Below are 288358 nucleotides of genomic sequence, written 5' to 3' on the forward strand. Positions count from 1 at the left end.
TGGGCAAGTCATCTAAGGTGAAATCCTGTCTGTATTGAAGTCAACGATAAAAGCTAGAAAATTAAAAATAAAGTGCAAATTTTTTACCTTGGGATTTGGTGGCTTCCTCATCATTTGCTGTCCTGAAGTCTTTAGAAAGACTGGATGTCTTTCTCAAAGAGCTACTGTAGCTCTAATAAAAGTTATGGGCTTGATGCAGAAATTATTGGGTGAAATTCTTTGGTCTGGGTTGTTCAGGAGGTCAGGCTAGATGATTGTGAGAAATGTGAAGGTTCTCTGTGGTGAACGTTGATCTGTACGTCAAAATGCGTTTTCTGTATAGGATGTCTGAGATGATATGTTGGAACATCAGGAGGAGTAGATGGCTTCAGCAGACTCCCCCACAGTTACAAGACCTGTGGTTGAAAGACATGAAGACTGAACAGGTCTAACTGTTAAACAACAGAGCAGCTGTCACAGGGGCATTCTCTTTAATAGCCTGGCTGGTTGACTGGGAGAAACCAGTTCAGGCAAAAGGAAGATTTCATACATTGCCCTGTAATAAAAGCCATGGAGCAAGATGATAACTGGCATGAAGACACACAAGGAGGGTGGGATTTTTTAAAAAGGTAGTTTTTGTGAGAGGTGGGAACAGATTCAGAATTACTGTCTACAAGATCTTGTTTGAGCCTCGCAGGCATTATTGTAATAATGATAATAAAAGGGAGAAAATTCCAAATATTTAAAAGTGAGAATTCAATTCATAACCCACTGTTAGCTACCTAGAGGGTCAGCTACCCAAAGAAAGCTTGAAAGTGAAAATGTAAATCACTGTTATAATGTTTCAGAGCAATCTGTCTAACACCAAGAGAGAGTGGGAAAACAACAAAGGAAACCAACAGCAAAGAGAAAACTTAGCTTTGCTTGGGGAGCAGCACTTCTTCATTAAGAAATCAGTCATCTCTGTTTTCCCCGCTTTTTCATGGGATTATAAAATGAAAGTGACCTGTTTTGTGACCTCTTTTCATCTCTCTTCTCTGAGTTTCATTTGTAGATTAACAGCATAGACGAGATTTGACTTATTTGAAATATTAGCCTTGATGGTCTGTTAATAAAATATATTCTCCCTTCTATTGATAATGTCCTTTTTTGCTGTTTACTAGCCGGTCATTACAAATCCACAAACAAGGCATTTTAAGAACGGTAGCACCCCAAGCAATGAGAAGATACATTAATTTGTGGATAAGGGATTGTATTGGGGTGTTTATCCCACACCACCCATAAAGGGATTCAAATGGCTCAGAAGGGGCTACAGGAAGTGCTGTCCCTGGGGCTGGTTGTTGGCTGGATATATAGCCTTAATGAACCTGAAGCCCATCTGGGCAAGAAGAGGAGGGGCTTGTATAAAGCCAGGGAAAAGAGAGCAGAAAAGGGTGCTCCAGGAGGAAACAGTTGGCCGCCATTCTCAGGATTGAGAGAATGGAGTAGGAAGAAGTGTAAGGAAAACAGCAGCAAGGGCGAGACCACTTGGACCTTAGCTACCGAAGATAGAATCCCTAGGCTGGAACCCATGTAGAGGGTGGGCCTGGGTTCCCCTACCAGCTGTGGGGAAGTGGCACAGACAGGGCAGTGAACTTTGAACACTGCCTGAGGCAGTTCAGGTAGAGGGACTTTGGTGCCCCAAGCCATGAAGAGGAAGCACTGTAGCTTGTGAAGTGTGAGAGATTGGGACAAGGGGGTTGAGAAACCGCAAGAAGAGGCATCAAAGTAGTAGTGAGCTAATCCTTAGACAAACCATAAGGAGGCGCCACAGCAGTGAGTGGAAAGAACACTGTCACAATTTGTCTGTGTGTGGTTTGTAAGTGGGTGTGGTTTTGGCATGGAATTTTTAAAAAGAGTGGCAACAAAACAATCTCCATCATGTTCAACCATTTGCTAGACTGTAGTAAAATGCTGTGTCCTGCACAGCATGTTCAGTCAGTCGGACGGGAGTCTTTGCTTCATTGCTTGCCAAACCTCCCATCTCATTCCTTACTCCCAGTGAAATCAATGGGAGTTATCCTGAAAAAAGAAGAGCACAGTCAGACTCTTAAAAAAGTAGCTTAAACAGTAACTAAAGTGTAACTGCAAATATATTTTGAAACTACCCAAACTTATTATGTTCCTTTTCAGTTTAATTATTACTGTGATTGTTCCCCAATTCTCCTTATTGTAATAGGTTTAATTAACCTATCTGCTCATGGTCAGTTAGACTTAAAATCATCTCAGCCTTAAAAGCATCTGTGTATTCTTGGACATGGGAAGGGGTCTTTCTTAGTGAAACTGCTTTATGTAATGCAGTGTTCATTTCAGCATAGTAAAGAGGCTGGATTATCATTTGGGCTGAGGACCTGATTCTCATATGGTATGCTGATTTACAGCAGTGCAAAATGGAGGCAATACCACGCTTTTAATTTGTTGACATTCTGTACCCACTTTGCACAAGTATAAATGTCTGCACAAGGTGTCAGCCAGTGGAGAATCAGACCATCAGTCTGTCTGTTCATGAAGTTATTGAATCATCCAGTCAGGTATTTTCTCCTAAAGGTGTAATGGCATTTGTTACGAAGCAGATATTTTCCCTGTTGTTTTTAAGTATATGTAGGCAAAATTGCCTGAAATGTTCTGGTTGTGTTGGGCCATTCTGGTAATGTCAAACCTCTTAAGCTTATTTTAACTGGCTATCGAAGCTGGGTTTATGGCTGCTTTGTATTGCCAAAGCAACACAAACCATGCAGAATGTTCTGGTGAATTTTGCCTGTATATTTTCAAATCCTAATAATATCCTTATTGGTATTAAAACAAGATTCAACACTATAACAAAAAAAATAACAAATACAACACCAGATAAGCAACAACCAAGCACTTTACAATAATTAATCCTGGACTGCTACACCATTCCTTTCTGTTATTGTTGTTTATTTGTGTTACTGTAACACTTAGGAGCCTTAGTTATGCACCAGGACCCCATTGTGTTGAACGCTGCACAAACACAGAACAAAAACAGCCCCTGTCCCAAAGAGCTTACAATCTAAGTATATGATCAGAGCTATAGGTGGAGACAGAGCAATGGTGGATACAAGGAAATAATGAAACAATATTGGTCACCATGACAGCAAGCGGTTGCAGAGCACCCAAGCCCTTTCTACTTCAGCTGCTTTGACCCTGTGGTGGTCTCTTTTCTAGTGACTTGACCCTCCATCCAGCTCACTTTAAAGTCTTTCCCCTTTCAGAGCATCACATTTTTGTCAGCACCGTGGCAAAGGCGAGTTCTGAGGAGGGATTTGAGGAAGATAATGCTTTCCTCACAATATCCTATGTTGTTTTCTAATGCTTTCAAGTATTCATTCATGACAGAGAGACATTTCTCCTCTGTCACTGGAAATTTTTCAGTTTGGTCTTTACTGTTACAGCTGAGATGTTTGTTTGAAGTCGTTTCTGGCAAGTCAATCTGCTAATCTTTTAAAAATAAAATGCAAAAGCTTATCCACATTCTTAGGATCAACCTCTTTGGACAACCAAGGTAAATTGTAGTACATATTTTAAAAGACTCTGTAGCCCTATGGATCTACCCCCTGCCCCCACCCCCCCAATGAAAGCTAGGATACACTTAGCTTGATTCCATGCTATTTCTGTCTAAGGCATTTCAATGGCCCCATTACCTCAGTAGCTGAGCATCTCACAGTCTTTAATGTATTTATTCCCACGCCATCCCTAAGAGGTAGGGAGGTGCTATTATCACCAGCCTACAGATGGGAAAGTGAGACACAAAGAAGCCAAGTGATCTGTCCAAGATGACACAAAAAGTCCTTGGTGGAACAGGAATATCAGATATGGGTTAAAGTTTTCAAGGGTACATGGGTGGCCGGTAAGCTTTCTGTCAAAGGATACACTCCCCACAGGGGCAGCCCCTCATGGCTGGGCGTGGCATAGCAGCTCATTTATCACCTAGCGCTCTCTTCCAACAACTGCGCTGGCCCTGTGATGGTCTCTGTTCTCATGACTTGGCCCTCAGACCAGGTCACTTCAAAGTTTCTTCTCTTCCAGGATGCCAATGTCCCACCCAGACAGTGGCCCACAGAACACTGCTGCCTCAATCTGCTGCCTTCTGCCACTCCAGGCTCCATTTTCTTTCCACTCTGCTGGCAGAGCAGAGGCTCCAGAGCTTCTCCCTCAAGTCTCTCAGCCAAACTCAGAAGGAAAATGGAACTCAGAAAAGACAACTTCTTCCCCTTCCCAGGGCTTGACCTTCTAATCCATCCTGATTATCCCCAGCTCTATTTTTCTTCAGAAAGCTGACTCTCAGGGGTTACCTCCCTGGCATCTCACCCAGTCTGATCTTCAACTCCAGTCTACTCCCAAGGCCTTCTGCCTGTGGGTTATCCCTCTCTCAGTCCCACTCCAGGACCTTCCTTCTCCTCTGCTACCCTCTTCTGCCAGGGTCAGGGTGTAAACCCCCTCCTGAAGTTCCACTGCTTTCAAAAGGGAGTGCAAATGCAGAAGTTAGTCCAAGACCACTTGGAACCTTGTGGTTCTTGATAAATAAATCAATAAAACATGAATATTGACATTTAATTACACATTTTGCCTTTAGAAAATCAAGTTAAAAATTTACAAGGCTGGAATATCTGTTTAAAACTATGGAAGAAATGCATAAAATTAATTACAATCAAAGCACAATAAGAGGAAAAGAAATCCAGTGCCAACCCTAAAGGTAGCATTTGGTTTAGTCAGACACATTTACAGTCAGATTCTGCTGGGTTTATGTCTAAACAGTCTCATTGAATCCAAAGGATTATGTAGCATAATTAAACTGGTCATACCACTGTCCCTTATTACACAAAAATCACTGAGGCTAGCTACCCAGATTACAAATACATAACCATGACGCCCAACCAGAACAAATATGGTCACTATATTGGAAGAGCTTATGTATAATGTGTCCCTTCTCCAACATATTTTGGGATGAGCGTGTTGATGAAGGGATGCTAGATAATGGAACTCAACTCATTTTCATCCCTTGATCCATGCCTGGCAAATTCTGATTGCAACTTCCCAGCTTCCAGGTTGTTAATTCTCATTGGTAACTGGCACGGCAGCAGCATGCCAACTCTCTCTCTCTCCCCAGACACAGATGAGGGTATTCGGGCAAGTAGGACTGAACTCCTTCTCTCCACCTCCTGCCAGTGTCAGGTTATGGCAGTCCAAGGCTCTAGAAACACCTTAACATGAGAAGCCCGATAAAGCTGTCTCTCAGTCATAGTCCCACCTTCACCTCTACTTGGGGCAGCAGGTGCCACCCACACAAAAACTGTCCGTTGGGCTGCAGGTCTAGTACTTCTCTTTTTTAGGGCCACCAGAGGCTTCCCACTGCCCTGAGCCACTGTAAAATCCTGCCTGAAGCTCCACTGATAATGATGAGGAAGTTATTTAGGAGCATTTACGTAATGATGTACTCAGAAACCAGATTGATCATTCTAGATGTGAAGACTGCTCTTCAAGGACTGATGAGAAGGGCTACCTGTTATTGAAATCTTTCCATAATCACACGTTTCGGCTTTTCTGCTTTAAAATTTTAATCTCCAATCCAGTAAAGCTTACTTTTAAGCACGTGAGTATCACTGGCTTCAGTGGGAACTTCTAAAGTGCTTTGCTTACATGCTTTGCTGAATTGAGGCTTAATACTTCTTGTGATTTGTTCTGTTTGCCAATTTCCTTTATTTTGCATTTAAATGCTTTGATTAAAATGGTAAGCCCCAAATTGCTATGATTCTATACTTTCTTAATTAAATAATAGCATTTCGTGGCCAACATTTAAAAATGGAAAATATTCCTCAGAGGAATATTCCTCTGTGTTTTAAGGAACATAAGGCTGCTAGTGGTAATTTCTATAATATCCTTTGCAGTTTTTAGATCTTGAGAAACTGTGAAAACACATGGCCTGATCCCACAAGCCATTACTTTACAAACACTCCCTTAATATTACAGTAGTGCTTAGACTCCTCAGCTGAAATTTGTGCTAGGCTGTGTATGTTCCCATAAGGAGTGACACTCTTTTTGCCTCAACGATCAAACAGTCCAAATAGAAAAGATGGAAAAGAAAAGCTCAAAGAGATTGCAATGACTTGCCCAAAGTAACAGAGAAGGTCAGTGGTTGATGTGGGAATACCCCCCTCGTCTTCTAAGGTTATATCTTAACTGCACCATTAACCTAGGTGATTGGCACCCAGAACTGAGCATCCAGATTGTCCTATCCCTGGTGCGAGCATTCCTATAGTAAAACTCTACGTGCACTACTGTGTTACCAGTGTCACAGAGTCATCTGAATGCAGGGCCAAGTAAACTTAGAGCATCCCTGACAGGTTTTTATCCAACTAGTTCTTAAAAACCTCCATTGACAGGGGTTCCACAACCTCCCTTGGAAGCCGATTCCAGAGTTTAACTATCGTTACAGTTAGTTTTTTTTCAGAAATCTAACCTAAATCTCCCTTGCTGCATATTTAACCCATTACTTCTTGCCCTACCTTCAGTAGCCACAGAGAACAATTGATCACAGTCCTTTTGCCTAGGAGAATATCCTAGACTTTTTTGTGCTGAGATGCTCTAGAATTCTTTCTCAGTCAGTTGTGTCAATTGTAGAGACATTCTCTGTCCTTTGTGGGGAGATGGCAGGGAATATTAGAAGGGCACTGGAGAACTATTAGTACTTGAGTGATTTTTGATTGCATCCTCACTGCAAAGTGGACAGGTTCCAGTTAAACCACAGCCTGGGATCTAACCTGTGTCCCCAGGCAGGTGAACTAACCCCAGGCTTAAAGCACCCCCAAGTCCTGGGCCAGAGGTTTTTTTGTGTGGATGGTGGTGGGGTTTGGACTAAAACCCAAGTAAGCACTCATGTTAACTGTGCAGTGAACACATATCCCAAGTCTCTGGCCAGTGCCCTATTTATGGGACCACACTGTTTATCTTAAGTACTGCTCCTATGAGGAATTGTACTTTTCCAAAATGATAAAAATCTTAAAGGGTCAGCAACGTACTGCATAAACTTAATGTGTCTGTTTATTTGAATGGAACCTTTCCTTAACTATAAGGAGATGAGTGGGGAGCATCATATGGATGAGGAGAAAAAAAGAAGATATTTGATGGACTCTGTTTTCCCAGCTCCCCTCCACTGATTAAGACTTCCTTTCAACAGTGTCATAAAGAAATAATTTTATCAGCAAATGAACATTAAATGTTATCATAAGTTTAGCATGCTTGAAATAAAATTAACCAAATGACTTTTAAACAAGTGCATAAAAATTATAATTATTTATTCCCGTGCCCTAGTTGAAAGTATGAGCTTTCATTTAGCAAGAGAAGGTTTATTTTAATCTGTATTATTGCTCATTTCTGCAGTCATAGAGGACTCTGAGCTGTTTATCTGGCTTTGCTTGTGCTTTCTTTTGCAATAAGGAAAGTCAATGCCTCCTGTCAGTAACCTTTATCATATTATCCTAAAGTTTCCTAAAAGTAAGTGTCAGCAAAACAGCAGAGTATAAATGCCAATGAAGTCAGTGTCTCTTGTGAAACTGCCAGCCCTTCAAGGCTTTCAGGTGCTCAGTGAATTAAATGTGATGTGTATTGAGTAACTATGACTTTAACAAAAGGCTACCGTTAAATCAGCACCATTTGCGCCGCCACTGTGAGAGCTCTGTCAGTGTTTGTTTCATTACTAAGCCCCACATTAAGGGAGGTTGTCATCATTTAGCCACAAAAATTGACTCCAGCCTGAGACAAAGTGCATGAGCTCTCAGTCTTGATAGAAATGGTTGGGTTGTTGTTTGTTTGTTTTTGCCATTGCAAAATCTGTTTATATAATTTGAAGTAAAAACAAAACCCTTTTTTTCTCTCCACAAAATTAACTTAGGCTCTGATCCCACAAACTGTACTCAAACAGATCATTTTGTTGACATCAATGGGGCTACTTGTGTGAGGGATGCTACACCTGTGAGGAAAGGTTGGTAGGACAGGGCCTTCACAGATGCATTTGGGGCTTGCTTACCTCCGGAACGAGAAGTGGCTGATGAAGCCAGCACTTAAGAGGCTATTCTACATACATGTGCTTTTTCTTAGGAAATTTTGGAGAGCTCTTTAAATACTGTAAATGGATTTACTGTGTGTCAGAGGGACCCACATTAACCCAACAGACTGAAACTGCTTCATCCATTGACTCAATGAGCTGTGAAATAAAAAAAAATCCCCTCTCCATAAACCTTGGCACGCTAGACCTCAGTGGACTAAAGTGCCCATGATGGGTTACCAAATGAATAATGCTCTAATAACCCCTTTTCTAGGCCCTGACATGACAGCTGTACTGTACTAAGGAGATAGAATGAAGCCTCATATTTTCAGTGCTCTTCAGTTTCGTGCAGGAGGCTTCATATTTAAGCAGTTAAATGTAGAGATCGGTTAATATATGCCCAGACTTTAGATAATAGGTTCAAAAGCATCTAAATGACTTAGGAGCCTAAGTCCCATTTTCAGTAGTGACTTTGGTACCAAGAAGCCTTCCACCCATTGACTTTCAGTGAGACTTAGGCTCCGAGAACACTTAGGTTTCAAAATTATACCCCTTGGCCTGTTCAGATTCTGAATCTGGAGCCAAAATCTGTGGTGTGGGCCCATTTCTAGTTAAATGGTAGATCCCAGATCCCTCAGCTGGAGAGGTAGCATGATTAAGGGGGAAATGTGCTTGACAGAGGCCAGGTTTGGCTGAAACCCTGCATGGCTGCAAGGTACTGCCTGACTTCTTGCACAAGGACTGGTTACAGTCCTGTTGGGAAGCATAGTCCTTGCTCCCTCCTTGTGCCACTAAAGACCATGGGTCTGCTCCCCTCTTCAGCTTGGCCTGCAGTTTGCCTGGGCACAGAATGAGGAGTGTGCTTGTACCATATCCTCCTCAAGAGTGGTGAACCACACAGGCTCATGTGTGTGGTCGTTAAACCTCCAGGTATCTCAGAATTCCACCAGAGAACATGGGCTGTTGGGAGATCCCTTCATGCCCTGAATATGCACAGGGTTTCTGTAGGTTTGAAGTACCAAGGTCTGGTCTATATTTGTTGTTCTTTGCCTCTAAGGGGGGAGTGGGGACACCATTCCTACCCATCCTGGCTAATAGCCATTGATAGACCTATCCTCCATGAATTTATCTAGTTCTTTCTAGAACCCTGTTATGGTCTTGGCCTTCACAACATCCTCTGGCAAGGAGTTCCACAAGTTGACTGTTCATTGTGTGAAGAAATCTATAGTTCATGAACATACAAGCTTGGAGGCTTTACAGTTCTTCCTGTCCTGCTGGAAGGGTGCCTATTCTATACAGTAACACAGTGTTGTGAGAAGGAATTCCCCCATGGGGCAGGGATCCCTTGCTAGATAGGTGGAGTTTGAAGTCTTGAAGTTTTTAGGCTGTGGATTGCAAACTAAAATAAGCATCAGTCGGGGACAGATAATTAGCTGCCATATAGTGATTCTTGTTTACGTACCCATAGTAGAGATAAAGTGATCAGCAGATAAGGGAGGCAGGAAGCTATTTTACAGTTATGTTGGCCATTCCCTTTGGTTAGCTGTTCAGTGTTTTGTCTTGGTTTTGCTTTAAAAAGGAGTAATCCATTACGATCAGATTAGTATATCCCACATGATCGATTTCTGAGATTGCAATGGAGAGGCCCAGGGAGTACCTTTTCCCACATTTCTTTGGGGTCATTTTCCCTAATACGCTTTTTTGGGGGGAGAGGGGTTAGTAGACGGGTGCTGGAGTTCAGGCTGTGAAAGGTTTTGCCAGGGGCTTCCACTTGCCTCTACACAAGCATAGTAGAGTTTCCTGGAAGCTCTGTACCACTCACTGTGGCGGGTGGGGGGGGGGTTGGGAACCCAGTAACATGGAAGGTTACATAGTGGACAACTCTCCACATCTGCTGCTCCTCAAACACCTCAGTAGTAGCCACCTATTTCTGCACAGCTACCTAGGGTGACCAGATATCCCGATTTTATAGAGACAGTCCCGATTTTGAGGTCTTTTTCTTTTTTGGGTCTGTCACCTGCACCCCCTGTCCCAATTTTTCACGCTTGCTGTCTGGTCACCCTACAGCTGCCCCAACTCATTCTCGTGCATTAGGGAAGAGAATTCTCTTCAGTTGATTCAGGACTGGCTTTGTGGGTGGGTGACATAGGTGACTACCCAGGGCACCATGGTCAAGAGGCAAAGAGTGGGTTGGGCCTGGGGTATGAGGCCACTGAAGGGAGCTCGGGGCAATGAGAGGGTGAGGCAGCAGGAAAATGCGGGGACGAAGCAGCAGATCCTGAGGGTGGAAGGGGGTGGGGAATCTGGGGAGGCAGCAGAGATGATGGGGGGATGGATGAGGGGGCGAGGGAGGTGGTAGAGGGCAAGGCTGATGGGAGGATGGGTGGGGACCCTGGGGAGGCAGCAGGGACCAAGGGCACCAAAATACAAGTTCACAGGGGGCGCCATTTTCCCTAAGGGCAGCCCTGGTGTGATTCCCCCAAGGCAATGTCTTATAACTCCAGATTTGGGGTCAAGAGCAAAAATTTATCTGTAAGAAATTGGCCATCAGAGTGGACTAAACTGCATCAGACTGTTAGAGGGACTAGCCAGGAAATGAACAAGCATGCACAGATGCTAAGATTGAACCCCAGGGATGTGATTGTTTACAATTAGTTCAAGCAGAGAAGGAGGCCTGCCCATGTCTGAGCCAATAAAGAAGATACAATTAGAGACATTTTTCAAAGGGATGCTGTGGTGATGAGGACTTTGCTGTGAGTGAAGTTTAGCTATTCAGATTAAAAAAAAAAAACCTCATGAGACAGGCCTGATCAGGAATTCTGGAGAGATGTGATTTGCTGATTGCTGACTTCTTTGCTGCCTTTTCATACCCACAGAGACTGGAATTTTACATAAAGAAAAAGCAACTGATAAAGTGCCAGCTTGCAATGCAGATTGCAGATTATTTTATTAATTTAAAAATTATAATATATTACATTTTATGTGCTATAAATTGAATGACTCAAACAGTGGTGCATTAAAGTATTAATAGACTTTTAATTAAACTTTTCCATGATGATCTGCTTGAGTTATTTTTTCCTTCAGCAGGAACACTTTTTATAATGCAGTTGTAAATCTAGGACCCCAATTGACACATTATAATGGTATTTGATAATATAATTTACATTTTGAAAAAAATATACATAATTATGCATTTGTGTAAGGATTCACAATGGTTCCTTGAGTAACATAAAATCTCTTTATTTATCAGAGGCTGTTTCTGAGAATTCACCTTATTCTAACACTAATTTGTATTTAATATAATTCCGTGCCTGCTTTTGATTATATTATATAACTAGATGTGGCATGATTAGTTGTCAGACTGATGCATCATTTGCATAATGAGCTAATTGAATCTTCTGAAATTGGAAATAATCATTCCAGCACCTTGCTTCTGAGGATCTGCCATCCCAAATACCAAGGACAAATAATATGCAGAAGGGAAGTTAAACACTTTCAGGAGCACAGTAGAATTGTAACTAGAGCTCTACAAAAACCCTGCAGGCTTAATCTGTAAAGGGATTGTGAACTGAAGCCAGCAATTTGGTTGGAAGGAGCTGATAGGAAGCCAGTCTCTCAAAGTCCACCTTAAACCTGAGCCTCCAAGAACCCCACCCCTAAATCTGGCCCTTCCCACTACCTACCCCATTCAACCCAAGTCCCCAGAAGTTCCCTCCTTTCTACCATCATCCATTAAAGGAAATCTCTCTACCAACCAATCCAACACTTGGGGTAGGAATGAAGAGGGGATAGCTACCTGTGGAGGTCAAACGCAAACCAGAAGGAGGAAAAGGCAACTGGGTGTTGGAGAGCATTTATTCATGTGCATAGTTGAATAAGTGTTTACAACGTTACTCTGGATTTCACAGTAGGCCCCTAAAGTTCTGAAATGCATTGTACTGGAGAGGGCCCACCTAAGGCTCTGTACACCACTTGATCCATTTGATCCATGCATGCAGCTTTGAGATGGCCACATGCACAGTTCCAGCCTAGGCCTTTGTGCAGAGACATATTTGTTAGAAATTCACTTTCCACAAACACTTTGTGAACAAAAATAGTAATATTAGTACCAATGTTGGTGGAAAACAAATAAAGGTTGGGAAAACCATTTTTATTAGAACACAGCAGGATTGGGCAAAAATGGCCTTTTGTGGGAGGGGATTAATGAATAATTCCATCAAATTATTAGATGAAATTGGTCAATAGTGTTTGACAGAGTAATGTAAGGAGATGAAATGTTCTCTCATTTGCATGGTATAAATCTGGAGTCTTGACAATATTTTGACTACAGATTCTCACTGGTCTAAAAGGCAGAATATGGCCCATGAAACTGTCAATGGTCACTTAGCAATTATGCAGAAATCCCTGTAGAATAATTGTGAGGAGATTTTTTGTGTGCAGATTGTGCCATATAAAAACCTACTTTTTGAACATGCCCCAGTACACTCACAAAAGTATTGCGTAGCAAGCTAGTGATTCGGAGGTTGGTTTCTGTCTTTTGTATGTAGTGCATTCGTAAAAATAGTATATTTCCTGCCATTTTCATGTCAAGGTTCCTATCTTAAAACCTCAGACTGCAATTAAAATTTCAGGGCAGAAAGTATAAATTGTATTTGGTAGGTATACTAAAAATCAGAAGTTTCATTTCTGAAAGGTATAATATATGATTATTTTTATTGCCACTTCTCTTCCATATTTTCTATTTTCCGCTCAAGGCTGTACCTTTCTCCATAATTATTTGAATCCAACACTGTTGAATTTAAGCAGTGTAGATATTTTAATAACTTTTTAAAAAAGTCAGTTGATAGAATTTAATAACGATTAAACAAAGAAGTAATCAAAACTTTCCTTTTCAGGGCAGAAGGGAGTGGAAAGAGCCCTCCAAGCCCTGAGGTACATGCTTTACTCCCCAATTTTTCCTCTGCATTTTCTGCATCCCCCTGAGGTGTGATAATTTTATAAGCACCAGCAATAATAACCCTAGGCATCACCCAAAGTCCTTTGAATTCAGTGGGAATCCTCCCAATTCCCATAGTAGGGTAAGATCTTAGTGGTAAAGTACAATTCATAAATTGCTCTCTTCCAAAAAAAACAGGTCCCTAACTATGCAGGATCCAAATAAAATGGAAACTCGGAAGCGTGTTCCGGTGTTAGAACACTAGCCTGGGACTTGGGGAACTTTAGTCCAGTTCCTAGGTCTGTCCCAGGTTCCTTGTGTGATGGTTGGCCAAGTCACTTTATCTGCATGTCATTCTCCATTGGTAAACCAGGAAGAATAGCACTGCCCTACCTCACAGGCATTAGTGAGGATAAATGCATTAAAGATTGTGAAGCTCTCAGATACTATGGTACTGGAGGCCATATAAGTATCTAGAGCTACAGAGACACAAACATGAATTTAAGGGAGACTTGTGAACATAGTTCCTCATGTTATCTGACCCTTTCTTATAACGACCACAAAAACAGCAGTCCTCTGGTGTCCATCTTAGATGGGTTTCCCTGTACTTTAAACACGTGTAAAGTAAACAAAACATGAGTGGGACCTTTTGTGTTCAATTTCCAGTCAAAATTAATTATATGGCTGAGTAACAGACTCACAAAGAAAGTGCTGACACTTTCCAAACCATCAGCGACTTGAAAAGTCAACTTAATGTAGCAGGGACAGATATAGCTGGAACAACAGGTTATAAATAAATCAGTTGTGAGGATACCATTCTTTGCTTCCATGATTTCTAATGACATGAGAACACTGGGAAAAATTTAAATGTTTGTCCTTTATATTTCAGTTAACCAGTAATTATATTTTATATATTACAGAGTGCAGGAAAGTTATATAAATTATATGTGAATATTGATATACACAACAACAGACTCTGTGATGGCAGCACCTTTGGAGATTGCTGACTCCAAATCAGTATGATTACTACATGCTGACACTTAAGGTAGATGAAAGCCTATTTCTCTGTGACACGGAAACAACATGATTGTCAACATATTTAATGGTATTTCTTCAATGAGAAGACATTTTTAGAATACATTGTTTCAGAATTTTTTTAACCAGAGATGGATCAAATGCAGACATGTTGTTAGATATTGGCAAATTGGTTCACACCAGACTGAAATCCTCCAGAAAAACAAAACAAAACTGAAAAACGGCCTGCCAAAACAAGACACTCCACTGCCTACATTTTCTTCCCAAAGGAGAGGATGAGAGAACCAACAACCTGTGACAGATGCGAAGTCATGTTACTTAATGGACTACTGGTATGGTAATAAATATAAGAGCCTATATAGAATGGAATCTTTCTGAAGGCTGGAAGTTTGGTTTGGAAACATTCTTTTTTTTTTTATAAAAAGAACAGGAGTACTTGTGGCACCTTAGAAACTAACAAATGTATTTGAGCATCTGAAACCATTCTTTTTTATGAGGCTTTTGTCTTTTGCACTTTGGTCAGTGCCGGTTGCCTGAAGAGCCAGAGCATCTTGAAACTACTGATTGGAAGCAAGAAGCTCTGGGCACCTGATAAGAAAGTTTGTCCCCATGTGACTTCTAGCCCCACTTAACAGATTGAAAAGTCTTGGATAGTTCAGATAAGCATCCCAGCTTAAGTACTTATTATCTAACTCAATGTCACAAATCTTTTGTGGTTCATTAATAATAATGTTTACTTGCTTGCTTGCTTGCTTACTGATTATTTATTCACTGAGGAACCAAATGTGAGCTCAGTGCTAAAACAGGCATGGTTTCTGCCCCAACAGGAAGTTTGCAGTCTAAGAACCATGATCCTGCAGCACTGGAGCATGACTAAAAGCAGCCAGAGAGGGAATCTGGAGGATATCTTCCAAGAGGGAGTTCAGAAACAGAGTTCTCAATCGATAAAATGTAGCCTGCACTCTGGTGGAACCTTGGAACCAAACAATGATGACCATGAATTATAACCACATAGTATGAAAGATAATTGCTAAGTGCTAAAAACTTCCTGTGCTAAAAACTTCCTATGCTAAGCCTTGAATCGTGTCCTTAGACATTGCAGCTTGTGTAGAGCAGAGGGGGCAGGTATAATCAGCTCTCATATGCTTGCCAGTACCTGAGTCATAGCTACAAGATAGGAATTGACTTATGGTGATGGACAATTGTGTGTCATTTCTGTGGTTTGAAATGCAGTGCTCCTCAAGGTATTATCCTATCAGTTATCAGTATGTCATTCCCTCTTGCTAAGAATGTTTCTAAATAAATGGAAAAGCATCAGCTGTTTCTCATTACACCCATTTATATGTTTCTTGCGCCAGGGACTCTGACAGCTTGGATGAATGTTTAATGTTATGGCTGTCTAATTCTCAACCCAAGGAAGACATCGGCATGAGTAGGACCTTCCTAGATGTCTCCACTTAGTGAGGGGCTTTGTTTGGAAGTGGTGAGCTAAGTGAACAAGACTGGAGGTATTTCGGACCATGCCCTCCTTTATAGTGGAAAGTCAGCTGTGCAATTTGCATAGTCAAATTGCATATTATTCCCATTCTTATTGGAGAGAGAGATTGGCCAGTGGGAGGAATGAGTTCCAAAGCTGAGGACCCCTTGTTGAACAGGCTGCCTGCACTCCCCACCCCTTTAAAGCAGGGGTTTCTCAAGTGCCTTGATTGACCCCAGCTGTTGTAAATACTGCGCAAGGGGGAATGATGGTCGTAGAGGTACTGTGGTGTCCAAAACATTAAAGATTTGTAGGAGATAAAACACTGCACGTGACACCTGAAGGCTCCTGAATTATCACTCTTTACAGTTATACCTACAATATATTTAAGCTTAATAAATGTCACCAGGACAATAGATTAATGAAATAAAATATGCTTCACACCAATTTGCATCAAAACAACTCCACTAAGCTGAATTAGTCCCTGGTTTTTTTAATAGGAGTCTCATGCCTTCCACTTATCTTTCTTTTCTACAGCCTGCCTGTGCATCTGTCTATCTCTGCATGTATCGACAAGAACTGTATAATGTGGCAGCTAAGTCTGTACATCACCTACCCAAATCTTTGAAGCCACGAAGACAAGGGACAAGTCTCCAGCATTCCTTGCCTCTTTCACCTGCAGTGCTGTTGACAGCACACTTCAGTACTCGATAAAACCTTCACTTCTTCTCTAACACGTACTGAAAACCAATACATATATCAGCTTCCTCCAATGTGCTCTGTCATGCAAAACCTTAATGATGACCTCATAGTCTCTTGTCTCAAGCATTCGATGAGTCTGACTCCATTGTCACATAGTTTATTTATTTGGAAAAGTTATTCTGCTTTTAACATTTATTGAGGTCACTGTTAACGCTTTGCATGACAGAACTGGGGAAAACACAGGCCCTGGTTATAACTAAACTCATATTGCTTATTTAATTCAACATGTCCTTAAACATTCAAGCAGTTCATAAGCTACAATACGCATTTGAAATTTATCTTCCAACACAGAGAATTTATAGGTTTTCAACCTGTTGAAATGAAACCATGCGTCCAACCTTAACTATGGCGGGGGGCTCCACTGTCATATAAATACATCTTAACCAAGAAGCTAAAGATGTAATGCATAGAGAATTAAATAATAAGAAATACAAATAGAAAGCAATCTTTCACATCATTAGTGATACATATTTTCTGTTGTTTTGTCATCTTAGCCAAATGAAAAGCCTACATAATTAGTTAGGCTCTTGCGGAGCTGTGAAGTATCCAGAGTAAATTAGGTGAAGAGCCAAAAATGCAACCCCCAAAGATCAGATTTAACTAATATCTCTGCACATAGCTAAGCTAATTTACTGTGTTAAATTACACGGGAAAACACATTATATTGATTTCTTATGTACTAAAGAGCTTTGTTTCATGATGTTTCTGAATCTCTGTGCAATTTTTTGCCATTCAGCATATAATAAAGTACTACAGTGATTATTACCATAGTCTGACTATATATCCTGAGGGGGAGGGGATTAGGGTACCCACCTAGGATGTGAGAGACTCAGATTTCAATCCCAACTCTGAATTAGGTAGAATGGGAACTTGAACCTGTGCCTCCCACATCGTAGGTGAGTGCCTGACCTACCGGTCTATTCTGGAGTGGGTGTTTGTGTGTTTTTTGCATGTAAAATTCCCAAAGGTCTTAGTTTTGTTCTGATACAGAACAAAAAACAAATTTGAAACATCAACATTTTTAACAAAACAGGATTTCTGTTTTTCAGCCTGGCCTAATATTAATAGCACGGTGGCACCAGTTGTATCTTCACACAAATAGACAGTAATAACACTTAGAGTAAGATTCTATTTCGGTGGTGTTGGTTTTGTTCAGTTTGTCTCTGTGATGGTCTGCTCGTGGGTCGTGCAGAGGGCCAAATTGAGTGTCTAACGTGCTGTGTCACAGCTACTAAAAAGGGAAACATTTGTTTAGCTGGAGTAAGAAGATGGATTAGTCCCCGTGGCCTGTGGAGCCACTGTAGGCTGGCAGCTGTGGATAGAGTTCTAAGGCCAGCACTCAGGAAATAGGAATGATGAGTTTGACAAAGGCCAGTGCAGGTATGGGGTAACTTGTTCCTAGCACACACATGAAATATTGAGACCTCCATATCTGTTCTCTACTCTGAGGCAGATAGAATTATTTGTTTCCACAACAGGGCTCAGTCCAGGTCAGTCACTGTTTTAAGTTTTATTTTATAGCAAAATATCTCCCCTCTCATTTTAAGGATCAACCCTTCTAGTTTCTTTTGGGTCAAACAGAGGCTTGTGAGGCACAGTCCTTCATGTGGCTCCTCTAGGATGACTACAGCTTGCTTCCCTTTCTGAGCCTCCTCAACAGGCTGGTGGGGAAGCCGTAGACCTGTCTTCTTCCCATGGTTTGCCAGGTTGCAAGGATCTGTCCTGCACTCTGTTGCGCATATTATAGGGATGGCAAATGAACCTGGTTCTTGTGCAGGAAGTCTCTATCCTTCTCCTTATTTGGCCCCCTTTGTGGTCATGTCTGAGGCCCAGACCACCGAAGGTAATTAGGTACCTAACTCCCATTGCCTTTAAGTGGAGAAGTGTCATTGTGTTATCCCCGCTGCATGGAGGCGGCGCTAGCCCATTGGGGCGTTAAGCAGGAATATTGTTGTCCCTCTTGAGCTGCTTGGGGTCCTAAGCAATTGCTTAGTGTGCTTATGCTACTGCTGGCCCTGTCACCTTATTTGTTGTCCCCCACATCTGAATGTTATATATTATTTTGTCATCCAAAATTCTGAAGCACTCAGTCACGTAAGTGACTTCACTAGTACATCAGTGTATGAATGTGTGGACTGAAAAATTGGCCATTTGTTCATATAGTGACGCAGACTCTTGGAGATGGACACAATAAAACTGGTTGCTAAAATTAAAAAATACATCGGAATTCCGCACATAATAGATATTATCACCTGTTGTTGACATATGGGCCACGATTTGCAAAGGAACCTGAAGGAGTTCGGTACCTAGACCCCACTGAAAATCAGTGAGATTTGGGTACCTAACTACATTGAGCTCTTTTGAATGTCCCAGTCACAATGCCTGGCTGGAAGAAAGCACGATGTTCTCTTGTGAATTCAAGAAATTACTATCCAGAGTTCTTAGATCCAGCTAGCAGACAACAAAGTGCCTGCTAAGGTGTCAGTCATGCATTCTTTTTCCCTTGCATGTCAATAGCTAACACAATTAGAAATAATCTGAATTAAACTAAAGAACCTTAACTCTGTAGCCAAGCATGTTAACTAAATGACCCCTGGAGAGTTTTATTTGTTTGTTTTCAAAGCAATTGTCTATGAAATTTCATTTATTTGGGTTTACAGTTCTTAAATGATGGATGGATGAGAAATAATGCTGAAACCATAGTTAGAAATGTCCACTGATATTAACCACTGGTAACTGGATTCATGCCTCAGCAACATATTAAGCATACTATATCATCCCAAATAATCTGTTTGAAACCATTTTTTCAGTAGTTCAGTTGGCCTTTACTAATGTAATTTGACATTCTCAGGAGCTCAGTGAAAGAAAAAAAAAAGATCTTTTATATTTCAAAGGCATGTGTGTCGGGGAATTAGGTAAGAATTGCCATTGTTAAGTGAATACCTTACAGATTCAGGAAGGTAATTATATAGTGTAATTAAATAATTTGAAATTCAATTTCTAACTTTGTTTCTTGAACAGACATAATTTTCTCTTTTGGGTAGGAAATAACTTTCTTTCAGTTAAATCCTCTATAAGCAGACTAGAGAATTTGTCATTTGAACATAGATGACTAGGGACTTAATGAGTAACAAAACCAAAGAGCTTCCTTGTTTTGATCAAATCTCTACTTTCTAAGAGTGGATTCAGCATTGGGAAATCATGTAACCTTCATCCAACTATTTGTTGAATTAGCCTATTGCAAATTCTTTTCAGTCAGTACATTATACAGATATTGACAAAACACGGGTCAGTTAAATAATATTCTCCAGTTTCACAAGAGGACTTTCCTGTCACAGAAGTAAAGCATGCAAATCTATCTAGTGAAACAGATCATAAAGTAAACAAACCCCTCTTCTCCCCACACAATGCATGTTGGGTTCAAATACAAACCAACAATAGAAATAGCTATCTCTTAAGCAGCACTCTTCATCAGCAGATCTCAAAGCTCTTCACAATCTTTAATGTTGCACTTGAAGAGCCTGATCATGTAGTCATTACTCAGCTGAATAGGCCTTGAAGGCAATGAGGATGCTTTCAGGATTAATGGTTGCAGGACTGGGTTGTAAGACTTTTGGCTCTTCGGTCACCCCTTTGCGGGAAGAACCCAGTACTTCCTACTCCTTATTCTGTCATCTGGAAGTGTGAGATAGGATTTCTCCCTTGGAAAAAACCCAGGGTCCCATCTCTTAGTAAGCTGACCTTCCCAGAGCCAAGCAGCGCTATTGCTTATGGGGGACCTTTCTCCCCTGCAGTTTTCCAAAGTACCCATTTTTTTCTATCAGGGAGCACCCACAAAGCAGAGTAATAACATAAGTTGAGATGCATAGGGGAGATGTAAGGGCTCTGTAATTTCCAAAAATGGAGTCACATTCTTAGCTGGTATACATCAGTTGTAGCCCCATTGCCTGAGAATCTGTCCTGTGGTGCTTATAAGACACCTATGCACCATAGCTTGCAAGTATGATGGCTGCCCTCTTGGCTGACATTCTAGGTCCCTCCAGCACTAAAAGTGTAAGCTGCTGCAGCTTGAGCTAAAGATCCAGAGCTGAGGTTTGTGGCTGTAACAGGTCATATCCTCAGCAGGTGGGTGTAGAGGAGAACCAGTGGGTTACACAAGCTCAAGTTGGCAGTGAGGGAGAGGGAAGGAGGGTGAAAAAAATCATGGCCATTTCGGAAAATCTACCCTCTATTCCTTTTTAGAAATTAGAGTCCACTGACATTCAGGTTAGGATTCAGAACACTTCCAAAGGTGAAGTATTGGCGCAGGCCCATCTCCAGTTGTGATTTGCAATAAAGGAAAAGATCTACATGGTTGCTTTAAAAAAAGTAAGGAGTGATGAGCCATATAAAAGTCAGTGAAGAGTCAAGGTTTTAGTATATGGCAGAATATCAGGGTATGAACTGTAATTCTGCAGGAAAGAACTGGCAGGTGAGAGCCCGGCTACCTTTAACGCCTAGGCCACTTACATTCAAAGTTCTCATTGTTGTTCTGGCAAAGGGTGTAAGTTTGTGAAATATATATTTAAATAAGCAAGCCAGTTTTTTTGTGGCAAAGTAAATATCATTCTTGAAGCAATTTTTTTCACCTTTCCTTTTTTGTTCTCTCCTTTTTTGTGTGTACGGTTTGATATGGGAAGCCAAAACTGAATGTCTTCTCTGCTCTAAATTTAAAACATGTAACTGTATATTCAAGATGGACCATAAGAGAGACCCAACCTGCCAGCTTAATTAAGTTTCTGGAATGCTTCTGGGCAAAATTAATACATATGGATGAAAGCCAAAACTCAGTCTGACTGAATTGTTTTCCAGATAGGACACAAGAACTCTGCGGTCCCTGTGTTTCTCAAAGTGCTCAGTCTAGCAATATTAATTAGTGGCTAAAGGACTACCTATCCTTTTCCTCTATGCCAATCTGCCTTTTATTGTTGATTACTTCAAAGCCAATATGGTTATCAGTACAGTCTTGGAGTTAAATTAAAATTTAGAGACTAGAAGGTTTTTTGGCATTACCTCCTTCTTCAAGCTCCTACTAAATGGCAGCTGATGAAAATACTAAGCCAGACTTATTCAAACTGCAGCAATCTGAGTTATTTTGTGAAGCCATAAGGAAATCTAATATTAGTGTCCAATACATGTATGAGATAATGGATCCTGCTGATGACCACAGGATTAGTGTGGTCATAACACAACCCTTCTCCTGCCATTGCACCTTGAAAAGGGTCTTTGAGGCTTCTCTGGAACTTGTTTCTACCCTCCACTCCACTGTTGATAAGAGCTCTTCTGTGTCATCCATTGTCACATCTAGGCAGCACTCACCTGCCACATAGAGGATGTAAACCTCTTCTTGTCCGACTGACCATGTAGGCCGTCCTCTCTTGCAGCTGGCTGTCTGGGGAGATGAGGTCCCAGAATGCAATCAGTTAATTGGCCATCTGGTTCAGACTCTGACATGACATGATAACGGCTGTATTGCAAAGCCAGTTAACTTTGCAAAGGTCAAGTTTGGTCAGTAGAGATGAATATGGCAAGAATCTGGGGGATCCCTTTTTCATCCAAGCTATGGGCCTGTTCCTGATATTTTTACTTTGGCAAAACTTCCATTTTGTCAAAGGGAGATTTGCCCAAGAAGAAAGGCAGGATCACGCCCTTAGGGCAAAATCCTGCTCAATTCGCAATGCTGATCTCTGTAGCACACCTTGTACTTGCCCAATGGAAATAAAATAAAATGGGCCTGATTGTCCACCATGTCCCATTCACGACAAAAACTTCACATATACTTTCTGCAGCTTCAGGAGCTATTTTCTTCTGCTTACACAGCCTTGTGCCACTTTCTGGAATGCCACATGCTCTTTACTGCTTGATTTCATTGGGGCTACGTATGTGAGTAATTTAAGCACGATATGGGGATGTGACCCTACTCTCAGAGAAGGTAATGGCAAAACTCCTATTGACTTTAACAGGAGAATTGATAATATAATTACTTCTCCATTTAGCTGTTTTAAATTCCTGTTATTTGCTCCTCTGTACCAACTTCTGGGAGGGAAAAATTATACATGCAACTTACAAATATTTGCACAAATCCACACACACACTTTGAGAGACACTAAGATTGTGGTACAATATAATAATATAAAAAATGGGTTTCTGATATTTTTAGCTTCTTATTTCTAATCACAACTCGTTAAGATTAACAGTACCTTATTTCCCCTGGGTTCACGTCACAGTTACTTTAAAATCCTGTCTGTTATGTAGCCTGACAACTTTGAGAGAAATTACCTCTCATGACATGCTGAGCAATAAGCTATTAGCAAAAAGCCATGGCTCTAGCTAAGATTAAATGTGATGTATTGGATTACAAAATGCTACATTTTACTGTTATGAGGCTAATTTTTAGATGTTTGGTGTTGGTTGCTGGCTGGAGATTATTTTAAAAGCAGAGGAGAATCCATGTTTTAAATGGGATGTTCCTGTATTAAAGTTCATGCTATTAACAAAGCATATCCAGAGTTTCAGAAAAATGTGTATAAAATATTTAATCTCTAGGCATGTGAGCAAATTATTTAGACAAAATAGAACAAATTCATGTGTGGGGTAACTGCACAGAAGTTGGTGTCAATATACTAGACGTTAATTTGGCCCATCAAATATGACACTGTATGTGCACAAAGCTATTTCCAGCTGGAGCATATTTAGCAGAGATCCTCTTGGCTTGGCCATGGGGAAGCTTACCAGGGAGAGCTGCTGTCTGTAGACCCTGAGGGTCGTGGTCTGAGATTCAGCTGCAGTAATGTACAGGATTACAGACATAGCACAAGAGATTCTCTAGCTGGCTGTGGTAGCTCCCGTGTTTCTAATGCTTGCAACTATAAAGGAATAAAAATTCCAGGCAATGTAGGCAAGAAAGAGAAATGAACATCAGGCACAACAGATTGAATGTAAACATTTTAGTTGGCTTCATATGTAGCAGTGATCCTCATTTTCTACAGACACTGTTTGGGACTGATCCACTTTTCAGTGGGAGCTAGATTGGATTCGTACGCTTGTACACATTCCTTCTCCATGTTTCCCCCAATTCTATCAGCTCCTGATATCTAATCCTGCCTCTGACTGTGACATCCTGTGTGGCCTCAACCACATAACGTGGCCTTGACACCTCTTTCAGTGTCAGTTTCTCTGTCGGTAGCAGAGGAAATCCGTATTTCAATCCCACCAGCCACCCCTTCAAGTTCTGGAGAATTCAGGAGAGGGACATTAACAACGGCTCATTTTAGAGACCCAAAGCTTGGGTCATAATCCAGAGTTCAGATCTGAGGGGTTGATTGGGCTCACCTCTCTTTTGTGGACATGATATGGACTTTTCTCCTACCTTACAAGGCTGTCATATAAATTAATTATTGGTTTATATTTAGAAGTGCTTTGAAGGTGACACATACTATATAAGTGATCAAGTGTGATTATTAATACAATAAGCCTCAAGAAAAATCAATAGAGGTTAATAGAGTAACTTTCCATAATTTTTTTTAAACTATCCCATAAAACTGAATAAAGAATTACATCACTGATATAGGATTCTACATAAGGGTTCAAAAGACCTAGGGAAAACATATACTGCTGTCTTTGGAGTATGTGCTAATGAACCTATTACATTTCTATAGAATCCTACAGGTTTCATCCCTATTAAATTTTATAAGGCTTTTCCAAGGGGGAATATATAAAGAAATGGACAGGATTTATGCACAATATCCTGCTTCTCACATGCTTGTCTGAACATTTTAAATCAACAAATTAAAAGGTTCCCTGCAGCAGAGGTGTGCCCTTTGCATGGGAAACAACAGCAGGCATCTGTAATCAGGTTTCTAAAAAGCAAAGAGGCAAATATGTTGCTATGAGAAAGTATTACTTTGATAGAGTGTCTTTCAACAACTACTACTGGTACACTGGGCTAGATCCTCATCTGCTATAAATCGGCATAGCTGCAATTAAAATGCTGAGCTCTGATGTCAATGGGACTAAGGGGATTTAGACCAGCTGAGGATCTGGCCCTAGACTTCTACTGTATTTTTCATCCCTTTCCTTAAAAACTCCCTCTGGGTTTGAGTCTGCAATCTGCTGGCCACTGTGGTCCTGATCCAGCAAAACATGTAAACAATCTGAACTGTAACTCTGCTCTTCCTTACAACCCATAACATCAATCCCTCCATGCATGTGGACTGCAGCTGTAGATATAAATGACTTCACTCTGCCTCTGTGTTCCACTTTCTCCATTTTTCTCCGTCTTCCCTCTTGTTTTTCTGTCTCTATTTCCTTTTCTGACTCCTTGATCATTATTTTTCTGAGTCTCCTACTTGCTGATACCAAAATTATTTTATGCACAAACTAGTTTTCCTGCCATGTTTTATTTGTTTTAAAGAAACAATAAGAGAACTAGAATGGAATATGCTGACAATTGGAATGAGATGACTGAGAACAGGGTCCATTTTAGTGAAATTCTATGTTACATCTTCAGATCTGGGTTGCTTTGATTTCCTCCTCAACCGTTAACCCAAGCAAATCTCGATTACACTTGAAATGTAAGGAGAGTTTGCTGATCAGAATTCAGGAAGAAGAACTCCACTTTTCTCATGAAGGCAAGAAGAAATACTAGGAAGAATTGAGTTCATTTCAATCCCCTTAGTGAAAACTTATCAGCCTTGAGAGTACTGCTGCAACAAAGAATATGAGTAATATAAATACTCTGGGGGAGTTTATCTGCATGTTTCTGTGCTTGGTTTTATGGGTCTTTTGAGGGCTATTGACACTTCGCTGCGCAGCTCCAAATTAATTGAACTTTGCCACTGGAGACTATCTCCTGGGTGTCCTGTGTGCTATCAGTCAGCAAAATTCAAGAAAAGAAAAAACAAAACCAGTCAAAGCAGCCTTCACAATGATAAGAATAATCTTTTGGAAGTATGGAACATATTGTGGAACTTACAGATCAATTAATCACAGGATTTACTACCCAATAAAAAGAACTGTTCTTAGAAAGGGAAGACTGTTAGTATTATCCTACACTATAGTACAAGAGCTAGCAAAGAGAAGACCGGGAGAACAAAGGGCCAGGTTCTCTGCTGATGAAAGCAAAGCTCTGAAGTAAGTGAAGCAAAGAATTTGGCTCAGTGCACTGAATGTTGAGGAAAATTAAGACAACTGCTTAAGCCATCTTTAGGGGAGAGTAGCATGAGGTTTGGCACTTGAACGGTAAAACTTGATTAAAGATGACCCCTTTAAAGCCAGGAGGGTGATGCATCTCTAACAAACGGTGGGAGCTTGGTGATAAATGTTGACCTGTACCCTAAAATGAGTATTAAATATTGAATTTCTGAAGCACTGTTTCAGAGGAAGGGAGGAAGTTTCAGCACACTCTCCAGAAAGTAGTGATACAATCATAGGACCTGTAACTGTAAACCGTTGAGGCTGAATGAGCTAAAAAGAAGACTCACCCCTGTTATAAAAGCCATTAAGCAATACGGTAATTAATAAGGTGAAGTCTCAGGATGTTTTCTCTAAATTATTTTATGTATATGTACAAAAATCTTGCTCATCTTGATCAGAGATGGTAAAAGCAACAGCAATGCTACACACAGGCAATGCCCAGTCACGCTTGCAAGGAAGAGACACATCTAGTAACTAACGAACAGACAGAAGGAAAGTGAGAGAGACTGTCACACATGGGGCTATGGCTGTTGTAGTGTCAGTGAGATTAGGAGCACAGGTAAATGGATTTGTCAGTACGCACAGAATGTAAGGCAATAAGCGGTCAAATCAAAGTAAAAGAAACAAAACACAAGAGATTCAAAGAGCTAGTGGTCATCTCAGATTGAAGGGGGATGTTCCTGGGATTTCTTATGCGCTGTCATAGATGAGCAAATTGCAGAAATCGTGTTCCTGAAACTTTTCTAATGCTGGAGCATTGGGTAATATACTGGCAAGCACCAGGCTGAATCAGAGCAGTTAACTTTCTATCTGCCACTCTTGGTGTGTGATGGTCACTGGACCGGACAGTAACTATATCTGGGGAAATTATCCCGATTATTTGGGTTTTACTCACATTGGAGGGAGGCAGAGATTGACTGTACTTGTTATTTCCACAGCATCCTTGTCTCTTCCGTTCAGCATTCATCAGCACTGTGAGTCAGGCACAAATTTGCCTGTCAGGGAAATACATTCCCTACCCACTCTTTGTCCCCAGTGCAAAATGATAAAACGTCCCAGGAGAGTTAGCTCAGACATTTGCTAGAGTGTGATTGCTAGACTCTGCTTTATCACAGTCTGGCTAGGGCTGGATTGTGTCTCGGGGGCACAAGCTCTGACTGCAGGTGGCACAGAGCCTCACAGCCTCGGGGTTGCTCCAAGGAGCCATGCATGGGGGATTATGCCCAAGGTCCCCTGCACACTGGAGCAGTGTGTAAGCTGCACTATCCCTTGCAATTGTGTGTCTTGCTCCCTTGCTTGCATCCCAGATAGTTCCATTGGCCAGTACAGAAGGAGCAGCCCTTCCAAGGCTGCAGAATTCCAGGATTGCTGTTTTGTCTGGCCCTTGCACGGGGTACATAAGGTAAGGTAAGCACCCAGTGTTCCCCCCATCTCCACACACACTTCCTTACTGAGCTCCTGGATTACAGGAAACAGCAGTGCTCAGACTTTTAAATTGTATCAGATCAAACCCTCCAAAGTGTTTGGCATTCTATCCTCATTTTATTCAGTGTGGTTATAAGGCATGTGCTTATTCTGAGTCTGCTCTTTACACCAGCCCCTATACCACCTGATTGTGGCCTACATGTATACTACAGTTTGAAATCTGCTAACAAAGACAGTTTGTGTATTGTTATTTGTAGGGCTGGTTGAACATTTTCTGTCAAAACTGTTTTTGACAATACATTTCCTTTCAACAACAATACACATACACACACAGCCAAAAAATGGAAATACGTTTGCCGAAAACCAAAGTTTTTCTATTTGACACCTTGTTGCAATGCCGTATGGGAGCGGTAGTTAAGTTTCTTCATGTCCCTATTCTCGTCTATTGGCTAATCCCTGCCCCCACTGGACTACACGTGGGATGATGTATCAAGGTCAGGAACTTTCACGGTGCACCCACTTCCCTTTATTGTGTGGGGAGACCATGGTGCATCATGGGAGATGTAGTTTGATGGGGGAACAGAGCATATGGAAAAGAATCCAAGCATGAGGCACCCGAGCTACAAGTCCCAAGATGCACAATAACCACACTTCCAAACTGAAATATTTTGGTTTTCAACAGAAATATTTCCGTTTTTTATTTTTCACTGAAAAGTTCTTTTCTGTAGAAAATTTTGACAAAAACTTTTTTTTTAATTTTAGTTGAAATTTCTGCTGTAAAAAAGATTTTTTTTTTCTGACCAGTTCTAGGGCTTGTTCTCCTCTCCCCTCTGGCCTGCTGGACAATGTTTTTCAGTCATAACAGTCAAGGAAATGCAAACATTTCCTTACAGATCACATCTCTACTCTGTCCTGTCTTTTTTTTTAACTTAAAAATATTATATTCCTTGTAGCATATTCAGACAGTTTCTTCTGTCTTATCTCATCTCTTATCTATATAACTCCTCAAAGTCTCCCAAATGCAATTATTGTAATGTATGCAAGACAAAACTTAACTTGTGTCAATCTTTAAAGGACTTGTCAGTCACAAAATGTTGTCTTTTTTTTTCTGAAAGGGCTGTGCTACAAACATTTTTGGAATAGAGAGATTTGCCTTTTATTGAGACAGCTGGGAAACCAGATGGAAAGCCTGTCTCCCCGTCCTCCTCCACCCTTAATCAAGTACTGTACTATTGGTGTGAGTTAACAGGCATTGTTTTATGAAGGGACATAGTTGTGACTTGCTGGCATATATAGTGTATGCTCATTGTGAATGTATACAGCTGGACATTTCCTCATCTTTAAAGGGAGCATATATTATATCCCAGAATTACTGACAGCTTAGATGACATATTTGCTCCCTTTCTAAATAATAGGCATACAACATACCTTGTGTTAGCCAAGAGGTCACCAAAAGCAAATATAGAAATCAAATATGACTCAAAATAGGGTCTAGAGAAAAGCAACAAGAATGATTAAAGGTCTTGAGAACATGACCTATGAAGGAAGGCTGAAAGAATTGGGTTTGTTTAGTTTGGAAAAGAGAAGACTGAGAGGGGACATGATAGCAGTTTTCAGGTATCTAAAAGGGTGTCATAAGGAGGAGGGAGAAAACTTGTTCATCTTAGCCTCTAAGGATAGAACAAGAAGCAATGGGCTTAAACTGCAGCAGAGAAGGTTTAGGTTGAACATTAGGAAAAAGTTCCTAACTATCAGGGTGGTTAAACACTGGAATAAATTGCCTAGGGAAGTTGTGGAATCTCCATCTCTGGAGATATTTAAGAGTAGGTTAGATAAATGTCTATCAGAAATGGTCTAAACAGTATTTGGTCCTGCCATGAGGACAGGGGACTGGACTCGATGACCTCTCGAGGTCCCTTCCAGTCCTAGAATCTGTGAAGCTATATGGCTCAGGTACGCTATCTCTGAATTGATCTTGAATCATTGTCTCAGAAGGTCTCAAAAATAAAAGCCATCTGTCCTGGATGTTTACTGAAAGCAATTTTTGTTCTATATTCTGGCTATTTTGGGGTCAGGAGGAAATCAAGATATGTCCATTTTAGCTCCTGGACCTCTCTAACATAAAAATTGGAATTTCAACTCAAGACTACATTCTCCTTCCATAATTTTCTGGCAGGCATTTTCCAACCATCGAGTCAGTGCACCATACTGAATCTGAGATGCGATCACAGATTTTTTTTAACAGTTCCAGTTAGGGCATATGCCTCCTATTTTTGGCTGACAAAATTAATGACAATGTGTAAAACAAAAATGTGCAATCTTGCCCTTCTTGACCAAACACAGACTATTCCTTCAGGTGGCAATATCCAATGTTCGTTTCTGCTATGCTTGGCTTCAGTTTGTGTGCTGTGATCTATGTGACCGCTTGCTGAACTCCTCTTTAAGTTCTAACAAGCTAAATGTGCCTCTGTGCTATTCCCCAATCTATACCTAAGCACATTCATCCTGTCTGTTTAGCCATATCTCAGAGTGATACAATTATGTCCAAAATGAGTTATGTGATTCAGAATAAATCAGATCTTGAGTTAGGTCCACGTATACATGAGATCTGAGGAAATACCTTGCATACAATAATTTATGAGGTAAATGTATCCTCTGTTTTTGCTCACGGATGTCTACAAGCAAGTTGCAGTTTCCTTGGTTTTAATTGTTGGACACACTTTTTTGGTGAAATGTTTTACTCTATGGATTAATTATACACTTTGCTATGAATATATGGTTTCAGTTCTGTTCATTAATTTTGATTGATCAAATACACTCCACGTTGTTTCTGTTTTCTGTGAGGCTAAGCACAAGTCTTGTAATCAGGGAGAGCATTGAAGAAGATCATGATACCTTGCATCTCTCAGGAAAATGTGGCAGTATTAGAAGATTTTAGAAGATCTTAAAGCCTTTCTTTTCCTGGGCAGCACAGGACTTGCCTGGGGGCATCAGTTCTAGAAAGAAAGTAATAAGGTTTATTGTCTCAGTGTTGAGTTTCTTTCTTTCTCTACTTCTCACATTCATACAAATTGATGTTTTTCTTATGGCAGGTTGACACTACAATGGGGATTGACGCTCTGAGATCGATCCACTGGCAGTCGATCTAGTGGGTCTCGTAAAGACCCTCCAAATCAACTGCAGATTGCTCTCCAGTCAACCCCTGTACTCTACCCCCAATGAGAGGAGTAAGATAAGTTGATGGGAGCTGCTATGTAGACCTCGTGGTAACTACACCTAAGGTACGTCAACTCCAGCTACGTTCTTCACATAGGTGGAGTTGTGTAACGTAGGTCGACTTACCCTGGTAGTTGCAAACAGCAGAGTGTATCCTTGCCTAGCTGTTTAATTGCTATGGTGTTAAGCAGCATACAATCCCATATACAATATTCCAAGTACAATGGCTTTACTATTGTCATTTTCTATCATCCCCATGACAGCGACACAAAGTAACTGCTTGTGCACATGCAGATTCAGCTGTGATCAGCAGCAAATGGAACAGGTGTGGTCAGATTGTTGGCTGTTTTTAGCCCTCTGCTGAGGGCTTTGGGAAAGCTGTGTCTCTGCTGTGTCAAGCAATGTCCCATCCTATACAAAACATGCCACTTCCGGTGTGAATAACTGAGTTTGGAGGCTTAGAGGCATTGCTGAATTGAATCCAGTTTAAAATGAGTGAATACTTCTGAGAAACATCTAAGATACTCACCCATCTGTAGAGTAGGCCACACTACCATACAAGCACAACACAATAAAGTTCAAAATACTGCCACAGTGTTCAGACAGAGTCACCAAAGCCCTGAAATTCCATCCAGGAATTCAGGAGAATGACAGAGCATTGGTGGTGGGTAGAGTGCACCCATGAGCTCCATCAAGGGTTGCACATCATTGCACCTGGAAAATCCCCCCATCGTTAATGCCATTGTTCTTGATCATTAACCTCACAATCCAGATGAACATGTAAGCCTTTATTTAAATGTCAGCATGGTAGTGGTCCCATTGTAACAAGTGGGACCCTCTCCTGTGCTTAAAGTGAAACACGTGCTTAAATGCTTTGCTAGATTGAGGTGTAAGAGGTGTTGGAAGGGCTGCACATTTGGGTAAGGTTGTGTTAAATAGCTAGAAATCTAGCCTCTAGTAGTTTGCTTGGGGACTATATCCATTACTGGGAACCCAATTCACAGGTGTCTGCCCACTCTGATGTCTGTTGCCTCCATCCATTCACAGTGGTTGTTTGTGTTGCTGGTGGCTGTCTGCTGGAGATACACCCAGCCCGGAGGGTTTGCCTTGGCTGATTCTGTCTCTGTGTAAGGTGGAGATGGCATGATATATATTACCTTGATTGATTTTAAAACTTGCCCTATGGGAGTTGTGGCTTTCTCTTTAGTTTGTCACTTCCAGGGAGAGAGGAAAACAGCAAGAAAGATGCTGTGCTAGCCAAGGCAATGTACCAAATCCTGTCTGATGATAAAGGGATCAGTTGCATGTTTGAGCAGGAACAATATGTATTGGCATCCGCTCCTTGACCCTTGGTTCAGAACCAGATGGAAAGCTTTCTCTTGCCAGACTTTGACATGGAGAACAGGCAAGTCATTTTGCTAGTGAAAAGGCAGACGTGTCGGAGTCAATAGACTAAGAAACCTCACGGTATGTGCCTCCTTCTGACAAAAGTAGGGAGTGCTGGGAACTGTAGTGAGCCAAGAAGCAATAGCAGTAATAATAGATGAGTCTGTTCTGCAAATAAGGCAGATTCCTAATGACATGCCAGAACACCTGTTCTGTCTCAAATGTGCTGGGCCACCGTTTGTTGCCACGGTTTGTTGGGAAGTGGATTCTAAGTGCTGTGAATCATCCTCAGAAGCCAATTGGTGGTCTGCAGTATCATGTTGTATTTTCATTGGTGACATCTGACTGTGGTGATGTTTCATCACATCCATCTTGTAGCACTGCTCTTAGTTCCAAACACGTCATCCATACCCTGTATTGTGTACGCAGGGATCTGGATGTCAGACTTCTTTAGAGTGTAATCTACCAACACCTCTCGCAGCACAGAGGTCCCCATGTGCAGTCAGCTAGGCATGGTTCTGGCGCATGTGGGGAGAAGAGAGGACCATGTATAGGTGGTGCATACTTTGCATTGCATATAGCTTGGATCTCAGGAGCTTCCAACTTGCTGTTGCAAGGAATGTTAGGGAGTGGCCCAGGGCCAAGCAGAGAAGAGAGAGACTTCAAACAGGGCTGGAGGATCCACAGCTATGGGAGTTCCCTATATTTCCCCCAGTCAGGTGGATATGGGAAGGAATTAAGGGCTTACTCCACCAACATAACTTTTATTTGATTTACTTTGGTTCTGAAATTTATCTAGCCTCTTTAAAATAAGTTCCAGAACCCTGTGCAACAGAGGGCTAATGGGTACAATTATTCCATGTGTGTGACAGGAGATGGAAGAGGAGTTGAACCTATGAATCTATGATGTAGATGATGTGATGTGATGAATCTATTGTAGATTTACACAACTTTTATAGGATAAGAACATTGATTTAAACTCGTTTGAATCCTTATGGGGTAATTAAACTACAGGGAGTCCTCAGACTTCCGACACAATTTGTTCCTCAGAATTGCATTGTAAGTCAAAATGTTGTAAGTCGAAACTGCTTTTCTCATAGGAATCAATGGTATGAAGGGGGGATTGGTTCCTCAACCAAGGCTTGATTCGCTATTTTCATGAAAATAACTCAGATTTTTGTACTAAATGAATTATAGATGACTAATGTTGCAACATCAATGTATTTACCATACACTGTATTTTGTAAACAGCATTCAAATAAACATAGAAACTCACATATCCTGCTCAGAATGTCGGCAACACAGTCTCAGAAAGCCAGGGAGAATGGTACACATGCTGAGCCTCAGCCAATCACTCTCCAAGCTTTCTGATTGTCTGAATCTGAGGCTGGGAACCAATCAAAATCAAGTGCCAACCCTACCTGGTAAGAAGCTACCCTGCTGCCTCGAAGCCAATCAGAAGCGACCCCTTCCAGCTCCATACCAGTATAATGCGACCAGGAAGTGATTTCAAGCAAATTTTATGCAAATCAAGCATCATAAGGGCAAAACAAGCATCATTGGGGCGAAACGGGCAGTCAATTGAAAAGCGTCATAAGTGGCGTCCGACTAAGTAGAGCGTCATAAGTCCAAGGATACCCTGTACTGAAATGGATACATTCAATAAAGTAATTGATACTACTTTGTTAACTTTTAGTGTAGGATTTGTTTTTAAAGGTATGAAATCAGTTTTAACTGTCAAAAATACATATGTTTAAAACCCACTTAAATACAGACACAAACTGACGAATATACTTCATGCCAGATTCTGATGTATGTCAAACTGTCTTAAAATTAAAATACAATAACAGTTCTCTAGCAAAAATAAGTGCAGCATTTCTTTTAAAAGATTAACCATCTGATGAACCTAAGCAGATGACTTAAAGTCAGTGAGACTAAAGGTGGCTGAGTTAATCTTTCTGAATAGATTATCTAAAGAATTTAGCCCTTCAGTCTGCCCTCCAGCTGATCCTAATTTCTGCTACTGTATTTTTTCAGAAATGCTGAACAATCTGGATGAACAATTCACATCCTGTAGGCTATTCACAAAGTGTTTGCTTTGACTACATGTCATTTGCTATACTGTATTGATGGTGTATTTATTGGCCACTTAAGTCACATGGTAATATTGCTACCCCCTGATTGGATGACTGAAATGCTTTATACAGGAAAATTAAAATAAAAAGCATCTGACCAGAGGTGGAGTAAGATTTATTGGCACCCTGGGCATAAAGAACATTTGGGATCCCCACACCCTGGGGGCCCAGGGGTGCTGGAACTGGGGAGAGGGCAGGAAGGTCATGCCCACCCACTTTTAACCTCCCAGCAGGGAGGTGGGGGCTGAGGTGGGCCTTAGCTCCCTTCGCCCTAGGGCCCACCCCCTGTCCAGGCAGCTGTGGTGCGCCCCAGGCCCTCCACCTGCCTTGGGTGATGTCCCCAGAGGACATAGGCCAGGGACTTCTCTCAGTTCCCCCAGCTCCCCACCCAGGGCAAGTGGAGGGCCTGGGGCTCCCCAAAGCAGCTCGGCTCCCTGGATGGCTTTTACCACAGCCTGGATCCCGCTTCCAGCCTGGCCAGGGGAAGGGCCTTTGGACGGAAGAGGAGGAACAGAGGACAAGGCCATGGTTCCAGCGCCAGTGGCTCCCCACTTTACACTGATTCCAGCGCTCCTATGGAGGCCCCCGAATTGGCCAGGTCCCTGTACGTGGGCCCCATTGGGCCTCTCCATTAATCCGCCACTGCATCTGACAAATGGTGAATAACAAATGGCAAAGAACAAAACTTCTTGCTTTTGCCTGAATGTGTAACTATAGGTATTCATACAAAAAGCAATGATTCCTTAAACATTCATGCAAGGCAAAACCAATGACCTTAACATTAGTGAATAGCAAATCCTAAGTGGTACAGACATATTGAATTACACAGTCATTCAGGATTTGAACAAATCTTCATGAATACTGCCCTTGTCTCCAGTGAAGACTATATGAATGATAGTTTAAATGATACTATTAAAAGTACAAAATACTAGATGTTGAAATAAGTCAGACTGGGCTGACATTTATCCTTGATTCAAATGGTGTGATATGTCAAGGACTGTCAAAGTTACAGTAGGATGCCAAGTTCAGAATCTGCCTTCATTCCTGTTAGAAGTGGTTTCTATCTAGGCCTTACATTATCCACCATGTAATGGAATATACCTCTCCTGTACTGGACAGGAAGGGGTTAAACTCATACTGTGGCCTGAGGAAGCCATGCCCACAGCCCCTACTGGACATGCTCCAACTGGAACTACAGTATAAAAGGGAGCATCCCAGCACAGTCTGGACTGACTGCTGAGGAGAAAGGATATGTGTTGCGGGCTTCTTCCTGGGAGCTGACAGAGCCTCGGTCCACAGAGGCCAGGCACACAGAGACCCAGGCAAATACCCGGCTTCCTGTGGAAGCCCATGAAGGGAAGAAGTAATAGGGAGTTTTGCCAGCAAATGACCTCAGAGACCCAGAGGACCTGTGGACTACATCACAGGATGACAGGGTAGGAGATAGCCAAGGGGAACTAGACATTGTTCCAGTAGTAGAACCAGGTACAGAGTTGGCACGTCTAATTGATTCTGGCCATTTGGCTATACTGCCCTGAATCCAAGGACAATCCCCCTGATGAGGTATACCTGCCCTGTGGTATACCCTCACCACACTGAGAAGCAACTTCAGTGTGTGGACTAATATTAGCTATGATGGCAGCATTATCCAGATGAAAACTCTCCTTTCACCTGTATAAATGCCAATTGTTTCAGTATTCAGACTTGTTAGGTAGTAAGTACATCCAGTCAAGTGCAACTATACTAAATATATGCTTGAAGGCAGATTGCTTTTATAGGTGAACGAAAGTTCTCATCAAGTGAGGTCATACTTTCAAGTTAGAAAAAAGCTCCACAGATATTGGTGGCTTCTTCTCTTGCTAGTGGTTTGTTGTCACGTGTAGTGATAACTTGAAATGTTTCATTAAAAACATTTTTTCATACAAAATGTGGCCTTTTAAAAGATAAATATATTACAGAATCGCTTCTTCCTTCCCCCGCCCCCCAGTATTTCAACAAAAAACTGTACAACTTTGGTTTTCAAAAAAGCAAATGTATCTTGGATTTGGAAAACAACTTTCCAAACCTCATGAGTTTTCAGGTTTTGATTTATTGTTGGCTAGGGAGCTGCACTATGTATCTCAGTGGAGAAGGTATTTAGTAACCAATCCAGTTACTGCCACACATCAAAGGGTGGCAGGGCCGCAGGGGGCTCCATGTTGTGGTTTGCCTAGGGCCCCAGATTGCATGAAACTGTGCGTGTAAGAAGTGAGTTAGACTTTCAGCTGTGTCAGAGTAGCTCCATTGTTTTCTGCTGACTTATGCTAGATGGAGATCTGCCCCAGAGTGTCTATTTTGGCAGGAATTTTCAAGCCAGAAGAGTTGCTTTTGCATGGCCATATAAATGGTAAGTAGTCCTTCCTACTTTACCCTTACTCTATACTGTAATGCAAGAAGAAAACAACAGGGAGAATGGGAGGTTTTCCCACTTTGCTCTCTCCCCAGCCCCACACATAGGATATTTGTGCTGTGTGGGTTTCATGTGGGCAACTGAAACAATTTTGCTAAAGAAAAGAACTCTTACCCGAGTGGCCATAAAGAAATTCAGTCCTTTCATTGTCTCTCTGTATTAATCCCTCTGAGTATTTATTTCTTGTTCTACTTGGTGCTGGTGAGAGGTCAGTGTATAACTAATATGTTAGCTGTGGTGGAAGTGAACAAATACCATATGTCTCATTATAATGGAAGTTGTCAAGTAGATAGGGAGAGAGAAGGAGGTGGAGGTAATTCAGATACGAAGTTACCATACTGCTTAAACAAGCAGAAATGCAGGATGACAAAAGCAGGTTTATACAATAGGTAGAATTTGTTAGGCTGAATAGCAATTTGTTATGTTAATTGTTCTGTCCTTGCCATGTTAGATGCAGCGTCCTTTAATAAATCTTCCTGAATATGCTCTGCTTCTGCTTAACCGCAGATGCTAATACTGTGTATATTTTTATTCATATATCCATTGCTGACAATAGACTCAAGCTGGAAAGATGGGTTTTATCGGGCAGCTTCCAGAGGGTGCTATTAGATATATATTAGAATTATTTTTACATTAATAAAGAGTCTATTTAACTGATGGGGAATTATACTCCTGAAAATGATGTGTTAATTTTCAGTGTTAATGGGGTGTGGTGTTATATATGGATATAATTACTTTTTTAGATGTGCGTGTATGTAACCGTTATAAGCACCTTTCAGAGCTGCGTACAGCATATGTCAACTTTGTCATCTCTGCTTCCCAGTCTTTGTCCTACTCTGACTTTACCAGAGGTGATCTGCAAAAAGTCAGATAGAGGCGAACCTCATGCTAGGACTAAGCTCTCCTGTGGGCATATCATTATATAAATTATAACCTATTCCAAATTAAACATCCCTGTTATTTCTAAATTTGTATTCAGTAGCATAACACACTTGGTTTCTTGCTTGTATTGTAGGACTCCTCAGAATATGAGCAGTAATAATAAGACCTAATAATGTTGGGGGGGGGAAGGTTTAACTAATATTTTTGCCCCTTTTCTCATTTTCTGCTCTGTTATATTTCCTTTTGTGCACTCTCTTTGTGCTCTGTGCCTCTCTGCATGTCTTTTTAAGGATAAATGGGGGATTTCAGTGGGATAGTGATAAAGCAACAGGATATGCAATGAACTCCATATGACAACACACATTCCAGAATGTGTATGGTGTTTAGTGGTCACAATGGACAACTTTTTCAGCGGGGGCAGCAGCCTCAGCCTTAAATCTCCTTCGCTTCAATAGCTACAAGAATGCCTGCCATTTTCTCAAATGATCTATTTCCAGTAGGCATGTGAAGCAGTACTTAGCAACACAGCCCACAGTCCATAACTTCCATTTCATGCTTCAGTGTTTGATTTTTATCTGTGCATCTGAAGTACAGCAAAGCTCCTTGTTTTAAGTCAGACACTTCACTGTGGATATAGGACTGACACTTTGCGTTTCTCACTAAGACAGTTTCATGGGACCATTAAAAGTGATAGTTAATTATAGATGAGCAGACATCTTGTCAGCTAGGCACTTGAGTTTATCTATTTATTTATTTTTGTATCTGCTAAAAGGAGGCTAGTTTTTTGGCATTTACAGTTATTGTCTCTCTACCACAAAGCACTTAACTTTCCTCTGGCTCTCTAAAGGCTGCCACTTTTCTGGCTGCAACACCCTTGTACCACAGAGTGGTCAGCACCACAACTCTTGGATAGCTCCTTGTGAACCAGGCAGTCTTTTTGTTTCTGGACACAACTAGCTGCCCATGTGCATCTTCATGAATTCTGAAGTTGGAAGTTGTCCATCAAACTGTATATTGTGTTATTTAAGTCATATTGTTCCCATGCTGAAAGTCACCTCTCTTGACACATGGTAAGGCTTCCAGGGAATGTTTCATTGCAGATAACACAATAGAGATTGTATCCCTCTCACTTTGACTCATAGAATGGGTATTTATTTCACCCTCCTCTTAAGCTGATAGTAAGAATGCTAATGGCAAAACCTACCAGTGGTTGGAGTTGGAGAATAGGTTGGAGAAGGAAAATGTTGCAATATTAAATCTATTGTTTATTTAAAATCTTTTTTTTTTGGAAAGAGAATATTGTTAACACATTATGGGCCAAATTCTGTCAACAGCAGATGCAGTTCCATTGCCTTCAATGGAGTTTGGTCTATTTACACTAACAGAACATTTGCCACCATGCTTGCACACTATCGGGAAAATATAGAGGCAGATGGCTATCTCTGTAAGAGACAGCAGCAAAATGTGTAGCTCATCTGCGAAAATATTCCGCAAATGCAAAAAGTCAAGCAATGCTCCAGAGATACTGTGAGTACCCAGTGTTATAAATCAAACAGGAGTGTGAGACCGATGCCATTGATGTTCAGTGGGTATGAATCAGTAAATAAGTGCCTACTGTATGATCTCTTTGAAAGAAAGGAGTGTTCTTTGAAGATGCGTTGAATAAAAATGATCCCATTTTAACTGCTGTGTTTAACAACACAAGCTCTGTCTATCTCCTACTCTGTAAAATTCTCCTGCAGTGACGCTCGTTAATCTCAAGACTGTTGTATTAATTTAAATGGAGTAAATGGGCCCAAAGAGTCAAAGGTATTAACATGACCCTATAACTGTTTTAGCATTAAACAACATTAAAGAAGGTTTGATGTCTGGTACACAGTGACCTCAGTTTGCTTAGTACCATGGGAAACACACCATTATTTTTTGTTAACCCTTTATTAATGATTTACGGGTGAAACAATTAAAGCATTTGAAATGTAAAGTATTAAATACGGTGTTTATTTTAACAACGTTCCTGGGTTTTAGAAGGAAACCTCCCCCTGCCCTCTCCTGACAATTTTTTAGATGGAAATAACTGTTCGGAGGGGAGTGGGGGGAGAAGAGAAGAAGTTAGTTGAGATGAAATGGCTCTGTTAAAATCTGATCCGATTTTCTGGAAGACAAAACAACTCACACACAGGAGAACAGAAGATAGAACAGCAAAGACTGAAAATGCAGCTTCTCTCTCTGGTGTCGACTCTCACTTGCAACTTTATTGCTGGAAAAACACAGGTTTGGGACATGGTCTTATTAGGAGCAAAGAATCCTGTGGCACCTTATAGACTAACAGATGTTTTGGAGCATGAGCTTTTGCACTCCAAGACCTGGCAGATTTGTAGCAGCATTAGGCTGTTGCTGTTAGCTGACTCTTTCTGGTCACAGGCTTACAGCACTGTTGCAAAATATACAGCCAGCTAAGCCAGACTCTTATTAGACAGAGGGGGAAAGCAGATGGATAGGAATGAGAAGAGATACGGTGGGGAAGGAAAAGAACAGACAAAGGGAGGATGGAGGGAGGTAAAAAAGTCTCACATCCCTCCCAGGCAGTGTTTGGGATGCAGCTAGAGCCAGTGGAGGTGAAGGTGGCAATGGCATCTAGTTGCCTTTCATTGGCTGGGTCTGATCAGGACATTTCTTGGGATTAGAACAATATAGGCCCAACAGTATAAGAGTGGGTCCCAACACACCAAATTTCCAACACATCGGTTTTGGCCCACTGATTTCTGGTCCCACACTCCCATTCTTTACCAGACATAATTTTAACACAGGTCTTGAATTATATTAGTAGGGTTTTTTGTTTAGATCAATTCCATCTTTCTGTCTTTCTTTTGCACCTTTTCACCTATCAACTGCTATTGATATAGAGCAGGGGTTCTCAAACTTCATTGCACCGTGACCCCTTTCTGACATCAAAAATGACTACATGACCCCCAAGAAGGGGGACTGAGCTAGCTTGAGCCTTGCTGACCTGGGTCGGGCGGGAGGGGAGTGGGCAAAGTCCAAGCCCCAGGTGGGTTGGGGGAAGTCAAAATCCAAGGGCTTCTGTCCCAGGCAGGGAGTCTGTAAACTGAGCCCCACTGCCCAGGGCTGAAGCCATTGGGCTCAGGCTTTGGCCCCAGGAAATCTAAGCTAGCCCTGGTGAACCCATTAAAATGAGGTCTCAACCCACTTTGAGGTCCAGACCCACAGTTTGAGAACCGCTGATACAGATTTTTGTGACACTTTATAAACTTTTATTTACTTTCCTCCTAAGTGGGTGAGGCCTACTAGGCCCCAGTTATTACCAAATGCCTTATTTTGAATTCCACATTTCAGGAGGATTGTAAAGGCTTTGACATAATCAGGATTGGCCTTTGTTGTGAATATGTGCCTCTGCAGCCATTCCAGTGGAAAACCAGATCAATGATCCAGATAGGACCTCACACAAACAATGAATGGCGGTATTTAAAGTTCCAAAGCCCTTTGCAAGATATTAATCCAGACTTGTAACCATGCTTCAGAGAAGTAAGGCATTGAGCTTTCTAGAGAAAGAAGGCTTTTATGTGAAGAAGATGTAAATCAACATATTGTCAGGCTACAAAACACTTTTCCAGCATCATCTTAAGTAACCTGCATCAGGACAGGATTTCATTAACAACTTCTACTAGATAATTATCTGGGGGAGTGTATAGACTGTCAGTGATCAGCTGAAAATTGTAACCTTGTGGGTTGTTTATAAGCAGTTGGGGGCCCTGGGTATTGTTTTTTTAATGTACATTTTTTACAAGTGTTTGCTAGCCCATTTGTTCTACTCAGGAATATGGAGGAAATATACAGCTGCTCTTTAACACTCTATGCTAAACCAGCAAGAGATAATATTTTATATCTCTGTCATTCCAGTTCCACAAGTCGGGAACTATTTATAAGCAGTGCAGTGTACAATATCCAAAGGTTACACACTTCAGTGTCCTGTTTTTTATCATCGCCAGGTTTTGGGCAGGTGGTGGTGGTTTGGTTTGTTTGTTTTTTGTTGTGTTTAAAGAAATGTTTAGAAAAAAAGTCACTGGCTATAATAAAGAATGCAGCAGTTCTAGTTCTGGGCAAGTATTTCTTAACATTCTTTAACTATTCATTATGTATATGCCTAAAATGTCAGTGCTCACACTTAAAATTTCACTACCCAGGTTTTCAGGACCCTAACTAAAGTACCCATAAACAGTAATATCTCTTTTTTACATTGTACATATTACTACATTATAGCCACAATCATCTGTATATGGCTATAAGAAAGGTGAATGAGTTTTATTTCTATCTGACAGCATTTTTTAAAATCCATGTTACTGCCAGCTAGAGAATACATAATACGCTGTAACAGTTTTCTTTACTTCCTTGGGCATGTCCTATCCTTTCCATCCACTAATCTGTTTTTCATTGCAAAAATAAGTAATTCAATACCACTTTGGCTTCATGATTAAGCAGAAGGAAGCAGTAGGCATAATGGCTCTATAAATGAAACCCTGAAAAAGAAGAAATAAAAAGGATTTTAATTTTCTGCTACCTTTAACTGTGCTGTTTATATGATTCTGTGCTTTATTGTATTTTGAGGCAATGCTCACCTTCCAAGTACTCTGAAATAATGTATAGGCATGTGTAATTCTAATAGATGAATGAATATTATTAATTCTAACAGATATATAGATAATGGTATCAGCAAGTGAAAAATGTATCAGTTCTTCTGGATAAAGTGCAGGATTTTGCAGTATCACAAAGGACCAGTCATATTCTGGATGCACTTTGGAGATTTTCCTCTGGGAAAGCTGCTTTTCAAAACAAATACAAAGCATAGAAAACTTCAAAAGGAGCTACAGGGACTCAGTCCATGACAGAGCAAGTCCCAGCTGGCAGCCACAAGAAATGTTTCTGGGACTTTCAATCCTGCCATGAGATCTTAAGGGAATTGCGCAATTTCCAAGGGACAGCATGAGAGAGAGGTTGTGAACAGTGAAGGACAACAGAGCCACCTTGAAAGTCAGAGGATAGTTGAGGGATCTGTAAATAGCTGTTTGCTTTCTGGTGAAGAGACATTTTTCCTTCAAATAACATCTCAAACTTAACATTTTACAACACACTCTCAGGCATGTCCTAGGCCATTTAGGACATTATAGGTCATAACCCACATCTTAAACTCCACCTGGAGTCCAGTAGGTATCCCATGGAGATCCTAGAGCACTGGAGGTGTGATGGCTTACTTAATGAACAAGCTGCTGCATTCTGCACCAGTTTCCATCTCTGAATGGACTTAAAGAGCAGCCACATGTATTTGTTTTTAATACACAATGATAAAATTGCTGAGCCAGGAAGGCAACGCTATTAAAAATACACTAAAAGCTGCTTAATTCTTCCCGGTGCAGGCCAAATGCTGTAAGGTGCTGGTGACTTCTAGCTGACCATCGCTTCTGGACTTGCATACACTCACACTGGGTCTAAATATGGCCCCATGGGAACAGAATAGATGTGATTTACTTTGCCCTCTCAGTTGATGCACCATGTTATTTTTCTGTTCTGTTTTCATGCCAGCTGAATGATTTTCTGCTGTGCGGTGTATTAGTATAATGCCAAACGTTGCCTGCAGCATTCCTTCTTTAGTATACTGGTTGTTTAATGGTCAGGGCTATGGGTCAGCAGTCCTAGGTTCCATCCAGTTTTCTATGATTTGTTGTATGTAACACAGAATGGCTGACAAAATCCCAGTGGTTGTTTGATGTATAGCTTTTGAAGGATTTCCGGTGAGAGAGAAAAAGGATTTTTAATTTTAAAAAGAACAGCTCATGGACTATGGGAGTGATCCTGTAGGCAATTGCAAAGCTCCCACAGATTGCAACAGGAGTAGGATCAGCCCTGGGATCGGAAGAAGAGCTACTGTAAACCTGAAATTCTCTTAGAGCTGCTTAGCTCTACTGCTACAAAGATCACTTTTTTAGAAACCTAAATCTGGATATAGGAGACTATCTGTAGGGTCCTATTTTTGAAATTCTTGTCCTCCGATCTGTTAGATTATTATAGGCACTTCTCTGTGTATGTGCCATGAAACCCACTCCTTAACACAGAATCATGCTCCAGATTCTAAGCTTTCATTAAAAAAAATAGTTCTGTTTCTATCTAATAGTTGTGAAGAAAACCCTGAAAATATGAAGTAGGCATAAAGCAAAACAGGTGTGTCTTCCTGAATCAGCAGAACAATGGCTCACAGAGGGTTGAACTGCTCCATTTATCTCAAATGATTGTTACATTTGCTAATCATTAGAGCTGCAACATCGAGCTAATGTGTTTATGATGCTGTCCAAGACCCCTTCCCATGCCTCTCCAGGCTCAAAAATCTTCAACAGGAACTTAGCTGACTGATCTTCCCACTTCATTGTGCACCATCACTATGAAAACCTTTAGCCTAGTGAAAACTGAAAATATGGGAATGGTGTAAAATCAATATAGACACTTAGCATCTAAATAAATAACTTAGTGTCCGTTCTCCTAAATGTATGCTTTAAATTCTTATGTAAGTATTAATAGCCTATTTCTTTATTTAAAGAAAACTGTTGCCAAATTTACAATCTGCTGCACCGAGAGGTGCAGTATTCAGGAATCATGGCTTGGAATTTGAGTCCGCTTTTGTAAATCTGTAACAATAAATGTTGATGGGGGAAAAGGTGCAAAATTGACACAAACAGATCCTTCACTGAAAATCCCTCTGCATAGATACCTTATTTAATTCTCCTTGTTTTAACTGATAGTTATAGGGTTGTCTTGCTGCCTTGTTCAGTTCGTCCACTCTTGGTGGGGATTTTTTCCCTCCTCTTCTGGGATGTATTTCACCACCACATGAATACTGTTGTGAATGCAAATTTTCCAAACCTTGGCTTATTCCAGCCACAAGGCTCTTGACCTTGTGTCCCCCTCAGCTTCTTCAGATAATACCCTGATAGTCTGTTGTCAGAGCCTATTAATATTACCTTTAAAAAATGTAGAGCAGGAACCCTGTGGGCTACTTTAGTTCCAGCCGATTTATAAGCAGACTGCTATAATTTTTTGGCCATGGTCCCAATGTTGACAAGCTGTGTCCATTGATCATCCTATAATGAAAGACCAGCATATCTAAGCATAGCAGTCCATACACTTCTGTACCTCCAGGGAGAAATGTATAGGGTGACTGTCATCAAGAAAGGCTCATTTGTAAAACATTTGGGACTGATTCTGTTATGATAAAAACACAATGGAGTCAGTTATCTGGGTGTAAGTGAGGTCAGAAGCAGACTTCTTATCTCCATGTTTAATGATGGAAGGCAAGATTAGACCTCATTTTGATCTAGAAAAAAAAACCAAACAAAACCACTGGGTAGGTTTAATTCTGAGGCAAGCAAAGGGCACCATAAATACAAATTATTATTCTAAGCAATGAATGCACACAGAGAAACTGTGCCTTACATAGAATGGATCAATTAGTTCCCTCCATATTTGTGCTGTCACTTATTCAGCTGGGGAAATACATACTAGGCATGGGTAGCCAACTAATGCATCTGCAGAACAGTGTGGACATGAGCCCAGTTGAACAAATTAAAAGTTTCCAGATACCAACTGGCAAATTGTAGTTATTATTGATTACACGTAACATGGACTTACTTTGCATAACCTGAATCTCCAGCCAGACCACTTTCCAGCGCTAGCTAGAGAACACTCCGGATGGTGCTCAGTCTGCAAGGAGGCTACCCTTTAGGATTTACCATGATGATAACTAGTAATGTGTTTTTAACTAGAAACCCAGATAAGGGATCAGATCCCTATGGCACTGAGCAGTCTACACACATATAATATAAAGACATACAAAGAAATTACAATCAAGATATTCCTCTGCCAGGTTTTGTCCAGCAAGATGAGAAACACAGTGCTCTGTCCACTTCTTGTCACCTCTGTCTCAGTCATCTCTATTATTGGGGCCAGCACTAGTGCTGCTGACCGTTAGCACTGGATGCTATGCTGTTAGTTTATTTCTATTGCTATTGTTGGCTGTTTGCTTATGCATCTCATTTCTATGGCTTAAAAGTCTTATTGCGTAAGAACATAAGAACGGCCATACTGGGTCAGACCAAGGGGCCATCCAGCCCAGTGTCCTGTCTACCGACAGTGGCCAATGCCAGATGCCCCAGAGGAAGTGAACCTAATAGGCAATGATCAAGTGATCTCTCTCCTGCCATCCATCTCCACCCTCTCACAAACAGAGGCTACCCATCCTGGCTAACAGCCATCAATGGACTTAACCTCCGTGACTTTATCTAGTTCTCTTTTAAATCCTGTTATAGTCCCAGCCTTCACAACGTCCTCAGGCAAGTAGTTCCACAGGTTGACAGTGCACTTTGTGAAGAAAATCCTTTTATTTGTTTTAAACTTGCTGCCCACTAATTTCAGTTGGTGGCCCCTAGTTCTTATATTATAGGACCAAGTAAATAGCTTTTCCTTATTCACTTTCTCCACACCACTCATGATTTTATATACCTCTATCATATTCCCCTTAGTCTCATCTTTTCAAGCTGAAAAGTCTTAGCCTCTTTAATCTCTCGTCAGATGGGACCCATTCCAAACCCCCTAATCATTTTAGTTGCCATTCTCTGAACCTTTTCTAATGCCAGTATATCTGTTTTGAGATGATGAGACCACATCTGTATGCAGTATTCAAGATGTGGGCCTATTGTGGATTTATATAAGGGCAATAAGATATTCTCCATTTTATTCTCTATCCCTTTTTAATATTATTCCTAACATCCTTTTTGCCTTTTTGACTGCTGCTGCACACTGCATGGACGTCTTCAGAGAACTATCCACAATGACTCCAAGATCTCTTTCCTGATTAGTTGTAGCTAAATTAGCCCCCATCATATTGTATGTATAGTTGGGGTTATTTTTTCCAAGGTGCATTACTTTATATTTATCCACATTAAATTTCATTTGCCATTTTGTTGCCCAATCACATGGTTTTGTGAGATCTTTTTGAAGTTTCTCACATTCTGCTTTGGTCTTAACTATTTTGAGCAGTTTAGTATCATCTGCAAACTTTGCCACTTCACTGTTTACCCCTTTCTCCAGATCATTTATGAATAAGTTGAATAGAATTGGTCCTAGGACTGACCCTTGGGGAACACCACTAGTTCCCCTCTCCATTCTGAAAATTGACCATTTATTCCTACCCTTTGTTCCTGTCTTTTAACCAGTTCTCAATCCATGAAAGGATCATCCCTCTTATCCCATGACAGCTTAATTTACATAAGAGCCTTTTGGTGAGGGACCTTGTCAAAGGCTTTCTGGAAATCTAAGTATACTATGTTCACTGGATCCCACTTGTCCACATGTTTGCTGATCCCTTCAAAGAACTAAAATAGATTGGTAAGACATGATTTCCTTTACGGGAACCATGTTGACTTTTACCCAACTATTTATGTTCTTCTATGTGTCTGACAATGTTATTCTTTACCATTGTTTCAACTAATTTGCCCAGTACTGATGTTAGACTTACCATTTGTAATTGCCGGGGTCACCTCTAGAGCCCTTTTTAAATATTGGCGTTACATTAGCTATCATCCAGTTGTTGGGTACAGAAACTGATTTAAAGGACAATTTCACAGTGATAAGTAAACAAGGTTAAAGGATTTTATTTCTGATATTAACTTAGCAATGTAAAGCATTATCATTATAGCCAATCTCAAGTGTTCAAAAATCATGAATCAGGCATCCAAAAATCATGAAATTGAATTAAAATTTTATATTTGGGTTCTTTTTATTTGTCTGAGTTGTAAGCCTTTAGGCTTAATATTGTCAGGCTTTTCTCTAAAATGGTGACAGCTAGGAACTTCTGTCTGTTTGTCTGTCATGAAAAGCTGAGATACTCCTAACAAGATGACTCCAGTAACTGGGACTTTAAGAGAAACACCAAATATTTTTAGAATTGTGATAACATTGTAAGAGTTGGCAACACTGCCACCTGTGTGTTCACTGCCTGAAAATGGATCTTCTGAATGGATGTGTTGTTTGTAAGGAGTAAGACAATTAGGGTGATCAGATGAGATGAAGAAAATATCTGGACACATGGCGGGGGAGGGGGATAAGAGTCCCACCAGTGGAGCAAAAAACCCAAACAAACAAACAAACCAGGAGTGCGAAATATCAGGACAAATTGACAAATGCCTAAATATTGGGACGGTCCTGATTTTATTGGGATGTCTGGTCACCCTAAAGACAATCTGCACATTACGGACATGATTCTCGTCACTTATACCAGCTTAGTTACACCAGAGTAATCCTGTTAATTTAAGTGCAATTACTACACATCTACACTGATGTAAGTTAGAGAACCAGGCCCCTTGAGTTGCAGTGAATGGAGATCCAATCTGTATAAGAAAGGGAGGGAAGGTAAAGCCCGTGAATATCAAAACTGCCTGTCCATCCACTGACACGGCCTTTATGATCTGTAGTGTTTGTGTCCCTTCAGAAGAGAAGGGCTTGTAGACCTGTGACAGTCTCTTTGTGTTTTGCAGAGAAGGAATAAAATGCTGCCAGGTAGCGGTGAAGTAAAAGAGGGGAAATGTTAGCCATTTATAACATTAGAGCCAGATGCTCAGGGAGGGGAAAGTGGCCTCACTCCATTACCTTTAATGGAGCTATGCTATTTACTCCAGTAGACGATCTGATAACTCGTTATTAGGTAACCACCTTCAGTATTGTTGAGTGTGCTGAAGTATTCACTGATAGCTATAATCTTCCTTGACTCTTGGAATTGGCGATGGAACTAAAACCATTTAAATAAAGAATTTCCTTGACTTCTAGGAGGAAAATCTATTTGTGGGTGGGAAACTAACCCTGGAAAATCTACAAAATGTGTAGGGGGTTATGGTGTTTGGAAAGGGGAAGGTAGGAAGAGGGGAAGCTGATAGTGGCCCCAGTTTAACAAAGCATTTAAATATGTGATTGAAATAAAGCATGTGCTTAAGTGCTTCGCTGATTCTGGGTACTAAGATGAGTCCAGACTATAGTGGTGCTGGTGGTGTTTTTTTTCAAGGTAAGAGCCACATTTTCTATAGTCAACAAACTGTTGAATCAAAATCCAGTGCAGAAAGTGTGGCACAGTGGGTTGATGATTGGATGATTCAGTCCTTATCAGAAACCTAGCTGATGCATTCTGGATTTGCTGACGTGGACACAGAGCATTTTCAGGAGACATTGCAATAGTCAAGCGCACTCATGCCAAGTGGTTAGATGAAGGTCTCACCTTTGCCTGGATAAGGGAATATTTCACATAGGATAAAAAGCTGACTTGAGTGTCAGCAGCAATAGACTAGAAAAAGGACACATGCCACAATATTTAATGAATTTTGCTGGCAAAAATAGATATTCCCTGGAACTGCAAACACAGGAAACTCATCTTATCCAGCCTTTTCAAAGAACTATTCAGCAATGAATCACTCTCCAAAAAGACTCCAGACAGAAGGCAGTCAACTTCGTGCCAAGCCTGGGATGCTGAATAGATAGTGGATGCCTGGAGAGAAGTGTACATTAAAGACATATAGCTTTGAGTATCATCTGGATAGCACTGGAAACAATGGGCTGTACCAGTCCCTGTAGATCTATGTGAAGAAGGGATTCAGAAACAGTATATCTCCCTGAAAGGCTTGAAAAGAGCAGAAGACAGGCCCATTATCCCTTGTTCAGATACTCTGTATGGGTCAGTCTCTGGTATACATTTGTGTGGGGGGAAAGAATGAATGAGGTTAGGAAGCCAGATCCTCACTGGTATCCTGTGAACAGCAGAATTATATGACAAATCATCATCTCATAGATACTGGCTGAGTATTTACCAGACCAATCCAGGTTTGTTTGATATGAGCAGACCAACACTTCCAGTTCCTCTATGGCTGACAGAGTGGTTTGAAATTCTTCTTTATGGAGAAGAGTAGAGTTACTACTGATGTGGGCTCTTTAACTGGAAATGTCCTGACTTCTTCAGGTTTTAATGCCTCACTATCCAGGCAAGTAATTTTATTCTTTACTATACAAAGATTGCTTTTTATGTTTCATATACAGCAAACTTAGAAATATCTATCTTCTACATGTAGGATCATGTACAAAATCACACAGCTGTTAGCAAGCAATATAAATATTTGCAAATCCGATGAGGCAGACAAAACACACTGTGCCTTTACGCTGACTTACCATCCTCTGTGTGTCTCCCTTGGCTGAACAGCAGAGTATTGAAAGTTTGAAAATATTAAATGGTGCTAATAAGTAAGACGGTCCCTACAGGCAATGGTATTAAGCAGATTTATACCCTGAGAAATTCAATCTGGGTCTAGATTGCTTAAAAAAAAAAGAAAAAAAGAAAAACTTTAATACCTTAATCAGCAAGGGTTATTACTTTTATTATTTACATTGTAAAAGCACCCAAAACGTTCTAGGCTCTGTACTGACACACAAGAAGACACAATCCCTGCCCCAAAATGTAACAATGCAGTTCCTCATCCTAAAACCACATAAACATATACTTAACTTTAGCCACATGAATAATCCTATTATTAAAAGTGAAGCACGTGCACAAGTGTTTGTGGGCAAGAGAAGCAATACATGGAGGGTGCAGGAATACAAGATAACATAGACATTAAATCTTAGGGAAAAACTGGATTTGTTTAACATCATTTCACTTAAAGTTGACTTTTCAGGAACATAACTACAATGTTAAGTGAGGAGTTACTGTACTCATGTACTGAAATGATTCTGCCAGTTGTTTGACCTTTACTAGCGATAGGCAGATTTATCTGAAGCCTGACTCTCTCACTTCACCCACCCATTCCCTCTCTGCTTTGAGAGGTTCAGATAAAAGGGATCCCAATCCAAATCTCTCCTTGTGTAGGTTTTGGAAAATCAATTTCAGCATTGTGTTTGGTCATTTCTCGTATTTATGGGATGTGTAATAATTCCTTGCTAAATACTGGATATTTGAATCCTACATTTCAATACCATCACTTTATCTATTTTTGATACACTGAAGTGCTGCTGTCCTCTCTCTCCCTAAATCTGATTGGGTTTTTAAAAAATCCTATGTCATATTTTTATTGTGATGATAAATCTAGTGCCTTTGCATAGAGATTGGGTAAATTTGTGCCTAATTTCAAGTTTTTAAAGTTTCCAAAGTTTGACTTAAACTCTAATGCCATAGGATTCATGTTCACTGAACACAGATTCTGCGGGGTGCAGAGGGATAGACAAAAAAATCCAATGAACAGTACGGCGGGAATTGGAGTAGAGAGTCATTAGAACGAAAAGCATGCTAGAAAAGGGATTTCAGAAGGGCTGAGAGAGTCTAATCTCTCTCCCTCTCTCTTGTCTCCACTGTCTGGCATGACTCTGAGATTCCCTTTAGCTAGAAGAAAAGCTATGGATGTGTTTACAGTGAATCCCCTTAGAAATACTGTGAGTTTAAATCAGGAAGGAGCATTCACAAGCTGGCACTTGCAAATATAGTGTGACAGTTTTTTGCTAAACCTCAAAACTGCAGGAAGCTCACCCATTCCCTGCATGGGAAACCGCCTCTTTGATACTGCAGATGGCAGTGTCACAATGATCAATAAACTTCAGAAGAAGAAACCATAGAGAAAAACTTGAACTGGCCAAAATGCTTAACCCACTCCAGTTCCCCCAAAGAAAATAAAGAACAGATGGAGAAATAAAAGAGTCCTTTGAGTTCTACTGTGAATCACAGTGGCAAATTAATAGCTAAGGTTTTATACAAATTCTAATCAGCCCTCCTATTTCAGAACCTTTCTTTATAATCAAAGCTATCTCTATTTCCTTTATTTGAATCATTTTTTTTAAATGTAGGGTTGTGTGCTTTTGCCACATGGAGCAAATAGGTGCCTGTTACTTGAATGGTTTATCAGATTTAATTAATCTAGGGCAATCCAAATAATTTAATTAGAAAGTCTACTGTCTATTCTACCTAATGTCAATGAAAATCTCCCAGTGCATGCAACAAAATAAAATAAATCATTATTATAGTGTTAAGGTTACTAATATATTGTGTTCATTATTAATAGACCCGGTCTTCTGCAGAGGATGCGGCTATTCAGGCATGAATAGGCAGCCTACTTGAAAACACAAGGTTTGTTATAGTGCAGAATAGTCATTCCAAGTTCCCCTTGGTGTATAGCAAAGCTATATTGTGTTGCTGGACTGTCCCAAGTCCCTGGTGATTCTGCATATTTACTTTGTGGTTGCTGAAGTTCATGTCTCTGTTTGCTGTTGTGACTTGGTCCCAGTAGCTGCTGCATATATCTTCAATGAGAGCTGTTACTATGGGGTTTGTTTTTCATAGTACCCGCAATGTGGGAAGCGCTTCTGAAGGACAATGGAATGCATAGTCCCTGACCCAAAGTACTCAGAAGCTAAAATCAAACAAAGAGAGGTCCTGGGGAGATGGGAGGGGATGGACAGGGTAGATGAGGTCAGGGCTGGCTTTAGGCCCATTCCACCAATTCCCCCGAATCGGTCCCCGCTCCTAAGAGGGCCTCGCACCCAGTGAGAATCTCTTCCCTGGCTAGAGGCGCCTTTTTAATTTTTACTCACCTGGCGGCGCTCCGGGTCTTCGGCAGCACTTCTGCGGTGGGTCCTTCAGTGCCACCGAAGATCTGGAGCGAGTGAAGGACCCGCCGCCGAAGTGCCGCACCGCCGAAGACTCGGAACACCGCCTGGTGAAGCCCCACGTGGTTTTTTTACATGGTTTTTTTTATTTGTCTTCTCTGCCAGGGCCCCGTCAAAACTGTTCGAATTGGGCCCCACACTTCCTAAAGCCAGCCCTGGATGAGGTGATAATTATCCAGGGTCATATATTGCCTGAATAAAAGCATGAAAACAATAATGGAAAGAGACATAGAATACACCTCTTGACTTCTAATAGCCTGGCCATTGTAATCTGGATCCCTCAAGCCAGAAGTGGGTCTTTCAGAAGGATTTGAATGTGCAGAGGGCCATCTACACATAGGGGCAATATGGAAGAAAGCACAGAGATGTATGTGTGAGAACCTGACAAACGGGAATACAAGGCCGGTATCATTGCCGGGGCAGAGGGGGACAGCGGAGGGAAAGTTGGCATGAAAAAGGCAAGGATGTATAAGTAGAGAAGTGAAGGGCAATGGAGGGCCTTGAAGAGGAGCACAAGGAGCACAGGAGAGTGGGAGCTAGTAGAGGGTTGCAAGACAGGGTTTATATTGTCATAATTCTTCTCACCGCTCTTATGGCATACAGTGCAGGCATAGAGGCATTAATGGACTTGGGCAGAGTCCCAGAGAAAGTAATGGCAGAACTGAGCACACAGCTAGTAAAGGTCACATCAGGAGACTGAAGAATTATAGAAACTGAGTCAACTGATAGTAGCAGTAGCGTTGTAATTAATTACTATAGAAACTGAGGCATAGGGAAGTTAATGGACACATCCAAAGCCCAAAAGAGAGTAAGTGGCAGAACTAAGACTACAGCTTTCACTCCTTGCCCTGGGCTTTGGTTGCTAGAGCATACATTTACCTAGTAAAGCACTCATTGGACATTTATATGGATAGCAAGACTATCTAGCATTATAACAGTTAATGCTAACTGAAAATTTTGAAGGGATGTAAAACATCATGCCTCGGGTCTTAAACCGGTTTCAGATTATCAGGCATTAGAACGAGATCTGCATGAGGGGCCAATAATCTCATATCTCCACCTTCAGGGGGATTTTGCACATTCCTATGGAAGCGTTTGATACTCACCATTGTCAGAATACTGGACTAAATGGACCAGAGGTCTGATCCAGTCTGGCAATTCCTGTGTTTCATCGACAAAGTGGCTCTAAAATCTACTGAGATGTTGCTCCATCTAGTTCCACCTGGATCTTTGAATCTTTTGATGCATTTTGTACAGAATTAAAATTGTAAGATCACATGCAGAAGTGAGTCTAAGCTGGTGTGTAATTTACACGTTCTTCCAACCTCTTCAACATGTAGGTTATATCCTCAGGCTCATGTCTCAATTTGATGCATAGAGTTTGAGATGTGTGTGCTAAACATTTCAAAGTGGAGGGCGGATGAGCATCCTTCTGAACTGCACATAAATCAGAAAAAAAACTTTGAGAATTATCTAGAAAGCTTAGTGAGAGCTGCTTTTGCTGAGGTTATTTTTTATTCTTGATTGATTTTTTTTATTAAAGATCAACACTGCTCACTGTGTTCAGATCAGTTTTCTTCAAAGCCAGTATTCAGATATAATACACTCGTAAACAAATGAAGATTAGAATAATTTAATAATCTCTGTGCTGTCCACTCAGTTTCTCTTTTAAAACAAATAGCCACTTTCCCGGTATAAGTGTATCAGCCACTGAGCACCAGAGCAAAGTTATCTCAATATATCTTTGAATCTGCATGAATATAGTGAAATATGTATCTATGTTTATATAGCCCCTTTCATCCAGAAGGATCCAGAAACACTTTATAACCTTGAGAAACTTATACAAACTACATGAATGGATCATTTCCCCCGTAATTGAAAAGCAGGCAGAATACTAGACTTGATAGAGCAATCATCTGCTCTGATATGGCATATCCTATGTTGCTGTGTTGAGGTAGGAAACTCTGGGGAATATGTGCATAGAATTGGAAATGATATATTGTAGTTCATAGATAACTTTATTCAATAGTTTGGACTGTTAGATATGGCTGATCACAAAGCTGTTTCTATCATCAACTTTCTGTACAGTAATTGTTGCATGTATTTGACCGGAGTATTAACTGTTTGGCTGAAAATATTAATTGTTGCATACAGTTGCTGGACCAGTCACATACAGTGAGGACCCCTCATCTACTAAATGCCTACTTCAAAGGCTAAAAATAAGCACTTCTGGGTGTAAATAGTGTATTGGAGACCGACAGTCATATTTCTCTATAAATGCCAAAGTAAAGTTTACAAACACTAAAGGTTTTGAAGGTTAAACTTATATTATCTTTAGGTTAAGTACCCTTTCAGTTTAGTGATCATCAACATTAGGTTTTTATGGTTCCAATTAAAATTAAGGAATTATTATTATTCTATGTGCATTCAGTATCATACAGAGGCTCCAGTTAGGGATTAGGGCCCCACAGTTCAAGGTGCTGTACAGATTTGGTGTATGACTGTCTATGCCCTGAAGAGTTTACAATCTAAGTAAATAAGACAGCCAGCCAGTAATGGACAGATTACATGCCTTCAATGTGTTAAAAGGAACAACGGTGGTTGCCTCATAGTTATTTATTGGTTTCTTTTTATTACTTCACTCAACCTATTCCTTCTCCCCCGACACTCGATACAAGTGCTCCAGCTAACCAGCACCACTGTTGCTGACCCAAAAGAAAAAGAATGCAAGAGTTGTGATGAAAATTTTTAAGACAGACATCTTGCACAGAGACTGTCAATTGACACTTTCAAATAGCAATCCAGCTCTTTTGTGGAGCCTCCAGGAAGGGCTTTCTTTGGGCAGAAAAATATACCATTATATTCCTCTCTTTCTGCTGGTGCTTCTTCCCACTAAAACCAAAACAGAGGGTACAAATGGACATCTGCACTTAGTATTCTAAGGAGATGGTCTGCTTCTTTGGTGGGCAACCCCTCCATGGATAAGTTAAGCTCCAAGAGTGTCTACATGACCATAAGGATATATTAAAAATAAATGGAAGACTTCTCTTAGGCTATCTAAATTTTCCCCTAGGGTAATTAAGTAGCCAGAGCGATGCTTTATGCCAGTTGCTCCCTAGGAATCATGCAAAAGATCACAGTGAATTTGAGATTCTCAGTATGCCTAGCTTTTATGAAAGCCACTTAGATTTAGGCAGAACTAAATCTGTATTGTATCTACTTTCAGTATAAGTAATTGTGTTCAGAGAGGACTTGTAATTAAGTAAATGGAGAGACTCAAAAGATCATGCTTCAATTCTTCTTTTTGCCACAGACTCTCTGTGTGCCCTTGGACATGCCACTTAATCTCCCTGTGCCTTTTTTTTCCTGTAAAATGGGGATAATAATACCTGCTTTCTGACACTTTGTTCTGTCTTTTCTATTTAGGCTGTAAGAATTTTGGGGATAGGTTTCTCTCAGGAAGTGTTTGTACAACACCTAGTACCATGGGGCTATGATCTCAGACAGGGTCTCTAGGTGCTACTGTATCACAGATAATATGAACAGTTCTTGGTCCCTCTGCTTTGCTTAAATCAGCTTCCATTCCCCTCTCTAAAAATACGAGGTTTTCTAGCTTGAGCTAATACAGAGGAGATTGTTAATTAACAATTTCATAATTCAACTTAAAATTAACTTTAATCAAGAACTAAGATATGATATTCTTGAGAGTATGTCAAACGTGAGAAATTTCTGCCAGAGGACAGAATGCTTGGTGTTTGGATTCTGTGTGTGTGTATGGGGGGAGGGGTCAAGGAGGTCCTCTTCTAGAGGTCCTGGCTTCCTTTCCTTTTAAAGGTCCTTTCATCTCTCTTCAGACTATGCCTCAGTTTCTACTGAAGATTAATTTTTGTTACTGGGATGGAGAATGGCAGACTGGTTGCAATAAGAGAGCATCAGAGCGCATGTTGACTGCTGAGATATATGCACTCCTCTCTCAATAGAGAACATTACATTGGTAAACTAGCTTACCTGTGGGTGAACTTGAAGAGTTCATAATCTTGCTGTGTTCTGAATGCCTTGATGCTTCCAGATAGCCTCAATATGCAAATTGTGGGTTATACAGACTGGAATTCCTTAGCCAAGTTTCCACATGTGCATTTCTTTTGTTCTACCCTGTGGTCGTTTAATTAGCCAAATACTATCTTCTTGCAGAATTGTGATTTTGGAATTGTCACATTTCTTTTACACTTTGTAGATATTAATTTCAGTTCAAGAGTCTGTGAAACGTAACCTTACCTGCATCTCAGGTAACAATATAAGTCTACAACATTCGAATAGAAGCATTTTCTGTTCAACAAGAAATATCACTTCAGTTCAAATAAGCAGTCCAAACTGTACAGTTATAAAAAAAGCTATTTCCATATTGCGTGGATTTTTACTAATATTAACAAGAAGTATGCAGTGACCTGGGTTTCTATGCATGTAGAATGTAGAACTTCTTTAGCACTTTGCTGTAAGGTAAGGCTAGCGTGAGTGGCCTGATTGTATTTTCACAAATTATATTGGACTCCCTCTCAAGTTTTAAAGCAAAGGAGAATGGTAGTTACTTTTCTCATCAGGAAAACTTAATCAAAAGTCAATCTCTTTTATAATGTAATCATCTAAATTGATACTTGACACCATCAAGCATGCCTTTTAACATTTACTATTTTAATTAATTTTCTAAGGACCAAAACTCGTAACTCATATAAAAAGTACAATAGGGATAATAAAACATTAAAAACTAATACAATAGTTCCGTACCTTGAATACTGCAAGGCCCATGCAGTGTTTATTGGAACAATAGTACCCTAGGAACATGGGAGAAACCTCGACACAAAACAGTGAGTAAATCATGTTTTTTAAGGATACTAGGCTGAATCCTCCCCTTTGTGCCTTGAAAGGTATAGGAGGGAAGGATGGATTCAAGGCTCCTGGACCAGCTCCAATCTGAGGCAACATCTCCCAACTTGAGGTGGTGCTGGTAGAAAAGTAGGTTGCATGGACCATGACCAGCCACTCTTGCAAAAGGTGAAAATCCACATCAAGGAGGCAAGTGTTCACAAATCAGCTTATTTGCACTGCCTTATAGGCTCTTTGAAGCATCAGTAGCATAGTCCTGCTGTTCTGCTACTGGCTGCCCCTACTACCACAGTCTGTTATAACCATGTGGCCAGAGTAACAGCTGCTCAAGATAGCTGTGACTTCCAGTGCAAGTTACATCCTAACTTAGGCTGCCGTAAGAATGGTACATGCTGTGCAGAGCAGCCATTGCCTTGATTTCGCAGCTACCCATACAAGCGAGTTCACATATGAGCTTCCACTCTCTAATGCCTTTGTCTCTCTCATATTCTGGGACCAACACGGCTACAACAGCACTACAAACTCATCAACTCAGATGTGATTTTCTTGGCTACCTTCTGCACCATGCAGTGGAGCGAGTGGGGGATGTGGGGAGCGGGAAACATTGTAGATGCCTGGACTTTGAAAGGATGTATTAAGCCAAATTGCATTTTGCCTTTCTTGTGAATCAGTGAATTTTGGAAAACCTTTTAATCTTAAAGGGAAGCAGCAATACCTTTGAAGTGAGTAGAGCTTTGCACAAGGTCATGCTGAAATTACATTAAATATGTTATAAAACAACCATTCGGAAATTATACCGTTAGCTCAATTCATCCTCATTTTTAACAGGTTTGTAACTATCAAGTGTGTCTACTTATGGGATAATTATTGCAACAGGGATATTACAGTGCAGCTAATGCACGCAGTGAATTTGGCTGTAAACGCACTGCATAGAGGAAATTGCAAGGGCATTTTATTTCAGTAAAACTCTGCAAGTGGTGTCAGTCTCAGACAAATTCCAGTTTCTCACTGGGAAATGCTATTGAAAACAGTGATCCCAATGGCTCTGAAACAGAACAAATTAACATGGAAGATTTTTGCGCCCTGCAGATTCAGAGTGATAAAGGGAACACAGCCACAGTAAGGCCAAGATGAGTGTTGTACACAGCTTTTCTATGTAGGCATCAGGATCTGAGGAAGGCCATTTAGAATTGTGTATTTCAGAGGGTTATTGAACATATCAAGAGTTCTGAATCAACTCCAGCAGCCAATGCTGAATAGTAGGGACCAGACTTCCGATCAGAATTAAGCGTTTCTATTATCTAGTAAAGAATAAAGTCTACAAAAAAGTTGCAATTTGAAATGGAACCACCTCATACACCTGGATCTTAACAGCTCCAAACTTAAGGGAATGTCTGATCTGGCCCATGTCACTGTAGTGGGCTGAAATAATTCCCTTTCTCTGAACTGTTGGGAAGCCTAGATCCCATCTTGGTAATCTGAAAAACCTTCAGTTATGTCTACTGATCTTATCTAGCTGTCTTAAGCTTTTTTATAGCTCCTATCACCGGAGTATCTAATGCTTATATGCATTTTTGTCTTAAACATATTCCAAAAAGAGACTGTACTGTTCTTAAAGCTTAACACTTCATCATAACACACTGGTATATTCTGATAACCAGCTCATTCTAATCAGGAGAGTTTTAGGGAAGTCTCTCATCTGCACTCCAAACAAGAATGTTTGTCCATTTACATACAAACACAAACTTAACTGCAATGACATGTATCGATGCAATGGATGACTTTCAGGATTGGGGGAAGGTGTTAAATTGCAGCCAGGATGCTCACCCAGAACTCTACTAAAGAAAGTCATGGGGAGATGAGGGTCATTTGGGGGGACAGTTTGTTGTTAGGGAAGAGCAATGAGAGTCTTTGTGTTGAGGTGATTTTGGAGAAGACAGCAGAACTGGAAGTCCTCAGTGGCAGGTTTAACTTCCCCATTCTTGCCAAGTCCAGCAAGTCTGTCTGTACTTTTGTCTCCCTTTTTTTCTGATGCCTTCAATTCCATTTCTTCAGCTATCAACAGCCGAGGATCTCTGAATTTATCCATTCCATTCAGCAGAGGTAACTTGTGTCCCGGAGATTCACCATCTGAACAATGACAGATCCTGTCAGGGCCGTCTGGTGGGGGGAGGGAGGGACAAAAAGGGCCCCCATGAGAGTTTTTTGGGCCCTCTGGAGCAGGTTCCTTCACGTGCTCCAGGGGCCCCGGAAAACTCTCGTGGGGCCCGGGCCCCTGGAGCTTCTTCCACTCCAGGTTGTCATCAGCAATTCGGTGGCGGGGGGGTCCTTCCGCTCCAGGACCCATCGCGAAGTGCCCTGAAGACCTATGGCAGGGGGTCCTTCCGGCACTTCGGCGGCAGGTCCCGGGGCGGGTCTTTGGCAGCAATTTGGTGGCAGAGGAGCCCCTGAATCCTCTGGGCGGTCCTGGATCCTGTTAAATTGTCAGGAGAAGACTTTTGACTAAGTGATATTTTCCAGTTCTAGTAGTATCTTTTGGTTGAAGTTATCCTCTGTATTTCCAGGGATGCCGAGTAGGAAAGCTGCATGTTGCATCCCTTGAAACACTGTATTCAATTTAGGATGACAGGTAGAGAATAGCAGACCAATTTGTCAGGAAAGAAGACCCATTCTTGTCTTGATTCATGTTTACGTGTTGCCATATAGGCAAATCAAACATTGCCAATTTCCTTCCTGGCCAAATCATGTTTTGATGTGTAAAATTCCAGTGCTGTTTACAACTGTAATGATTCTTTGTGAGAGCAGAAGTTGTGCTGTAACTTGAATGAGTGTTCAAAGTTAAATTCTTTTGTCACAGGCGTGGTTAACTGCAATATGCTTGCCACTGTCACTGAGTGATAAGAGCTAGAAGTACCTTATGATCAATATCTGACAAGGAGTCCTATTCTGTGCAGGCATCTTTACGTGTTGTATTTCGCTGTCTTATTCTTGTGCTTCATTTAGGAACTTTTATTTCTGCATCAGGCACTGCTTTCTACTTGTTACCTCTTTTCACAATATGTTTCTCAGGCTCTCTCTGTTTTTAAAGATGGCTACCACTCTGAAACCTAATACAGAGTTTGTTTAATGTCAGAGGAACAAACTTCTTGTTACAATAGTTTTAAAGGTTCATTATCAGTAGTTTAGAAATGCTTGGACATCTTAGCCGCTCATGTCCTGATTCTGCTCTCATTTAAATCTCCACTTACTGGGCTATGGTGAGTTTTGTTTTCATTCTACAAGAACACATTAAGATGTGCAAAGCTAGAAGTCTGAACCCCCAATGCACTTGGACTAATTTGGAACCATTGGCATCTCTCACCTTTCACTGATGACTTTCTGATCCATCAGACTCAAGTGCCAACAGCTTTCATTTCATTTATTAATCCTTGATCCTCCTCACAACCTTTAGCCGCATTCCAAGTCCTGGCAGATCTGTCTTAGACTGGCCAAGAAACAGCTATGTATTTTTTGCACAAAAACTTAGATTTTCTTATAGTCAGTTGTTGAAATTTTGGAAATCAGAAATACTTCCTAGATTGAATATAGGTCTAATGCTGCTCCATTTCCTCCTTGCTGGGCCTCTGGAAAAGAAAAGCCAGAATTATTTTATTTACCATATATACTCGTTCATTAGCCCATTTGTTTATAAGCCGACTCCCCAAAATGGATAGGTAAAAATAGCAAAAACAGTATGACCCTTTCATAAGCGGACCCTATATTTCAGGGGTTGGAAAACTTTGGCTCCTGGCCCATCAGGGTAAGTCGCTGGCAGGTTGAGATGTTTTGTTTACTTGGAGTGTCTGCAGGCATGGAGCCCCTCAGCTCCCTGTGGCTACAGTTTGCCGTTTCCTGCCAATGGGAGCTGCGGGAAGTGGCACCACTTCCTGCAGCTCCCATTGGCTGGGAACGGTGAACTGCAGCCACAGGTAGCTGAGGGGCTCCATGCCTGCAGACACTCCAGGTAAACAAAACAACAATGTATTAGATATTCAATTCAGTGATTCCATGCACTTTAAAATCATCAGATTTTGGTGTAGATCCAATTATAAGCTGAGCCCGGCTCTTTGATGCATCACTTTTTACCAAAAATATTCAGCTTATGAACGAGTATATATGGTATTTCCTTTATAAAATAACTTTAACTCCTACTGATACAGTGTATTGACTCTTCTCCATCACTGCTGCACTGAGCCAAGTCAGCTCACCGTTACATAGATAATTTTGTCTCATTGATTGGCAGGAAGTTCTCCATGTGGCAAAGAACAGATTCAGTGTGGAAGTAATATCCATAGGGCCAATATAGAAATACCTAAATGTATTGTTGCTTTTACTCAGGTCATAATGAAGAAGTAATATGAGATGGAAAGGTCCAGCAGGCTGGGTTTAAAAGGCAATGTATCCTGATAGTATTAATCGAGTAGTTTCATAACAGCAGGTCTTGCATATGTGACCACATTCTGCTCTCAGTTAAACCAAAGTAAATCCAGAATAACTCCATTGACTCCAATGCATTTTGACTTTGAGATATTCAGAAGATCAATAACATTGTGAGATCAACAAAGGGTTACTCTACCAAACACATTGTGCACTTTCAAAGCTGAAAAATTCATTTTGAACCTTTTAAATTGTTTTAAATAAAAGTTTCAGAATCATTAATCAAGAATAAAGACACAAAGATAAACCTGAATGCAAAGCACTAGCAAAAGAGAAAATAAAATGTTAAGCAGGCATTTGCCTTGGGAGTTGGCTATGACAAAACATATTTGGACAGCAAATATCATGAACTGCTTGTGGCATTTAGAGGAGTTGCAATGAATGAATCAGTTGTTATCAGGTGCCTCCGGCAACCAGATTGTACATATGACATCTTGAATAAATGACACATATGTTTAAACCACATGGACCAGATTGGACTTTTCTCCTAAATACTTCACTCACTGTGCTATGGGTTAGTATCATTTTAAATCCAACTCCATTGCACCACATCCCCCAAAACCCCAAAACGTTCTGGTCAACCAATCGGTTGCCATAGGCTCTCCAGAGGAACAGCCTCTAACACTATCTGGCATTCTCTTCACTAGTTTCTGTGACAGGAGACCAAGAACATCTTTTTTCTTGAAGCTGGACTGTTATCCCCTTCCTTCATATGAAACCTTGCTTTTCTGAAGGACTCAGGTGTCCTTGAAGATACACACATGGTTACATTATTATAATGCAGGGGATATTTCCATGATACTAGACTCATGCCATAATAAGGAGCTGTTTACGAATTTTTCATATGTGTTTAACTTAACCACTCTCTGCCCTTTCCGCACACATCTATTTTGAGGTGTCTATCAATTATGGAAATACCTAGTCAATAGTAAGTTCTTCTGAATTGCCAAGTTATTGCCAATCCATTTGGCACATCTTCAATGAATACATTTGTCAACATAACTAAAGTAAATGTAGTGTCATTTGAAATGAAATGAAATTAAGTCCCCTCTTCCTCTGCTTTTTCATTAGGAGATGTGTGACCTTCAACACATTTAACTCAAATGCCAACATGTTACTTTAAATTTGTATAAAAAAAGATACAGCTGGGCTTACAAACTTTTCACTGACAGTTGGCTTATTAATATGACACTGATTTACCTCTGGTCCAACCCCATACAGTTCAGGACAGACTTTGGCTCTGTGTTATCAATGCAGAAAAACTCCTTCCAATTCTGTTTTTAAGCTGATATCTCAGTGGTTGGCAAGCTTTGGTGGTTGTATCTCAGCTAAATGCTACATCAGACAACAGCACATATAAGCAATTACAGAGCACTGTCTGTAAATTTTCTTTCCACTGGGTGGGCAGGGATTTTTCATTTCATTCATCATTCACAACCTGCTGCAGTGATTCCACAATGTCATGTAGGAGGATTAAAAAAGCTGATGGAAAGGAAAAACTTTGTTTTAGGGATTTCTCCTTCCCACCCCTTCTAAGTTCTGACATTTTTTTTCTCCCTGTTTCCAGCACTGCTACGGTAGCCAGAGACATGGGATGTTAGCTTGAGTTTGTCAGTTTAATCTGGGGAAAACCTTGGAGGTTGTAGCAGCAGGAAATAAATGTGACTTCCACCCAGAAGGGGAAAAGGATAGATAAAAAAATATCCAGTACTGACCAGAAGATCAGGTGTTGCCAGTCTAACAAAGCCATGCACTGATTCATCAGCAGGCTCTAGGGATATGCTGAAGTTTCTGTAAGATGCTACAGAATAAAAAAGGGTGTATTTTTGTAGCATTGGGATAATAGTAATCCAAAGATGGTTTGAATTTAGGGAAGTATTGTACCATAAATGCCATCCCATATGAAGCTGCAGTCAGTGGAAAGTGATGGTATTCAAAACTTCTTAAGAGGTGCTAAGTTTAACCCACGGTTCAGTGTGAGGGCTGAGCTCATGCTCTGTGGCTGATCTATAAAGGGAAGCTCCTTGCTACTGCTTACAGTGATAGGTTAGTTCTTTAGCTCAAGTGTTAGACAACTGTGTTGTGGTGCAGAGGGTCCAAGTTTCAAACTCAACAGTGTACCCCTGCTAGGGGTGATTTTTATATAAGAACATTTCAGGACTTGTTTCTTGCTCTTTGTAAGGTAGTAAACATTGAATGAATGGTTCGCCTCTTTGTAAAATGAGTTAATTAACTGGCATTACAGCTGTTGTTTCCCATGCTCATTAGAGCTTGACTTGGAATTATTTCAATTGATTGCTTATTGATTGTTTTCTAGTTTTGTTATGATGTGTAAAATATGGGAATAATTTAACACCAGTCTGACTGAAGGAGGAGATGTTCTGCATAAAGAACTTCAGGTGAGGTCGTTGCCAGATCCATTGCTAAATAGATGTAGGATAAAGGAACCTACAAGTGAAAACTAGGCTTCTGATGTATGTGGAACAGTGTAATGCAAGATTGAATTGAATTGTTATTGGGCCAGACACTGACCTGAATTATACCAGTGTCAATCCAGAGTGGCTCCATTGAAACCAGTGGCGTTTCTTAACCAATGTAAATAAGACACTGATATCCTTTATAACAGTATCAATCCAGAGTAACTCCATTGATGCTAGTATGGTTTCTTCACCAGTGTCTAGCCCTGTAATAACCTTAGTCCCAGATTTGGACCTTAGCGTCCAAAATATGGGGGTTAGCATGAAAACCTCCAAGCTTAGTTACCAGCTTGGACCTGGTACCTGCTGCCACCACCCAAAAAATTAGAGTGTTTTGGGGCACTCTGGTCCCTCTGAAAAACCTTCCCTGGGGACCCCAAGACCCAAATCCCTTGAGCCTCACAACACAGGGAAATAATCCTTTTTCCCTTCCCCCCTCCAGGTGCTCCTGGAGAGATACACAGACACAAGCTCTGTGAACCCAAACAGAGTGAATCTCCCTCTCTGTTCCCAATCCTGGAAACAAAAAGTACTTTCCTATTCCCCCCAGAGGGAATGCAAAAATCAGGCTAGCAATCCAACACACAGATCTCCCCGATTCCTTCCTCCCACCAATTCCCTGGTGAGTACAGACTCAATTTCCCTGAAGTAAAGAAAAACTCCAACAGGTCTTAAAAGAAAGCTTTATATAAAAAGAAAGAAAAATAAGTACAAATGTTCTCTCTGTATTAAGATGATACAACACAGGGTCAATTGCTTAAAAGAATATTGAATAAACAGCCTTATTCAAAAAGAATACAAATCAAAGCACTCCAGCACTTATATTCATGCAAATACCAAAGAAAAGAAACCATATAACTTACTATCTGATCTCTTTGTCCTTACACTTGGAAACAGAAGACTAGAAAATAGAAACTACTTCTCCAAAGCTCAGAGAAAGCAGGCAGCCAGAAAACAAAGACAAAAGACTCAGACACTCAATTCCCTCCACCCAAAGTTGAAAAAATCCGGTTTCCTGATTGGTCCTCTGGTCAGGTGCTTCAGGTGAAAGAGACATTAACCCTTAGCTATCTGTTTATGACACGCCCCCCAAATTGCAGACAGTGGGGAAGCTCACTGGCGGCGATTTCCTTCTAGAACTTGAAAATAAACAGATTAATACAACACATACACCTTTACATATACTCCTAAGTATATAACTAACAGACTTCTACATTTTAAGAACACTTTTTAACTACTGAATTCTGGGAAACTCTCATGGGAGAGTGCATCAGCAACTTTATTAGAAGCTCCTGTGATGTGTTGAATTTCAAAATCAAAATCTTGGAGAGCTAAACTCCAACGAAGAAGTTTCTTGTTGTTCCCCTTGGCAGTATGAAGCCACTTTAGTGCAGCATGGTCAGTTTGTAGTTGGAACCGCCGTCCCCAAACATATGGGCGTAGCTTTTCCAGGGCGTACACAATGGCATAGCATTCCTTTTCACTGACTGACCAGTGACTTTCCCTCTCAGACAGTTTCTTACTGAGAAACACGACAGGATGGAAGTTGTGATCTGTTGCTTCCTGCATGAGCACTGCTCCTATACCACGCTCAGATGCATCCGTGGTTACTAGGAATGGCTTGTCAAAGTCCGGGGCCCTGAGCACAGGGTCAGACATGAGCGTTGCCTTAAGTTGGGTAAAGGCCGTTTGACACTCATCAGTCCACTTAACTGCATTTGGCTGGGTCTTTTTGGTCAGGTCGGTCAGTGGGGCAGCGATTTGGCTGTAGTGGGGTACAAATCGCCTGTAGTATCCGGCCAAGCCTAAGAAGGATTGGACCTGCTTCTTGGACCGTGGGACAGGCCACTTTTGGATAGCATCCACCTTGGCCTGTAGGGGGTTTATGGTTCCTCGACCCACCTGGTGCCCCAGGTAAGTCACTCTGTTTTGGCCTATTTGACACTTTTTGGCCTTAACAGTTAGTCCTGCCTGCCCGATGCGCTCAAAGACCTTTTTCAGGTGTAGTAGGTGTTCGGGCCAGGAATCTGAAAAAATGGCCACATCATCGAGGTAGGCAACTGCAAATTCTCCCAGTCCAGCTAGTAGACCATCTACCAGCCTCTGGAAGGTGGCGGGTGCATTTCGAAGGCCGAAAGGAAGGACATTGAATTTATACACCCCCGCATGGGTGACGAATGCTGACCTTTCCTTGGCAGGTTCATCTAGCGGTACTTGCCAGTACCCCTTGGTTAAGTCTATTGTAGAGATGAACTGGGCACGTCCCAACTTTTCCAGTAGCTCATCGGTACGTGGCATTGGATAGTTGTCCGGACGAGTTACAGCATTTAGCTTACGGTAGTTCACGCAAAAGCGTATTTCCCCATCTGGTTTGGGTACCAGAACCACTGGAGATGCCCATGCACTGGTAGATGAGCGGATTATACCCATCTGTAGCATGTTCTGGATCTCCTGTTCTATAGCAGCTTGGGCATGAGGAGACACTCGGTAGGGTGGGGTTCTGATTGGGTGAGCATTACCTGTATCAATGGAGTGGTATGCCCGTTCAGTCCGTCCTGGGGTGGCTGAGAACAATGGGGCGAAGCTAGTGCACAGCTCCTTGATTTGTTGCCGCTGCAGACGTTCCAGGGTGGTTGAGAGGTTCACCTCTTCCACGCCACCGTCTTTTTTCCCGTCGTAGTAGACACCGTCAGGCCACTCAGCATCATCTCCCTGGACTGTAAACTGACAAACCTGTAAGTCTCTGGAATAGAAAGGCTTGAGAGAATTAACATGGTACACTTTAGGCTTTAGTGAGGAATTGGGAAATGCTATGAGGTAGTTTACAGCTCCCAGGCGCTCTTGGACCGTGAATGGCCCTTCCCATGATGCTTCCATCTTATGGGCCTGTTGTGCCTTCAAGACCATAACCTGGTCTCCTACCTTGAAGGACCGATCTCTGGCATGTTTGTCATACCAGGCCTTTTGCTCTTCTTGAGCATCCTTTAGGTTCTCTTTAGCAAGGGCTAAAGAGTGTCGGAGGGTGCTTTGTAGGTTGCTTACAAAGTCCAGAATGTTAGTTCCTGGAGAAGGCGTAAACCCCTCCCATTGCTGCTTCACCAACTGTAATGGCCCCTTAACCTCGTGACCATACACAAGTTCAAATGGTGAAAACCCTAAACTGGGATGTGGTACAGCCCTGTAGGCAAACAGCAACTGCTGCAACACTAGGTCCCAATTATTGGAGAATTCGTTGATGAATTTTCGTATCATGGCCCCCAAAGTTCCATTGAACCTTTCCACCAGGCCATTGGTTTGATGGTGGTATGGGGTGGCAACCAAGTGATTCACCCCATGAGTTTCCCACAGTTTTTCCATGGTCCCTGCCAGGAAATTAGACCCTGAATCTGTAAGGATGTCAGAGGGCCAACCTACCCTGGCAAAGATGTCTGTTAGGGCCAGGCACACAGTGTTAGCCCTGGTGTTGCCTAGAGCTACTGCTTCCGGCCATCGGGTAGCAAAGTCCACTAAAGTCAGTACGTACTGCTTTCCTCTGGGCGTCTTTTTTGGGAAAGGGCCCAGAATATCCACAGCTACTCGCTGAAATGGGACCTCAATTATGGGGAGTGGCTGGAGAGGGGCCTTGACCTGGTCTTGGGGCTTTCCCACTCTTTGGCATACCTCACAAGACCGGACATACTTGGCAACGTCCTTGCCCATCCCCTCCCAGTGGAAGGACTTCCCCAACCGGTTCTTGGTTCTGTTCACCCCAGCATGGCCACTGGGATGATCATGGGCTAAGCTTAAGAGCTTCCCCCGGTACTTAGTTGGAACCACCAACTGTTTTTGCGGCTGCCATTCTTCCCGGTGTTCACCAGAAAGAATTTCCTTGTATAAAAGTCCTTGGTCTATAACAAACCGGGATCGATTAGAAGAGCTGAGAGGCGGTGGGGTGCTCCGTGCCGCCGCCCAAGCTTTCTGAAGGCTGTCATCTGCTTCCTGCTCAGTCTGGAACTGTTCCCTTGAGGCTGGGGTCACCAGTTCTTCCTCAGACTGTGGACTTGGGCTTGGTCCCTCTGGAAGCGATGTAGGTGATGGGGTTGTTTCCATTGCTGGTGAACCGCTCTCTGCTGGTGCACCTGAGGGTATTTCAGGCTCTGGCTGAGCCTTTTGGGTATGGCTGTCTGTTGCTTCTGCCAGTTGAGGCTCGCTGGCGCCCCCTGGCGTTGAGTTTGAAGATGTGGTTGCACTTGCTGGTGCTGGTTGCTGTTCCAGTTCCGGGCTTGGGACTGGAGATGCTGTGGCTGTTTCAGTGGTAGGCATGGAATCCGGGTCCACTACCTCTGTCTGGGTCTCTGGTAACACAGACGGGGCCTCTGTGGACGGCTCAGGAACAGGAATGGGTCTGGAAGCTTGCCTGGTTTGGCTACGTGTAACCATTCCCACTCTCTTGGCCCGCCTCACCTGGTTGGCCAAGTCTTCCCCCAGTAGCATGGGGATAGGATAATTGTCATAGACTGCAAAAGTCCAAATTCCTGACCAGCCTTTGTACTGGACAGGCAGTTGAGCTGTAGGCAAGTCTACAGCTTGTGACATGAAGGGGTAAATTGTAACTTTGGCCTTTGGGTTGATGAATTTGGGGTCAACGAAGGATTGGTGGATAGCTGACACTTGTGCCCCCGTGTCTTTCCACGCAGTAACCTTCTTTCCGCCCACTCTCAAATTTTCCCTTCGCTCCAAGGGTATTTGAGAGGCATCCGGGCCTGGGGATCTTTGGTGTGATGGTGGTGTAATGAATTGCACTCGCATGGTGTTCTTGGGACACTTGGCCTTGATATGTCCCGGTTCATTACACTTAAAGCATCTTCCATCTGATGGGTCACTGGGCCGAGGTGAGTTACTGGAGACTGGTGAGGTTGAAGGGTAGGGTATGTGTGGCTTTACTTGGGTGGTATGTGGGGTCTTTGGCTGTCCTCGGTGGTAGGGTTTATGGTCTGTGTGCCCCCTGTGGTAATCGTTCCCCTTGACAGTAGCTTTCTTGCTTTCTGCCAGTTCCATCCATTTGGCTCCAATCTCCCCCGCCTCAGCGATATCTTTGGGTTTTCCATCTTGTATGTACCGTGTGATGTCTTCAGGAACACCATCCAAGAACTGCTCCATTTGTATGAGGAGGTTCAGTTCTTCCAAGGTTTGAATGTTGTTTCCTGTTAGCCAGGCCTCATAGTTTTTTGCAATGTAGTAGGCGTGTTTGGGAAATGACACCTCTGGTTTCCACTTTTGGGTTCTGAAGCGCCGACGGGCATGATCTGGGGTTATCCCCATCCTGTATCTGGCCTTGGTTTGAAAAAGTTTATAGTCATTCATTTGCTGCTTAGGCATTTCAGCTGCCACCTCTGCTAAAGGTCCACTGAGGTGTGGCCTTAATTCTACCATGTACTGGTCTTCGGGGATGCTGTACCCAAGACAGGCTCTTTCAAAGTTTTCCAAGAAGGCCTCGGTGTCATCACCTGCCTTGTAGGTGGGAAATTTCCTGTGCTGTGGAGCAATAATGGGCGATGGGTTGTTAGGATTGGCTGGAGTCTGTTGCTTAGCCTTTTCTAATTCCATGGCCTGTTGGTGGGCTTCCCTCTGGAGTTCTATCTGTCTTCTGTGGGCTGCCTCTTCTTCTTCGTGCTTTCTTCTGTGGGCCAACTCTTCTTCTGCTTGTTTCCTTCGGTGGGCCACCTCTTCTTCTTCTAGTTTTCTTTTGTGTGCTGCCTCTTTGATTTGTTCTTCTCTTTCTTTCATCTCCATTTGTCGCCTGTGTTCAGCTTCTTTGAATTGCTCTTCGGCCTTAATTTTTGCCTTAGAAGTCATGATTCCTGTTTTCTTGTGTTGGGGTGCCCTCCGGTGTTTATCCTCTGAACTGCAGGTTCTCTGTTGCCTCCTGAAGTCTGCCTAGCAACAGTGCCTTTAGCTAATCTTCAATGTCAAGTAAACCTGAAAAACCACTTTATTTGCATTCATATAGTGCTGGTATGACTCTCAATGGGAGTGCTATTGTGTGACAAAAGACTGTTAATAGTCCTTAACGACTTCTGCTTAACATGCAAGCCACAAACTGCCAGAGAGAGCAGAAAAAAAAATTTCTCTCTGGTTCCCTTTTAAAACCAAACTGTTTCTCTCTGCTAAAAAGCCCTTAGCAGAGAAAAGAAAAATATAATATTCCTACTGGCTTCTGGATTCTATCTATATCCCACGGCTGCCACTCATGTAATAACCTTAGTCCCAGATTTGGACCTTAGCGTCCAAAATATGGGGGTTAGCATGAAAACCTCCAAGCTTAGTTACCAGCTTGGACCTGGTACCTGCTGCCACCACCCAAAAAATTAGAGTGTTTTGGGGCACTCTGGTCCCTCTGAAAAACCTTCCCTGGGGACCCCAAGACCCAAATCCCTTGAGCCTCACAACACAGGGAAATAATCCTTTTTCCCTTCCCCCCTCCAGGTGCTCCTGGAGAGATACACAGACACAAGCTCTGTGAACCCAAACAGAGTGAATCTCCCTCTCTGTTCCCAATCCTGGAAACAAAAAGTACTTTCCTATTCCCCCCAGAGGGAATGCAAAAATCAGGCTAGCAATCCAACACACAGATCTCCCCGATTCCTTCCTCCCACCAATTCCCTGGTGAGTACAGACTCAATTTCCCTGAAGTAAAGAAAAACTCCAACAGGTCTTAAAAGAAAGCTTTATATAAAAAGAAAGAAAAATAAGTACAAATGTTCTCTCTGTATTAAGATGATACAACACAGGGTCAATTGCTTAAAAGAATATTGAATAAACAGCCTTATTCAAAAAGAATACAAATCAAAGCACTCCAGCACTTATATTCATGCAAATACCAAAGAAAAGAAACCATATAACTTACTATCTGATCTCTTTGTCCTTACACTTGGAAACAGAAGACTAGAAAATAGAAACTACTTCTCCAAAGCTCAGAGAAAGCAGGCAGCCAGAAAACAAAGACAAAAGACTCAGACACTCAATTCCCTCCACCCAAAGTTGAAAAAATCCGGTTTCCTGATTGGTCCTCTGGTCAGGTGCTTCAGGTGAAAGAGACATTAACCCTTAGCTATCTGTTTATGACAAGCCCATAATTTCTACTAAGCAAATCATTTTAGAGCTGTATGAATATGGGGAAACAAACTTATGGTTAGATTCAGTACCGTGTGACTGCTCTGCTCTGCTATACTAGTGCAAAGTGGTGTATATCACTCCAGTTAAGTGGTCCGTATCCCTACCATCTCCTGCTTGCAGGCAGAGGAGCATGGCCAAGTGCAAGTGGGTGTGGAGATGCTGCTGAACTGGTCCCTTGTGACCATTGGCAACTGATGCAAGTTAGAGCAGCCTTTATGGAGCTTTAACTTATTCAAGGACCACCCCCCACCCCCAAAGATTCTGAAGAAATCATAGTAACTCCCTATGCTTACAGGCAGATTCCAAATACCACAATCACTTCAGTGTAGCTAATTTGAACTTATAATGGTGTCCACTTTGCATCTCTTCTCTCCTAAACTGTTACAATCCTTCACAATATGACCTCCTGTATGTCCAGCCAACATTATTAGCATATAACAAGAAAAATAGTCTCAGTTAATTTTAAAAGGATGTTCATAACTAGTTTATAAAGGGCTAATAGATGATCAATAGATGTCCTAATAAATGCTTAATCAATTGATCTAGATTGTTGTAGAGTACAGCATGTCAATAGTTTGCATAAAACTATGGCTTATAACTATCTTTAGCACCCTCTGCAGATGTATTTATAATCATTTATAATACCAACTATTCAGGTCCATAGCATGCTTATAACAGCTACTAATCATTTATTAACTCTTTATACACTATTTATATATATCAACCTGATATAAAATGTCACCAAAATGTACTTTATATTACAGAGAAAAACACAACCGATGAGCTTTAGATACATTTTTATAGCCAGTATGTCACTGTTGTAATTGATCTCAGACCTAAATTATTAGTTACTCTGGAAACTCAGAGCTGTCAAGTAGAAATGTCTAAAACTCAGTGAGTTTGGTTCATGAGAGAGGGTGTAATTTAACCTCTTTCCCAGCTTCAGCTCATACAGGTTCACGTCCCCTGTGTTTCACTTGGACTTTTTGCCTTGTTTTAAGTTGAGTTCAAAGCACCGCACTGTCCTATTGGAAAGTTCTGTGCTGGTGCTATGTGGTTAACCCTCTCATTGAACTTACCTGACATCTGCTCATGAGTAAATCAGTGGGAGGTGGGGATGATCATCACTGAATTCAACAGCACTTGACTGCCAATGCACCCTAATGTTAGCTCCTTTCTATCGCTGAAATAATATTAACTTGCATGAGAAGTCCCATGTAAGTCAACAGGATCATTCACATGCTTAAAGTTAAGCCTGTACATTAGTATTAGGTGGATCAGGGTTATAAATTGGATTTGTGGATGCTGTGAAAACCAGGCACAGGATGTATTGCCATTGGATGCTTCAGAAATTTACCAAAGTTAAAAAAAAAAACCCTATCATTCATGAATTGAATTTGGCAAATTATTTTCTGGCAGTTAATTATTCATATATATATGAGGCAGAATTATTGTGCAAAATCCAATAAAAAAGTCCAATTAGAAGCCTAAATTATAAGTTTAATCAGAGTCTTCAACAGCCCCAAACTGATTTGCATATATTCTTATTGAGAAATGTTTTGTGGAAGATGAACAGTTGCACTTTAGTGCAGTCTCAGCTCTATTAGTTATTTCTGCTGCATAATTGTAGTATATCATTCTATCAATTGCATTTTTTTTCTTCTGAGACTGCAGTCCTTCTCCATCTTAAATCATCTATGCTGGGAATCCAGTGAGTTCTTCTCTTTTCTATACCACGGGGACATAGCCAAATATATGGATTAACACAATACATTGAACAAAATCAAGGGACTACTGTGAAAGCAAATGTTCTCTTTACCCCAACTATTTACCATTTTACTCTGTTGAATGTCAATGGGACAGTTGTGTTCAACATTACATAAATACATTAATAGGCTCTGGAGTGGCTTTATTGGGTGACTAAAATCACACTGTTTCTAGCAACATCACTGTAGAACAGCTATAGTGGTGATATTAGTTAACTAAGGATAACAGCAAAGTAGCAGTGAGAGCCCTCATGAAAATTGATCGTATAAATTATGGAAGGTAATTCAATTTAAAAAAAAATCACTTGTATGCTCATGGAACTCCTATTAGTATAGTAGGAGATATGCAAGTCCGAGCAGATTTTAGTGCAGGGTAATTGAACTGCAGTGGTTAAGGCAGGTAAGGTAAGTTTTAGCACAACAGAATGTTTGGAACAGCCACGGATCAACAAGATAAACACGGGTGGATTTGTAGCTCTGATGGAGGAATAAACGTATTCTGCAGGATCAGATACGCAGACTTTCAAAGATCATCCGCCTCTTTCCAGCTTTTCCTTATGTACTATCCTCTAGCTTTCAGTTTATATCTGAGATTTTAAAATACATATTTATTTCAAGATTTGATATAGCCTGGTAAGGATAACTTGATACAATGTATCTTGCATTTCAAAAATATTGATGTACAAGTAGGAAATGTAATTTTTTTTTTAATGATTGGGAAATGTTCTATTTCAGTAGTGGACATACGTGTCCTATTTAGGCAGAGAAAAAAATATTTTACTGTTAATATGTGAATAGGGAGCAGAGTGGGAAAGCTACAGAAAGAAAGAAAGAAAGAAAGAAAGAAAGAAAGAAAGAAAGAAAGAAAGAAAGAAAGAAGCTGTGCATCAATATTGGTGTGACTGGTTAATTATGTTGGAGTAAGGAACTATTTGGAGTGCAATAACTGTAATTTCATGTAACCTGGTCTAACTGGTATTCACATTCTCTCCCCAAGCCCGCTGAAAAGCATAAATGACCACATCAGTCCTGGTTCTTTGTGATCTCTTGTGTCCTGGCAAATTCTTCAACTCATGGTGCAGCCTTGTTGGCAGGACAAGATCCAGAGAAAATAACTTAATACCATCCCCACCTCTCCTTCATCCCACCATAAAGCACCAGGGTCGGCACACCAGATACTACTGTGATGAAGGCTCTATGAACACACACATAGCTCAAAGGACAACCTCCCTCTCCTATGTAGTTGTATGGCCCTCAACTCTCATAAGGCTATCCCTGCGCCTGCTCTGTATAATGCTCCCCATCAGAGATGGATTTATTACCTCTTCAAACCATTGTCTGTAGGTTGTGGGATGATAGGTTGTTCACGAGACCAAAGAAGAATGGTATTTTACCTGAGACAGGCGATGTATTTTTCATAATAAGGCAACATTTTCTCTCCACTCATTATTACTCTACGTGGGAAAGTGTAGCATTGTTCTGGAAGTATCCACTTCGCCTCATCTGCTGTGGTCTTATTCGTTGTGTATCTCCATAAGAGGCGCTTGGGTACTATGGTGATGAACATGTATAAATGCAAACACTGGGGAGAAAGTCCTTGTCGTCTTAGGTCTGCAGGGCAAAATGCACTGACTGTCATTTACATTGTTTGTACTGTGCCTAGAACAGTGGAGCAATCTCGGATGGCTATAATGTTAACTTACAAAAACAGAAGACATTATTTAAAACTAAACAAAGAAGGGGGAAAAAAAATACAAGCAAAACAAATTCCCCAGAGGACCCTGACAAACACACACAGATTACAAAAAGGCCCCTGAGATGATATCTAGCTGTGATCTACACACTTAGAAAACCTTTTTCAGCTAAGTCTTGTGGTAGAGTTACAAAACACAGAGAGAAACCTTGGAATAAAGATGAAATCCACTAAAAAAGTCCAACATTAAGCAACTGCTGCAGCAGTTAGACTCAGAAATGAAATAATCTTTGCCTAGGAAAAAGGAACTGAGTGGTAATGTCAGCAAGAGCTTCTAAGAGGCAGGCTGTTGGTGAGGTAGTTTCATAGTTAGACAGTCACATCTCTCCTGGTCTGGGAGCACAGACCCAGGAGCCGGGATCTGGTTATATAATGTGTTTGGGGAGACGTGTATTTTATCGAAAGCTGTATAGAATAAAGAATCTTTAGACATAGCAGCAACTGCAGATGCATATTAGCCAATTGTCAAGGTTAACTCTCTCATCTACTTGATTTATTTATTACTTTGAGAAGAACAAAAGTAAGAAGAACATACCACGGACAAGGTGCTTGCCAAATTCCATTCCTTAAAAGAAAAACAGAAAAAAACACCAAGGCCATTTCTTTTAGTTATGGGAATACCGGAAGAATATTAAAATGGTAATGTTCTGGCATCTCTCTCTCTCCCACTCCCCGACCTCAACCTGCCTTATTTATTTTTTTTAAATGTGCACAATGAGACATTGCTGGCCAGCTGAGTTTTTTTCCTATTGCAGATACTCACTCCTTCCTCTCCATGGGAGTGATTTGGGGTATTTTTTTCTGTCTGTTTTGAAACAAAATTCAATTTGTCATTCAATTTGGATTGAAGCATTTGTGCCTTGGAAATATCTCTTGCACACAATGTGCTGCTTTATTGCAGGATTAAATTCTACCAGTCGGTTATCACACTATTATTGTTTGCTTTAATTCCTGTCGTGCTCTCATGTCTTGTTTTTCAGCACTTCCCTGTGGTTTGAGTTGCAGGGTGGTATGCTTTGGTCTGGGTCCCAATCTATTTATTTTGTCACCAGCTCACCAGTGCTGTGAGCTGGTAAACATGTGAACCTCTCTGGGTCCATCAATCATCTACCGATGGCTGTATAAAGTGTTTCAGCACAACCTGTCCTCACCACAAGATGTCCGATGTCCCACATCCCTTGGATAATGTGTTGGGAGTACCCAGTCTTTGACTGGCATATCTATTTTCCAGCCTTGATGTTTAATACTGTCAAATGGTCATTCTGACAACCCTGGCATCTGTCTGCTGTCATGGAGATTCTGCTACACAGAGGACAGAGAATACCATATGTAAAGCTGCAACAGATGGGGTTAGACTTATGCGTACCTTTTCTCAGTGTGTCTTAGAGGTGAGAACATGCAGGGTAATGTTGCATCCTGTGACCACTTTTCCCTTGGCTCTTTCTTCTTCTCTCTGTCATGCCTAGCATATGCACACGACTTATTCTGAGCTATCTACCCTCCTCCATGCCCTGGAGCAACATCACATTTTGCATGAGATACATTACAGTAGTTACCTGCTGCTGTAAATTGCCTCTGACTGCACCTGTAAGTGTCAAGTTCTGCCTGCCCACATTCAGATGTCAGGAGCCTCGCTTGATAAGTACTGTGGTAATGAGCTGAATAAAGGGAAGTCTATAGCATATAGAGAATAACAATAAAAATAAACACAGAGCATGCACTTAGTAAAAAGCACTATATATAAGAGCAAGGAAGCCGTTAAGATACATAAGTATTTAGTGGCAGACCAAATAGAAATGAGCTTCTCAGTACTTGAGCTATAATGGAGCTGAATTTGCATGATTGCTGGTATTCTCCAGTGCTGTATGCGGTGTTGTTATAGCCATATCAGTCCCAGGATATTAGAGAGACCAGGTGGGTGAGGTAATATCTTGTATTGGACCAACTTCTGTTAGTGAGAGAGAAAAGCTTTAAGAACTCAATGTAAGCCTAAAAGCTTGTTTCTCACCATAAGAAGCTGGTCCAATACAAGATATTACTTCACCCAACTTCTTTCTCTCCTGGTATTCTGTCAACCTAAATTTTATTGAAAGTAAATTAATTCTGTAATGATGATGGGATTATTATTCAAGAAAATGTTAATGTGGAGATCAGAAAAATAGACATGTCTTTATGGGGGAGAAAACAATACAGTTACATTTCTGTATATGCAGGAATCTGGATTACCACAAAGCCCCCAAATACAAAATAGTTGTGCCCACGTTGTAAAACAAATAAATTCAGAAGCAATGCAAAGAATAGAAAGCCTGTAAATCTGAAACTAATGAGCCATTTGAGTAGGGGTAATGAAAACGAGAATGTGTTCAGACACTTAATCTAACAGCCAGTGAGTGAAAATTTAATTGAGATTAAATTGGAGATGGTCCTCACTCACTCCAGACATTCCAGCTTGCCTGAGGCTAGTTCTGAGGATGTGCTTGTTCTTAATGGAAGAGCATCAGTGTTTGCGCACAATCACCCTACTAGTCAAGGGAATATGAGATGGGATAACACCTTGTGATCAGCCACATAAAATCCATCCTTGCAAATCACAGTGATAAACCACTGGGCAATGGACTGTGGTTTAGACCATGTAAGAGCAGGCATTCAAACCCACCAAGGAATCTGTGACACCCAGATTCTGTATCATCCCATCATCTACAACTCCCAGTTGTTTCACTGGAATGACACTAAATTAAAAACAACAGGAGAAAGTGAGAGCTGAAAGAAATGATCAATATGGGTATTGATCTTAATCCTAATTACAGCGCCCAAAACAGCTACTGCCAAAGAGCCATCCAATCCCCAGTAAATCCAGAGGGTAAAATTGTCAATTTGGGCTAGTGTGTTAAGCGCATGGCTTGAGGCCAGGAGCTCATAATTTCTTTCCCAGCTTCTGCTATTGATTTGCTGAATGTTTGAGACTTGGTTAACCTCTTTGTGACTCTCTAGCCCCATTGGTAAAATGAGAAACAGTAATATTTGCTTACCTTTTGGCTCTATGGCTCATGGTTGCATGGCATTGTGAAAATTTGGTGTATGCAACAAGTGTTAGGTTTTTGTATAATTAAAAGTGATAAAAGACATACAGTTTACTGAATTCAGATTATTGTATGATCCTCTGGAGATGCCCAAGTGTAAGCGGTGATCATGAGAAAAATTCTGTACCACGAAGTTAACAAATCATTTAATTCAGTAGGAGCAGAATTGACCCTATACATTCCTGTTTTGAAGCTGTACAAGATTGCAATATTTTGAAAGAAGATTATTGAAAAATTTTGAAAAAAATAGTTGAGATTTTGGGTGTAATCTTCCCAGTTTCACTGGAATATTTAGTGCATGATACGATGGATTGCTTGAAGGCATAAAAGGAAAAGACATTAAACCTGAGCCTGAGAAGCCTTACTCATGCAAGTAGTCATGAGTCATGCTAGTAGCCTCACTGGCTTTTTTCCAGGTGTAAGGACAGCTAACAGTCAGTGGCCTCAAGCTCTTTGTTCATATCTATTAGTATATTTGGCTCTAAAGGTGTGTTTGTGGATGCTTTGCTTTGAGAAACTGGAAATTAGAGGTCCCATCAATATAAAGGGGGTGGAATGGACAGCAGATGTCCCCTGAGATACAATTTCATACTGATTTATATACTTACAAGGCAAATTGGTGAGCATTTGTTGGCTATTCTTGGCACACATTTTAAGCACTTTGAGATGCTCAGATGAAAATTTGTAAGTTCAATATAATCATTGTTGTTATTAGAGCTGGTAAAATGTTTTCTTTTAAACATTTTTTTCCCAAAACTAGCTTTTCAGACAAAAAAGATTTTTGTATATTTTGGTCAAACTTTTACAAACTGGAAACTGATAACACTAACAAAAAATGGTTTCAGTAACAATTTTCAGATTATGAAAACCACCTCTTTTACTGAAAATCACATTATTTTTCTCCCTACAATTTCCTATGAAAAATAATTAACATTTTTGGACTAGTTCTTCTCATTGTTAATTTATCTTCCTCTTCTTTTTGGTGTTTCCATGCACTTCCTCTTTTTATTCCTTCTTCCTCTTCCTTATCTCTTGTGTTTTCACTCCGCAAAAGCATGATTTAGACTATTTGAGGTTCTAAATTAACCTGTTCTTTCTTGTTTTACCTTGTTTCTTTTATAACATCCTGCAGCTGCATAGCATAGCTCAGTTCAGACTATATAGACTTAGGAATTGTAAGTTTAAAAAAACAGTAAAATTGTATATTAAGAAAATAGAAAGTTGTGCTAAGACAGCTCTGCAAAATGGCTTTTGAAGTTAAGCAAAGTTGACACAATCCATTTACAAAGTGCAAATGGAAAACACCTACAGTGAGACACATGGAAAATACTCATCTTTCACACATAATTGGAACACCTGAGAGTGTAGTGTGCAGGTAGGCGGAAATAAAACAAAACAGGATACAAGTGTTAGGGAAATTACTGATGACTGCACAAAACAGGATGAAAAATCCACAGTGGGAATAAAGGTAAGTATCAAAAACATTTTAATATTTTGCACTTTGTCTTCCATCCCAGGATCTGAATCCATTTTATAAACATTAATAAACTGAGCCCTACATATCCCCTTTGAGATCATTATCCATTATCACCCCCATTTTATGGATGTGGAAACTGGGACACGGAGACGTTTAAGCCACTGTTTTCCGTGAGTTTTAATGATTATACTCTAGAGTTTTAGTGGATGAGAAGATTATTCTGCCCTGTGTGTTCACATACTTTCACTTAAATGCAATAGCCGTTTTATGGAATACTCTGCTACCATAAGGACTTAGACATGTGACTAGTCTGCTCAGTTCCCATTGGGAGACATTGTGTTCATTGACTTCTGTGGGACCACTTGCATGCTTGAAGTGATGCATATGCTTGAGAGATTGGACCTTGTGTCCTGTGTTCTCACAGCATTTTCACTGGTCCTTTGTGGATCATGATGGATGTTTGGAATAACAATTAAAGCACAGGAACAACCTATGTGAGTAGACTTCCTTTATGAGCTAGCAAAATCCACTTGGCCTGCATTTTCAAAAGTAGCCTCCGGTTTTCAGCTCTTCAGGGCCCAGCTGTGCATCTTAGGACTTGATACTTCTGGGTGCCAACACTGCAGTGCCCAGTAATACATTGATGCCTATTATTATTACTGGGTGCAGTTTGTTTAATCTTCATAGCATGTGAGTAATCCAGGGAATTTGTAAGTGATGGTGCAGGGAGCTGGAGAGATGAAATTCACCTCTCCAGCGTGAATCTTAGTCTGCTGCACAGACACTCCATGGCTCCATGACATTTGGATAGAGCGCAGGGGGTTATAGCAATTATATAAATGAGGATCCAGTCACTCCTTCGGTAGCTTCAACATCACTACTTTTGGCATTGGTCCATGAAGGAGCAGTGCAGAGATCCTCTTTACAGGACACAAAGGTTCCATAGGCGGCCCTGCATAGCTACCCCATACCAGCAGGTGTCTCCTCTTCCCCACCCAGCTCTAATGGAGATTTCTAGTGGCGTAGAAGGTGCATAGAATCCATTCCAGGGTATAATTATGTACTGTGTGTGTGTGGCTATGCTGCTTCCTTGGCATGAAGGCCTATAGGAAAGAGTTAGAGGAATATTCCTGACTAATAAGTACCTCATCTCTGCATTGCTCATGTTATTAATATTACAGACAGAATGATTCCAACTGATTCAAAGCACTTGGAAGGTTTAAATGATAGAGAAGCTGCAAGAATGAAATGTAATGAGACCAGACAGCTCTCTCATTCCAAATGGTGAAAATCGCATTTTAATATTTTTAAATATTAACAAGGAGAGGAATGGGGAAGGATAAAAGGGACACAAGAGAACGTTATTCTGGGTAAAATTCAGCCCTGTGCAGAACATGTACAAGGCCTACTGACTGTACAATCAATCAAATTGGGGCTCAAATGAAGCATAGGCATTGTACTGCCTTTCTGCACAGGGATCTGAGCATCATGTCAAGGAATAATAATAATATTATTCACCCAAGATACAGACAGAAGTCTACATGCCTGTGAAAATAAATGACTTAGAAAAATGCTAGGTATTAAACTAAATGAATTTATAAAATACCACCATTTGTCAAAGTTCGACAACTCCTTTTCTCCAAAGTTATCCAGAAAAGATGATGGAAATATCTCAGACATAAGAACGGCCATACTGGGTCAGACCAAAGGTCCATCTAGCCCAGTATCCTATCTTCTGACAGTGGCCAGTGCAGGTGCCCCAGAGGGAATGAACAGAACAGGAAATCATCAAGCAATCCATCCCCTATCGCTCATTCCCAGCTTCTGGCAAACAGAAGCCTAGGAACACCATTCCCTAGCACATGTTTTAAGAATGAAGCCAGAGCACCTGCCATGTTAGGTCTGCCATTGGGCAGCTGGAAGAACATGCCAAAGGAGCTGACCGAAAAGTCGAACACTTTTCAGAGAGAAAACATATGGGGCTCGACAATATGGAGGACATGCAAAGAGCAGCCCAGGAGAGAAAGGGATGGCAGAACCTTGTCTGTAGCCTAAACAACATCTGATAGCGAAGGAAGGATTCAGATTCAGAATTCTTGATGCATATACCATTCACAGCATTCACATCACTGTCCAAACATGAACTAACGATCTTCCAGTGGGATAAGATGTGGGGGCACAAGAACACGGAAAGGAAAGGGGCGAACTTTCCTGGTGTAGTTTCAATGTCATTTCCTTCTTTCAGACCAGGGGGAGATTAGACACTTCAAAATCTCCCCTGGAATGACTAGTGAGCTATTCAGACACAGCTATTCTGTTACTCCCTTTAGTTAGTATTATGGGCTCTTTTTCATGCAGGTTGCTCCTTGGGATATGATTTAAACTCAGACACATTTAAATGACTTACAGTCTACCTGATTTTATCTGACAGCCAGGAACACTTTACAATTGGTAACTGGTGCACATTTTTTAGAAAATCTGAAGTAGAATCAGGATTTTTTTTCCCCTTTAGAGATTAGCCCTGTGTGTCTCTCATAATTCAAACTGTAGAACTTTCCTTAGTTAATTAGTATGCAAATTCATATTTCAGGACTCTATAGTGCACCATGGAATTTTACATAGGATACAGCTAACTCTTAATGATTAACTGCTAGAGAAAGGGACACAAATGTAGAGAAAGATGTTTCACATGCTCTCACATGTGTCTTGATATTACTAAGGCAATTAGTTTACTAGTATCTGTTGGTATACTGGGTGGGGTGAAGTTAGTGCAAATGACTTCACCCTTCTCCCACTCTGCATATGGGGTCGGTGGAGAGGGAAGGTGGAAGAGGCACACAGTGCTATGCCTGATCCTCAGCTGGCACAGCATCTGGCTGCAGCTGGAATAGCTTGGAGGATGCTATAAATTATATGGAGGTCATTGTAGATCCACGTGAGCCTGAGTTGGCTGGCACGGGCTGGCCATGGGCTTTTAATTGCAGTGTAGACATATCTTCAATCTAACTATGGACTCAGTCCTATAAATTTACTCTGAGTCTGTGCCCTATATTGACACTGGTCACTGGTTCAGTCTATAGCACCCTATGTTTCCTCTGGTTACTGTGTTAGTAGGAAAGGGAGGAAGTGGTAGGTTTGGGGGGTTGTGTACAGAATTTTCATACCAGCCATTTCCCTTCTTATGTAATCATAGATTCTTGTCGATTCCATTTCTTACCATCTAGTCCCCATCAGCCAGAGAAATAACACTGACTGCTATTACAGCAGTCTCTCTGTTTCATTCCCCAAAGAATGGACAATGGAACATTAAAAATAAATAAGTAAGCGTCTTTTAAATAGAAAAGTAGGTTGCCCTTTTGACGGGTTATTTTTTCCTCCTACAGTTTTGAAATGGGCAAATTCAGGCAAATCTACACTTTTTCCATGCAGTCACCTAAACAATGCGAATGCCAAATATTTGTTCAGGATTGAGTATGACAAGTTATTGAAAATATTTTGTGAAAATGTCAGGTTTCACACCTGATTAACCCAGAAGCAAGAATTGTTCATTTCTTCCCTCTCTAAAGAGAACTGCACTGAAACAGCTAATGTAGGGTTGCTACACTCAAAAGGCTTCTGCCCAGCCTATACATTTGTGTGTCAAAAATTTGTAAGTGCACATTTTTTGTTATGAAGTTTTTGGTGTATGGTTTCATGGCCCTGAACTCCGATTTTCAAGTACAAATAGTATTTGCATATGCCAGTTGAGTACTTAATCAAACTACCTGATGTCTTGTGCACAAAACTGTGTTAGGCATGCAAAGTTTCATTTTTAGAGACATAAAATGTATGTGCCCCAAAAGGTGCATGCAAAATTTTAGGCAAACAAATATTTTGGCCTGTTTTAAAAATTTGGCCCTACGTTTTTCCATAGTAACTTTGCAAGTCGATGGATGTGAAGGAAAATGACGTGACTGGGGCTCCCAGTAGACTTATTGGCAATACTGTTTGTGGGTCCCCTCTTCCTGCTTTCTTCTTACACTGCAGCCTTCCCCCAGTTCCCCAAAGCCATCCGTGTTGAGGATTGTGCTTTCTGTCTGGGGCACTGTATACAAATTATTTCTCCCCATTTGGGAATCATGTAGGCAAAATTAAAATGCAAGCAACTTTTACCTTTTGCTTTTTACCTCCACCACTGCGATGAGTGATGCAGATGCAGATCAGAGAGACATGTGGTCTAATGCAAGACGGAGGCATGGTCCAGTTGAGAAATGGGAAGCAAGTGTTGGGGTTCCCCCGAGACCTCTTCCGCTTAGTTTCCTAAGAATTCAGTTTGACTTCAATCTCCTCAGTCAGGTTCCTTTATTTGGCATACAGCAAAGTTATGCTGAGTTGATGAGACAAAGCCTACGGGATAGATATGGGCATACCGTACATCCAGAGTTATAAAGCAAACCTTTTCCTTATGTACGTTTCTACCAACACTAATAACATGCATTCCTAACTTTACATTTCATTGCACACTTCATGATTGGTTTGGTTACTTTTCAGGAAACAACTCCTGTTTATGTGCTGTTCATGTATAACCTGATCTCTAAATTCCAGGTATATTTTGTCCATTGTCCCTAGTACCAGGGTGTTCCTGCTTCTCAAAGGGTATGTCTACACAGGGATAGAAGATCATCTACATAGCAATTTTTCTGCCTTGGAGCCTGTTCTCACACACCAGAATCAGCTGACCTGGGCCAGCTGTGAGTTTTTTTATCCCTCTGTAGACATACCCTTAGCTAGCACAGACATATTGACTGCAGCCTGATGTTCATTACACCCTTATTTACAAGTTAACCTTCCATTCACATTCCCAATTATGGCCACTGAAAATGAGGCAAGTTATATATGTCAGTTTACTTATACTCAGGCCTTCAGCAAGATGTCTTGAGTGGATTAGTCAAAACTGTGGGGGCTAAATGCTTTAAATTGTAAGCAGAGTCAGGATGAACTCTACCCTGACACCTGGTGGTGAATTATGAGGAGTGTGGAAAGGAATTTCAGGTATTTGCATTGGCACACCCACCTCACCTAGCATAGCCCACGGCAGCCTGGGGTGGTTATTTTGACAGCTCTGGGATCCCCAATTTCTTTGTTATTGGGGCAGGAAGAATAAAGTGGTGTTACCCTGATTATGTGAATGAGGAACTGTGAGACTGATTTATGGCAGAGATGACTCAACTCAATTAAGTAGCACTTGCTAGACAAGGGACATGGGTGCCAAAACCCAGTGAATTGAGAGAGGTTGGGGACTGGTGTGTGTAGCTGCTGGTATGGGCCCCTTTTGAGGGCCTAGAACACCAATTGCACATCCTCCTCTCTCCACTGTTAGAGAGTAGAGCTAATTTTGATTCCATTAGGAGTCCATCTAAAGGCTGCTGAGCTGAATTCATGTTGGGCCAATGGTGCACCAGCACTGGGGCTCTCCTACTATGAGCTGAAATTACTAAGAGTTGAAATCACTAAAAAGCTGGAATTACTGAGCTGAGAGCACTGAGTGCTGTGCTAACTAATGGGGGAGCCTGAAGACCTATCGCTAAGTGGCTGGCAGATCAGAGCAGTTTGCAGCACGTTGGAGCAGCCCATGGAACAGCGAGTGGAGTGGAGAGGTTTGTGGGGACGGCTGGAGTGGCTCGCGGGTTGGCTGGAGGAGTGACACAGCTGGTGTAGTGGAGCTGGTCGTGGTGAAGGCTGCAGCAGAACTCCACGGAGAGGCGGAGCAGTTGGTCTTGGCCCACGTAAGTGCCCCTTACCACTCTGTGTGGGCCTCACCACCCTGTGTGGGCCCCCCCCCCAATTCCATCCAGGCTGAGGGGTGTAAAAATCTGCAGATAAACTTTTGAACTCTGGAGTGGCACTGACCAGAGACTTTTGGGTTGTTGGACTTTGGGGTGATTGGACTTAAGACCCTAAGGGGGAAAGGACATTGCCAAACATACTTGGAGGCGGAGGTGGGTTTTTTGCTTATGGTTTGTGTTATAATCCTGTTTGTGTTTTTTCTCCAATATGATGTCGCATTGTTTCCCTCCTTTATTAAAAGGATTTTGCTACACTCAGACTCCGTTCTTGCGAGAGGGGAAGTATTTCCTCCTAGAGGCGCCCGGGGGGTGGTATGTAAGTGTCCCAGGTCACTGGGTGGGGGCTCGAGCCGCTTATGCATTGTGTTATTGAAACAGAACCCCTGGATACTGAACCTGGCCCTTGTTGCTGCCAACTTAGAGGGGCAGAAGGGTTACAAAATAGAAAATGGCATTTTAACAAAACAAATTATGTGGGGGGGATTTCATTTTCTTTACACTGGTCAGCTTTTGAGGACAATCTTCAAAGAAAATGGAAAATAAAATTTCAACAATTTGAATGAAGATAATGAAGATAAAATATAATTTACTCTACTCCCGAGGTTGGATTTTTGTGCAGAAAATGGGGAGATCAGATCCTGGTTCTAGTTTTGGGCAAATTAGTTAACCAGTGAGCCTCAGTTTAACCATTCGTAAAATAAGGGTAATATTACTTACGTCAGAAGGGCCTTGTGAGGATTAGTTAGATTTTGATTGTAGAACAGTCAATGTCTGAGCATAAAAGTCAGTGTGTAACTTTTAAATATCACTATGTGGAAGTTTCAGAAGCAGAAAGTGTAGAATTGTTGGCACTGATGAAAGAAGTGTGTTTTCCTCTCCTATGTCCATAACAAATCAGATTGGAAGTGAAAAAGTGATTTTGGAGCATGTGGCCTAGTGGACAGTGCATTGGACTGAGACTTGGGAGATACTAGTTCTATTCGTGCTGGGGGGACCTTAGATAAGTTACTTCCCTGCAGCATGCCTCAGTTTCCCCATCTGCACAATGGAGATAAAGATACTGACCTCCTCTTTAAAGTGCTTTGTGTTCTAGAGATGAAAAGGGCTGTGTAAGAGCTGGGTGGTGGTGTTATTATTTATAAAACCAAAACCCACCACTTTTTAAATAACATAGAAAAAGCTGGCTCCTGTACCAACATTGTGAACTCTGGCTAACTTGTACAATGATGAATTATGATTCTAAATTATAGCAGCATACATTTTGGCTATAAAATATGGCCTGTTGGAGTCCTGCTGCTTCCTGAGTTCTAGCCAACATTTAATTTAATGTTAAGGATTCACTATCATAAGCTAAACAGATTGTCTCCTTAAATCATAGTAGAGAATCATAGAATCATAGAAGATTAGAGATAGGGAAGAGACCTCAGGAGGTCATCTAGTTCAACCCCATTCTCAAAGCAGGACTAACCCCAACTAAATCATCCCAGCCAGGGCTTTGTCAAGCCAGGCCTTAAAAACCTCTAAGATGGAGATTCCACCACCTCCCTAGATAACCCATTCCAGTGCTTCACCACCTCGTAGTGAAATAGTGTTTCCTAATATCCAACCTAGACCTTCCCCACTGCAACTGGAGACCATTGTTCCTTGTTTTGTCATCTGCCACAACTGAGAACAGCCGAGCTCCATCCTCTTTGGAACCCCTTTCAGGTATTTGAAGGCTGCTATCATATCCCCCTTCACTCTTCTCTTCTGCAGACTAAATAACCCCAATTCCCTGAGCCTTTCCTTATAAATCATGTGCCCCAGCCTCCCTAATCATATTCGTTACCCTCCCTGGACTGTCTCCAATTTGTCCACATTCTTTCTGTAGTGGGGGCCCCAAAAGTGGACTGTACCAGTGCTCACTGTGTCAACACTGTTTATTGTAGTGCAGTAGAGTTTTTAGCTAGAGATTGAATTGAGATTTGGCTTTCCATTGTAACTTGAAGAGACCTGGCTCTCAGCAGGTTAGAATATGCATTTATTGGAAATACAGGTTTGGTGAACCCTCAATTAATATAACTGATAGATTAATTTATCCTCTTTTAGTGACTTTGGTCTCTCATCATGTATTTATTTATTTAAAAGTTGTGTCTGTAAATTTTACAACCTTTTTTTTAAAATGAAAAATGACTTTTAGACTAAATAGAAAAACTCCTTCCCCCCCAAAATTTTTTTTTCATTTCAAATTTTCAGGTTTTCGTTCAAAAACCTATAATTTTTCAGTTTCCAGGTTTTCAATCAACTTTTTTTTTTTGGTTTTGTAAAAGTTTCTGTGTGTAGTCTGTACATTGCTCTATGCTCATGTATAGCCCTGAAGCCAGTCCATAATAAAATTCCTTCTATCTGGTTGCTAAGGGGAGGTGGGTCCTGTTTTTCACAGGAACTCTCTGCTGTTCAGTGGGTTTGATGGTGCAAGGCAGGGAGTCCCATGCAAGACTCTTGGATGTTAAATCTTGAGGACTGTATAATAAAGCTTTCAACTCTATGATAAAACTTACTGTGTGCAAAATGAATTGGGAGCCAGCACAGATCATAGCCCACCAAAATGATCTGTTTCCACTGAGAGACACCATTAAGTTAAGTGGGCTGCACACTAGCGGGTTTCATCCTGCACTCAGTGAAATTAATGACAAAACTCCCATAAACTTAAATGGAGCAGGATGAGGCCTTAAAAAGTTCATGGTCTTCAGGTGTGGCCTGTTGGGGAGTGCATTATAGTCAGTCAGTCTCCAGTGTGTTTCATTGTGTTCAGGCTGGTATATTTGCATAACTAAGGAGCATCTGTACATAGTAAAAAAGGACGTTTGTGGATGCTAATCTCTGTATAGTTTACTTACAAAACGCCTTGGCTCCTAATAAAGAAACTTGGCAAAATATTTAGATTTTGCAGATCCTTGTACAAAATATTAGGCTCTCTCCTTTCAGTCTCCCTCCTGTGATGGTTCTTGGGGTACACAGGGCTGGGAATGCCCTTGTTTCCCCCTCCTGCCTTCACTGAGGTGGAATCTTGTCTGTGCTTAGCTGGGTACCAGCTACCTAACACTGCCAGCCTTCTCCGGGGTGTGCCAGCCTTGTCTTATGCTGCAGGTTAATGATAGCTGCACCCCAGTCGCCAAGTCCCTTTGAATCATTCCCCTGCAATATCCAGCCCCTGACATTGGCAGTGTACTCAAGTTTAATAGTTTTACTGCCACTCCTGTAAACCACATTGCATTTATGAGCACTTATAATAAAGCAAAAGCAGGTTTATTAAGAAAGAATAAAGATTCTACTAGAAACAAGAGAGAATGATGGCAACAAATGATTACAGCACAAAGAAAACCTGGGTCTATACTTATTAATAGTTACCTTGCCTATATAATAAAGTTGATTCTCTGCCTCCTCGCCCCACCATCCCCAAAGTTCAGTCTGTCTCAGGAACCTGGATCCAATTTCTCTTGAGAACATCCCCATTCTGGGGATGTGCCCTCAGTGAATGGATGCAGAGGGTCTCTTCCCTCCTCTGTGTTAAACAGAAACAATCTTTTGTTTCTGTTCATAGACAGGATGAACCCCTGTCTTGTTGCAATGTTCCTTTTTTACCTTCAAGAGGTTTCAGTTGTTGACAACTTACAAGTTTTCTTTTGAACAGAAATCTCTCTGTCATACCTCCTACCCATGCCCCCCATCCCCCCAATTTATTTGCTTTATCCATTGACCTTATCCCTTTCTGAAACTTCAGAATTTTCCTTGTGGGATCATGCAGTAAGCCGGAGTCAATAAATACTCTCATACAGAACCTGCCAAAATCTTTCACATGGAGCATGACAGTCCTCGCAGGTATGGCTCCAGGGCAAAAATTGCCTGATAATTCACACTGCAGAATGGGTTAATTCTGATATTTGTATTTCATTTCGTATTGGGAGGATGGGGAAGTTCACTGCATTTTTGGGTCTGCACTTTTATAAATAAGGTGCCGAACAACCACACTGCATACCAGTATCTTGATATACAAATTTAGATATTGAATGATTCTTATGCAAGAGGTTCATGACCCAGAATTAATTAAATCATGACGGTGGAGGAATCAGTGGATACTCTTACCAACAAGTCCTTTTAGTTCTGAAATTATGGGACCAGTTGGGTTTAATATTGACATTGAATGGGGATAAAGAAACCACAAATTACCACATTTAATAATAAATTTCAGTGAATAGTTATGGCCATGCAGGCATAGGTGGTTTGACTGCTATCCTTGGGGGGGAGGGGCAAAGCCCAGGGCGCACTCTCCCTCCGGTGGAAGAGTTTCCACCCCAGCCAGCAGTTCACGCACCACCCATGTGTGCTAGCCAATCACGCCAGCCTGTGGGGCCCCCCAAAGTGTGGGGCTCAGAGTGGTCGCCCCGATTTGCCCCACTCTAGGGATAGCTGTGTGTATGCCCACATGTGTCTGCTGAAGCCAGTTCCCTTGGCCCACTGGCTCTTTCCCCCTGCCTGGAATGGTACCTGGGCTGCTGATGCTAGGGGGTGGGAGGATGGGACAGGCAGTCTTAATGGGGCAGTTTGATGTGGCTGATCTGATGCTGCTCTGTGCGGTTGCGGCTGCCTCCCTACTGGAGTGCTGCTGCTGCCATGAGGATGCTGGGTTCCTGCTCCCCCACGTTCCTGTGTCCCCTTCTCTTCCCTATCCCCCTTCGCCTCCCCACCCAACTGCTTTGCCCCTCCATGGGCACTCACTATTGTACAGGAATAAGGTGGGCACTAGGACCAAGGAGGTGGCATCCAGCTGCCGAGGTAGCAACCTGGAGCAGCTGCTCTGTCCTGTTCCCCGCCTGGGCCTGGCTACAGAATGTTCTCTGCATGGCCTGCAGGGATGGGGAGGGGCAGTGTGGGAAAGACAGAGCCCCCCTCCACCCACAGGCTGAGCAGAGCAGCTTGGAGCTTGCAGAAATGGGGGGGGGGAGTGACACGTGCCCCCACTTGCCCCTCCACGCCTTGCCCCTGTTTGAGGCGGCAATGCTCCCCCTGCAGAACCCCAAACTACACCCCTGCATGATGCAGAAGAAGTATTTGCAACTAATTGATAGATGGTAGATTCTCATAGGTATTGGTACCACGAGACACTTTAACTATTTGAATTATGAATTAAAGATAAAATGTATAGATTTAAAATTTTTGAAGAGGATCGTCAAATGTGGCCACAGTTGATAAACTGAAACTCATGCAGTAGCAGTCTCAGCCCTAGCCTACTAAGCTAAATTTGGGTTGAAAACAAAACTGGTTTTGATTTCACAAAATTAGGAGTAACTGAAAATTATTGTTTATTGAACATTTGAAATGTTTTTCCTTTTTTGTTATAATGCTGCACAGCGACTAAAAACATGGTATTGTGAGGCGCCATGTCTGTTTGACAATGACTCCCAGATCAAATAGTCTCAGTTCATAGTTACATAATAGGTAATTGCAGCCTTCTGTTGCTGCCAGCTAATGCAGTCAGTCCTTTAGTTCCAATATAGAGGTCTCTGGTGCAGCACTGAAGGTTTTTAGAGGGTTAAATCCTGATGCTGCTGTGTAGACAGAAGACTTGTTATAGTTACAGCAGCATGTTCTTTTTAGTTTTATCCTTTTCCAAAACACCTAAATGCAAGAAAATGCATGAAAAGGTCATAGAATAAAAGATGATATCATAATATATTTATACATGGGGCAGAATTAAGGTGGCATGGGCAACTTTAAATCTGCATTTTCCTAACTTCTGAGAGCTTGACTTTTCAACTTAAACTGTCTTTTAGCATTGCTTTGTGAATGATACATACAGAGATTATTTATCGTGTAGTTTGGTAATGTGAAATGGGACTATTTACATGTAAAGCAAACATATTTTATATGTCTACTTTCAATATGATCACATACATGTGGCGGTTACTGGACAAACAGGTGCTTTCCTCCAGGGGATTAAAAAAAAAAAAGCTATACAAAAAATTCATACATCAAGCAGAAGTGTCAGGGCAAAAATGTTGTCATTAAGCTGGTTTTATAAAATACAGGGAAAAGATATACATTCTCTTTTGCAGATTTGTCAGAGTTAGCCAAATGAAACTGCTTTGCTCTTACTGAAAATGAAACGTGTGCCACAGAGAAGCCGGAGAGCTGAAAATGCAAGGTTAGCGTTTTCACAGAGCAAATGTTAACCCTGTGATCAACGGTTATTCAGAGTCAAACCGAGGAGCAGACAGGGATATGGGATACAGAAAGAAAGATCAGGTGAGCATCACCAGAAAAAATATTTGAGAAACGAACAGCAAGGCCAGGAAACTGGTTCAATCTTTATTTGGTTAATAACTTTGTTTTTATCTTTTGTTTAGGGGGGATGACATGATGGTGGAAGGAAGCTAGCTGGGTAGGGCACACTGCAGAGGAATTTACATGCAGATCTTAGCTAGAGACAGATGAGGCAGTTCATCTTTATATAATAAAGTGTGTAGCTAGTAAAGCTGCATACTCTGCACATGATCAAATGAGGAAGAGTGGAGTGGAAGTTTTATTCTACTAGTGTTTTTTTAGTGTAGCATTCATTATTGTTGTGAGTCAGAAATCAGTTACAGGTAACAGGACAATTCAGTTAAAGTAGGGCTCAAGGGAGAGGAGGAAAAAATATAATGCCCGACTGACTTGTTTTCTCTGAATCTTCTCTAACTGAACTGCTGCAAAGGGAAGGTCAGGAAGCATGAGCAAATCTTAAAGTCACCAGGCTGACAAGACCACGGGTTGTGACGTGGGAGAAATAGGCATAGCCATGCTGAGGTTTGGAGCCTGATTTTGCTCTCCGTTGCATTGGTGGCTCCGCTGAGGATAAATGGAGGTGGAATCAGGCCCTTTGTCTGCAGCTTGGAGAGCAATGTCATGGCTCAATTTATAAGTCCCTGGGAAGCAAGTTTAAACTGGAAATGATGGCTCACCCATAAAGACAACAATGCAAATGCTACTGAGCTATTGAAGACAGTGTGTGTAATATTAATTCTTCCTCTTGTCATTACTTGTCACTGCTGCAAAATCACGGCCTAACATATTGTGGATTAACTGGGTAACTCTTTATGTGCCTATGGAAGTATTCACTGTTATACACACCATGCAGTGACACTGTAGATGCACTGAGGGACCATGGTGGGTGCTTAAGCATTAGGACATGTAGATCAATGAAACTGGAATATTATCATAAACCAATCACCATCTGGATGAAAGTTATGGGGCAGTTCATTGGCCCACCTTGGATCAGGGTGTGATGCTGCATAATTGGAATATGACCATTTATATAATTGATGTTGCCGCTTTTATACAATTGCAACAAATCTTGTGCAAAGCATGCCCTGTACCGTGTCAATGGAAAAGTCATGATTTGCTAACTATGATTATCCAGTTTATATGCACATATCATTTTCATATCTGAAATTATGAATATTGGCCAGGAATTTGTATTTTATGCATGTGTTTGTATTCCTGGGTAACATCCACCAGATACAATTTACATTGAGGCCAGATAGCTACATATTGACGCCCATCAAAGACACTTAGCTCTCACAATGGGCCATAGAAGAAACTCATTCCACTCAGATAGCTCTTCCTGTGGATGCCTCAACTTCCAAGAGGCCAATGGCTACCCATTGTGAGTCAGCAAGTCAGGTAAGGACATGTGAAATGTTCATATGATCCTGGACTCCACCTTGAGTCAGTAGCTTTCCACAGCCTGGGCTGTGAGCTTTGTTTGAGACAGTAAATTTCTAGGCACATGGCAGAGGATGTAAAAGACTCCTGAGATATCTCCATTTTGTCTCTTTCCTGCCTGATTCTTTGGGCTGTGGATTTACAACTAAAAGGAGCATACTAAACTCCAGACTGAGGACCTTCCAAACTTTTAGAAGTTACCAGAGCAACTTTACAAGCCAGCAGTCTATTCCATCACTGCTACAAACCTGATATAAGGACTTTGCAATTATTGTATGTATATGATCTATTAACCATGATAAATTCTCTTCTTCTTTTCTTTGACTAATAAACCTTTAGATTTAGTTACTAAAGGATGCTCGGCAGTGTGATTACTGAGTAAGATCTGAATTATATATTGACCTGGCTAAGTGGCTGATCTCTTGGGATTAGAAGAACCCTATGTTTGATTCAATTGCTTTTCAGTAACCACTCATCATTGAGCCCAGTGTCTGGGTGGTGAGGCCAGGGCTAGAAAGCCTAAGGAAACTGCATATTTGACTTCTTGCTAACCAATGTGGTGAGACAATAGTTTACTTTTTTTACTGGCTTGGTACAATTTAAAGAGAGAATAACCCTCAGTCTGAGGTGAGTCTGCCCTATTTCTCAGCAGTTTGTCCTTTATCTGGCATTCTCAAGCATGACCTAATGAGGCACAGTCATACCATCAATGTTGCATCAGTATTTTTTATAGTGAGAAGTGGAAGCAGTCTCTATACTGAATTGCTTAACACTTTCTATATAAGAGGTTCTTGTGTCCTTTATTTGAGAAGCTCAACCACCTCCACTGTTTGCAGCTAGCCTTTGGAATTCAGCAAGGAGAAAGCCTCAGGCTAGAGAAATGCCTTTTATTTTTTGGTCTTTGACAAAGTTCTAAATTGTTAATGACCACCAATTCTCCTCTCTCACCTGTGTTCTTCAGAGAAATTTTGGCACCCTATAAAAACAGTAACTGACCCCAAACATTTTAAAGGGCCAGGCTCATTCTGCTGCCTAACTAGCACCAGCAGCAGTGTTTTGCCCTGGGGTTGCATGGAAGATGCTGCATCAGTAAGAGACACAGTTCAGGTACAATGTGCATTGTGATCCAGTCTTCAATTGCATGAATTTATACTATTTTTTTGCACAGGACCCTGGCTTTCAGTACAACTGACAGGACAAGGAGACAGAATTAAGGTTGCACAGGCAACTGTAGACCTGTTCATTCCTAATTTCTGACTGTTTGAATTTAAAAAAACCCAAACCCACAATGTTATTTAGGTTGTAATGTAGGGGGCTGGTTGTATGTTATTATTTATATAGTGCTCAGAACATGCTGCTTTGCTATAAGGACAAATTTTAAAAAACAGTGCTTGATCCAAAGTGTTTTCAGTCTAACAAGAGACATGGCAACTGGCTACCTCATTAATTTTTTTACACACTGTTGTTTGCATTTTGTTGTGTAGTCTCTTTTTGGGGCCTGCTATCTCTGTAACTAAACTTTGGCAAATTAGCTGGAAAATTAGCTATGTTCTTCTGTGACTTGACAGTAGGTGCAAATCAGGTTACTAGAGGAGCAAGATCTTTGCACCTTGGTTGCAATTATTTTGTAGATTTAAAAATGCTAGCACACATTTGCATTGAGTGCAAAAAGATAGGCCAGGCCTCAGTCTGTTAGAAAAGGTAGCAATGCTCCTGTACTGAGCCCCACATGAGATAACCTATTGAAGTTAATAGGGCTTAATGCTGAGAATTAGAGGTTATGTTTTGTTACACGTAGGGCCATATTCATTGCTGGTTTATTTCCATTGACAACAGTGGCATTACATTGGGGCAAGATGGATCCACGGACTTTGATTTAGTTGGAAGATGAAGCTGTACCAAAAATTGCCAAATTACCAAGAAAAAAACAACTCCTCCTCAGCTTGCAAGGTTGCTTAAGACCTTCTGTTTGTTGATTGCACAAACAGTCAAATGAGGGATTCAGCAAAAGGTTCATCTGAAGTCAGTGTCTGTTCCCAATAAATGTGGTTTTTGTCCTCCATATCATAATACTTTTAACATGGATGGATCTACTTCTTATTTGTTGCAAAGTGTCCACTTCTACAAGTACTTGGATAGTTATACGTTAGTGGTGTTCGGCGCTTCATAAATGAAGCGGATGCCTCTTGACTTGCTCATTTGCAATTGGTAAAATTGTTAATCGTGTAGAGTACTCTTACACTGTAATGTGATAGAGAATAATAAGGACTCATTAGCACACAAGAATACTAGGCCATTCTTTCCTGAGCCGTTTTTAATTATAGAATGAAAATGCTAGTCTGTGTAGACTCTTCTGCCCTCATTGAATTTCTTTCCTTTAAAGTGAATTTAATGTTCCTGGGAGGTCGGTTCGGGTGATATCTCTACAGACTCAAGTCCTCTAGTAATATGTAGCATAGGTACAGCCTGAGAAGTGCACCTTGCCTTCTCATGTCACATCTAATCTAATGGGATCGCCTTTAGCAGCAAGAGGCTAGTTCATCTTTAGGGTGCTTGGCCTGACCTCTGAGAGGGAAAAATGGATAAAATTAGTGAGGGTGGAGTTTTGTCCACTTCATTGCGATCTCATGAAGTCATTCAGTATGAGAGAGAGGAACAGAGAGGACATTAGGTTAGCGACCCAGCCTAGGACTCAGAAATCCTGGAGGTCATATGAATACCTTGGATAGATAGAATATTAGACTACTGAGCAAATATCTGATCTCCTCATCTTGCTAAAGTTTGTCAGACTCTCTTGAGGTGACCAGATGTCCCGATTTTATAGAGACAGTCCCGATATTTGGGGCTTTGTCTTATATAGGTGCTTATTACTCCTCACTCCTGTCCCGATTTTTCACATTTGCTGTCTGGTCACCCTAGACTCTCTATTTGTTGATTGCACAGACAGTAAAATGAGGGATTCAGCATGAGGATTCATCTGAAGCTAGTGAGTTTTATTGCTTGTGTTTAATTATAGGATTGAGAATCTGCTGAATGTCACTAGTTCTTAAAATCACTGGGTGTCTGTCAGATCTCACTAGTTTTGTCTGAGAATTGTACTGGGAGCTGGGATTCATTTGAACCCTAAACCAAAAGCAAAATAAATTTGGAAAAAAAACCACATGGAAATATTGCCTATAAACGTAGACAGACATATGTTTGCACAGTTTAATGCCAGTGATGTCAGGATTATGTTTTTAGGATGCATTTAAACCAACAACCTACAGGAGAAAGCCTCTATCGTATATTACCAATCCTTGTATGTTTACAGATCTTTCATACTGAGTTATTCCTAAAAGAATCTTGCAATTGTTTTATAAATGGCCCTTTGTAGAGGCATTTTAATGTTTCAAACAATTTCCTCTCTTCCTTTGTTTCTTTAAGAGCGAGCCACTGCTCCCACTTTTCTTCCTTTTAAGAAGAAAAGCTGCTCTGAGGCTGCAAACAGTTGACTTTAAAGGCTTCAAAGCAGAGTTGATGTGCTCTTTTTGTAATAGAAATCAACTTTACCTGAAATGAGGAAGGCAGAAGAAACTTCTTAAAACACAGGAATAATTTTAGGCTTTTCGTTTTCTAATAATGGGGGCAACGTGATTTGTTTTTATGGCGTGTAAGCAAGACAGAATGACAAGCATTAACTTGAATGCTGACTTTTTACATAGATTTAGGTATAATCACAGAAACTCCATCAATTATTCTTTTTTTCCCCATCTGCCTGCAAATCAGGGAGTCTGACAACAAAATGCTAGAATTTGAACCTGAAACGAACTTACCCTGTAATTTGTACCTGCACGTCCTGAAGCTTATTTTAAAATTATGTTGAAAACTTGCAAATTTCATCTTTTGACTTTTGGGGTTATTTACATTCTAGTAGACACACTGGCATAAATCAAATGAAAAATATATTTAGATTTCCAAACATTTTTTTAAAATATCATTTATTAGGAAAGAGTATAAATCCATTACTTTGAGAAGTGAACAGAAATATACTGTACAGTATACTATGAGATCTGTTTCATCTGTTCATAAATTTGAAAACATCCATCATATAATACAAATCCCACATTAGATAGTCTTGTGAAGTTATATATGATGCTATAGAAGTGTTCCAGCTAAAAGAAATTATTTGCTCCCCTCAAAAGTTATGGTATTGTTATGAAAGAGTGAAACCTTGTTATAAATTGAGTTAAAAATCTCTGAGATTGATGGATGTGAATACACCTATCAATTAATATAATTGTAAAGATAAATTAATCACAATCTGCAACCTAAGATAATTTGGGGCCTATAAAACAAGAAACTACACCCTTTGCTTTTGGTTCTTCCTGCATTCAGAGAAGACTTTGTATATCCCTTGTAAATAAACAAAACTACATCAAAGAAAATACCTGACTCCTTGAATTTCTGCTCCCCATGGAAAATCCCCAGGGCTCAGAACTATGAGTAGGTGCTTGGGTCTAAGACAAGTAATAGTACGTTCAATTTCCCCTCCTCAACTGCTTTCTCCTAAATTTCTTTTTCACTCAGAAGCAGTGCAAAGTGCAGGTGTTGTATAACAGTGTGCTGAACAGTACAACATTTTCCACATCCCTTAGTTTGAAAACCTTGTGTTACTGTAGGGCACGTTGGTGTATTATCTGTCTATTCTTTAAAAATAAAACTGGATTGCATTAGCGTTAGCTTTCATTTTTGATAGTCTCTTTTCTTTTAGGGAGATATTTAGAGTACATTCAACTTGTACAGGAAAAATCTCCAATTTCACACAGTAGATGCATATAGTTTAGGAATTAAGGTGCAAACTATGGATCTGATCCTCAGCTAGTGTAAAGCTATATTGCGAAGCTATATTAGTTTACACTAGCTGAGGATCTGGCCTACATATGTTTGCCAACAGAATAGAAAATGTACTGTTGTCAGTTTGTAATTTTGTGTGTGTAAGCTACTTATCTGAGGAAACTATCGGTCTTAACCATTAGCTTAAAACATTGGTACTCTGTTAAGTAATCAATACAATCTGCTTAAAATGCAAAAATACATTAAGAAACTCCAGCCAAGATCAACCGTGTCACTTTCTGATCTTCACCAAATGCTTGATCCTGCAAGACAGGGCCAGCTCCAGGCCTCAGCAAGCCAAGCGCTTGCTTGGGGTGGCATGCCGCGGGGGGCGCTCTGCCGGTTGCCGGGAGGGCGGCAGGTGGCTCCGGTGGACCTGCCACAGGCGTCCCTGTGGAGGGTCCGCTAGTCCCACAGCTCTGGTAGAGCATCCGCAGGCACGCCTGCTGCAGGTCCACTGGAGCTGCGGGACCAGCGGACCCTCCGCAGGGACGCCTGTGGGAGGTCCACCGGAGCCGCGGGACCGGCGAGCGGCAGAGCGCCCCCCGCGGTGTGCCGCCGTGCTTGGGGCGGTGAAATTGCTAGAGCCGGCCCTGCTGCAAGATGCTAAGCATCTCTGACATAATGCTGAGTGCCCTCACCTTCTATTGACCTCCACTGAATTGCTCAGAGTTCAATGAGAGTTGAGGATGCTTATCAGCTGACATTTAATGATGGCGAAGGGCCGAATACATGTTTGGTTGTTATAAAACAATACATGATAAAGGGCAAACCCTACAAAAAACAACCAGTCCCTTCCAAGATTGAGTCCTTACAAAATATTTTGACATTATGGGCTATGTTCTCCAATGGCATAGCCCCACTGACTTCAGTAAAGCTATGCCAAGTTACACGAGCTGAGGATCTGGTCCATTAAAGTGAAAGGAATCTGGGCCCATATCCTCTAAGATATTTAGGCACCTAATTCATGGGAGTTAGGCACTTAAATACCTTGGAGAGCCTGGGCCTTCCTGCCTCATTTCTGGGTACCTTCCATCCACTCCAGCTGAGCTGGTGGTAAGGGAACTAACCATTGGAGGGGGCACTGCATTACCCAGTTCAACAACCAACTCTAATTCCCAGAGCACAGGAAAAGGAAGTTTTACACTCTTAGGTCAGAGGGGTCTAAGATGGGAGAGACAGAGGCTGTGTGTAAACAGATGCTGGAAGCAGCAGCCTAGGCACTAGCTTCAGAGAGAAGACGGTGGGTAGCCTAGGGGGCTGGGTTAGGATCTTGTAACGGTTAAAAGTGACTGTGCCTTGCATGTTTGCACCTTAATTTGTGGCAGGCCTAGTGTATGGATCTTATTACTTCCTTGGAATGTGTGGGGGTTAATGGGAACCAACCAAAGGTTAGTGTCTATAGACCTAAGTGTCTGGAGTGCCTACAGCACTTTCCTCCGAAGTCATGGAACACAAGGCATGTTCCTAGTCCTCTAAAATAGACAGAACGCTCACAGCAACCCCTTGCAGCAAGGCCAGTATAACTTTCTATATTTTAGGGAATGTATAGTTCTTTTTATGATGGAATTTTAGGTATTTTATTTACACCAGAGGTAAACGCAAGGAAGGTAACAGAAAATAGGTGGGAAGGAATGTTTTAGAGCAATGCTGTTTTGGGCCATAGGCCAATAAACAAGTGTTCAGAAAACAATATTTCTATTGACTATGACATGTACCAGCATATCAGCCTGTCAACCTAGGCATCTGGTACAAATGTTCATTTCATTCCAGTTTTTAAGCCATTGATTAAAACTTTAAGACATTTAGACAAATGACTGAAAATGAGGGTGAGGCATTTTATCAAGTGCTTCCATTCATTAAATAATCAAAAGACTGAGCCTAATCCATTTCATTGCCAAATACAAGAGGGCATCAAATATCAGGTGACTACATAAGCTATATGTTTTTATACCACATATCCTGGTTTATTAGAGAAATTGAAGCTCAACTGACATTGTTTGTTATGCCTCAGCTTCTTTAGGAGCATTTACACCTGTTTGGTTTGCACATTCAAAGATTTGCATCAGACAAAGATTTTTGTTAAATAGCTACTCAGTCAGATATGACCGTCTCAGGATTTATATCATAGTCACTCATTAACTTCTAGGGAATGAAATGGGCGGTTTTCTATCCTTCCTTGGAGGATGATATGAAGACTAGAAGAATGGCTGCTGATGGATGACAAATGCCCATGAAGTTGTCTGTTAGATGTTTCCTTGGTAGGAGAAGGTCTTTCGTTGTTAGGAGACAGTTGTCATTCCCAAAACTACTGATTTTTTTCAGTAGGTGCTAGAATTGCCAGTGGTTCATCTTCATATTGCACACATCCGTTCTGGCATATCCAGTTACATACAACAGTCTGTTAGTTCCATTTCCCCCTCCATATTGAAGAATGCAGCTTCTGATGAGTTACAAGTAGACCCTGATTGAGAGTTACAATTTCTGAAAAGCGGAGCAAGCTTGAGCCCAACATGTAGCTTGACCCTAAAGCATAACTCAGGTTGGTTCTGTACAGACTTCCCTGCACAATTCTGCCAACGTTTCTCAGTCATGACCTGATACCTCCATCTTCTCCACCCTGGGACCTCTCTTGATCAGGGTCTGTCCATTGGATGCTATGCCACTGGAGGTTGGTTGCTATATGGAATGCTATTTTATTTTATCCAGAATAAACGTATGGGAGTGGAGGGGACATCAATTACATAACGTATTTTAAACATATATTTAAAGATGATGGATAGAATCGATTGATATTACAGAGAGCCATAGCAACAATCCTCTGCTAGTTGAAATCGGTGGATCTATGTCACTTTGCACCAGCTAAAGGTCTGGCCCTTAGTTTGTATTGCTCAGAGCTAACCTTGTAATATTTTCAGAATCCTTTATTTTCAACAGCTACTGTGAGAGTAGTACATTTATAGTTCACTCTATAGAACAACAGGTAGTCTGTCTACATAATCTTGTGTCACTAATTTGGATTCATGGCCATCATGGGCATAAATCAGAGAAGTGATTCATTTATAAAATTGTCTTTAAGAGGAGCTTGTGTTACTAAAAGTCTAGGTTTATGGCTTCATCTAGATTCCATTTGTTAGGTGTAATTGTTTGTAAACTTTTTATTGCTTAGGAGGTTATCAGAAGTCTGAAATGCCAGGTTTATTAGACAGCAATCTGCTTGCACACCTCACTCCTGATGTTATTATAAAAAGGTAATTGAAAATGTTTTCGGTCTTTAAGTTTGCTGGTATTTTGCTTAGTGACTATAAAATTAGTATAGTTTTTATGAGACACATTTAATTGCATAATTGTCATGATTATCCAAATTACTTCCCATAAATGCTTGAAACATGTTGTATTCTAAACTCCATAATTGGGTTTACCTCCAATGGCTACCTCTTCTGTTCTGATGCTGAAGAGTTTGATTTGGAGACTAAATAATTAATGCTGGACAGAGTAAATTGGCATTAATACAGGTATTACTGCACAATTATATAACAGGATATTGTCCTTGACCAGGGACAAGTTTAACAGGCTTGTCTCCAATCCATAAAAGTAATAGGCAGCCTAGAGATAAGTCAACAGAATTCTACAGATCTATGCTGGGATGGGAGCAGTGGAAAGCTTTATATATAATTGTCTCCTGCATTAAGCCCTTCACACTGTGTAGAAGAATGCTCGCTTCCCAAAAATATAGGGCTTAACACAATAAGTACCCTATATATCTATGACTTAGGCGTCACCCCAAAGTATTGGATCGGTCTATTACAAATATTTGACATGGTCCTTTATTAATATTTACACTGTTATCAACATCCACTGTGGGCAACCTTAAAAATTGTTCCATTTCCAGAACTAATTCTTTCTTAACTCCAATGCTGTAATCCTATTTTTGCTATGACAGGAAGAAGACACAGAAACACTGTCATTCTTTTCACTGCATGCTTCTCTTGCAGACCAGGTGTCAGCAGCTCTATCATTCCTTGCTTGCTCCCTCTAGCAGCCAGGGTGAGAACACCAGGGCAAATATAGTATAGAACACAGAGAGATTTTCACAGGCACAAAGGGCATTTAGGCATCCAACCCCCATTGAAAGGCCATGGAAGCCGGGTACCTAACTCTCTCACGCATGCCTTTGAAAATCTCCCCAACATTGCTTAGGTAATTTGAATTAACCGGCCACCCATGCCATGTTTCTTATTAGTTCTCTGAATTCTGGGTTGTTTGGCTAAAATACAGACTGGTGAAATCTTACAATTTTGTACATTTTATTGATCAGATTAAAATGTAATGTTCAAAAGGAAAGGATGGGAAGTAAAGATGGTTATATGTTGGGTTGGCCAGAAAACAAGAATTCTGTTCCAGGGGATGAGGATTTGAAATTTGTTTTCATTCCACATCAAAATGAACCCAAGACCTTTTACAATTTTATGAGAGACACACCCCATTTTATCTAATAGTCTGATGGAGAATGTGGATTTGAACCTCAATATCCCACATAACAGATGAATGTCTTAACCACCAAATTATTGGCTATTCTGGTCACCATCTGATTTTGACTAGAAATTCCATCCTGGACCTGAAAAATACTACTTGATTTTTTTTTTTCTCATGTTATGTTTCAAATTTTTTTTTGATAATTTTTTTGATAATTCATTGTCAAGCCTTTTCTTTTCACACACTAACCCCATACATGCAGTAAATGATTCAAAGCTGGGTTCTTTGCAACACACCAGTAGGTGTAACCATGGCTAATCAGTAATCCTAACCTTAGTTCACTATCAGTTCTTATGTTATTTTTACCAGATGTTATAACAGTGGTAAGCTCTTCTAGTTTATATATCATACATTTCTGAAATCACGCTTCTCTCTCTTTAATAAGTTGTCGTTTTTGAGTGACAAATCATGTTATCTCTGGGTTGTAATTGCTGCTAACCTTGCAAGTTTTTTTTGTTTGTTTTTTACAGGTTTTTTTCCTAGCTTTTCACTACACATAAACACAATTACTGTTACACTAGTTTGGGAAAGAGCTTCTTTAACACATTTTCTCTAGTCTCCCACTGTTATCTGAAAGCACATTACAAAGGCTGGCAAATGTAATTTTAAAGATGGAGACACTGACATTGACAGAGTTACAGATAGAAACCTACTATTGTATGCTCTAACCACTTGAAAGTGCTCCCTATGCACATAAGGCCATCGATCAATCTGATGTTGGAAATAACACATTGGGGCAGTACCTCATGGAGCTGAAAGGATCAAGGGATGACTAGTTTGGGGGTGCATGCGCACTGTGTGCTGTGTCATTGGGGACCACGTGGGGCCAAAATGTCTCACTGAGATAGTGGAGGGCAAATGTATGTGCACATAAGAAATCTTATAGTGGGTAGAACAGTCTTGGAGCATGGACAAAGAGGGATTAGTGTCTCAAAGGAGCAGTCACAAGTGAGCTGATCTTGCATGAGATGAGGGTGTCTTCCTGGATTCATAGTATAAAGCCAGATGTTACCATTGCGATTATGTAGTCTGGCCTTCTGTATAACACAGGTCATAGGACAGCCCTGAATTCATTTCTGTTAGAACTAGAGCAATTCTGTTAGAAAAAACATCCAGTCTTGGTTTAAAAATGTCCAGTGATGAAGAATCCAGCTGCAAGTGAGTTGCCTCTGTTATAGGGGGAGAAATATGTGAGTAGTACATCAGAGAACAATCAATAAGTATCCTCCCTAACGTCATCTGGTCTAGGGGCCAATCTGGAAAGCAGCAATCTTCTATCATACGTACCCTAGGGGGAGGTATCCATGTGAGTATCTTGGTAATTAGGTGGATGTCAGTATGATTTAAGAGGGAGAAGAAAAAAATATTTTTACACAGTGGATGATTACCTCGTTTTTTCAATATTTATTTTTAGCTAAGTAGAAAAGGCATTCATGATTATCCAAAGTTGTTCTATTGCTTGCACATGATGGATATGCTGTATGGAAGACAATTAATTTCCTTTTCAATTCCACATTGCATTTACTGTGGAGTCAATAACATTGGATGCTAAACTAAGAAACACTTCGTCAATTTTAATGCGAAACATCAGCAAGGTTAGGATTAGGCCTGAAAAGCATTGTATTTGCTCCCTCATACACAGCATGGGTCAAATTCTGCACCACATCATGTCTAAGATCTCCCTGAGGAGCAGACTAACCCCAATGGTCACAGCAATTCTTGCAATGTTTGCTTCATTCCAACAGTGAGAAATAAATATTGACATTAGCACCGATGTGATATACGCTGCATTTTTAACATCCTTTCCTTATTCACATCCAAATCTGTATTCTGCGATTTTGCTTATTCTGAGCAGCACCATACTCTGAGAATAGCTCCATTGATTTCAGTGCAACTACACGCTGGATCAGGTGGGTGAGAGTAGCAAAATCTGTCTCTAAGGCCACGTTTACAGGTATCGATTTATCGCATCTTATCTAGATGCGATAAATCGATCCCCAATGCCCGTACTCCACCTCGGCAGGAGGAGTAAGTGGAATCAACAGGGGAGCCGCAGCAGTCTCATTGCCTCTATGAGGACAGCCAGGTAAGTCGAACTAAGATACTTTGACTTCAGCTACACAAATAGCGTAGCTGAAGTTGCATATCTTAGATCGATTCCCCCCGCCCCGAGTGTAGACCAGCCCTTAGGCTGAAAATGAAGGTGCTTGATTGTTCCTGGCTCCGCTGGACAACAGAAGCATGGGGGGAGATAGTCCACTGTGCAGGACTGGCCCAAATTAGTACTTCCACACTGCTAAATACAAGGTCTATAGAAGTCTAGAACTGCTTCCTGTTCTAAACTCTCCATCTCCAGAAACGGCAGATACAAGGCCTCAGCCCCTGCACCAGGCACTGGTATTAATCGTGTTCTGGAGAGGAAAAGACATATGACATATTGTCAAAAGATGCATGGCTTTGGTAGCTGCCAGAACTATGACAATCATGCTTGTTTATTCATTTACTGAATTTGGGGCTTTTTTCTTCATTTTTCTAAACTGGATCAGATTCTGATCTAAATGACCGTATTAAATTCAGTAGAGTTACCCATCGTTAGCCCCTTGTAATGGAGATAAAATTCTAACCATTTATTTCTGAGTTCTGTAGGCCAGAATGTAATGGTGGAATACACTGAGCCAGTGTAGGTCAGTATAGGTTCACTGATGTCAAAGGAGCAATGCTGATTTACACCAGCTGAAGATCTGGTCCATTATCACTCAAACTTTAATCAATGAAGATTTTCATGCCAAGAAGTCTGTTTTGATCCAGATAATACTATGATATAAAATACTTGTAATGTGAAATCCACTTAAAAGAGATTAATTTAGGAATTCAAAACAAAAATAGTTTGTTTTTGATAATTAGTTGTTAATTCATTTATAAGGAAGCTAAGGAAAAAAAAACACATTACCAATCCAAATAATAATCTTATGAGTGTCAGACAATCATCAGTGGCTTTAAAAATATGTGCATAAAATTGTAATTAGAGTTGAGAGGGAATAAGCTAATCTGACACTTTAATCCTCACTGGGAAATCCCATGGGGGAGCACACAGTAACCCCCATATTCCTCATTTTCATATAATTGTGATCTTACATATAAAACATGCCTTGTAAGGTATATGGGGCAAGGTTATGATCTGCTGAAAGTCATTTCTCTATCCATGTATGTGTATCATTAATGCATATGAAATTATGAGAATTGTGTTGTATGGTGGTAACTAAAACATTCTGTAAATTGAGGAATCAGCCAGATATTAGCTCCCCAGAGGCAACAGAAAGGAAAGTAATCAATGCCTGGGTGGGTGCCAAACAGCCTATCAGCAGTCATTGTCCAGCAAGGGAGCTTCAATGCAATGACTCACCTGTATGAGGCCACACCAGGGGAATTGTTTCACCTTGTTTGGAGAGATTCAACAATGTCCCCCAGACATGCTTGGACTTGTGCTCCCCAAGCACATGGACTGAGGGTGTAAAACAGGTGACATGGACACATACTGACCCTTCTCCTAACCCCACCTGTGTTGCAAGCAAGCAAGACACTGAGAAGACAAGACTCCAACACAAGAGATTGGCCTAGGTTTAAGGAACAAACCTGTATATTAAGGACTGCAGTATCCAGTGGGGTGAGCAAAACTGCTTAATATACTTGCTGCTCAGTCTAATAGGGTTGAGAGTTTAGACTGTATGCTGTGATGGGGCAAGGCCAGATGGCTACAGTAAAGTACTGAGAAACAGGTATGTTAGCCCCAGGCTAAACAAATCCCTAGTACCCTGGTAACTAAATGGCAGTTGCTCCAGGTTAATCAAGGCACCTGGGGCCAATTAAGATATTTCTAAAAGGCAGTGGAGATAGCTACTTTAATTAGAACACCTGCAGCCAATCAAGGCAGGCTAATCAGGGCACCTGGGTTTAAAAAGGAGCTCACTCCAGTTAGGCAGGGAGGAGCCAGAGGAGAAGGAGTGTGTGTGTGTGAGTGAGGAGCTGGGAGTAAGAAGGCAAGTAGCTGAGAGTGGGAGATTGTACTGCTGGAGGATTGAGGAGGACAAGTGTTATCAGACACCAGGAGGAAGGTCCTGTGGTGAGGATAAAGAAGGTGTTTGGAGGAGGCCATGGGGAAGTAGCCCAGGGAGTTGTAGCTGTTATGCAGCTGTTACAGCAGGCACTATAGACAGCTGCGATCCACAGGGCCCTGGGCTGGAACCCAGAGTAGAGGGCGGGCCTGGGTTCCCCCCAAACCTCCCAACTCCTGATCAGACCCAGACTATGGGTTCCACAAGAGGGGAAGATCACTGAGGTGAACAAATCCGCCAATAAGCGCAGGACCCACTAAAGTAGAGGAGGAACTTTGTCACAATGCTTATATTTTATTTTATTTTTGTAACCACTCTGACTTTTTACCTATCACTTAAAATCTATCTTTATAGTTAATAAATTTGTTTGTTTATTATACCTAAAGCAGTGTGTTTGGTTTGAAGCGTGTCAGAGACTCCCCTTGGGATAACAAGTCTGGTACATATCAATTTCTTTGTAAAATTGACAAACTCCTATAAGCTTGCAGCATCCAACTGGCATAACTGGACACTGCAAGACAGAGGTTCCCAGGGTTGTGTCTGGGACCGGAGATATTGGCTAGAGTCATTTGGCTGCAAGAAGCTGGGAGAAGCTTTCATCCCAAAGGCTGTGCAGCCCAGGAGTGAGGGTTCCCACATTAGAGCAGGGTAAGGCTGGCTCCCAGAGTCAAGGATTGGAGTGACCTAGCAGATAACACCAGAGGGGAACGTCACAACCTGCATTGCCAATTTTTGTAGGGTAGGAAATTAATATGAATTCTATAAACATGTCAGCAAATAGTTCTTCATTTTATTGCTCTTGAGGGGAATGATCCTTCCCTCTTGCTCAAGCAATGATCCATAAAATGATGATCATCCTAATCCAAATATTTGTAAAAGAAACCAATTCTCCATCTTCAAGGAGAAATTAAACTTTACTAGACATTTTCATGGTGAGTGTCATCACTCAGTAACAAGTGCCTCTGGTTAACATTCCACAAACTCATGTTCTGCGTTGATCTTCAAAAAGGATAGGAATCCTTCCCTAACATTGGCCCCAACTAAGAAAAGCAGGGACTTAAACTGAATTTGGCCTCGAAAGACAAAGAAATTGTTTCTACTTAGATGGGTAAACTCGACTGATAAATGACAAACACCTAGCACTAATAGAACAGGAAATTGGGATTCCAAATAAATATATTAATAAAACTAAAATAAAATGTGTATATATAGTGAAAAGTGTGTGCTTTCCACTGAAAATTTCAGTTTATGATTGAAAAATTGAATATCTGTACAGTTATTTGTTTGGTAGTTTCTTTGTAAACTTTGAGGCAACAACTGAAAATGTCAGTTGAGACATGCCACCATAGTGCTTCATGGGAGTTGTAGTTTGGGCACTATATACCCCCATTCTCCTGTATGGGCCAGGCTTGCCACTGAACTATTATCCTCCATGATATGCTACCACCATATGGTTCGGAAGAAGGTCTGCAGCAGCTCAGGAAAAGGGAAAGCCATGGTGCATTATGGGAGAGATCCTCCAGCCAAGGAGCCAGGCCCAGAGAGAAACATACGGGCATAAGGCAAGTGAACTTCCCTCCCCATAAGGTATCATGGCATAATTTCTGAATGAAACTTTTCCACTTGAAGTTACCAAGTTATGGCCAAATGAATGAACTTTTGCTTTGTTTTTGTTAACATTTTCCTGGAGCAGAGGCTAGGGGATTCTAACCAGTTCTAGGAACAGGTGGCTTAGATGTACCTGACAGATTAGTATAACTCAACCCACTATACTGCAAGTTTTAGTGGCTGTTTTATGAATATTTTGTTGTTCATTTCCAGCTGAGTGTTGGGTCTGGCTGAGTCATACTGGCTGAACCATTTTTACTTGGAACTCTACATATGACAGTTGCCTTTTCATTCTAAGCAGATCATGACCTAGGGAGCTCAATGTAACTCAGCACTTTGGCTCAGTCTCAAAGAAAAGGAAATGCTGAAGCACATGCACTGTGACCTAATGGAAGGAAAAAACAAGTTTTGCTCAGCCTCTGGAAAGCTTCATTTTGTGTTTCAAGCAAAGGTTGCTGTTGACTCTTAATTTAATCCTAGTAACTAGTGCAGTCTCTCTCACCGGGCAGTCCCTTGCTTTACTGTTTCTGCAGAATCACACGGAGATTGCTGCAGAATCTTTATTTCTGATACATTGATGATTTCACCAGTGAACACCTTCTGTTGCCCTAATCCTCAATAGCATTTTATCACCTTTGATTCTGCTCAACCCCTCTTTCCTATCCACCAGTGCACTTCCCTCTCTTTCTGCACAGGATCTTGGTAACTTCTTTAGAGGTGACATTGACAGGATCCAGCAGGAGCTCTCAATCCTTTGCTCCTCTCCTCTTTAACTGACCCCCCTTTCCTCCTCTGATTTTCTCTTTTCACATGTGTGCACTTTTCTGAAGTCTCCAGGCCTCTCTTGACCTCAGACCTGTGATGTTGACCCTATCTTCTCATGCCTCTGAAGCTCCCCCTGGTATCCTCCCTCTCTCCCTCCCTTCTGGTTTATTGTCATCAAACACTTTCTCTCCTTCAGGTGCTTTCTCTCTGCATTCAGGTGGTAGTTCCCCTTAAAGGAAACCACCAGACCCTGCATCTCTCCCTATTGTCCCCACCCTCCCTCCACTTCCCCTTTATCTCTAGGTTATCTCAGTGCCAGGACTACTTCTCCAGTTCTCTCCTCAGTCCCCTCTGGTTTGCCTTTTGACATATCTCATGGAGGTCACTCAAGCCCAATTCTCATTTTCACTACAGCCCCTTTGCGCCACTCTGGGAGTGTCCAGGAGTTGTGTCATGGGAATACAGACCCCATAGTATCCCAGCAGTTAAATGGTTACCAGGAGTTGAGCTGCCTCCTCTGCTGGGGCTGATGGTCAGCCCACAACAGCTAGGTGAGATAACAAAGCTACAGGGCAGAAGTGAGGGATGACTGCCAGGGAGGCGGAGGAACCACTGAGAGCAGGATTATTCTAGAAGGGACTAGCAGGAAACTTGGGTCTTCAGCAGAAGAGGATCACAAAGTGTGAGTCTGATAAATGGCCTACAAGAGAGGTGTGGTAGGGAGCAGTCCAGAAAAGAAATGAGGGGCTGGGAGAAATCAGTTCCAACTACCTCATACAGGGTCCTTGGAGGAGTGAGTGGACCTGAGTTTCCCTACTAACTACAACAGAAGGGACAGTAAAGCCTGAAGAACAAAGACTGGAGACTGTCATCCCTTCACATAGAGGCTGGAGACTGTCATCCCTTCACCAAGGTTACCTGCCTCCTGATTCACTAGACTCTGGTCCGAAATGGAAAGACTGTTAACAATCTGGTTGGAGTCATACTGAGGAATTACCGGACATGGGACAAAATGGTGATTGGCTGAACAAAGGGGAAACTGAGACAGGCTTCCCCGAAAATCCTGCTCAACCACAAGGGAGCTGAAAGCAGCCCTGGACACATCATAAATTTACATTTACATTTTTGTCTGTTCCAAGGCCCCTGTACACCGCCAGAGTGGTGTAAAGGAGAATCAGCCCCAATCACGTCTCTCCGTCTCTCTTTGACACATCCTCCACTCTCTTCTCGAGATGCCCTATATCTGGGGCTTAATTGACTAATCAAAATACAGTTTCACCTTCTATACAGTTCCCTCATCTCTGTAGCATGTGAGCACCTTCATGCATTAAGCAATGCAACATCTATCACTTCAGGTTCATTCTCCTCCTCTTCCCAGGAAGAGAATTGTGTATGCAATGGAGTGGTTTAAGGTTTTATTTATTTGTGTCCACACTGCTTTATGAGTGCTAGAGAAAGAAGGTTGAAGGAGTGAACCTTACACTTGTTTCAGAATATGGTCAAGTTTGGGATGGTCCTTGGTTCTGGTGGGAGTTAATTCCACAGTCTCAGAGTGGTGTCTGAGGAGAAAGTTCTGTCACCCACATAGCTTTAACCTTCTGGAAGAAAGTTCCATTGTACCTGAGGAGGAGACAACCACAGACTTAATCCCTAAGTTTTAGGCAATCTTTTAGATATTCTGGGACCAGGCCACTGAGCTCTTTGAAGATAAAGATGGACAGTTTGCACTTGAGTCAATATTCTATGGAAAGCCAGGATAGAGAGTAGAAGATGGATTTGGTGTGTTCACAATATCCCATGGTGGCTGAGGAGATATTCTGCATGTACCACTCTTTCCTCCACTGACTTCCTTCCCTCTTGGCCTTTCTCAGGGTGCACATACAATTATCACAAGTCAATGGCAAAACTATCTTTGTCTTCAATGGGGACAGGACTCAACCCATTATATCTATTTCTTTTACCCACATCCATCTCATCCTTATCCCCTATTCTTCTGTCTATCATCTATGTTAGTCTCATTTAGATTGTAAAATCTTTGGAGCAGGGACCATAGCTTTCCCACCCACCCCATATTTTAAAAGAGCCAGGCAAAATTATGGAGCTATGTATTGTGTTAATAATATTGCCTTTTGCTTCAGAGCATTGTACTAGTTCAATAAATGTACATTATAGATGCCTTTTCTCTGTGGATGATATTTACCATTATTGAATATTCAGCAGTTGAACTAGAGGACAATAACAAGTCTGGAATGTGGTACTGTATTCTCTTAACCACCTTTTGTTCCCTTTGTTCCATGAAATGTTTCACTTAATTGATATAAATCCAGCAATTGTCAAGTATTTCTCCATAAACCTTCTCTGGAGTTTAGGAAAATGTACAGCTAAATAGCATTTGACATTTTAATAAAGAGGAAGTGTGGCATTATGCTGCAGTCAGCATGCTGGACTAGAAAACAGCCAACCATGCGGAGAAGATTATAAAGCTTTTCTTTTGCCCTTTAACCTGAATCCAGTCATCAGAAGATTGATTTAGTCCCCAGACTTAATTTGCTGGCATAATTCTATTATTTAAAGAAAAAGACGTGATCTTTTTAAGCTATAGGTTTCGCTCTGCTCATAATAAACTGATATACCTCACCACTCAATTATTCCCAAACACTGCAAGTACTGTGATAAGTTTGGACTTCATTACCTTAAAGAAATGACATTGATGCTCTCATTACAGTCGAACCATGTCTGTGATTCGAAATAGCCTTTATCCCTTAGATATGGAAGGATATTAGTTTTAAGAATTGAGACATGTTCTGTAATCAGTTCAGGGCAAGGAATATTAAAGCCTGCTCCTGGAATGTATTCCAGAGTACAAAAAGAAAACTCAAATATTAAGACAACCTCATAGGTGTGTTTAGTAAAGATAGATGTAATGTAAAATAAAGCTCTTAATCTTTGTTCTAACAAAGATACAGCTCCAAGTTTCAGAGCTTTAATTAACTTTTGATATTTTCCAGTGATCTACATAGGGATAGAGCAATCTGTGTCAGTTTGTGGACGACTAAGCCAAATAAACTGAAATCTGTATATTAGCACTGGAAAAGCTATTAAAGAAAAAAACAACACTTTGCTACTCACTCTTCAAAATTGGAGTAGATCAGATGAGCAAAATTTCAGACACAGATATTTTAATGTAAGCATCAAAATTGAAATTTAGACACAGACTGGTATTTTTCAAAGGCTCCAATTGAGTTAGATACTCAGAGCTCACTGAAATTCAGTGGGAGCTGGGTGCCCAACTCCCTTAGGTTTATTTGAAAATCCCAGTCTTAAGTAGATGGCCTGATTTTCCAAGTCTTTGAGAAACAACAACTGATCCAGACTGGAAATGCCTATGTTTCCTTAATGTGACTTGTACTTAAGAGTGAAGAGGCCATTCTTCCCTTCAGTTTTCCTGCTATGTATGTGAGTGTGTCTAGGGAACAGAAGTATTCTATCATAGCTAATAGGAAGGCTACCCATCTACTGGCAATGAAGACATTGTCTCTTTCACCCTGCACCACTCCAATTGCTCATTTCATGATTCAGAGGAGCGATAAAGGGATCTCTTGTCCCTTCTTCATATCCCTACATGACAGCTCCATTTCAAATCTCAACCAAGGGTACTCCACTCATAGAATCATAGAATATCAGGGTTGGAAGGGACCTCAGCAGGTCATCTAGTCCAACCCCCTGCTCAAAGCAGGACCAATTCCCAACTAAATCATCCCAGCCAGGGCTTTGTCAAGCCTGACCTTAAAAACCTCTAAGGAAGGAGATTCCACCACCTCCCTAGGAACCCATTCCAGTGCTTCACCACTCTGAGTGAAAAAGTTTTTCCTAATATCCAACCTAAACCTTTCCCACTGCAACTTGAGACCATTGCTCCTTGTTCTGTCATCAGGTACCAGACCTTACCCAAAGCAGAGACAGGAGTTGGTTGAAGGAAGACACGTCTAAGTACATTTAAGCAAGCTGACATAGAATCATAGAATATTAGGGTGGAAGGGACCTCAGGAGGTCATCTAGTCCAACCCCCTGCTCAAAGCAGGACCAATCCCCAACTAAATCCTCCTTTTAAATCTCTTCCATCCACCAAGGGAAGTAGACATCTCTTGACGAGCCCCCTTGAAACAGAGGGAAAATTCTGTCTGCCTCATAGAGCTGGTAAAATTCTTCTGTGTGGAAAATGTTTTCTACCAAAAATATCACTTCATCTCTACTTTTTTCATGGGGATTCCTGAAGAATTGTTCAGATTGGTTCAGGACTTCCCAAGGGAAACCTGACATTTTCCAACAAAAAAATTGAAATGTTTGTCTTCCCCAGAATTTCTTAGTTTTTAGAAATTTTGGTTTTCTGACCAGCTCTGCTGCCTAGCGAGGGAAGCTTCATAGATATTCAGTGAACGAGCATCTATGGAGCTGGCTTTCTGCTAGTTAGGGGCCTTTAGCTGGATTACTGATCAGGGCAGTAGATAACACTACAGCACTGTGAAGATAGCAGTGTAAAACAGACTATTAAAATGGAAAAAAAGGCCAGAGCATTTCATGAACGTGAAACTAGCCCACTTCATCATGTAGTGACTCAAGAATGCTCAACAGAGAGAAAGACATTGCATACTAACTCTGAAGTTATACTGAGCCTGTGTATAGCTGTAAATGGTATCTGAGTGATCATATGCTCATGTTAGACCTCTGAAAGAACAATTCAAAACAAAATGAGTTAATGTCAGAAGGGAAGCTGACATTAGGATACTCCGGACTTTATGGAGCTAGGCCAGATTTAAAAGTTTATTTAACATTTTAGTTAATCTGATAAACTCCCCCTGTGATATGTAGAGAAATCTCTTGATTTCCCTCTTATTTTTTCCAACATTAATAATCTAATATTTTAATAAGATGTATTGCAGGGGAGTTTTACTCTAGGGTCTAGTCATTACCTTTCTAGCAATAAACTTTGCAAGAACAGAAGGTAGTTTTAGAGATGTAATGAGATGTAAAGTTATTTCAGTCTTCTAACAAGGTAATGAGAGAAATATTTTTTCAAGTTTTGATTAATTAACAGCTGACCTGCCAGGGAAGAGACCAAAAAAATAATTCAGGAACATCAGTAAGATGCATGATATACAACTTGCAGAGAATGAATGTGTTGCAAAAGAGATGTAGTTGCTGTCCCAAAGGGTGTTGATCATTTTGCCATTGGACATCCTCTAGTAGCCTGTTCATGTTGGTCTTTGAAATAATCTGTTAAAGAAACTGTGTGTAATTAGTATTTGGGGATTTAAAAAGTGCACCCTGTCTCTGAGCACATGCACACAAATAAAATCAATCCAATTTGCATAATATTGACAAATGTCAATTTAATAGCCTCCCACCCTAGAATAAAGTTCAGTGTATTCCCCTCAACCACACCAGCAGGCAAAAATATGAGTAATGAATAGATTAGCCTCCCTCTATGCTCTGGAGGTCGAGAAATGTGGACTCTGCTGGACTAAAAAGAAACAGTTAATTCCAGAGTTAAGGGCTCTTACTAAGAATGTCCTGTCTCCATTTGTGCACAGCTAGGAACGTGGAGCCATAGCATCTCAGTTGTCACAAGGACAAGCAGGCAATGTATGGGACACAAATCAGATAGGGCTTTAAAGATCCATATCAGTACCTCTGATTTCATCCATAAGGAAAAAGAAAGTCAGTGCAGTTTATGGAGAATTAGTGTGACATGCTCAGTATGGTTATCACCACTAGATAAGCAAGCAATCATGTTGTGTAGTAGCTGCAGCTTTTGAATGGCCTTCAAAGGTATTTCTATATAGGGCACATTGTAGTAGTCCTGTTCTGGAGGCCACAGAGAGACAGCTAATGTCAGAGATCATGACTACATGGATGAAGCCAAGGAGATCTTCTTCTTCAAAGAAAAAATTCTTTCAGACAATTAGCAAAACATAGCTGGAAAACGGAAATTTTTGCCACCAAAGTTATGTAAGGTTCTAGGAGCAGTTAGGAACCCAGAACTCCCAGCCTGACTGCAAGCCTCATAGATTCTGGGGCTGGAAGGGACCTCAAGACATCATCGAGTCCAGTCCCCTGTCCTCATGGCAGGACCAAATACTGTCTAGACCATCCTGGATAGACATTTATCTAACCTACTCTTAAATATCTCCAGAAATGGAGATTCTACAACCTCCCTAGGCAGTTTATTCCAATGTTTAATCACCCTGACAGTTAGGAACTTTTTCCTAATGTCCAACCTAAACCTCCCTTGCTGCAGTTTAAGCCCATTGCTTCTTGTTCTATCCTTAGAGGCTAAGGTGAACAAGTTTTCTCTCTCCTCCTTATGACACCCTTTTAGATACCTGAAAACTGCTCTCATGTCCCCTCTCAGTCTTCTCTTTTCCAAACTAAACAAACCCAATTCTTTCAGCCTTCCTTCGTGGTTCATGTTCTCAAGACCTTTAATCATTCTTGTTGCTCTTCTCTGGATCCTCTCCAATTTCTCCACATCTTTCTTGAAATGTAGTGCCCAGAACTGGACATAATATTCCAGTTGAGGCCTAGCCAGTGCAGAGTAGAGCGGAAGAATGATTTCATGTGTCTTGCTCACAACACACCTGTTAATGCATCCCAGAATCGCGTTTGCTTTTTTTGCAACAGCATCACACTGTTGACTCATATTTAGCTTATGGTCCACTCTAACTTCTAGATCCCTTTCTGCCGTACTCCTTCTTATACAGTCTCTTCCCATTCTGTGTGTGTGAAACTAATTGTTCCTTCTTAAGTGGAGCACTTTGCATTAAACTAAACCCTTCAAGAGGCATTGTCATTGTGTACAAGCCTCATTTAACTTATCGAATGCCCACTAGGAAACAGAGGCTGAGATGTAACTGTGTTTCCACACCGGGCTGCTAGGGGGCGCTCCAAGGCAAGTGCCTTCTATTACAGCTGGCGTATTTCCATTTCTTTATCAGTAAAACTAGGCTTGAATTGTTTTACATGGCTACAGAAGAATACTATTCAATCAGCGAAGCATGTATCTGAATAATGTGTTACTGTGAACACTGCTGTGCTGTGAGTGTTTTAGTATAAACATTGGTAACCACCTGAGTGGAGACTGTGTGTGTTATTGCTTGGGGGAAGGGGAAACGTGTTACTCTAGCGATGATTCAGAGTCTCCCACTTCAACTCAATTTTTCAACACTTGTATTGCACTAATGAGTATGAAACTGCTACACCGTATTCTGTGAAAGTATTTTTTAAGGTCAGATCTGCCAGCATTGGCTGAATGAAAAGCAAGAGAGAAGTACAACTAACACACTTCCACCATTGGTTTTTTTCTGTGTGATTCTAAATTCCCTGATAAGTTTAATATCTTGATGTTTAACTTATCAAAAATATTCTTTACAATAATAAGCCCTAGCTCTTAGCTCTCCCTTTTCATCCATAGAGCTCAAAATGTTTTTCAAAATAAGTTTATATCGTTCTTCCCTTTTTACAGATGAGGTGCAGAGACTTGCCCATGATCATATAGCAGGCCAGTGGGAGAGCAAGGAATAGAACCCAGCTCTCCTGAGGTCTTGTCCAGTGTTCTATCTACTAGCTCACACTTGACTGAAAGGTTTAGACTTACAATATAATATATAGGTCTGCCGCCATACTGTCCAGAAAGTAGTAATCACAAGGATGGATGGATGTACAACTTGCCCAGCAACTAGAAATATCAGATTTTGTGGCAAAACAGAACATGAGAGCTACATAGTCATATAAGAGAAATGAATGCAGAGCTGACTCTTGTTTTTTTTTGTAGAGACGTTATAGCAAGTAGAGTGCTTGTCGGAAAGGAAATCAGATTTTATACATCTTTGCAGCATCCATCGCCTGCAGGATGAGCATTTGCTGTTAGAACTCAGACATGTGCAAACACTGCACTCCACAGACTCTAATGTACTGCATGTAAAACGTGCACTGAAGGCTACTTTCACAAGCTGCTCCTGTGGGTTCACTCCCATCACATACTCTTTGTTTTACAGTCTTAGACAAAATCCTCTGTCTGGAGCAAAGCTGATCTTGCGTGTATTTTTATAGAGGTACATTAAAGAACTTTCTCTCTTTTACACACACACACACACACACACACACACACACACACACACACACACACTGTTTTAATCCTAAAACGCCTGCTCCATATTAACGCCGAAAAACAAATGCAAGTTATTTCTGACTAATCACATGACCTAGCAACCAGCTTGTACTTTAGGACAGCAAGAGAACTAGCCAAGTCGTAAATTTCATAATAAGGATCAACACTTGTGCATTTACTTACACTACTGTAGTTCCATTGGCTTTAATGGGACTAACAGCTTGAATAAGGCAAGCAGGGTTTAGGCCACTGTTCTTTCTTGGAACAACCAAGTGAACTATCTGATTCCCTCATTCCTCAGCTCTAGGAGAAATAAATGATTGACTGCGGGGTGCTTTCTGGTTATTTAAAGTAAAGTTTTCAGGTAGAAGTGGTGCAGAATGTTGATAAATTATCCAGGAGGCAAAGGAATTCAATACAAAACTTAATGACCCCGCCACACTCTGTAGTTCAGTATTAGTCATATTTCATGAGAGCACTGAGGCTAGTTATCAGGTAAACAAACTATTTTATTTTCACATTGTGAACTTAATGGCAGCTCTTGTATAGTCCTTCCAAGTGTCTCCTGGCGTTCTAGAGAGGAAAAAGAAACATGGAGAAGCTTCTAAAAGAATAATCTCTTAATTAAAAATGAATGGATAAGGAGTAATTCAATATACCTTGTTGGCAAAAGTCTTCAAATGAACCAGATATTTCCTTGTGTGTCTGGTTCTATGTTGAATAAGCACAATCATAATAAAAATAAGTACTAATCATTTAATGATTTTGTTGAATAAGTATTATTAATTATTGTACCTGGAGGCCCAGCTAAAACTGGGCAGCAAGGCAGCAGGGGAACCAGGACCACAACTCAGATTTCCTGACTCCCAGTCCCCATGCCCTCTCCACAACGTCACTTTCTTAAACAGCCCTCAGTGCTTTTTACAAAAATGTGCACTGTAAAAAACCCAATACTGCAAGCCCTCCATCACACCTGCCATGTAACTCATGATTTTACTGATAATCAGCTATAAACCCTCACACTCCACCCAAGACTCAAAGTTCTGTGTACTACCACTGCGGTATATGGCCCTCATACATGTAATGCTTGAGAATCCATTATTATATTGACCCTTACAAAAGCCTATCAAGTAGGAAACATTATTGTCCTTATTTTACAGATGGAGAATAGAGGCACAGAGAGATTATCTCACTTGCCCAGGCTCACACAGAGGGTCTGTGATGGAGCCAGGAACTAGGGCTGCCCAGAGGATTCAGGGGGCCTGGGGTCTTCGACGGCGAGGGGCCCCAGCTGCCGAAGACCCAGCACTTGGCCGGCGGGTCTCGGGGCAGAAGGACCCCCCGCCGTGGGTCTTCGGGGCACTTCGGTGGTGGGTCCTGGAGCTGAAGGACCCCCCGCCACCGAATTGCTGCCAAAGACCTGGAGTGGAAGAAGCTCCGGGGGCCCAGGCCCTGCAAGAGTTTTCTGGGGCCCCTGGAGTGAGTGAAGGACCCCGCTCCAGGGGCCCCCAAAAACTCTCATGGGGGCCTGGGGCAAATTGCCCCACTTGCCCCCCTCTCTGGGTGGCCCTGCCAGGAACTGAGTTCAGGTCTCACCAGTCCCAGTCTGAAATATCCTTTCTCTGCTCCTCAAATACCCAAGATAAAGGACAGGCTTTGTAAAACATCCAGAACGTAACAAAACTGAGCTCAAGGGACCTAGGGGGGAGCAGATTCAAGGGGCATTGGATTCATTGTTAGCAGTTCACTCCTATGGAAACTGAGAGAAAGAATCACCGTTAAATTAGGTAAAATTCAGAAATGTATCTGGCCTTTGTTTTTCAAGTCTAAGTGCTGCATTTAATAATGTCACCTATCACCATAATATCATAGCATTAAGGAATTGCACAATTAACAAGGCTGAGTGGCACAGTTATTTGCTGTATGATCTACAAAACAGAGGCCCTGACACTGTACTCTTAAATTATTTTTTTTTAAAAATCTCAATCTAAGTACTATGCATAGCCTATGCCCAAATCTTCACAAAGGATTCAAGTGGCTTCTTACTTTAAAGCTCTGTCAGGCTGTGTAACACAATATCTTTTGAAGTATAATACTGTTTAATGTGCACGTCAGCCTTTTAACATCCTTTGGGCTGCATGGTCTCTCACAAAAGCATTCTTCAAAAATCAGCCTTGAAATACATCTGTCAAAGCAGCTTGTCTCTTCCTCTCCAAGGGAGAGGCAACAGAGCCAGAGGACTTGTCTGGAGAGGCTGATTCCTGGACCACAGTTGTCTGGTGGAGGAAGCATTTGTACTATCCACTTTAGCTTTTGGAATAGGCCGGATCCCTGTTGGGCTAGGAGAGTGGAAGCATGTTTACACGGCAATCCACCCGCCCCTGCTCACTAGCGAAATTGAAAGCCCAGCTCTTCAGACTTACACTAAGGCCTTAAAAATAGCCATGTGGACAATCGGGCTCTGAAACTCACCCCTGTCCTCGAGCTTCACAGCCCGAGCCCCAGCTGGAGCCTGAACGTCTACAGGGCGTGAGCCCAAGTCTGTAGACCTAGGCTCTCTGAGACTCTCTGCCATGGGTTGTTTTGCCACGTAGACCTACCTAATGGGTCTGTAAATCATGGGCCAGATTTTCTAACCAAGTTATTTTCTTTGATTTCTTAGCAAATCTTATGAGGACAGTTAAATCCTGCAATGCTGGAATCTGAGGTCATCTGAGGCATTGGAAACCAAATAACTGGAATCTGCAGAATGAGGTTTGTTTTCTTACAACAAACTCCCTGTGATGTGTGTCTGCTGTGCTGATCCCAGGCCTTTGACAGAGCTCATGTGATCACATGTGTAAGGTTCTTGGGAGGCTATGGGCCTACCCAGGGTGCTCTGCAAGAACGAGGCCGACACACACTGTAAGTTATTGGCTTTAATGAAGGTAAAGTGACACACCCGCAACGGGGACTCCTGGCGTTGCTGTCACGGAGACAGGGAACCCAGCGCACCGAAGCTCGGCCTGGTATGGGGTCCAAAGGCGGGGCCGAGACCATGCAGCTATATATACAGGACATAAAAACAACTCACACATAAGCAAATAGGGACTTTCCACAGGCTGTGTTCGCCCTTTGGCCGAGGGCCATGCAAACTGGTTCTAACCAGTTAGGAGCGGGTTATAACTGGCGTGCCGTGTCCTACAGTGACCGGCCACCGAGAAAGCGGAAATACCCTAGCTAGGCTGTAACACAGTCTTCCGCGGTTCCCTACAACGTGGCACAAGTGATTAAAACTATAAACATGGGTCATAGATTGAGACTACTATTTTCAGGAGACTAAGTAATTATTAAAGAGGCATTTTGGATCCAGTTTGGCATAAGAACAGATACCTCTAAATTCTTAAGTAACATTGAAACTATTTCTGACCCAAGACCCTCTAATACCCCTCCACCATATAGGGACTCAATAAGGACCCTTTATGATGCCCTACCTAGGGGCTGGATTGGAGTTGGGATGGAATTGTGCTGGTAGTGCTCAGTGCCGTGATTCTGGACTGCCCATGATAGCTGTGGGGAGGCAGCTGTAAGTTAGATCCACCCCATAGCCTCTGTAACTCACACCAGGAGCTTAAAACCATCTTTCCCATCCATCTCCCTGGCTGTGCCTTCCACATGGTGCTTCTCTGGAGCCACAGACCAGAATAGGCCCTTTTTAATAAAATGGGCACCATCAAAGCCTTTATGAGGTCTCTCTTCATGTCTCCATGTGGATCTCAAAGCAGTTTATCAATATGAATGAATGAAGTGTCATCACCCCTGTGCAGTACTCACATCCCTGTTTTAGTAAAGCTAGCACTAAGAAACTGCTAGTCTGGGTGACTTGCTCCAGGTCAAGGAAATCTAATGTGGAACTGAGAACTGACCGGAAGTCGTGTATCTGAGTGTAATGTTTTAACCACTGCACCATACTGTTATGTCACAAACAACCCTAAACAAAGTTCAGCAAAACACTAGCACTGGTCTTTGCAGCATGTGTCCTGTAGTGCTTAGGGGTAGAGTTACAGACACAGGCCTGTAACCTCCAGGCATGGCCGGTGTCACTACCAAGGTTGAGAAGCTCTAAATTTTCCTTGGTTTGTAAATTTTTTCAGCTGGAATCACCTTTGTGTTGTGTGTGTACAGCACCTCACACTATCAGGTCCTGGTCAATAACTTAGACTCTTAAGCATGCCTATAATACAAACAATAAACTTCATACTTGTTCTGGATCATGCCATGCCCCCTGTCCCCACAGGAAGGACATTGCAAGTGGCTTGCTCTGGGAAATAACTCTGATGTCCAGAGTTTGAGCAGCGTGCTAAATATAACAAAGTGGGAAAAGATAAGACAAGATGCAGGAAGATGCATTCTGAGCTGCATTGGAAGTAAAGAGCTGAGAATAATCTTTAGTGACTCAGAGGGCTATTTTTTTTACTGTTTTGTTTTTAAATTGATTCTTTTTATTATTATTTTTTTTAAGTTAAAAGACCTGCCCAGTGCATAGCAGCTCTTTCCTGTTCAGATCAATTCTCTTTCCCAAGCGTAAATGTGGGAATAATGCATTTGTAAATAAATGAAGAGCAGGATAATTTAATAATGCTGCTTCTGCTGTTTACTTGGTTTCTCTGATAAAAGGCAAACCACTTTTCAGGACTAAGTGCACTAACTTCTCTGCGCTGTGGCAGTGGGATCTTAATATATCTTGGGATCTGAGATGAATGAACCAAATCAAATTTCTGTGTTTAAGTACAAATTTGATTTGATCTCAAGTAGGAAGCCAAGTCTGGCACCTCTCGCATAATGACAATTTTGCACTTATACTGCATCTCCCAGCCAGAAAGACCCAAAAGCATGTTACAGACTCAAGGCCTGCTCTAGCTTCTACTGAAGTAAATGGAAATCTTCTCATTTTCTTCTCCTCAGAGAGGCTAGACGGTGGAGTGCCAGAATCCTGCCCAGGACAAACCCAGATTAGACATTTCTTCCTTGATCCTGCTCGACTGGCCACATAAGCTACTCCCGATACAGTACAATCTCTGTGTCTATTTAAGTGGGTAACCATTCCCTGTACAGCTACCTTCTCTCTATAGGGCTGCTCTATAGCAGCAATGATATTTGCTATCTATGGCTTAGTGAAGGAGGAAGTATATCCTATAGGACAAAGACTGCCCTTAAATGGTCTTTCCCTGCTTTTTGGCCTGTCATCTCCTTCCCTTTCATTTTACCATTTTTTCTTTGCATTCTGTGAACCTAAGTAAAAACAAACGTAAGTGGAAAAAGCCATTCATGCTTCCTATGACTTTTACCCAATGAACATGAAGGCGGAGGAAAGGCAGGAATGAAATATACATTTATTGTCCAGATCTTTCTAGGATGGTTGTTTGTCAAAGGGCAATTTGATGTTCCAGTTTTTAACCCCCATCCTCTTTTCCCCCCACTGCCTCCCCACCTTGCACGTCTAGCTGTTGTGGTTAACAGACTGGGACTGACCACAATCATCTCACTGTTACCTTGCCAGACCGGTCTGTCTGTATGGATCCGCTATTGTCTCTCATCTTATTCTCAGAGTGTAAGTGTTTCTTCAGGGCGTTTTGGTTATATGTCTGTACAACAACTTGCTCAGTGGGGCTCGAGACCATTGGCCCTACTGCAGTACAAATCATATTTAATACTCATTGTATCCAACTCAATGTCCACCCTGACACAGTAGAGTTTACGCTTTCCCTGCACTGCATAGCAGCTTCCGTACAGTTGATGCCTCTGTGGGTTTATTTACACATTTATTCAAACATTAAGCATTTAAAATCATCTAGATAACACTGTAATTAGTTGTGTCATACGTAAAACAGAAGAAATAGCATCTCAGCTCCGCGCCTTTGGTTCTTAAGCCATTTTATCTGGTAACAAAAAACAAAGCAATTTCCCATTCAGTGAATAGCCGGAACGGGGCTAGCCTATTTCCAGCAGGAGATATGACTGGGCTGCAACACCTCCAAAATCACTGATACAGTATAGTCCAATGGGTAGGGTACTAGAATGAGAGGATGGGGTCTATCCCTGGTTCTTCCACTGGCCTGTTGAATATCCTTGATCAAGTCACTTTGTTTCACTGTGCCTCGGTTTCCCCATCTGTGAAATGGGGAAAATGATACTTGGTTCCTTCATAAAGTAGTTTAAAAACCAATGATAAAAGTAGCTATCTAAGAGCTAGGTCACTGTCGTATTTAGAATCAGTTCCAGTTAAATGAATCATTTATCCTACTGCAATATTCTTTTACAGGCTTGTTTTATTTCCAAGGTAGACTTGTGGGCTATTCTGTATTTAAGATTTACATATCTAATTATTAAAGGGAGTTGCAACTTCACAACTGCAAAACTGACACTTTAGCTCATGTGACAGTTTCTTCATCCTGTTGCTTCAAAGCCTAGAAAACAGATTTGCAGAAACAATAATTTAGATCACAAACCCTGGGTCTCATGCTTTGTGAAGTCAGAAATAGCACGCTCAGCCAAAGCTAATGAGTTATCCACTACAAACTGCACCTCTATATTGGCTTGCCAAGCGCAAAGCAGTTCAACATTATCATCATTTCTACACCTGTCTGTGACTATGAGAGATGTCTCTCACACACATACTTCCTGGATTTACCTTTTAAAATGGTTTTAAGGTCGCAGAGGAAAAAGTCAGTGTCCGCCTACTGAACGTATTTTGTTTGGGTAGCCAAATAGATATGAAATATCAGCGTTGCCTTGATTTAGTGGTAAGTGTGAGACAACACATTGCCATACAGGGTCCAGTTTCCTGTGAGCACGTCTTCCGTTTTAGCAATAACTCCATTTCCCTGCATTAATATTTGCCACCCCTCTTAGCTGTACTTCATCTTAGCTGCTGAGCGTTACAAACTGTATGGCCAGGCTGTTCTCAATCCATCTCTTTAACACCAGTCAAGCAGACACATAAATGACATCAATTCCACTTACAGATAGGTGGAGGTACAAAAATTGCTCCCTCAAAATGGGAGGCTGATTTGGGCCGTCTATCAAAATCAGCGTCTGGTGTGTTAGAACTTGTATACGGGGCTGGGAGCACAGCAAGGAGTCAAGGGGAAAGAAACCAGCCTGGAGCAACTAGGAATAAATGAGTAGGGAGACTGGGAGTGTGGGGAGACCAAGACTGGTAGGACAAGAGGACCAGGAATAAGAAGTATGAGGACTGGAGATTGGGACTGGCTAAATAAGAATAGGCCTGGGATCAGGAGGTTGGAGGGGGGAAGAGATAGGACTGGCAAAGGGACAGGTTGAAGGAGATGGGGCAGAAGGGGGTAAGCTTGGAGGGAACAGGAAGTGGAGTCATTCAGTGTGCGGGATGGTCATGTTCAGAGAACCCACATCAGATCTCTGGGAGGCTTAATGTTCACCTCAAATCCTGGGGAGTGCAGGAACCATACCAACTTAGAGAGGTTATAGTGTTCTTCTCTGGCCATTCCTGGCCATCTCTGCTGGCTGGTGCAAATGTGTGGAGCCATTGTCTTGCATCCTCAGTGTTCCTTTGCATATGTTAATGGACTTTCCCTTACTTGCACTGTAGGCTGCTTCAGTCATTGGTGACCTGAATAGAACTGCAGCCTGGAGACAGAGAGAAAAATCCTTTTTCTCCTGCTCCTTGACTTTGTGCATCTGTCCAGCATCTGCCCTGGCAGTTTGGTCTGTGTTCAGTGTCCTGGATTTGGGTCTATCAAAAAGATAATACTCCATAAATAAAGCTACTGATGGAATAAAAAATGCAAGACCAGACCTGCTCCTGCTGGAGCATTTCTATATGGGGCCCTGTTTCCATATATAGCAGTCATTTCCCCCCACTTAGAATAACAGACTCAAGGAAATGTTGCCAGGGTCAAAAATAAAAATAAAATGCAAATTTAAAAAGAAATCTTGCCTTAAAGCCTCCTCCTTGGTGATTCATTGGTGTGTGGTAAATTGCCAGAGCCGTTAGAAATGTTTCGTGTTAAAAAAAACAACAAAGCAAACACGCCGTAGCGGAAATCAGAAAAGGCAGCCTCAGAGTAAATGGTCAACCTGCTGATCCTTCAACTGTGGACAAAGGATAAATACTGTGTGACTTGCTCCATTTGCACTTTACAGATGACCTCAGTTTGAACCCTAAATGCATGGCAGCTTAAGAACATTTAAGGCTAACCTTGTAGGGGAAAACTGTTCATCTTCAGTCTCAAGGAAAATTTGTTGACATTATATATATATAATATATGTATACGAAGCTGCCCACTGTTAATTCACAAATTCAAGTCAAGTTTGAACCAAGGCAAATTTTCAGAGCATTTAATGTGAATGTTCAGGATGAATATTTCAGATGGTAAGAAAGCAGTCAGCAGGAGCTAAGCCATCAATCGAAAGAAGAGCCGTACTCTTGTTGTTTGAGACTCTTTCTGCACTTTCACTGTGAATGACTGTTGTATCAACCAGGCAAGGTACTAACAAACTTCAACAGGACTTTATTTTTAAAGTGGAAACCTCTTTACCAAGCTGCTGCTGCACACTCTGTAACTCTCACTCTGCCTCAACTCCTCCTCCTTCCTTCCTATTTCCTGTCCTTTCAGTCTCCCAACAGCCAGTGCTCCCAGTTCTAATAATCACAAGCAACATCTAAACACCACAATGATTTCTATGAATTCAAATTCAGGTCCAGGATACTCTGGTTTTGATTGGAATAATAGAAATCTATTTGCCAACAGTACCAAATAAACCATGCAAATAGTCCAAATTAAGGACTTATTCCAACTCGCAGTGAAGTAACTGTGAGAATTCATATTGCGTTCAGTGGAAATTGGATCACGCCCTACACCACAAGCTGTTGTATGGCTGTGTATCTGCCAGGTGCATTTTTGCATTTGTTCTTCACCTTCTCCAGCCACATGGAGTCATCTTTTAAAAATGCAACTAAGCACAGTATGGTACTGATGAAACAAGACAGAGTTTGTTCCCAAATATAGCACCGACTGAAGTCAATGGGAGTTTTTCCATTGACTTCAGTGGACTTTGCAATGGGCCTTACCCAGTTATTCCGCATAAAGGTTTTAAAAGGCTCAGAGTTTGGGTTACAATAATCTGATGATGATTCTCAAGTACTTAATATCCTTTTTCTTGTCAATTAACTTAATCATTCTAGGGACAGACAGTCTTCTCAGGGATTCTGTAACCTCCCTTTAATCTTTTTGTTATTCATTAGAGTTTTAAAACTTGGAGGGCGGGGGTGGCGTTATCCTTTGGTATCAAAATATTATCAAATATTTCATAGTTATCTGGCCTGTGTATTACCACACAGATGTGAGCCAGGCATTTGATATTCAGCCGAAATAAATAACACTGACTGCCTTGAGTTGGATCAAGAGGTAGCTCATCAGTATTAGCAACACTAATGGGAGGAAGAGGAAAACAACCACAAAGCAAGAGGAATAGAGATAAGAGGGAAGATGTAAAGAGGGAAAGAAAATTGTTCTTTGATTGTACTGTGGGCTTTTTCCCTAGTGCAGACCCTTCTCAAGCTAGCTGGCATGTGATATATTCAGCGTTGCAGATTATATGACTGCTGATTAGATAGACTCATGCAAAACTGGTACAAAGGTTATGATTTGATAGTGAGTGGCAGACAGCTTTTGTCTGGGGTGGAGTTCCACAGTTCTTCCACAAAGATACATTTTTCCATGAATTATACTCCATAGACACACTGTTTGAATCGCTATTTTCAGGTTCTTTCCCCTCGACTTTGAGAAATGAACATATGCGTCACTCTGTGTGCCTGCCCTTAGTCCTGAGAAATCCCTTTATGTCTGGGCATGCTCAAAGCCTTTTTCACCTGTTCTGCTCTTCTCGAGTACTCATTACCTAACGGGCTACATTTTCTGCTATTTGTCTTCTCTTTCATTTAAGATTTTGTTTTTAATTTTCTCTGAAGGCTACATGCATCTGATCCAAAGCCCGTGAAGTCAATAGAAGTCTTTTCTTATGTCATCACACATCGTTGTTAGGCTGTTGTCTAACACAGCAGCCTGACTTTTCTAATATATGCTTGCCCCCAAACCATTACCAGGAGTCTATAAAAGGAAAGAGGCTCCATTGGTTCAACTACAGAGACAAGAAATCTAGGTGGAGTGGAAGACCAGATGCCAAGTCTTGTTCAGAAGTTCTTACAGCAGTGCAGGGCATGAATCCTCTTTGGAAGATGATAATCTTGAAGGCTTTTCCATTTTAAATGCCTAATTCAAAAATCTCAGGGCAAGCAAATTTTCTATTGATGCTTCTGTAAGGACACTAGGAATGATCCCTAATTTACAAATGTCTGAAAAGTTGCACTCTGGTGACTGCTATTTTCCTCGCAGATTTCTCCCTGGTGCTCATCCCCATTCTGAAAAGACGAGAATCCAGGGATTTTTTTTTAAGAACTGCTGTATTGTGGGGGTATTATGTAGCAAGGAAATATATCAGCTCACTAACATAAACCAAGTTTTTTCTACCGCAAAGCATCAGTTAGTTAATGGTCTCCATGGTGTCTAATCTAACTCCCATTAAAGACAATGGGAATCTTTCTGTTGGCTTTAATGAGACTTGGATCAGGCACCATCAGGGTAATTTTTTTATCTATGGTAATTTCTTTTGTATTACAGCACATGGGGGTAATTCTGTTTGTTGTATAGCAAAATAGCTTAACTGCCATTTTTTATTGTGGTATTTGGTTCAAATATTATTTATGCCAAGAAATGTTCTATCCGTGTAATTAAAAACAGCAATCATGTTCTCTGGTTTTGGTTAGTTGGAGGAATAGACCTAAACATATTTAATATTTTTTAAAAAAATTAACATGCTATTGGAAACAGCAAGGGTTTCTGATAATCATATTTAATTTTACACATGAAATAAGTGATTTGTGTAAAGCAATATCCTTCCTTGGCAGAAAGTCTTGTAACATCTGAATGTTGATGGTTTGCTCATCACTGGTCTATTTTGAAAGCATGGAAAACTTGCTGTGAAGATGTGTTATGCCCACAGAGTACTTGTATCACACACACACCTGCTCTTGGAATTATTTTGGGGAAATTCTATGGCCTGTGCTATGTAGCAGGTCAGACTAAATGATCATAATGGTCTCTTCTGACCTTAAAATGGATTAATCATATTCTATAAATCTTTCCTTTCTGTTATTTTCCTTTGTGTAAAAATAATGTCGAATATCATCTTTTGATTTTTAATCTAAGATTGATTTAAATATAAGCATCAATATTGTAAGAAAACAAGAACTAAAAGCAGTGTTCTATATAGAAATGCGTGGGTACAAAATTAGGCACAACTTGTGCTGATTGATAGTTTTGTTGTGTTCTTTTTCCTCAATGTATTGGGTGCCTTCTCCAGCATTGTAATAGGTGCCTTCTCCAGCACCATAATATAGCACGATTTCCCTCATGAGTCATTAACATGTCAAATTCATCTACATGCGCAATATTAATTGATGGCTATATTAAATTAAATGAATAATTTATTAATATTTCCAAACCACGTTGAGATATTCTGAGGGGAGGTAGCATAGAAGTACAACATATTGGCATGACATAATATTCAAGGAAGTAACAGATTTGTTGGAGAGGATTAGTGCTACCCAGTTGCACTGCAGCATGCAAATTTCACACTGCACTGTGTGGGTGGTTAGCTGAGAAGTTTTCCTCCCACCAAGGTATATGTTACAGTGTTAGACTTTATAGTCTTCATGCAGTTGCCTCTGGATGGCAGTGTTCATGGATATGTAATGTATGGCCAGCTATCTTTGTTTATCACACCTTTAGTCTGCAAAACTAGGAGTTGGGTATGCTGCTGAGTAGTCCAAAAAATCATCCAGGTGATGTTTTGTGAAGTTTGATTATACAAGCTGAAAATTGTGATGTGACAGAGGTTGAGGAGCAAAGAATCCAATTCACTGTGCTAAAGATTACTCAGTTCAGCTAAAATTTTACAAGTGATTAGAAGTGTCACAAATGAGGACAACTCTTGAGTTTGTCTGAATTTGTCTAGCTTCCACTTCTAGTCATTAGATCATGTTATAGCTTTTTCTGCAAGACTGAAGAGCCCATTACTATATATTTATTGCCCATGTAGGTACTTAGATTGTAATCAAGTCACCCCTTTATTCTCTCTTTGCTAACTAGATTGAGCTCCTTGAGTTTATCACTATAAGGCATATTCACATGGATAATGTAGTTGGATGAACCAGATGAATTAAATCAGGAAGGTTTTTTCCTGGCTGACTGGTAATCCGTTAGGGCATTGAAGGAAAGAATATTTGGGTGAAATTCAGATCTCATTGAAGTCAGTGGCAAAGCTCCCATTGATTTCAGTGGGGCCAGGATTTTATCTCTGTGTCTAAGATCTGGATTCACTGTTCAGGAAGATGTTATCTTTGCAGTTAATGATATCTTGGTCTATCTTCTAAGTTCTAGTCCCATAGTTTGGCCTAACCAAAACTGTATCCAGTCTTTCAGAAGAAAGGTTAAGTTTTGGATTCATGAATGTTTGTGTTACATGGGTGGATTTGTTTCTTTATCTTTCACTCTTGTTCTCCTGATACTCTGCCCCATTTTTCTCTCCTTCATATGCACACCAACATTTACCTCCCAAAATAACCATGGTCCATTGAAAAGATTGTGAACTCTGTATCAGGTTATGCAAAAGAGGCATCTTTCTTATCTCGTGCTCTTCAGAGCCAAGTATATGAAATAAGAAGGTCCCTCAACAAAAAGTAATGATTCTGAAATAAAATTATTTAAATAGGAGATAAATTGTATGCAGCATCTATCAAATACTATATCTATCTCATTTTTAAGGCAATTCAGTTTTTCTCTTGCATTATAGAGTATTTAAAATATTCAGATATAAGCCATAAAAATACATGCGCGCACACACACACACACACACACACACACACACACACACACACACACACATACATATATACACACAATACACACACACACAGTTTTGTGAGCTTGTCATACAAACAGAAGATTCAGCTATAATATTATGCAGCCTGGATGCTAATAGCAATGCCAAGAATTAGGGGTTATTTAAAAGGTGAGTGAATGATGATGAAATGGCTCAGAAGAGTATCTTAAATCTCTAATGGTCATTCACATAAATAACACTTCACCATTTCCCATCTGTCATTCTCCGCAAAGATTTGTGGTACCCTTTGATCAAACGCATGTCCTTGAAGTACAGTTAGCATTCTAGTGTGAAATATCAACTGTTCTGCTATGACAGAATGAGTTCAGTCACCAAGCATCAGAAGCTCTGTGTGACATTTCTCATAGGAGCTGAGAATAAAATGCAATTTCAACCAGGTGGAGCAACCAGCACTAGCCGCCTTATTAGAATGGCAAACACCTTAAAATGTAAAATGAATGTGTTCTGCTGACAATTGCATTAGCCAATGAGCTGTGGTTAACTGATAATCTTGCCAAAGTGCTCAGCCTCCTTATTCAGTGAGTTTCTTCATCTTTCTTTTCTTCTTTTCACAAGAATGTTGTACAGTAATTCCTGACTTTCACTCCAATTGCATCACTCTCCCCAGTTTTGCAATTTGTTATAGATAGGCCCGTGTCACAGATCTGCGTAGGCTTTCCCTACTGGGCACTCACCTGATTGCTGGGGGTGCTGGGTCCAAATGCTGACTCCTAAATCCCCTTGTTTTACTGGGGTTGGTCAGAGTTTAGGCACTGTTGCTGGCTTTGTGCACACTCTATGTACACACTCCAGGCGCAGACCTCTTATCTGAAACCCCTCTTAGCAATGGAGACCCCCCTGCGGTCCAATTGCCTAGTCCTTGAAAGTAGCGTAATCTCCCCTTAGCCTTCCCTTATCCTCCCCAGTACCTCTTGCACATTCCCCAGAATCGCACCAAAGGTTGCCTTTTGGTTTACAGTTTGCCTTTTCAGGGGCACAGTGCAGTGAAAGCCAGCAGAAACAGAGTCAGAGTTTGCACAGGATTCTAAACACAGTTTGTTCTTTACTTAATGACACAAGAGACACACAGACCTAGACAAAATAACAAACACACCCATATTCGTTTTTCCTGTTTCAGTTTCTTCCCCACTGTGGAGAGTTCTTTGGGTGTAGGCCAGAATCCCCTCAGGGATCTAGAATTCTCTTGCACAGGGCTTCTCATCCAAAACAAGGAATCCCTATGTCTTTCTGTTTCTTAAATAGCTGCTGAGACTCTCTCTATTTTATAACCTCCAGCCCCCTTTGTCAGAAGACTCCTGATCAGCATCAGCAGGTGAGCACAGAACCCACCCAGGCGACTTCATTGCCAGGTGACCTTTCCCCTGTAAACCAGTTCTCCTGGGTAAGTGCCAACCTTTTGTCTCAAGGTATTTCCTTTTGAATAGAGGACAACAAAGATTTAATGAATCTCTATTCTACTATTATCTCTTGGAATTTCAGTCCAGCATGTAAGTAAAAGGACTACAGGGAAGGCAAAAAAAAAACCCTCACATTCAAAATTGTACTTTAGGCAGTTTCCCCAAATTGTCACATCCTGTACCATAAAAAAGACTTGATGAATAATGTTGACTATGTGTAATCTTAAGCTGAGTGCTAAGTAGAGCTAGGTAATTTCCAATAAGCTAAAAAGAGAATGAAAACAACATATTACTGTGTTATGTTGGGAGAGAGGTTAATTAACTTGATTGTCATTTTGTCAGCATCTAGGGTCATTAGTGGCCTGAACTCAGACACTTCTCAGGACCTCCATGTATAGCCTCCTAAAAGACTAGCTCATCAGCTAATGTTAATTGGTATAGCTCCATTGACTGAAGATGAATGGAAGTAAACTCAACACATATAAAGTATATACAAATTCCCCTTCTAAAGGATCAGCTCTTAGAGCTACCACAATTCACACCAGCTGAGAGTCTGAACCTTGAGGAACCCCAAACAAATATGGTGGGATGAGGAATATTTGAAATACTAAATATTTGTAAATGAGATCTCTACATATGGTGAGGGGCAGCGGGGAATGCTGAACGTACTTTAGTAGAGGGACTGTACATATTTTTTATGCATCAAGATGACTTTAATTCAGACCCTTCCTGCAGTCATTATAAATAGAAAACTCTTTCCAAATGCAGCATGATTGGCTTCATTGGAATGCAGACTATATGTCCAGTCACAACAGTTCCCACATGAGCTATGGAGCTCATGAATAATTGACTGAATGCAAGACTACAAAGGATTATTACTTTGTTTTTATTCATGCTTTTCCTTCCACTACCATTAATTTGAATACAAAACCAAGAAAATGCCATTGCTTTTATGGTATTGAAGTCCTTATCCAATTAGATGCAATGAACTTTTATTCTGATATTGGCTTCAGTGTTAGTTTTGTCTGAAGAAAGAATAAGCAAAAAATTAGTAAATACTTCATGAACTGGCTCATACAAAATACATAGGAATAGAATAGTCATCACCTTATAAGTCAGAAATATAAATCGGTTCACAATTTATACATAGAAAAACTAGAGGGCTTTAGTTGCAAGAAATTGAGAAGGTGATAAAAACAAAGAGTCAAACTCTCTGATGGTGCAAATGGGTGACATGCCATTGAAGTCAATGGAGGTGCTCCTATTTACCAAAGTTTGGCTCTTGGGCTGGAGAGAGAGAGGTCCTAATAAATATTTTTTTTACTCCAGTTACATGCTGGCATTACTCCAGTGAAAGTAATAATGGCATAAAGCCAGGCCCATAAAAAAGAAAAAAAAATACAAACCAAAATAGTCACTAAGGGACATGCATAAACGCTGCCATTGATAAAGACTGAAGGACAACTTCTGCACTGACTCATAGCCCATGTAAGCTATTGAAATTGGCCCAGAACAAGAAAGAAAGATTTCATCCAAGTAAAGAACTCACTCTAGATCAAAGTGTGCTCTTTGATTTGCACGTGTCACTCCTGTTGACTTTAGTGACAGTTTATGAATGCATATGATGGTCTAATTTAATCTTATTTATTTGATGACACTCTTCCTGGTCATAAAGGGTGAAAACTACTCCGGTTCAGAGCACAAGACATATGCACTGCTTAAATCCCACATAACTCCTCAAAATGGGGTTTAAATGGTTTGTACAATGGCATGGCCATTGGATTGTCTCCCTTGCTGAATTTTACATTTTTCATGATGTCAAGTATCAGGGGGTAGCTGTGTTAGTCTGTATCCATAAAAACAACAACTCACCAGCAACTACACATCATACCACAGAAACACTAACCCAGGAACCAATCCCTGTAGCAGACCTCGTTGCCTACTCTGTCCCCATATCTACTCTAGCGACACCATCAGAGAACCCGACCACATCAGCCAAACCATCAGGGGCTCATTCACCTGCATATCTTCTAATGTTATAGATGCCATCATGCATCAGCAATGCCCCTCTGCCATGTACATTGGTCAAACTGGACAGTCTCTATGTAAAAAAAACAAATGGACACAAATTGGACATCAGGAATGGTAGCATATAAAAGCCAGCAGGAGACCACTTCAATCTTCCTGGACATTCTACAACAGATTGAAAAGTAGCCATCCTTCAACAAAAAAAACTTCAAAAACAGACCTCAAAAAGAGAAACTGCAGAACTAAAATTCATTTGCAAATTTAACACCATTAATCTGGGATTTAATAGGGACTGGGATTGGCTGGCTCACTACAAAAGCAGCTTTGCCTCTCCTGGAACTGACACCTCCTTATCAATTATTGGGAGTGGACTACATCAACCCTGATCAAATTGGCCCTGTTAACACTGATTCTCCATTTGTGAAGTAAGTCCCTTCTCTTCATGTGTCAGTATATAATGCTTCAATCTGTAATTTTCACTCCATGCATCTGAATAAGTGGTTTTTTACCCATGAAAACTTATGCTCAAATAAATCTTAGTCTTTAAGGTGCCACTGGACTCCTTGTTTTTGTTTTTCATGAGTTGCAATAATGACACTGAGAAGGAAGAGGATTGGAGAAAATAGGACAGAGTCTTTAAGGTATAGTCATAAACTTTCAGTATAAAAATAGATAAATTCCTTTAGTGTTTTGAATTGCTAGAATGGCCATCTTGGAACTGTCTGTTCCATTTTTTTGAGATGGGTAAACAGGTTTACAAGGGCTATTCAAAGGATAACCACTGCACCAGCTCCACTAGGAATCAGATTATTTCCAAGAGTGACAAGCAATGTTTGTGGCATTAATCTGATATCCAGAGCCCATCCAGATAGCCCCATCACCCTTAGATGACATGAGGCATAGTGCTGTTATAGCGTTTTTTCCTCCTTGTTCTACAATGGCGGTTGAAGTGAAGAGCAGTTCACTGATGCTACAGTATCTCACATTCTGCTAAAAGCCACTGCATGCTTTCCTAGCAACCCCTTCCAAAGAGAGGTCTCTAGAAGCACAGAAAAGCTCCTCTATGAATGTGTTAGCCTCCCATCACCATAATAATCATAATTTCTGTAGGACTGTTACTGACCAGTATGAGTCTGCATACATTGTAAGTCAGATCCCAGCTCACCGATACAGTAGCTGTGAAATCGCCAGTGGACAAAAAACTTTTAGTGCTTGTGTAATGCCAACAGACCCCAGTCGTGGGCGGGCAGGATTGAACCACAGACCTCTGGAATTTAGTGCGTGAGCCTCTGTTGCATGGACTAAAAGCTAAATGGCTCATTAATCAATATCTTTCTCTTCCTCCCTCTCCCTCACCTCTCAATGGTCTTGGTGCCACTAGATGGGACACCCAGGTGTGTGGATTACACTTGGATCATAATTTAAATATAAAGCTTAATCTATTCACTAATCGTGATATTCCTCATAGAGAGATGAGATTAGGTAACAATTTATGATTGAAATAACTGTCTGTTATGGGAAAATACAATTTACATTAGTCAGTTTCTTTCCAAGATGATCATGGATCTTTAAATCCCCACTATGACTTTTACTGCCTGTGGTCCAAAATAGCCCAACTTTATCAGCCTGCTGGTCAGGCTGCAAAAGATACTTGTTTGATAGAATTTTGGGTATGTTTTGCAGATGATAGAGAGGAGGTTTTATTGGTGGTTGACTGAGTTCTTTTTGAATTGATTATTTTAATGCAATTGATTTAATTGTATTGTTAATGGTATTTTAAGACACTTAGAGCCTTGGATAGGCTTCTCTTTTTTAGGTTTTTTTTTTTTTAAGATTTAAATAATATTTGCTACTCTTTTTCACGTCAAGAGCTGTATGGGTCTGATCCTGCATTCATTCAAGAAAATGGCAAAGCTCCTATTGACTTCACTGAGGAAAATGTAGGCTCTCTATGTATGAAGCACTGTTTGTGTGCATGTGTGAGTATATTAATATAGGTATGATTTTTCAGGCAAAAACTACATGAAAAGAATTTTTATCTTGTGACTTAAGCCTTCAAAAGGATGAAAATTCCCTGTTAAGTGTTGAGCTTCTAATACCTTGCTGCAAAAGGATGCAGCAAGATAAAGTTAAAGTGGCTCCCTGTTGTGCCTTGATCCTCACTTATGAATGTCTATTCTTTTGTTGGTGCAGACAAAAGTCAAAGTGCTGTTCTTTTAAAACTAACGCAGGCACAGACCTCTCCATGGGTTGGGAAGGTGGAGACGTCTGCACTGGCTGGCTCATTCAGGACTTGCAAATTTCCTTCTGTGAGTCAGCCTCAAAGAAATAGACAGAGCTTGAAGTGTGGGCAGGTTCACACTGAGGATGCCAGTTGTTTTGGGAAATGCTCCCTGGGTCATCTCCCCAAAGTAGCACACAAAGGTAATCATCATCTCCTTCTATCCTAACGGCTGTAACATCTTCTTGGAGACCCAGCAGAGAAGTGTCTGTGGCTGCATTCATTAATGTCCTCCTCTCATTGCTCCACTAAATATAAAGAGAAATAGGGACCAATACTGGGGCAAACCTGTGAAGCTACAGAATGTTAAATGGTAGCTTAAGGTAACAGATATGGATCAGCTGCACAGTGGAAAAGCGGTAGTGGAAATTATGTGGCAGAGGAATATTTATCCTTTGCACTCCTATGCCAACGAGCAGATCTCTCTGGTATGTCTCTGCCATGCAGAAAAGGAAGGTGATAGGACAAGCCAGGTGAAGGTCTAATGCAGTGGTTTGCCAGCTCATTTGATTGGGTCCCACTTCTTTGTGTCCATAGTCGCTTATGTGCCCCCTCGTGCACATACATATACTGTCACCCAGTACTGGAGGCAGAGTGGAGGGCAGCGGCTCCTGGCTGGATGCCCAGCTCTGAAGGCCGCGCCACACCAGTAGCAGTGCAGAAGTAAGGGTGGCAATGTGAAAAGTGATATTTGTTAATACCACTTTTCACAGCAGATTTAGTGTCCTATTGCCACTTACTTCTGCACTGCAGCTGCCACCCTGGGTCTGCCGCCAACTCCCAGTGAGGAATTATGGGGGGAAAGGAGACCCTGAGCCTGGACTGCCTCCCTGCGAGGGATTGAGTGTATATGTGGGGGGTCCGACTCGCAGCTCCAGGGCAGCAAGGTTCCAGCTGTCTCCTTTATCCCATCTCCCACCTCCCAGGTGTGCAGGGCCCTTCTGTATGAGCCTCCTCACCAGGCTGACAGCCAGAGCTCTTAAAAAAAAGAAAAGAAAAAAGCAGACAGTCCTGCATACATCCCGTGGGAGGCCCATCCCATAGTTTGAGGATTGCTAGTCTAATAGGATTCTATTCTGTACAAAATCCCTGTGGCTCAGATAAACAGCTGGCCTTGTCTGCTATCCCTTATCTTGCCCCTTAGTCATGGCCCTTGTGCGGGCAGTCTAGTCAGCTGAGGTTAAAATACAGTCCCTCATCTGCAGGAACAATTCCTTTCTATGTGGACTTCTCCAGGATTTGCCACGAGCCCAGATAGCTGACTGGAATCCTTCCCCACATGGGACAGCAGTGGAATTACTAACCACCAACTACTGCAGTCACCACCATTGCCCTAATGCCGAAGTTCTCACAACACATTTTTGGTTGGCCTCAGCATGCGGCCACCAACTCTTGCTGGTGGCCACTCTGACATTTTTTCTTAAAATACTTAATTAACTTTAGAAAAAACAAATACATATGCACATACGCATGTCCAAATCATTGTAAGTTATTTATGTAGGTGCTTAGCATGCTTTGCTCTTTTTATTTTTTTTTAGACTTGCTAGCTAGTAAGTCTGCTACTGTGAAAAGTGAAATTTGTATATTGTTAATATCACTTTTCACAGCCGACTTACTCAGCCCTGCTGAGCTGGGGAACAAATTAGGCCCTGGATGGGGAGGTGAGTAGGGGGCTCAGTGGCAATGGGGGGAGGGAGGAGCCCAGGGCGGAAGACTGGGGTCCCACTGCATGGCTGGGGCCTGGAGGAGGCAGAGGAGTCCAGGGGAGGAGCCCAGGGTGGAAGACTGGGGTTCCACTGCATGGCTGGGGACTGGACGAGGCAGAGGAGTCCTGGAGCAATGTGTGGGAGGTGAGTCCAGAGCTGGAACCCAAAGCCCTGTGGCTGAGGGATGGAGCCTGCCACCAGACAGCCAGAGACTGCCATCCACAGCCCCAAGGCTGAAGCCTGAAGCCTGAGCCCCACTGCCCCCAAGGAGGTGGGGAACTCATACTGGCCGCCTGCTCCTACAGTGTTTATGACTCCTGAAGGGGACATGCACCAGCCCCTACAGGTGGCCATAGGGCAGGTGCTGCCACTTTGCTTCCGCTCCAAATTACTGCCCAGAACCGCAAGAAAAGCCCCTGGTGGCCGCCTTTGAGAAACGCTGCCCTTTTATTCTCTTTCTGGAGAACATAAGCCAACATCGGCTTACGTGACATGTGCCTTGATAACGCAGGAGTCAAAAATATAAATCCCCAGGGATGCATATCATATTGCACTGAAAGAAACATTCCAAGTAGATTCTTCATCAGGAAGACTCAGGTAGGTGTCAGCTGGGACCAAACTGATCAGCAGGAGCAAAGGGAATGAGGACTAATAAGAAATACAAAATGGAATGTTACATTATTGTCTCATGCATCCAGAAATTACAGTTATGGGTCTTCCACTTGCTGCTTTGTGAAATAAGTTCATCTGGTACATGGAAGGACTTATCTATGCAACCTTTAAACTGGTGAAATGTCCTTTCACATGCAAGCCGTCAATGTACCCGCTTGAAGAAGAGTTTCAGAATCAGGCCCTTTGCACTCCAGAAAGTCAGACTTCCATGCTCCAGAGAAACTGGTGTTGTGCGTCTCTATCAAGGTTCATTTGATGTCATGACTGAGAGCTTCATCTGACCCAATTGACCTAATTTGCACCAGGTGAACAATCAGTGTAAAAGGGCTCCTGAGACACTAGGGAAACTTTCCTCATATATTGTTACAGTAATTTCAAAATTCACGATGGGCGAAAAACAAAAACAAAAAACCCAAGAAAGATCTGAGCCAGGTTACGAAGCAGCTTCTGACATCTCAGATTCTTCGGTGTCCCTGTGTCCACCAATCATTGCATGACCCTCAGAACGGTTTGCAAAATTGTTGTGAATAATGCCTGAGCCACCTACTAGCTTGTTCATTGGACAAGAAGCTGAGCCTATTAGATATGAATGAAGATTTCATTTGTTGGAGAAATACTACTAAAATCAGACTCAATTTACTTGTCTTTTTGCTTCTCCAACTCTAAGTGAAGACGATGGTAAAGAATTGTTGCTATAAATATCTCAATAAACATTACACCTATTAAAATGACTTTTTTTATGTTCTGATAAGAGTGGTTTGGTCCTTTCTGAGAAGGAGCAAAGTTCCAGTGCTTAGTACTGTCACAGCAGTAACCTAAATTACCCATCAAATTCAGTCCTGTACACACAGTAATAATAGAGCTCTCTTTCTAACTTGTCTGGAGAGTTACTGCTATCATGTTCATTATCACTGAGTGCTCAGACTAAATTCATCTTCCTCATGTCAGACATGATAATTGGCTCCGGTACACTGTCTAAGACAAAAGCTTGTGACTTCACTGTTTTACTAGGGTAGCACTTGGAGCATCACCAGACTGTAAGTTGTTTATGTACAGTACTAAGCACCGATACACTCCCTGACAATCTATAAATACATCTGTGACAAATTACAGAAAATCATAATTTAAAGTAATCTTGGGCTGGATTTTTATCAGTTACTAACAGATTTTATTGTATAATAACAGACAAGTGCATTTGTTGGAGACAAAAGTATTATCTTGCATCCTGGAAGATTTCATTTGCCAATATTTGTCAAATATCATTTAATGCTTTAGATTTAATGGACATTTCTTTATTCTTCCTTCCATGAAAATTAAATTCCATTTTTTTTATATTTCAATGTAATTTAATAGGATTCAGTGGTAATCTAATTTTCCAAAGCCCTTTACTGAAAAATTCCTTGCTTCAGGAGTTTCAACTACAGAATCCATAAGACTTTGATATATAATGTAAAGTTCTTCAAAATGAAATAGACTGATTGGAAACCTTCAATAAAATGCATCACTGAGGACTGAAAGAAAGGAAGTGATATCTATACATTTTTAAAAAATAGAGGGTGTACTTTAGTCAATGGGAAAGTAAAGGAAGTTCTATATAGAATCATAGAAATTAGGAATGGAGAAGATCTGTTAGATGATTATTTTGTCCTCCTGCCAATGCAGGATTGTTTCTAGTGCAAAGATGCTTAAGCAACAGATACTGAAAATCCTTGAACGTGTGGTCCTCATTCACGCAAGAATTTGAGTTGAACCCACTGGGACTACTCACATGAGTGAGCACTTCATGCCCTTTTACTGTGGGGATTTGTGGTATCTGGCCTATATTGGGAAGTGGGGCAGTTTGAAAACCCATATAAAACTACAACTGAGAAGATGATGAAGTTTGGAAATACCAGGCATAATGACCATGCATACAACAGTCATGGAGTATTAGTGCGAGGCCCCAAGCACCATATTTGGAGGCACTTCTGGGAATGAGAGTATCCCAGGTCACAGTCTGAACAAATTCAGATGAAGGTCACAAGGGAGAAATACATGCCCGACCTGTTGGATTCAGAGTACTCCTGGTTTAATAGGTGAATGTAGCTTGCAAAACTAATTTGGTTGGTCTGTAACAGATGTGTGTAATGATCTATTTTTTTCCCCAGTGTGATAGTAAAGATAAAAAACAACAAAGAGTCCTGTGGCACCTTATAGATTAACAGATGTATTGGAGCATGCGTCTGACCAAGTGGGTATTCACCCATGAAAGCTTATGCTCCATACATCTGTTAGTCTAAAAGGTGCCACAGGACTCCTTGTTGCTTTTTACAGATCCAAACTAACATGGCTACCCCTCTGACAATAAAGATAAACTTCATTTTGTCTACCCCAGCAAAGAAAGAAGGACTAGAAAACCTAAACTGTGCATCACATACATGGAAAGGCTAATGAGAGCTGGAAAAAAATCATATTACTGATCTCCTGGGCATAGATCTATTTAATTAAGGGTGACAGTTGAAGTCACGACCGACTGTACCTTTAATCTGCTGAATGACAGGCCCATTGTGGAAAGTAATTATACTACATGTGCATAAAATGAAGGAAAATAAACAATTTCAGCTGAGGGATTAATTTGTGATAGGTGCTTATTCTTAAAATAAAAATAGGGACAAAATCACAAAGGTTTTCAATAAATATCTATAGTGGTACTGAAATTAAAAACACCATTACTAAGAATGATGCCTAGCAGTGGAACTAAGTCTTTAATCAAATTGGAAGAAGATAAGGGAGAGAAAGAGGGAGTAGTGAGGCAGAGTGGCCTTCCTCCGAACTGGAGAACGAGGGACCACGACACTCCCAATGGTGCGCAGAGCTAAATCTGCACCGCCCCCCTCACCAGAAGTCCCAGAGTAAGACAAGAAGAATAAAAGGAGAGCCCTGGAGCTTAGCTGATGCTGAAGCACTGGAAGAAGCAGATGTCTCTTCCAGAAAGCTGAGATCTTGACTATGCCCTGAGTGGAGCTGTGCCCTGTGGTCAGAGGAGACAGATGAATACCCTGAGTAGCTGCTGGGACTGCTGGCAGCTGAGTACCCTGAGGACATGGAGGATCTTTGGACTAGGTGTCTCCTCCAAACACAGGGGCAACTGAAGCAAACTATCTGTAGCATGACCCTAGGCCATGAGGTGGCATGTGGGAGGTGGTTGGTCTGGTTACGGTCCCCTAAGCAAAGAAGTGACTAGCTTCAGTCCATGTCAATGTTTCTGCCTTTCTACTGTGTTTGCCTCTCAGACACACTGGTGGTGAGACTCATGTAAGTACCTAGATAAGTTATTGAATATGGTGTAGTATTTTATTATACATTTCCAGTAGTTCCCAGTGTACTAGGCACTTTCCAAATATAGAAGAAAATCCAGTTCCTGCCCTGAAAATTTTACATATGATAGCCCTACTCCTGCAGCTTCATCAGTGCATAGATAATGTGGTTTGATTTTTGCTTCCATGGATGCATTTGCAGGATGCCTAAATCTAATAGACAGGGAAACAGTAAGAGGCAAAGAGACAATAAAACACAAAATTCATCAGGTGCATGTTTTGTTATTTTTTTTTTAACCAACCCTGTAACTCCATTCCTGTTACTCAGTTCCTGCCATCTTCAATCCCTATCTACTCAGTGAAACTTGTCCTCTTCTCCCCTGCACAAAACCTTCCATAGGGTCAAGTCCATCATTTTCAGAAGAACCCAGCCCGCACACCCCCACACTTTTCCAGTTAAAAATGCAGTAGACCAGTCCTTGAGTTGTAGCAGAGCTATGCTATTTTGTACCAGCATGGCTCAAATAGTGGTGGTCTGATTAAAAGTTGTTACCTCCTTGAAGAAGCTGGGGCCTTTTTATTCCTACTGCATGTAACCAAAGGACACAGGGAAATCCCAGTGTAGGCCGGATGCCCATAACACAGAGGTGGCCCCAGCTGCCTTGTAAACTGCTCTGCTTCTCCTATGCTTCTCAAAGGGAGCTAAGGGCATTCTAAAATCAATAGGTCCATCAAAGCTGGGAGGGATCAAGAAGAGGTCCTGCTTGAGGCCCCATACTCAAGAAGGCAGGTGGCAAAGCCAATCGGCACACTGCTCCTGCTGAAATGATATAATAGCGCCAAATATTGTGTGTGATAGCTTAGAAACCATACAAAAGGAAATACTCTTGTGCTGAGTATACATAGTTATAAAGGTGATATGCAATACGTCATGAAGTGTATTGGTTCCTAGACATTTGGTACACAGCTTTGCTCTTTAGATGTTTTAGTGGGCTTCCCAGCCGGAACAAGGGAGGAGAAGGGCTGGAATTGGGACTCCTCATGATGTGATGAAAACTTCTTCCACTTTCTTAGGACTGTAATTGAAGCTAAGTCCATCTAGTAATAAGCAAAATAATGTAAAAGGGGAGAATGGTTATAACCTGGGGTGTGGCTGACATCAGTGGCACCGGTCCATGCTCATAGTTATTCAGAGGCTGATAAAAATAAGTTGATCAATGTTTAGGGTCAATTTGTGCTGTTGATTTTTTTTTTAAATCAAAGCATCCAAACCCAGTTCAAATGACAATAAAATGCAAACCAAATACACTCAGCTGAGCATTTCATTGGAAGGAGATGTGTTTAAGACTAGCTGTGTATGTATATCCATTCTACAGCCTTTGTTGAGCTGAGGTGAGGACTTCCATTGTTTCAGAATGACCACAACTGAACCTAAACCAGCCTACATTTGCAACACACCAGACTGCCAAAAACTTCTTGAAAAGGCAAAAACTCGCTCAATCTCTCAATTATTTCTTTGTGTTCAGTGTGTAGTGTAGATAAATTCCTCCATTTTTTGGATAGAAAAAGATGTCCTGAGGAGGCAATGTTGGTTTATAACATGGATCTCTGCATCACCTTCCCCACAAGAAGATTTTCAGTCAAAAACTTCAGAGCAGTTATAACAGAGGGATTTCCTGTGCATGCATACATGCAGCCCACTCGTAGGTCTAGTAAATCAATAAACTAAGACTTAAAAATAGTTGGGAATAGATCTTGACACTGGAAACCATAGTAACAGGTCCAGAAGGCTGTTAAGTTTTATTGTCTCAATTTGTCTTATAGGCACTCACTGTAACACAAAGCTGAGCTACTGCTATTGCTTGAGTCATATGCAGATCTCACCACACTTAATTTGAGATTCCAGCACCCACAATGTATGAGTTAGTGAGCCAATGTTGCCATGGCAATGGGAAATCTTCTTTGAGTGACTTCACTTTTCTCTTGATGCTTGGGGGATGGGGAGGAATAAACCTGCTTAGGTGCTGAAAGTAAAATATTTGGGCTTGATTTGTTCCATGAGAAGGGGCCCCACATTCTGGGGGAGAGTAGAAGTGGAACTGCTGCTACCTAACTCCATAGGAGACTAGTTTGATATAGGAGGCTCTGTAGGTATTGTCACTGCATCGCAGCTACAGGCTTATGCTAGAAGCCTGCACCCAGGGATTCAATGGTGTAGCCAGCTAACTGGGGCAGTGAATTTGTCCCTCTTACTTCATTAGCACTTACATTGACCCTTTAAAATGAAACCAGATTTCCTTTAAAAGCACTAAACAAAAAATACATGTAACAATCATTTACAGTGGAAAGGACTATGCTTTTCAGACTAGCGCCACGTGAGTACCATAAGTAATGATGTTACAAAGTATAGTCAAAATGTACACAATAAAGACTAGGGCTTGCCCTCTGGCAACAGTCATAGCTGATTGAGTCACATCTTTTTTTATTTTCCTTTTAAATAGCAACTCTATAAATTAATAAATCTCATCTGGAACTATCAATAGGCTAAGGATTGGATTGGACTTTAAGACTTGTTTAAATATGTGGAGGGAAAATAAACCTTATTGAGACCTCCTACTTAAGCTTAAGATCTTGAACTATTAGCGATCAGGCGATCTTAATGTAGGGGGTAGGTTATCCCACATCTGTCACTGAAAGATGCATGCACCTTCCTCTGACGCAGCAGGTACTGACTACCGCTGAAGGCAGACTACTGGACTGGATGGCACTCAGGTCTGCTCCAGTCTGGCAATCCCTATGTTCCTTTGAATAGGGATGAAGGGTGAAATTTAAACAATAATTCTGATGAATGAGTGTGTGTGGGCAGGGTGGAGGGGGAAATAGAGGAATGGGGCAGCTCCTCAAACTGGTGTCAATTGGCTAATCCCCATTAACCACCAGTGAAGATTTTGGCCCAGGATTTATAAATTATAGGCAATAAAATAAGAATCTTTAGTGTATTGTTCCTTCCCTCTGCCTCCCCAATCATAAGGCGAGCATAATAGTCCAATGGAGAATACTGGAAGTCAATGGGTAATGTCAAGGAGCCAGCTCCCCAACTGCTGTAAATTTGCATAGCTCCATTAATTTTTCTGGAACTTTGTTGACTTATCCCAGCTGAGGGGCTGGCTCATTGTAGTTTGCACTTTAAAACATTTCCTTTCTGTACCTCAAAGTGCTTTTTGAATATTAATGCAATGTGCCTCACAACACCCCTGTGAGATAGACAAGAACATTATCGGGTTCCTCATTTTCCAAAGGGGAAATGATGAGGGTTAAGTTTGTGTGACCTTGGGCAAGTCAATCAGTCCTTGTGCCAGGATGAGCTCCTCTAACTCCTGACTCAGTCCTGTGACAGAGGTACAGTGACAACCATGCCCACTGGAATTCAGCAAGCATCAAATTCCAGATCTACTCGGATATGTCTTTGCTTAATTTTAGGCTCAAGATAGAGCCTTTAAAGCATCCTCACTCTAGCTTTTGTGATGGAATAAATGTGCGTATAATAATGATAGCTCTTAATTAAATATTTTATAACAGTCTGACAATATTGGTGACTGCAATTCTATTGACCTGCAAGCTTCCAAAATGCTCTGACTTTATTTGGTAATGATATACCCAGTACTTTGTCAAGAGACTCACAGATTATCCTCCTTTCTAGCCTAACTGTTTCTATGTCTTCCAGTGTCCACACCCCCACTGTTTTACCACTGTATCCTAAGGCATCATATTGCTTTGATTAATAAGTATATTGATTACTGATGTATCCTTCTAGAATTAAACTCAAGTTATGATGCACCAGCAGGGGCTCTTCTTCCTTTCAGTTCTTTCCACTGAAGACAGTAAGTTTAGAAAAAATACAAAAATATGGTGTATATATTACAAAGTTCATAAATATAATTTATTTCATATCTTTAGATCTTCTTTATTAAAACCTTAATTTCATTTCCTTGTGTTTCCAGCAGGTTTGTGCCTACCTAACTCACTGCCCCAACTCACAAATGTCAAAAAGGCTACTAAACGATGATAACAAAGTTTTGCACTTTAGCTGTCATGCTTCCATGACAGGATCTCAATATGTTTAATCAACATTAAGGGATAAAGCCTATGACTATCCTTCTGGAGGAGGATTATTTAGACTGTAAACTCCTTGCTGGCGGGACCAGACGTGCCAAACCTGTGGAAAAAACACAGAAATTGGGCTTGGTTTTGGTTTAATTGGCTTGTGAGTTGCTTGTTGGCTAGTTTTTGGCTTGTAGCTTGTTGCTTGTTGTAGCTTGCTGCTTCTTTCTTTTGATCGGTTCCCAGCAAGCAGGGGCAAGGGGCAAGGGAGAGAGTCAGGGGTGCACAGTGGGCCCGCCACAGTCCCAGACTGCACACTGGGGGGATTTAGTCACATAGAGAGTTGAGGTTCTTAGGGATTGGGTTGTTTTGGCCTTGTTTTGAAATGGGATTAGCTAGATTTTTGGCTTATTGTGAAAGTCGGGGTGCTTATTTACCATGTGAAAGTTGGCAAATGTGGGAGAGACCATCTTTCATTCTGTTTGTGTAGTGCCTGGCACAATGAGGAACTGATCTTGCTAGTAGTCTCTAACCATTAAGGCCCAGATCCTCAAAGGTATTTAGGGACCTGACTCCCAGGGATTTCAATGGGACCGAAATGCCTAAATAGCTTTTGAGGGGCTGTGCCTAATGTAATACCACTAATTTTCCCAGCGTACAGTAAACTGAGTCACAAGAGAGGATAAAAGACTTGCCCAAAGTCCCACAAGCAGTTTGTGCAAGAGTCATGTTGGGATAACGCTATCTTCTGACTTCTTGGCTTGGGTTTCAGCTACATGCTCATTCTTCCCCTTAAAATAATGCTCAACACATAATGCCGTGAAACTGTGAAGTTCATAACATGTATCTGTCCAGGGTCTCCTGTTCTTATTTAAATAAAAACTGGGATTGGTTTTCTGAGTGATTGATCTCACTATAGGGCAGGCTGCCTTTAACAAAGTGACAGTACCCTTTGGAGCGCGTTTTCATTCTAAGAACATAAGAATGGCCATACTGGGTCAGACCAAGGGTCCATCTAGCCCAGTATCCTGTCTGCCGACAGTGGCCAGTGCCAAGTGCCCCAGAGGGAGTGAACCTAACAGGTAATGATCAAGTGATCTCTCTCCTGCCGTCCATCTCCACCCTCTGACAAACAGAGGCTAGGGGCACCATTCCTTACCCATCCTGGCTAATAGCCATTAATGGACTTAACTGCCATTAATTTATCCAGTTCTCTTTTAAACCTTATTATGGTTCCAGCCTTCACAACGTCCTCAGGCAATGAGTTCCACAGGTTGACTGTGCGCTTTGTGAGGAACATCCTTTTATTTGTTTTAAACCTGGTGCCCATTAATTTCAGTTGGTGGCCTCTAATTCTTATATTATGGGACCAAGTAAATAGCTTTTCCTTATTCACTTTCTCCACACCACTCATGATTTTATATACCTTTATCATATCCCCTCTTAGTCTCCTCTTTTCAAGCTGAAAAGTCCTAGCCTCTTTAATCTCTCATCAGATGGGCCCCTTTCCAAACCCCTAATAATTTTTGTTGACCTTCTCTGAACCTTTTCTAATGCCAGTATATCTTTTTGAGATGAGGAGGCCACATCTGTATGCAGTATTCAAGATGTGGGCGTACCATGGATTTGTATAAGAACAATAAGATATTTTCCATTTTATTCTCTATCCCCTTTTTAATGATTCCTAACATCCCATTTACTTTTTTGACTGCTGCTGCACACTGTGTGGACATTTTCAGAGAACTATCTTCGATGACTCCAAGATCTCTTTCCTGATTAGTTGTAGCTAAGTTAGCCCCCATCATATTGTATGTATGAATGGGGTTATTTTTAATAAGGTGCATTACTTTACATTTATCTACATTAAATTTCATTTGCCATTTTGTTGCCCAGTCACTTAGTTTTGTGAGATCTTTCTGAAGTTCTTCACAGTCTACTTTGGTCTTAACTATCTTGAGCAGTTTAGTATTGTCTTAAAACTTTGCCACTTCACTGCTTACCCCTTTCTCCAAATCATTTATGAATAAATTGAATAGGATTGGTCCTAGGACTGACCCTTGAGGAACACCACTAGTTACCCCTCTCCATTCTGAAAATTTACCATTTATTCCTACCCTTTGTTCCCTGTCTTTTAACCAGTTCTCAGTTCATGAAAGGATCTTCCCTCTTATCCAATGACAACTTAATTTACGTAAGAGCCTTTTGGTGAGGGACCTTGTCAAAGGCTTTCTGGAAATCTAAGTACACTATGTCCACTGGATCCCCCTTGTCCACATATTTGTTGACCCCTTCAAAGAACTCTAATAGATTAGTAAGACATGATTTCCCTTTACAGAAACCATGTTGACTTTTGTCCAACAATTTATGTTCTTCTATGTGTCTGACAATGTTATTCTTTACTATTGTTTCAACTCATTTGCCCGGTACTGACGTTAGACTTACCAGTCTGTAATTCTACAGGCTTGCATTGCCCCAGGAGACTTTGGCAGGACTGGGATTCCCTAACTTGTTGGCCCTTTTCTTCCCAGGCAGCAGGACACCACATCTTTCATGATCCACGACTTCAGGTTACTTCGCAAGAACTCTTGTGAGTTATGCCATCCCCCTCCACTTCTGACAACCATATTAAATAATGGAAAGAGCAGCCCCTTAAAAGTTACTTTCCTCTCTTATCTTTGTCCTTGAACAGCTTCATGGCAATTGTTGGTTGTTTGGGACAACTTGCTGTTCCAGGCTTATAACATTCCCCCGCTAAAGGATGATCGAAACCAACAAATCTTTATGACAAGCCTCTAAAGCTATGGCAAGATCCATCCTTTGGGATTTGTTCCTTTCCCTTTATGTTCCTGGACTTGGAGTCTTTTGATTTATTGGGTGGGGCAGATTAATGGTAAAAGTACCTGCTTGCAGCCTGGCTGATTTAAATGGGACAATTCACCTGGTTAAAGTTAAGCATGTGCTTGAGTGCTTTGCAGGTCTGAGGTCTGAGTGCACAGCACCTTTCAGGACCAATACTGTATTGCTCAAGTTTAGTTGATACAGGAGTTGTCCTCATGCGATGTTGCTTCTGATTAACCATTCCTGCTTGACTAATTGCTCCTGATGAACTTCATGTGTGGACGCTCTTCTTCCAGAATATTCAGGGACAGTTAATCAAGAACAACTCCATGTGTAGAGAAACCCTAAAATAGTTCCCTATTCATCTCTCTGAACCATCTGATGCTTAATCAGGAAAAGTAAAATCCGTCCATTTGCTGACCACAGGTACAATTTTTAGCCATGAGCAAATCACCCCTTCCTTTCTTGGCCTTAGATGAAGCAAAGGGAGTCTTTTCATTTTTTAAAATAAACTTGAAAGCCGCCTGCCAGCATCCATCTCTGTTTGATTGAAAGTGATGTGTCCTTGTTCGTACTTTTATCTATGTTCTGCCTTTTTTTACTTTTTACAAATTTAGACCTGCTGAAGTTATAAGAGGATCTTGCTGTATGGCAAATGGCATACTCCCAATGAGCCTCAGAAAGACACCTAGTTCACAGCATGTTTAGTGGAGTCTTCCTGTTTCTTTAGTGTTTTCTACATACTTGTTCAGATATCACGGGGGAGAGCCAAAGCTAGAAGTCAAAGGTGCAATGAGAATATCATTAACAAAAGAAACCTATGAGCCTGATCCATTAAGTCTTTCCATTGACTTAAGCTGGCTTTGGATCAGGCCCTTTGGAGTAGAACATTGATTTTTGTGGTCAAAACATTTAAATTTGAGCTTAAGGAACTCTGGAGATGTGGGTTCAATTCCCAGCATTGCCACTGGCTTCCTGTAATTCTCTGGGGCCTGATTTTTCAGAAGCCGAGTGCCCACGGCTTCAGATGACGTTAGTGGGAGCTCTGGGTGTACAAAACCTAGGCAAATCTGTCCCTCTGTGCTATAGGTTCCTGTCTGTACAATGAGGATAATTTTGTCTTTATTGGTTCTTTAGCTTGTAAGCTCTTCAGGATAGGGACTGTTTCTCACTATATATTCTCAGCACAATACAGTCCCAATCTCCTTTTGTGGATTTGTTTCTGCAATACAAATATTATTATAATAATAATAATGTATGGGGAAATTACACCTCCGTGTAGCTGTAGCTCAGTTTGCCCACATTAGAAACCCTCATTCTTCCTCTGCCCAAAATTAATCTGTTAAAAACGTTTTCTACTGTTATTTTGTAAGCCTGTGGTGCCAAGAGAAAACATTTTTTACAGTGTGCTAATAATCAACAGCTTTTTTCTACTATAATGGAGCAGTATTGCAATCTCATTTTAATTATGATAAATAAGCACTACAAATACCTGTAGGTTTTTTTTTTATTAGCCAATCCAGAGATGTTTATAATGCAGTATATTGTACAAATGTTAGTGCAGTAAAACTTTGCTACTTGTCACTTGAATAGTTCACTAAGCCAAAAATTCTCAGGCACAAGCTCTTTATATCTGTCTGTCTGTCTCACCCCATTTTTCAGCAACAAGGGAATAGCAGATATTTGTAGTGAGGTTTCTTATTAGTAAGACTCCATTGCTTTTTAAAACAATGCGCTGCAGCACATTTGCTGATGTAGTATGAAGGATTATAGGAATCAAACTAGTGCAGGTTTAACGTCATATAGCCTACTCCTACTTTTTTGATTAAAATTTTCTTCAAAACTTTGGTGGAGGAGGTGCTTTAAGTTTCTGTAATAACCATGCTTCCATGGATTTAATTGCGTGTATCACCATTGATGGAGGAATCAAACTTCCCAGAATTTCTCTTGCGAGCAAGAGGAGTTGCTGAGTGAACTTCAACTGAGAACACGAAACTGTCCTGACTGTATTAACTAGGTTTGTGACCACTTATGGGACTTCAGTGGCATAATGGATCAACACGTTGTTCTGCTTCCAAGTCAGTTAGCTGAACACAAAGGAAGCACCAACACAAGAGACTAGCTGAAGCTACACATTAGAAATTTTTAATCACCAAAAGAGGCAAACCATGGAGAATGTTCCAAAGAAACAAAGTTACCTCCTACCACAGTCCCTGTGACAAATTTTCTCTTGTCTGCTGTAACAATACAAGCTGAAGTGCTTCAGCATCAAAAGTGTCAAAGTTTCATAATAAGGATTTCTCTTATTCGTCGTCATCTTCTCTCCTTTAATAGTGTAGCTTCTCTCCCAGCTTCTTCATGCTGGCAACCTGTCTGTCAAGCAGACAACCTTTTACCAGCTATAACCCTCTTGAGCCATGTCCCACTTTATGGGTGCACCGCACTGCACGGATTTCACCCCAATGGGAAGTTCACAATTAAAGAAACCTGACAGCTACAGCACACTGTAACCTCCCAGGAGCAGATAGTCCAGTGGGAATGTCAATAGAAGAAAAAAAGGCTTCAGTTAAACCCTATATCCAGCCCACAGCAGAAATCTTGCCTGAAGTACAGCACTTCAAAAACATTGCCTGCAGTTACGCTCCCAAGTTAGGAAGAGGGGGAGCTAAAATCCTGGGAGAAGGTTGAAATAAACTTTTTTTTCTTTTTACAGGTACAGGAGAATCAGTGGCAATTCAGTTGGCTCTGCTGAGTGCTAGTGTATATTTTTATTTGGGTCCAAAGAATTGTTCGTGTAGTGATGCACTTTGCTTTGAGACTGTCTTGGGGTGCAGGCCGTAAATCATGAGTATATAATAACATTATCTATATTTTTTTTAAAAAAAGAGAATACTAAATTAATTAGTAGGGCTGGTCGAATAATGGAAAAATAATTATTTGTGAATAACTAACTTATTCTAAGAAAAATGCCCAGATTCATCAACTAAATTATTTGCAATGAAAAAATTAAAAAAGACCAACTCTATTAGTTAATGTTACTACCAGGTTTTAAAAATGTAAAGCAGTGTGGAAGTGTTAAGTGTCAGTATTATAACCGTAGAGTTACTTTTATAATGCTGTTGTGTTGCATTTTCAGAATAAATTAAGGAAAAAGTGTTATGTATACTGATGTCGCACATGGAACATTAATGTACTGAGTCTTGTGCAGTACGCTGTACTTTTTGGTTTGAAACACTGACGTCAGACCTATCTTTGGAAGAAAGCATGCATGCAGACTGCATGCAGTACTGCATCAGCTGTACCAATTTACATGCTGTTTATATTGAAGATCCTGATCAGTATCACAGCTGTATTGGGTACTGTACAAACAGAAATGACGAGACTGTCCCTGCCCTGAGAAGCTTACACTCTATAATAGGAAGCTCACTGTTGGCACACTGGAAACTGATGGAGATTAAACAAATACTCATTTGTCAGGCCAATAAATAGCATGGCTGTTAATACATAAGGGGCCAGATTCTCAGCTGGTTTAACTTGGCTTGACTCCATCAGCTGACGATCTGCCCTATAGTTTTTATTTAAAACAAAGTATCTGTACATACTCTTCCCATGGAGATAGGAAAAAGAAGTGTACTGGCCTGATTCTGAACTCTCAGCTGCAGAATAAATCAGGAAGTCAATCTAGTTGCACTAGTGATTTTGATGGTTCTCATCCATAACTATTTTAATGGACCATCTTCTGTGATAGACTAGGAGAGTGCTGGCAGAGAGCGTGGAGAGAGAAATATGGCGTAACATTTGCTGTGGTGGTGCTGGCAATTTTATTTTAAAATACAGGCAAGTCTTGGACTCAGGAAGATTCTTGCTAATGCCTTGGGACTGTAACTGCTATTTATGGACTTGCAGTTTGCATATGTTATAATACTTTATTCTTGTAAACAACCAACACAAATTTGAACGTAATTGAATTGTATATTTCACTTTTTGTTAGTTTATGCGGTAGGCCCCGATCCTGCAGTCTGAGCCACATGGATGGGATCCTTGTGGATTTAGCGATCTAGTGAAAATCCAACTGATCCTTACTGATCTACGAAAAGATCAGTTTGTATGATATAGAGTCTGAGACTGATCCCAAGCCATCTGGAGTTAATGGGAGTATTTCACTTGACTTCAGTGGGCCAGTGGCCTTTAGATCAGTTCCATAATGAGGGAGTTCAGTATCTTCCTAACTATACAAATAGATTTCATGTCCCCAACCACTACTGTGGAACAAACTATGTATTTATGAAAAGAGATTTTACCAATTAATGTCTGTTACCCAAAAAAGAGGCATGAAAGAATATCAATACCAGCGTTCCTGAAAGCAGTGACTGCGGAAGACTTTTATTACATTGCTAAGGCACTAGCATTAAATGACTTTGAATGTTCTGTCTTCAGAAAATGTTCTCATCTTGAGCTCTTCAGAGCAATTGAAAGCAATGATGCACAGGAGCTTCCTGGTGACCTGCAGTTGCCATGGGTATTATGCTACTTCCAGCAGCTTGTACCCAGTTTAAAAAAAGCACTCTTGTATCAGCTTCTGTTATGTCAAAAGAGATAATCGGCCATGACATTGCACAGAAGAACCTGATCAGAAATGACAAAATGACCTGGCATGTCAGGAGTTTAAAAGGAGACACACACCCTAAAAATGTACTCATAGAATTATTATTTTAAAGAAATACTCTATTTTTTTTTAAAAAAGATCTCTGATATCCTGTGATTTATTAAAACGTACAGTGTTGTGCAATATCACTGTGCATTTATCTTGCTATGCAAAGTCCAATTAAAATCAAAGATGTGCATGTGTTATTTATTGCAAAGGGGTCAGGAACCAAGGGACCACTTTAGCATGGCAGCATCTCTCACCATCCCTAGTTGTTTTTGTCTTCCTTTATTCCATCTCTCCATCTTGATGGAAAAATGACCGTTTCCTTTAAGCCAAGTTGAAACATAGATAAAAGTCCCTGCCTGAATGGGTTTCTTTCTATTAATTTAGCACAATTTATATGCCTGAAGGTGAAAGGGGGAAGAGGTATTAAGAAGCCCTTGATTTTTGGCTTTCCCAGTGTCATGAAACAAAGTTTTTGTAGAAAGAAAAAGAGCTAAGAGTGAGAAAGTAAATTTTTATTTCCTCCAAGTGGTGCTCTGTGCCCTGATTCATATTACTGTATTATGAAGCCTTGAAGGTTGTTTTCTTTTTAGCAGACTTATTTGCATTTTCTAGCAATGTACATACTTTTTATTTATAGAAAGAAACAGCAGTATTACAGTGGGGTGTTGTAAAGGGAGGAAAAATAATATCCTCACTAGCCATTGATAGTTCTCCAGTATTTTTCTGAGAGCAGCAGTAGACAGGATAAGAGTGCCTCAGAATGAGAGGGAGTTAGTTCGGAACCCTGGTAAAGTACAGAGTACCTCATCAACAAAATGGAGGATGTGAAATGTAAGAGAGTCCTAGGTGGAATGTATGCTTGGAGTTGGAGTTTTCGGAGGCTCCAGCAGCCCCAACCCATGAGTTTGTTTTAAAATTAATTGTGTTTCTATGTTCCTAATGTCTACAGCTGGTCTGAAAGTGGACTGTCCGTCTCATGCAAAAAAAAATTTATTTTTTTTTATTCAGGGCAAAAAGGCAAAAATGATTTTTTTTTTCATTAAATGAACTACACTCCCTTACCCCATCCACCTGTCCAAAATCATTTCAAGTCAGTTGAATTGTTTGGTTTAGTTAAACTTGCAGTATTCCCTTTAATTTTTTTTATAATCAAATAAATTTCATTTGTTTTCAAAACTTTTAACCAGAAAAAATCAAAACTGGATATTTTTAAAATTTTTACAATCTTTCCCCCCACTGCCCTGCCCTAACTTTTTTCAAAATGACATTTTGTCTAAATCAAATGGATTTCACAAACAAACCTTTTTTTTAGTCAAAATGACCTTTTGTGATGGAAAACTGCTTTGACAAGATTCCAGCCGGCTAAGGACTCCTCCAGGTATGTGCTGAGTGGGAGACAACCATCATTCAAGGTGAACAGGGCTTTACTTTGTGTTCCTAGAACATGAAGTGTGAATAAGATTCTCTGTGTGGACTTGAGTCAAACACGTTCTTTATTTTTTTTTAAAGGACCCCTATGCATGAGAATCTCTCTCTACAGTGGGTCTTCCATGGGTTAAGAGATCAGGAGAAAATCATGTTTACCCTTCAAACCTCTGACAACATTTTGGCCATAGAAGTGGGTTTCTGGCTCCATTTATCCCCTTCTTAGGGAAACCAGAATCCTTTAATATTAGATTTCACAGGTACCATAGGAATTGTTCAGCATCTTTGGTCAAATTCTGATCTCACTTAAAATAGAGTAAGCCAATGTACATGCTCCAAATTTTAAACCAGAGTAACTGAGAACTGTAATCTGTTTCCCTGCTTTTTAGCTTATTCTACATTTGATGAAATTATTTCTCTTCCACAGTATAATAATCATTCTGAAAAATATGAGGATGTTCATGGAACACTTGTTTTAATAAATTATCTTCTTTTTTTATTTCATTTGGTAACATAGACTCATAGACTTTGAGGCCAGAAGGGACCATCATGATCATTTAGTCTGACCTCCTGCCAGGCCACAGAACCTTGCCTACTCACTCTTGTAATAGACCCCTAACCTCTGCCTGAGTGAATGAAGTCCTCAAATAATGATTTAAAGACTTCAAGTTACAGAGGAACCACCATTTACACTAATTTAAACCTGCAAATGACCTGGACCCTATGCTGAAGAGGTGGGCAAAAAAAACAAACAAACCTCACAACAATATGGTCACCATGGTTGTTCAGCCCACTCTCCACCCCAATATTATTTGATGTCTATGTTTCTGCCCTTCCAGAGGGAACCAGCCACCAAGATCAACAATATTATTTCCTGCAGTTCATTAAACTAGTGGAGGGATTTCAGAATGATTTACATCTGCCATGTGCCCGATCAATACCACAAGCAGTTTCAGTGTACAAAGTTAGGGGAAAGCTTCAAAGAGATTGAACGTGTCTGTTAATATATCTATTAATACAAAGGGGCACATTTTCCAAACCATTGGGAGAGCTGAAAGTTGTTACTAGCTAAAGCAATGCTGATGGAAACTACCTTTAAGAAGCACAGTCCAATAATTCTTTATTTTGTAAATATAACAGATAATGAATTGTAGGTTCCTGTTGTTTTCATTTCTTTAATGTTGATCGTAGTCTTTGGGTATTTGCACTGTGAGCTAACATGCCAACTCTTCTAGACATCAAATTTCAAGACTTAATTTTCAGCCTTTTCTGTAAATGTGTATGGAAGTGTGTGTAGAAAGATGTACAAACATTCCCATATCCTTATTCGCCCTAGATGGCATCCTACTCCACAAATGATCCCATTGACTTCTCTGGGACTCCTTGTGGAGGACAATGCTACTCCACATGAGTAAGGGTATAGATTAATAGATTATGAGGCCAGAAGAAACCACTGTTATTAGCTAATTTGACCTTCTGCATAACGAACTAGATTATCTCTTTTAGGAAAACATTCAATCTTGATTTTAAAAGTGCCAGTGATTGAGAATCCATCACGACCCTGGGTAAATTGTTCCAATGGTTAATTGTCATTACTATGAAAAAAATTGCACCTTATTTCTAATGTGAATTTGTCTAGCTTCAACTTTCAGCCACTGGATCTTGTTATTCCTTTTTCTGCTACATCAAAGAGCCATTTATTATTATTATAATCAATTTTTGTTCCTTTTGTAAGTACTTAGAGACTAATCAAGTCACCCCTTAACCTTAACTTTGTTAAGCAAAACAGATTGAACTCCTGGAGTCTATCACTATAAGGTATGTTTTCCAGTCTTGTAATCATTCTTGTGGGTCTTCTCTGAACCCTTTCCAATTTATCAACATCCTTACTGAGTTGTGGATACCAGAACCGGACACTGTTTTCCATGAGCAGTTGCACCCGTGCCAGATACTTATGTAATATACCCTCCAAGGATCACATTAGCCCTTTTGACCACAGCATCACACTGGGAGCTCATATTCAGCTGATTGTGAGGCTGGGTAACAAAGGGCCCACCACAGACTAAATGAATGCAGTGCTGGGAAGAAAAGGGCTATGTTGACACATCTGATTATTATGCTGATTCAGTGGCTCCTGCTTGCACAATTTTTATGGATTTTGGTAGCAATCACAGCTGTGCCCTCTTCCTGGGACTCTTGTAAAACTTATTGCAGTAGAGGGCTCTTGCTCTTGCAAATGGGATCTATGCCTGATGATTCATGTTAAAGTTCCAGTTAGTCAAATCAATGAAATGTAGAATTCTAAAAACATATCCAGACCCATGGAGAGAGGGAAACACTGCATCTGTCCCTGCCACACAACTATATCATCCTTCGATAATTGGTTCTTTGGCTACATATCAAATTAATTCTTTCTACTCTTTGCTCTCTCTCTCGCTCTCTCTCCAAAAGGAAATGTAACAGTGATGCAGAAGTGAACATGCAATACAAAAGCTGGGAAAGGCAAAGCAGCAACACTTTTTATAGGGTGCTATTAACAAGAACAGTTTCAAGGGAGGAAAATTGATCTGATGCATCAAGAAGGATCTGCGCACTTCAGGCCTGATGTTACTAAGATTACTCACGTGGCTTTCTTTGTGCAGCAGAGTCCCTCACCTGCAGAGCTGGTCTCCCCATGTTGAGACACATCACTGGAAGTGTTTAAGAAGTGCAGTATTCCCATGCTATGCATGTACTCTGGATTAATTGGAGCACTTTTCCAAGAACTATCAAATTCCTGATGACTAATTCACTCAGAAATATAAATGAAAAGATATTGGTTTGGCTTAGGAACCAGAAAGAGATAGGGATCAATTACCCATTATAGCCCCCCACTCTATGTAGCTATTTGCTTGTAGCTATGCTGCTGATATTGCCACTGTTGGTAGGCAAAGACATGGGTAGAAAGATACCTTCCCTACTGTCATGTTACAAAACAGCAAAATCTTCATTGGCGGTGCATATATGTTTACAAGACACACTAACAAACAGGGCATTTTTAGGTTTGTGTTATTCTTGATCATACACAGTGACATGAAAGATATGAGTAGTTTTCTTTAACAGGGATTTTATGTTTTAAAACAAAATTATTAGAACTGTACACTCTCATATAAAAGAAGCCAATCAACTTCAATTATTCACTGATTTATTTTCATTTGGTTAGTTACTAGAAGGGTAAGTCTATAGTCTGTAGCCTAGATGATACATTGTTTTTCTAGTACAATTTCTTAAGCAGAGCCGGTGAAATAGAAGGTCATATACATTATATCATTTTCACTGGAGCTAGCTGATTGTGATTGATGTCTTTGTGATATGCCAAATGCCTTTTAGCATCTCACACAGATCATAAATAACTTATTTTGTAATATGACCTAAAAAGAAACATAGGGAACATTACTTGGTTGAAAAATTTGTATCTTGGTTTCAAAAAAAAAAGAACTTCCTTGCTCCCAAAAGGTAAGCAGCAGCTGCTGGAGTGGGCTTCTGGCAATTTTACAAGATGTTAATGATTTAATTTCCACCTCCTCCCCCACCTCGATGTAATGTAACCTGACAGTACATTCAATACCACCTGATAAACCTGAGGATTAAGTTATATTTTATATATAAGCTATTAATACAATCCTGTATCATATAATATTTTATTACTTTCCCCAAGTAATCACTGGGAATTACTTCCGTATTAAGTAAGGACAAGGCCTCATATGCTGTTTGCACAGACATACAATGGGGGCCTGGGGAATGGATTTAACAGTAGGCAGGGTAATTCCCTTGATCAAGTTCATATTTATTTGTATTTGCAGTTTCCACATTTTGGACCAAGAACCCAAGTTTCAGCCACAGTCCTACAGTTTCCATGTAACACAGGGAGTCTGTCAACACTATGCAGATTAAAGCAATACAAATTTAAGGCAAAATCTGAATATTTCAATTTTTTACTTAGAGTGTAAGCTCTTCAGGGAAGGAGCTGTCTTTTTGTTCTGTGTATGTACAGCACCTAGCACATCGGGGTCCAGATCCCTGACTGGGGCCACTAGGTGGTCCTGCCTTGCAAATGAATAATAATAATTTGTTTCCTTTTGGAGTCTTGTTGTAGAACAATAATTATTAAATCAAAATGTTTGACCCGTGTAACATTTACCTCGACACAATACAATGGCCAAACTTAAAAGGTGCTTTGGACTATCCCATTAGGTGCCTATCTGCAACTTTAGGTAAATATCTTAGTAAATCTGCCCCAAAGTGATTAATCTTTCTCCATTAGAAATGTTACTGCTCAACGTATTTTTCAGTTAATATTAATTGTAGTATAGTCCTGTCTATCCATCTGTCTATCTAGCTATCACAGTCACGGCAATATCTGAGCACTGAAAACCGCAGCGCCATTATCACCACAGTACTTAAAGTACTGCTCTATCTTGGACAAATTGCATGCAGAGCACAGAATTGTATTATAATATGATGTGCATCTCATGTCACAGTTTTATATAGCAATCAATGCACTAATTACACTGACCACAAAGGAATATTATTTCCCAATAATGCAGGGGTCGCCACTTGTGTAGGGAAAGCCTTTGGGGGGCCAAGCCTGTGTGTTTACCTGCCCAGTCCGCAGGTCCAGCCGATCATGGCTCCCATTGGCTGTGGATCGCTGCGCTGGGCCAATGAGACCTGCTGGAAGTGGCGCAGGCCAAGGGACTTACATTTCTGTGATTCCCATTGGTGTTTTCTTGGCATCAGGATGAAATTAAATGGAGAAAGCATGTTCCTCACTTTCTTTTTTGCCATATTTCATCTAAAATACTAGTTTTCCAGTTGTGACACCTGAGTTGAAGGGGCCTCTTGTTCTCAAGCTTCAGGTCAAGGACTTCTCTAGTAATGAAGAAGTGTTTTCCCAGCTCTAAATGCCAAGTTCATAGCATAGTGTTTATCTATATTCTTTCCAATTAGATATGAGCAAGACTGAGCAGAACAGAACATACTTTGAGCACTTAGCTCTTGGAACTACGTCTCTTTTTCACCAGACGTGACTTTCTGCCCTTGCTTGACTGTATAGTCTTGGCCTGATCCATATTCCAGTGAAGTCAATGGAAAGACTTCCATTGACTCAAAATCAATGGGAGTCTTCCCCTCACTCTTGACCATAACCCAGAAAAATACTTAGGTATGTGCTTAACTTTGCAGGACATGATTATCCCATTAACTTCAATAGGATTGCTTTATGTTTTCAAAGTTAAGCCTGTGCTTAAGTGCTTTGTTGGATCGGACCTTAGTTTCTCCATTAATAAAACAGGGTAACAACACTAAGTGTCTGTCTCACAGGGACATAAGGATTATTAGTTAATATGTATCATTTTGAACAGATGAAGTACTACTTAAATGTTAAGTAGTATTATTATTTTCTCCCAAATGAGCAGCATTTTTCATGCTTGTTTTAAAGACACTGATACATTCTCCAGGATTTATCTCAATGGATAAATGCTCTCCTTAGATACAATATACCCATATGCCCTCAAAATATAGAGCTGAATTCTGGCAGGAAATCCAGAGAGAAGTACTGACAAAACCAGAAGAGTAGCCACATAAAAGATGAAGGCAGCTATTCATTGAATAAAATGTGTAACAGTTATGAGGGAAAATAGTGTGTTGACAACTCTATGGGTCTTGGGATATTTGGTGATTTTTTCATAAAGGCCCTGTTGCTGGAATCAAGAGATTGCATAAGAATCTCAGCTTTCCTTTTAAAATAAAGTTTCTAGCCCTTGTTGTTGCTTCAAAATGTGAAGCAAGTGTGACTAAGGACTCAGACAGCCAGAAGACAAATAAAAATAACACCTCTCCCGAGGAAAAAAAAAAACAAAACTCACAATTGTTAAATCAGTCTCATGATTTTTTGGAGGGCTAATTCATAATTTTTGAATGCTTGAGATTGGCAATACTGAAAATAGGAAGGAAACCTATCTGAAATGAGCCTGTAATTGGGCAGGGCCTGACAGGCTATTATGGGTGCAATCTAACCAGAGGTGGGAGTGGCAGACCACTGTGCTTGTGATACATTCCACTGCCTTAAATTGCAGGTTATACTACAGGACATGCATGCACAGAAACATATACTCGCTGAAGTCCAAGGGTGAATTCTGCAGGACTGGAGCCTTCTGTAAACTAGTCCTGGCTAATATACCCTCTCCACCAGTGTAAACTATTCCTCATCTGATTGGCAATGGCTAACAAGTCTAGGTAGATTTACCAGAGCTGTGGAGTTGGTAAGCAGGTTTAATTGCATAGGAGCATATATTCAGTGTGATGCCATTGAGATTCCGTCTCAGAGCAATTTTATGGTTAGGAGGATCCATTATGATCCTTTTAGTGTGTTTGGTTTTGCCTCCCTTTTGAGGACATGTCATTTTTCACATGGGCGAAGTCAGGATTTGCCATGTTAGAAATAATTCTTGTACTAGCTGTGTCATAAACAGATAGCTAAGGGTTAATAGAACAGAAGTACTTAATGTCTCTTTTGCCTGTAAAGGGTTAACAAGTTCAGTGAGCCTGGCTGTCTCCTGACCAGAGGACCAATCAGGGGACAAGGTACTTTCAAATCTTGAGGGAGGGACGTTTTTGTGTGTGCTGTTAGTGTTTGGTTGTTGTTCTCTCTGGGTTCTCAGAGAGACCAGACGTGCAACCAGGTTTCTCTCCAATCTCTCTGATACAGGCTCCTATATGTCCAGAATAGTGAGTACTAGGCAGATAAGGTGAGTTAGGCTTATGTTTGTTTTCTTTATTTGCAAATGTGTATTTGGCTGGAAGGAGTTCAAATTTGTATTTTGCTGAAAGGATTTTAATTTGTACTTGTATACTTAGGTTGGGAGGGTATTCCCAGTGTCTATAGCTGAAAGACCCTGTAACATATTCCATCTTAAATTTACAAAGATAATTTTTACTGTTTTTTTCTTTCTTTAATTAAAAGCTTTTCTTGTTTAAGAACCTGATTGTTTTTTTATTCTGGTGAGACCCCAGGGGACTGGGTCTGGATCCACCAGGGAACTGATGGCGAGAAAGGAGGGAAGGGGGAGAGAAAGGTTAATTTTCTCTCTGGGTTAGGATTACTGTCTCTCTCAGGGAGAGCCTGGGAGAGAGAGAGAGAAGGAGGGGGGAAGGTGGATTTTCCTCTCTATTTTAAGATTCAAGGAGTTTGAATCATAGTGATCTTCCAGGGTAACCCAGGAAGGGGAAGTCTGAGAGAGGCAACAGTGAGGAAAAGGGTTTACTTTCCTTGTGTTAAGATCCAGAGGGACTGGGTGTTGGGGGTCCCCGGGCAAGGTTTTGGGGGTGACCGGAGTGTACCAGGCACTGGAATTCCTGGTTGGTGGCAGCGCTACAAGTACTAAGCTGGTAATTGAGCTTAGAGGAATTCATGCTGGTACTCCATCTTTTGGACGCTAAGGTTCAGAGTGGGGGTTTATACCATGACAAGTTGAAAAATGAAAGAATGGAAATTCCAGTTGATTTTGTTTTGGTCTTCATAGTTCATCGTGCTTTAACTGTATCTGCTCATGAACTTTTAGTGAAGCCAGACTTGATGTACTCAATAACCCGAACAGATCACTTTTTCCTAGTTATGTGACTGTCGACTAGGTATAGCAAGATAAACAGATACAATTAAATAAACAACAAAACACACCTTGTTAGATAGTATCAGAGGGGCAGCCGTGTTAGTCTGGATCTGTAAAAAACAACAAAGAGTCCTGTGGCACCTTATAGATTAACAGATGTGTGGAGCATAAGCTTTCATAGGTGAATACCCACTTGGACAGACGCAAGTGGGTAGGCTGGTGCAAGGATGTTTCGCGCCCTAGGCGAAACTTCCACCTTGCACCCTCCCCCCCTGCACCTGCACCCTGAGGCGCGCCCCCCGCAGCAGCTTCCCCCTTCTGCCCTGAGGTGCCCCCTTGCGGCAGCTCCCCACACCCCACCCTCTGCCTTGAGGCAATTCCCCCTCCCCAGCTCACCCTGCTCTGCACACGAGCACGAAAACCCCAAGCACGCCATTGCTGCTTCACTTCTCCCACCTCCCACGCTTCCTAAGCTGATTGGCGCTGCAAGCCTGGGAGGCGGGAGAAGTGAAGCAGCCACGGCGTGCTGGAGGAGAAGGCGGGGCAGGGATGAGCTGAGGCAGGGAGTTCCCCTGCATGCCGCCCCCCCCTTACTTGCTGCAGGCGGCCCCCCACCGCATTCCCCTGCCCCAGCTCTCTCCGCCTAAATGCCAGCAGTAACCGCGGGTGCCGAAGAAAGTGCCCCCACCCCAAATCCTAGCACCCTAGGCGACCGCCTAGGTCACCTAAATGATTGCACTGGCCCTGCAAGTGGGTATTCATCCACAAAAGCTTATGCTCCAATACTTCTGTTAGTCGTAACAGGGTTTCTCAAACAGGGGTCACTGCTTGTGTAGGGAAAGCCCCTGGTGGGCTGCTCATTGTGTTTACCTGCCCTGTCTGCAGGTCCAGTCAATTGCGGCTCCCACTGGCCGTGGATCACTGCTCCGGGTCAATAGGAGCTGCTAGAACCAGCGTGGGCTGAGGGACTTACTGGCCGCCGCTTCCAGCAGCTCTCATTGGCGCGGAGCAGTGATCCGAGGCCAGTGGGAGCCGCAATTGGCTGGACCTGCAGACAGGGCAAGTAAACACACTGGTCCGACCCACCATGGGCTTTCCCTGCGCAAGCGGTGACCCCTGTTTGAGAAACCCTGGTCAATAATGTGCCACAGGACTCTGTCGCTATTTACCTTGTTAGATAGAACATTTGAGTGTGCTTGCATTATCTTTTTAATGAGATGCTGACCCTAATAAGGTTTGTGAAGTCTTTTAAAACTTCTTTCTTCCCTTTCAATCACCACAAAAATCAGGAAAGTTCCCTGATTTTTTTTTTACATATTTCACACATGCTTTTTTCAGGATTATTTTGTAGAAAACAGGCATTTTTCTAACCTTCTCTCAGCTTTTTAGCATGCTATATTTTGAGAAAAGGAAGAAATTTGCATATTTCTGCTGCGTGATGTATTTAATAATAATGATGCTCTTGGTTCTTTAATAAAATTACAAAATAAGTCCATACTAAAACAAGGAATAATTACTCTGGACCTGTATTTCTAAATGATGTTCTTCATTAGTAAAGAAATAGACCTGGTATTTTCAAGAGCAGCAAGGAGTTTGCTTCAGGAGTTGCAATAATATAGTCAGTCCAGTGAAAGCTTTATCAGCAAGACATGTAATAAAATCTTTTCCAGCTTTTACAAGCTGGACACTCATACTAATGCAGTGTGGGAAAAATTAAAATTACTGGGGAAATTACTCAGCACGGATAAGAGCTGGAGGGCTGCACTACATAATACTGAATGAATTCTAATATAGACCAGATACAGAAACCCGCAATTGCACATTGCCACGCTCGCCATGTTCTTTCTCTATTAACTGAGTAGCTTTTCAGATGCCAGGTTACCTACTGGTAAGCGGCGTCAGAGTGAAATAGAATGCCGTTTTCATAGGTTAACATTAATTCCAGAAATTGTTTTGGGGGCTGATTTGGAAAAATAATAGTTCTCTCGTGAACCTGAATAGAATGTGCTAAGGTTCCAGAGCAGGTTAGTACAGGAGCTCTCCATTTTTTTACATCCCTTTGACCCCATCTGAACAGAGAATGAGAATGCAAGCTGTGGACATTTCATCTTCTGTTTGCATCTCCCTGCCCAGACATTATTGGGTAATAGACAGCATTTGCTTGTGTGGAAAAATTCTTAGAAAAGTATTGAATGTACTTTTAATGTGATTTAGCACCGGGAAGCAGGGAAGTGGTACCAGTGCAATGCGATCAGCCAGCTTTCCATGGACCATTAGCCAGTACTTTATGGGCCACACCTTTGAGCCATAGTCTTGGGCTACAAAATCTTGAATTGTAATCATGACTCGACTCTCAGTCACACCACTCCGAACGTGAAGTATGGCTGCTTAAAATACTTTGGATTAAATCTGTCTAAATGAGAGCAGGATCTGATGCTTAACCTCTGTGTGCCAAGGTCTGTTCTCCGTTACAGTGGTATCACTCCACTGAAGTCAGTGGAATTACTAAGGGTTTGTACCAGTGTGAATAAAGAGAGAGTTTGGCTGTGTGTGGCTTCATGTATCAATCTGTAAAACAAGGACAAGACTTTCCTATCTACCCTCCCATTGACTTCAAAGGGAGCTTAAGAACCTCCAAGGTAAGGCCTGAACATAGCTTCTCATAGGGGAAGACCCTCACTGTTGATGTTACAATTCTTATGATCCTATCATCTGGCCAGAAACATCTACATATTTCACAGCATTTATTTAAGTATTTAAATGGCTCGGCTTTACATGTTTACTGAGACATTTATTTTAATAATTGGGAAATCTCAGCTGCTTTCCTGCCAGTGATCCCTTTTCCTATCTTGATGCACTAAATAATTGGATTACCACGATCTTGAAAACACTTCTGAGGGCTTCCCTATTCAAATCTCCCTGCTAATCTAAACGGCCCTGATATTCTGTACTACCTTCACATTGAGCCATCCCAGGCCTGGCACTGCGCTCAGCTTTCAGGGCTTTTTATCAGGCTGCCCTATAAGCATGTGAGCTGCCTGTACATCCCCAGCCCTTTCCCCCTTTCCCATTTCTCCTTCCATGTAGATTACTTGCAGTGTATTTTCAGAATGGCCTGTTTCTTAAGGGCCTTTGCAAAGCCATGTTGCTGCTGCTAATGCAGAAGCCCTTGGTCAACATCTTGTCAGTTACCAAAACACCAGCTCTAACATTTCTCTTCTGTCCACTCGGCCCCCTAGGGGTATTTTGCCCATGATCTCCACTCTCCACTTCCCAAACAGATCATTTCATTAGAATCTAGGGAGATTAAACTCATTTTTGCAAGTAATACAGTTTTGCTTCATTTCACAGTATGACTCTTCCAACCCCCTGAGTTCTTCAGCCTGCCACAATAAATATTATTCACTATTTTAGACATAAGTAGAAGACGTACAGTACTAGTGGGCAGGGCACAGAAAAGAAGCGAAATCACTGGGTTTTTTAAACATCTTGGAATACCCAATCCATGAAAACGATGCTTTTCATGTTATTTTTCAAGATAAAGAATTTTCAGCCATTTTGAGTAACAGTCATTTTATACATTCCAGGAAGAATTGTACAACCCATGGAGAACAAAGTAAAAATGTTTGTGATAAATTAAAGCTGAATCAATTACATTTTTTTTTTACTATATATTAAGACAACATGTATTCCTTCTATGCAACATGTGTGTGATAATTACCATGAGCTTTGCACATGAGTTTGGTTAAACTTCAAGTTACATGCACCTCTGAGTACAGCAGTAATTACAGTGCTCAAAGGACATGTTGCAATGATCTTATCATTTGTCAGCAGGATACCACTGACTGCTGTCCTGGAAAATTTATAACAACATCAGTGTTTACCAGTTTTCTTAATGAATTGCAACAAACAATGGCTCTAGTATGGCTAAACAGTTTAATACAGAACAAAGTGTGTTAGTGAGGAATTATGGGCAATCAGAAGCAGCACTGTTAAGAAACAAAACTATGCATAGATCTGTCAAGAAATCCTGTAATCAGGGTCTCATCCTCATTGACTTTAATGCAGCTACAGTAATTTGTATGAGGCCCAGTCCTAAAATGAAATCAAAGAGGCAACGCTTCTTAAACTTGTATGAGAGTTTAAAAATGAAAATAAGAAAGGAAGGATTAAAACACACACACACACAACAAAACCCCTTTTAATTAAGAGGGTGAAAGTGAAGGGGATAAAAAAACAGGAAAAATTAAAATCAAATCAAAATGTTATTAAAAGTAATGGAGGAGATAAGAAGAGAGGGGAAACACCATTCTGAAAGAGTCAGGAGGGTAATAAAGGGTGAAGACAGATGGCAGGAATACACAACCCCAAATTTTTGTGTGAACTTGAACAAGTCATTCCACCTCTTTGCCTCAGTTTACCAAACCGTCAAATGGGGAGACTAGAGTAATAGTTCCTTCCTCACATGATCACTAAGGCCTAATTAATGTGTGTAAAGTACTAGACCTAAAGGTTCTAATTAAAAGCAAAGCATTATTTCTATTCTTCATAGTTAGTATTAGCATCAGCATCTTTATTGTGATTATTTTTTGCATATATTGGAATAAATAGTTGTGATTTTCCTTTTAGACAAAAACAGTTATGTGTGGAGTGGCAATTATGTTGAAATCACTTAGAATAATGGACAAGGAGGAGGAAGTTCTAAAATGGGTTTCATATTTTATTAAAACAAATGTAAAACAACACAATGAGATTGTATCAGCTAAGATGTTTTCTGTGACAGACCATAAACACTACTATAAAATTTACTATCCATGACAAAGATTCTAGGATCTAAAAACACTCACCTCAATGGTATTTCTACATTTTGTTTCTCTTTGAAGCAGTTTCAGTATTAACAATCCCAATCATTCAATTTTGGACCTCCAAAAATCATGAGATTTATAAATAAATAAATATTGAGGGCCCATTGCTTTCTGAAAATCGGATTCCTTTAAGATGTTTTATGTTGGTCACCCCCAAAGTGAGCCACCAAGTGATTAGCCACTTTTAAAAATATAGGCCACTTTTTGGCTCAAGAAAATGGACTCTTGGATAATTCCTTGCTCTTCGAGAGCCTAAAATGAACATACAAAATGTTATGACTTTTTCATTATATTTATTATTGTTCCCAGCACTTAACGGTGGTACACATTCAGTGAGAACTCCTGAGATTTCCAGTCCATGTTCCAACCAAAACCAGATGTTAAGGTGGAGTATAATTATTTGTTTGTCTGAAATTTGCTGAAGTTTTTTGAATATGATCAGAGACCTTATGCTTGGGTCAAGTTCTGGGTGATCAGATGGCTGGTTCTTATTTAATCCACACCTTTTCACCCATACCAACTTTGTAGCTAGATTTTGGAATCTGGAATTCTTTGGGTTCATTGCTGATCTGTGAGAGGTGGCTGGTAATTCTCATTTGTGTCTTAGGTGTTCCTGTGCTTTGTATGCTCACCTTTCATGCAGGCAATAGCAGAGCAGGGGTTGAGTAAATGGAGTACTTTGTTGCAACAGCTATGACGTGGTCTATTACTGATCTTTCCCCAGCCTTCCCAACCAAACATCATTCGCCAGATACACCACAGCTGGACTCTGAGTTAAGGGTATAAAGCAGTCTGCTACTGGTGCTCTTTCTTTCTCAATGCAGAGAGAATTCATAACTTGGGAGGGGCTGGCAGGGAAGAGAGGTCTTGTTTGGGGAGCATTGATCAAGGAAGAGATCAAGTAAGAGACATGAGTGAAGCGGGGAAGATAAGTCCTGTTTATAGGGGATTTCAGTTATTTCCCTCTCAGAGCAAAATGTAGCTGAGGTTTAAAGAACAAGGTGATGACTGATCCTAGTTGTGAAAAATGATGTGGCTTTGTACTTTGATTTATAAACAGGCAGCTTGACTTAGTGTTGGTTCATTTGTATGGTAGTGTACACGTCATGTTGTACATGGCATGTATGCATAGTGGTAGAGGTTTAGAGAAATGCTGCAAAGTGTGCTACTTATCAGAGATTAGATTCTATCCCAAAGTGTTCCTACTATTCATGTATTCATTTGACAGCCTAAACTTCTACAAGGATTTTGCTTTTAAGAACAGGATGGATTGGGGGCTAGTAAATATCTATCTATGTTAAAATGTTTAAACCTGCATCTAATGTTTCTTGTTCAGAAAATGGCATATATTTCTGGGGAAGTGACTGCTTGTGAGCTCCAATTTCTCATCCCTGGGCTTCAGCAGAAGCAATTTATAATGTTTTTGTAGCCCTCACCACCACGGCGAGACCTTTTGGCCTTTTAAAAAAATGAGATTTAGATGCCTAAATAAATCTGATGTAAGTACAGTGCCCTTCTAAAGTTTGTAAAAGCAGGCCTTTGGCACCTTGCTGCACATGACATAATGTAGTCATTAAATGGGGATTATCTTTAGAAGGCGAGGCAGAGATTAATGAGTCAAACTAAAATGATGAATTAGATGTGTGTGATGAGGTGCAGATGTAGGAAATAGAATCAGAGAAGCCAGAAATATTAAAATTAGATTACTAGAGCCACATCTATAAGTTAAGTAAAACATGTAGCTACCTATTCCTATAAAGAAAATGCTTGTATTGTACAGATTAAACAAGCACATAGTGTCTTTTTGTATGGTCTCTCTAGCAACTGTTTTTCCATTTGCTCTTTCTTCTGCCTGCCTATGGCTTTGACCGAACCAAGTAATGGTGAGGCAGCAACTCATTGGGTGCATTTCTATATGCTCTTCCTGAGGCTTTGCATTTTGTGGTAGATGTAATATATGCTCCTCAATTTGTGAAGGTTGGCTGAGTCATGTTTTACTGCCGCTAGTGTATAGACATTGGGCAAACCTCACAGAATCCTGTTTTGTGACAAGCTTCCTGGGTTATACAGGAGGCTTATGACTGTACTGAAGAGTTGCAAATTAAAGTGTGGTGTAGATCAGACGGAGACCAGGACTTCACTGTAACTGTTCTTTCACTTTCCTGTTAGCCCTAGTCAGTACTGGAAAAGTTGTACTGGCTGACTTTTTTTTTAAAATCCATTTACTTAGATCTAATTAAACGGATGCAAATCCCTAATCTAGACACCAAACCGGTTTAATCCTTGTGGAAATCAGTTTGCCTGCCTTGGTAACTTGCTCTTTCCTAATGCACTTCTTTCCCCTGATCCCTTCAGCATGTGAGTTACATCATCTTAGATTACCTTACACTCCATTAGATATAATGGACCAAATTCAGAGGTGGTATGTGCAAATTGTCTGTTGGTAAATGAGAGTGAGTTTGAAGGAATAGAGAGAGAGTCTAATTAGGTGTAATGTCTAATTAGGCGTACTGGGAAGATCAAAAGAAGGTATGAATAAGACCAATTTAGGCTTTATTTTGGGCTCATCTTGCTGAACTGACACCCACCTCTGAACTGAATCCAAGAGGTCTAAGTGGATTTAAGTTTAAGCCAACCAAGTTCTCCCATTCTTATTAATTATGGAATTTGCTGACTGCAGCTAGAATATTCTGTCCGCTAAAGAGTAATTCAACAACTGATTATTTCGTGTTCACTTCTTGCTAACTCTTTCATGCTCATTACAGCGGGGCAACAGTTTTCCTATAATGAAGGTTAAGACCAACTTTTTGTGTTAAAGTTTGACTCTACATGCTCTAAAATCTACATGGTTACTCAGATTGCCTTGAAATTTGGTATGCCTCATGGGGGCATGGGATTCTGTTGATGAACTAAACTTGGAGCCCTTTGATCAAGGGATTCCTGAGATACAACTCCTGTTTCCCCTCCCCCCTCCAAAAAAAGCTTTTCTTAAAGTTGGATGAATCTAGAAATCTTTTTGCTCACAATAGAGATCAAAGCAGATCAGAGCATTGATACTAGTGTTTGAAATGCTTGAGGTTTACCCCAACAGAGTTCATGGCACCCACCAGCCCTTTGGGGACAGGGGAGTCAAATTAAAATGTTGCTTCAAAAAGATTTTGCTTCTCCAGTTAGGTTCCTTGAAAGTCTCCTGTGCTTATTCTTGCTGTTAATGGATTACACGGAGCACGTGCAGAGATTTCCAGCGAGTCAGCCTCGCTCCATCTCTCAAGATGTGGGTGGCTCTGAAGACACGGCACTCTTGTTGAATTTGGACACTGAGTTTGAATCCAATCCAAGGTAGAAATCTGAAGCAAAATAAATCAGGGTTATTGCTCCAGTTGGGGAGAAGGGCACTATTTTGGGGAAATGTAGTCTGAGTACAACAGAATTCAGAAGGCACTGAAACTAATTTTTTGAAACAAAAATGCTTGCTGAGAAGGGAAGTTGATTAGGTGTGGAATGGGGAAAAGGGGTTGGGGTTATGGCGGCGAGTGATTGGGACATGCAGTCATCTTCAAGTGTATGATTTCCGCCCCTCCTCCAATCACTGCCCTTCTCTGTCCTCCTTCATATGATCCAGGTTCTGGTGAGCACTTGCCTAGCTTTGGAGTGGAATCCCGGAATCCAAGTCCCTCTTTCTTCTTTCGTCCCCCACCCCATGTGCCATATGAACTGAAACACTGAAAGCAGGAGAGACTCAACAGGAGAGACTGAGAAAGCCTGGCCTTAACCACTGGACTAAGGCTTATAAACTGAACACCAGCGCCTCCTCTTGCTGTTTGTGTGGAGTGACGCAGGTACCTAACTCATTCCCACATGCAACAACTTGGGCGTCTAAACTGCCTGACCCAGGACAGGGGATTCCCTGATAGGTGCCTAACTCTGTGAAAGGGGTGGGATTAGTACACCCCTCTCGTGAGCCTCTCCCATTGGCTAATCTTCCTGCCTATCTTACTGGTTTTTGTAGATCATGTTCTTAGGTGCCTATCTCTCCCCAGTTACTGTATAAGGAGCCTAGATGCCTGACTCAGGAATCCTGTTCAATTTTTTTCCCTCTAGCTGCCTAAAAGTTAAGTATTGTTATGCTCTGCATTGCAATACCCAAGTCTCTTTGGATCCAGGCCTTAATATAAAAAACAGATAATACTTTTAAACCTCCGTAAACATTCTCACATTTGACTTGCACTCTTCCAAATGAAGTGCTCGATCCTGCGAAATGCACTGACCTAATCCAGCAGAACATTTAACCATGTGCATACCTTTAAGCATGCGACTAGTCTAATCTCCACCATTGGTTCATGTAACAAGGCATGGCAATAAACCAGAATTTCCCAAGCACCCAGATAAAGGTAGGGCTGATGGCACTACCGATTGCTGAAGTCAGTAGGATTCTGCATGTCCTTAAAGTTAAGCAAATGCATAAGTGCTTTGCTGGATGGGGCCCAGAGTGTTCAACACAATGCAAGCTTGGGCCCTAACTAGATTCCCCCCCGCCATTTATTACCTATACCCCCTATTCTGTCCCTCCAAGTCCATGGTTTTCCCCATTGTTCACATAGAATTTACCATGCCATCTGTATGCAACTTTTGCTTAGGGAGTGGGAAAGCCAACACCAGATGTGGTAGCAATGGCAACTTCATCATGGGTAATTTCTCTACTGTTTTAGTTGTCCTAGTACTTGAATTATTCAGAGTGGCAGGTGAGGTTTGCATCAGCATATGCAAGAGTGATAATTTCTGGCAGTAATAAAATATTATATTTAAACTTGTATTTATTTTGTGTGGAAAAGTTAGGGCAAGACAATATGTTGTGGCTGAATTCCACGATGTTTTGGAGTTGCTGACTGCATTTGTGTATCCCGAATTAAGGCTCTACTTCCCATGAAACAGAACTATGCCTGAATAAGCAAATATTTCAGTTCCATTCTTCATGCCTGGCTATTTATGAACGTGACATAAGGCTCCACATTACAGTGACTCATGGTCTGGTACTGAAAACACAATTATATTAATGAAAACAAAGGTACCAGCATATACAAGGTGTGTAACCCAGTGGATAGGTGTAGTGGTCCAGAAGCCTGTGTTCTAGTCTTGGATCTGGAATTAACCTGCTGTATGACATTAGCCAAGCCACTTGATCTTCCTGTGGCTCGGTTTCCCCATATGTAAAATAGGAATTACGAAATGGCCCTTTCTATGTGAAATGCTTTGAGTTCCACAAATGAAATGTGGTCTGTAAAGTATTATAAATAACACATTAAGTTAAGACTACTATGGTAGAGCCAAAATTAAGAAGGGCGATCCTCTTTGGCATTGGAACGGCTTCCTGGAAGTATAAGGTAGTCTGCCACATAAAACATTTGACTTTGGGTCACAAGCTTGTTCTTCAACTCCCTTGGAAGCAGAGGTTATCTTTTAAAATTATATTGTAATAATTTTCATTGTGTGTACTAGTGTAGACATACCCTGTGAGTAGGGGTGTGATGACCCTGCATGTTTCTACATTTATGCTCGCTCTCATTGAGCTCACATGAGTATAAATAGCAGAGTAGCTGCAATAATATGAGTGGAGACTGTGAAGGCATGGCATGGCTTAGCTATACCCAGTACATACCTACTGGTTTCATGTAGTTGGCATGGTTTAGTCATGCTTCCACTGCCTCTACTGGGCCATCACAGCTATTCTGTGATTTTCTCATGTTAGCTCTCAGTGAGCTAACACAAATATGTGTAAATGAGCAGGGGAATCCCACCCCCACTCAGGATGTAGCCTGAAGAATGTGCACTTCAACGTGTGTGGGTGTGTGCGTGTGCCAAATGTATCCCCCAAATTAAAAAACATAGAGAACCAAAGAAGTGCCACTTTGGCTAAACAACAAAGTAAAAGAAGCTCCCTTACCAAAGGCTCTTAAGCAAAGTAAGCTGTCATGGGATAAGAGGGAAAGTCCTTTTGTGGATTGGTAACTGGTTAAAAGGAAATAAAGGATAGGAATAAATGGTTAGTTTTCAAAATGGAGAGAGGTAAATAGTGGAGTCCCCCAGGGGTCTGTACTGGGCCCAGTCCTATTCAAAATATTCATAAATGATCTGGAAAAAGGGGTAAACAGTGAGGTGGCAAAATTTGCAGATGATACAGAACTACTCAAGATAGTTAAGTCCCAGGCAGACTGCAAAGAGCTACAAAAGGATCTCTCAAAACTAAGTGACTGGGCAACAAAATGGCAGATGAAATTCAATGTTAATAAAACACAATCCCAACTATACATATAAAATGAAGGGATCTAAATTAGCTGTTTCCACTCAGGAAAGAGACCTTGGAGTCCTTGTGGATAGTTCTCTGAAAACATCCACTCAATGTGCAGCGGCAGTCAAAAAAGCAAACAGAATGTTGGGAATCATCAAGAAAGGGATAGATAATAAGACAGAAAATATCATATTGCCTCCATATAAACCTATGGTACGCCCACATCTTGAATACTGCATACAAATGTGGTTGCCCTATCTCAAAAAAAGATGTATTGGAATTCAAAAACGTTCAGAAAAGGGCAACAAAATGATTAATGGTATGGAAGAGCTTCAATATGAAAGATTAATAAGACTGGGATTTTTCAGCTTGGAAAAGAGATGACTAAGGGAGGATATGATAAAGGTCTATAAAATCATGACTGGTTGGAGAAAATAAACAAGGAAGTGTTTACTGTTTCTCATAACACAATAACTAGGGGTCACCAAATGAAATTAATAGGCAGCAGATTTAAAACAAACAAAAGGAAGTATTTCTTCACACAATGCACAGTCAACCTGTGGAACTCTTTGCCAGAGGATGTTATGAAAGCCAAGACTATAACAGGGTACAAAAAAGAACTAGATAACCATCGACAGACCTATTCTCCATGAATTTATTAGCCAGGATGGGCAGGAATCGTGTGTCCCTAGTCTTGTTTGCCAGACATTGGGAATGAGTGACAGGGAATGGATCACTTGATTACTCATTCTGTTCATTTCCCTCAGGGGCACCCAGCACTGGTCACTGTCAGAAGATAGGATACTGGGCTAGATGGATCTTTGGTCTGACCCAGGATGGCTGTTCTTATGAACAGTATAAAATATTTGCAAATAAATTTGGAATCAGATGATACTCACCTGGCTTTCAGTTTTCAGAACTTGTACTGTATCTGTTAAGTGTTTAGGGGCCTTTTGACAGAACCTCATCTAACTTATTTTTGCAGGGAGTGGGAAAGGAAGCTATGCTTGTAGGTGGTGTGAACTTTGAGGAGTTCAGATGTCTTCACCCTGTTAGTTTCATCTCTGCTGGAAATGGACATGAGCTGAAAAAATGTCTGGATCCAGATATAGAACCCAGCAGGCTCTGGGCTCCATTGCAGGTCTTTGGACAGAAGTTCTACAGTGAGAGGGGCAGCTGTGAAATTTGTATTGAGATCTGGATTTGGAACTTTCCTGCCACCCAAAGTCTAGGTGTTCAAATTCAGGCTTTTGGGCTTGCCCCAGTGTAATTTAGTTGTTGTATTGCAGTTGTGCCCAGAGACCTCAACTGAGATCAGAACTCCACTGCATTGTACAAACACGTCATAAGAGACCTCTAGGCACTGTTGTAATACAATAATAATAACTTGCATTTGAATTCCTAAACTTTTGGACGGGGGGTGGGAGTGTTCTAAATCCAGCTCTTGAAGCAAGTTTCCCAGCTGCCCCTCTCAGTATACAACTGCTTTAGAGATTAACCTAAATACACAAAGGTGGGCAAATGGGAGAGGGAATGTCTCCATTTTACAGATGGGCAATCCTCTCACTGTGCCTCAAAGTGACTTATTTATACTGAAGAAATGAATCCCACAACAGGTTGTCCTCCCATGAGTAACTATTTGTGTCCCTCTCTCGTCTTGGGTCTGTCACACTTTGAGTCCCACATTTGGGCCTTGGCCATCTAAAGGGCATGATTGCAAGTTGGTCAGCAAGATCCTGATCCTGCCATAGAACTTTCCATGCACCTGAATGTTGGAGGAGGTTTTACAGACCTTAGGAAAACCTCATCCAACACCTAGGTGTTATTAGACCTCTTTTCCTGGTGGGCATTTTGAGAGACCAACGGGCACAGTTGGCTCTCTGTCATACCAGTTTATATGTGGAGTAACGTCACAGTCTCCAGAGCATAATTTGGCCCTGGAAGCTTAATTGACATGTCCAAGACCACCTTGGTCTATGGGAGGATTTGATCCCAGGAACTCTGACTCTGTTTCTTGTTCTATGATTTTATTCAAGCCTTGTAGTGACTTAGTCCCTAACCAGCAGCTTAGTTTTACTGAGTCTCATGTTAAATGCTGTATTCCAGCCCAGTGAATGTAAAATTCTAGTGCTGTTACTATCTTTGTTTGCATGGAATATTAACACATTCCTCCTATTGCTTTGCTTGGAAGAAAATATATGAACTAAAATTAAACACAATTGAACAAGTGTTTTCAAGGCCCTGAGCTCTTCAGCTCCAGGCAGTACAGATGAGATCAATGTCTTGTTGTCCAGTATCTCTTCAAATATCTCTCTTAATGGAAACCAAGAGTGATGGTATCACCATAACAACATAATAGACAATAGTTATATGCAGCAATGTAAGTATTGCTACAGCCTTTCTTACAGTGGCTAAATTTCCCCCAAAGGACAACACACATCCTTGAATAAACCTATGTACAGTTAAATTTTCAAGAGGCTTAATAAAGGACATACCCACAAACATACAATAGGGCATCATTCTAGTGTCCTCAGATCATGAGAGATGCTGAGCATGTTTTGAGCACCAGCCAAACTATTCAAGTGAGTGGAATCATGGGTAATTTAGCCCAGATCCACAAAGGTAGCTAAATCCCTGTTTTAGGCACCACTACAATCCACAAAAACCCTGCTCCATTGCTGCCTAAATTCACTCTGTGCTTTCATTGTCACTGTGAAAGTTCCCTAGGCACCTAAGTTTCTCTGTCCAGACACGTGCACTGTCCAATGTGATCCTCAAACCAGGGGAGATAGGTGAAGGAGCACCTGTAGGGCCTGATCCAGTAGGTGTACTCTGAGCATGCCTACTAAAACACAGCTATCAGAGCAGGCACCCCTCAAAATTCAGCCAGAAATGGAGGAAGTGGTGCTGCCTCTCTTAGCTCTGTAGTTAGAGGTGTGTAGTGTGAGTGTTTTTGTTTTGTTTTTTTGAGAGAGAGGTAGGAGACTCATGTTCCAGGTTCAATGTTCCCCTTTTCCTGGTGGGACAAGGGTTTTCCACCCCTCAGAGTGCTCTCACCATGGGGCTAAAAGATATAAGGGAGGCATCCACTGTCATCTTCCCCCTCTTCTGCCATCTTGCAAGTATGGCTTGGGAGTTTAAGCTGCCTGAGTCCAAGGGTGTGGGGTCCTGGCTGTGTATCATAAGCAGAGATGTGTGGCTCCCTGCAGACAGGGTCTATCTCTGTGACAACGGCAGAGGACACCCTCTTCTCCTTGGCAACTCCCATTGGCTTGTTTAGGGGGCTACCCACCTAGTATGCTGGCTTGTGTGGATCCCATCCTTTGGTGTCTGTCTCTCCCCATTTGTTGTACTGGGAGCTTAAGTACCAAGTAGGTTTTTTGAACTGGTTTTATGAATCCCACTGTGCCATGAATTTTGTTTGTTGCTGTTGTTACAAGAAGTTCTTTTGTGGATCCAGGCCTTGGTATCTCAAGATTGGGCCCATCGTGATGGCAAGGTATATAGTAGCAGCTGGATTTTATATAAACTTTACTGTGGTCATAATCAAGGCATAAATCATTGCCAATGCTTTTGATGGATTGGCACCTTAGTGAAATACTTAAGCATCTGCATAACTTTAAGGGAGTAGTTCAGTGGGATTTCTCAGGTACCTAGTTATGTTTGTGCTTTAGTGCTGGATCAGAACCTAAACTGGATTCCTTATAATCCCCCTTTAAAAGATAAATGTAAACTCTCCCAGTTAAAGTATTTCATTATTCTGTAATTTAATTAACAGTATTAATTAAACAGACCCTAGGTAGTACACATTCGCTCCCAAATGACAGTTATGAAGCAGGACGAGGAGCTAGGTCCTGTAATTAATTCAAGGACACAATGCAATTTCAGTCATTGGGGATGTGATAGCAATGAAAGAATGTCCTTCAGAAATCCCTATATTTCCAGTGTGGCTGATGGAAGGAGAAATTCAGTGGTATTAGCAAGGGAGGCATTGAGATTTGCTTTTCTTTGGACAATGACAATGACTAAGAGGTTTAGATGCTTGAGAAACCACCACCGAATCCCAAGTGACAGAGGACTTTCTTCCCCCTCGAAAAATCTGACACATTTCTCCCACAAAGAGGGAAGAGATTAGCTGGACGACTCAAAGCCTGTTGTGGATGACAGACAAGGCTGTTGGCTGTCAACTTACTACTGTAAATAAGAAAAAGTAAAGTTAATGGGAAAACCTTACATTATGGAGAACAGTAAATGGACTGACTTTTTTGCAGGTGGTGCTGAGCATTTGCCTCTCACAGTGAAATCCATGAGAACTGCAGGATTCAGCATTTCTGAAAATCAGGCCATAAATAGAAAAGGCCCTAATCTGCTCTGAACAAACCTCTCACCAATTTGTGTGGGCAGGGTAGGGGGAGGAGAAGGAGATGTGGGCCACTGCTGCAGAGAAATAGAGGAAGAAATTAAATTGAAATAAGCAATTAAGATCATACATGGCAGTTAAGTATCAGAGGGGTAACCGTGTTAGTCTGGATCTGTAAAAGCGCAAAGAGTTCTGTGGCACCTTATAGACTAACAATACCCACTTCGTCGGAAGCTCATGCTCCAATATGTTTGTTAGTCTATAAGGTGCCACAGAACTCTTTGCCGCTTTTACATGGTAGTTGATGTTCCTGACAGCTTATTAGCAATCATTGATTATCTTGGTCAAACAAAGATTGTCTCCTGGACTTTTCCCCTTCTTTATAATGTATTCATGCACAGATAAAAATCCACAGTGTATGAATGGGGTGGAGGAGGTCAGTTGTGATTCATTCAGTGATTTCTCCCCCCAATCCCTCCAAAAACATCACAATATTCGGTAATATTCTCTTCACATTTTGCACTCTAAGGTGTTGCAGCACTTTACAAATAGGAGAGCAAATATCCTGTTGCATGCTTTTAAAGTTTTAAAGAGGATTGTTGGTCCTCCTCTTGCAAAGTGGTTAGGTCTGAGCTGCAATGTAGTTGCATCATCTTCAGCCAAAAGAAAATAAAATGCTCATGTCAAAGGAGGAGGGAGAAGGAGGATTTGTAAAGCCACCTGCTTCTGCCACTTCTGGGAATGGTCTGCCTAGTGCTCCTTTCTGAAAGCTGTGAAATAAATGCCATATCTATCCATACAGTCCATTCTTAGAACTACAGGCCTCAATAGGGTTAAGTGCTCTAGCATGTGCTTAATTTCAAACCTGAAAATGAAAGGGACTGCGCGTATGTGCTTAAAGTGAAGCAACACTTGCTTATGAGTTTTGTTGGAGCGGGGCCAAGAGTTTTTAAATACTGGGGATCGGGCCCAGTATCAGTTCCTTCAAAATACAAGGATTATTAGTAGCTGATTGAAAATGTAAAAGTTAGCTACTGCCTGTGACGTGGTTATATCATAAAAGACTAGTTCCAAACCAGCCATAGGAAGATATAAACACATAGGATATTATAAATTGTTCAGTTGCATCTTTGCATGCTACCCCTGCACAGCAATAACAATTCTTAGAAAGAGATACAAGTGATCACAAGAATCAGTAATGGTCTCAAGAAATCGGACTACTTAGACTATGATGTAGTAAAAAGGGAGATGCTGGTCAATATAAATAAATAGAAATAGCTGCCAGGAGGTTTTGTATTCTTAGGCAGAGACGATCTAGAGCATACTTCATGACAGGTGACTGGAAATGCAGTAATAGTCTCTATACTTGTCTACAATATTTGGTTGGCATGTTGCAGGGTCTCAACCAACAGTTTTTCAATAAGAGGGAGTTCAGTGTCTCTGGCCCTCTGCAATGCACTTAGTGGACTACATTTTCTGATGGCCTTATCCTGGCATCTAATTTTGATATGCTAATGTTATATATGTGTTTATGTGCATTACCAGGTTTGCCCCTGGGTACCTAATCACCCAGTTGATGCAAGTCAAAGCTTACATGTACACACAGTTTTGCCTGTGCTTACTTAGGCCACTTTTTATTCCTTTGCCCAATTTGTAAAGTCTACATCAGTCATCAAAATGTCTGTAATTGGCAAGGATATCCCAGATAGTACACAGAACATACTTTTGCCTTTGGGACATGTTAAAATTAACCTTCCTCTGCCATTCAAACGAGACGCCACACAGTCCTGCTTTAATTGAGCCAGATGTTTCAAAGTAGCAATGACTAAACAGCATGATTTAGATGACAATGTAATCCTAGCTTCTGTACTGCCAAGTCAATTAAGATGCTGCACGTCCATCCTACCATGCTGTAGCTTGTCAGCAGAGCAAACGAATGAGAGTAGGACTGTGGGGGGAAAAAAACGGAAAGAACCTTTTTGGCCAGAAGTATTACGTGCCATACTTTTACAGACGTGAGGCCAGACTCTCAACTGCTACAAAGCAGAATAGATCCATTGACTTCAGCAGAACATTGCCAATTTACACCAGCTGGGAATCTGGCTTCTGAATTTCTGACCTAGCCTATGGAAAGGCTGAAAATGCAAGTCCCCAAAACTAAAGTTAGTGGCTCAATTTTTCCATGATATTATGCCAGAATGCTCCAGACAAATGATGTAAGCATTACTTGCAAGGTTTTATTATCTAAATCACTTGAAATATTGCATGACAAGTGTCATGAATCTGGCAAAGATCACATATAACCATGGGGCCCCAATTCAGGAAAGCACTTAAGCTCACACTTAAGTCCTTTGGACTTGAATGGGATTTTAGTATGTGCTTAAGTACTTTCTTGAAATGGAGCCAAACTGACCCTGTTTCTTTTCTCTAACAAGTCCTCCATGTCTTTCCCCTAACCTCCACTGACCCTGGGGCAGAAAGACAAGGAGACTGCACCATTTAGGCTTGGTGGAAAGCACTGCAAAAGTGAGTGTCTTCATCAAACTGAGGACACTACAGCCCCCAAGCCACAAATCACTCATATTGGAGGTTTGGGGGTTGCTCTTAAAGATTTCAGGCTGATTTTTTTTTAACTGATGTAGATACGTCCAGGAGCTTGACAATGGGTAGATGTCAGTGTCTTTTTGGACTGAAGCTCTTCAGGGAAGAGATTGTCACTTATTACCCATTTGTACAGCAATCAGCACTGCTGCAATATAAACATTTAATATTTTACTTATTTGTATTATCATTTTAAACTCATCACTAGTATTGACACTAACAGGAAACTGTAACCCAGTGGGTAGAATCAACAGCTGAAGGAAAATACAGTTCCAGGTACAGGTCTCTCCATATCCCTTTCAGCTCAAAGTACTGGGTACTAACTACTCAGGGCCTGCCTAGCTCTATCCAGTTGGGAGAGGGTGAATACAGCCGTCTCCTAGGGTAGCCTTTTTAACACCAGTTTCCCCTTCCCTTTCATGACCTCACCCAGATCAGACAGGAATCCAGGAACCCCTGACATTCCCAAGTGCTCTAATACCTTGTAACAGCATCATTTGCTGGCAATGTCAGTACAGCAGCCAGAGACTGACTGGCTATAGAAATGGCAATACTCATTCAATCCTGGAGATGAGTTTCCAGTGCTGTATTAACTTAGAGGAACCATCAACTGCTGCTGTCTACATTCTGTAGCTATTTATCTGTGGAGAAAGGGAAATATGTCAGTCTGGTATCTTTCACAAGCACTAAATTGGAAGAACAAAGTTAGAGCTCAACAATGGGTGTATTTTGGGTAGGGAGAGAAGGGGAGTTGGCTGGAAATGTGTGTAAAGTGTTCCTACCTAAACACTTATCTGGCTTGGCCAAATAAAGACCCTCCATCCATACTTGATGGGAATCACATCCTGAAAGAGATCTCTTCCCAAACTACCTCTTCTGGCCTTCAAATAGCTCTCCTACCTTACTAAGCTCATCATTAGAAGCAATGATGAGCTTCGTCCCCGCCCCACAGATCAGGGCTTGCAAATCCAAAATGGCTCCCGTCCATGCCAGAACTGATGCAAAACCTGCAGACATATCTCCACTGCTATGATGATCAACACCCCACTCAAGATCCATAGGTCCTTCTCATGCCTATCACAACATGGGGTGTACCTCATCCTGTGCATCAAATGCCCCAACAGCTGTGTGGGTGAAACCAGACAATCACTACTCTCTCAAACTCTCAGAAAAATAAGACAAACACTATCACTCAGGGGCCAATACTTTTCACAAAGTGATTGCTCCATATCTGACCTCTCAGCCTTCATCCTCAAAGGAAACCTACACAACAACTTCAAAAGACAAGCTTGGGAACTCAAATCCATAACTTCGCTAGACACTGAGAACCATGGACTAAACAGCCACTGATTTGTAATACACTATTGCCTAATGACCCCTTAATAACCCAGTGGTGGTGGTGCTCATGCACCTTTGTAGTGCCCTTTTGCATTGGTGAAGGATGTTGCCACTATCTTCCATTTCACTTGGACTCTATATCTTCTGTGTCTCAGCAGGGCCACCCGGGGAGAGGAGGGGGAGCAAGTGGGGCAATTTGCCCCAGGCCCTGGGCTCTGCAGGGGGCCGCACAAGAATGGCTGAGGCTCCCTCTCTGGTCCCGGCCTGACCCCGCCTCTGCCCCTTTCCTGGAGCCTCAGCATCCAGGAGCTTCTGGACAGCTGCAGCATGGCTAAGGGACAGGAGGTCCCGGGGACAGTCAGGGGATAGGGAGGGGTCAGAGGTGGGGGGGACAGGGAATAGGGGGTTGGATTGTGGGCATTTTGGGGGTCTGTCAGGACTCAGTGTGTGGGGAGGGTGGATTGGGATCGGGGCAGTCAGGGGACAGGGAGCAGGGGTGGGGTCCCGGGGTAGTGGTTGGGGGGGTGTCTCTGGGTGATAGTGAGGGGACAAGGAGCAGGATGGGTCGGGGATTCTGAAGGGGAGCAGGCAGTCGGGGGGCAGGAAGTGGGTGGGAGTCGGCTAGGGGGCAGGGCCAGGGCCAGGGCCAGGCTGTTTGGGAGGCACAGCCTTCCTTACTCTAAAGCTCACTCAGCAGTTTGAGGCTTGCAGAAGAGCCAAGCTGTTAGCTTTTCCATTAGGGCTACCATCCCTTTCACTTCTCAAATTCCAAATTATAGTCTATATTTAATTTCAGTGCCATAGGGAGATTCATGTCAGGGGAGGGTGGCTTCATTTAAAATTTGCCACTGGTGGAGGGATCACATGAGAAGAGCAATATCCTTCTCAACCCTACCAATGGAGACACCCCTGCCCCCATATTCCCTGAGGCTGCAGAGGAGTTAATGCAGTGGTTCTCAAACTTTTATATTGGTGACCCCTTTCACATAGCAAACCTCTGAGTGTGACCCCCCCCTTATAAATTAAAAACACTTCTTTATATATTTAACACTATTGTAAATGCTGGAGGCAAAGCGGGGTTTGAGTTGGAGGCTGACAGCTCGCGACCCCCAGTAATAACCTTGTGACCCCCTGAGTAATAACCTCGTATGGGGTCCTGACCCCCAGTTTGAGAACCCCTGGGTTAATTTAATTTTAGCACCCTGTGTCCATTCACATGCATGTGCTATTTTGAGCATTTCAGTTTTCACAACATAGGTTCATTCCAGATTCTGGAACAAGCTCAAATGCTCAGTTCGTGGAGTATGTACATAAGCTATACCAGGCCTCCACAACACGCGACCTGCAGGCAAGCGGCGGGGGGCACTTCTGGGTTCACCTCCCCGCGGGGGGGCCAACCTCACAGCCCCGCGCTTCTGACCCTCCGGGCGGTCGGAGCACAGTGCGCACGCGTGCTGGGCTGTGAGGTCGGCGCTCCCTCTCGGCAGGAGGCGAACCTGGCAGCCGCGCTTCTGACCAGGCTCACCCGCTGCTGTGGGGCCCCGACCTCACAGCCCCACGCGCCGTGTTCTGACAGCCCCGACGCTCAGAAGTGCAGCACAGGTCTCTGTCTCCTGCTCCTCCTACACCCTCACTTCCAGAGCCGCTGAGGCGGGAAGCACGAGGCAGAGCCGGTGAGAGCGAGGGGAGAGGCACCCGGCCTGGGCTCGAGCCGCAGCGGGGGCTGGAATCAGAGGGTCCTTGGCTCAGAGGGGCTGGGCTCAGAACTAGGGGTCAGGGATGGGGGGGTTAGAAGGGTGTCTGGCTCAGAGGGGCTCAGGGCTGGGGGGGATGGGGTCAGGGCTCAGGGGATGGATGGGGTCAGGGGGGTGTCTGGCTTAGAGGGGCTCAGGGCTGGGGGGATGGGGTCAGAGGGGTGTCCAGCTCAGAGGGGCTCAGGACTGGGGGGGATGGGGTCAGGGCTCGGGGATGGATGGGGTCAGGGGGGTGTCTGGCTCAGAGGGGCTCAGGGCTGGGGGGGATGGGGTCAGTTGGGTGTCCAGCTCAGAGGGGCTGGGCTCAGAGCTGGGGGTCAGGGATGGGAGGGCATCCTGGGCTCAGAGCTGGGGTCAGGGCTCAGGGGACGGATGGGGTCAGGGGGGTGTCCGGCTCAGAGGGGCTGGCTCAGAGGTGGGGGTCAGGGATGTGGGGGAGATGGGGTCAGGGAGGTGTCCGGCTCAGAGGGGCTCAGGGCTGGGGGAAATGGGGTCAGGGGGGTGTCTGGCTCAGAAGGACAGGGCTTGAAGCTGGGATCAGCGATGGTGGGGATGGAGTCGGGGGGGTGTCCGGCTCAGAGGGGCTCAGGGCTGGGGGGGAATACCCAGCTCAGAGAGGCTTACCAGGCTACTTACCCCTCCTCCTCCGTCTCCCGGAGCCTCAGCGCGCGGCGTCCAGGAGTGGCCTTGGACAATGCTGCAGCGGCCTGGCTCCAGCGGGGTGTGAGCTCCCGCCGCTCGGCTGCAGCTTGCTGCTCCGTCCCCTTGCCACACGGCTCTGAGCGGGAGTTCAGGCCTCGCTGGAGCGACACCGCTGCAGCGCTGTCCAGGGCTGCTCCTGGACACGGCTTGCCGAGGCACCGGGGGATGGGGGTAGGGTGACCAGATGTCCCGATTTTATTGGGACTGTCTCGATTTTTACTTCATTGTCCCGCATCCTGACCGGCGTTCGGTCAGGACGCGAATTGTCCAGTTATTTTGCCTCCACAGGCACAGCCCAGAGGGGGCTCGCGCCCCCCCAACTCTGCCCGCTCCTTCCCCCATTGGATCCCTCCCCAAATCCCCGCTCCCTCACTGTCCCATTGGCTCCTTCCCCAAATACCTGCCCTGGGAGGAGGAAGCAGAGGTTTTGGCCTCAGCGCCAGGGAAGGGGGGGGGGATGCTGGCTGCAGCTCCACTGCCCGTGCCCCAGCCGAGCGGTCCCGTGCCCCACCAGGCTCTTTGCAAAGGGCAGCAGAGTCAGGCTTTGTGGGCAGCTGGGTGCCGGAGTGCCGGTCCCCTTGCCCAGCCCGTGTTTGTGAAGGCAGCTCCGCGGCAGCCCGCCCTGAGAATCTCCCTTCCTGCTGCCCCGGGGGCGCTGTGCCATGTGGTTGTTTGGCTGCTGAGCAGCTTTGCTGCTTGGGCGGGCAGGGGAGTGTAGCTGGCACCGAGTGCCAGGTTACACGCAGCGAGGGAGAGGCGAAGGAGCGGCTGGAAGATGCTGGGGGAGCAGTGCTGGGGATAATTAGTATCTGTAAGTCTGTCTGTCTTTAGGGGGTAGGGCAGGGGGGAGCAGTGTGTGCCTGGCTGGGTGTGCGACCCTAGGTGAGGAGATCCCGTCCCGCAATGCTGGGGCAGGTCCCGGCCTAGGGGCCATGGCAAGGTCCCACTTTCTCCAGCAGGATGTAGCCCAGTGGCACAAAGGTCGCTATGGCTCCGCACTCCCGGACCTGTGGGGAGCTGGAGCCCACCAGGGAAGAGGCTGCTCCCCACTGGCGCGCCCACCCAGCCCAGGCCGGTGTCCGCGCAGGAACCTAGCGGGGGTGCTCCCCCTGTCAGTGCCCATCTCCGCAGCATCAGGGTGTCAGCCCTCGGGCTCTGGATGGCTCTTGTTGAGTGCTGGGGCCGCCGTTTACATCTGTGTGGCTGGCGCCAGCCCAGGCACTTCCCACTTGTTCATGCTTTTTTGCTTTTTTTTCCTCCGCCGCCAGCTTTTTTTTTTGGCTCCACCCTCACGTCCCGATATCTCGCCTCTGTGATTTGGTCACCCTAGATGGGGGAAGGCAAAGGCAGAGGTGGGGTGGAGCCTCCGACATTCTCTTGGGGGCCCCTGTGAGGCCTAGGGCAAATTGCCCCACTTGCCCCACCCCAGGTGGCCCTGCATATGTGCATCCTGCCCTGCCCCAACTGCTGTCCCCTTCCCTGGTCCAGGGACCTTACCCCTCCCTGGCCCCTATCACACTGCTTCCCCCGACCCCCGGGCTCCCTGCGGCCCTGTGTTTGTGTGTTGGACAGTCACATCCAATCCCTTCATACTGCCCCCCTTTCCTCTCCCTGGCTTAGTTCATAGCCCAAGAAAATCCCTTCAAACTGTCCTCCTTTTCCCCTCCCCTTATTTCGTAGGGGGATGTTGAACTGAGAGGGTGGGTTGGCAGGTAGTGGCGGTGAGGCTTTATACTTGTGGGGGGGTGAGGAGGTGAGTGGCGAGTTGGTGGCTAGAGGGAGGCATCCATTTTAAGTATTTTAATTTTTGGTACTGCTGTGTGCAGTAATATAGTGACCTCTGGGGGATTAAAGAGGGGTGTAATGGTGGGGCCAAGCAGGGAGGGGCGGTTCTATTTTACTGCTGTGATCTGGTTACCTATGCACGCCATTTCTTTCCCCCTCTACAGGCTTCCACACGCTGTCAGTGCCTTGCTAGTGTGCCACGTGCCGTGAGATATCTCTTCTCTTTGTGTGTGACTGTGAGTGTTTCCCTTGTGTGTAAATTTATTCAACAAAATCTTGAGCTTCATAATGGCTACCTCGAGTGAAAAGAAAAAGAGAATCAGAGCACAGAGTTTCAACACAGAATGGACTAATAAATACTTATGTACTGTTTCCAAAGACAAAATACTGTGCCTCGTGTGTTGCGAAACTTTAGCTGTTCCGAAAGAATACAACCTTCGGCGGCACTTTGAAACTAAACATCCCAATCTCACCAAATTGAGCCCAAATGAAAAAATAATTAAAGCAGCCAGTTTAGTGAAAAACCTTAGTGGAGAACAGCAAATTTTCAGGAAAGTGAGCACTGAGAACGATATGGTTACTAAAGTAAGATATCAAATTTCTAAGGAAATTGCTGCTTCTGGGAAATGTTTCACAGAAGGCGAGTTTTTGGAAAAGTGTCTGTTGATTGCTGTATCTGAGTTATGTCCAGAAAAGAGGGGAATATTTGAGAATGTCAGTCTATCAAGCATGGCTGTACAGAGAAGAATAGCAGACATTTCTACTAATCTAAGTGATCAGTTAAAGCAGAGAGTCACTGAATTCTGCTTTTACTCCCTAGTTATGGATGAAAGCACCGATTTAAAAGACACTGCCCAACTTCTTATTTTTATTAGAGGTATTGATAAAAACTTTGAAATTACTGAAGAACTTGTAGGCATGTGCTCCATGACAGGTCGCACAACTGGAAAAGAAATCTCCAGTGAAGTGATCAAGTGCATGAATGATAAAATGGGATTAGATTTCACAAACTTGGTGGCCATTTGTACTGATGGTGCTCCAGCTATGTGCGGAAAAAATGTTGGAGCCATTAGTCTTCTTGAAGAATTTATTGGGAGACAAATAACCAAACATCACTGCATTATACATCAGCAGGTTTTGTGTAGCAAAGTCTTAAAATTTGAGCATGTAATGTCACTGGTAGTTTCCACTGTAAACTATATCCATTCTAAAAGACTAAAACATAGGACATTTCAAGCCTTTCTTGAAGGGGAAGACGCCTAGTGCAGCGACTTAATGTACCATACAGAAGTGAGGTGGTTGAGTCGAGGAAGAGTGCTCCAGTGTTTTGTTTCTTTGAAAGAGGAGGTAGCAAAATTCCTAGAAAATGGGCCAATAAAATTCCCAGAGCTTGAAAATGAGTCCTGGAATCAAGATCTCTTTTTCTTTTGTGATATTACAGCACACCTGAATGATCTCAACGTTCAATTTCAGGGAAAAAATCAACTTATATTTCAAATGTGTGCAGCAGTGAAAGCTTTCAAAATGAAATTGAAACTTTTCAGAAATCAGCTGTTAAAAGGTGAAATGTGTCACTTTCCCACTTATGCACAGCGTATCCCTCAGCACAAACACGCTGAGTTAGGAGAAAAATACACAAAGCACATCAATCTTTTGATTGAAGAATATGACAGAAGACTTACTTTGTCTAAAGATGATGACATCCAGTTGAAACTGATTGAAGATCCCTTTTCTGTGGATCCAGAGGAAGTGCCAGGAGATTTGCAGTTGGAGGTTAATGAACTTCAGTGTTTGGCAATTTACCAAAATAAGCACAGAGAAAGCAGCCTGTGGGACTTCTACAAAAGTCTGGATGATGAAAAATACAAGAAAATTATTGAAGTTGCACTGAAAACGTTCAGCATTTTTGGAAGCACTTACATATGTGAACAAACATTTTCCATCATGAACATGAATAAAAACAAGCAATGTTCTTCTCTGACTGATGACCATTTGGAAGACATTATGAAAATATCCACTTCAAATATGACCCCCGAATATGACAAGCTTGTTGCCGAAAAGAGATGTAATATCTCTCATTAAATTTGCAAGGTGATTATGAAAAGTACAAATGTTTTCTTTCATTGGAACAAGTGTTTTTCATTTTTCCATGGTTCATAAAAAAAATAAAAATAATTTAAAAAATTGTTTGCGTTAATTGAAAAATTCTTAATAAAGTATCACCCCCCCCCCCAAAAAAAATGCCTTTCTTTTCGACCCACAGCTATTTCGGCGGGGTGGCGCTGGGGAAGGAGGGTTTGTTTCCATGGTGCGTGCGTCGCTGGGGTGGGGGATGTGTTTCGGGGGGTGTAGCAGGGTGGTTACCCTGCTCCTGCCCTGAAGGGCTTAAAACAGCCCTGGGGAAGGGCTGTGGCAGGAGAAAAGCTGTGCGGACTGGGGAAGCTGCCCCAGCTGGCCTGTATAAAAAGGCTGTGGGCCAGAGGCCCAGAGGAAGTCTCTCTCTGCTTGTAGAGAGAGAAGGGTCTGGTTGCTAGGGAGCTAAGCAGGGTACTGGGAGTGGAGCAGGGCTGGGAGGCTAGAGGAGCTGGGGGAGCTCCAGCCTGGAAAACTCCCAAGCTGCGGACCTAGCTGAGGGCCTAAGACCAGTACCAGGGCTGCAGAGGGGCAGCCCAGCTATAGAGGGAGGCAGTAGGTCCAAACCCAATCTTGCCTGTGATGAGTGGCTGATATAATGCAGTCTGCCCCAGGGCGCGGGGGCTAGTTGGTGACTGGCGGTAGCCTTATAGTGAGGTGAGGTGGGAATTAGAGGATTGGAGGTTCCCCAGAGAGGGGAGACCTAGAGCCAGAGTGTGGGAGTATTGTCAGGGGGTAGCACCCCAGATCAAAGGGCACTGGCGTCAAGGAGGGACACAGAGCCAGCGGCAGTGGGACACCGGCCTGCAGAGGGCGCTCTAACGACTGGATGAGCTAATTCCCGAGAAGACCAGCAGGTGGCGCTGCCGGGGTTAGTCCTGCTTGCTTACACGGGCTGGGCAGCGTGGGAGAGGGTGGTGTTTCAGTACCACCGAGGGGGTTCGGCCCTCAGCTATTTTCTTTGGAGTAACGTGGCCCTCGCCGCTCTATGAGTTGTGCAGGCTTGAGCTATACTAAAGACTAACGCACTGTAACCGTCTCCAGTTTGTGAGGGACCCCATTGTGCCAGTCTCTAGGAAACATATAAATGCATGCAGGTTACGTCCATTAATGGCTATTAGCCAGGATGGGTAAGGAATGGTGTCCCTAGCCTCTGTTTGTCAGAGAGTGGAGATGGATGGCAGAGAGATCATTTGATCATTACCTGTTAGGTTTACTCCCTCTGGGGCACTTGGCATTGGCCATTGTCAGTAGACAGGATACTGGGCTGGATGGACCTTTGGTTTGATCCCGTATGGCTGTTCTAACCTAAATGAACCCAAAGTTATGGAGACAGATATGAGTCAAGGAAGCCAGCAGAGTATCATAAACCTGGAAAAATCTGACTGGATGGGCTCAGGCATTTGGTCACAAGCTGAGGTGGTTCAAAAGTTTTGGCTTTTTTTAAAGCAGATTTTTTTTTATTGTTTCTTTAAACAATCAAACACAGCAAGCAGCAAATATTTGGCCACACATTTCTGAAACCCCAAACCATATTCAGGTTTTGGCAGACTAATTTCAGCTTTTCAATTAAAAAAAAACACAACAAATTTTGAAGGAAAGCAGACATTGTCCGTGATTTTTTCTGCTTTTTAAAAAACCCCTAGTTTTCGATCCAGAAAAAGTTTTGAAGGAAAATATTTGTCCAACCCTTTTAATGAGCTTTAGTGCCTTTTAGCACTAGCTGATGCTGAGAACCAGTGATACCTTGTAAGGAAGTTTTCTCAAAACTAGGTTTGTGCCGAGATGCAGACGGTTTATTTTTCCCAGGGCCACCCGTGGGTGTGGAGCAAGTGGGCAACTTGTGCCAGGCCGCACAGGGGCCCCCATGAGAATATAGTATTGTATAATATTGCATTTTTTTTAATGGAAGGGGATCCTGAAATTGTTTTGCCCCAGACCCCCTGAATCCTCTGGGCGGCCTTGTGTCTCAGCCCTCCAGCCAAGTCACAAAGTTCAACCCCCCTCTAGGGTATCACTGACAAGTCCAAATGAATCTGGATAATTATCCTGTCCCGCTGGGCTACCAAAGTCCTCTCCTTGTACTTGCACAAATCCAAACTCTGCGCTTCCCTTACAAGAGCCTGTGCTGGCCTAATTAGCTCTGTTACGTTAACCCTGGGGCTCTCTCAGCCAGTGAGATCTGTCATCTCTGCAGTCTCCTCCTTAACTGAGCTCTTTCCGCCCAATAACTGGGGTTTAGTGTTGCCTCTTTTGGCCAGGGGCAGCTAGCTACTCACCTCCCCAGGTACAGAAAACTGCCGGTTGGGTGTATTCATTGGCCTTGCAGATGATGGGGGGAGAGGGGGGAGGGGCGTTAAGCCCCATTATAAGCTCACTTCATTTTAAGTGGCCTCCTGTAGCATGTGTGAACCCCTTATGCTTAACAATAGGTCCCAACTAGTGTTTGGCTCAAATGTTCTGTTACCTTTTCCAGACCTCTTTAGGTATGGGAAGCTTGTCCCTTCTATCACCAGCAGGTGGTCCACTAAAACATGTTACCACACCTACCTTGTCTCTCCCACTATCTCAGGGAGTAGCTACTTTGTAATAGTAGTCTTGCTTCTTCCCATTTAATATATCCTACTTCTGCAAAATAGCTAGGCAGGCAGGCACTAGACGATCTAAGGAATGTGAGAAACTCCTTAGATATTTGGTCATACCACAGCCATTTGTCAGGGCTAAAGTCAACTCCTCATTCAGCCCAATTTATATTTTGTTGTACCAGGGAAATGGAAACTATTCAAAGGGGCCTACTGTGGATAATTTTATCATAGTTACTCCAGCAGCTTCCACAGTCAGAATTTGCAGCACAGTGATAGCTTGGAAGAGGCAAATTTCATTCGTGCTGAGTTGCAGACGCCTTTTATTTTCATCCAGACAGAAACAGCAATTATAATGTTAGCTGACCAAGCACGTGTGTGCCTGGAGTAATTGCATGAATAACTGCCAAGCGTGCACACACAATTGTTTCCCCCTCATGGAGTTTAGGGCCAGAAGGGACCACTCGAGTGTCTAGTATGATTTTCTCCATGCCACAGGGCTCCAAGACCACCCAGCATCCCCACACCACTGAAATACTACAGCCAACAGAATTCTAGACTATGTGCCACAGACAGACAATGGGGTGTGGGTGACTGAGGTGTACCTCTACAATGGTATTAAAGGCATTGTCTACTAGCACCATTGCACCACCCTGCAAGAAGCACTGCTGACAAAGAAAATGGAGATTAGCCAACAATGGATGCCATGGCAGAGAATTCCTTGGCACTGCTAGTCTGTCATTTGAAAAAGAACAGCAGCAGATGGGGGATTTTGTGGAATTGCCACAAGCTAAACTCTGTTCAAATGCTTAAGAACATCCCACCCTGTAGTCCAGAGCAATAATGTCACTAATTATCTTAGTATGGCACTACACATCCGAATCCATTAACTGCTGGAAGGATGAAAGAAGTAAACTGCTTTTAAGGCCAAATCATAAGAGCAAGTCATATTGCCTGTTGAAAGTAAAGTGAATTGCAGGTGCTTAGCTGGTACTCAGAGCCTCAGAGTATTTAGCCTTTAACATAGTGTAGTGTTTCCTCAACTTGGGACTCCGCTTGTATAGGGAAATCTCCTGGCGGGTTGGGCCGGTTGTTTACCTGCCCTGTCCACAGGTCCGGCCGCTCCCACTGGCCATGATTCACTGCTCCAGGCCAACGGGAGCTGCTGGAAGCGGTGGGCGCTGAGGGACGCACTGGCCACTGCTTCCAGCAGCTCCCTTTGGCCTGGAGCAGCGATCCACGGCCAGTGGGAGCCGCGATCGGCCAGACCTGCAGATGCAGCCGGTAAACAAACCGGCCTGGCCTGCCAGGGGCTTTCCCTATACAAGTGGCGTCCCAAGTTTGGGAAACTGCCATAGTGTGTTTCATTTAAAGGGACTTTGAGCGGTACAAAAGTTATTAGACTATGACCTCATTCTCCATTTCCATTTTTCATGAGGGAGGTGGGGGGGGAGGGCAGAGCGAGGGAGGACAGATTTCATCTAGTTCTAGCTCCCACAATGAAATGACACCATTTTTATACCCATCTTTGCCTTCACTTTGTCCTGGGATAAACAACTGCACTTTATATATGTATGTGTATATGTATATGGCAAGAGAGAATCAGATTCTGTCTTGTTTGCAGTTGGTGTCTTAATGTGACTTCCTCATCCTAGCATATGAGATTTTCCTTCATGGATTAAAACCCTTTTGTAAAGCACTTTCATTGCACTGCTTTCAATAAGAGTAAATGATTATAAGGTACAAAATACTGTTGTAAACTATTACTTTGATCCTGCAAGTTAAGGGTTCTCAGGTGCAGAAGCGTGTGATGGCCTATCATAACCTAGTCCCAGATTTGGACCTTAGCATCCAAAATATGGGGGTTAGCATGAAAACTTCCAAGCTTAGTTACCAGCTTGGACCTGGTAAAGCTGCCACCACCCAAAAAATTAGAGTGTTTTGGGGCACTCTGGTCCCCCCAAAAACCTTCCCTAGGGACCCCAAGACCCAAATCCCTTGAGTCTCACAACAAAGGGAAATAAACCTTTTCCCTTCCCCCCTCCAGGTGTTCCTGAAGAGAGACACAGAAGCAAACTCCGTGAATCTAAACAGAGGGATTCCACCCTCTTTATTTCCAGTCCTGGAAACACAAGCACTTCCCTCTTCACCCAGAGAGAATGCAAAGTCAGGCTAGTAAATCCCAAAGAAAAGAAACCATATAACTTACTATCTGATCTCTTTGTCCTTACACTTAGAAACAGAAGACTAGAAAGTAGAAACTACTTCTCCAAAGCTCAGAGAAAGCAGGCAGACAGACAAAAGACTCAGACACAAACTTCCCTCCACCCAGAGTTGAAAAAATCCGGTTTCCTGATTGGTCCTCTGGTCAGGTGCTTCAGGTGGAAGAGACATTAACCCTTAGCTATCTGTTTATGACACGCCCCCCAAATTGCAGACAGTGGGGAAGCTCACTGGCGGCGATTTTCTTCTAGAACTTGAAAATAAACAGATTAATACAACACATGCACCTTTACATATACTACTAAGTATATAACTAACAGACTTCTACATTTTAAGAACACTTTTTAACTACTGGATTCTGGGAAACTCTCACGGGAGAGTGCATCAGCAACTTTGTTAGAAGCTCCTGTGATGTGTTGAATTTCAAAATCAAAATCTTGGAGAGCTAAACTTCAACGAAGAAGTTTCTTGTTGTTCCCCTTGGCAGTATGAAGCCACTTTAGTGCAGCATGGTCAGTTTGTAGTTGGAACCGCCGTCCCCAAACATATGGGCGTAGCTTTTCCAGGGCGTACACAATGGCATAGCATTCCTTTTCACTGACTGACCAGTGACTTTCCCTCTCAGACAGTTTCTTGCTGAGAAACACGACAGGATGGAAGTTGTGATCTGTTGCTTCCTGCATGAGCACTGCTCCTATACCACGCTTAGATGCATCTGTGGTTACTAGGAATGGCTTGTCAAAGTCCGGGGCCCTGAGCACAGGGTTAGACATGAGCATCGCCTTAAGCTGGGTAAAGGCCTTTTGACACTCATCAGTCCACTTAACTGCATTTGGCTGGGTCTTTTTGGTCAGGTCGGTCAGTGGGGCAGCGATTTGGCTGTAGTGTGGTACAAATCGCCTGTAGTATCCGGCCAAGTCTAAGAAGGATTGGACCTGCTTTTTGGACCGTGGGACAGGCCACTTTTGGATAGCATCCACCTTGGCCTGTAGGGGATTTATGGTTCCTCGACCCACCTGGTGCCCCAGGTAAGTCACTCTGTTTTGGCCTATTTGACACTTTTTGGCCTTAACAGTTAGTCCAGCCTGCCTGATGCGCTCAAAGACCTTTTCCAGGTGTAGTAGGTGTTCGGGCCAGGAGTCTGAAAAAATGGCCACATCATCGAGGTAGGCAACTGCAAATTTTCCCAGTCCAGCTAGTAGACCATCTACCAGCCTCTGGAAGGTGGCGGGTGCATTGCGAAGGCCGAAAGGAAGGACATTGAATTCATACACCCCCACATGGGTGACGAATGCTGACCTCTCCTTGGCAGGTTTATCTAGCGGTACTTGCCAGTACCCCTTGGTTAAGTCTATTGTAGAGATGAACTGGGCACGTCCCAACTTCTCCAATAGCTCATCGGTGCGTGGCATTGGATAGTTGTCCGGACGGGTTACCGCATTTAGCTTACGGTAGTCCACGCAAAAGCGTATTTCCCCATCTGGTTTGGGTACCAGAACCACTGGAGATGCCCATGCACTGGTAGATGGGCGGATTATACCCATCTGTAGCATGTTCTGGATATCCCGTTCTATAGCAGCTTGGGCATGAGGAGACACCCGGTAGGGTGGGGTTCTGATTGGGTGAGCATTACCTGTATCAATGGAGTGGTATGCCCGTTCAGTCCGTCCTGGGGTGGCTGAGAACAATGGGGCGAAGCTAGTGCACAGCTCCTTGATTTGTCGCCGCTGCAGACGTTCCAGGGTGGTTGAGAGGTTCACCTCTTCCAAGCCACCGTCTTTTTTCCCGTCGTAGTAGACACCGTCAGGCCACTCAGCATCATCTCCCTGGACTGTAAACTGACAAATCTGTAAATCTCTGGAATAGAAAGGCTTGAGAGAATTAACATGGTACACTTTAGGCTTTCGTGAGGAATTGGGAAATGCTATGAGATAGTTTACAGTTCCCAGGCGCTCTTGGACCGTGAATGGCCCTTCCCATGATGCTTCCATCTTATGGGCCTGTTGCGCCTTCAAGACCATAACCTGGTCTCCTACCATGAAGGAACGTTCTCTGGCATGTCTGTCATACCAGGCCTTTTGCTCTTCTTGAGCATCCTTTAGGTTCTCTCTAGCAAGGGCTAAAGAGTGTCAGAGGGTGCTTTGTAGGTTGCTTACAAAGTCCAGAATGTTAGTTCCTGGAGAAGGCGTAAACCCCTCCCATTGCTGCTTCACCAACTGTAATGGCCCCTTAACCTCGTGACCATACACAAGTTCAAATGGTGAAAAACCCTAAACTGGGATGTGGTACAGCCCTGTAGGCAAACAGCAACTGCTGCAACACTAGGTCCCAATTATTGGAGAATTCGTTGATGAATTTTCGTATCATGGCCCCCAAAGTTCCATTGAACCTTTCCACCAGGCCATTGGTTTGATGGTGGTACGGGGTGGCAACCAAGTGATTCACCCCATGAGTTTCCCACAGTTTTTCCATGGTCCCTGCCAGGAAATTAGACCCTGAATCTGTAAGGATGTCGGAGGGCCAACCTACCCTGGCAAAGATGTTTGTTAAGGCCAGGCACACAGTGTTAGCCCTGGTGTTGCCTAGAGCTACTGCTTCCGGCCATCGGGTAGCAAAGTCCACTAAAGTCAGTACGTACTGCTTTCCTCTGGGCGTCTTTTTTGAGAAAGGGCCCAGAATATCCACAGCTACTCGCTGAAATGGGACCTCAATTATGGGGAGTGGCTGGAGAGGGGCCTTGACCTGGTCTTGAGGCTTTGCCACTCTTTGGCATACCTCACAAGACCGGACATACTTGGCAACATCCTTGCCCATCCCCTCCCAGTGGAAGGACTTCCCCAACCGGTCCTTGGTTCTGTTCACCCCAGCATGGCCACTGGGATGATCATGGGCTAAGCTTAAGAGCTTCCCCCGGTACTTAGTTGGAACCACCAACTGTTTTTGCGGCTGCCATTCTTCCCGGTGTCCACCAGAAAGAATTTCCTTGTATAAAAGTCCTTGGTCTATAACAAACCGGGATCGATTAGAAGAGCTGAGAGGCGGTGGGGTGCTCCGTGCCGCCGCCCACGCTTTCTGAAGGCTGTCATCTGCTTCCTGCTCAGTCTGGAACTGTTCCCTTGAGGCTGGGGTCACCAGTTCTTCCTCAGACTGTGGACTTGGGCTTGGTCCCTCTGGAAGCGATGTAGGTGATGGGGTTGTTTCCGTTGCTGGTGAACCGCTCTTCGCTAGTGCACCTGAGGGTATTTCAGGCTCTGGCTGAGCCTTTTGGGTATGGCTGTCTTTTGCTTCTGCCAGTTCTGGCTCGCTGGTGCCCTCTGGCGTTGAGTTTGAAGATGGGGTTGCAATTGCTGGTGCTGGTTGTTGTTCCAGTTCCGGGCCTGGGACTGGAGATGCTGTGGCTGTTTCAGTGGTAGGCATGGAATCCGGGTCCACTACCTCTGTCTGGGTCTCTGGTAACACAGACGGGGCCTCTGTGGACGGTTCAGGAACAGGGATGGGTCTGGAAGCTTGCCTGGTTTGGCTACGTGTAACCATTCCCACTCTCTTGGCCCGCCTCACCTGGTTGGCCAAGTCTTCCCCCAGTAGCATGGGGATAGGATAATTGTCATAGACTGCAAAAGTCCACATTCCTGACCAGCCTTTGTACTGGACAGGCAGTTGAGCTGTAGGCAAGTCTACAGCTTGTGACATGAAGGGGTAAATTGTAACTTTGGCCTTTGGGTTGATGAATTTGGGGTCAACGAAGGATTGGTGGATAGCTGACACTTGTGCCCCCGTGTCTCTCCACGCAGTAACCTTCTTTCCGCCCACTCTCAAATTTTCCCTTCGCTCCAAGGGTATTTGAGAGGCATCCGGGCCTGGGGATCTTTGGTGTGATGGTGGTGTAATGAATTGCACTCGCATGGTGTTCTTTGGACAGTTGGCCTTGATATGTCCCAGTTCATTACACTTAAAGCATCTTCCATCTGATGGGTCACTGGGCCGAGGTGAGTTACTGGAGACTGGTGAGGTGGAAGAGTAGGGTGTCTGTGGCTTTACTTGGGTGGTATGTGGGGTCTTTGGCTATCCTCGATTGTAGGGTTTATGGTCTGTGTGCCCCCTGGGGTAATCGTTCCCCTTGACAGTAGCTTTCTTGCTTTCTGCCAGTTCCATCCATTTGGCTCCAATCTCCCCCGCCTCAGCAAGATCTTTGGGTTTTCCATCTTGTATGTACCGTGTGATGTCTTCAGGAACACCATCCAAGAACTGCTCCATTTGTATGAGGAGGTGCAGTTCTTCCAAGGTTTGAACGTTGTTTCCTGTTATCCAGGCCTCATAGTTTTTTGCAATGTAGTAGGCGTGTTTGGGAAATGACACCTCTGGTTTCCACTTTTGGGTTCTGAAGCGCCGACGGGCATGATCTGGGGTTATCCCCATTCTGTATCTGGCCTTGGTTTGAAAAAGTTTATAGTCATTCATTTGCTGCTTAGGCATTTCAGCTGCCACCTCTGCTAAAGGTCCACTGAGCTGTGACCTCAATTCTACCATGTACTGGTCTTCGGGGATGTTGTACCCAAGACAGGCTCTTTCAAAATTTTCCAAGAAGGCCTCGGTGTCATCACCTGCCTTGTAGGTGGGAAATTTCCTGTGCTGTGGAGCAATAATTGGCGCCGGGTTGTTAGGGTTGGCTGGCACATGCAGCCCAGCTTTTGCCAACTCCAGTTCATGTTTTCTCTGTTTCTCCTTCTCTTCATTCTCTTTTTGTTGTTTTTCCATTTCTTTTTGGTGTTTTTCCATTTCTTTTTGGTGTTTTTCCATTTCTTTTTGGTGTTTTTCCATGTCTCGGCGGTGGGCCGCCTCTTCTTCTGCTTGTCTCCTTCGGCAGGCCACCTCTTCTTCTTCTAGTTTTCTTTTGTGTGCTGCCTCTTTGGCTTGTTCTTCTCTTTCTTTCATCTCCATCTCTTTTTGTTTTATTTCCAGTTGTCGCCTGTGTTCAGCTTCTTTGATTTGTTCTTCGGCCTCAATTTTTGCCTTAGAAGTCATGGTTCCTGTTTTCTTGTGTTGGGGTGCCCTCCGGTGTTTATCTTCTGAACCGCAGGCTCTGTTGCCTCCTGGAGTCTGCCTAGCAACAGTGCCTTTAGCTAATCTTCAATGTTAAGTAAACCTGAAAAACCACTTTATTTGCATTTATATAGTGCTGGTAATGACTCTCAATGGGAGTGCTATTGTGTGACAAAAGACTCTTAATAGCACCTTAATGGCTTCTTGCTTAAGATGCAAGCCACAAACTGCCAGAGAGAACAGAAAAAAAAATTCTCTCTGGTTCCCTTTTAAAACCAAACTGTTTCTCTCTGCTAAAGAGCCCTTAGCAGAGAAGAGAAAAATATAATATTCCTACTGGCTTCTGGATTCTGTCTATATCCCACCGCTGCCACCATGTCATAACCTTAGTCCCAGATTTGGACCTTAGCGTCCAAAATATGGTGGTTAGCATGAAAACCTCCAAGCTTAGTTACCAGCTTGGACCTGGTACCTGCTGCCACCACCCAAAAAATTAGAGTGTTTTGGGGCACTCTGGTCCCCCTGAAAAACCTTCCCTGGGGACCCCAAGACCCAAATCCCTTGAGTCTCACAACCAAGGGAAATAATCCTTTTTCCCTTCCCCCCTCCAGGTGCTCCTGGAGAGATACACAGACACAAGCTCTGTGAATCCAAACAGAGTGACTCCCCCTCTCCGTTCCCAGTCCTGGAAACCAAAAGCACTTTCCTATTCCCCCAGAGGGAATGCAAAAACAGGCTAGCAAATCCAACACACAGATCTCCCCGATTTCTTCCTCCCACCAATTCCCTGGTGAGTACAGACTCAATTTCCCTGAAATTTCCCAGTAAAGAAAACTTCAACAGGTCTTAAAAGAAAGCTTTATATAAAAAAGACAGGAAAAATACATACAAATGGTCTCTCTGTATTAAGGTGATAAAATACAGGGTCGATTGCTTAAAAGAATATTGAATAAACAGCCTTATTCAAAAAGAATACAAATCAAAGCACTCCAGCACTTATATTTATGCAAATACCAAAGAAAAGAAACCATATAACTTACTATCTGATCTCTTTGTCCTTACACTTAGAAACAGAAGACTAGAAAGTAGAAACTACTTCTCCAAAGCTCAGAGAAAGCAGGCAGACAGACAAAAGACTCAGACACAAACTTCCCTCCACCCAGAGTTGAAAAAATCCGGTTTCCTGATTGGTCCTCTGGTCAGGTGCTTCAGGTGGAAGAGACATTAACCCTTAGCTATCTGTTTATGACAAAAGTCAGGCTAGTAAATCTAACACACACAGATTTCCCCCTGACTTCTTCCTCCCACCAATCCCCTGGTGAGCTGCAGACTCAATTCCCTGGAGTTCCCCACTAAAGAAAAACTCCAACAGGTCTTAAAAGAAAGCTTTATATAAAAAGAAAGAAAAATACATAAAAATGGTCTCTCTCTGTATCAAGGTGACAAATACAGGGTCATTTGCCTAAAAGAATATTGAATAAACAGCCTTTTTCAAAAAGAATACAATTCAAAGCACTCCAGCAACTATAGACATGTAAATACAAAAAGAAAAACAATAGAAACCTTACTGCCTTACTATATTGTACTTACAACTTGGAAACAGAAGATTAGAAAGCAGGAAACAGAAATCACTTCTCATAGCCTAGAGAGTGCAGGCAGAAAACCCAAGAACAAAGGACTCACACACAAAAAACCCTCCACCCAGATTTGAAAAAGTCTTGTTTCCTGATTGGTCCTCTGGTCAGGTGTTTCAGATTACTTCTTTCCAGGTGTAAGAGACATTAACCCTTAGCTATCTGTTTATGACATGGCCCTCCAAACTTCTCCACAACCACTCAACACTTGCATGGTTTGATCTTTGTCATCTGTGTTTCAGAGGTGTTGAGCATCCAAAATTCCCATTGACACATGATCCACCACCTCTGAAAACTGTGTCCTTAGTCCTTAAACCACTCTGGTGCTTTTTAACACGTGTCTCCCTTTCAACAGAATAACAGGAAAATAACATTTCCAAACCTGTATTTAGTGCTGAATGTTGCTTGGTGCCAGCACTCTGATTTTAATGGGACTGCACATGGTTTAAGTCTGTGTAGGATCTGGCCTTATATAAGTGCCTGCTGTCTCATCACATTAGTATTGTAAAAATTACATCTCAAAAATAATGCTACAGTTGCTAAGATACTTTCACTTTGAACTCCTATTTTCAGTGACTTATAATTATGCTGTTCTCAAAGTTACTCTTTGGGATGAATTGTCATTTGCTTGGTCTCAACTGATTTGCTTTGGAAAGTTTGGTAACTCAAAACCAGCTGACTGGATTTTTATGGCACACAAATGTGGGAGTTAAATGTATTTTTCAGCTGTTTAGAAATGTTGTCACTTTTTGTGCTCATATAATGCAAACTGCTTTATTTTAAAACACTAAGCTCGGCATGAGGCATGACAAATCCATACTTTGCCTCACTGGAAGAAGTTGGCTTTTTTTTAAGATGCAGAAACTCAAAGCCTTTTGTGTGAACCTGCAAGTATGTTCGTTACATAGGTTTCAAAAAGATGCACCAAAAGTGAAGACATTGAGAGCTTCCGTCTACGTGCTTTGAGGAGTCTAGTCCTTTTATTTTTGCTTCTATGGCCAAAACTTTCAAAAGTGACTCAAGTTGGGTACACAACTGGAAACCCTTAGGAAAGGCCTGATTTTTCTTTTTTTTTTTTTTAACAGTCAATACCCATTTTTATGTGCCAAGTTGGGCATTAAAAAAAAAACCCACAGAGGCACTGCTTTCTTTGAAAAGCTTCATCTAAGTCTCTGTCCTGTATAGGAATATTGTTTTCTTCTTAGGGTAAGCACTGCTTAACACCCACATCTTGTAATCATGACAGTGACCTTCTGTAATAGAATCAGTACCTTTTGCTCAGATGTACTTCAGGGAAGTGCTTGCCCTTCTTCTCAAACCTCAGGCAGGTCCCAGACTCTCCTCATCATTCTCACTCTCTCAGGCTCTGGATTTTTTTAGCATATTGTGCCCTTTCCATACTCTACGGATTACGTTCTGTCCCCATTGAAGTCAGTGACAAAACTAATTGCCTTAAGTGAGGGCTGGAGTTTCACTGTAGGAGTCCCAGAATTTCTAGGAAGGAAGAGACCACACAATGGCCCTTTCTGCCAATTCCAGCTTCAACTAAACCTGGAGGCGGATAAGAGAAGACTACATGGTCCACTCTGAATGGAAGTCCTCTTTGGGTGAGGGAGTCTTGTTGAAGTAGCTTGGCGAAGGTAACCATCATCCCCTCTACCTGGCTGCGGCTGTTCAGTTCAAGCTTAATCTTGCTTTCTCTTGAGTTCTGTCCCGTTATGCCCTAAGATCCATCCTTTCCTTCCTGCCCATGAGCTCATAGCCAATGTCTCAAATAGTTTCACTCATCAAAGATTATGGAACTGCTGATGATTCCTGGTTATACTGAATTGGGACCCCGACAAACATTCTTTATTATTCACTTTTAATCATTTTTTATTTGTATTGCAGTAGCTTCCAAAGAACTCTGTCAGAATTGGGGCCCCATTGTGCTAGGTGTTATATAGGAAGACAAGCTCCTCTCTCCAGAGGTACTGAAGGCCAAGAAGCCATATAGATGGCTGACAAATGTTAAAAGACTAATACATCAGACAGGGATATTTCTGATGTCTAGAAAAACACTGTGGCACTTTGGAAAGACTTAACTTCTCTTCCTCTCCCTTTTTTTCCCCATTGATGAAAAATTCCTGCAGTTTTAACCATTTGCTGACACTACTAAACCACCTTGCAATGAGAAGCTACCAGTTCCTTTTTGTAACTAATCTTCAAAGATTATAGAAGTAGCTTTTAAGAGAGGACATTGTCAGTCCAGGTGTGGGTGTAAAATAAATATATAATACAAACTACAATTTAGATTAGGAGAAGTGCATGTCTCAAGAAATACTCCAGTCTGCAGATGTGTTGAGAGAAGCACAAAATTCCCATTTCATTCAGTTCCCTAGAAATAAAAAGCCTGATTCTACTTTTAACCCCCTATGGCACCTATCTATTATAGAGCAGAGCATATTCTATCCTTGGAAATGCATGCAAACTTAGTACAGAACATAACTAAATTAACTCTCTGAACAAATATTCCAAATCAACTCTCTAAAAAGGTAGGGTTCTCTACTACTTACGGGGGGAAGGGGAGAGAGCAAAGACATGAATTTATATTCTGAGCCAAGATTTTATGACTGCAGTAACTAGCCTTTCTAGCTATAGAAATAAAACTAACATTGTGGGAATAACTCTTCTTTTAACAAGGGCCATGTCTTAAAATCTAAGCTGTGTGATTAAATTATCTTTTAAATATATTGCTATATTGCTCGCCGATGTATATCTTCAGTCTGGAAAAAAAAAGAGCTTAATCATATTTTTTTAATTTCTCCCCCTAATTTACTTACACATGCTTCTCCCAAGCAACCTACAATTTGAATATTCTGGTCACTAGAGAGGAAATCTGATCTTCAACCAACTCATTATAACATGGCAAGACTCCAGTTACTGACAGAATCCTAAATAAATTTTATGTTTCTTTTTCTAGAATATGCTTCAGGACTCATTGCAGGAATTGCTTACTCAGCACTTAAATTAGTAAGCAGTACCTCTCTATTGTATTCAACAGCTTAATTAACTTCTCCATTTAAGAGTTGAACTGACCCATTTACCTTCTACTGTTTCATACATTTTGCTGAAAGACTGGTTACTTGATGAGACAGAGAAAAATGAGAACAAGGAATCCATGTAGTCATTTGCAACTTGGGTTGGGTGTTGGGTGGTGTTTATGTCCTGTGGTATACAAGATGACTTGGTAGACCCTTCTGACCTTATGCTCTAACTCTTCTAGGCATTTTTCTAATCTGTTTAGTAGGTAGCAAACTTCTATATATGAGAGCAAGTGAATACATTTTGGTGTTGTGGAATGTATCAATTCTTACAGCATAAGTTTGGGAAGGTTTTATTACATGCTGAGATTTTCTTTTGTATACATCAGATGCAAGCTATTTTTTAAAAATGATTCCCAATCTTGGGAAAACTTAATCAGGGAAAACTTGCTATGAACTCAGTGGGTATTTTTCTGTAGCTGTATTGGACCCAAAATGTGATCATACATATATTAAAAGAGGAGAAGGAAGCACTCAGCACCTGAGAGGAACAGACCTTATATAAAGTTAGGAGTCAATTCACTATATCTGACTAACTCTGAGAGTTGCTGAGGGTTCTCAGCAAACAGAAAAGTCAGGAACAGTACAAGTATATTAGCCCCGAGAACAAGCTGAAAGATTCACTTATGTGCACCCCCATGTATGTATGTTTATCTTCTACAGAGCAGCCTAACATTAACATGGTCAATGAATTTAGGCCCAGTACATCGTGCAAGCCAAAACTGTAGCACTAATTTGCATCTTTTATGTTCCAAATCTCTCAAGTTTGCATGATTCAAGAATGTTATAAGCGACAAGAAATTCTTTCTACTCTCCATACATGTCTTTTATTCTTATTTAAAAAACAAACAAACTGTGGATTATTAGCACATGTAAACCTTGACTTCATTGGAACAATGGCTACTTAAACCAGCAGAGAATCCAGTCATATGTGTCTTTGAATTTTATCTGCAGGCAGAAGTAGAAGACAGTTGCTTATCTTAGATGTATCATACATGGCAAGAGGTAGAGGACAATAAGCAAAAGCATCAACACTATCTAAACTGAATGATCAAGTTATCACTTACACTGGGATGTGAAGCTTGACTCTTAGAGATAGAAGCAACCCTAGAAAGATTCAGGTATCTCTAATAATCCATTGTCTTTATTGGTATCATTCTTGTGAAGATGGAACCTCTGGTACTCAGATGTTTGGCTACTCTCTTGATACTCTCATTTCTACTGCTTTCTATCGGTTATGCTTTTAGGATGGAAGTCATAGTGGAGGGTCAGTGGGATTCAGTAGGATAACTGAAGAAATGAGTATAGTGGAATAGCAAAGATATAAAACATGAATGAAGAAGATTTTCTCTGTCTGTCTCAGTGGATCCCATCAGTCTAAGGGAATCGTCTACACTGCATGACACCCATGGTTGGCCCATGTCAGCTGACCTGGACTTTTAATTGCAGCTCTGGAGCCCTCCCGCCTCGGAGGTTCCTAGAGCCTTCACTCCAGCCCAAGCCTCAGCTTCTACACTGTAAATAGCCCCTTAGCGTTAATCCCACCAGCCCAGGTTTTAAATTGCAATGCAGACATACCCTCTGGGTCCAATTGAGCGTCCAGTGAAGCTTGTATAAGGGCTTCCATTGTCTTTACTAGGTGCCGGATTGATCCTGCTGAAATTTCAAGAAAACAATATGCTTTGGAATCTTTTCCTAGAGATGTGGCAGCCTAGGTGAGACCTGTAACTCATTCTCAAGATGGGGAATACCAGCTGCTTCAGAAGAAGGTGATTACAAGCAACCCTGCAGTAGACCACAATGGGACAACCTGCTCCATGGATTGTCTTCCTACACTTGAATAGCTAGAGGTTGGCATATGGCCTGAAACATTGGAACTTGATTATTTCCTAAATAAAATGGAGGAATTTCAGCTAGGCAAGCAGGAAAGATGTGCAGAGAAATCATTGCCAAGCAAGACCAAAATAGACAACCATGTTGAACAGATTAGGCCATCATTACTGTTACAGAATTAAATAGCTTCATCGTAACATTACTGCCGCTTTACTATGTTTCCAGCACAATCCAGACATTGAATTGAGACATAAGATCTGAAGTTATGGCATGACTTCACTGTGAACAATTGCCTACCTAGGCAAATCTGACTGTGAAAGAAGATGGATGATGTCTGGTAAAATTGGAAATTGTAATTCACAGAATAGCTCAGTCAGAATGACTGACTAAAAAGCAAAAAACCCTAAAGCAAAGCAAAAAAACCCATAAGATGAACAACAAAGATGTTTAGAGTAGAAACCATGGAAAGTCTGGCTGTTAATCTGATGATTCATCACCAAGCTTTAATGCTGTGAATGGCTTATTAATGCACACTGTACTCAGAGCAGATGGAAGCTAATATGGAGGGGAAAGAACCCTACCGAGAATAAATCTCAAAAGTCATATGTGTTTTTGAAGAAATCTGAAGCATCATAATATTAAGTCCTCCAAGTGCAGCATGCAGTGCAACTAGGTCGAAAATAAAACTTGTCCCAGTGCCAAGCATGAGGTGTGCAAAGGAATTGCTATGGAATATATTCCATTCCTCAAGAGGATATTGGTTTCAAATACCTCTGCAGATTGTATTGTATTGTTTGTTCCCGATCCACGCATAATAAATGGAATTATCTTCTACAGTTAGTGATTATCTAATTAGCATTTTGCAATTTTGTTCTCATTCCAGTTGTGCTAAAATGGTGAAGCACTGCTCAATGATTTACATAGAAATTGCATCAATATGTTTACCTATCTCCTGTTTAAACCACATGCAATTCAGGATGGAATGTTATAAAGGAAATGACTAGAACATTTTATTTTAGAAACTGTATTTAGCTTGCTATCTTAAAGGTGGCTCTTCATATGTCATAATTCTTATAATAAAAGTTAAAAATGACTGTGTAAGATTCAATATCTTTGAAAAGAGAATTGCATTTTCCCTTTTCATATGATTTATGTATAGATGTTGTTTGTATGTGGTACATAAGGTGCATTCAGAGTGGATTTGCAACATGATGATACAACTCCAAAGTTCTGTGAGGCACAAAAGTTGAGTGTTTCCAATCAACCATTAAACGTACTAATTCAGTGGCATCTTAAAAGGAAAAACAGTACTTTTTATTTCCTGCTCGCACTCTCTAGTGTGCAGACATGCACAAGTATACAGCGCAACAAGTCAAATACTGACAGCATCAGCATTCTAGGAAATCTTTATTTTCATGGTTAGCTCTGCAGAATGCAGAGAGATCTAGGGTGATATTTTCAAGGGATTGCAGCACTGGTATAGCTCTGTTCCCACTGAAGTTCATGGGAGCCTTCCTATTAAATACAGTGGCAGCAGAGCTCGGCCAATTCTCAGTACTTTTGAAAATTCCACCTTACGTGCTGGAAAAATATTGCCCAGCTTCAGAAAAACACTAAGCATATGTTAAACTCCATTGAAGTCAAATGGACTTAAATATGTGCCTATTCCTTTTGTCAAATCTGCCCTGCCCTGCCCTGCCCTTTGAAGGACTTCTTTTTTTAATTGCAAATACTTAGTGCCTGTTAATCTACTGATCCTTGTTAGGGGTCTGTAGGAATGTTTCATTTTACTTGGGAGGGGTTTTGATTTTATCCTTCTCAAGGCCTTTGGGCCGTTCCTGCACCCAATCCAACTATTTTTCTACTAGATATATCCGGCAGTAAGGAGTGAGTAACAGCAGTCTCTCATGCAGTGACGTTTTGTTTTCCTTCATCTTTTAAAAAATCAGTTAATACAGTGGGATGGCTAGAAGAAATGGTGCCGTGATATAGGAAGAGGGATTGGATAGAAATAATCAAATGTTCAACCCAATCAGAATATTTGATCTTTTGGTAGTTTTCAATACAAACCACATTTAATCTAGAGACAAGAAGGGAGACAAAAAAAAATCTATCCTTTTACCTTCTTGATTTAGAATGTGTAATTCATCTCGTGTAGTGCATAATTACAGAAGTACATTAGGACCAAATTCATCCATAATTCCATTCATGTCAATGAGATTGCAGCAGAAATGAATCTGGCAAATCAAACATAGGGCTGGATTCTATGGTCTGGCAGAATCTTTCCCTAAGACTAACCCAAGGAGGATCGATCCAGCAGACTGACAACATGGGGGCTCTCAAGGCACTCTTCCACTGTTCTTCATGACAGTAAGCCACTAATTACATTTTCTCATAGTGCAATGCCTCAGATTCATTTCTTCCATAATGTTCCTAAATGCTAACCTGCTGAGCCATTAAAGTAGGGAGACCTAAATAAACACAACTCCTGATGCTGCAGGTGACTGCATGGGCTACCTCTGCACTTGCCTAGAATGGCATTAAAGTCATTGAAGGTGGGGCCATATGCAGTGCAGTCCAGGCTATGGTCCTAGAATTCTAAAACCGGCTCCTTTTGCTGGAGGACTCAGTGAATGTTGTCTGTGTCTACTTAAATGCAAGTTCGTTGGGACAAGGGCTTTTTTCCTGTCATATACCCCTTCCACAGTTGATATGCAATGAGTTTTTATCTGATGCTGTACTGTATTCCACTAGCCGTAATTGCTGAAGGACAACCAGAGCTGGAAACTGAATATTAGCTGACCGATTTCTGGCTGCTGAGTTACTTGCAAGGAGGTGAAGCCTCGATTAGATATTAAAGCTTTGTTACATGAAGCCAGACTAGCTGAAATCTTAATTCTTGCTGCTTGGTACCATTAAAAAAAGAATGAGTGGAGCCGGATTTGAATGGTTGCTCTGAAGAGCAGCTGGCCTAAATGTTAAATGTTTTAATTTCCTGTTGTCATACGAGCCAAGGTATAATTGAATTTCAAATAAAAGTACAGACATCATTAGGAAAGCTTCCTGAAAGACTCTTTATGTAGGCAATGTAAAATTAATGCATTTTGTGACAGAAACACGAAAAAAAGGATCATGTGTTGTATATTTAGAAGTTCCTTGGCCATGGGTACAGGGCATGTTCATTTAAAAATTAACTCACTTTACTTGCACATGTCAGGTGTCTAACAGCTGCAGATTTGTTACAATGAGCTGAAAGTCAGACCATAAATTGGTCAATGTCTCCTTGGGGTTGGGGGAGGGAAGGAGACAGATTTTGCTGGATTTCTATAACAGAAGAAAGAAGCATAATTTTGTGCAGTCTTCCATGGGGAGCTGTTTGGTTAATTTCTCTCATATGAAACAGTCTGTAGAGGCATTTCAGACCTGGAATAAATTCTATTGCCAGGTTTTATTTTAAGCTCTCTATAGCAGTGTCTGTCACTTAGTGTATGTTTGTACAGCACCTAGCACACGGGGGCCTTGACTTGGGGGAGGACACTATCGCAATATAAATGATAAATAATAAGCTAATGTAGGCTTCCAAGCTCTTGTCCATAAGATGATATGACTAAAGGTTCAAGGACAGCTGCCCTAAAGGAGAACTTTGAGTTCTCCATACGGATGGATGTACCAAGCGTTTAGCATATCTGCCCAAAGCTACAACTTTCCCTTTAATGTTGGAGAGAGTGCGATATAATGAAGGAAGAATAGGATGCCAGTGAAGTGTGACATCACAGAATCCACAATGACAAAAACTGTTGTCTGCTTCCCAGGGGTCCCTTTTCCTGCTGTCTGGTTAGAAGGAAGGGAGACTGGCTTTTTGAGCCATATCTTGTAAGCACAGTGTGTATGGTGCTCCCATCAAGTTTGATGGGCATTGGATCCAGGCCTATGGAAAACAAAGAGGATGCCACTTGAAAAGTTTGGGTGACAACCCTTTGAATTGTGTGTCTTGGTTTTTTAATGGCTTGAAGCAAACAATTGTTTATCACTGGGGGGGGGGGAATCACCTACCTTTGGAAATTATTGGTCTAGTTCCTTCCATTTGTACTGTTAATTAGTGCCCCAGGTATCCTACCGTGTTGTAGACACCAGTCATTGAGTACACCATGTTTTAAATTAGCTGAATTTTTGCCAGAGAAATTGGCAGGAGTTCCAGAAAACAGAATTGCTGTTCCCAGTTGCAAAGATTGCTAATTACTGCCTCAGGCCTCGAATGCCAGTGTAATCAATAATAGCTAAGAAGGAAAATATCTTGAAAGAATAAAAAATCCAGCTGTTCTATTGCAGCGCAGATATATTAATGCTGTGATGTAAGAGGAGCCCAACTTGTATATGTGGGTGTTACATAAACACAGTGCTAGAGAGTCTGGGCTGCGTTTTCCCCCTCCATTTATACTGGTGGAGCAGAACAAAAATTGAGCGGAGAACAGGAATGTGGGAGAGCATAAATTGCATAGCATGGTTTGTGGGTTTTTTGTTTTTTCTCTCCACTATCCCCTACTCTGAGCCTGCTAAAGCCTCCCATGGTCATGACACTTCATGGGTGCTCCATGGGCTGGGTGGAGCCATGTTGGCACAGGAAGAGGTGGAAACAGACATGTTTCATGATTTTGAAAGTGCTGGTGATCTACAACCCCTTAGGCATGGATTGTCTTTATATTTGTCTTATACTCGCAGTCTAAGACCCGTCCCCCAGTTAAGAGTAAATGCACCGGGAGACCCAGTGGAAAATGTATGATTTTTTTTTTAAATCCCCATTTATTCTTTTATGTTGAGGTGCACAAGGTATGGATTAGTGTGAGAGCCTCACAGAGAGCATGAATACATAGTAGGGATTTGGATGAAGTTAGGTTGGGGGCCTAATAGACTGGGATAAGGAGGACATTGCATGCAGAGAGGATATTGGGGAAGAAGCCACAAAAGGGGTTGTGAGTGCCAGAAATATGAAAGAGGCTGAAGGAGATAGTTAAAGAAAACAGGGCTTACGTGTAGGCTGAATGAGTTGAGTGGGGCTATGAGGATCTCTACAGTACACTGCCTCCTAGGATAGCAGGTCTATGTAGATGGCCTTGGCTAGCACAAAGTCCTCCTGGTGTTTGCCATCCCCTACTGGGGGTAAGGGTGCTGTTGTGTATAAGGGGAAGAGCAAGTAACACAGAGAACCATGCCAAGCAGAGGGAACCTAGGGGCTGGCTCACTGTGCAGCTGTCTCATTGATTTGTGGGTATGCAGCCTAGTTTCTCCAAGGAGCATTAAGGTCTCTGGGATTTACAGATAACATGGAAAAAAAAAAACAAGTCACAATGTGGCAACGTATTTGGTGGTGGTAAGCAGAACCATTTCTCAGTGGTGGGATGTTGATAAATCTGGGAGTGACAGGTGCAAGCCAAATTGCATGCACAGCACTTAACTGTTGAAGGCATCTAGGACAACCTGTCAATTACCCATCGGCATGAAGCCATTCCACTAGCCAACTCTAGTGTCAGTTTCAAGTGTGAGGAAAGTCACATGATAGGAGTGATAGTCACGGTACTGCTTTTTCTTTCTGTGAGAAAGAGGTCTGAGGGTTCTGGGCCTGCAAATTCTTACTCACACAAGTAGTCCTATTGCTGTGAGGAATGTCTTTTCAGCAGGGCTGGCTCAGGCTCTTTTGCCGCAGTGTTTCATTCCTCGGTGGCAATTCTTCGGCAAGTCCTTTGCTCTGAGGGGGACTGAGGGACCCGCCGCCGGAGACCCTGACATGCCACTCCTTCCCATTGGCCGCCCCAGGCACCTGCTTCGTTCGCTGGTGCTTGGAGCAGGCCATGCTTTTCAGGACTGGGTCCCTGAATCTGTGGCAACTTTGCAGCCCCCTCCCAAGAGAATCCTAAGCCACTGAAGTGCATCAGCTCAGCTTTTTGACTTTGTCTTGCCTTTTTAATGCTGTACCTACCCTAGATATCCCTTACTAGGAGTTAATCTGATGTTCAGTTAGAGTATCTTTAAATGCTTTCGGCTTAACTATGACTCTGGATGTAAATCCAGGCAGGGGAATAAGGAGACATAAGCAATCCTTTTAACTCCCCCATGCAGGCTACTCATCTCCCAGAGTCTTCGTGGGCAGGGAGAGCAGTTGCCACTGGGTAGCAGCGATTGCTGCGCCTCCTTCCACACAGCTGGGTAGACAAGACAGGAGTATGCAGACGTCAGGGAACCTTCCCTTCCCTCCTACCTCTGCAGCTGGGCCAGTAAAGGTAAGTGAAGGGAGTAGAGAAAACAAATTGCAATAAAGTAAGGAGGAATCAGGGACCATGTTGTGACTAAGACACAATCTGGTTCACGTCCTGTTCCTGGGGCATGGCAACTCCATGCTACCTTTTTTTAATGGATTGGATTGCAAGACAACAATCTAGTCTTTGTGCTTCATAATTGTTTTATATCCCAAATGGTAAAAGAAGCTACTGTATATTGTAATGTTTGTTAGCCTTCTCCTCAAACAAAATGTGTGCTAGGTTCTTTACAGACAAATCAGAAGGGAAGGGTCCTGCCCCAGATGTCTGATGAACTAAGTCGCGCAGTTCTCCTGGGACTCACTGACTGAATTCCCTTTGTGTTATCAGTGTAATGACCTTTTATATCCAATTACTGCAATTTAGTACCAAGGATTTTTAACTGTGCTTAGCAAGTCACTTATAAAATTGCACTAATTTGTATAATTTTTCTTTTTGCAAAATGTTCTTGGGAAAAGCCAAACAGTATGGTATAATTCCAGTGCGGTAACAGCAGCGAGATGCACCGATGAGTAAGACATGTAGAATGTACATTGAACAGTCAGAATCTCAGCATTCATAGTTGTTTGGCTCACTTCTGTGTGGTAGAAATAAACCCTCATTCTTCATCATATAGGTAAAAGGGATTGCAGTGTTTTTCCACAGAGTGATGTACATGTCTTGGATGTCCGTGTCTGTACTATAAATTTGCATGCTTTATACATGCAATATGCTGTGCGATATACATGAAATGAATGCTCCTCTTTTCTTTAATGGTGCTTGTTTTTTTCTCTCCACATCCTATAATGGAGGACATGAAAAATACATGAATGTGAACCTTTATCAGAGAGCAGAACATCTACAATCATTGCTTATTCTTTTTCACATTTTGTCACACAAATATTCGTGAGTATCTAAAACTAAAGAACTACCGTAGCAATGTTCACTCTTTCTGTTTTCTTATTGAAACAGGATTGCTGCATCTTTGCAGACCATTTTTAAACAGTCTTGTCTTTACAGTCCTGTCTGCAGCTTTTTAACCAAGAGTTAAAAATGAGGAAACGTCTAGGAAGACAGGGCCCAGTGAAGTCAATGGGAACCCTTCCAGTAATATGAAGGGGCTGTGGGTCAGGCCCTTAATTTTTCTGTAACACTTACCACAGGTTGTTTAAAAAGGAAGATTTCCTCCCCCCCCACCCCCAAAATAACTTTCAGGCTTTCTATTAAGAAAAGGGAACATTGCAAAATTGTGCATTGTGCTCACAAGGGACAAAATACACCTCTAACTCGATATTACGAGACCCAATATAACACAAATTCGGATATAACATGGTAAAGCAGTGCTCTGGGTGGGGGGCGGGGCTGCGCACTCCAGTGGATCAAAGCAAGTTCAATATAATGTGGTTTCACCTATAACACGGTAAGATTTTTTGGCTCCCAAGGACAGTGTTATATCGAGGTAGAGGTGTATATGATGAATGTATAGGTGAAAAATCTAGGCACAGTAAGCATGTACTAAAATCAAAGCAATACAAGGACAATCTGCATTTCTGCATTAGCAGAGTGAATAATTCCATGTGTTTGTGGAACATTAATTACAATTTTTTTCCCATGACAGTCCCCATCAAGGGCCAACCAAAATTCATAAATCAGATGCAAGGAGTCCAGCTTCTGAAGTAGACTTTATCCAACTCATCTGATCTTCTTTGGGCTTATCTTCTCTCTCCTCACTTACTTGACAACTCTTCCTATCCCCTCTGATCCTCCACAAATCTTCATGCTTCCCGTCACTGAGGTTCTGTTTCTGTCTGTCTTAAAGAGACAGAAGTGCAAATACCTTAATTTCAATGCTTTCACCATTGAACAACTGAGACTGAGAACTTTTGTATCTAAGGCCTTTTGCTCCACTGAGATCCCAAAATGGGCTAAAATTCTTCCCTCTTGGATTTGATTAAAATTTCCCAGGTGTTTCATGAAATCATTACCAATTGGGCAAATCGGCATGTTGTCTCCACTGTCATCTCCATTTAAGTTTTCAGACAAAAATTCTTTGTGGAAGTAAGAAATATTTTGCTGCTCCACTGTGAAAGCATTAATTTCAATACAGCAGCCAGCCATACTTTAGGATTGCTCTAACTGACACATGATGGGTAAACCATTTTTTGAAAGCTATAAATACTATCAAATGAAGGGGAAACTGTCTAGTTTATAACTAATTGGTGTTTTAACTTGTATATTAATACCTATGCCCCTTTTATATGGTGCTTTTCATCCTAATGGTACCAAAGCACTTTTATATAAATAATATGAAATAGTCAAGGAACCACCGAGCCAATTCTAGGACAGAAAGGCAGCAAATATATGGACCAACCAACACAGAATTAATGGGATGAATGTATAACATTCATGCTGAACCATGAACTCCCTCCAAGCTGAGAATTGGTTTGATAAAAGCCTTGAACCCGTGGGGAGGATTTACATAATGGAAACATCCACAGACTTTCTGGCCTGCTTTTCTCCCTTACATTCAAGAAACCCACACCCATAGTCATCGTAACTTCTTGGTGAGGAGGCGATGGTCATTCCCCTTCCTAGTCTTACTTCCTGTGACTCATCTTCATGGGCTGCTTGTGGAATTTATGGAGTAGCCAACAGCCACCGCAATTGTGATGGCACCTCTTTTGTTAGTCCCTTCTTACAGCTCAGACTTCTCTGGACATAATCCAGTGCATATAGGGGGCTGGCATGCAGTTATGCTCACTTTAGATAGAAACATGTACCCAACACTGAAATCCTCTAGAGTTCAACTCTAGTCAATCCTACTGAAATATGTGTAATACTGCTTGACCAACCCCTGACCTCCCCGGAGGACATCCAGCAGCAGAGACAGGGCTAATGGGATTTGTTTTCTCATAGCAACTGGAAAATGAACAGAATTCAGCATCAGTAGAACAACATCAATTTTCTTCTTCATGCTCTTTGCACTTATGACAATAAGAAAAGAGAGAAATTGTGAACAAGGCACGTGTGAAAAAAATTGAGTTTAAGGCTGGCAGTGTGGGGCAGCTGTCAATTAACTTTATTATTCCCTCCCCTCATAAAAGCAAAAATACCAGCATTCAACAACTCCCCAGTTTTCAAGAAGCTGGGTCCCAGGAAGGACAGGTGTTCAGAATTCTGAGTCCAAAGTTTACCCAACCCCACTAGTGATTAAGAAAGAATTGGACTGAGTCGAAAGGGTTTTTTTTGTTTTGTTTTTTCCCCCCTGCTCTGACTTCTTAAAAGAATAAAGGACAATGGGGGGAGCAGTGGAAGGGGGGTGACACTAACATTTTTTCTTACTTTTAAAGTCAATACAGATTAATTAAAGGGATTAATTGTTTCAGTGGGTGGGTTATCCTTGCAAAGTGTCATTTCAGGGTGAACGGACTGAATAAGAGTTAATTAAAAAAAAGAGAGATTAATCAACTGATACAGGAAGGGACTTGATTACACAAAGTACAGAAACAAATGTACAGCAGAAGAAACCCTCCTGGTGAATTTTCAATGTTAAAATAAATCTATAATGTTTGTGACCCCATGGGCAGTTTTGTTTCCTAATCCACTTTTCTTTTAAATGCACCCCTTCTGCCTTGCTTCAAGAGGTCCTCCGGCTATGTGATTTTAATTGAAGGTGAGAGCAGAAAGGTTTGGGGAGGGCATCTCTGACAAGAAGCGGGTAGCTGTATTAGTCTGTATCCACAAAAACAACAAGGAGTCCGGTGGCACCTTAAAGACTAATAGATTTGTTTGGGCATAAGCTTTCGTAGGTAAAAAAACCTCACTTCTTCAGATGCATCTTCTTGTTTCTGACAATAAGAGTTGCTGTACCTCATGCCTGGTTAACTCTTGTGTAATGGAATTAGTCCATTTCTTAAAGCCCAACCAGCCCCACCTCCTTCTCCAGTCTTCATCCCTAATATGAAATATCTTGCTGTCTGTTCTCTACTCTTCCCGCTTCTTCAGGGTGGGTGGGGGAATCCTAAAGAAGGTGGGTTGCATAAGGCGGTAAGCCCCCAGGATGGGGAGAAGTCAGCACTGCAGCTTTGTGCACGGAGATGTGGCTGTTGGCTAAGACACAAGTGAGGTGCATGAGGATTCCAGTCTGCTGAGGGCAGGAGGAAGGGCAGTTCCAGAGCTTGACTATGGGAATGTATCTAGAGAAACTGGAAGACTCTGCTTTGCTTTGGGAAAAGATGAGAAGGCAGCAAAAGGACATGCACTGTTGGGTGAAAGAGAAAAAGGGTTCAGGAAAACTAGATTGGCCCTGCAAAAGGCTCCTTCTCACAGTTCCTGCCCCTTCTCTCCAGTGTCCACCCTCTGAAGACTGCATCACCATCCCCAGCAGTGATAATCCTGGGAGTGAAGAGTGCACTCTACATTCCAGCGGGGACACCGCTACTCATAGGATTGGGCCCCTAGGTAGCTTGGCAACACATCATTAGATGGAATTTAACTTGGGCAAGTTCAAATAAGAGTATATTGAATGGAGTAATTTAGACTCCTTTTACATGCTGATGCATTCTGAATTAGTTGAAAGCTCATACTGTCAATGGCGATGTCTGCTCAGTGCATGACAGCAGTGAGGGCTGTATTGAAAAGGAGATGCAGAGTAATACAGAAAACAATCTAACACTTTTGTGTAAATTGATATTCCCTTTTGTTGTGAATACAAAACTTAGATTTGGTTGTTACCTTGAAAGACTCACAGCTGGAAAAGACTCAGGTTTTGAAAAAAGCGCAACAAAAACATTTGGAGGCTTGTGTGTTTATGTACATGAGGAGGAAAGACTAAAATGATTTGGTCTACGAAGTAGAGTCAGAGGAGACATGACAAAGGCGTGTAAGATGTTTGGTGTAGAAAAGCCCAGGAAGGAGCTCTTTTGATTTCCTCCTCTTCTCTCCCCCCCCCGCCCCCACCAAAAAAAAAGCCAGTCAACCTTTTTTTAATGATTTGTATAAATGAAGCCTTAGGGCCTTAAATATAAACTTTAAAGCAAAGTGCTTGATTTGGGGTGAAGGCAGGAAACTTGCCTGATAAGTGTTTTCTTCTTTTTCTATGGCTCAGCTCCTTTTTCTATGGGACAGAATTCTTTCTTCTTGCTTTAATCCAAGGGGGGAAAGAAACTCCGTCTCGTAATGACCCCCCCACCGGGCAAATAAAACTCAGCTCGAAAGTAAATATTTACAAAGGGAGGGGGTGGGGGAAGAGAATTACATCTGATGGCCTGATTTTTGCAGCTTTTTGGAGCGCCTGTTGAAAGCCACCTGGTTGTTATTCTGAACTGATCTCAGTGTGTTCACTTCATTGTCTGCTCCAGTCATTCTTGCTGTGAGGTTGGTAGCATGAAGTCAATGCTGCACCAGGGAATCTGCAATAGTTTCTAGCCCTGTGGCTTGGCCGAGAGCACATCTTGCTGCTCCATGGCCTTAGCCTGAGGCTTTCACATACTACAGGCTCCAGAGGATGTCTTTGAGCAACCATGTTCACAAGTACCCCAATAACATCATAAAGCCAGGCAATAGCATCTCGAATATTTAGTGATTTTCCCCTCCCCACCCCCCGTAATTATATTGGTCTGTGAAGGCAAGCTGGTTGGGCAGGTTCATGGAACACAGTGATAGAAAATGATGACCTAGAATAACAGTGATTTACACATAGATTTACTTCAATCTGCCTGTCACATTCCTGTTTAATGGAAACTTGAGATCCTCCAGAGACACACTTGGGCAAAGCCCCAATTCAAGCACCTGTTTCCACCCCCAGTGCACAAAACAAAACACAAGATATCCAAATCTTCAGCATACAGTTTTTGTGTAACAGGTGTCTGTGCAATTCTTGGAGTCAGTTGGAATCATGAATAATCCCTGACATTCAGAAACATTTCCCATTGTTTATTGTCTTCCAAACTCCTTGCAAAATATGTGCTAAGCACTTAGCTGATCCAAAGCCCACTGACTTAATCATGGGATCTGCCCATTGATTTCAGTGGGCTCTGGATCAGGGCCTGCATCCATAAACTAGACTGCGCAAATGCATTTATCTGCCATTACCGGTGAAGAGTGCCAAATGTAGTTAGGTATGTATCACTCCCTCACCCTTCCACTTTATAGAGCAAATTTGTGGAGGAAATGATTGCATTGTTTTAAGGTTAAAAGATTATTTAGCTGCAGATGAATCAATATGTTTGAATTGCTACAGATCAATTCACTTATTAAAAAACCTGACTGAACTATTACTCAAAAATTGAGCCAAGTGCAATTATGTTACTGAGTACAGACATTTTTTGGCAAATGTGGAAATCACAAGTGAACCTGACAGAGGTTTTCTGTTTCAAATTTCAGTATCTCTGGAATGTGTTGTGTAATTACTTGGAGAAAATGACATCACTTCAGTTTTTTTTAAGAAAACAAGCAAACCACTATTGGAACTTAATATATTGTTGCCATTATCTTAAACATACGGGGTCTTACAAGTATTTTAGATATAATTTATACTGTATAGGTTTATACTTCATTTGTAGGCAGATCTATTGAGTAGCCTGTTCTAACACAGCTGATTAAGTCAAAATTTTCAACGTTCCATTAAAAAGTCAAAAATTATCATTTTGACTTCTTTCATTTCAATAAGATAATGTTTCAATTAACTTTTCACTTTTATGCTAATTTTAAATATTTTTAAATATTTAAATATACTTAATGAAAATATTGTCTCCCTCCAGAATGCCAATGCTTTTCAGTTGATCAGCCAATAAAGGTAATAGAATTATGAATACTTAGTGCTCTTCTCTAAAAGATCGCTCGTATCATTGTTCTAATGCAGTGGTGGGCAACCTGCTGCCCACAGGCCGCATGTGGCCCATCAGAGTAATCCTCTGGTGGGCTGCCAGATGTTTTGTTTACATTTGCACGGTCACCTGCAGCTCCCAGTGGCCACAGTTTACCATTCCCAGCCAATGGGAGCTGCGGGAAGCCAATAGGAACCTGGCAACTGTTTCCTGCAAATCTCATTGGCCGGGAACATTTAACCGTGGCCACTGGGAGCTGCAGGCAGCCGTGAAAATGTAAACGAACTGTCTGACGGCCCACCAGCAGATTACCCTGACACGCTGCAGGTTGCCCACCACTGTCCTGATATGATGTGTTTATGCTGGCCAAAGACCAGAGAGCCATAATATCACTTACAAATCCAAGCCACCTGCATGATGATGCCATTTTACTAGCTAGTGATCAAACTCTTGTCAGTGAGAAGCAGTTTTGTTGTCAGCTATTCGAGATGGCTGGAAACCAGAATTTCCACTCTGTGGGAAATGCACATTCTCATTTCTTTTTCCTTTCAGAATCAGAAGAAAAGCTAAAATTCTGAAGTATCCCAGAAAACAAATCATGTGGAACTATTAAATATAAATTATACCTTTTTTTGAAATTTTATTTTGTGGGAAACAGTCCGTTTGTGGTCGAAGATTAAAGTGATTTTTTTTCCAGAATTTCATTTCCTCATATCAATACATGGCAGAGTATTGTCGACACTGTTACTTATTAGCTCAACTAGATTTAGTCCTTGAACCAATTTCTATGTCAAGAATAGCCTCACCTCTTATGTGTATTAAATCCAGCTGTCCCAAGAAGCAATCATTTAAGATACAAGAAATTGCTTCTGTCAACCTTGTCCTATTGTGGCATTTGACCAGTTTATATACAGATCGTTAATGTTTTATTACTTAGTTGCCTCTTTGATCTTCCTCAACATTGTGCAGGAAAGATTTTCTGAGCCAGGAGACCAGTGGTATAACACTGCTAGTACATCTGTAGCAATATGATGAGAAATGTATATCCACAGAGATTCTATTGCTTAGTCCTCTTGACTCATAACATTGGTCTCAGTAGATTCTATATACAATCTCTTGCATATAATGCTATGCCGCCAAACCTGTCTTTTCTGTGTTGCATTCAGGGGAGTCTGTTACGTCAAGATCCTCTTTCATTGCCAAACATTTTTTTACTTTTAAGCATCTCACAGTCTATAGACCTTCATAGATTTTTTTTTTTCTTTTTAGCATTGTGCTTATTTCTGTCAAACTCCTCCAAGTCATTTTAACAATGCACAGAAGAAACTCTGTGTCAGAGCCAAGAACAGAACCAGATTTCTTGACTTCCAAACCAGTTCTTTTGTCAACTGACATGCTTCTTCCCTGGGCTCAGCTGAAAGTCTTCTGACCAAGTCTGTGCTCATATGTTCTCCAGAAGAAAGAGGTTGAGAGAAGTTTCCGTTTCACCCAGGGCTAATGGTACCATTTACTGCAAGAGTAGGTGCTCAGGCTGTCTTGCCTGCCAGGACTGAGGGCCACAGTGGTATTTGATGGAACTGAAACTAGATTCTCCACAAACTTACGGGCTTATGTGCCTATGCAGGGGCCAGTGGAGGCTGCATGTCCATTTTCTTAATCTCTCACCAGAACAAGTGGGCAGAGAGGGACAGAGTCTTGACAGCACCCCCCAGGTGTGCTGGTCAGCACAGCATAGCTGTTATGCAGGGTTTTCAGAACCAAAGCAATGGTAACTTGATGGATTTATTCCTGCCACCACCTGCAGAGAATCAATAGGGTACAGCTTCTCTAGGCACTTAAAACCAAGGTCAGCTGTCCAAACATTCCTTCCACTTTCATTGAACATTAATTCCCTGTCCCAGTCTCCCCATTCTGATTAGCAGAGCTGCCTTGCCTCTCGGGGGCCTAAGATTATTCCTAGCTACGTGATGTTTGCTTTTCAGCTGGCAGTGGCTGAACACATGAGATGGCTGATTACAGTACTGTCAAATTCTGAGGTACATGCAGGAATGTCAAATTTGGGGGCTGTTATGGCCACTTCAGAAATGTCATTATTTGAGGCTGGTAGAGGCCAGAAGCCAACTGCTACCCCCTCCTGATGGCAAGGTAGAAACAGGGAAGGAATTATGCCAGCTGCAACACTAGAGGGGAAGCTGTAGGAGGCACATCTCGTCTAGTTCAGGGCTGCACTTAAAGGCCCAACGTAGCCTTTTAGTGTCCAGCCTGTGGCCTTTTGCGGCTCTAACTTATGGCCCTTCAGGGTGACTATTAAGAAGAAAATGTGTGTTTGACAGAGCTGATGATGGACCCTTTGAGCCAAGCCCTGTGACTTTTAAATTGAAGTATTTGAATCCGGGCTGTCTCTGTAGGGAGGGGTGGATGATACCACCTCCCCAATGACCTCTGACTGCCACAGGAGCAGCTGCTCAGATTGTGGCTCAAAACATAAGGCAGTACAGCAAGAACTGCTTGCTCAATATTTCTCACTGTGAGGAAGGGGGTGGGAAGCTAGAGACTTGGCTCAGCCCCACCTCCTCGTCTGACTAGCTGGCTTCAATCATAGGGTTGGAAGGGACTCAGGAGGTCATCTAGTCCAACCCCCTGCTTAAAGCAGGACCAATCCCCAGCTAAATCGTCCCATCAGGGCTTTGTCAAGCCTGACATTAAAAACCTCGAAGGAAGGAGATTCCACCAGCTTTCTTGGTAACCCATTCCACTAATTCACCACCCTCCTAATGAAAACGTTTTTCCTAATAACCAACCTAAACCTCCCCCACTGCAACTTGAGACCATTCTTCCTTTTTATGTCATCTGGTACCACCAACAACAGTCTAGATCAATCCTCTTTGGAACCCCCTTTCAGGTAGTTGAAAGCAGCTCTGAAATCCTCCTCATTCTACTCTTCTGCAGACTAAACCATCCCAGTTCCCTCAGCCTCTCCTCATAAGTCATGTGCTCCAGCCCCCTAATCATTCTTGTTGCCCTCCGCTGGACTCTTTCTAATTTTTACACATCCTTCTTGTAGTGTGGGCCCAAAACTGGACACAGTACTCCAGATGAGACCTCACCAATGCCAAATAGAGGGGAATGATCACATACCTCGATCTGCTGACAATGCCCCTACTTATACAGCCCAATATGACGTTAGCCTTCTGGGCAACAAGGGCATACTGTGGACTTATATCCAACTTCTCATCCACTGTAACCCCAGGTCCTTTTCTGCAGAACTGCTTCCTAGCCACTCGGTCCCTAGTCTGTAGCAGTGAATGGGATTCTTCCTTCCTAAATGCAGAACTCTGCACTTGTCCTTGTTGAACCTCAGATTTCTTTTGACCCAATTCTCTAACTTGTCTAGGTCCCTCTTTATCCTATCCCTACCCTCCAGCGTATCTACCACTCCTCCCTGTTTAGTATCATCTGCAAACTTGCTAAGGGTGCAATCCACGCCATCTTCCAGACCACTAATAAAAATGTTGAACAAAACCAGCCCCAGGACCGACCCTTGGGGCACTCTGCTTGATACCAGCTGCCAACTAGAGCCATTGATCATTACCCATTGAGCCAGACGATGTAGCCAGCTTTCTATCCAACTTATATTGCATTCATCCAACCCATACTTCTTTAACTTGCTGGCAAGAATACTGTGGGAGACCATATCAAAAGCTTTGCTAAAGTCAAGGAATAATACATCCACTGCTTTCCCCTCATCCACAGAGCCAGTTATCTTATCATAGAATGCAAATAAGTTAGTCAGGCATGACTTGCCCTTGGTGAATCCATGCTGACCATTCCTGATCACTTTCCTCTCCATGAAGTGCTTCAAAATTGATCCCTTGAGGACCCTCTCCATGATTTGTCCAGTGACCTGAGGTGAGGCTGACTGTCCTGTAGTTCCCCGGATCCTCCTTCTTCCCTTTTTTAAAGATGGGCACTAAATTAGCCTTTTTCCAGTCATCCGGGACCTCACCCGATCACCATGAGTTTTCAAAGATAATGGCCAATAGCTCTGCAATCACATCCACAAACTCCTTTATCACTCTTGGATGCAGTGCATCTGGCCCCATGAACTTGTGCTCATCCAGGTTTTCTAAATAGTCCTGAACCACTTCTTTCTCCACAGAGGACCAGTCACCTCCTCCCCATACAGTGCTGCCCAGTGCAGTAGTCTGGGAGCTGACCTTGTTCGTGAAGAAAGAGGCAAAAAAAGCATTGAGTACACTAGCTTTTTCCACATCCTCTGTCACTAGGTTGCCTCTTCCATTCAGTAAGGGGCCTACACTTTCCCTGACCACCTTCTTGTTGCTAACATAACTGTAGAAACCCTTCTTGTTACTCTTAAAATCCCTTACTAGCTGAAACTCCAACTGTGATTTGGCCTCTGATTTCACTCCTGCATGCATGAGCAATATTTTTATACTCCTTCCTGGTCATTTGTCCAATCTTCCACTTATATACTTTTTTGTGTTTAAGATAGCAAAGATTTCACTGTTAAGCCAAGCTGGTCGCCTGTCATATACACTGTTCTTTCTACACATTGGGATGGTTTGTTCCTGCAACCTCAGTAAGGATTCTTTAAAATACAGCCAGCTGTCCTGGACTCCCTTTCCCCCTCATGTTATTCTCCCAGGGGATCCTGCCCATTAGTTCGCTGAGGGAGTCAAAGTCTGCTTTTCTGAAGTCCAGGGTCCTATTCTGTTGCTCTCTTTTCTTCCTTGTGTCAGGATCCTGAACTCCACCATCTCATGGTCACTGCCTCCCAGGTTCCCATCCACTTTTGCTTCCCCTACTAATTCTTCCCTGTTTCTGAGCAGCAGGTTGAGAAGAGCTCTGCCCCTAGTTGGTTCCTACAGCACTTACATTAAGAAATTGTCCCCTACACTTTCCAAAAACTTCCTATATTGTCTTTGAACTATTGTATTGCTCTTCCAGCAGATATTAGGATGATTGAAGTCCCCCATGAGAACCGAGGCCTGTGTAATTTCTGTAAGTTGCCGGAAGAAAGCCTCGTCCACCTCATACCCCTGGTCTGGTGGTCTATAGCAGACTCCCACCACGACATCACCCTTGTTGCTCACACTTCTAAACTTAATCCAGAAACTCTCAGGTTTTTCTGCAGTTTCATACTGGAGCTCTGAGCAGTCATACGGCTTTCTTACATACAGTGCAACTCAGGGCCGGCTTTAGGAAGTGCAGGACCCAATTCGAATAGTTTCGATAGGGCCCCGGCAGGGATGACTACAAAAAAAAAAAAACACACATAAAAAAACACATAGGGATTGTACTCACTGGGCGGTGCTCCAAATCTTTGGTGGCACTTTGGCGGTGGGTCCTTCACTCGCTCCAAGTCTTCAGCGGCACTTAAGGACCCGCTGCCAAAGTGCCACTGAAGACTCAGAGCAAGCGAAGGACCCGACACCGAAGTGCCACTGAAGACCCGAAGCGCCGCTAGGTGAGTACAAATTAAAAAGGCACCTCTAACCAGGGAAAGGATTCTCACTGGGAGTGGGGCCCTCTTAGGTGCGGGGCCCGATTCAGGGGAATTGGTGCAATACATCTAAAGCTGGCCCTGATGCAACTCACCCACCTTTTCTGCCCTGCCTGTCCTTCCTGAACAGTTTATATCCCTCCGTGACAATACTCCAGTCATGTGAGTTATCCCACCAAGTCTGCTATTCCAATCACATCATAATTCCTTGACTATGCCAGGACTTCCAATTCTCCCTGCTTGTTTCCCAGGCTTCTTGCATTTGCATATAGACACAAGAACTCACTGATTGTCCTGCTTTCTCTGTATGAAGCAGGAGTCCTCCCGTCTTGCACTCTCCTGCTTGTGCTTTCTCCTGATATCCCACTTACCTCAGGGCTTTGGTCTCCTTCCCCTGGTGAACCTAGTTTAAAGTCCTCCTCACTAGGTTAGCCAGCCTGCTTGCAAAGATGCTCTTCCCTCTCCATTAGGTGGAACCCGTCTCTGCCTAGCAATCCTTCTTCTTGGAACACCATCCCATGGTCAAAGAATCCAAAGCCTTCTCTCTGACACCATCTGCATAGCAATTCGTTGACTTCCGTGATTTGACGGTCCCTATCCAGGGTCTTTTCCTTCCACGGAGAGGATGGACAAGAACACCACTTGTGCCTCAAACGCCTTTATCCTTCCCAGAGCAATGTAGTCTTCAGTGATCCACTCAAGGTCATCTAGTCCACTCTAAACACATAACCTGCTTAGGCAGTACATGGAAAATCCTACTAGGTGTGAATCTGCTTCTTTAGGCAGCTAAACACAGTTAGTAATCTGGTCCTGGTAATCTCCCTCCCCAGAGCAAAGAGAAAACAGGGATGGGATTCTGAGTCTTCATTTAGTCACTCTAATTTGTTTCGTGTGCCAGTAGTACATTTTAATGGTTTTAGAAGGTCTCTTTCTATAAGTCTATAATAAATAAATATATATAAAATAAACTATTTATGTAAAGTAAATAAGATTTAAAAAAAAATTAAGAAGCTTCATTTAAAATTAAATTAAAATGCAGAGGCCCTGGACCAGTGGCCAGGACCAGGGCAGTGTGAGTGCCAATGAAAATCAGCTCACGTGCTGCCTTCAGCACACGGGCCATAGGTTGCCTACCCCTGATCTAGACCATAGCATTTGTATTTGTTTAATTTAACCCTGGTTTCTTTATTTTTTTTGTTCTCTACATTTCCATTATGCAGAGACAAAGGTAGGTGATATGTCATTAGTGATAAAGAATTATGGTACCAACAGTAATAAAAGGATTGAGGGGTGAGGGAGCTCCTTCATGGAGCAGCTCTCTTATTTTCTATTACACAAGTCTCTGCAGTGCTGATTGCTCCACACTGTTATCAAGATTTTCATCCGCTACAACTAGCTCAATAGTATGGAGTTTAGGGATTTCCTGTTTAAACAAATGACTTGCTGTTCCTGAGATCGCGTCAATCATTTGGCAAAGGTTTTGATCTGCTTCCAGAGGTGGGGTTGTGTTGCTGATTGGGGCATGCCTATTTCTTTTTCCTCTGTCTTGACAAGCAGTCAGTTCTGTGTATTGATGTGTAGACAGGCCAGACTCACCCCCGCGGTGCCTCCTGCTGCTGACTTCTGGGAATTAGCTCGGTCCCAGCCCGGAGCGCCTTCTGCAGGCCGGTGATCCACCTGTCCTCTGGCCCCGTGTCCCTCCCTGGACCCGGTGCCCTTTTACATGGAGTGCTGCCCCCAAGCAGTCACCCCTTTCTCTGAGGGTTTCCCCTTCCCGGGGGACCCTCACCCTCTATCCCCACTTTGCCTCAGTATATGGCTACTGCCCAGTCTCCATCTAGCCCTTGTTCACTGGGGCAGACTGCAGTATCAGCCACTAATCATAGGCAAAGGGATTTGGACCTGCTGCCTTTGCCTACCCCTGGGTTGCTCCCTGCAACCGCCAGTACCTCTTGGCCTAATGCTAGGCAGCAGCCTGGGGCTTTCCAGGCAGGAGCTCCCCAGCTCCTCTGCCTTTCCTCAGCCCTGCTCCACTCAATGTACCTTGTGTAGCTCCCTGCAGCCAGGCCCTTCTCCCTCTGCAGCCAGAGAGAGACTGTCTGCTTCTAGCTCCCCTGGCCTTCTTATGAGGACCCGTTGCTCAGTTTGGGGCATGGTCCCAGCTGCAGCCACTTCTCCACTCAGCCCAGCCTAAAGGCTGCTTTTTTCCAGCCACAGCCCCTTCCCAGGGTTGTTTTTAACCCCTTCAGGGCAGGAGCAGGGGTCCACCCTGCTACACACCTCCCCCATCAAAACCCCCACCCCTGGGGACAGGGGGGGCTTCTTCGCCTGGACCAACCACATGTGCCTCCAGTGCCACTCGCTTCTTTTCTGACTCCTCCAATCGCTTCCGCAAGCAGACCTCCTTATCCACGACGGCCGCATACTCCTTAGTAAAGTCAACCGCACTCGCTTCAGACTCACGGAGGGCCCGCTGTTCTGCCTCAAGCCGTGCCCGTAGATTTGAGTTCCCCAGGTCCTCTTCCCTCAGGGTCTGGGTCCCCTTGGTGGTTTGTCCCACAGCCACCTGGGTCCACTTTGTTTCTTGGACACGTCCCCTCTGGGCCCCCATCGTTTGCTGGGCCCACCCCGTCTGGGTCTCTTTCTCCCTGACAGGCGGGGTGATGGTCTGGGTCCCAGCCTCCCGCAGGGTCCCCGCGATCTCCACCTCAGCCTGTGTCACCTTCTCCAGATCCAGCATGGCCCCTTCCGGGCCTCCAGGCACCTCCATCGGCCAACCCTCCTGAGGGGGCAGTGCCGCTTAATGTGGCCTGGTCTCTGGCAGCCCCAGCAGGCTCCCTGCCTCCTCGCTGCCGTAGGCCTTCTCCGTCTCTTCGTGGGCCTAGCCCCCCCTGGGTTGCCCTGCAACGTATTCCCTGGGCCTGGAGAGTCCCTCCAGAAGTGGCCCGTCTGCCTACAAGTCCAACACGCTGGCAGCTGCCTGGGTTCCTGCACCCGGCAGACTGCCCGAGGGACCTGCCGCTGCCCCTTCTCTGGGTGAGATGGCCTGCTCCCAGCCCAGTAGGGACAGTCCCCCGCTATATGTCCCTGCCTTAAACAGGCATAGCATGTCCGGCGGTCAGCCGCAGGCCTCCTGGTCCCGGTTCTTCGCCTCTCCCATCTGTCTCCACCACGCCTCCAGAACTCCGTCCTGAGGATGTTTACCAGGGCCCGCTGTTCCTGTACCAGCTGGCCCCCCTGTCCCCGGAGGGCCTCCTGCACCTCCCACATGTCCTGTTGGGCCTCCCAGATCCCCTGCAGGTGGTCAGCCCCTTTCTCCGGGGCACTGACACCGGAGCCCAACCAGGGACCACATCTGGGGCCTCTGCATAGAAGACCCCCGTGTACCCCGGATCCATCATCCGCTGGATCACTCCAGTCCAGGCAATAGTCCACAGTCCTTGCCCAGGCCCCTTGTGTCAGGGGCTGATCGCTATGCCTGCATTCTCCACCACGTGTAGAAGGGCCAAACTCACCCTCGCAGTGCCTCCTGCTGGTGACTTCTGGGAATTAGCTCGGTCCCAGCCCGGAGCGCCTTCTGCAGGGCGGTGATCCACCTGTCCTCTGGCCCTGTGTCCCTCCCTGGACCCTGTGTCCTTTTACATGGAGTGCTGCCCCCAAGCAGTCACCCCTTTCTCTGAGGGTTTCCCCTTCCTGGGGGACCCCTACCCTCTATCCCCACTTTGCATCAGTATATGGCTACTGCTCAGTCTCCATCTAGCCCTTGTTCACTGGGGCAGACTGCAGTATCAGCCACTCATCATAGGTAAAGGGGTTTGGACCTGCTGCCTTTGCCTATCCCTGGGTTGCTCCCTGCAACCCGCAGTACCTCTTGGCCTAATGCTAGGCAGCAGCCTGGGGCTTTCCAGGCAGGAGCTCCCCAGCTCCTCTGCCTTTCCTCAGCCCTGCTCCACTCAATGTACCTTGTGTAGCTCCCTGCAGCCAGGCCCTTCTCCTTCTACAGCCAGAGAGAGACTGTCTGCTTCTAGCTCCTCTGGCCTTCTTATGAGGACCTGTTGCTCAATTTGGGGCATGGCCCAAGCTGCAGCCACTTCTCCAATCAGCCCAGCCTAAAGGCTGCTTTTTTCCAGCCACAGCCCCTTCCCAGGGTTGTTTTTCACCCCTTCAGGGCAGGAGCAGGGTTCCACCCTGCTACATGATGGTTTTTATTTAGTCTCTTCCAGGTTTCCTTTTCTTAGAGCTTGTTCAGCCAGTCCATTCCTCTATTGCAGCTCGGTTTCAGAGAGGGCTTTTTTTATGAAAAGCATAACAATTTGGTATGATAGAAAGCTACTGTTAAATATATCCTTTTTATTACCTGTTTTGGGTTATATTAATGATATTTAAGAATTTCATATCGCTTTATATGTTCAAAGCACTGTAAGGATATTTAACCCTCCCAACCCCTTGCTGAGGAAAGTGGGGAAGCATTATCTTCTTTATGAAGTTGGGGAAACTGAGACAGAAAGAGGGAAAAACATACCCAAGGCTACAGTGTGAGGCAGAAGTAGAGCTAGGATTAAAATTTGTGACACCTTGTCCCCCCCACCACCATATGCTCATTCCTCCAGACCATGCTGCATTACGATGGTGTTATGGTGATGCAGAGTAAAACACATATGCTTGAAAATGAGGAGAAACTTTTGGGAAAATATAGGGATATTTCCTGGGATTCACTTAAGGATGTTGCTTCAGGAAGTTGGAAAATGAGTACTTACGATGCGCTGCGCTACACTAACATAAGTAGCTGTTTAGTCCATTCCTTACAGCAACTATTTTAGGGAAGTGCAAGCATTAATAAATATTGAGCAAAGAAAGTTAATGTAATGAGAGCATTTAATGAGCAAAAAGTGGGCAATTCCATGCAGATCAGCTTGACAGTGTCTTGACTACTGCAGTAAACCTGGGGTTATCTAAGAGCCCATTGAGGTCCATAGACTCCCCATTGACGTCAACAGACTTCAGGTCAGACCCTGTATGTGTTGGGGTCTGTAATGTAGAGAATACAGGTATTTTAAAAGGCACATTTTAGCCATCTGGCTTGGCGTCCACCTAATATCTGAATTGCCTGTATGTAGTTTGGCACAGAGCTGCATCTTTGCCTATTTATCACCTTCCTGCTTTCAACTGTGTCCACAACGTACGTGGTGTATAAAACTTTGTGCACGAGGGATCAAATTCATTCCTGTGCAGAGGCCAACAAAGCATATGCCCCACTTACTGCCAATCCTACTTAAACTCTCAATAAGGCTCAAATGGGACTTAGATGATACATAGAACATGTTCTATCGCCCTGGACTGTAGGAATTGCATTACTGGATCAGACCCATGGTTTATCTAGTCCAGAATCCTGCTTCTGACAGTAGCCAGCTCCAAATCTTTTTCAGAGAAAGGGATAAAAAAAAGTCTGCAGTAGGCAGGTATGAAATCTTCCCTCTATGAAGCTCTCATCCTAGTCCCTAAGAGTTACAGGTTGGTTTAAACCTGAAAGGATTTTTACATCCTTGGTTGAAGTACTAACTATGTTAACTGGATGTTCCTGTCATCTATATAAACATCCTATCTCTCTTTGAACCTTGCAAAGATTTTGGCCTCTAACTCAGGAGTGAGTTGAACCATGGCTCTGTGTGTGTGTTCTTTATTTGAGAAAGATCTCTAGCCACTTAAAATTTTTAGGTGCAGTTTTTTTTATGCAAGAAAGAGCATGAGATGTGGTTTTATTTGTTTTATATGCAGAAAGGATGCTTATCTCTTTGAGTGGGTTTTTATTTCAGAAGCATTCTGTAGCTCTCAATTTAGACTACCCATTTGTTACCATGGATTTTCAAGATTGCTCAATTTTCCATACTTGCACCACCACTGACCCCTCCCCCTCCATTGCCAATTTCTTGTCATTTTCCATATAATATGGGATGCATCATTTTATTTTATAGTAGCGGAGAGAGTCCACAGTGTTCCAAATGGTCCCAGTAATGCTTTATGGAACAATCAAAACCCTCAAGGACAATTTGTTTGCTGCGGATACTGACTCAGCAGAGTTCAAGGTATCTTTTAAAAAGTATATGTAATCAGCCTCTGCTTTGCGCATTCTGCAGATACTCACAAAGAAAATTCACCTGGCCCTAAGATCTGGGTAATTTTTAAAAAAATATATTTTTACGCTTTTACCTGAAGCTTTAAGCCGAGTATATTGTTTGGGGTTTGGAATTACGTCAATGTACAAACTTGTACCTGCTGTATCTGTGAATACTCAGCTAAAGGTAGAGAGCATGTTTAGGTACCACTCTGTGTAAGGAGACTCTGCTATCAGCTTTATCACCCCAGGAGTAGCTGGAAGAGGAATTTAGGCATATAATTGCTCCCTCCTGGAACAAGAAGGGGAAGTAATTGACCCCAATCCTGTAAAAGTCCAGCCAGCTCCATTGGAAGTTGGGGGTCAGGGTGGAAATGAGTCATGTCTTCATCCACTTACTCTGTAGGTGTAGTAACAGCAACACCAGTGGCACAGTTGTAGAGATCCCAAATTCTGGATCAGGGTAACTCAGCTGAGGCTGTGTGACAGGGTCAAGTGTCCCTGCCCCATATGCTCCTATATGACAGCACTGAGGTTAGTGACAGTCTAGTCCAAAATAACTAATAGAGCCATCAAGCTTAAGTAACTGTGACTTCTTTGACTGGATCATTTCTCTGGTGTGCAAAGCACTGTAAGTACCTATTTTGATTTATAGCATCACCTGGATCTCTCCTATTCTCTACCTGTGGCACACAATCTAGTCTCCTGAGGGCTGTAATATTTTGGTTTAATTCTGATTGCTTGCTTGGTGTGGGAGTGGCTGTATGGTTTTCAGTGGCTTCTGACATACAGGAGGTCAGACCAGGTAATCTAGTGATCCCTTCTGGCCTTAAACCCTGTGACAATATCTTCATTAATGATCTGGAGGATAGCATAGACTGCACTCTCAGCAAGTTTGCAAATGACACTAAACTTGGAGGAGTGGTAGATGCGCTGGAGGGTGGGGATAGGATACAGAGGGACCTAGACAAATTAGAGGACTGGGCCAAAAGAAACCTGATGAGATTCAACAAGGACAAGTGCAGAGTCCTGCACTTAGGACAGAGGAATCCCATTCACTGTTACAGACTAGGGACTGAATGGCTAGGAAGCAGTTCTGCAGAAAAGGACCTAGGGGTTACGGTGGATGATAAGCTGGATATGAGTCAACAGTGTGCCCTTGTTGCCAAGAAGGCTAATGACATTTTGGGCTGTATAAGTAGGGCCATTGCCAGCAGATCGAGGGATGTGATCATTCCCCTCTATTAGACATTGGTGAGGCCTCATTTGGAGTACTGTGTCCAGTTTTGGACCCCACACTACAAGAAAGATGTGGAAGAATTGGAAAGAGTCCAACAGATGGCAACAAAAATGATTAAGTGGCTGCAGCACATGACTTGTGAGGAGAGGCTGAGGGAACTGGGATTGTTTAGTCTGCAGAAGAGAAGAATGAGGGGGGATTTGATAGCTGCTTTCAACTACCTGAAAGGGGGTTCCAAAGAGGATGGATCTAGACTGTTCTCAGTGGTACCTGATGACAGAACAAGGAGTAATGGTCTCAAGTTGCAGTGGGGGAGGTTTAGGTTGGATATTAGGAAAAACTTTTTCACTCAGAGTGGTGAAGCACTGGAATGGGTTACCTAGGGAGGTGGTGGAATCTCCTTCCTTAGAGGTTTTTAAGGTCAGACTTTTTCAAGCCTGACCTTAAAAACCTCTGGCTGGGATGATTTAGTTGGGAATTGGTCCTGCTTTGAGCAGGAGGTTGGACTAGATGACCTCCTGAGGTCCCTTCCAGCCCTGATATTCTATGCCTCTAACACTTTCCAGTTATGCATAGCACCTAATCCTCTGAGGAGCACTGTGTAGACAGACCTCTGCACTTGTGTGGAGCTCCACTGAGGTGAGTTGTGCTGTGCAGTAATCCCTCCAAACCAGTGAGTATGTGAGAGGTCTGCTTCATTTAGTGTGCAAGTTCTGACTGACCAGCATTGAATAATGTGTGTCTTTACATGACTGGTTCCAACTAGCTCTTGCCAGAGCTCCTTAAAGGTACAGTTCTGCACAAGAGTGGCCCTTGCTTGTTGCGTTGTACCTGCATTTAGATTGCAAGCTCTTCAAGCCAGAGACTGTCTTTATTTGTTTCTGTGAGTAACCTACCACACTTTGGGATAACCAGATATAATAAGGGATAATGGCATTCATAAATGTGTTAGAGGTAAGCTTTTGTGCGTGTATAGTTCCTTAGATTCAGAGGTCAGTAAAAAAATAGCAAGGTTTAAAATAGCAATAGTAATATCTGTACTTTTATTTCAATATTTATTTTAAATTGAGACTACAATGTTGCAGTTCAGTGGGATAGTTATCCCCCTACATTTTTAAGTAGAATACATTACATAATAGTGTTACACAACTGAATATTGGCTCTTTTTGCTTTCCTTGTAGCGGTTCCAGTCTGTTCTGAGCTAGTAGTGAAAGACGACAAGAGAAAAGTACTGGCAAACCTATTGTATTTCCCTCTAAATTCAGATGTAACATTCTGGAGAGCAGAATTGCAAATGTGAAACAGTTGTGTAGCGTATCTTTGAATAATGTATACCCTTCACCCAGCTGTATATATCTATCAATATTTATAACTAAAAGGTACACCACATTGCATCTAAATCAAGTCAATTCTGTCACAGCCATTTATCTTTGATCCAGTGACAATCAAGAAGCCTGTGGTTTTTATAGACTTAAATGCTATCTGAATATATGGTACCAATTCCAAACTGAGTTCTGAGCCTGACAGATCCTGTGTTTCTGTAGCACATACTGGGTGCTCATTACTTCAATATACCCTCAACAGACTATTCATATTCCTGTAACAAATGCTTTTTGAGACGTTAAAATAAAAGTGCTGCTTCTGTTTACCTCTCAAGACAAGCTTCTAGTTAGATGAACCATTGACTTTTCCCCATCTGGGAAAGCCCTATAGAATTGACTAGTGATGAAGCCAAGGGTTCTATAGAATCTTGAGATGGTTTTGTAGACTATTTGACATGCTCTCAGTACCTTGTATGAGGGAAGGAGCAGCATAGTGGCAACGCATTCAGCTGCCCTGGGGCAAGTCTGGGCAGGTGGGGGATGGGGCTGCAGCTGGCCCGGGACTCCTCTGCCCAGGGGGAGGGGTGCTCGGGGCTTCTCCAGGGGCTTATGGCCTCAGGTGAGGGAAAAGAGCAGGGGGCCCATTGATCTGCCCTGGGGCCTGGAATTGCTGTCAGTGGGCCTGCCGCCAGCAGCACACTCCCTCCGCACCACACTGCATGTGCTCCTAAGGCATCCTCAGCCCACCCCACTCCCTTGTAGCCGGAGCAGTGGAGTGGCACTGGTGGGCGCGGCGTGAAAGGAGCCAGCCGGTGACTGGAACAGGAGCGCAGCGCAGGAAGCAGCAGCTAGCCGCTGCCCAGGGATGCTCGGGGCGGGGGGGGGCACAAGGGGCAGTGGTCAGCTCACGGGGGGAGAGGCCTGGCCCTGAACATTGGTGGAGCCCAGCCCCTGTGCTCTGAATATTGGTGGAGTCCAGGCACCATGGGGCCATATAACTTGCCGCCTATGACGCTGGGTGAGATGTGATGGAGGAGCAGAGCTGGGAGTCATCAGCATACAGAAAGCACTGAAACCCATGTCTCTTAGGTAACCATCCTAGCAGCATCATGCAGATACGGATTAAGAGAGGTGACAATATCACTGCCTGCCCTGAATTCATGTTAGAGCTGGTAGAATAATTGAACGAAGTGATTCACAGATACTTTTCTGTATAAAAGAGGGTGTCTGCTGAATCATGTTAACTTGCATAACATTTTTCTATTGTTCCCCTTCTCCTAACTTTTTGTCTACTTGTTTTTTCTGTTTAGATTGCAACCTCCTTACACATTCTTCCTTATTCTACATCTGCAGAGCACACTGTAGTTGGCACCACATACAAATATTTTAAATCATCAACATCTTTGTCTTTCATTGGAACAGTTTCTGCATTCCAACTGCTTGTATGAAAATTCATTAAAAAAAAAAATTAGGAGCTATTGATATGTGTGTGAAAGTTAAATAGCCTGAGCAAAATTTTCAACAATACCTATGGCCCATTTTCAAATATGTTGATTTCCATTGACATTAGGTACTTAAGGCCAGATTTTAAAAAGGTGCCTAAAGATGTAAATAGATGTCAAAGGATTTTCAAAAGTTCCTAGGTACCTAGTCAATTGAGAACATGGGGCTTATATGCCCAAGTCACCTGAGTGTTTTCAAAAATATGGGTTTTGCTATTTAATTTTTGAGTGTTTTCAAAGTACCAGAAGAGAGATGTACAACACAAATAACATTTTTGCCAATGAACTAATTTTGCTATTTATATTTATAAAAATAAAATGTCTTTTCTTTTTAAACAACAAATTTTGACAGAAAACACAAGCACCTTATTTTAAAAAAAATACAGTAGCTTTGGGTACTTGTTTGGTTTAAAAATCTAATTTGACAATGTTTTGCCAAGATTCCGTATAAATTAGAACAGTGCTTAAAAGCTGCTAAAACAGGCTTTTTCATTATTTAAAAAAACAATTGAGAGAAGAATCTAAATTATATAGTGGTCCTGTCCTAGCCCCAGTCCTATATTAATCACACACAGACCAGTGGGAAATGGTTGTGTTGAGTAACAGAAGCCGAAAGGCAAAAGCTGATCTATTATAAAAGACAGTATTTATGCCTCATTAGACAAAGCCACAATACAGTCCAATGTTCAAACACATGTCACTGATGGGGAATCAGAGTATAATTAATCAGGTTATATAGGAGGAGACAGTTTTAATTAAAGAGAGCTAACGGTCTATAGTAAAATGAGAGAAGTTTAGTTGGGCAAGTACTGTAATAGATTCCGCCCACACTATTTTGAATATTTGGTGAGTAGAGAATAGCATACATCAGTCATTCAAAAAAATAGGTTGATCTAAACCCTCTCATAGCAGATTGTTATTGTATCTGTCTCTCCCACCAGAGATCTAGACCCTGTTGTGCTAGTTGCTATACAAACCCATACCCAAGGATTCTATCTGGTCCCAAAAGCCTACTGTCTACATAGACAAAGTGGGGGAGGAAGGCCAGTGGAAAAGTCAGGACTAAACTTAGGTCTCTGAGTCCAAGGCTAGTACCTACCCACTAGACCACACTGTTTATGCACTGTTCTTCTCCCTAAATACAGCTGGACAAACACTCTACCTGCTGGAGGGACTATTCTCAGTGCACATAGTAGTGTCTTTATGCGGCCAGACCATCTGGCCTCTGCGTAGTATGGTATCAGGACTATACGGTGTCCTCCTTAAATGGAATGAGGACTGTCATAAACAGATAGCTAAGGGTTAATGTTCTTTTACCTGTAAAGGGGTAACACCAGTAACCTGAAAAACCTGACCAGAGGACCAATCAGGAAACAAGACTTTTTCAAATCTGGGTGGAGGGAAGTTTGTGTGTGAGTTCTTTGTTCTTTGTCGTGTGCCTGTACTCTCTCGGCTATGAGAGTGACCTTTCTGTCTCCTGCCTTTCTAATCTTCTGTTTCCCAGCTGTAAGTACAAAGAGATAAGACGATAAGGTTTATATTGTTTTCTTTTTGTATTTACATGTGTGTAGTTGCTGGAGTGTTTTGAATTGTGTTCTTTTTGAATAAGGCTGTTTATTCATATTTCTTTTAAGCAATTGACCCTGTATTTGTCACCTTAATACAGAGAGACCATTTTAATGTACTTTTTCTTTCTTTTTATGTAAAGCTTTCTTTTTAAGACCTGTTGGAGTTTTTCTTTAGTGGGAATTCCAGGTAATTAAGTCTGCAACTCACCAGGGAATTGGTGGGAGGAAGAAGTCAGGGGGGAAAATCTCTTTGTGTTAGATTTACTAAGCCTGACTTTGCATACCCTCTGGGTGAAGAGGGAAGTACTTGTGTTTCCAGGACTGGAAATAGGGAGAGTGGAGTCCCTCTGTTTAGATTCACGGAGCTTGCTTCTGTGTATCTCTCCAGGAACCCAGGGGGGGAACACCTGGAAAAGAGAAAGTGGGGGGAAGGGTTTATTCCCCTTTGTTGTAAGACTCAAGGAATTTTGGGTCTTGGGGTCCCCAGGGAAGGTTGTTGGGGGGACCAGAGTGCCCCAAAACACTCTAATTTTTTGGGTGGTGGCAGCTTTACCAGGTCCAAGCTGGTAACTAAGCTTGGAGGTTTTCATGCTAACACCCATATTTTGGACGCTAAGGTCCAAATCTGGGAAATAATGTTATGACAAGGACACATAGCACCAGATCTAGGGAAAGTCTGGGGGCAACCCTATTTCCTTGAGAGCAATCAAGGTATTGGTTTCATGAATTCAATATAGTTACAACTTTCTTCACTTCTGTGCTCCTTTTCCCTTGGTTGCCTTGCTTTTCATATATGTTTAAATATAAAACTTGTTTAAGTTTGAGGCTATGCAAGTAGACTTTACTCACTCTCTGGTGGATACACAAAGTGGATGAAATATAATGTTAAACTACAGCCCAGACACCAGAAATATGCATAGAAGGATGGAGTAATGGTTCAGAAGCTAGCCTTGCACTTGGAAGAGTTGGATTCAAATCCCTATTCTCCTGCAGACTTCCAGGTTGCTCCTGAGCAAGTCACTTAGTCACTCTATGCCTCAGTTTGCTATCTGTAAAATGGGAATAAAAGCCCTGCCCTACTTCACAGGGATTGTGAGGACAAACATTGTGTGGCGCTCAGATGGTGCGATGAGAGTGACCCTAAGACTACTTTAAAATAGATGCAAACCAGCGGTCTGATCCAAAGCTTATTGAAGTCTCCAGAAAAGCTTCAGGCTGAGAGTCTAAGTGTTATATTGGAATGAATTCTTGTTAATAAATCCAACCCCCCTGAAGGAAGTTCAGATATTTTTTGGAGGGTAGGGGACAAATTCCAGTTTCTCCTAGCAGGGGCCCTGTTCTGGTTCTCTCTATTTGTTCTGTGCTACTCCCGCACTCTCCTGCAGAGGCTTGGGGTCTCCCTTGGCCAATGAGACTCCCCGTCTCTTAGGCATACAGGTTTTGACTGCAGGCTTTGCCTTCTTGGCAGCTTCTTCTGTACAGGAACAGAGTCCCGGTGCATCAGGTTGCAACATCATTTTGTATGGAGGGATGGTCTGTATGAGAAGGGTTGGGGGGGTGTCCAGTTTCATTGGTGTTCCAGCCACACAGCCAAAGCAATGCTCTGGACCACTCTGGCAGCAGCTGTACTGATTTAGTATGCAACTCCTGCGTGAATGTGGTCAGCAAGTGCTCCTCCCAGGCTCTGTAGCCATCAAACTTTGAGCAAATAGGAAAACCTCTGGATGGGGGAGCATTTTGCCATCCCACTCTAGCACCCCCCAGCCCCCAAAATACTTTGATTCCATGGGGAACGTGTAGACTTATTTGGAGCTGAGTGGGGACTCCCACAGCTTACAGTATCACTTAGCCCTTTCTTTTCCTGAGTTAATTTGCCTCTCATGCATGCTGCTCTTGACGCTCCCCAGCCACTAAGAGCTAAGGCTCTTTAGCACAATGTGGATACTGTGAAAGCCTGCGCTACTTGGCCTGTGCTGCTCTCTTGCCCAATTTATTATAATTTATTGTAATGCGATTGGCAGGTGATGAAGAAGGTAGTGGAGAGGAATGAACGATCATTCCAAAGGGCCTTATGCACAAGCCTTTTTAAAAAGTCTCGATCCTTCTTGATTTCTGTTTTATCGAGAAATTTTCAAATGTTGCTTCAATCAGAAGTGTGCAGCCAAGAGCAGACTATCGCTCTGTTTGTGCCCCAAACACATTAGTGACTCCCTGACACCCACTCTTGCACTTCTGCTCAGAGGGTGGACATAACACCAGCATTGAGTTCAAGGACCTTGTAAGTGTAATATCAGGGGCAGTGCTAGACTCCCCAAACGGGCAGGACTGTCCCTCTGCACGGGCCACTAGAGTGGCCTTCCCATAGCAGGGGTTCATACTGCATCCTCTCAGAGGGCTAGATTGTGACTTTAAATGTAGCCCTGAGCAAGGGGTGGTATTACATTGAACCCCCGGGGAGGGAATATAACTGGGAGATACAGCTCCTCCCCAGTTTCCTCTTTGGCCCAAAGAGAGGAGGGGATTAATTTACAACTGTCTTATAGCTGTTGTCATATTCATACTCTGAACACCTCCCACTGGTTCACCTACTATGGCTCCACCCTTCCCTGCCTATGCCCAGCACATTTGCCCTGGGAGAGGATGTCATCTTGTATGCTTCTGCGCACCTGGATCCGAGATCCAGATAGACCATGTAGAGGTGTAAATTTGAGTGGGTGTATCGTCTAAATCAGCCTAGCTCAAAGTTTGTCACAGCTGCTGCTCTCCTGCCTGTGTTCATCAACCTTCTTTGTGACGAATGTCTCTGGGAGTTTCTGCAGGGCTTGTGCAACACAACACAGACCCTGGCTGGCCCACTGCCTCTATTACTAGTTCATACTCCGAAGCCCCAGACATTGTAAATCTCTTCTTTCATACTATTAACACAATATCCCAGGATATATGATCTTTCCTTGTATGAGAGTCATTTCCCAGGGACTATCTGACATTTGTTGTTTTCAAGAATATTTCCAGCATGGCTTGTTGTGTGTTGATCACTAGTACTGCATGGTGATAGGCTATGTAGAAAGAAATGCAGTAGTCCAATCTGAAGGGGGATTCAATATGACACTGCTTGTATATAAGGTAGGATTGGTAGGCTCCATTGTAAGGTTAGCACAATGTGGTATTATGTTGTGTACAAAGTGATGTGAAGTGGGAATTCAGAACTGTGAAAAGGGAGGTGGAGGGAGGGGAAGAAACTCCGAACAGCATGATATCAATAGAATTATAACATCATTCCAATGAGATCACTGGTACAATATAACAGGAAACTCGATATGATACAATTATTTGAAAATGAACTCAATGCAGTCTGCCATGAAGGATGACTCAGTGTGGCAGCTGTAATTGGGAAATGATTAAACTGTCTTGTGATAGTGAACTCATGTGGTTGGCAAAGGCTGTGGGTAGGGCGATGGGAAAAATATTTTAAAAGTAAGAAAAGGAAAAATATCAAGATCTAGTAAGTGTGGACAACTGTACTGCATAGGAAACATTTAAAAAAAAGAATTGTTCCACTTCAGTATGATTTGAAGAAGCCATAACATGATGCAGACTAGCAATTAATGGTAAAATCTGCATAACAGGAACTTATAAAATATGTTGTGTCCAATATGTGCTCGGTATAAATGAAGACACAGGTGTAACTTGACATTCTCTAGAAGTAGTTCAGACATAATATGTTTGCAGCCATTTGGAGAAAACATTCCCCCAACAGACATCCTCTAACCCAGTGGTTCCCAAACTTGTTCCGCCGCTTGTGCAGAGAAAGCCCCTGGCAGGCCAGGCAGGTTTGTTTACCTGCCGCATCCACAGGTTCAGCCGATCGCGGCTCCCAGTGGCTGCGGTTCGCTGCTCCAGGCCAATGGGGGCTGCGGGAAGCGGCACGGGCTGAGGGATGTACTGGCCCTGCTTCCAGCAGCTCCCATTGGCCTGGGACAGTGAACAGCAGCCAGTGGGAGCTGCAATTGGCCAAACCTGCGGACGTGGCAGGTAAATACACCGGCCTGGCCTGCCAAGGGCTTTCCCTGCACAAGCGGTGGAACAAGTTTGGGAACCACTGCTCTAACCGATGCCTGGGTGCATGGAGGAATTTAACCCAAAGGGTAATGGGAAAATAACGAAGACCATTTGATTGCTTTAAAGAAAAATGTGAAGTTTAACAACACAGGCTCTTTTTCGAAGTGCATCTTGGATCTTTTAGCTGAAATGCAAATTGAAAGATTACTTTTTAAAAATATGTTGCAGAGTTGCCCACTCTTTCACTTGAATGACGGTAACACAACAGCTGGTCAACTGGCCTCTTTTCTTGGATCAGAACCAACCAGGAATGCCAAATAACTGTTACATGAAGCAGGAGTAATGCATTTTTATTAGCTTTTATGCTATGTATCAAACATTCACGCAACCCAAATAAATGTGCAAGTAAAGTGCAATTTTGAAGTGAAAGCATGAGCTGTCTCTTGTATTTATCCCTCATACACTCTTCATGCTGTGTTTAAGCTTTCCAATGTAATTATCAAAATTGTCTGTCTTCTGACAGGCTTTCTGGATAATTAGTCAAATATAAAGGAAATCTTTCTTATAGCTTCAAACTGGAGTGCAAACTATGGTTTTTAGAGAATGGATTAGGAACATGCAATGACATTAGCCACCACAACCCCACAGAAAACAGGCTAAGATTTCTACTTCATATCTAGGACAGATGTTTTCAAAAGTTCAGAGCTGTTATGTGCTGATGAAAGCTATTCTATACAAATTTCCAAACTAAACTGGCAATAACCTTTCACAATCCAATCAGGGAGTTTTTTTTCTAAAAGTGCAGGGAGTTATGGGTAATTTCACATCCTTAACCACTCATTTGCTCCATATACAGAGTTCAGTTATCCTTTTGTGAATAAACTGGTCTCTCATTGTCTTACATACAAAGAAGCATGTTCTGTAAGCCAGTCAGAAAGCAGTAGAGGTGTTGTGTTTTATTTATATATTTAACTGTCATTCTACTCTGACAACAGCTGAAACATCAGCCGGTATAAGAAATAAATAAGGCACCTTTGAGTCCATTCTCGGAATACTAATCCAGAGAACAGTAAAGAAGAGTGTGTAAAGATTCTGATTTCTAAACTGAAATGAGAGTTCAGAAAATTCAGCTCCTAACCCTTAACCCCACCTTCATCAGCTGTCCCTCTCCCTCCAGTCAGACACTCTGCAAGTGTGAGCAAAACTCCTATTAAAGCCAATGGGAGTTTTGCCTTCTACCTCAATGAGGCCAGGATTTCACCCCAGATTCATAACAGGAGTCTTCTCTAATAAGATGCATGGTTCTACCACACTTCAAGTACATTTTACTCCACATAGTATTTTCATTGACTTTTAATGTGCCATATTCTTAATTCCTTTCTCCTGTTGAGCAGTATTTTGCTCCATGAGTAGTCCTATTAAAGTGTAGGAAACTACTCATACAGGAGCTACTGAATGAAAGGGAATCAGAATATGGCCCACTGAGACTATTTGCAGAGTAAGGTACTAACTGAGTAAAGGTGGCAGAGGTACTTCAATCACTGTTGAATCATATGTTCAATCATTCCCCTGTACCATCACATTGCTCTGTGTGTGTGTGTGTGTGTGTGTGTTTTTAAACTGCTTTCTTTCACTCCTGTTATCCTTCCTCTGCCATGTCATATTTGGTGACTGCCCCTCTGCATGGTGAGTAATCCAGCCTGAAGAGTATTGATGTTATGAGTGATTGTTCCCCCCCCCTCCCTTTTTTTGTTCTGAGAAAGTCACATTTCACCAATTTCACCAACTTGCTGAAGCAAAAAATTCAGCTGAGTTGCAGAAATCTTTTTTTCTTTTCCCCAGAGGGCCTGGAGAGCTCTCTTCAGTAATTTTAAAATACAGACTGGCTCCTTAACTTTCATGTTTGGAGCATTCAGCGTACAATCCTACAACTGAGGTTTTAAACATGTGATTTTACTGTGATTAGTGACTGTATAAAAATGGCATCTTTATATCGACAGGATCTGCCCCAGGTCTACAGTTCAGCTACGTCTACATTTGGAGTGAGGGTGTGATTCCCAGCTCATATAGATATACTAGTTCTGTCTCTCATTGAGCTAGCATGTTAAAAATGATGGTGTAAACACAGTAGCAATGGGAGCGGCTGCCCCAGCTGGATCCAGGTGTTTGTACTCAGGATGGCTAGTCCATACCTCCACTCACCTTTGTGCCTCTCATGGTTACAATGTTGTTTTAAATGCACTAGCTCATCTAGCTAGTAGGAGTACATCTCTACAGTCTGGCAATTACACCCCTACCTCGTAGTAGGGTTGCCAACTCGGACTGAAGCTATTCTGGCAGAATTTTTTTTCCACAACATGACATAAGGTCACTTGCTTAAAACATCCTAGTAACTTCTCCTGGATTGCTTCCAGTCGTCCCCGGGAGATTGATGCTGTTTCTGGGAGACTCCCGGCCGATCCCAGAGAGTTGGCGACCCTAGTTTGTAGTGTAGACCTAGACACAGCAGCTTATCTTGTGTCAAAAATAAGTTTTGGCTCCTTTTTTTTTTTTACACAAACATTGAGCTACCTTTCCTTTAAAATGGGCCTGCTTTTGCTTATGACATGGGTAAAATATTCAGCTTAAAAAAATTAAGAAATGACTGAAAATAAAGAAACCAAGCAATGCTGAGGAATTGTTGACAGCAAGAAAAGTAGCTAAAGTAACTAGGGAAGAATGATTTCATTCTTTTCTCCTGAGAGAAATCAAATTCCATTGATATTACAGGGGTTTCGGGCATGTATGGAGAAAGGAATAGATAAATTGCAGGGGATAATGGCTCTAAAAAAAAAGAGAGAGAGAAAGTATTCTTTAGTTCTATAAAGGCAGTAACAAGAAAAGAGAATCCAGCAGTTCTGATTTTAACTGAGGTCTTAAACCCAAGAATTAATTTTGTGGCTAGCTGAATAAACGTATTTTTTGTTTCTTGGTGTCAAAATTACAATACAGTATACAGAAATGAAATTTAAACCATTAAAGGTCAAGCAGTGCCTGTGATTTGGAAAACAGAATACAGTGGCCATGAATGGAAATCAAAAAGAAAACAATTACCTCTGCAGGAAGTTTAAAGGAATTGACATGCTCTTCTAGGTACAGTAGAAATTGATCATCTTTGTTGGCGTTTCCAATTACTATGTATTGACAAAAAGGAGCATCTGCCAGCATGTGAACTGGCAAATAACTTAGACTGTAAATAAAATTAGGTATTGTATTATAGCATCATCTTTGAAATTCAATCTGAGCAGAAATGCATCTGTTCAAGCAATGGAAATAGAGCGGAAGGGCTGGAGGATAGCTCATGTCTGTTGGGGGTGGGGGGGAAGCAGGGAGAGAGGCAATGACTCCAGATTAAGGCACCAAAGTAAAAGAACCGATCTAGTAGTTATTTGATATCCAGTCCAAGATCGTCATGGGCTCAGCTATGCCTTGTAGGTGCCACAGCCCATAGTAAGAAATGGTGCAGAGCTGCACCAAACCAGAAGGCATTTGGTTTGCTTAGGCTCCTGGGTCCCCAGAGGCTGTTTACACTGCTCCCAGCCTTCTCTGGCTTCAGCTTGCTACCACCTCCATGGTCTACCAGCTCCACTGACCGGTGCAAATGGTGGAGGGATGAGACTCTGGCCCCTTTTGTCCTTTCCTCCAACCCCCTTTTGGCACCCTCATGTAGGTGTCTCAGCAGAAGTGGCTGGCAGCACACACAGAGCACAGGTGATGAAGGAGCAGCATTTAATAGCAAGAGCAAGCCCCCAGATATCTTGATCTAGTTTATTCAACATCCAAATTTCAACTCAGGACTCTTTCGGTATCCTACCCCATAAAGGGCCCAATTTAGTCAACAGGTCTGGAACCCCTTTCAGCATCACTGATCCTTGTAATGATAAAAAGTTGCCTGACAACTTAAATATCTTCATCATCAAGCCTCTGCATAAAACATCAAGGTATTTGAAATAAATAAACAATTTGCCATTGCCTACATTTAATTAAATAGAGAAAGTCATTTCAGAGAGAGGTGTGCCTTTTAAATTAAGAGTGTCCTTTCTGACTAATCTCAAAACTTTATAGGAATTTAGAATTAAAATGTAGAGGTTTTTTTTTTTTTTCTTATTTCTCCTGTTAACTCTCTTCCAATAGAGCTGTTCAGACAACAATTACAGATCTGTGATTTGTGAATAAGATGCACATAATAAATAATTGAGATCATAATATCTGCCCTGGCCTCTCAGTCCAAACATCCTGCGATGCTGCACTCCATATGTTTATGGAACTATGCTTATGAGTGTGAATATAATGTAAATGGAATATGCTTTATGCAAAAGGTTCATCCTGTTTTGGTATATGTATCACTTTTGTATCTAAAACTAGAAATATGAAGTTTACTCTGAGGTCCTAATGTAATTATACAAAGTGTGGATCATTTGTGGTGGTTTAGAATCTTGATGGCACTCCTTGACTAGGACAATTGGCTGTGGATGGTTTATTTACCTGCAAGCCACCTTTTGGACCTGGGTGCCAGTCTGTGGGTAATGAAGAATGAGATCTTACAGTGACATGTGACCATGTCATCTGGTACTGGAATCCATCTTAAACCTAGTACTTTTCCATTTAGAAGGATGGGTGGGAACCCAGAGAGAGACAAAGGATTCTTGCCTTGTGCCAAAGCCATAAAAGGGAGTGGAACAGAACAAAGGGGAATGCAGTCATGAGAAATCCCCTAGTTACCACCTGAGCTGGAACTAACAAGGACTGTACCAGGGGAGAGGATTGGGCCTAGACTAAGAAGGACTCTAGTCTGTAAAAGAAGCTTATTGGAATAGCTCTGAGGGTGAGATTTACCTGTATTCAGTTTCTTAAGTCAGTGAAAATACTATGTGGAGTAAAATATACTTAAAGTGTGGTGGAACCATGCATCTTATTGGAGAAGACTCCTTTATTATCAATCTGGGGTGAAATCCTGGACTCATTGAGGTCAAAGGCAAAACTCCCATTGGCTTTAATAGGAGTTTTGCTCACACTTGCATGTTTTGTTTTATTTTGCTTGGTAACTTACTTTGTTCTGTCTGTTATTTCTTGAAACCACTTAAATCCTACTTTTTATACTTAATAAAATCACTTTTGTTTATTAATTAACCCTGAGTAAGTGATTAACACCTGGGGGAGCAAACAGTGTTATAGAGGGCAGACAATTTGAGTTTACCCTGTATAAGCTTTATACAGAGTAAACCAGATTTATTTGGGGTTTGGATCCCAGTGGGAGCTGGGTGTCTGGGTGCTGGAGATAGGAAACTGGCTGAGCAGTTTTGGTTAAGGTCTGCAGCTTTGGGGACGTAGTTCAGACCCTGAGTCTGTGTTGCAGCAGGCTTGCATGTCTGGGTCAACAAGACAGGGTTCTGAAGTCCCACGCTAACAGGGACAGAGGTAGTTTCAGCACATCAGGTGACAGTCCCAAGGGGGTTTCTGTGACCGAGCCTGTCACACATCTCTTTCTCTCCTTTCTCCAAAAGGCTCACAGAGGCCTTGATCCAATGTCCATTGGAATCACTGGAAAGACCTCTTCTGACTACCATGGGCATCAGATGAGGCCCTGATAGCAGTACTTGTTGTTCCCATCAACAGAGAATCATTAGGTTGACCTCTGGAATCTTCAGTCTTTTCTCTAGACTTTGCAATCACTGTCCCTCAGTTCTGTCTCTTAAGACTTCTCTACATATTCCATATGTACCCTGTTGACTTCTCACATCTATGTATGCCATCCATATGTTTCACTTGTCCCTGAAACATCACTTCCAAAACACCTCATGCAACCCAGCACTTCTTCCAAATGTCTAACTTACGTTTTACCTATGGCTTGTTGGATGAATGCACATTCAGCAAGTACCCTATGACTTTGTAGCATTCTATTCTAATAATTTGGAATAGTTCCCTGAAATGGCAAGGTTTTAGTATTTAAAGCTTTAGTCTGCACTTCCTCAAATGTTTATTTTGAAAGTTGTTTTGTTCCATTTTTGCCCAGGGTGGTGCTCATACACAATATGAAGTTAACCTTTTTTCCATGCTAGTCCCCAGTTCCTCTCTGTTAAATAAATTCCCTTCTCCCAAACCAGCTTACTTTGCTTGACTTATTGTTTAGCCACATGTTTATGGTTCAATCACATGTACATCTCTTCATGCAGTGATAGAGTGTTTCTGTTTGTGTAGCACTCTCCCACTCGATCTTGTTTCTGCATTTTATTTCTCTCCATTGTACCCCTTATCTCTTACAAAGGGCATCTTGATGCTCCAAGCTGGAGGTGTAAATTCCAGCTTGAGGAGACATACCCATGTTAGCTCTGATTGAACTAGTGAGCTAAAAATAGAGTAGCCATAGCAACATGAGTGGAAAGAAGGGTTAGCCTTTCGGAGTATGTATCTAGCATCTTAGATGGGAGCTAACTCGAGGTAGCTAACCTCTTCCACTTCTCCTGCCACCACAGCTATGTTCTGTTTTAGTGGGCTGGCTCGATCAGTGCAAGCCAAGGATGTCTCCTTGAGCTAGAAGTTTATACCTCTGGCTCAAAGTATAGACATAACTATCAACAGCAGTGGTACTAGTGTCCAACTTTTCGTAAACATGCAATGTCACCTTTCCAAACCCTGCAACTATTAAACTAGTTCAAGCCTCTTTCTTAACCCATAAAACATGGCAGGATGTGAATTATAATGTAATAACTTATACCTAATGTGGTATTAGGAATGAAGGCAAAGGCCAAATGCCATTAATTTTACCATGCCTGAATTATAACATCATAATTCAAATGCTGGAACCTTTTCTATGCTCATAATATGATCATTTTAAAAACGGATAAAAAGCCACTGATGTAATGTTATATATAAAAATAAAACAAACTGAACAGGGAAATATGGATCATAGTTTCTGTAGCAATCTTTTTTTTTTGACTTTAGAAATAAAGAGTATCTGTGGAAATTAAATCACACAGTGTTTGAAAAATAGTTGTATTGGATAACATGGGCTCTGGCAGTTATTTTTCATTTAGTTCTAATATATAGTAATTTTTTAAGTTGTCTTAAAATGTCAATTTCATGCTTGGGGCGAGAGAGATACAAAATACACTATACCATAAGTAGATATTAAAGGAGATTTTTAAAAAAATATTTGTGCAATAAAAGTAATATAAAAAAAAATCAGGAGAAACTAGGAAGAGAGAGAGGGCGGCAACCATTGTAAAAAGGCTTAAATACTATGGTAATGCATACCACAAAAGAACTCATGGATAATCTGTCTAATAGAAATCATAGGCCCCAATGCAGCAAAGCACTTAAGCATTCGCTTGACATTAATCATCTGCCTAGGTGCTATTAAAGTTTAAGGCACTTAGAAAAGTACTTGAGTACTCAGTTGAACTTTAAGCTTTAAGACTAAGCTTGATAAGTTTATGGAAGGGATGGTATGATGGGATAGCCTAATTTTGGCAATTAATTTTGGAAATTGATCTTTGATTATCAGCAGGTAAGTATGCCCAGTGGTCTGTGATGGAATGTTATATGAGATGGGATCTGAGTTACTGCAGAGAATTCTTTCCTGGGTGCTGGCTGGTGAGTCTTGCCCACATGCTCAGGGTTTAGCTGATCGCCATATTTGGTGTCGGGAAGGAATTTTCCTCTGGGACAGATTGGCAGAGGCCCTGGAGGTTTTTTGCCTTCCCCTGCAGCGTGGGGCATGGGTCACTTGCTGGAGGATTCTCTGCAGCTTGAGGTCTTCAAACCACAATTTGAAGACTTCAATAACTCAGACATAGGTTAGGGGTTTGTTATAGAAGTGGATGGGTAGGTTTCTGTGGCCTGCTTTGTGCAGGAGGTCAAACTAGATGATCATAATGGTCCCTTCTGACCATAAAGTCTATGAGTCTATGAGAAGTGAACTGCTGAATCGCAGCCATATGTCCAATTATTGAGACCAGTTTAAAAACATAGGCTCCAATCTTGGCGGAGGAGCAGGGGACATGCATATATAGCTTAACTCATGTGACTAGTCTGAACTTAGCAGGAATTCTTGTGAATAAAATTACTCATATAAGACATTGCAGGATTGAGCCATAGTCTCTTTAAAATCAGTGGTCTGCAAAGATACAAGTCAAAGGGTGGTTTTTGTTGCTATCCTCTCCCATTTATCTGAAATGGTCCATACTCACCAACAGGTTGACGTTCCCAGAATACAGTATTGTATTGATTCAGTACACATTTCTGCCATCACTCATCTGAACCATCTCTATTCCTTGTGTACGCTTTAACCAGTTGTAGTAAATTTCTGTTGGGTAACATAATTTCTTTAGTCTTAAAGTAGATGGATATGCATTGCTTGAGGCTTTCATTTAACACAGTGGTTCTCAAACTTTTGTACTGGTGAGGTGACCCCTTTCACATAGCCAGCCTCTGAGTGTGACATCCCCTCTTATAAATTAAAAATACTTTTAAAATATATTTAACACCATTATAAATCCTGGAGGCAAAGCGGAGTTTGGGGTGGAGGCTGACAGCTCATGAACCCCCATATAATAACCTCGTGACCCCCTGAGGGGTCCTGACCCGCAGTTTGAGAACCCCTGGGTTAATTTGGATATGTGAATTTTCTTTCAAATTCTGTAAATGTCTAGCCAATAGTTATTGGCGTGTGTTTTTTTAATTTAATACCATCTGTGTTTTTAATTATATCATACTACAAAAGTAGCACCCTCTGTAATTGAGCAGGTCTGTGTTACAAGTGTACATTTCCAGTTTTCACTAGATCTCATTAAATGTAATATCAGTCAATGGTAAGTGTAATATAAATCAATGTATGGGGTTTGTATAGTATCGGGCTGACCATTGTAGCCCGGATCTGAACTGGGAATGATGAACTTACTCCAAACCCCTGTCATGAGAAGGCTCAGGAAGTATAGCACTGTTAACAGTTTGTCAGAGCTCTGGAGACAGGAATAGCCCAAGTAAACACAAAGACTGTAGTTACCACGTCTGTATTGGTGGTACACGGAGAAAGTTACTTGTGGTCCCTCTCCTCGAGCATCTGCACAAGAGTCAGACAATATCGATCTCATACTGATGTGATAAATTTCTAAAGACTTGAAAATCTCTTGGATTGTAGTACTATCCCCAAAGCTTGGATACTTACCTGAATATCTCCAGGTCACTCTATGCTGGTTATTTAGCAAGAGCAAGCTTTGTTTGATGAGAATGCCAAAGCTTCCATAAAAATAGACAGAACAATACTTTTTTGAGTTGTGAAAAGTTGGAGTTAAACGGTTAGGTTATTTTGCCTTGAGCCACATATCCTATGCCTATTGGTTTATAAATATTGTAACATAAATTGTTAGGCCTTGATTCAAGAAAGCACTTTACATGCTTACGTGCTTTCCTGAATTGGGATGGACTTAATCATATGCTGAACTTTAAGCATGTGTTGAATTCCCATGGATATTAGGAAAACACTTAAGCCGAAAATAGGGATGTCTTCCTGACTCTGGCCCTTAGTTAGGACTTCATAATTTTCTCTATGTAACATATGACCATGTGGAATTCCATTGTGGCACTAGAGAGAGGGGATATTCTTTCTGGTCAAAAAACACAGGCCCTCATCACCGAGTTAAAGCAGAATCAATGATAGCTGTTAAAATTTGAGATGCTCATTCTGTGTATTGCTATCTCATAAAGAATGGTGAAACCTCAGCTCATGAAATGAATTGGTACCTCACTCCAAAGACAGAAAGAGAAGTTAAGGGACCAGATTTTTCCTTTGGTGTAAATCAAGAGTTACATTGGTGAAAATGAGAGAAAGATTGGTTCCAAATAAAATAAATTAGGTGGCTGATGTGCAAGATTGGCCCTGCCTTGCCATTTTAATATCCCAATAAAATGTTGTACTTTTTACAACAGCTAATTGGAAATCCAAATCCGCTTGGATGTTTATTGATCTTTTCAGTAGTGAACCATGTAAATTACTACTTCAAACCTGCTGTGAGGCAAAAGAATACTGACACATTAGATATGCTATTCTAGTTCATTCTGGCAGTGACATAAAAGCTTATTAATCATTTTTATTTCCTTTTGTTTTGCATGAACAGTCTTCTTGTCTTGAACTCAAGTTTTTCTCAATGTTGGTCTTTGCCCCAAAAAGTTATTTTGTTTTTGTCTTCAAGAAATACCAAAGATCACATTTGTGTGTTTTCTTTTCCACTCAGAGTATTGTTTATCGCACTGTAGTCTTGTAAGATCCTATCAGCTAAGCAGGGCTCATAGACTCATAGACTCTAGGACTGGAAGGGACCTCGAGAGGTCATCGAGTCCAGTCCCCTGCCCTCATGGCAGGACCAAATACTGTCTAGACCATCCCTAATAGATATTTATCTAACCTACTCTTAAATATCACCGGAGATGGAGATTCCACAACTTCCCTAGGCAATCTATTCCAGTGTTTAACTACCCTGACAGTTAGGAACTTTTTCCTAATGTCCAACCTAAATCTCCCTTGCTGCAGTTTTCCAAACTAATCAAACCCAATTCCTTCAGCCTTCCTTCATAGGTCATGTTCTCAAGACCTTTAATCATTCTTGTTGCTCTTCTCTGGACCCTCTCCAATTTTTCCACATCTTTCTTGAAATGTGGTGCCCAGAACTGGACACAATACTCCAGTTGAGGCCTAACCAGCACAGAGTAAAGCGGAAGAATGACTTCTCGTGTCTTGTTTACAACACACCTGTTAATGCATCTCAGAATCACGTTTGCTTTTTTTGCAACACTATCACACTGTTGACTCATATTAAGCTTGTGGTCTACTATGACCCCTAGATCTCTTTCTGCCATACTCCTTCCTAGACAGTCTCTTCCCATTCTGTATGTGAAACTGATTGTTCCTTCCTAAGTGGAGCACTTTGCATTTATCTTTATTGAACTTCATCCTGTTTACCTCAGACCATTTCTCCAATTTGTCCAGATCATTTTGAATTTTGACCCTGTCCTCCAAAGCAGTTGCAATCCCTCCCAGTTTGGTATCGTCCACAAACTTAATAAGCGTACTTTCTATGCCAACATCTAAATCGTTGATGAAGATATTGAACAGAACCGGTCCCAAAACAGACCTCTGCGGAACCCCACTTGTTATACCTTTCCAGCAGGATTGGGAGCCATTAATAACTACTCTCTGAGTATGGTTATCTAGCCAGTTATGCACCCAACTTATAGTAGCCCCATCTAAATTGTACTTTCCTAGTTTATCTATAAGAATATCATGCGAGACCGTATCAAATGCCTTCCTAAAGTCTAGGTATATCACATCCACCGCTTCTCCCTTATCCACTAGGCTCGTTATCCTATCAAAGAATGTTATCAGATTAGTCTGACACGATTTGTTCTTTACAAATCCATGCTGGCTATTCCCTATCACCTTACCACCTTCCAAGTGTTTGCAGATGATTTCTTTAATTACCTGCTCCATTATCTTCCCTGGCACAGAAGTTAAACTAACTGGTCTGTAGTTTCCTGGGTTGTTTTTATTTCCCTTTTTATAGATGCGCACTATATTTGCCCCCTTCCAGTCTTCTGGAATCTCCCCCGTCTCCCATGATTTCCCAAAGATAATAGCTAGAGGCTCAGATACCTCTTCTATTAACTCCTTGAGTATTCTAGGATGCATTTCATCAGGCCCTGGTGACTTGCAGGCATCTAACTTTTCTAAGTGATTTTTTACTTGCTCTTTCCTTATTTTCTCTTCTAAACCTACCCTCTTCCCGTAAGCATTCACTATACTAGACATTCCTTCAGACTTCTCAGTGAAGACCGAAACAAAGAAGTCATTAAGCATCTCTGCCATTTCCAAGTCTCCCGTTACTGTTTCCCCCTCCTCACTGAGCAGTGGGCCTAGCCTGTCCTTGGTCTTCCTCTTGCTTCTAATGTATTGATAAAAAGTCTTCTTGTTTCCCTTTATTCCCATAGCTAGTTTGAGCTCATTTTGTGCCTTTGCCTTTCTAATCTTGCCTCTGAATTCCTGTGTTATTTGCCTATATTCGTCCTTTGTGATCTGACCTAGTTTCCATTTTTTATATGACGCCTTTTTATTTTGTAGGTCACGCAAGATCTCATGGTTAAGCCAAGGTGGTCTTTTGCCACATTTTCTATCTTTCCTAACCATCGGAATAGCTTGCTTTTGGGCCCTTAATAGCGTCCCTTTGAAAAACTGCCAACTCTCCTCAGTTGTTTTTCCCCTCAGTCTTGATTCCCATGGGACCTTACCTATCAGCTCTCTGAGCTAACCAAAATCCGCCTTCCTGAAATCCATTGTCTCTATTTTGCTGTACTCCCTTCTACCCTTCCTTAGAATTGCAAACTCTATGATTTCATGATCACTTTCACACAAGCTTCCTTCTACTTTCAAATTCTCAACAAGTTCCTCCCTATTTGTTAAAATCAAGTCTAGAACAGCTTCCCCCCAGTAGCTTTTTCAACTTTCTGCAATAAAAAGTTGTCTGCAATGCAGTCCAGGAACTTATTGTGCCCCGCGGTGTTATTTTCCCAACATATATCTGGATAGTTGAAGTCCCCCATCACCACCAAATCTTGGGCTTTGGATGATTTTGTTAGTTGTTTGAAAAAAGCCTCATCCACCTCTTCCGCCTGATTAGGTGGCCTGTAGTAGACTCCCAGCACGACATCACCCGTGTTTTTTACCCCTTTTAGCCTAACCCAGAGACTCTCAACACTTCCATCTCCTATGTCCATCTCCACTTCAGTCCAAGTATGTACATTTTTAATGTATAAGGCAACACCTCCTCCCTTTTTCCCCTGTTTATCCTTCCTGAGCAAACTATACCCATCCATACCAACATTCCAGTCGTGTGTATTATCCCACCAAGTTTCAGTAATGCCAACAATGTCATAGTTGTATTTATTTATTAGCACTTCCAGTTCTTCCTGCTTATTATCCATACTTCTTGCATTTGTATATAGGCATCTAAGATACTGGTTTGATCTTGCCTCCCAGCTTTGCCCTGACCCTCCTTTCTCCCTGCCATTATAGCCCGTGCTCCCTCCTGTTTCCAACCCATATCCCAGGTCTTATTCCCCACTTACCTGTGGGGTTTGCTCACCTGTGCCCGTCGAACCTAGTTTAAAGCCCTCCTTACTAGGTTAGCCAGTCTGTGCGCAAATAAGGCCTTTCCCCTTCTCGAAAGGTGAACGCCATCTGTGCCTAGCAGTTCTTCCTCGAATAGCATCCCGTGGTCCAGGAAGCCAAAGCCCTCCTGTCAACACCATCTTCGCAGCCAGGCATTCACCTCCACGATGCATCTGTCTCTGCCCGGGTCCCTACCTTCGACAGGAAGAATCGAAGAGAATACCACCTGCACTCCAAACTCCTTAACCTGTACTCCCAGAGCCCTGTAGTCACTCTTGATCTTCTCAGTGTCACACCTCACAGTATCATTTGTGCCCACATGGATGAGTAGCATGGGGTAGTAGTCAGAAGGCCGGATAATCCTCGACAGTGCCTCTGTAACATCTCGGATACGGGCCCCTGGCAGGCAGCATACCTCCCGGGATGAACGGTCAGGGCAACAGATGGGTGTCCCCTATTTGAATGGGAGAACTCTAGGGAAACCCACGTGGGGCAATAGATGGTGCAGTTAATTTGGGAGGTGCTGTCTTAGTCCTGAACCAATGTCCTTGCACATATTTATGGGTACTGTCCCACATAAGACAGCATCTCTTTAATGAGGCATAAAACCGAGGTCCCACTCATTACTGGTCCAGTACTATTTTTGAAAGAAGAAAACCATAAGCTTCAGTCTTCTGGCCATTATCCAATTTTTGCAATTGCATTCTATCTGCCTGAAGTTATCCCTCAACCTGGATATTATGTTTTCTCTCCTTGAAAAACAGAAAGAAGCAAACAAAAGAACCTAGCAGCTGTCATTAGTACAGAACTCCCAAAGGCAGTGAATTTCAGTGGTGGATAAAGGAGCTTATAGTCTCTACATTATATCTGCCTTCAGCTTCCCCTTCATATTGAAATCCAGCATCACAACCACCCTTAATTTTTTACAAGCACAATGTCACTTTTTCCAGGCTGTGTATAAAATAACCCGTCTAGCCCATTCATCATTTTTGTTGCTTTTTCTGGACCTTTCCCTCTTCTCAATATCCTGTGTATATTAGAGAGATGTGTATTTTCTAGAAAGCCAGTTTTCAATCTATAGAAGTATTCTAAGTGCAGATTTACCTGTTGAACGCCCCCTCTAAACAGCTCAGAGATACATTTTAACCAACCTTTTAATATATAACTTTTCTGGTTTGTAGAAGCATCTTAGTAGTGCCTGGCTCCCTGAACACACCCCAGAATGCATTGTTCTGTGACATCACAGTTGCCATCGGATGCGTGGTTTAAGACAGCATTTCTCAAACTTTTGAAAGATGTCTCACTTCAGGAAAATGAACCCGATTGCCTCTTTGCACCCACCTCCACCCTTTAACCGGAGCCTCCCATCTTCCTCTATACATCTGTCTTGCCCCCTCACTCCAGCTAGTCCTTTTTGCCTTCCACTGTTTGAAAGATGCTGCTTTAAGACTTCAGGGGCCAAATCCTTAGCTGGTGTAAACTGCCATAGCTCCTTTGAAGTCAGTAGAGCCGTCCTGATGGACACCTGAGACTCTCTGGCCCAGGATGTATTGGCGATATCCCCCATAGACGGGGAGCGCCAAGACTATCTCACAGAGGAGTGCGCGTAGGGAGAGAGGCTAGTTTAAAATTTACTAATATGCTGGCTGCTCCCACAGCCTGGTTTGTGGTGACACACAGACTATGAATCTGTGCTTACTCAGCTTCTGTTTTGGGGGGACCTTTATACTCAGACCCTACCTGGGATGAGGAAACAGCAAGTCCCCCACCCACCCATTATTTCCTCCACGTATTGACCAGGCACAATGGCTGCACTTGGATTCAAGACACTTGAGGGCTGTGTGAAGCTGCTGCTACCGTGGTTAAAAGCATCTTCAAAAGGGCTGGAAGGGGCAGAATTAGGGCAGGGTGAAGGTGCCCAGATGTTAAGAGGGGAGCAGAGAGGAACTACTGATGTAGCTTCTTCAAGGATAGCACAGCAGCTGCACTCCCTTTATGCCCAGGGGTTGCTGTACTTGTTTCAAGGTCAAAGCTTCCAGGTGCTGCACCTTTTCTCTGCCCCCAAGACAGAGCTATACCTCAAAGGTAGAAAGAGCCCTAAATCTGCCGTTCACCTGTATGAGATGCAGCCGGATTCTAAGGCCAAGTTCATTTGAAGAACCCTGAATATTTTAGCACATAGCACTGTTCAATCTGTTGCATGAAGGACGGCATAATTTGAATCTTGCTAGTGTAATTAATTGATAACACTGTCTGTCACCAGGTGTTTATCTGCTTCATGAGTTAATTTGTATTAATCCAGAAAAATATCTGTTGAAGCTGGTGTTGCAAAATTTATATAGCCAAAGGCTGTTGATAAATGTACATGTCAAGCCTTCTACAGATCTGGTATAAGACAAATACATAACTCAGCAACTTTTTAACATACCCATCTCTTTTGATCTACCAGGTATATCACAATGATCTGAGGAAGCATTGTGCATATTGAAATAGAAGTCAATAAAACTGCAGAAAGACTAAAACCATGCCATCTATATCTGTATTTGCATGAATATACTTTTTTGGTTGTAGTGAGGTTACAGTCTATTCCAAAAAGACACTAGTTGCTTATTTTGTCAAGAGAAAAATCTAGAAAATACTGAAGATAAGCCTTGTCTATAATCCTTTTGCAGTTTTAAGCAACTCTTACAGAAAGCAAGAGACAGTTTAACAAGGTATAATATTATGTTTCTGTTTTACTGAAAATATATCTAAATATAATCACCAGGTCTGAGCAACTTGTAAAACATGAGGTGTCACATTCATTATCTAACATATGCCTGTGTGCTCTCTAATTTGTGTTACATAAACTATAGAATATAAAACTATAAAGAATATGAAGGAAGATTAACATGGACAAAATTTACAGCACTGGTTCTCAAATTAGCAAGGGGACTACAGAAAGCTGGGATATTTATTCCACCTACTTGCTTTCAGCTGCTTCTGCTGATGTCCAGGCTCTTCATTGCAAAGAAGAACCAAAGGTCACTTGTAAACAAGGATAATATCCTCTAGTTATCTCCACTAGTTAGCTGTGTTAAAAGAAGGAAGGGATCTCGAAGACCAAGGTTACCACATAAGCAATTGTTGTAGTTGTCACAGGATCTCTGAATCTTGGTGAATGGCCCAGTTAACTTGGGAATGGGAGGGGAAGTGGTTCCTTGAGGAAAAAAGGTTATGAGATGTGGTCCATAAGATCCCTGGTTTAGAGTATGTTCTCTCTTCTTGAATGAAGATGTATTAGTGAATCAGCCCACTTCCTGTTCCAGATTGTTGATGACTAAAAAGAGACAGCCGAATCAGATATAGGATTCAGGTTTGTTTGATTGTAGGAGGATGAGTGTCGCAGACACTTGAGGTAGTGAAGATGGTTGACCTATAATGACTAGAAATAAAGCGTGGTCAATGTAGCTGATGCCAGTTCAGATGATGTCAGATCAGATGAAGTGACATGCAATTGCTAGAGTTGTGGCTACAATCAATGGAGCCCACTGGTATAAATGAGGGGACTGTTGGCAAGGTGTTCTCCATTAGGGCCCATACCTTTTGCCAATCATTTCTTGCAGGTGTGTAATAACCTGAGTTTGTTAGTTTTCAGGGCATGCTACAAGTTGAATCTTTTCTCCTGTGATCTGTAAGGAAATGGGTGATGGATGAGGCTGGGTGGTGGTGGGAGTGGGACTTGATTTTGTGAGGTTTGATAAATCAGTGTTTATCTTTGTGCTGTTGCTGAGGGTTTGTGATCTGGGCTAACTGGTGAGACATTTACCAGTATCAGTGGCTTGGAATGGGCACCTTTTTGTTTGACATAATAATCATTTAAACGAATGAATGAATAAATAACTTTAAAGCAGTGTGGCATGTGTGTATGTACCTATGTAGGTAAGGATAATGAAGGTTTCATAAATTCACCAGGCAACTTGCTGAGTAATGGCAAATATGTTGATAAAAGTGTCGCTGTCACTAACTGAGGAGGGTGTGTGTGTATGTGTGTGTGAGAGAGAGAGATCCTCAGACAGTTACTCTTTCATCAGTATTTTTGGTATTACTCAGCAAGTTGTCTGGTGAATTTATGAAGCCTTCATTATCCTACTTATGATAAAACCCTTTAGATTTCAAACAGGTGAACAGATGTTTCTCTTTTTAATGAAGGAAACTAGAATATTTTCAAAACTTATATTGAAAAAGCCCTTTGAATAATTCAATCTATTCTGTAATTTCATTATTATGTAGGTTCTGTTTTTTCTATTTTATTTTTGTCACTGGTTGATTGTCGACTATACTCTTGACCATAGGGGGCTCTCCCTCAATTATACCCAGCTGTGATGTATCCCTTTTGATTTCGTATCAGATTTAACTTACATAGTCATTGAATTCTTGCCCCATTCTGAATTGCACAACATGAAGCTGATTCAACTAGCAATTAGGATAATGGGAGTCTTTCCCCTGCCTCCAGTGGGCATTGGATGAAGGGGCCCCCTGTGAGCTGTTAAGCAGTATTTCTTGTGATGTGGATTCAAGATGGGATTTTCATAGGAGTACAGCATCCTGCTTATAATGAATTTGGGTTCTTAACTCCCTCAGGCCCCTTTGAAAATCACAGCCCTGAAAAATACAAATGTGAAGAATGAAAGATTGATGGATTTCCTTATCTGACCTGCGATAACTAGTATCAAGGCAAAACTTCTCAGTATCTGAAATGCCATTCCAATTTGACTTGTATTAATATGAGAATTTCCCAGTTATTCTCAAAGTTGGGTGGATACAGTTAGAACAGCTAAAAGGATGATTAACTAAAGAATGTAGCAACTCTAGTATTTTTCTTGAGTATTTATGAAACTTACAGCAGTTGATATTGTAACTGTGACATTGGAAAATGGTAACACTGGTGCCCAAATCCACTGCATCGTGTTAACACCAATGGACTTATTTCCAAAATGAGATGAGGGATGATAGGAAGTCTTTTCTAGGAAAATCCTCCTTTTGTGTTAGTGTGAATGAGGAATAACTCCACTAAAGCAGTTAAACTGGTATCTGAGTCTACTGGAGCCAGTCCAGTTTTCCTTTATTTATATTCGTGTAACTGTAGTGGAATCAATGCACTTGTATTGGTGTGAAACGAGCATATGGAAGATCAGAATCAAGCCTCTAAACTTATCTAAATATCTGAAAGTTGGACTTTGGCTTAGATGGAATCAGAATATAATATATAATACAAACAGCAAAAGGTCTGTGGGAAAAAAATGGAAGCTAAAAGCTCTCTAAGATTCTCTTCAATAAGGGGAAGTCTAGACTCTGTATTATAAATTGTCTTAACACAAGGTAAAGGAAATTAAAAGCAAAGGTCATATACTATAACTTTAAAAGTCTTCTCATTGTTTAAGCATAAAATTAGAAGTGATATTTCTGCTATTTTAGATATGGCTATCCAAAGCCAATTGAAGTCCAGAGAAAGACTCCCAACTGACTTCAATCAGCTTTGGATCAGACAACAAATGTTTTGGGTTTTTTTAACATAACTTCATAACAAATCTAGGGAAGAGGAACCAGAATGATGGCCATTAGGGGAAAAAAAAGTCCGTCATTCACCAGACTGCCCAGAAAGAGAGGAGGGGTGGTGAGTGAGAGAGATCCTGGCGACCTCTTGGCTCTTTTATACAAGCACTGTAAGGTCTGGAAGGAACAGTGGCAAGTGAAAAGTATTGATTATTTATTACTTAGAAGTAAGTTGAAAATTCATTCAAAAATGGTTCATACTTTGAATTTAGCAGAAAGTTAATTGCTCCTACAATAAAACATGAATTAATTTTGAATGAATACTAAACTAATGGAGAGAGGCAACATGCTCAATTGTGCAATTGTTTTAAATCTTCAAAAATAGAAAACAATCTCATTCCTTCATTTAATATACAGTACAATGTGTCTCCATGAGCTGCAGTTTTCATGGTAAAATGATGGGCTATGTAAAGCCAACAAATGAAATGAAAATTCATTTGGAGTTAAGGACCATGTAAGACTCCATTAGGGTTCTAGTTCTTCTAGTCTCACTAACTTTACTTTCTTTGTTACAGATCTTTCCAGAAGTAGGCATGTGATGTTATCAGTAATAAATTGCATAGCCTGTGCTAGTTTGACTGAGCTGGGTAGAGAGGAAGGGGTGAATTTGGCCCTGGCTTCTAAATTATGCCAGCTAGAAGTGGACTTTTAAGGACTGGGAATTGCTGGAACACAGTCTTCTGGCTATTCATACAACATGCCTCCAAAGCCTGAGGAAAAATGAGGTGTGCACATGAGCAGAATTAGCCTGATTCTACTATAGTTGATGTAATTACAGGTGAACCCTATATGAATGTTCAAGGAGGAGAAGATGCTATGCCACAGGTCACCCTTTCAGGGAGAAGCCATATTGCGGCTGATTGAATTTATTTAGCACAAAGCAGTAGGGGCTATACACCTCAAGAAGATATCACATACAAATGAGTTGAGGTAGTGCCTGTTTCCTAACTCCCCAGAACCAATTAGTTCTATGGTAGGGTGACCAGACAGCAAACGTGAAATATTGGGACTAGGGGTGGGGAGTAATAGGAGCCTATGTAAGAAAGACCCCAAAATTGGGACTATCTCTATAAAATTGGGACATACGGTCACCCTATTCTGGGAGTGGAATGTGATGGGGGCTGAGGTTGGGCTGAATGGGTCAAGTGACTAGTGGTCAAATGATGCAAGGAAGAAGGGCCACTGCTTTGGTTGACTGACTTTGTATCTCTGATGGGCTTGGGTTTTTAAATGTACTTCTGGGGTTTGGACAGGTGGCCTTGAGGTCTGAAGTTTGCAATAAATTCCCAAATCTAAATAAAATGATTCCTGTGCCCTTTTTCTGTCACATGTGGTATAACATCCAGAAGATTTGGGAGTGTTTAAACACTAGGTTATTATTTAGGGCCCATAACTTCATACACTTTTTCCTTTTTAAAAAAGGGCCAGAATTGCACACACAATTATAACCTACAATCAAATTCAAAAGATTTGTCAGTGTCATACACATACCAAGCAGTGCTAGTGTGAGATACAGCTAAACGATAGGAAATGGTGCTAGTAAAAGCTCTGCAACAGACACTTTCGATATTGCAGTCTAATTATGCTGTCTTTTCTGTTCCTCTCTCTGCCTTCATTTTTACCCCATGGATGTCAATAGCTCAATCTGCAGATAAACATCCAGCACTTTGTTTTCTGCTTTGTTTTTCTGCACGTATTGGACAGATAATCCCATCGGGTCCTTTTTTATTATGGATTATCCCTGCAGAATGCGCTGGCTGTAAGCACTCCATGACAACAAGGTTATTGTAAAATGGCTTTTTTCTACCCTTTGAAGTAGAGCTATAACAACTAGAATAACTTTTATGAGGCCTTGTGGGGATCTTGTTCTTTATGAAATTTGCTGATTATGTAGAGAGGGTAGAATAAATAGTGTTGAGGGTTTTTTAAAAATAAATGAGAGGCAGAGAAGGAAGGAGGGTCTGCTGTTATGAAATTGCCTCAGAAAGGGCCAGGTTCTTCGCTGCGTCCAGCGGACTGGATTCTTTGGCCTACCTCCAACCTCTGACCCTGTGCCATCTGAGGATTACTGGAGTGCATCATGTTCCAGCCACTCCCCCTTCCTCACCGACATGCTGAAAGGAGGGAAACATAGAAGCTGGAAGGGGGTATCCCTACAGTCCCGTGAGGGGAGGTTTCTTGGTGCTATGTGAGCAGAGGAAATAGAGCAGAATGGGGCCCAGAATTGAGTCCTAAATGCTTGAAACACATCAATATATTTAACAGCTTCAAGTCAAATATTATATTAATCAATTCATCTCTAATTATCATTTTAAACTTCACAAGCCTGTTGCTTTCAGGGCTGCTAATTAAGGGACACTCCTTCCCTTTTCTGCCTTAAAGGCTATTAGTCCTTGAGACGCAGCCTCTCCGCTTCATTGGCCCTGGGTTACATGTGGAGCAGTTTCACAAGGCATAATGGCCAAAACCAGCAGGAGGGAGGCAGGGGCAGGCTGGTATCTGCAGGGCTTCAGCATGCTTCCTGGCAGCCACTCTGTGGTTGGACATCCCCTCCTCCCCTCCGCCCCACCAGTGTAAAAGGGTTCCCTGCTTCTCCTCGCTGCTGAGTCCTTTCTTTCAGTGGTGTGAACCAAATCCTAAACCCATGTGGTATTACTCTCTCCTTACACAGGCACAGCTCCTACCAAAGCCAATTGCAGTCATGGGGCATTTTTGCTGAATGTGGATTGAATAAAAAGGATCAGGTCCCCCCCCCCTTCAAGATCTAGCCAATAATCCCCACTAGTGCATCACAGGAACATACAAGTACAGTGCTATCTGTGCACAGGAACGTCTAGAGGCCTCAGCTCATGGGGCGGGAGGCGGGGGGGAATCCACTGGGCAAGGCTCTGTATGAAAACATAGAGACAGACCCGGCTTCAAAGAATTTACAGTCTAAATGGACAAGATGTCAGAGGGGTAAAGAAGGCACAGAACATTAAAATGACTTGCTCAAGGTTGCTCAGCAGATCAGTGGCAGAGCCAGGACTAATACCCAGGTCTCCAGAGTCCGAGTTCAGTGTCCTATCTGCTTGACCATGATGCCTTTCTGATGGGGTCTCCTGACTTGTACAAACATAAGAACGGCCATGCTGGATCAGACCAGTGGTCCCCAGCCTAGTATCCTCCTCCTGACAGCGGCCACTGTCAGGTGCTTCAGGGGGAATGAACAGAACAGAGCAATTATTGAGTGATCCATCCCCTCTCGCCCAGTCTCAGCTTCCAGCAGTCAGAGGCTTAGGGACAACCAGACCATGGGGTTGCATCCTTGACCACATTGGCTAATCACCATTGATGGACCTATCCTCCATGAATTTATCTAGTTCTTTTTTTAACCCAGTTATACTTTTGACCTTCACAACATCCCTTGGCAATGAGTTCCACAGATTGACCGTGTGTTGTATGAAGAAGTACTTCCTTGCATTTGGTTTTTAACCTGGCCTATTAATTTCATCAGGTGATCCCTGGTTTTGTGGTATGTGAAGGAGTGAATAACACTTCCCTATTCACTTTCTCCATGTTGTTCATGATTTTATAGACTTCTGTTGCATCCACCCCTCCTCTTTTCTAAGATGAACAGTCTCAATTTTTTAATCTCTCCTCTTATGGAGGCTGTTTCATATCCTAATCATTTTTGTTGTCCTTCTCTGTACTTTTTCCATTTCAAATATATCTTTTTTGAGATGGGGCAACCAGATCTGCATGCAATATTCAAGGTATATGCATACCATGCATTTATATAGTGGCATTAAGATATTTTCTGTTTTATCTATTCCTTTCCTTCTAGTTCTGAACTTTCTGTTAGATTTTAGACTCCATACATTGAGCGGATGATTTCAGAGAACTATCTATGACGATGCCAAGATCTTTCTTGAATGGTAACAGCTAATACAGACTCCATCATTTTGTATGTATAGATGGGATTGTTTTCCAATGTGCATTACTTTGTAATTATCAACATTGAATTTCATCCGTCCTTTTGTTGCCCAGTCACCCAGTTTTGTGAGATCCCTTTGGAACTCTTATGCAGTTTTGGACTCAACTATCTTTAATAATTTTGTTTCACTGGCAAACTTTGCCACCTCACTGTTTACCCCTTTTTCCAGACTTTATGAAGGAACGTCATGAATATGTTAAACAGCACTGGTCCTAGTACAGAACCCACTATTTACCTTTCTCCATTGTGGAAACTGACCATTTGTTCCTATTCTTTGTTTTCCATCTTTTAACCTGTTCCTGATCCATAAGAGGACCATCCCTCTTACCCCATGACCACCTGCTTTGCTTAAGAGCCTGTGATAGGGACCATGTCAAGGGCTTTCTGAAAATCCAAGTACACTATATTCTCTGGATCACCACTGGACTCTTCCATCATTCCTTTGTCCTTGTCACCCTGAGCAATGTAAAACATAGCTCTAGAGCAGTGCCTATAGAAAGGAAAGAAATGTCTACACTGTATTGGTAATGAAACTTATTGTGCAATTCATTTTTCCTTTCCTCATCAATCTTGTCTCCTCAACCTATCACCATGGAATCTAGTTCATTTTGCTCCTAATTGTGCTCTGAAAAATAGTGCAGGAGTCATAGATATCACTTCTGCAAAATTCACATTATGGTTTTCCCAGCATGTGCAAAAATTAGATGGGAGGAGATCGCAACCTGCATAAAAGTTGAGCCCTTGCCAAAGCAAGCTTCAGAAAACTTAACGTGAGCTTTTAATAAAGTAGTATTTATTCACAGAACTACATGGAATCTCAACTTTGTGCATTGCACATGCAGAGATGTCCCGTTTGGTTCCCTTCCCCAAACAGCTATACTGAAGGAGTCTTCTAAGCCTTCTCTTGTCATGCACCCTGGACTTTCTTATTTCTGGAACTGGTTTTAAAAAAAGAGGAAAAACTCATTGATCTCAAGAACAGTCTTGAATCCAGCACTGAAAAGAGATACTGATGAGTCACTTGCTTCCAAGGCTGCAAAAGAAGGAATGATTAAATACCCAGTGGCAAGTGTTTTCAGAAGTGGCTTTTGAAACCGTGCTTTTGCACATGGGCTCTTGTTGGAGGACATTGGAGAACAGGAGTGAGGATGTCAGTAAAAACTACTTTTTGCTCAGGGAAAAAATACATCACAGAGGAGAAAGGAATCAGAACATCAATAGGTAAATGAAGCATGCTGCGTCTGTGGATTCAATCTGCCTAGAGTATTTGATCAGCAGGTTTCATTGTCACAGAAGAGAGAATTTAGAAGAGAAGTGAAGTCACATACAAGCATCAAAAAAAGCTATATAGATTTGCCACAAATAAGAGGGAAAAACATCCCCAGCTTGTATGTCGTTTACTGTTAAAAGACTGGGTAACGTACATCATTGGCCAGTCTCTGTCATGCTAGTTGAATTGAAACTGGACATATGGTGCAAATTTGTAACAGCAAGGGCAGTTAATCACTGGAACAGGACACCAGGGAATGTGGTGGATCCTCCATTACTGGGCGTCTTTAAATAAAGATTGGATTTCTTTTGAAAAGGGATGCTCTAGTTCAGGCAGAAGTTACTGGAACTCAGTGCTATCGCTGGGTGTAATTTTACAGCCTGCATTATGTGGGATGTTAAACCAGATGATCACAGTGCTGCCATCTCATCTTGAAATGTATGAATCTCTCTCTTTCCAGGATCTCGTCTAGCCCATATTGCCAGTATCTTTGGCTCCATGGAAGGCAATTCCTGGAAAGTTCATTTCTCTGCTTTTTAGTCATGTGTGATTACAAGATCAAGAGCCTTTCTTTTATCTCCACCATCCAGGACAGCTTGCTGCTCATGTTATCACTGTAGAAATGTCCCTCTTGATTCTGTGGCTGACAATGTGGCTGCACTAGGGTCAATGGGAGCTTTGCCACAGACTTTGAAGCCGACCAGATTTCACTCTATAACTTTGCTTATGTTCTGCATAGTGAATAGAATTGCTTATTTTCTGAGACTTGTATATTTCTACTCTTGTCCATTCCTAACCTCTCTTTCAACCATCCCCTGACAGCCCTCCTCGTACACTCAACCTCATTTATATAATTCACTGAAATTCAATATCTTTATGGTGGGGCAGAGAGGCTCTGCACCAATATAAAAGGATTAAGGGCCCACCTGCTATATCTGCAACCAAGGCCAAGCCTGGAGGGCGAATAAAAGGAGAGAGCCTGGCTCAGTTCAGGTGGCCAGGAAGGAGGCTGGAGTTCTGCCTTAAGGGATTTTCTTCTACAGAGTTAAGAAGAGCTGGGCCACTGGGAGGACCCTAAGGAGCAAGCAAGGAGTGAGCAAGACACTGTTTGGGAGCCAAGTCAGAAGGAAAGGGCAGGGACACCGTCCAGGAAAGTGAGGGCCGCTGAGTATTGAATTTGTTTTATTTATTTATTTATTTTAGAATACCTTGTGGCTAAGCCCCATCAATCACTCACCCCAAAAGGGACGGGATTGAAGGGACAATTACTAATTGGTCAGAGTCCACCTCAGCGGATGCTGGAGATTGAGACTTCTTCCCCCAGAATCTTCTAGACTGATTCTTGCCTGCATATCTATATCTGCCTCTGGAAATTTCTGCCACATGCGTCTGACAAAGTGAGTATTCACCCATGAAAGCTTATGCTCCAATACTTCTATTAGTCTATAAGGTGCCACAGGACTCTTTGTCGCTTCCCCCAGGGATGACCTGTGGTCATATTGAGGTGCCCAGAAGGTCCAGAAGAGGGCACTGTTTTAGCATGCCATTACAGAATCCATGTGCAAACATTTTGTCGTGTGGATTTAGTGTGAGGGAAGGTATTGGATCAACCTCTTCAGAGACTGATTCCCACAGCATGTCCACAGAATAAGGATTGCAGCAGGGCAAGCTTCCCTTCATTGCTCTACCAGAGGCCATGAAACAAGGAGGCACTCTTATTCAGGAAAGCATTTAAGATTGCTTAAGGCCTATGAAAGTATACAAAGCCCAGGGAAGCCACCCACATGAAAGTTAAATATATGCTTAAATGCTTTGCTAAATAGGGATGGACTAAAGCATGTGCTTAAATTCTCTCTGGAACTGGAGCCAGTGTGTGTCAAGCTACCACTCCCTAGTAGAGGGAAGGTGCCCAGCCCTCCTTTATCTCCAAAGGGACTAAACTTCACAGTTGGCCCTTACATCATACTTAAACTGTTGCCAACCTGTTCTCTGGATGCAAAGCAACAGCCAGGGGATGTAACAATTGGGTTTGCCATGTACCACTGGGCATCAGCAATGTAAGAGCAGTCCCTTATCTGGAGGCTACTGTATCACATACCCTTGGAAAGAAAATGTGCTTTATGTGGTATTCATTACTATGAACATGTAAGACAGGAAAAGTTTGTCTAGGTAACATTGCAAAGGAGACCTGGGCTAATGGTCTAATCCCACTGATTCTATTATTAGGGTGATAAGGCAAAACATTCCTCAATTATCTGCTAATAAATGCTGCTACAGGCACTAAGATGATGCATCAGTGGTCACCCTCTGCATCCTTGTATTTGTGAGCTGACAAAGCCCTAATTGATTAAGTGCTCAAGAGAGAATCACGGGTGCAGAAAGTGACTAAATGCCATCACTTGCTTGACGGCACCAGAGCCTTGTCAGGGGAGTCTGTGCAGGGGGAATAAAGCCAACAACAGAAAAATACTTGTTTATCACATGCTATAAGCAAATTAAGGGAAGTTCCAAAATAAGTGATTTTTGGTTTTTTTTATACTATAATAAGAGGGGGGCAGAGACAGCAGTGAAAGTTAGTAGGTTTTTGCTTTAACGTTAGTCACGTTTTTGCAAGAAGAGGCTGTACTTGTGCTTATATTTCCTCAGTGATGCTGTCAGTGTATGAAACAGATTCAGGTCTATGTTGAGTTAATGTTTATCATGCAGGCTAGATGCTTTATATTCAAAACTTGAAGAGAATCCTCCTTGATTTTTGTATCTGTATGACCCTGTAATTGTACATATCTTATTTTTTTTTCTTCCAGGCAAATACTCCCAATATTCATAATATTTCATTGTGTCATAGTTAAGCCTCATCCAGCTATTTGCATTGCCCTTCTTAGACCCTTTAGTTCTCTCTGTCTCTGATTTTTGATGACCAAAAGTGAACACAGTAATCAAGGTATGGGCTTGTCACTGATGTGAATCATGTCCTAACTCCTGCGTAGCTCAGAATTCCCCTTTCATGGACCTGAGCGTTCTCTTTGCCTTTTGTCCAACCTCTACAGGGCACGGAATGTTTGCAAAGCAGCTATCTCCATATGTGTTAATATTTATTAAAATTGCAGTCTACCTCCATCAGATACAAATATACGCTGGTGGGAGATATCATTAAAATCATTTCAGGAAGTTTTTTACTATTAATGAGAAAGCTGTTGCCCTTTGATGGCCTCAATTTGTATATCCAGGTTTCGGAATCACTTACAAATGAAGTAACCAAATCATTACCATTCTTCTGGTATTCATTGAAAAACCATTAATCACAATAATATCATCGGATGGATATAATGTGTATCTCATTAGGAATTCCATTTGTCTAGCCAACAGACAGTATGGCAGTTTGTGTTGAAATACGTCTCAATAATCTCTTAATCACAACAAGGAGCCTCTTTCATACACTGTCACTTGTTTAAAATGGCCTTTTTACCATGGGGTTTTCAGATACTAGGTAATATAAAACTGTTGCTCATTTTCATTAAGTGCAACCATAATGTTCTCTCTTTGTAAACTATTACAACAATTGAAACATTTTTTAATCAGTTGGTGCATTTGATTTACCAAAGGTTGTGTGCTTAGAATTACTTTACATTTTAATTAGAGCTGCAGCAATCTGCTAGCTAGAGCTGCGCTAAACTCTGCTGAGTAAGAGTCTCTAGGCATGTTTGGAAAAGCTCATGAATTCTCTGCCATTTGCCTAACGAGCTGTCTGAAAGGTTCCATCAGTAATGTCAGAAATGTTGTTTAAGGACCCTCCAGGCATGTTAAAAAAGCTTGACGTGGACAAGGGCTAATACTAAATAGATGCCTCTGGGTTAAAGACTTTGGGGAAGGTCTCTTTGGGCTGTTACAAGGGGAATTAAAGGTCACACCCATGTGTGCATTTTGCTTTTGAGAGGTTTGTGAAAGAGGAACAATAAAAACCCACTTCATAACTTCAACACAGTATCTTCTGGACAAGGACAAGCATAACAGAGTCCTCTATTTTAAAATGGTTGTGTCTAACCCTATGGTACAGTACTAGGTTGGGGAAAAGGTGCGTATAGCCAGAATGCTTAAACTCAAGGAATTAGTCTAATAACTCTCTACTTGGATTCATCCACAGAATTTGAACCTAGATCTCCAGCATCTCAGGACACCTTCGCTACACAAGTAGAAGTAGTAGGCTGTTATCCTCTCGGTGGGGCACCAACACAGAATTTTCCGATGTGTTACACAAAGACTGAGCAAGGCTAATGCTGCCTCTGGCACTTACCTCTTGTCAGGGTTCCCTCCCCACTCTGAACTCTTGAATACAGATGTGGGGACCCACATGAAAAAAATAAGCTTATTTCTACCAACTTAGGTTAAAAATTTCCCCAAGGCACAAATCCTTCCTTGTCCTTGGACAGTATTGCTGCTACCACCAAATGAGTTAGAGAAAGATTCAGGAAAAAGATACTTGGAGTTTCTGTTTCCCCAAAATATCCCCCCAAACCCCTTCACCCCCTTCCCTGGGGAGGGTTGAGAATAGTATACCCAGCAAATAGGTAACTAAGATGAGTACAGACCAGACCCTTGGGTTTCTGGACACTAAAACCCAATCAGGTTCTTAAAAGCAGAACTTTATAATAAAGAAAAAAGTAAAAGAAACACCTCTGTAAAGTCACGATGGAAGGTAATTTTACAGGATAATAGAATCTAAAATACAGAGGAGCCCCCTCTAGGCAAAACTTTAAAGTTACAAAAGACAGGAATAAACCTCCCTCTTTGCATAGGGAAAATTCACAAGCTAAAAGAAAAGATAAACTAACACATTTCCTTGCTTTACTTACAGTCTTTGTAATCTTAGATGCTTATTTCAGGTAGGGGTTTAGGACAGATTTTTTCTTTCTTCTTACTGCCTGGTCCCCCTCTCTGTCCCAAGAAAGCACAACAAAGAGCACAAACAAAGCCTCCCCGCCATTTGAAAGTATCTTCTTTCTCCATTGTCCCTTCTGGTCAGGTGCCAACTAGGTGAATTGAACTGATTACGGGTAAGTGATTCTGTATTCCTGGCTAAGAGGGATTTTATATTACTGCATACATAAAGGTTGTTACCCTTCCCTTTATATTTGACACCTCACTAAAAGCGTTTTTAAGTGTATTAGGAACAGAAGTAATCTTGACAATGGTATTTGTCTATTACTGAATGGAAATGATATAATATTCAGTAATGATGCAGAAAAGGTAGAAGTGTTTAATAAATATTTCTGTTTTGTATTGGGGAGGAGGGAAATGATGTAGTCATATCATATGATCCCACTCTTTACATTCCACTTATATCTCAAGGGCATATAAAACAGCAGGTACTGAAGCCAGACATTTTTAAATCAGCAGGTACTGATTACTTGTATCCTAAAGTTTTAAAAGAACTGACTGAGGAGTTTTAAAAGAACTGACTGACCATTAATGTTGATTTTTTTTCAATAAGTCTTGGAACACCAGGGAAGTTCCAGAACACTGGAAGAAAGCTAATATAGTGCCAGTGTTTAAAAAGAGCAAATAAGATGACCGGGAAATTTATAGGCCGGTTGGTCTGACATTGATTCCAGCAAGATAATGAAGTGGTTGATAAAGGACTTAATTAACAAAGAATTAGAGGAGGAGGATATAATTAATGTCCATCAACATGGATTTATGGAAAACAGGTCCTGACAAACTGATTTGATTCAGTACCACATGACATTTTGATTACATTATTAGAACAATATAAAATGAACATGTCCCACATTGAATGGATTAAAAACTGGCTAACTGATAAGTCTCAAAATGTAATTGTAAACAGGGAATCATCATTGAACAGGTGTGTTTTTAGTATTTAGTGGGGTTTTTTGGGTGGGAGGGATAGCTCAGTGATTTCCGCATTGGCCTGCTAAACCCAAGGTTGTGAGTTTAATCCTTTGAGGTGAACACTTAGGGATCTGAGACAAAATCAGTACTTGACCCTGCTAGCAAAGGCAGGGGGCTGGACTCAATGACCTTTCAGAGTCCCTTCCAGTTCTATGGGATAGGTATATCTCCATATATTTAGTATGGTGCAACAGGGTTGGTTCTTGGCCATACACCATTTAACATGTTTTATCAGTGATCTAGAAGTAAACATAAAATCATCACTGATTAAATTTGCAGATGACCCAAAAATTATGAAAGTGGTAAATAATGAAGAGAACATGTCGCAGATTCAGAGCCATCTGGTAATCTGGGTTCAAACAACAATATGAAAGCAGAGTCTGAATGAGCTCTCCCCTGACATCTAGTGGTGAGCTGTGGAAAAAGACTTCAGGAGCTGATCTCGTTTGCATGCTACCTAGGTGCTCATCCTGATGGGACTGCTGGCCCAAATGGTCACTTTTGGCTGGTGCTCGATCCTCAGTCTCCTTGTTATTGGGGCAGGAGTGATATAGGGTTGTTATCCTTGTGTGAATCAAGGACAGCAGAACTGTACTTGGCATTTCCCAATTGAGGGACTCACCTTCAATTAAATAACACTTGCTGGACAGGGAATATGGGTTCCAAAGCCAAGTGAGTTGAGAGAGGGTGGGGACAGGTACTTGTATCTCATGGTGTGGGCCTTGCCTAAGAGCCTCAGATACCATTTATTTGACCATGCCTCTCTCCACTGTGTAACAGCAGGTAATTAGATTCAATTGAGAGTCCTGTTGTATGCTACAGAGCTGAAATCACTGATGCCTAGGTCTAATATTAGACTTGCTTTGGGACAGTGTCTGATGCAAGAGATTGCCCAGTGTGCACCAACAGTAAGGCTCCCTCACTAACAGCTGAAATAACTGAGAGTTGAAATCATTGAGAGCTGTGTTAAGTGGGCAGCCCTGAAGATATCTTGGCATGGCCAGCAGGGCGGCTTGCAAAGAGACACAGTGAGTAAGGTGCCTCCTTACCTCCACCCAGAATGGGAGATGAACTCTGCAGATGCACTTGTGAACTCTGGGTCTGCACAGTCCAAGTCCAAGAACTGTGAGTGGGGTGCAGAGAAGGGATGGGCACACTAAAGGGACTTTGGGGTTGCTGGACTTAAGAACCTGAGGGGAAAAGGACACTGCCCAGCTTACTTGGTGGTGGGTCTTTTGCTCATTGTTTCTGTTTATAAACGCTGTTTGCAGTGTTTTCCCAAATTAATACTACATTATTTCCCTCCTTTTTATTACAATTTTTTTGCTACACTCAGACTCTGTGTTTGCAAGAGGGGAACCATTGCCTCTCAGAGGTGACCAGGGGGTGGTGTGTAATTGTCCCAGATCACTTGGCAGGGGCTTGAGCCGGCTTTGTGTTGTGTTTTTGAAAAGGAACCCCTAGATACTGAACCGTCCCTTGTTGCTACCAACTGGCATGGACTGCAACCTCAGGAAGTTTGCAGATGACACTAAACTTGGAGGAGTGGTAGATATGCTGGAGGGTAGGGTTAGGATACAGAGGAATCTAGACAAATTAGAGGACTGGGCCAAAAGAAATCTGATGAGGTTCAAAAAGGAGAAGTACAGAGTCCTGCATTTAGGCTGGAAGAATCCCATGCACGGCTACAGACTAGGGACCGAATGGCTAGGCGGCAGCTCTGCAGAAAAGGACATAGAGGTTACAGTGGATGAGAAACTGGATAAGAGTCAGCAATGTGCCCTTGTTGCCAAGAAGGGGTAATGGCATTTTGGGCTGTATAAGTAAGGGCATTGCCAGCAGATCAAGGTACGTGATCATTCCCCTCTATTCGGCATTGGTGAGGCCTCATCTGGAGTACTGTGTCCAGTTTTGGGTCCCACACTACAAGAAGGATGTGGATAAATTGGAAAGAGTTCAGCAGAGGGCAACAAACATGATTAGGGGGCTGGAGCACATGACTTATGAGGAGAGGCTGAGAGAACTGGGATCGTTTAGTCTGTGGAAGAGAAGAATAAGGAGGGATATGGTAGCTGCTCTCAACTACCTGAAGGGGGGTTCCAAAGAGGATGGATCTAGACTGTTCTCAGTGGTAGCAGATCAGAGAACAAGAAGTAATGGTTTCAAGTTGCAGTGGGGGAGGTTTAGGTTGGATATTAGGAAAAACTTTTTCACTAGGAGTGTGGTGGAGCACTGGAAAGGGTTACCTAGGGAGATGGTGGAATCTCCTTCCTTAGAGGTTATTAAGGTCAGGCTTGATCGAGCCCTGACTGGGATGATTTTGTTGATGTTGGTCCTGCTTTGAGCAGGGGTTTGGATTAGATGACCTCCTGAGATCCTTCCAACCCTGATATTGTATGAACCCCGAGTGGCAGAAGGGTTACATATACATATAGGATCAAAGTATATAGGCCATACTTTGAGCCCCCACGCTATCTTGAGAAGCAGTGACTCTGAAAAAGGTTGGAGAGGAAGGTCATAGGGGATAATCAGCTGAACATGAGTTTCCAGTATAACACAGTAGCCAAATGGGTTAAGGCAATCCTTGGATACATAAACAGGGTGATTAGGAGTGGAGTTACTTTACCTCTGTATGTAGCCCCAGTGCTACCACTGCTGGAATACTGTGTAAAGTTCTGGATCAACAATTCAAGAAGGAGCTTGATTAACTAGAAAGGGTTCAGAGAAGAGCCAGGAGAATGATGAAAGGATTAGAAAACAAACCTTATAGTGATAGACTCCAGTAGCTCAATCTATCTAGCTGAACAAGGAGAAGGCAAAGGGATGATTTGATTACAGCCTATAAGCACCAGTAGGGGGAACAAATATATAATAATGGGCTCTTCAATACAGAAGAAAAAGGCAGAACATGATCCAAAGGTTGGAAACTGATGCTTGACAACTTCAGACTGGAAATAAGGTGTACATTAGGGGTGGGTGGGTGCGGTAATTAATCATTGTAACTATTTACTATGGGTCATGGTGGATTCTCCATCACTGATACATTTTTATATCAACACTCTGACTTTTCTAAAAGATATATTCTAAGTAGGGTGACCAGATGTCCTGATTTTATAGGGACAGTCCTGATTTTTGGGTCTTTTTCTTATATAGGCTCCTATTACGCCCCACCCTCATCCCGATTTTTCACATTTGCTGTCTTCTAAGAATAATTTTGGGGCAGTACTCTGCCCTGCACTACACAGGAGGTCAGACTAGCTCAGTGGTTTTCAACCTTTCCAGAGTCTGATTTGTGTTGCATGTACCCCAGGTTTCACCTCACTTAAAAACTACTTGCTTACAAAATCAGACATAAAAATACAGAAGTGTCAGAGCACACTTATTACTGAAAAAATGCTCACTTTCTCATTTTGTCATTATGAATTTTTAGTTTGCACTGACTTGGCTAGTGCTTTTTATGTAGCTTGTTGTAAAACTAGGCAAATAGCTAGATGAGTTCATGTATCCCACCCCCTGGAATACTTCTGCATATCCCCATTGATGTAAGTTGATTAACCTTCTCAAGTTCATCAAACTCATTACATTCCTAAATTCCTGCAAGATGAAATGCATAGTCTGGTATATTTGCTTCAGGTGGTGAAACAGGTAAAAGGTCAATGCACTATAAGATGAGACATGTTTCTGTATTCCAAGAGATGCTAGACACCCCATTAAAGCTGCAAGTCCTGGAATAATTTTTTTTTCCCTTTCATTATCACCATTTGACTGCTGGCTAGTGGCTTACTGGATGAGTGGGTCAGTCAGTCAGTCAGTCAATGCCCTTGATTTGATAAATAAAAGGCCAGTGTTTTGTCAAACCACCTTTTAAAATTCTTTCCTTCCTATCCAACTTCAGAGCAAATGATGTTCTGGAGAGCAGGGGCAATCATCAAGACTTGTATCTTATATATTTATTAGGACAATCAAAACATACATCACTGTTAAAATGAAATTCTAAATAACCTGCCAGGATTTATAGACAATTTTGAAACCAATACGTTACAGTTATGATAGGGAGCAGAGATGAAATGCTGCAACAGCTTTAAGTTTGGGGTTTTTGCCAGCATCATTTGCTAAATCATATTCATGCTTTTTCCCTAGGACTTATAAGTTACTAGAAGGACCTCACCACTTTTCATATGGTAAACTGAGAACATTATTTATAACATGGTAAACGCATTGTGTGAGTTCTCCTCCAGGTCTACAACTGTCACCTTTTTAATTCATGGGGCCTCGTGTGGCTGTTGGAATTCAGGGCTGCACGGGGAAGCAGCAGCCCATGTGGAAAATACATTTTGATATTGGCTGCATAGACAAATCTATATCAAAACTATAAGAGAATTATAAATATGAGGCCTGATTTGGGTGGGTTAAAAAGCTAGGAGTAGAATTTCATACTTGGCCTGTAAACAAGTTAGTGGGATTATACTCTTAAGTAACTGAGGACACAGACTGTTAGTTAAATACATAACTTGCCAGTTCCATGTGCAAGTTTACCTGATGCTTTCAGAAGTCCAAAAATTTTGTTTTCAAATTAGGCATGGAGCTGTGTGCCTAACGTTTCATTTTATTTTATTTTTAAATCAAGCCCTTAAAAATCAATGCAGCACTTGCAAAGACACACTGGCATGCATCGTATTGAAAAATTGCTTTTGTATAAGAGTAAAAAATATCTTGGAGGTAGATTTCATGGGTACAAATGTCAGCTACGTGCCTAACTCACACTGAAGGTCATTTTAGAGTTCCGTGCCTAGTTGCTATTTGTGCCTATGAAAACCTCCTCATAGGGTCCCACTAAATCCACAACCTTTTTAAAATACCGCAGTGTACAGCAAGTGTTTAGGTGTAGGCTCTTGGGAGTTGTGCGTCATTCACCCGAGTAACCCATTGTAAGAGGAATTATACATTTTAAAATTCCTGAATATAAACAGACTATGAAATCTTAATGAGATTTCATCCACAGCAATAAAAGAATATACCGTTGCCAATTAAGATCTTACATGCAAAGCTCAGGTTTATCATGAGTTCTTTAGCAAACTCTCCTGTGGTGGTTGCAGTGTGGGAGTGGGCAGAGGAAATAATGGTTTAATCTAGTTTTTACATATCAAACAATGTAATCAATGATTGCCATCCTTTTAGCTAAATGGGGTTATAGAAATCTTTATAGGAGGGCGATACAAAGTATATATGTACACTGCAGACTCTGGGCCCAAATCTGCTTTCAGCTAACCTGTTGATTTTGACCCAATATATAAAACCACATACCTCCTGGATATATGCATCATATTGTATAAATGGATAGCTATAGTACTAGGCCCAGATGACTAATTTTGGGTACCTCAATTTTGGATGATAGTCTTTAGACTAGGGCTGTAATGCAATTTTAAAAAAAAAATTAATCGCGCTGTTAAACAACAATAGAATACCATTTATTTAAATATTTTGGATGTTTTCTACATTTTCAAGTATATTGATTTCAATTACAATACAATACAAAGTATACAGTGCTCACTTTATATTTATTTTTTATTACAAATATTTGCACTGTAAAAAACAAGACTGTATTTTTCAGTTCACCCAGTACAAATACTATAATGCAATCTCTTCATCATGAAACGTGAATTTACAAGGGTAGAATTATGTACAAAAAATAACTGCACTCAGAAATAAAACAATGTAAAACTTTAGAGCCTAAACATCCACTCAGTCCTACTTCAGCCAATCACTCACACAAACAAGTTTGTTTACGTTTATGGGAGATACTGTTGCCTGCTTCTTATTTACAATGTCACCTGAAAGTGAGAACAGGAATTCACATGGCACTTTTGTAGCCTGCATTGCAAGGTATTTACATGCCAGATATGCTTAACATTCGCATGCCCCTTCATGCTTCAGCCTCAATTCCAGAGGACATGCTTCCATGTTGATAATGCTCATTTAAAAAAAATGTGTTAATTCAATTTGAGACTGAACTCCATGGGAGAGAATTGTATGTCTCCTGCTCTGTTTTACCCACATTCTGCCATATATTTCAAGTTATAGCAGTGTTGAATGATGACCCAGCATGCTTGTTTTAAGAATACTTTCACAGCAGATTTGACAAAACGCAAAGAAGGTACCTATGTGAGATTTCTAAAAATAGCTACCGCACTTGACTCAAGGTTTAAGAATCTGAAGTGCTGTCCAAAATCTGAGAGGTTTGGAGCAGGCTTTCAGAAGTCTTAAGAGCAACACACAGATGCAGGAACTACAGAACCTGAACCACCAAAAAATAAAATGAACCTTCTGCTGGAGGCGTCTGACTCAGATGATGGAAATGAACGTACATCGGTCTGCTCTGCTTTGGATCATTATCGAGCAGAATCTGTCATCAACATGGTAGCATGTCATCTGGAATGGTGGTTGAAGCATGAAGGGACATATGAATCTTTAGTGCATTTGGCACATAAATATCTTGCGATGCCCGCTACAGTGCCATGTGAATGCCTGTTCTCACATTCAGGTTACATTGTAAACAAGAAGCAGGCAGCATTATCTCCTGCAAATTGTAAGCAAATTTGTTTGTGTGGATGGGAAGTAGGACTGAGTGGATGTTTAGGCTCTAAAGTTTTACACTGTTTTGTTTTTGAGTGCAGTTATGTATTTTTGTACATAGTGCAACTTACAAATGTAGAATTGTCATGATAAAGAGATTGCAGTACACATAGGCGCCAACTCTGTGGGTGCTCCGAGGGGAAGGTGTTGGAATGGGGATAAGGCAGGGCAGGGGTGGAGTCGGGGTGGGGTTGGAGGTGAGAGGGGGTTGTGAGCACCCACCGGTGCCAGGAAAAGTTGGCACCTATAGCAGTACAGTTCTTGTATGAGGTGAATAGAAAAATACCATTTCTTTATATTTGTAATAAAAAATAATATAAAGTGAGCACTTTACACTTTGTATTCTGTGTTGTAATAGAACTCAATATGTTTTTCTACATTTTCAAATATCCAAAAATACTCAAGTTCATTTGGTATTCTGTCGTTTAACAGCATGGTTAATCACGATTAATTTTTTTGAGTTAATTGCTTGAGTTAACTGTGATTAATCGACAGCCCTACTTTAGACACCTTCAAAGAGCTTGATTTTTCAGAAAGTTGAGCATTTTTCTTCTGAAAATGAGACCCTTGCAAATTGGGCACTCAAAACCACTGATTAGATTTGAAAAAAATCTTGGCCTATGTATCTATTTTATGTATTATAGGCACATACATAACACATTAGGGCTGAGGTTTCAAATCCACTGGTGCCCAGTTGTCGTTAACAGAAACTGAAAATCTCAGAACTCATATAAAGAAATATATGAAATACAGACTCCATCAATACTTTTCTTTGTTACAATGGATCTGAATTTTGCAGGTCACTATAGATTTCTGCTGTATGTTATGCTGTCTAAGGAGTAGGTGAAGAGATTCCTTACAGGGAAGTTCTCAAAATGTCAGATCATCTGAACATGATGGATAAACAACATTTATTGACTGTTACAAACTGGATAGGATGGCCTGTGACCTGCCTGATCTTTCTGAAGAGGTGAAAAACACCACTAGGGAGCCTCATGCTAAAATGTGCTCTTAAATAACTTTACAACATGTGTTTAATAGGATAAACAAAACCAGCTAAGGATGTGGAGATTCCTGTCAGTCTGACGAGGTGCTTGAATTTTTTTCCTTAAGCAAGTCATCATTTGACACTGACTGGTATATTTCAAACTGCGGTTTCCTTGACTGCTTTGCCAATAGTTATCTGTACCAAATATGGGAAATGTTTGCTAAAACATTGCTAAAAATGTTTGTTTGCTTTACAAGGTACTTGCATATATATTAAATATTGCTTCCTATAGGAAGCGTGATGACAGCCATTTGTTGAAAATTGTTACTGGTATATACACAAGCTGTAAAATTTCACTTACTACCATATGGAACATTAAGGTAGAAAGATCAAATGTATTAACCTTCTACAAATTACGTTGGTCAATATTTTATCTTGTTACAGTGGCTTCTATTTTTACATTGTTGCCTTTTTCAGGATGATGTAAAGATTTTTCTTCCTTTGCTATAAATGACAGAAGTACATTAATGTGATGAATGGTTTTAATTTCAATAAGTGTATGTATTCAGATCTGACACAGGCTACTGGAATATTCAGTTAGTTTATGCCTGCAAATACCTTTGAGGGTAATCACAGAATCAATCTATTTGGCACCCCCAAATGGAGTCTGTTTCTGTGAACTATTTTTTTATAGTTATTTCTGATTCAAAATCCCAACAATCTTCCCACTAAAAATGTAACATTTTTAACTGGACCCAGTTCTCTGTTGTTGTTGTACATCTTGTGTAGTCACATATGCCAGTGCAAAGTGGGTGTGTGAATCATTCATCATTCTGATTTAGTAATGATTCCCACCCCCACCCTTGACTGATGTATTCAACTGTACAAAATGAACAGCAACGGAGAAGCTGTCCTACAGAATCTTGGTATCTTTAACACAGGCTGCTATATGCCTGTTATGTTGTATGTAATGCTGCTGAGTGCTCACCAATTTTACTAATGAACACTCCTCAGGTCTCATGTTGTGCCACTGATTAATCTTACTCCACTTTTATATGGAGGGAGGCGGGACTTCACCCGCTGTCTTGAAGGGCCTGATCATCCTCTCAGATATGCAGAACAAATTGCAGTAGTAACAAGGGCTATCAGGTACTGTTTCATTGCAAATGCACACCATGAGAGAGATACTGAGGCCCAGTTCTTGTATGTACCACATCACAGGTTTTCATTCATCCCCACAGAGATTTACAATGCGTTTGGCTAGAGTGAAGGAGATTTTTAAGATCATAGTGTTTATAAAAGGCAAGTAATATGATTTTTGTGGGTGGGGCAGAGGGATAGGCTAGTAGGTAGCACATAAAACAAGAGAGAGGATGAAAAGTAAAGGGAAATGTGAAGAAGAGACACTAACATTTCTCAAACAGAAAACACTGTTAGGATTCTGTTCTCAAATGGCTTATTCCCTCAGCCAGACCTGGTAACAATATTTTGGAGGGAAAGTTCCTTTGAATAATAGATTTGCTGAAAACAAAAATTTGCAATGAAGTTTTATGGTTTTACAATGACAAACTGGAGATTGAGGGTAAAGTCCTGGTTCCAGCATATTCCAATGGAGTTTTCCCATTGATGTATCACCCCAGCATTTTCATTGAAAAAAAAATATGGTTTTTGAAAACCGGAAACTTGTATCACAAACATTTTTTAATCTGAAAGTTTTTGAAAACCAAATATGAAAGTATTTCTCACAGAAATATTGTTTTTTTCAGTCAGCTCTATCCCAGCCCATTTGATTTTCCTACCTGGAAATATCAACATTCCTATGGCTTGTTCAGGTATGCCTCCTGTTGATAAAGCTTTGATCAAGTAATCAGGTTACAGAAAGAGTATCATGGGACTTAGATGCTAAAACCTGCCACTCAAACAGCTAGTACTGAAGAGTGACTAATTGCAGGTCTTTGATGGCCAGGAGTCTCAAATTGTTCATTCAAATGCATCTGTCAAGATCAGGAGCTATTCATGAAAGATTTCTGAACAGAAGAAAGGACTAAATTCACTGGATAAGCTGTTCTTAGTGAATAATTAGACCAGGAAAATTCTTAAAGCCACCATGGAAGCCACCATTAAACAAAAGCAATTCTGCATGCCTCAGACCTTCTCTGATCTCAGACTAGCTAATTGGAGGCCACTGGGGAAAGGTTACATCTATGAGCTGGTGAGTATTCTTATTAGGCACAGCCTGAAGGCAGATATAAGACAACATAGCTGGGTCTCACAGCTATAATGCTTTGGCTACAAGGTAGATTTCTTCTAGGATAAGAGAGTTAGACACAGTAAGTTAGCCATTAATAGGACTGCTGCTGGGAGAACATATAGGCCAGACAGTTATTTTGGTGGACAAGATAGAAGCCTTTGGTTCTGGACTGAGAGTTGCTACAGTCTTCATTCCATTTCTGTTTAGACAGCGGAAGAACCCAGGTGGCACATGCTACATTTTAGAACATCCTAAACTGTAAACTCTTCAATGCATAGGTTGTTTCTTGATACCTCTTGGTCCCAGTATCTTTCACAATGGGGCCCTGATCCTGACTAGGATGTCTGGGATACCACTGTCACATAACTTCATTATGATTATTTAACATGTATCTCTGAAAATCAAAGGAGAAAGAATATATACATTATTGTCTATGCCAAGTAGTTTATTTTATGGCATAGTTGATTAGTTATTGACAGAGAAATTGTTCTTTGGCCTTAAAAAGGTGATGCGTTTATTTAATTAAATTGCTGACTCTGGGTCCTGCTGTAGAATGGCTTTCAACAATGAAGTGCTGGGTAGATCATCACAAAGAATAAATTCTATATTTGAAAAACAAGTAAGTGTAGTCTCTTGAGATCAGCATCATGTCAGTGAGAACCTAGTTTGCTCATGATCTAGAGAAGAAAGTAATGTGTTCAAATTGCACATCAGGAACATAATCCACCATCATATTCCCAGTAGAATCACCAGAATCCCAGAAGATTAGGGTTGGAAGGGACCTCAGGAAGTTATCTAGTCCAACCCCCTGCTCAAAGCAGGACCAGCCCCAACTAAATCATCCCAGCCAGGGCTTTGTCAAGCCGCACCTTAGAGGTTTATAAGGACAGAGATTCTACCACCTCTCTAGGTAACCCATTCCAGTGCTTCCCCACCCTCCTGGTGAAATAGTTTTTCCTAATATCCTCTACTGAAACTTGACATCATTGCTACTTGTTCTGTCATCTGCCACCACTGAGAACAGCCGAGCTCCATCCTTTTTGGACCCCCCTTTAGGTAGTTGAGGGCTGCTATCAAATCCCCCCGTCGCTCTTCTCTTCTGCAGACTAAAAAAGCCCAGTTCCCTCAGTCTGAGTAGTACCAGCATGTTGATAATAGAGTAGATAGGAGAAGACAGTTGTTTTGCCTTAGTGCCCAGTAGTATACAAAACACAAAGGAGAGACTTATCTGTTGAATCTTTTAAAAAGGGAGCATTTCTGGCTAGGAGATGGTAGTTATCATTTAGACATGTCAGGCATTTGCATTGCAGTATCTACTGTACAATACAAGTGTGACGTGCTTAAAAGACAAAATGTCAACCTGCATTCACTGAGTTCCAGAGGGAATTTTCCATTGTCTTCAGGCCCATAAAGAAAGACTGTGTATATTTTTAATTTTGTATATAGAATATTCATCTGAAAGAGTGTTCAGGTAAGTTTCATGGATCGGTGAGCAAGATTGACATATTAGCTACTTTAAGAAAAGCTAATGACTTAATTCATCTGGGTATGGACAGGTATAATGTGTGGTCTGGTTTTGTTTTTTTTTTAAACATCTTGCTACGGAATACCTGTACCACTCACATATTGATTTTTAAATATTTGAACACTAAAGCTGTATTTCACTATGTTCTAACTATATTTGTCATTTTCAAAGCAAAACAAATTAAGGCAGAGAATATTTTAAGGGCAGTTAACTAAACTAAAACCTTTTTTAAAAAAAACTGAGCCAACACAGTCTAATCTCCAGCAAAACTCACTCTTGCTGTGGCAGAGAAGTATCAGGGTGGCTCTTAGCTCTGGGTGTCCCCAACGGAGTTTTAAATCTATGCAGGAATATTTTTGCATACACATACCTGTGCGCACGCGCACACCCACACACCCACACACACCTTGTTCCTCGGTCACTCTCTAAAAACACTAACTACGCTTTTCCCTCACAAATCTAAAAATATGACACAACACATACTAATATAGCTATTAAAGTCCACATTAAATAACATGAATGGTATTTGGGGGTAGTACTAAATTGGGGCCCCCTTGAAGCTCTAAGCAGTTGCTTAATCTGCTCATGCCTAATGCCACCACTGTGCATGCCCCTATCCAAGCTGTAAATTGTACCCTCAGCTTGACTGTAGATGTTCCTGGAGAACATCATGATGCATCTAACTGTCCTTCCTGAATAGGTATGCTTTCGTGAATCAGGACCCCCAGGAGGGTTGTGCTATTATGCATCACTGTATATGTGCTTTCTAAAAATCCGTTCATGACTGAGTATCTTATAGGCACCATTGACCATTGAGTTGGTAGGAAAGCGGTCTTGACTGACTGACTTATTTTTGTTTGGCAATGCAGATACTTTGCTCGCTGTACAAGCTATCACTGATTTTTTTTAAGTGCTTCTCAGTTCTCTTATTGTTATTAGGAAAACACAATCTCAATTCATGTTTTCCCTTTTGTAAAGTTCTTTCCACAAATGTTTCCAGATTGTATGAAAGGCCATTTACATTTTAATAACTTTCACTTGATTTTGATTTCAGTATGAATAAATTTACCAGGGTGATAAGTTTGTTGTTAGTGCTTTCATATTTTCAGTTCAAATTTTTATTAATAAACATGCAAATACCAGATGTATTATTTATATTGCTAGAAAATGTACTATTCCAATCTCCATTCCAATCCTCTTCTCAAAACATACTCATCTGTAAAAGAAGCCTTTCTAGTATAGCTTCACAATGGTTATGGCTAACTAAACAATGCAGTAGAGTGGAAAAATATTCCCCTGTGCATTTTTGTGTGCAAAACCATTTCTCAAACATACAAAGGTACTTCAAGATGGTTTTGGGTCTATATAAATAAATATAAGTACATTCAGAGTTGTGATAGAGACAAATTCCAAATAATGTGGTATTGCTAAAAAATAATACAGTTAATTTTTTTATTTGCCATTTCCATTTGCTGTCTGATCAAATATGGTATCCCGATGCCACTTTCCCCACCTGAATATCAGTAGCAACCAGGCGGAGCGTGCTGTGCTACCTACATCAGCAGCAGCTAGCTGTACTGAGCTGTGCAGTCAGATGATATTAAAATGCTGGCCATGGGTGAAAATCTGAGTTAAGGATTCAGATTATTAGCTGGTTCCACGTGACCTACAACAGAATCTAACCGAAGAAAGCTCATTCTGACTAGAACTCTTCTATCTAGTTCAGTGGCGGCTTGTGACTTTTTTGACAGGCAAGGCACAAATCACAAGGTTATTTCTACCCCCACCCAATGCATATTTTAATGGCTATTAGACGCTTACCTTGTTTATTGTGAAGAAAAATCAGGCACAGTCAGGGGCTGGGGCTGCTACACCACCTGGTCTGATGCAGGGGGCAGAGCATGAGCGGGTCCTGGGATGTGGTGGTTTCTCCTCGTGCATACACATGAGGCCTACCCTGTAGGGAGCCAGAGAGATGCAGGCTCCAGCCCATCCCCAGGCAAACTCCCTGTAGCCCAGGCTTAACTGCTACAATTCTGCTGTGGCCTCACTCATCAGTGGTTACTACTGCACCTCCCTTATAAAGTGACTCCTGGGCATGGTAAATTGCCCTGGTAACAAGGCAGCTTCTTAAGGTACTATTCGCTCTGCTAAGATGTGAGCCTCATGCTTTGAACTTTCTGGTGCTGCATTTTGCTCCTGGAGTTGCTATTTAAAATCAAATCAAAATTTGTCCTCAAATCTGTATTTATTTCCCTATCAAATAAAAACAGAATATGCAAGATGTATTTTGGAGCTTTTGGGAATTCTTGGTTAAGCTGTGGCTCGCTTGCCTGGGATGATGAGTCACCCCTGAGATAGATATGCACACTGCCCTCATTTACGGGAAAGACCCCGCCCTTGTAGAAGGCCACCACATGTTCTCTGTTCCACTTAAGCTGTCAGAACAATGACTGCTGGGACTTAAATGCCACATAGGCTTTGTGGAGACCAGCTGTGCAGGGGTGAATTGCATTCTCAAGGGGAGTACAACTGGGAACCAGCCTCCCTGCCTGGCTGGACAGCTGTGCTGTTTTAATGCACTAACTCAAGCCCTCCTAGTCTGCATTTGTCTACCCATGCTGGTAGGCTTGCTCCCAGCTGCAATGTAGACATATCTTGTGCATACAAGTCCCATTCATTTCAGTGGAAACGCTGTCTGGATCAAGTGAAGAAAGGCCCTATAGAACTGAGTATTGACCATGCATTTTCCAATGAATTGGCTACCCTTTCTTAGTCAGAACTGTCATCTGAATGACACTTGCCAATAGTGTCATGTTTTGAAGATTCGGCGGAGGGCTGAAGCACTGTATTTTGCCCTTTGAAAAACTTGGAAATGGGGGCGTTTCAACACGAGGACTGCATTTTGTATTCCTTAGTCACATGTTACCTTAAGTGAGCGAGGTGAGTATGTGTCAACCCTGTACACTAAGTTCATGTCAAAATATTAATTTAACATCATCTGTAAAATATGCTCTAAACTCTTTAAAATTCCTGTAAAGAGTGATGAAACAAAGCACAGTCACTGCATCCATGTCATCTCCGCTATTCATATTTATTAGCAGTAACATGTTTCCATCAGTAAGACACGTCACTCTCTATTATGGGATCCTGCCAGAGTACAGACTGCACACTGTACTGTATTAACGTTTATTGTCAGCTTTATAGGACAGCTTTATAGGTATACCCTGATAAGCTGGATGATATGTTTCTACTTTTTTCTACAGATGGGTCTTATGTGATACTGCTCTTTGCTGAAACAATAGCTTATCTTAAAAAGTAAAAGCAGCAAAGAATCCTGTGGCACCTTATAGACTAACAGACGTTTTGGAGCATGAGCTTTCGTGGGTGAATACCCACTTCCTCAGATGCATGTAGTGGAAATTTCCACATTCTTAAAAAGTGGAATGTGTTCTTTTTGATTTATGCTAGTCAAATACAAATGATCGCGGGCCTAATGACAGGTTATATTTCACATGATGCGATGCAATCTCTTATAAACATAGTAGTTGTCCATGTGTTATAGAAGTCTGTCAAATTGTGCAAAAAAAATTTGCTAGCCATATCAGCTCAGAATTAAAGAAAAATGCTTAGCGAGGGCAGTTCAGATATCCCAGCTATTTAGATAATAGGTATTGTATCTTTATACAAATATTTGGAAGCTCCTTAGCATCCTTTGTGTGGGATGCCAACCAGAAGTTAGATGTTCTGACTTTAGAGATCATTTTATTAGCTGCATAACTGACTGCACATAAGCAGAACAAACTAGATGTGTTAATATAGGAAGTGATGTAAAGTCCAAGTTTATGCTGACACCTAAGAAATATTGAACTTGGGGAATGGTAGTTAATTTGTGAGAAAGGGTTGGCAAGGTCACCATGTACCCACAAGATATTTTTCCTTCCCAGATTCAGTTGTTAACCAGAATTTGACCTTTTACCTGAGCGAGAAAAGCTTTGCAGCCGACAATGGTCTCGATTACAATTGTGTTTGCAGGAATTTTATGGTGGTTGACACTGGTTGCAACATGCTTGTTTCAAAATAGGTCATTTTGAAAATGCAGGGGGTTCCAAGCAAATGCTGTTTAAACTGAACAAAGCATTGTTAACCAGACTAACCTCACAAGACAGTTTTATTGTTAAGAGGTGTCAAGACCAATTACTTCTACTCTTCCCTCCAGGCCTCTGCCCTTCAGGACACATGTAAAGTTACAATATAGACACATGCAAACCTTTGTCCAAGATTTTCAAAAAGGGATGGCTAAAGGTAGGCTCTTCAATTATTATGTACACACCCAAAGAAGTGGTTTAACTTTCAACAGTGCTGAGCACCCAACAGCTTTCAGTGAAGTTAGTGTAAGCTGCTGGCTGTTAAGTACCCCTGAAAATCCAGCTACTTATTTAGGCATCTAAATACGAATCTAGGACACCCACTTCCGACAACCTTGGGTTTTCATGTAATAAATAAGAAATGATCATAGATAGGGCATGGCTGAAATGTCCTTGTTCGTCAAGTAGCCAGGTGAGTCCACAGAAGAGAAAATGTAATTCTTTAGGACAAGCTTTTTAAATAAACACTGTCATGGTTCAACGGGACGGGCCGTGTCTCCTGAGTGATGCTGATCCCCCTCAGTTCCCACTGAGTTCAGTGGGGTTGAAAAATAAACTTGCATGTGGGGCTAGAAACACACTGATATTTAGGCAATAGAGCATCCTCTGTATTCTTCTGCCATGAGAAAGAGGGAGGTGCTTGGTCTATAAAATACTGTGCAAGCCCAAGACCTGTATGGACACAGAGGAACAAGAGTGAAGAGCCATAGATGCATCAGTTCCTTGTTTTCATTTTGCTGCCAGGTTCCCCCACTCTATCTCTTCGACTCCATACAGCATAGCTTGGAAGGGTGCGGATGGTCACATTGCATAGGACTCTGAAGCCAGTGCTAAAACACATTTGTCCCAATGGGACTTGCGTGTGAAAATCTCAACACCTAAAAGCCTTAGTCTCTGACCTGCATGTGCAGATGACAGCAAAAGCGGGGAGGAGTTTGCAGTCTGGCTGAAAGTCTGGCCCTTGTTGCTAATCTGGAGTCGAATTAGGGGGAAAAATATGATACTCTTTCAAGCTCCACCTACAAAATAAACTCCATCCATAGTCACTAGAATGTTTACAGTCAATTGTACAGATGTTAGATCTGCTAGTGTTGATAAAGAAATAAGTAACTCAGTTCTCTTTTAATAATCCGAAACAAGGAACCTTGTAGCAATATAAGCAGAAGGAAAGGATCATAAAATGTCAAAAGTATAACTGGAAAGGACCCTATCTGATCTATTCTGCCAAGTGCACATGGAAGCAGAACCTCCTATGCTAGATACATCAGCAGAGGCTTAAAGAAAAGGAATAGCAGCATACCAGGTATATTAGGCTTTCAGCCACGCACACTTCCACTGAAAGGACAGTTCCATGTGAAATTCACAAGAAGAGAAGAATTTGGCTGAAAGCCTGAATCTAGACAGTTCTAAAAGTCCTGTTCAATTTAATCAGAGTTTGAAGTTACCGAAACCACCCACGAAATAAAGTAAAAGCACTATGATTGGAATGGAACAGGATGATTTCCTGTTTCACGAGTTTAAAACTCAACAGGGCAATATGTGTCTCAGTGCATCTTTCATGGACAGAATAGGTAAAAGCAAAGATTCAGCTATGATTAAATGAGAGTACTTTGATGTAACATCCTACCTGCTCTTTTATTTTTTGTTACCTGTAAATTAATTTAACTGGAATGAATACTCCATATAAATTAGACAAGGTAATTAACTGATTCTATAAAATAACCTTCTCTAAAATATTCTATGCATATGTAATATCATTGGCAGTTTTTAAAAATTCCCCATTTTAATCAATTTTAACATATTAATATTTGTGTTAACAAGGCTAAGATATTTTTTCCCTGACTGTTGGTCTTACTTTCGTTTCATTACCTCCTGTCAATTCATGAAAAAATTGGGAATTTGGAAAGATTTTGCTTCATGACAGAATGAAAGCTATGTTAAAACCTTGGATTGAGCATGCAATTTGAAGATCTCTTTTTTTGGTCTTTGGCTATACAGGATGCAGAGTAATACCATCACAAGTAAGGAAATGTTACTAAGTTCTTAAAGTGATGGGTTTTGATTTCAGTTAGTATTCCAAGACTTATTCAGATTCCCTCTGGAAAAAAACAATCAGAAATGAGAAAGTTAAAGCAGCAGGTTTTTTTCCTTAGCCTAGAATATATATTTCTTCCTACTTTGTGAAGAGATTAAATACTATACTGTAAATGCTTTACACTTCAGGATATTAATTTGTAGGATCTTATAAATAGAAGGCATACAGAAATCCATTACAGTAAAAGCAATTTTCATCAAATAGTTACAGCTAACTTGTGACTCTATTAAAAACAAAACTCTACAAGACTTACAGGTAGTCAATATTTTATTAATGAGTCTTTCTTATTGCTCATTTTCTCTGCTTGACCAAAAGCTCTTGAACAGAATAAAAAGACAAATAATCCTCTAGACTGTAGAAACATAGGCAACATTAAAAAATCCTTCCTATTTTGGGATTCATTTGCATTATCTGCTTCCAAAGAGAGCAAATGAAATCCTATGTAAATCAAAAAGAACAATCTGACATTGCTCTTTCGTTCACATAGGCTTATTTATTTACTGACCAATAACTGGAGTCCACTCCCTCAGTACCTGGGCACCTTTTGTTAATTAAAAATAAATACAAAATAAGCATGTCTAAAAAGACACTCTCGTGATTTCAGTGTGGTTCAGACATCAATGAAAGTTTGACCATGAACATTTGCTAAGTTGCAATGAGTGGATTCCTTTTACCCCAAGTCCCCCTTTTTTTGGCATATGCATCCTTAGGGTTTGAAACAGATGAAGGAGGAGGAAATTTCATGGCAACTTCTTGTTAAAATATTGATAGAACATCAATGCAGTTAAGAGATGAGTTTATATCTACCTGCTGAGACTTTGGCCCAGATCCTCAAAGGCCTAACTCCCATTGAAAACAATGGGAGTTAGGCAACGAAATACCTTCTGAAGAGATGGGCCTTTGCTACCTTTGTGCTGTCAGGTCTCTCTGATGGGACAGCCAGTTCAACCTAATTTAAAAAAAGAATCACATGCTTCTGATCATTTCAATGCACTCAATTTTAAGAGCGAAGACGGCTAAGATTTTACAAGCTCCAGTCCATGTCCTACACACCATATGCCTGGTAAAACACTCACTACTTTCACTCATGGGAGGGTTGCCTGATGAACCTGGCTAAGATTTGCCCCCATAGCCATTTAGGTAAAGATGTTTTTGAAAGCTTTCATTTCTCCAAAGGAAAATCTTGAAAACATGGCAGGCAGGTGCATCATGCGCCATGTCCGTTGTGACTTTGCAGCCATCATCATGCTGCCAGCAACCATATTATCCTGTTGTTAATAGTGCATTTGGTTTGAGTTTGGCAGATTGTCTAACTTCCCAAGTTGTGAGAGGTAATAAATGTGACACCAACTTCCATTTCTTGCCTGAAATTATTCCTGTTCTCTGAGAGTTGTACTTCCCAAATAACCTTCAGTGAGAACTCACTGGATAGATTTTTATTTTGGATGGACAGCTTGTTGGATATTTGGCCCATGCTGGCTGGTTCTTGTTTGCCCATCTTGCTGGCCACAGCAGTCCCTTGCTAGTCTGTTTTCTTGCCTCTCTCAATTAACTGAATCTCCCTAAAAACACTTTATTTTCAGCTCTGCTGTCTGCATGGTCTTCTACTGACAGCTGAATTTTCTATTCACGTTATCATCTAATGTAAGGGGCCATCTATGTATTGAGCAGCAGCATTCAGCTGGGTCAGGAAGGGTGGTAGTCTCCTGCAGGAGCTTTCTTATACAATTGTATGGACTCTCTTAAAAGAGGTAAGATTTACAGGAAGTTATAGCCCCAGTGCAGCAAAATACCTTAGTGCACACTTCACTTTGAGCATGTGGGTTGTACCATTGACTATCATAGCTAATATGAAGGTTCCCTATTGTTCATGTGAAAAATGTTTTTGAAAGATCGCTTATGTGGCAACTATGTGAAAAGCCTCAACATCTGCCGTGTATTAAGAACCCAAATGCCTTTAGGCAGCAATAAAGTAAGATTGAGTCCGATTTGCTTATTGTTCCCCAGGTATTAAAATAATATGCTTCAGTATCATATCAGCCTACCTGTGGGCTGCTATGAGACGAAATCATCATGTTAAATTGCTTTCAGAATGTTCTTTGATGTAAAGTGCTTTGATACACAGAAATTGAAGATTCTTATGATACAGTGAGGGAATATTAAAAAAAAAGTCATTGAAAACTTCCAAACAGAAATTAGCCTCCTATGAAGCAAAAACAACGAGGAGTACTTGTGGCGCCTTAGAGACTAACACATTTATTTAGTCTCTAAGGTGCCCCAAGGGCTCCTCGTTGTTTTTGCTCATACAGACTAACACGGCTAGCCCTCTGAAACCTGTTAATACGAGGCAGTATCAACTAAGGCACTGGAGTGGGAGTCAGGATACCTGGGTTCTATTCCTGAGTCAGCTGCTGAGTGACCGCTAGCAAGTCACTTCATCTCTTTCCACCTACCCTTTGTGTATTTAGTTTGTATGCTCTCAGGGCAGGGACTGTCTCACTGTGTTTGTACAAGGCCTTCCACAGCAAGGCCCCCAATCTATGAACTGCTGTAAAAAAAA

At 41.8% G+C, this 288358-nt stretch overlaps 1 protein-coding gene across 1 annotated transcript; it reads right to left on the minus strand.

The window, feature by feature from the left end:
* Positions 1-58534: 58534 nt before the first annotated feature.
* Positions 58535-197418, minus strand: LOC127056884 (uncharacterized). The gene is made up of 3 exons (XM_050965217.1): positions 197322-197418; positions 67862-69557; positions 58535-58806 (listed from the first exon to the last, which is right to left on the minus strand). The coding sequence occupies exons 2-3, from the start codon at positions 69432-69434 to the stop codon at positions 58535-58537; spliced, it is 1845 nt and encodes a 614-aa protein (XP_050821174.1). The 5' UTR covers positions 69435-69557; positions 197322-197418.
* Between the last annotated feature and the right edge of the window lie 90940 nt (positions 197419-288358).

Source organism: Gopherus flavomarginatus, chromosome 8 (genome assembly GCF_025201925.1).
Source record: "Gopherus flavomarginatus isolate rGopFla2 chromosome 8, rGopFla2.mat.asm, whole genome shotgun sequence".
Lineage (NCBI taxonomy): Eukaryota > Metazoa > Chordata > Testudines > Testudinidae > Gopherus > Gopherus flavomarginatus.

Coding starts and splice junctions, on each gene's coding strand:
- LOC127056884 (XM_050965217.1), bottom strand. CDS start 69,434: ATGACTTCTAAGGCAAAAATTAAGGCCGAAGAGCAATTCAAAGAAGCT. Junction 58,807..67,861: donor CACAGCATCTCCAGTCCCAA/GCCCGGAACTGG, acceptor TCCCCCCACCAG/ACGGCCCTGACAGGATCTGT.